The sequence below is a fragment of the Desmodus rotundus genome, chromosome 7 (assembly GCF_022682495.2).
Source record: "Desmodus rotundus isolate HL8 chromosome 7, HLdesRot8A.1, whole genome shotgun sequence".
NCBI lineage: Eukaryota > Metazoa > Chordata > Mammalia > Chiroptera > Phyllostomidae > Desmodus > Desmodus rotundus.
Genome location: NC_071393.1, coordinates 88,685,084 through 88,928,876, shown reverse-complemented (window position 1 = coordinate 88,928,876; position 243,793 = coordinate 88,685,084). Strand labels below are relative to the sequence as shown.

The window sequence follows — 243,793 nt, the reverse complement described above, 5'->3', positions numbered from 1 at the left end:
GTAGAAACATGCACACTTTACCTAAAAGTGCTGCCAGACACTTTTGCAGGCAAGAGTAGCATTCAGGACACAATGCAGTATTGACCCAGCTGTTTTTCCAAATAAAGGTGAATCATGCCAGATAATCTTTCACTGATTTAGAGGCAGACCTCTCCTCAGGGCTTTTGTTTGCACCAGCCCAGTTCACCCTGCGTTGGTGAAGAGCCTGTGAACTAAGAGCTGTGTGCAGCTGCGCCTCGGCCACGTCAGGGTAGGTGGTGACGTGCACAGCTGCTCTTCCCCTCTGAATGACCTGAAACACATTTCCAAGGGGTTGCCACACCTAGTACTTCCTTCACAGGCTCCCTGACGGAATTGCCCATCTAACATCATTATTTCATGTATCGGACGGTGTGAGATCTGACACCTAACTCTTTGAGATTTTCCAAGTTTTCCACTCGCTTTTGTGGCAAGCGTTAGTAAAAGAGGAAAATTGGGACAACCAGTGATTAATTTCACTTTATTGAAGCACTGGTTAGGTAATAAAGAAGCATCTTTCCAGCACGGTTCAAAAACTGATCAGAATAAACTGGCAAAGAAATACGGGAAATTTGACTTAATTGGAAAAGACATTTTAAATTAGAACAACAGATCTAAAATGGCTCTTACATTTGTACTTATTTGCATATATTACAATTTAATCAGAGTTAAAATTGGAAAATATTTGGTTGCATTAATATTTGAATAAAGTTACATAATATAGTTATGAAAAACTTATAGTAGTGAAACATACTCCCCCTTGAAGTCTAAACGTTATGCAAGATTCTTTTACATAACTGGTTTCCAAATAAGGCAACCATTCCAGATAAGGAATAAGACCATTCGTTTTTTACACTGGATCTTCATTAAAACTCATCTGTTCTTTCTCTTCAGGTGTTTAGAGTTTACGTTACATCTCACGAAGGTTTTCTCCTGGGTTGGGTGAAGTTGTAGGTCATCCATGTTTTCTGGGCAAAACACCATTCTGAATAGAAAACATAAAGCGAGCACACCATTAAGTTTTACTGGAACCTACTGAAGCGTCTCATCCTTTGTGAAATACTCATTTGATATAACACATGCGATGTGTTTTTTAAAAATTAGATTCTCTGTTTGCAGCTATTTTCATAACGTCGGTAAAGGCAAGCAGTGAAAGCCTTCCTGGGGCTCTGCTCCGGAGGGGGGTCAGTTCTGGAAGAACTGAAGCCCTAGGGGCCGTCCTCCTTTGTCCTCCTTCATAACCGCTCGTCACAGATTTGAGGGTAACTGGCATTCCTTTCACGACACCGCCCAGACCCCTGGGCAAACACTGGCAGTCCCTTCCACTGTTCCGCTCAGCCGGGCTTCACTCCCAGCCTTCCTTCTGTGGACCAGCTCCAATTTGTTAAAGCCATTCTTAAAGGTCCCTGGGCAGGAGGCCACTGTCACCAGCCTCTGCGTAGCTCCGTCATGGAAGCCCTGCCCCTTCCACATAGTGGTGCAGACGTTGTCCTGCCAAAGAGGACATCGCAATTGTTTCTGGTCTCTCGTGGAGACCAGCGGCTAAACTGCTGTGCCCAGTAGCTTGGCCTGAGGGGCTATATTGTATTACTATCTTTGACTGCATCTACTGGAGAAAAATTAGCAATAATCACAGAGAATTCTAGTTTACGGTTTCCTTTTCTCTCAATTGCATCTGAGGTCAAGTCTTCACTAAACAAAACTTTTAAAATTCATGTATAAGCCAGACAAATCATAGAAAAATCATAGAAAAGTGGTTCCCAGGTGCGGGGGGGGGGGAAGGGGAACAGGGAGAGGTTGGTGAAAGGGTATGAACTTTCAGCTATAGAATCAATAAGGTCTGATGAACTAATAACGTAAAACACAGTAATGATAGTTCGTGACACTCTATGGTACAAATGAAATTTGCTAACAGAGTAAACGTGAATGTTCTCGTAACAACAAAAATGATAAATAGGTGACGAATGTGTTCGTTAACCAGACGGGAAGAACCCTCTCACAATGTACTTGTACGTGATTGGGCAAAGTAGGTTCACGGTGGTAGTGCAAACAAATAATACAATAATTAATAAATAATAATACAAGGATAAACTGTTTTGCGCACACACAACTGTAAACCTACTTTTGCCCCACCCTGTGTATCAAATCACAATGATATACACAATATATAGCTTACGATTTTGTTAAATGCACTTCAATGAAGCCGAAATAAAAGTGTTATGAGTGATTTATAAATGCATTCTTGAAAAATTCAAATAGTAAAGAATGAAGTCAAGTATTAATGATCCTCTTCTCCCTCCCCCTTCTCCTATGTCACTTGCCTCCCTGCTATGTGGTTTGGCTTCTGTCTTTCCAGGGTATTTACACATATATCAATGTTCATACGCAAATGTAAAGATTTTTTTGCAGGTATTTTTCTGAAAATTTTCCTTGTCACCTCATAATGTCCTTGGAGCCTGTCATATCAGCACACCCGCTGCACTGCACGCATGGAGCGCGATGCATTCAGCCATGTCCTGTCGGGGGCTGCCGAGACTTCCCCAGTGGTTTGCTCTTTCCAAGTGGTACTGCAGGAAACTTGTGTACATGTCTGTCCTCTACGAACATCATTCGTACTTTCCAGGATAGACACCTGGAAAATTCTGTCATGTTATATTCTTGGCCATATATATTATGCACATGTAATATTTTGATAATGAAAGGTCCATGAGACCAAGGCCTTTGTCTCCTCTGTTCACTGCTGTGTGTCAGGTGCCCACAACAGTGCCTGGCATGAGGTAGGTGCTCACCACTGGTTAGCTGTTGAGTGAAATCCCCCTGCAGAAGCTCTATAATGTTCACTCCTACCACCAGTGGATGAGAGTGCCCATTGCTGCACACCTGTACCAACTCTGGATGTTATCTGTCTTTGAATTCTTGACAAGCTAATGGGTGGCCAAAGATGATTTCACTGATTTTTGTTTTGAATTACACTATTCCTGTGCAAATTGAACATCTCATTACCTTTAGCTAATTGCTTTTTATGCCCTCCAGTGGGGCTAATACTGTCTGCCCTTCCCTTCACCCCACAACAGACACTCTCGTCCCTAACTTTGTGCCTTTGGGAGAGAAAAATAACCCCATGGAGTCACAGAGCAAATGATTTAACCACTTTGTCCCCCCTGATAGTTAGCAGAGAGATTAAGAGTACGAGGTTAAGAGTTTGCATCTTGGCTCTGGGATTTTGGTTTGTAGAAGGTAATTAAAAATTAGTAATTGTTATTAGTCTCATGAGATACATTAATATAATTCCCATTTATTACTGAAGAGTTGAGTCTCAGAGAGGTGCAGCTATGGTCTGAATTATGCCACGTATTTATTCTACGTAGGTGTGAAGTCAGAACTAGGACTGACTAGTTAGGACTGGCTGCTGCGGAGGCCATTAGATATTGCTTACGTCCAGCTTTGCTCCCTGCTGGTCTCTCTGGGAATGCCTCCTGGCCTCCCAAAGCCTGTGGCAGCACAGCCCCAACAGCACCACCCTGAACTGACATCTTTCTTCTGAAGTCCCTAGGCCATGCAGTGCTAAACCCTTGCTAGTCGAAGTGTGGTCCATGGACCAGCAGCATCAGCAGCACTAGGGAGCTTGCTGGAAAAGCCCCACCCCAAACCTACTAAAGCAGAACTGCATTTGAACATGATTCGCAGGTGGTCCGTGTGTACATTAAGGCTGGAGAAGGCCTGGGATGGAGCATATTCTGAATAAAACCAATGCCTCTTGCTTTCATTTATGCCAAGTGCCACAAACAACTCAGATTTTTTTTTTGTCTCCCCCAGTGGCATCTGGTACTGAAGACACATAGGAGCACTGAGTACTTACCCGTTAGAGACACTCTAGGTCCCACAGCCCCTCCCCTCTTTTCAGCATGTACGCCGGCAGCCGTGAAGAAGGGTTTGATGTGTGTACATATTAACGTCCAGCACTGCAACTCTGCCGGTTTACACTAAAGAAGGTCAGGTTAATGGGGCCAAGAAAAACAGAGGAAGGACCTACTGGAAACAGTGCACGGGCTACAAATGAGCCATGAATCGGATGAACCCGAGTCAGATCTGGGCTTGGACAATTATTAGCAATGTCCCCAAGCTGTGCAACTTCTGTGAGCCTTAGGTTCCCAGTCGGCACAGCCAATATTCCCCATTTCAGAGGGTCACTGGGAAGACTCCATGGGATTACCGCCCTGGAGCACTTTGTGTAACAGCCACCGTGCTGTGGGAGCTCAGTAAGTGTTGCTCCCTCCCCTCCCTTCCTTTCTTTGTGAGAACCATGCGGGTAGGCACCCGTGGAGAAGGTAGGGTTGTCTTGTATACAACCTTTCAGGTCAAGTCACATAGAATTGTCATGGTGAGCAGCCACTACACCGGAGAAATTACTTTCTAGCTGACAGCGTGCAGGAGGGGTAGTGCTCAGATGTAGAGTGGATCTAAAGGGCCAAACAGTCACGCAAGAATAGCTAAGCGTAGAGGAGGAGAGAAGCAGTTTAATTTTCCAAATTGATCATGTGGAGAAATCTGTTGGCAGAATGCATACTAATGGGCTTCGTGATTGCCAGGATTTTGTATCCCAGGAAGATACACTCTCAGAGTGCAGTTGTGGGAGGGACTCAGGGGGCATAAATCTGCACTGCGCGCCCCCCTGGCAGTGAAACCTGGGGCAGGGGTGGGAGTTGTGAGGGAGGTGTGTAGTTCTGGGTGAGATGCCTGCTGTTTTCCATCCCTGCTGGGGACGAGCCAAAGAGAGAAATGAGCTGCCCAACAAAGGAAGTGGGAGAGGAGAGACAAGGGTCCTGACTACAGGGGGAAGGAGAAGGTCTGGGGAGGACAGAATTCTCCTTTCATGGAGACCTGCAGAACTATAGACAAGTATGGTTGCCATGGCAAAATATGCTGGGCAGCCCTCTGCTCTGCTGAGCAAACTGGAGGAGCAGCTGGAAGGTCTTCCTTTCCTGTATTCCCTACCCGCTCCCTAGCCCTTTATTGGCCCAGAGGACCTTGTGGCCAAGGCAGATATGACGTCATACAGAGCAGCATTTCTTAAGAGTAACCCACTGGTGCACGTCAGACAGACTTTCTTAGGGCTCTTAGTAACAGATGCGTGTCCCTGGTCCCTCTACAGACCCGGTGAACCAGCAGCTCTGCCGGTGGGCCCGGGAATTATGCATATTTAATAACCTTCCCAGGGATTCTTTGGCACACAAAGATTTGAAAAGGGCCATTACAGAGTGAGATTTTGAGATTGCGATCTGTTAAAAGCATGCCTTTGAGTAAACAACAACAAAAATATCGAATCTGGGTCCTTGTCACTCAAAGCGTGGTCCTTGTAGGAGATTCTTCTCAAACTCCAGAGGCAGGCAGCTACTAAACACAGGCAGTGGGAAGAGGCAAGGATGGGACTCAGAGGCCCAGGTGCAGATCTCCGTCCTCCCACTTACGGCTGAGTGAACTTGTGACGGACATTTCACCTCCCTGAGTGCCTATACGCCATTATTCGGACATAATAATGCCCACTTCATATAAACGCAAGCATTAAATTATGAAAGTGCTGGCACATGTAGACGCTTATCAGCTGTCAGGAGGAAGTTGAGATAGCACTCACTTTTGCTGGGTTTCTCCTGCTTTGACTCGGATTCTCTTCAGAACAAGGCCTGAGTAGCGGGGCCGGCTGCCCCACGGGATGATGGTCTGCACCGTGTTCCACACGTTGGCCCATACTGCACTGTTTTCCCACTTGAATTTGATCATGACCAGCTCGCCAATATCCGAATCCAATGTGATAAGAAAGGAGTAGGTTTTATTACTAGTAATTCCTTCGTCCCTTGAAAATACAAAGGAAGGCAGATGCAGTCAGTTTATTTGTAACAGCATAGTGATGCTTAGATAAGTCAGGGTGTGTTAGGCTTGCACGTGTGACTTGGGGTGGTCATTTCTGCTGTTTCCCAAACCACACAGGACAGGTTGTTAACAGAGACAGCGATGGACACACCAGGACAAGTAAGGGGTTTTCTAGACCACTACTGTTGGGGAAATCATACTATTCTCTGGGTTAGTATGTTTAAAAGGCTCTGAGAATTCCACAATAAAACATCTAGTTAGCTTTGTGTAGCTCAGGCTTCCTAGATTTTATGTCAACAAATCGGGAAAACTGTCCCTGATGAGACTGTGTGGCTTGGGCAATGGCCTCTGTACAGCCCAGCTCTCTGCAGGTTCAATTAACACCACACTCTCCTCTCCCACTGAGGCTTTGTTTCTCCCGATATAAACAGAAACTTCTGTTAAAACAACAAAGCATGACAGTCGTAAAAAAACCATATGTTAAAAGGCTGTACAAATTACAGCAAGATTTAAGTGCATATTCATAGGTATCATTATCAGCTTTACTCACTGATTGCCACGACATTAAAATTACCCCAACATTCAGACCACCTAGATGCCCTTTCCACGCTTCTTGGTACAACCCCCAAGAGGGAGATTTGGGACAGTGCCCAGGTAATGTCAGGTTTAGGGTGAGTAGGGTGGATGGAGAGTCTCTTTGCGTGCCTCATCATAGCTCTTCCTGCAGGGTGTCACTTAGGAATGCCCCATCCCTGCTACGCTGGGAGCATCCTAAGGATAAGATCCGCTCTGCCGCTAGGGCAGAGCACCGACACACACTTTCTGAATGACAGAAGCAAGGTGACTAGCGGGGATCAAAGCCTAGGGGCAATTTTCAGAAGCTGAGGACTGACCCTGGAATGAGTGAAGGACCAGTGTCACTTCCCAAGGACAGCGTACACTGGGAGGGGAGAGGCTGAGAAAAAGCAGCTGATGGGCCTTTTCTGCTAGTGAGGCCGGGGTGCCTCTGAGGGAGGTGTGAGGCCACTGCTTGTGTTGTGAGCAGGTGTGTGACAGGACGGGGACAGATGGGACAGGCTGGCAGTGCAGGCTGATTGGGATGGAAATTGGTGCCAAGCTGAATGATACCAGTTTTATTTCTGGGCTACTTTTCAGAACTCACTGGAGAGGCACTCGGGGCCTTCCTGTGGACACCTGCTCTGGCCCTCACCGCCCCTCCCTGCTCAGATCTGCTTCCTGCACTGCTGCCAGGACTGGGCCACCTCTGGCTTCTCTCTCCGCTCAGCCCACAGGTCAGAGGGCCCATCACAGACCCAAGTGGCAGCAACACAAAATAATTGGTGGGACTGGGTGAGGCCAAGGAGGAGTGAAAAGGCATTGGGCTTGGGTGGGTGTCTCTTCCGATAGGGTGTTTGGGGCAGTCCTGATGGGCTGAGAAGAGTAGGTTGTATCTGGCTTGACCATCGAAAAGCACAGAGTCCATCCAGTCCCTGTGAGAACATTAAGACTGTCCTCTCCACGCACAGGGTCGCTCCTCATACTCACAGGGTGATGGGAATTTTCTGCATTTCCTTTTCTGTTCCCAGGAGTGACATGGTAAAGGTTGGTTCCACTGGCTTCTCAATTTGGTTGAGGAACTGGACCTTGAACTGATAATGGTACACTGGGAGGGGAGAGGAGAGGCGAGGGAGAGAGGAAGAGAATTTAAGCAGAAAATGCTAAATTAAAAATCTCATTTAAAATGCAGAGGGAAAAGTCTGGATGTATACATACTCCAATTTCCCCCTCCAGCCCCTGGCGATGGAATTATGAATGTCTTTTCTTTTCTTCTCTTTCCTTCTCTGTACTTTCTAAATGTTTACAGAGAACTTGTGTTTGTAAAATAATACTAATAAGAATTATCCAACAAAAGAAGGTAGAACAGGAGCATAGAATATCTGGCATTGCCTATTTCTGGATGCGATTCTGTCGGACTATTCCATGTGTTTTGTAGGGGTCCCCGTCCATAAATCAAAGGATATATGCCTCTTAGGCACCGGACAGAGGCAAGAGGACACACTACCATTTTCCCTCTTGCTTCTGTGTGAGGGGTCAGCGTTGGGGTGAGGCAGGACGCTGGCCAAGACGTGCCCTGATGACCACGGCTCCAAATCCAGGGCCAGTCTTGCTCTTGGGGAGTAGTGAGCACATTTTCCCAGTGGGAATAAGGTGACTGGAGTTCTAGTACTTGGGCCTGAAAGTTTTCTATTTTGCCAAATGTCCATTAAGTTCTTCTACTGTGTTGTTTGAAAGAGGAAAATTTATTTTATTCTTCTTTACCTAAATACAGTCTGTATTTCATTCATAAAGACAAATTGCTTACCAGTAGACAGCTATTGTTAAATGCTTCACATTGTACCATCTCGCTAACGTTTCATAACAACTCTGTGAGGTAGGTAGTGCAATTATCATCATTTTCTACATCAGAAAGCGGGCTCAGAGAGGTGAAGTGACTAGCTCAAGGTCACACAGCAGCGCCTGTGCTCTTAGTGTGGACCTATCGCCAAGGTTCCTAACATGGCCTTGGCTTGGCCCGCACTGTCGCACCGACCAGCAGTGGGCTGTCTTCACAGTCCCGCACCTCACTCTAAGTTGGCCGAGAGCTCCTCGGCCTTCCTTTTCTCGCTGTGTCCATATTCTCTAAGTGCCTGCGGTGTTTTAGCTCCGAGAGTGCAGACAGGTGTAACCTGGCATGTCAGTGTGATCAAAAGGGCCCCCAGAGCCTGTGTTCTGACTGCGTTCTGAGGCCACGTCCAGGCTCTTGGAAGACTAGTTAGAGTCTGTCTTGGGCCAAGGATAGGGGATTTATGGTTTGCTTGCTGTGTACTTGCCTTTCCTGCTCTAGATAAGGACCAACCCCCTTGTGCAGATACTGTGCTTTGCACACAGTAGTTACTTACTGAACAAAGGTGGGATGAAGACCTGACAGTTTGCTTAGCAGTAGTAGGATATGTGTTAACATTTAGCAAGATGGAAAATCACCTCTGAGGAGTTAAGGATACCTCCATGTACCAAGCTTGGTTGTATGAGCATTCCCACTGGGAGGCACAGAATACAGAACTAGCCACTTGGTCGTCCATTTCATGTACCCAGCATGTGCACATTCCTCACCCTCATGAGTCATCCCACTAACTCCTACATGGTGCGTTTCCACTGGAGGCTGGTAGCTACACACACACCTAGCAGCTGTGGCTGATGCTGCACTGCCAACACCCCATCTGCAGGGTGTGCCTGCATTGCTGGGTTTCTGGGTTATTTATACAAACCTGCCCTTTGGCCTAAAGCAATCTTCCCACTTGGGTTTTGTGGTGGATTTATTCCAGTGACCTGGGTGCTTAAATCTTCCAGCTCAGAATAAAGTACATAATGGGTGCTTAAATCTTCCAGCTCAGAATATAGTAGGTTGACACTTTCAGGACTGTGAGACTGTGGGTGAGAAAGAGGGGCTGTGGGTCAAGTACCAAGGAGGGCCCCTGGCCCTTTGGGTGGTAGTGGTGAACAGGGACTCTGGCTTATAATCCCAGAGCCTCTGGAGAGGTCTTACACTATTTAAGGTGTGTCTAGGAAGCTCTGTTACAAGAGAACAATGTTATAAGTTGAACTAAGGCCAAAGGAAAGGTCTTTCCCGAGACACAGGCCACAGGCGTCTGTTGAGAGAGGTGGGTACGATGCGGACAGACTGAGGTGGGAGGACTGAACTCAGGTAACCTCCTAATGAGGAGGCAGGACATCTTTCAGCGCACCCAAGGAACACTGCTAACAATGACTTTTAACCCAGTTTAACATGTGTTCACTGGAAGTCTACTGGGGCTCAGCCCAGTGCTAAAGGCTGTCAGGGATAAACAAGTAAAAGTGTAACTGGCAATATGCATGATAATAATATTTGCTAGTATCTATTTTAACTGTGCCAAGTGTTTTGCATCTGTATCTCGTTCAGTCCTCACATCATGATCGTTTAGAGCAGGGGTAACTGAAGCACAGAGGGGTTAAGTGACTTCTCCGGGGCCACATAGGCAGTAAGCAGCACAGCTGGCAGGTAGGCCCAGGCCACCTGGCTCCGGAAATTGAACTACCTGAGACCAATCGTTTTATATACCCTAGGGAAAAAGTTGAAGCGTGGAAAGACTTAAATTCAGACATCTCCTAACAGAATTACTTAATTAAAAATAAATCAGCAACATCCAAAATATTCACAAATAGAGGAACGACAATGGACTATTAATGACAATTATGATAGCTACCATTTAGCTCTTTACTCTGTCCTAGATACTGAGCTAATGGTTCTACATAAATAAATACTTCATTTCTCTTTGCAACAACTCTGTAAGAGGCGTACTTCGTCCTGCCTTTTGCATCACTTCTCCAGTGAAGAAGCTGAAGGTAAGTCACACCGCCTGTTGCGGGGCGGTGAAGACCCGGTAAGCTGCAATTAGAAGTTAGTCTGCTGATTCCGAGCTCAGATTCCCAGTCACGTGATTTACCCTTATGAGCTCATTAAAAGATACTTTTGGAATGATTTCAATGCTTATAAAAGAAGTGGGGGGGAGCACCCCAAACAACAACCAGGCTATTAAGTTGTATGTGTAATATGAGACTGGCTATAAAACAATGCGTAGGAGGGGCATTCACAAAAATGTTGAGTGCTTATCTCTGGAGAGGGTAGAGAGGGAATTTTTATTCTCTTCTCTATGCTTTTCCATGAGTTCAACATTTTCTACAACAAGCATGTATTCTAATTAGAATTTCACTGGACAAAGAAAAGCTTGAAAAAGTACTAAGAAAGAAAACGAGAGAGCCAGAGCTGTGAGCTTGCAGCTGGGAAGTCTTCTGTGACTCTGGTTGCCCTCTGCCTCATGGGCATGGGTGACCAGGTCTTGTCTCCCTGAGGGCAGTCCTGGTCGTGTTAATGCTGGTGTCCCAGGTCCCAGGTCACAGCACACACCAGGTCTAGGAACTGCGTCAGGGGCTCTGCGGGTGGAAGCAAGGCAGGACTCCGGCTACGATAAAGGCTAGTGTGAATAGGACTAATGAGGAAACAGCTTCTACTTGTTGAGATCCTACTATGCACTAGACTACCTGCTAAGTGTTTTACATGCGTTATTTTTGTCCTCATAACAAGACTAAATACAGCCAACCTGCTGGTTAGACCGTGTTTTCTACACTTACCCTTTCTGTCTCCACCCACTCTCCACCCAGCTCGGAGCCCCGGGGTGTGATCCTGGAGACAGCACTGCCCCGGCTGCCTGGCAGAGTGGTTTCTGGTCGAGGGTGCCCTCTGGGGAGGCACCAGCAGGAGATCAGAGAGAGGTCAGGGTGTTTCTTTCCTGCTCCTTCTGGCTTTGGAGCCTGATAACACAGTAACTGAACCGCACGCCTCCACGGCTCCCACTCTCCTGGGCTGTTCCCTCGCTCTTCCTGGCCTGTTGTCAGATTCCGGGCGCATTGACACCCTATGTTGGTTTCTTTAATACTGCCTGCCAAGCATAAGGAGGCCTGCCCACTCTCTTTTGCTGACCCAGGCCAATGGAGTTGTTTTCTACTGAAACCTAGACAGATAGGGTGTCAGTGATCTCGGTGAATTACAGAAAAGGAGGCCAAGACTTGGAGGCTGGTTCAAGGTTACCCAGATAGTTAGAAGTGGAGCAGAATTTCAAATGTGGTGTCTCTCTGATTCCAAAAGACCCTTCCCACTGTCTCCTGGGGCTCCGGTTCTGTAAGCTGAATCTGCCCTTAGAACACAAATGGCAGATACTCAGTCCCTGAAGAAAAGCTGTGGTCAAAACCTGCTCAGATGGTGCCACCAGGACCAAGGCCTGCCTCTCCCACCCCTGGACATCCACCCTGGGCTATCACTGCCGCAGGTTCCTCCCACCCGTCCCCTTGTTAGCCCTGAGCGGGATACACATCCCGTCTCTGTGCTGGGGATGGGTTTCTGTCTTCCCTTGTTCTTAAGTTGCCTGTAGGAGGAGATTGATCCCCGTGTCTCCCCATGCGGTGGTTCCAACTGCTTGTGTAAACCCGGGTCTGCTTAGATGATCGCGAAGGTTCCTTTGGCTCTCAGGTCGCACGAGAGTTCTCTTTTCCTCCCCCTCCCTGCACAGTGTCTCCCTGGGGCGGGCCCTGTGAGGGAAGTCAGAGCTGCCAATGACGCATGAGCTACAAGGGGCCTGAGTGATCTCACTGAAGGCATGTGGACTGCAGGGCAGGGACAGAGGGGGCAGTGGGGCACCCTCGTGTGCTCAGGGGTCCGGCTCAGAGTCCTCAGCACGTTGATAGCGTAGGGGACTCCATACTACCCACTCCGGGCAAGTTGCTTTTTTGGGGAAGCCTTACCATTAATCTTTTTAAAAAAGAAAGGGCCTTCCATACCGAGAACTAATTATTTCTTCTTATTTTGAAATTTTTATACTGTTTTTCTTGGGAAAGAGAGACAATTTGCCTATCATCGCTATCCACCCCCCCTTCCAAATATATTATTACAAAAATTAAGGGAAAAAGCATAATTTTACTCACCTTACTTTATGACATGCTTAATAAGGATTTTAAAAAGTGATTTAGGGAAAATGCCTTTGATCCTGTGAGTGCAAAGAGGCCAGGACAACGCACTGCGGGAGGAACTATTTCAGGTCTTACAGATGGAAAACATGAACTAATTAATTAACCCTGAATGAGATCAGGCAAACTCCACCTATGCAGAGAGGCGAGGCCTCTGAAATTCTGCTCACCAGACTCTGCCGGGGTCCAGACGCCCTACAAGTTCTGGGTCGCACTCCTGTGTGAAGCCCACTGGTGCCACTTAAGAAAAAAACAGCTGAAGTTGATTTTCACAAGGCAGCCACTGTGAGCACCAGGTTGTGAAATTTATGAGGAGAGAACATTTTTATTTATTTATTTTTTTTACTTTCCTGGAAAAAATGATTCTGCATCATTAGATATAGGCTCTGGGAGATATTATGACTCCCTTTGCAAACATCAAAGAGGCCGTTTTTTTCCCAGGTATCGATTTTCTCTGGTGCAGATGGTAAGAATGGGATCTCTGGTGTTTTCTTGCAGCACCGAGGGTTTGCTCCAGGGTCTGAAATGCCTCTAACCCAGGAGCAGGCTGTCGATCCGGGATCAAGAGGCCCAGGGATGATACTGCGCAGAAAGCAACGCCTGGAGGCAGCCAGCGCTGTGGGGGGTGGGGAGGGGCTGCATGAATGAACTCAGAGCAGGATCGAAGGAGGAAGGAAAGGGGCTTTGTTAGCATATGCACGTGGGCATGGGTGCTTAGGTTGGTGACTACATTTGGGCTTAACGGTAACCCCCCATTTAAGTGATGCCCAAAGCCACAAGATCGGATGCTTGCCCCTTCTGCAGGTAGCTGCCCCTTCTGCTAGGGGTGGAAATAGGGGAGTGTGTGTGTGTACGTGTGTGAAGACCGAGAACTGTGTCATGTGTGTGTGAGGGTGAGCGGTAAGGAGTGCTGTGCTGGTTGGTGCCCTGCTGCCCACTGCTGGTGCTGTGGGGGTTCATGTGGGGTGGCAACGAGTTTTCTGTTGAGGGATAGGACCCTAGGTTGGAGCCCAGCTCTGCCACCTAGCACGACGTGGTGGAGAGCACATGCAGCCTCTCTGAAGCTTAGTATCCTTCTTTTCAAAATGGGCATTAGGTGTCCCCCACAGGTAGGTGTGAGGATATGGCGCGACGGCATCTGTAAAAGTGACGGCTTCTGGAAGGTATTAACCTCGGGACACCTGTCCCCTTTATACCTGTGGGAGTGATCGGGCACGGCTCCGAGCCCCACCCATGGGGACCAGCCTTAGTGGGTCACCCCATGCCCATCCAAACACAATCCCTTTGTGGCCCAGGTAGGTTCTGTCACTAGGTCAAGGTCACACGTGTGGTTGGTGGCAAAGCCCAGTTCTGGACACTCCTTGTCCCAATCCCAAGCCTCTCCTGTAAGTATTGTTTCTTCTGGAACTCTCTCTGGAAGTCAGTGAAAACCTTCCAAAGAAGTAACTGAGAAAAGCCAAAGACACACAGACTGCCCAGGTCATAGTCTGGCTGGTCATTTCAGCGACCAGAATAAAAGAGTGCTCTTCCCAGTTGGAGCAGCAACAGAAGCGAGGTCCCACTGCTGGCTGAGGCCTCAAGAGAGAGAGAGGGAGGGAGGGAGAGAGGGAAAGAAGGAGAGAGAGATGGGTGTGGAGAAGGCCACGTGGAGGGGATTCAGAGACCTCGGGTCAGACAGTGCTTTTGCTACTCACAAATGTGACTTTGGGAAGATTGAGCTGCTTTGAATCTTGATTTTTTTATTGGAAAATGAATCAATTCCCCCCTCACCCACTGCCGCCCCACTGTCTCTGTCCCTGGCCATCACTATCTCTCGGTCGTTGCGATGATTACATACTAGACGGGATAATTCATGCGCACAGCCAGCACGGTGCCTGGACGGCGGCCCCATGGGCCACTTCCCTCCCCTCCACCCATGACCTCATCTGACAGCTACCAGGACCACCTAGATAAGGGGCTTGCTGAGCAGAATTTAACTCAATGTGGATTTGTTTCCACTCCACCCCCCTCAAAAAAGTGGCTCCCAAATTGCTAAAGGTTCCTCCTGAGAGAATGAGAATGGAAATGGGCAAGAAGATGCCTCGTTTCACTCAGCGACTGTTCCCCAATTCTCCTCTGCCATGGCTGTACTCTCCCAGCGTTTACCCGCATTCTGGAGGACTGTTGTAGAAAATAGATCCTTTGATGGTTTTGTCAAAATATCTTGGGAGCCAGAGGAGCAAGGGCCAAGTTAGTCATCCTTTGTGAAACTACAACTGCGAGGTGATTTATATCTTGGCCGGCCAGGCCCTGCTCTAAAATATATAGTACAATCAGATGTCCTTGAAAAACACAGATTGTGGCTTCTGTGGAACCAGGGTTGGGCAAGTCTCTTCTTTTATGAGTTGATACATATTTATCAAATGCGGGAGGTGGCCAGTGAAACAGGCTCTGGGGGCCCTGGGCGGAGATGATCTTGGCCGTGATGGGTAGAGAAGGGTGTAGTTATGGTGGCTTAGATTAAAGGCTTCCTGCCAGCACGGTCCAGAGAACTTCCTGCGGTGATGGAGATCTATTTCTGTGCTCTCTGACACAGCAACCATGTATCTGAACGCTTGAAAGCTGGCTAGTGTGACGGAGGACTTAAATTTTTGATTTTACTTAATTTAAATAATTGAAATAGCCACATATGGTTGGCGGCTATCATATTGGATGACACAGCATTATATGGATTGCAGCATCCCTGTGAGCAGCTGCTTCCAAACAGGTGGAGTCTCACCTGAGTGCAATTCCCAGCCATTCCCAGGACCACTTGGTGTGACCACAGGGCTGCTCCTAGCCACCAGCGAGCAGATGAATTGGACTTGGCTTACTGGAAGGACTGAAGCAGAACTGGGGAGAATTGGGAGGGCCCAAGGAGGGGAGGATGTATCATTGAAACCTCAGTACCCCACTTCAGGTTTGGGTTCTGACCGGTTTTAGGCAGTCCTGCCTTGTAGGCCTACCTCCATCATCACTGGCCCTGTGGGTCCAGTTCTCATCAAGGTGGGTAGTTGGTAATAAAGAGACCCAAGTGTTTTCTCCAAGGGGTTCATGGCCTGTCTGTCCAGGACAGTACTGAGCACACACCAAATGGCTGGGGCTGGTCTCCCCCGACCCCACAGAGGTAGGGGCCCTGCTTACTCTGGCTCAGTTAATGTTTGAAGAAGAAATGAATAAATGATCACATCAGTGTTGGTAGCTGCTGTGATTCTGTGGTCTCCTTAATAGGAAGGGAGTTCCCACCAGTATAGCATGGGGAGGTCAAGCAAAAGGGAGGAACTCAGCCAGGCTTGTGCCTACTGCTCTTTCTTCCACCTCTCCCTTATATTGACACTCTTCTCCCTCTCCATCCTGAAGCCCCACCAGATCCCTAAGTCTGGATCAAGCCCCTCACTTCAAATGCACAGCCCAGCCCTGGAAGGCGAAATATAACCCTTCTTCCCAGTTGATCTCAAGAAGAAAGCAACCACCCCCTCTCTTCTCCTGCCTCCTTCACCCACAAACAGACCGGGGCAGGCTACTGGGCTAACAACAATCACTCAGCTTGTTGGTTGGAGTCGTGGGTCTAAATGCTGGCTCTGCTAACAACCCACTTTGTGATCCCGGACAAATGATTTCCACCCTCTGGGCCTCGGTTTCCCTGTCTGTGAAACTGGCAGGGGTGAGCAGTCTCTCGAAATGCTAACACTCCGGGATTAAAGCAGATCCAGGGAAATGTGATTATCTGAGAAGCTTACTCACTCCAGGCGGCTTTGCCATTTAAAAGAGGAGCTGCTTAACCCAATGAGTGAGTGTCTAATTGGCAGCCTGTGGTGGGGGAGCTCCCTGAAGCAGGAGGCCTTCCTGATTCCATCACCTGCTCCCAGATGCTCCTGGCTCCTCCGCCCTTAAGGCACAAGTAGCAGAAGGGACCCTCTGGTCCCTCAGGTGGGAAAAATCCTGCCCTCCAAGCACTCTCAGAAGCCATCGGCTGCCCACAACGATTTCTGTCATTCCTGGGCTTCCTGGGCTCAGGGAAGGGAAATCTGGCTGGAGGGCAAAGGCTCAGATAAACAGAGGACTCTGCACCCAAAAAATAAGTCTCCTGGAAGCTTGAACTTGGGAGCCTGATAGTAAAAAGGAACACTGGACTGGGAGTAGGATGTACCTGCCCACAGCCTGGAGTGGGGGCAAGTCACTCCATCCGAGTTTTGCTCTCCTTTTAAAGTGGGATAGTAACCAGCCCGGCTGACCTTGCTTGGCTGTGTGGGAACCACAGGGAATAGATGGCTGCGTGTAATGTTTTGTATGAAACGCTGTGCAAATGCACAGTGGTGGTGATGATGCATACACCTTCTGCAGATACAAATATTTGCACGGTAATAATCAAACAGCACAACATGGCTGCCTCCCAATGCAGGTAAGCACGTGCTAGGAAAGATGCTAAATCACTCACGAGCTGTTTTAAGGATTAGGCAGAAATGTTGGGAGCACAGCCCTTTCTCTGACCTCCTGTTCAACCCAGAGAGGGGCAGGGGCTCGTTTCTGCCTGAGGTGAGGATCTGATGGGGAAACAGTGGAAGCTGAAATGCATCTTGGACAGGCCTCGACCAGGCAGTGATATTCTGTATGCTCAGCTGATGAAAACTTTCAGGGAAATGAGGAGCTGCAAATGTAGCCTGGAGCTGTTTTTCCATGGGGGTTGGGAGCAGGTGAAGACACTGGGTTGTAGTCTGGGTTTAGAGACACCTCCAGGTCTCCGTAACAGAGAGACCTGGGTGGTTGAGGTAACTGTTCAGGGTACCATAAAAATGGAGGAAGAGAGGCCAACCCAAGCATTGTTTCAGAAAGTAAGTAAGGCTTTCCTTTTAGCATTTGGCAGCACAAGTGGCCACATTCTTGGGAAAAGAAAGGTCTTGGCAATACCGCTGTGTGGAATTGGTGTAGTTTCAGAAACAGTAAAATAGAACCTGAAGTCATTCCAGGAAGAGACTCCAGGGAACTTCTGACCCTTCAGACAGGACGCTGTCTCCTGTCCTTGTGAAGGCTCTAGGCTACGTGCACTCACCTTTGAAGGGAGACTGGGCTCGCGTCACCAGAAAGAGCTTCTTGCTCTTCTTGCTTTGCCTCTCCTGGCGGGTGTGGTAGCCCAGCGTGTTGCAGCGGCCCTTCTTGCAGCTCAGGCACAGGCCCTGGCTGAAGCGGTCCATGCTGTTGCACAGGTAGGCCGTGCTCTGCTGGTCGGCATGCAGCAAGGAGTCCACGAAGAGGTGCACCGACCGCTCGTGGGCACATTTTATGGCCTGGGGGATGGCTGGAACACAGGGCAAGAAGGACGTTATCAACCTTTAATCCAAAGGATTAAACCTGCAGTTCAAAGGGTCATCTTGTTTCTCAGTGCGGACTAGCAGCACCGGGGGATGGAAGGGTGGGATTGCTGAGGCCAACCCACCAACAATAGTGTGTGTAACAGGTGACTGAAAACCTTGGGAAGCGTAGACTCCTCTCAGTCACTTGGTGTTGAGGCAGAGTCGCAGGCATTGTGCGACCACAGCAGGGTACTCACGGTAGGTGTTTTAAAGGGAACCCAAGTCACTAAGAAACTATCAAATTATTTAAGAAAGCAGGTAGTATAATTCCTTTTAGAAAAATTTCTTTCTCAAATGGTTAAAAATGCACAAGTAAGTTAGCTGGCAAAAGCTTGTGTGGAATACCGCTTTTCTTAGTAAAGCCAGGGATACCCGGGCTGGGGCACTAGGGGCTCAGCCACCGAGCCGAGAGCTGAGGCCCCTCTGACAGTGTCTGCCTTCTCTCCCAAAGCAGCCATTGCGTCCCTGGGGTAACCAGCCTGTAAAACCGGCATGGGATGGGCTTCTAGGAGAACACGCCCCAGTGACCAGGTCTGAATGGCCCTAACCCCTCCAGCAAGCCTAGGAGGTTCAGCTACCTTTTCTTCCTTTCTTTTCTCTCTTTCTTTCCTTTTTCTTCCTCCCTTTATTTCTTTCTCTCCAAATATTAACCTAATCTAGTAAATGATTCACAAAGAATGTTGAAAAACCACCACGAGACATGAAAAATGGCAAATGTGAAGGTAGAGCCCAGGTAACTTTGCCAAAAGCTCTTTCCCCAAAATTGGTCACCTTAGTTCTTGGTCACTCATGGCTGCATTTGTCGAGCACTTACCATGAGGCAGGTACTCTGTCTCCACCCATCTGCTCCCTGCATCTTCGTCCAGCTCTGAGGCTGCTGTTATAAGTGAGGAAATGGGTCTTCAAAGACATTCACTGACTCACTTGACCTCACCTAGCCTCACCCCGGCCATGAGAGTGGTAGAACGGTTATCAAGTTACCTTTCATTTAGCTTAGGCTGTGAGAGCCACGCCAGAATGGGATCACTTGCCAACATAAGGGTGAAGAAAACTGAGAAAAACCACACCCAGGTTGGGCGAGCTAAGTGGTTCTTATACTTGGTTCCATCACTTTGAAGGTTAGCACCAAAAAAGCAAATCGCACTCATTGCTCAGAGATGCATTTACCAGACAACTAGTGGCTACACACCATCCTAGAGGTCTGTGCTGAGCGTCAGAAGGTATGGGTCTGAGAGGCGGGCTGGGCGGACAGGCAGCCAGAACTGCTGGTGACTGGAGGCATGAGGACCCCAGGGAGATGTAAGAAATGATAGGGGACATTCCCAGAGGTTCTCTCAGGCGTGGGCAGCTGGAAGGCTGGGAGTCCAGCCAAAATGAGATCATGTCGAGTGTGAAGGGCATCCCGATACAGGAGGGGTGATGGGGGTGATGCAATCCCAAGAGAGTGTGTTCTCAGCTTGATTTCGGTTGATCGGGGTGAGACTGGTCTGCAGCTCTGGGCGTCTCCAGGGGCTTACAGTGAGCTGGCATGTTTTAATTAGGATGATATCTTATAATAATGAGCAATTTGGGATGTCTATGGAGAGTATGGTATTTGCTTTTTTAAGTTTTGTTTTTTAACCCTGTGCATGTTATCAATGCACATGTTACTGTTCTTTGAGAGAAAAGTGGGATCACGGCCCAGCTGATGCCACGTCCAGGTTTTGCCCTGAGCTGCAGGAAGTCACGAGGACATGTTCAGAGCTGAACTTCGAGTTGAAAGAATCTCAGTACCGTCCTGGAGGATCAGCTGAATAAACCTCACAGAGGTAGAAGAATTTTCACACTCTTGTGAGGCCAAGTATCAAGAAGCTATAATCTATAAGTGTCCTCATGGTCCTCATGTGAGCCGAGAAGTGGAAGCTGCCTGAGTGACGAAGCTTCTGGAGAAGGCGGACTAAACACATGCATCAGGACTCAACTCTCAGAAGGGCTACTATCCCTGGAGAGGCTTTGCACTGAGTGGGGGTAAGAGGTGGGGATTCCTGGCGGTGCCCTCAGCACATCCTCAGAGCTTGGGCTCCAAGGACCTCTGTCCAATAGGAGGAGAGGCCTTCAGAGAGGACACCAGCCCTTAGCCACTTCCACAAGCCCTCTCCACGAATGGACTTGGTAAGCATACACCCTGGGCCCCCATCCTTGCCAAACTCTTCCCAGAATCCACAGAGCTGGTAGATTGCTCGGGATCCAGAGGCCCCCTGCAAGGGTGGAGGTGCAGGCCAGTGCTGTTGGCCATGTCTTCTTCCTCACCATTTAGGCCATGCTTGCTAATGTGTTTGTAGAACTCTAGGAAGTAGCAGCCAGGCTGGAAGGCACCCCCGTTGGGGTAGAAGTCATAGTGTGCTACGGGCTGTTTGATGCCCACGCTCAGGCCTATGTGCTCCCAGGTAAAGGTGTGAATGGCGTCCACGAAATTGGCGTCATCTGGTGAAAGACGGTCGCTGGGGGAAGTTCCTTCAAACAAAGGGCCCGCGGCGTCCAGCCCTAACAGGAAAGCAAGGGCAGGGTTAAGGTGGGAACAAGGGGAGGGGAGGAGAAATGCTTTTTTTAGCTTATTCATGTTATTACACATTCATGGGCTAGCAGGAAGAAGAAAATCCTAGGGCATAATCGTTCTCTAGCAAATCTTGCCCCAACCTTTTTGCAGTAAAACCACAGTAATTCATGGTGCTGAAAATTGAACACAGGCTGGGCATTATCTACGGGGAAAAGAGGTTTGCAGGAACTATGCAGTGATAGAAATAAGGTTATGAGGCAATGTTTGATTTATTTAAGCAAATCAGTTTTAAGTACCTCTCAAGCTACTTTCAAGAACATCTGTTTGCATGCAAAAAGCCCACTGTGCTTATTGTAAGCAGTTTTAACCTACCCATGAAAAAGGAAGTTATTTGCCAGAATGTTGTCTATAACTTCCCTAAACAAGCTGGCTTTTCTCATACACTAATGTCATTTCATGGGATGGTCCAGAACAGCCTTGGCACGTCACGGGCCCCTGGCGGAGAAGATACTGAGAGCAAAGAGCACCGCTCAAAGCTCTGGTCCTCAAGTGACATGTGTTTGCATGAGGTGAGTGGCAGCTCCTGGCTGGCAGGAGTTGGGGAGCATTTATGCACTCAAGGTATTTTCCCTTTCTTCCTTTACCTTCTTGGGAAGGCCCTTTGATGCCCCATGTCAGCCCTGGCTTTCATCCCTGAGGGGGGCAGAGGAACTGATAGGAGGCCACGACAGTGTCTGTTTTCCAGCCCTCACTGCAGTTATAAATGAAGGATGTCTTGGTGTGATTTATGTTCCCTTCTTCATCAGGCCGACTACAAGAGGCAACAGAGTAATTAGCCATCCTGTTGTCTCTGACATGTGGGCCTGGCTAATTATGCCTGATGGGGCCCAGGGTACAAGTCAGAGAGAAATGGTCTCAGGCTTGATCTGGCCTCTGTGATTCTGATCAGCCTCAAGGCCTGGTTCCTCGGTGACGGGCCCCCTGGGCCTTCTGGGGAATGTCTTCTTTTATGAAGTAATGATAACAATAGATGGTATTTAATAGTTGCCAAAAATGTTCTTACTTGATAAAAATAAAAGGTCATAGCAATGCTATTCATCTTAAATTTCCTTTGGATTGTTTTAGCCTGTGAAACATTGTTTTAGCCTGTTGGGTCTTGAAGGATGAGTAAGAGTTTGAGGGTAGATGAGAGCTGGTGGGTGAGTGGCAGAAAGATATTCCAGGCACGGGGAACAGTACATGCAAAGGCCTAGAAGCACGAGAGGCCATGGCGTCTTTGTGAAGTGGAGGAAAAGCTGGTGTTACTGAAGCCTGGAACTAGAGGAAGGGAACTGCCGGGAAAGCCGGGGCTCTGGGTTCACTACACTGCGAAGGGCCTTGCCATTGTGGGGATCTGTGGGCCTTGGGGACTTGGCTGGGGAACCACCTGGTCAGGTGTGTTTTTCCTCATGTCACTCTGGGGCAGCATGGGGGTGCAGATGGGGTCAGGGACACCTGGAGGAGAGGCCTTCTCCCACGTCTTTGTCTCTTCCTGGGTACCCAGGGCCATTTCCGAGTTGGTCTAGAGCGTGGGGCGAGGTTTTTGATACAGAGCTCCCTCCCTCAATGCAAATGGGCCCCCTAGTAAGACCTGTGTGTTTCACCAGTGGAAACTGAGGCACAAATGTGGCTGCTGTTACAGCATATTTAGGGCTGTGACTCTTTAACTTGCTCATGTTGGGTTTTTTAAATTATAAATTGAATATACACTTTCTGCTACAGAAGTGTGCAGAAAAACCTACTTTTTAGATCCTATAGGGCCTGACTATGAGAGGCATCTGTGTGAGGAAAGGCAGTAGGAACGGAGGCTGCGATTTCTGAGTTCTCTGGGACAGCAGTCTGTGAGAGTGCTCGTGTTTCCAAGAGTGCTACAAGCCCTCCCAGGAACACCGATCCAGCACGAAGGAAGCTGGGGGTGTGTTCATTAGGAGCCTATTGGAAAAGCAGGTCCTTGGCTCCGTGGCCCGATGCATCTGTGAGATTACAGTTGTTAGTTATCAGGCATGGTTACCTGTAATTCTCCCAATCTTGTGCTTTCCGCCAATGTAACTGCCAGCAAATCCTGAGACGTGTGCACCCAGGCTGTACCCAATTAGATGAACATTGCTTCGAGAAAACGGAACAGATTCCTGGAAGACAGTGATAACATGGTTGCAGGAGAAGAGCTGCCCTGACAAAAGCCTCTGTGGGTCCAGCTTGTTCAGGCTCCCACCCTGTTCTTGGCACCTGATCGCAAATGAGGTGCTTCATTCATACTCCAGACCTAAACTGGCTTCTCACCTTGCAGACTCTGTCGTCTCTCCTTTCAGGCTCAGCGACCTGGGACCCTGCCTAGTGATTATGCCTCCCACCTTCCTGTCTTCACCTGCGTATGAATGCCCACATCTTATTTGTGGCTTCTGTATGGGGTTTGTTGGTTTACAGGCTGTGTTTAGATCCCATGGCACGTCCAAGGGGTGAACATAAAAGGACTAGTGGATGGGGTAGTGGGGGGAAGATTATTCCTTGAAAGAGGAGTGCAAGTGAGGCAGCCAAGAGAGCCCTGAGGCCTGGCCACTGTCTCAGAACCTTCCATTCCTGTGAGCTTAGCAGATGTGGTTCTCCCGTCTGGGCTGCTGTTGGAGACCAGCTGAATTCAGTTGGTCTTAGAGAAAAGGAGAGGAAGGGAGGTTGGGGCAGGTCTTACCTCCAGCCACTGGAGAAGAGCTGCGACCTCCTTTCCCACGTGGCGGGTGTTGTGGACGGCGGTGGCGTAGTGGTTTTTGGCCAGGGTGATCCAGTCTGCCAGCGCCACGTTCACCGGCTGGGCCAGCTGAGACTTCAGCGCGGCCACCATCTGCCAGATCCAGCTTTCCAGCAAGCCGTCCAGCTGAGGGTAGGCCCACAGGGTGGTCAGCTTCACCAGGAGGGGACAGAGGGAGCTTTGCAGTCATTTCCTCTTTTTCCCTATTCACCTCTTTTTTGTTTTCTCCAACTCTTGGTTAACACTGGATCCTTCCTCTAAGGGGTTTCCCAACCTCAGCACTATTAACATCTGGGCCAGATCCCTGTCTACTGTGTGGGCTGTCCTGTGCATTGTAGGAGACTTAGCAGCATCTCTGGCCTCCATCCAGGAGATGCCAGCAGCACACCCTACCCCTGTTATGAAAACCAAAATCCTCCTGGCTTTGCCAAATATTTCCTGGGAGCTACACCCCCCAGCCCCTAACTGAGAACCATTGTCTTAGCATTTCCCAATTTTAGGACTTTCTAAGCCTTAGATCAATGGAAACACCTGTGTAAATCAGGCACTGACCGCCGACCTCTCCTCGGAGGGTCAGCTCCCACGCCAGCTCCTCCCGGTGACCTGCTCCGCTGCACCTCCGAAACCCACTGCGCTTCCTCTCCACTCCTCACTGTGCTCGGCTTGCTTCAGAGTGACCAGCTCCGTGAGCCAGAACATAGTAGGAGCTCAATAAGTGTTTACAGGGCACTTCTGATGGGTTCACAGGGCAAACACATTTATGCTGTGTCTTAAAGGAGAAATAGGAGTTAAGAATAGGGTAGGCAGGTGAATGCGGTTGTGGTTGAGGGGTGGGGGGTGTCTAGGGCATCGCAGGCAGAAGGAAGAGCGTGGGCAGAGGCACAGAATGACAGAGGGACGGTATGGTACGTCTGGGGAGAGGAGAAAAGGCGGTGTGGTTGAAGACTAGACCACCAAGGTGAAGAGCAAAGCAGATGGCTTGGCATGTTGTCCAGGGTAAGATCCATTTATGTAATAAATGTTTCCCCAGGGCCTTCTGTGTGGATGTAGCAGCTTGGGTTCAAACCCAGACTCTCCCAGTTGCTAGCTGAGTGACCTTGGGCAAGTTAACATCTCTGCACCCCAGTTTTCTCATGTGGAAAATGGGGATACGAACAGTGCCCTCCTTCCAGGACTGTTGTAAAGACGAGATCAGTTAATGGGTGCAAAGCACGTAGGACATTGCCTGAAACATAGCACTCGGCAAATGCTAGTTATTGCAGTTGTGCTATTATTACTGCTGATAATGGTAGCTGTATTCCAGTCTGGACAGGAATTTGAGAATGAAGAGCTCATTCTGTTAAAAGGACCCTGCTATCTTCATGTTGCATTTGAAGAAACAAGATATTTCTTCTGTCATTATTTCAGTTAACAAGTATTTTTGGAGCACCTAATATATAATGAATACTGTCCTAATGGAGAAGAGGGGAAAGGACACTAGGCAGAAAGCACAGCCTGAGCCAAGGCCAAAGACAAGAGGAGAGAAATCCCAGGGTGCATGGAAGGAGCTACAAACACTTGGGTATTGCTGGAGGCAGGGAGAAGTGAAGGGAAGTGGAGGAGTCAGGAGGAGGCAGGGAGAGTGAGGGGAAGCAGGGGGAGTGGGGGTGAGGTGGGGACAGTGGGAGGGAGGCAGGGAGAGTGGGGATTAAATGCGCTGATTATAATGCCAAGGGCCTTGCTCCAGTAGGACTTCAATCTATGTTAGGTTCCTTCTCTAGGGGCAGAAAAGGCCCCCACCCCCTTCACTGCCAATCCCCCATTTCTCTAGGGTGGGACCTCTTTCAATTCTGAGGGGAAACTGCTGGCCGGCTGTGGGAGCCCCTGTGCTATTCTGGGATGACTATAGAAGGCACCCCGCCTTGTGGCTACACCCACGTGGCATCATGTGGCTCCCTACTACCTCTTGCGGCCAGGCAGGGGTCTGTTTTGTTCATGGGAGGTTGTGAGCCTGCATGTAGCGGGCTCTTGCAGAATACTTGTTGAAAGCGTGGTGTGTGGGTAGAGGGGCCCATTTTGCTCTCTAGGGTAGAATAGAAGGGGGTTTCAGGAGTATTTCCAACTAGATGGCAGGGAAAGGTCTCCACGTCATGGAATAGATTCCCAAATCCTGGAAGTTTCACATTGTGAACTTAGCTTCAAATCACGGGTGGGCTGGTGACCAGGAGTCAGAATTTCCTCTTGGAGATAAGGCTTCCCTTGGTTTGACTTCAATTATTGCCCGCAATATTCTCTCCCCCCTTCTTCCATGGAAACAGAATTCTTAGCATCACTAAAAGGCTACACTTTCTCCAAGAGGCTACACAGGTCTCAGCTACCTTTCCATTTACATATAACCAATGGATGTTATTGGAAGCATTTCATAGATGCCTCTGGGAGGGTAACTTTAAGAAAATCCACTCTTTTATACCAAAGCCATTGAATTATACATATTAAATGGGTGAATTGTATGATATGTGAATTATATATCACTAAAGTTGTTGTTAAAAAACCCCTTGCTCTTTGACTCCTTTGTATACAGCATTTACTACCTGGAATGAAGAGGTGATGGCTAGTGCTGTAGCTGCCACTTTGGACTAGGAGGATGAGGGATACATCTAAGGATGGGCCAGTGGTGAGCTGGAAATGAGCTGGGTCTTTGAGGGCTTCAGTGACCACAGCCATTTATCCAGTTTTGGATTACATATCTCTGACTACTGTATGAAATGGAAATAAATGCTGACTTATTTGAACCACTGCAGTTGGGTTTCTGTTATTTGCAGCTGAATTTAACTCTGACAGATACAACATTTCATTGAGAGATGACATCTTCTGGCTTCCTACCTCCTCTTGTGAGACATGCAGCTTCACCTGCATGGGCTGCAGTCCCCATGGGCCCTCACGTGCTGTGTGACCTCTTTGAGTCACATTTTATTATCTGAAATGTGGAGATAATTATACTTTCCCCTCCCTGCTTACTCATGGAACTGAGATACTCAGTGAGATAATGTGTGGGGAAGCACTTGGAAAATTAGAATGTGCTTCGCAGATATTATGCACGAAGTTGTTATCACCAGGTCCTCATCTTTTTATTAAAATTGAGCACACAAGGGAGAAGAAAAAGAAAGTGGAAAAGCAGAGAGAAGAAGGCCATGTCAGCGTTTCCTACCGTCCACCCGTGGATGATCAACACCAGCGGCAGAGAGGAGTTGAAGCCGCACTGCTGGAGCGTGTCTGGGCGACGGAGCCCAATTTGACAGCCTTTGTCACTTTCCCCTTCAAAGAGCAGAAATCTTGTCTTCGTCTCCTGCAACGTTTCATTTTCTTCAACAGCTCGAGATCTTCCAAATGGCTCTGGAATAGAAGATTGCGGGTAGTGCTTAAACTAGCATCTGTTCCACCTCTGCCAGCTCTGGGACAACCCAAAGGTTGTGGAGAACACCAGGCAATGGGGTTCCTGTGAGGTGATGGACATAGTCGTGAGCTGCAGCTTTGGGGAACCCCAAAGAACATTTCTGGGAGAAGGGCCATTCTCTCCTGGGAGATGATGGAGAGTGACCTAGGAGGACCCAACACAGAGGTGGAGAGGGTCACCCTCCCCCCTGACATTCTGGTGACTATAGGACCGGCCAGACAGACACTAGGTAACTCTAGGACAGTAGGGATAGGAGAGAGGCAATAGGGGCAGAGGACAAGAATTTCACTCAAAATCACAATGCCAGTAAGTGATAAAGTCAGGATTTGAACCCACGTCTCTCTGACTTCTATTCCTATGTCGCTATGCTAGGAGACAGTGAACAGAGCATCTCAGTTAGATGACTATGCATTCTCTCATGTAGCTTAACTTGTCACTTGCAGACACATTATATCACGTGGCCTGGTATGGACCAGGTAGGGGTGGAGTGGGGAGGATCATAAAGGGAGTGGTGAATTTTGTGTGACGGAGTGTGTCATTCAGGGAGAACTTTTCAGGGAAAGTGATGCTGATCTTGGCCCTGAAGGATGCATGAGGGCTTGTGTGTGTGTGTGGGTGGTGGGTGAGTGTGTGAGGGAGTAGGTCTTCCCGAGCTGAGGGAACAGCGGAGTAAGGGCTCAGAGGCATGGGGCCATGTGGGCATAGGAGGCAGGAGAGAGGCCTGGGCATCCAGAGGGTGCAGGACCCTGGGATGCTGAAGGGTCTGGACTTTATACTCTATGACAGGCAGCTGCCAAAAGGCTTTTCAGCAGAAAAGGATAAAGGAATATCCATTTGGAATCTTTCAAAGACTGTGCGGGGGTGCGGTAGGGAAATTGCTTTTAAGATTTCACCTTTTTTTTTGTTTTTTCTGAAAGGCCTTCTAGCCTCTCTTTTGGGAGAGCCTCACCCTGCCCCTGAGCTACTTTAGGATGGGGGTGGGCAGTCACCCAACTCTGCTAGGCAGCCCAACAGCTATTTAGGCCGTTGTATTGGCCAAACACACACACCTCTGCTCAGGGGCTGGGCGAAGCCCAAGAAGGCGCCAGTTTCCAGAGTCGTAGCACCCCGAGACGGCTGACATCTTTTCTGCCAAGATTAGGAATCAGGCCAATCATCTTCCCTCTCTAATGGCTGACTGGCGGACACAAAGCTATACAAGCATTTTTTTTTTTTTTTGTCTGTGAACTAAATTAGGCCAAATTACTAAGGAGCCCAATCATTCTTTCTGAGTACCAAGTCATTCAGCTCCTCAAATGATGAGTCTTGGGCATTTGGTTTCAGGGGATGTCAGGCCCGAGAGATGATGGACCTACCAAGTACAAGGGGAAGTATTAATGAAACCAATTTTCCTACCCAAAGGTTGTTAATTTGAAAGGTTATTAATTCCCAGCAAAGGGCCATGCTTTTTCTTTGTGATGACAGAATGAAATGCATCATATTTTATTAAAAGGAGATGTGAGCAAGAATCTGAATAACTTCTCTGAGATAATAGAGAAGATTTCTTCTGCCCAGTTTGGCTTTCCCAAGCTTATGAACTGTCTGAGCTTGCCCTCGGCCCCACAAACGTGCTCCCCATTTCATGGCGTGCTCTGCCCTCCCGCTAAGTCAGAAGCTGGGGTGTCACCTGAAACTCCTGTACCTGCCTGCCAAACAGCCCAAAGCTGCGGGTTCCCACATACCCCTGGACCCCGGGGCCCTAGTTCATGGGCACACTGCTCCTTGCTTGGTTTATCATAACAGCCTATGTGTGGTCTTGCCATCCTCCTTTGCATGGCTGCTCAAGAATCTTTCTACAACAGAAATGACTATTAGATCCTTGAGTGACTTTAAGCTTCTTGGTATTGCAGCCAAAGCCACCACCTAAATAATAGTCCCTCATTCCACAACTCCTCTCCTCTCTATGTTCTGCTGGCCCCGACTGCCAAGAGTTCCTCCAGATGCCACTCACAGCCCTGCACCCTCACAATCTCTCTTCCTTCCCCACCTCTACTATTCCCCAAGAACTCTGGTCCATCCGTGAAAATGGAAATCAGACATCACCCCCTCCAGGAAGCCTTCTTATCTGCCAGAGGTCATTACTTTCTCTTGCTGCCCCCTCTCTGATCGTCATGGCCTTGTTACGGTGGCCTGGTGATTTGTTTGTTTAGGTGTGTGCTGTTTGCTCCACCAGGCTGTGGACTCACGGAGGGTCAGCGCTGGTAGGTGCTCAGTAGACGCATAGTGGTCGGTGTGGCATCTGTGGGATCCAGGCCTCAGATCAAAGGCTAACACTTGATTTGTCGTCCATTTATGCATTGGTGCTAAATGTAACTAACTTTCTTTTACTCGGTGGCCGAATAGCTACATCTTCATTTCAGCATAGCTGACTGGAGTGCTAAGGGGAGTCTAGGAAAAATGGGGATGAAAATAGTACCTGTCTCAGGCAGTTGTTACAAGGATTGAATAAGATGACACCTGTGAAGGGCTCCGAACAGCGCCTGGCACATAATCAGCAGCTATGTAGGGCTGTGTGGTTAGAATAAGTACAGATCAGAGCATCCAGCGTCTTGTACTTTTGATCTGTGAAAATGTATCCCAGTTGCCCTCACAGGACCAATTCCGTCTCATATGTGTTTTCTGTGGGTTTAGCTGGGAGAATAGGAACCAATAATGGGCGTGACATGGAAGAATATTTTTGACTTGAAGTAGTTCCCAAAAATTCATGGTAGAAGAACATAGAGTCAGTAACACAGTGAAGACAGAAATGTTCATAGACTCATACTCTCACATACACAGTGTGTGGCTCTCTAAGGCTGCTGGAGGTGGGCCGCAGATTTGTTCTCAAGAACAGATCGAAAACAGAAACAGGAGCAGTAATAGGATCGCATGTCCAGTTGCTTACTCTTTCCTGGCCATGAAGTCTGAGACAGTTTCCTTAAGGGTGACTGTAAAAAGGCGTCACCAGGTGAGGCAGGGGCCACTGTCTTGAACATCTTCCCTACATAGCGGCAGGTTTCATGTGGTTGACTCTGAGAGTGGTCTGCAGTCCTCCATGAAAGCGGTGGCCACAGCGTCAAACAGCACTCAAGTCACAGTGACTCTCTACGAGGCTTTTCACTGTAATCTAGCAATAGTCCCGAGACTGAGGGAGGCAGGGTCACTTCAGGTCACATTCTGAGTGGAAGAAGTGGAGCTCTAGAGCCTGCATGTCTGAGCCTCCACGGCAGTCCAATCGAACCCTTCTCAGAACACGCAGAATACCGGATCATTCTCAGCCGAGCCTGAGGCTTCTAGGACTCTGCTGTGGCCCACACCCGTACCTTTACTGAACTCTCTTCCAAGCTTTGCCCTGCGTGTAGGCGGCTCCTGACGGGGCATCTCTACCTGGGGGAACTTTTGGCACCTCAAGCCCAGTGAGGACAAACTGGATTGATTTCTTTCCCTCCCAGCCCATTCTTCTTCCTTCTTTCTACCTTTCCTATTGTGGTTTGTAATACCATCGTTTGTCCATGCAATTTCTCAGGTTAGAAGACTCAGAGCTGTCCTGGAATGACCTTTCCGTCCCCTTGGCAAACCACCAGGGTCATCAGATATTGGGGACTCACACTCAGGATTATCTTCTTTTCCCTTGCTGCTGGTCCAGTCTAAGATCTCGAGGGTTTTTTTGTTTGTTTTCTTTTTGGTTGCAGTATTTTGATAGACTCCTAAATGTTTTATTTTAATGTGTTTACTTGTAGAATTAATACATGTTAAGTGTATATATACAATCTGAAATATGCCAAAGTGAATAAAGAATCTCACTATTCAAAAAAACCCACAAGTAATATTTGGAGTATTTCCTTCCAATCTTTTTTTATGCAGCTATTTGTTTCATGGACATTTATTTGGAATTGAGACCACATTGTATGAAGGGTCTTGTAACCCTGTCCACCTGTCATGATAATTTCTTAGAGCACGAACGTTCTTCAAAAACCTGCCTGTGAAAAGGGGCACTTTGCTTACTTGTTCCATTATTGTTGGATATTTGGGTTGTTTCCAGGTTTCTTTTTTTTTCTATTAAAAACAATGCTCTGATGACCATTTTTACACATAAATCTTTACCTGAGTCTATGAGTATTTTCTTTGTATAGATTTCTAAAAGTAGAATCATTAGCTCCTTAGTTCTGGTCTTATTTATCTCCCTTTTTATATGCATATATATCTAAATTGATTTTCAGCACCTTGTAAGCTAATATTTATTGAGTGCTTATCCTGGGCCAGGCACTTTTATAACAGTCTTATTTGTATTAACTCCATTAACTCCATTAAGCCTCACAACAACTCTGTGAGTGAGCTGTGAGAAAACCTAAGGATTCCATTATGAGGGAGGAAATTTGTCGCACTTGTATTCAATAGGAGCAGCTCCTTCTCCAGGCACGTCTTCTGAAATCATCATTTTCTCACATCTTCTGAAGAGATGAAGACACAGCAATGATAAGAATCTGGGATATAGAAGGAGACTTGACTCAGGTGGTAAACGCACGATATAATATATGGGAGATGTATTATACACTTTTATTAACCAACGTCACACCAATAAATTCAATTAAAAAAAAGAACCGGAGAATAGGTGGTGATTTTGAGAGGGAGAATATTAACTAAGGTGAGTGGTCACGTCCTTCGAGGGAGTCAGCCCCTGTCACTTGGAAGGTGAGGTGACAGGCTGGGGAGGCTTGGTGTTCCCTCCACATGACAGCAAGGTTCAGAGGCAGCAGTTTCCTCCAATCGGTCAGAAGCAGCAGGTGCAGCCATTACGTTTCTCGTATTCAGTTGCTTGCGGCAGTGATTTCTCTCTTCTTAAGTCAGCCCTCAGGGTTGGGGGGTCCTAATGGTTCACACAAGAACAAATGACTTCATTTTCTTTTGGTCAGGGACATCATTAGGTGGGTGACTGCAGACAATGAATGAGCTGGCATAGGCGGGAACCGAAGACTCAGCAGCAGAGGCTCTGGTGGGAGTCAGGACCTGGCTTCTGCCTGGGCTGCCTGGGCTGGGTGCTTCTGCTCCGTTCGTTTGTCAAGCGCCTCCGGTGGACTGGCGGCTGCTGGGGACACACGTGCACAAGACAGCAGCCGCAGGTATTAACATGCCCCTTGCAGAGTTGTGCGTGAAATGTCTTCCCATTCGTGATATGAATTGCTAACGTGTGTGTGTGTGTGTGTGTGTGTGTGTGGTTTCCTTTTGTTAGCCTGAACTACTGAAAATATCTCCCGACTTGGGACTAGTGGGAGAGGTCCTCTGGAAGACTGTATTTTCATGATCACCCTAAAAGCCCTCCAAGCCACGCCCTCCAAGCCACGCCCTCTGCTCCGGGTGGAACGAACGCGAGGTCAGTGCAGCTGTGGCTCCGCCCTTGGCTGCTGCGGCAAGGCCCCTGATTTGTGCTTGAGCAACACCGACTTCAGAAGTTCTAAGATTACCGATTCATTCTTCTTGGTACCACCACTTCTTGAGTACCTGCTCTGTGCAGCCATTCTTCCACACATGAAACTTGCCTTCAGCTCAATTGTATCTGAAGCAAGTATCAGATTTTCTTCCTTATTCTTTTAAAAATGTAGGTGGTGCACAAAAGCGGAGTAATACCAGAAAATAAAATGTTAAAAAATATACTTGCATTCTCATCATCTTAATGGATTAGCTATTTTCCTGTGTTTCTTTTCTGTATCTAGAAGCAAATATATTTTTCATGTAACTGTGCAGATATAACTGTTTTTTGCTTTTTTCATTTCACATTATATCATAAAAATCTCTCCATATTCCTAGTGTTCGTACTCATCATTTTTAAAGCCTGAGTAATATTCCACCGAGGGAATGTTTTGTAATTTATGATTCTATTTCCCTCTCTGGTGCAAGCAGTATGTTTCTAAGTTTTCACCTTCATAAAAAGAGCTGCAATGGACTTCACACAGAGAGCTTTCCTTTCAGAGCATTATTTCCACTAGGATGAATTACCTGGCATGGAATTACTTGGTTAAATGGTGAGACTGTTTTGCTGACAGGGGAGTTGGCAACGTAACAACTAAGTCCCTCACAAGGTGTCGGCCATAATTAATACCCACTCAGAGAACCCGTAAGACCCAAAAGTTCTCATTAAAGGTGATGATGGGGTGCTGGGGAGCAGGTGGAGTTGGTCAGGCAGGTTCATGTGGCTATTACTTACATTTGCTAGTAACTCAGAATTCCTTACTTTGTTCAGTCCTCATAATACCCCTAGCAGTAGGTTATCCCAAAAGAAAACTGGGTCTCAGAGAGTGTAAATGTCATGATCAAGGTCACAGGAAGTAACTGAATGAAGCCTCATGCCTAGAGCGGCCCCTTTGCAGTCCAGTAAGTTAAAGCCACCCACTGGGACAGACCCATAAACCTCCTTTCAGTCCTTCAGCACCTGGAGGAGGCTTGCGGACCACGAGGTCATTGAAATGGGCCTTTTCACAATTGCACTCCCCTGACCTAGAGCAGCAATTTTCAACATGTGGGCTGCAAGAAGTTTTCAAACAAGCAATACCTGATTGGGTAGTCAGGGGCATTGATCTCTTTCCTTACACTGTCAAATAAGAAAAAATGACAACAGCCAACTAAACAACAGTCATCTGGTATGAATGCCCAGTCTTCAACCATAAATGTAGAGGTCACATAATAGGTCAGTAGCATCTTATTGGTCACGTTGCATAATAAGCTTGTGTCTGATTGGTTAATTCTTGGTAACAGAAATCCTTGTATACAAATACAGGCACCTGATTTTTTTAAAAGTCACTTTGGAGCAAAAAGGGTAGGCAATTACTATTATTATTTTTTGTAAATCAATCAAAATTATACCTATTTTTGTCACTTTGGTTGCAAAAATTATAACACATTTTTTGTGTGCTGCAGAATTTTAGTAATTAGTTTATTGTGCCATGAGATGAGAAAGGTTGAAAATCACTGATCTGGAGTGTGACTGTGTTGAATTGCATTTGATTGCATTCGTGCATTGACTTAGAGGAGAGCTCAGAGCCTGAAGTGAAGGCCTGTCACTCGAGGCAAGCAGCTGACCACGTGATTGTCTGGGTCTGCTGAACCTGCTGAAGGGCACAGAGACGATGCCTTTGGGCACTCAGACTGTTTCGCTCATATTTAGCTATTGTGGATTGTATGTACTTGTGTGTCGGCAGATCTCCATGAGCTCCTAGTTTCTTGTTAACGCATCCTGGTTGACCTTGAGCAAGTCATTTAACTTTCTAGGCCTCAGTTTCTTCATCTGGAAAGTGAGGAGTTTGGACCAGCCGGCTCTGAGACCCCCATAGTGATACAGTGAGATGTTCTTGGCTCCTTGAGTCAGCTGGACCAGGGTTCTAGACCTGGCTTTTCTTCCAAACCAGCTAGGCCTCAGTTTCTTTTTTCTTAAATTATATTTTATTGATTATGTTATTACAGTTCTCCTAATTTTTTCCCTTTTGCCCCCCTCCACCCAGCACCCCTCACTCCCTCAAGCAATCCCCACATCATTGTTCATGCCCATGGGTCATGTGTATACATTCTTTGGCTACTCCATTTCCTACATTGTACTTCACATCCCCCTGCCTATTCTGTAACTACCTATTAGTACTTAATCCCATCACCTCTTTACCCATTCCCCCACTCTCCCCTTCCCGACTGGCAACCATCACAATGCACTCTGTCCATGATTCTGTCTCTGTTCTTCTATTTGCTTAGTTTGTTTTTAGATTCAGTTGTTGATAGGTATGTATTTATTGACAGTTTATTGTTCATAGTTTTGATCTTCTTTTTCTTAACTAAGTCCCTTTAACATTTCATATAATACAAGTTTGGTGATGATGAACTCCAAATACTAGTTTGTGTGGGAAGCTCCTTATTTGCCCTTCCATTCTAAATGATATCTCTGCTGGGTAGGGCAATCTTGGCTGTAGGTCTCTGTTTTTCATGACTTTGAATATTTCTTGCCAATCCCTTCTAGCTTGCAAAGTTTCTTTTGAGAAATCAGCTGACAATCTTACGGGAACTCCCTTGTAGGTAACTGTTTTTCTCTTGCTGCTTTGAAGATTCTCTCTGTCTTTAACTTTTGACATTTTAATTATGATGTGTCTTGGAGTGGGCCTCTTTGCATCCATTTTGTTTGGGACTCTGTGCTTCCTGAACTTGCATGTCTATTTCCTTCACCAAATTAGGACAGTTTTTTTCACCATTTTTTTCAAATAGATTTCCAGTTTCTTGCTCTTTCTCTTCTCCTTTTGGCACCCCTATGAGACAAATGCTGGGCCTCTTGAAGTTGTCCCAGAGGCTGCTCACACTATCCTCATTTTGGGGGGATTCCCTTTTCTTCTTCTTGTTCCGATTGGTTGTTCTTTTTTCTTCCTTATGTTCCAAATCATTGATTTGATTCTCAGCTTCATTCACTCTACTGTTGTTTCCCTGTAAATTGTTTATTTCAATTATTGAATCCTTCATCTGACTGGATCTTTTTATGCTGCTGAGGTCCTAAGTTCCTGGAGCATCCTTATAATCAGTGTTTTGCACTCTGCATCTGATAGATTGCATATCTCCATTTTGTTTAGATTTTTTTTTCTGGAGTTTTGATCTGTTCTTTGATCTGGGCCATATTTCTTAGTCTCCTCATTTTGGCAACCTCCCTGTGTTTGTTCTATGTATTAGGTAAGCTGCTATGACTCCCTGTATTGGCAGCATGGCCAAATGTAGTAGGAGTCCTGTAGGGTCCAGTGGCACAGCCTCTCCTATTACAGTAGCTAGGTACTTGAGGTGTGCCCTTTGTATGTGTGCCCGAGTACACCCTCCTTTTGTAGTTGAGCTTTGGTTGCTGTTGGCAGGTCCATGGATTGGCTGTGATCATTAACCACAAACCCTTGACCTCCATGGAGGATCAGCTGTGCAGAGGCAGGGTGGTGTTGCTCCAAAGTGGTCTGTAGCTTTCCACTGGCTGTGCAGGCTCTCGGGTAGGCCAAGGTCAGTCCCAACCTTTGTCTTGCCTGGGGCCACCCTGCCTGAACTATAAAGCAATCTGAGATGGCTGCTACTTTTGCTGGGTTTAGAGATTCCCAGGTGAAGGCAAGCTGTCAATCTAGGCTGGCTGCTGCTAGTGCCATGTTGGGGCCACTTTACAAGAGGTATGAGGCTGTTGGCTCACTGAGGCTAGTTGTTGCTTGTTTGAAAGGACTTAGGAAGTTGTGAAACAAGAGCCAAGACCAGCCATTCATATGGAAAAGCCACTGTTAATAGCTGTAAGTTAGGTGGGATAGAGCCTCAGGGGATCTCCAGGGCAGGGCAAATGGTGTTAGCCAGGTTGGTAGAGTCTCAGATATGGCACCTGCCTTCTGGCTCTGTGGCTCTGTGGGGGAAGGTTCAGAAAAGGGACAATGGCCTCTGCCCACCTTTCTCTGTTTGGGAGAAAGCTGTTCCCCAGCACTCACCTTGATGCCAGATACTTCAGTTCTTCCCTGTATGCCGCTGGTGCCTTTCAAGCTGCTACCCTGTTGCTGGAGCTCAGAGGGAGTGAGTCTGAGTGAGTCTGTGTGTGGACTGTTTAAGAGGAACTGCTTGGGACTTGAGAAGTTTCTTCCACCAACTCAATCTCCACTGGTGTTTGCAGCCAGAAGTTATGGGGACTTATCTTCCTAGCGTGGAATGCTTGGCTGAGGGGCCTGGTGTGGGACTGACTCCTTGCTCCTGAGATATCCCTTCTGAATTTTTATCTACCACACGTGCATGTGGGACCAGTCCATTTTGCATTTCCACCCCTCTTACCAATCTGGATGGATATGGTTTCTTTAACTCCATAGTTGTCAGACTTCCTTCGACTCAAGGAAATATTCCTGACCCACCAACTCCTGAGTGTTCCTGGGGCTTCCCTGTGTCGTGGCCTGGGGCTGAAAGCCCAGGTCCTTGGCCGCTCTCAAACTTTCCATCTTAGAAACCGAGGGCCCACCATGATCCCATTCATTCATGCATTCATTTGTTCATTCCACCACACATTTAGTGAGCACCTATGATGTGTCAGGATCGTGCTTAATATTGCAGATACAGCGACAGTAAATGAGAAGCACTTTCTTATTCACTTGCTTTCAAGAAGATCATGGTCATATGGTGGAGGCAAGTAAATAGACAGTCGTTACACCTCTTGGTGTTTCTTTTTTAAAAATATATTTTATTGATTATGCTATTACAGTTGTCCCAATTTTGCCCCCTTTGGTCCCCTCTCTGGTACCACAAATTCCCTTTGACAATACTCCCCCCCCCACCTTAGTCCTTGGGTCATGCATATAAGTCTTTGGCTACTCCATTTCCTATACTGTTCTTAATATTCCCCCGTCTATTCTGCAGCTACCAATATGTAGTTGTTAATCCCTACACCTTTTCTTACATTCTCCCCCTTCCCACTCCCAGTTGGTAACCTTCCAAATGAGCTCCATATCTACGATTCTGTTTCTGGGCTCTTGTTTACTTTGTTTTTTAGATTCAGTTTTTGATAGTTGTGAAGTTATTGCCATTTTAATGTTCATAGTTTTTATCTTCTTCTTTTTCTTAAAGAAGTCCCTTTAACATTTCATATAATAATGACTTGGAGAAGATGAACTCCCTTAACTTTACCTTATCTGGGAAGCACTTTATTTACCCTTCCATTCTAAATGATAGCTTTGCTGGATAGAGTTATCTTGGATGTAGGTCCTTGCCTTTCATGACTCTGAATACTTCTTTCCAGTCCCTTCTTGCCTGCATTTTAATTTGGCATTTTAATTAATGATTTTTTTGGTGTGGGCCTCTTTGAATCCATGTTGTTTGGGATTCTCTGTGCTTCCTGGACTTGCATGTCTATTTCCTTTACCAAATTGGGGAAGTTTTATTTCATTATTTTTTCAAATAAGTTTTCAATTTCTTGCTCTTTTTCTTCTCCCTCCAGCATCCCTATGATTTGAATGTTGGTATATTACAAGTCGTCCGAGATGCTCCTTAGCCTATCCCTGTTTTTTTGGACTCTTTTTTCTTCTTGCTGTTCTGATTGAATGTTTTTCTCTTCCTTCTGTTCCAGATCATTGATTTGATTATTGACTTCATCCACTGTATTGTTGATTCCCTGTAAATTTTTGTTTATTCCACTTAGCATAACCTTCATTTCTGCCTGCACCTTTTTTATGCTGTTGAAGTACCCAAGGAGTTCCTTGAGTATCCTAATAACCAGTGTTTTGATCTCTGCATCTGGTAGATTGCTTATCTCCATTTTGTTTAGTTCTTTTTCTGGAGTTTTGATCTGTTCTTTCATTTGGGCCACATTTTTTTGTCTCCTCATTTTGGCAGCTTCCCTTCGTTTTTTTCTATGTAGAGCTGCTTTGACTCCCTGTCTTACTAATGTGCCCTATTGTAGAAAAATGCACTTGTAGGTTGGCTGGGGTGGAGTCTTAGGTAATTACTGTGGTGGGGAAACCTGTGTGAACTAGGCTGATGGAGGCTCTGACATGGTATCAGTGCTCTGTGGCTCTGTGGGAGGGAGGGCTCAGAAAGGGGACAATGCCGCTGCCTGGCCTCTGGCATTTTGTCCATGAGGAAGCTGTCCCCTGGCACTTGCCCTGATGCCAGACACCTCAATGTCTCCCCATATGCCACTGGTGCCCTTCTAGCTGCTGCCCAGGTGCTGGAACCCTGAGAGAGTGAGTCTGTGTAAGTCCTAAGTCCATTGTGGGCCCTTTAAGAGGAGAACCCTGAGAATCCCACAGTTTCTTCTGCTACTCTAACCCCCACTGGGTTTTACAGCCAGAAATTATGGGGACTTATCTTCCTGGCACGGGAACACTGAGCTGGGTGGTCTGGTGTGGGGCTGGGAGCCCTTGCTCCTGAGGCATCCCTTCTCATATTTATTCACCACACGTGGGTGTGGGACCACTCATTCTTCATCTGTGCCTGTGTGCTTCTCTGCCCCTCCTACCCATCTGGATGAATGTAAGTTCCTTAATTTCTTGGTTGTTGGACTTCCAAACAGCTCGATATTCTGGTGATTCTGGGTAATAGCTGTTTTGTAGTTCAGTTGTAATTTTTGCTGTGGTTGTATGAGGAGGTGAGCCATGTATACCTATGCCTCCCTCTTGACTGGAAGTCCAGTAACTGTTTCAATGGCTGAATAATAGTAGAGGCACCTACTTAGCCACAGGGTAGCTGGTGTGAAAGCAGCCAGACTACCGCCTTGGTGAGTGGTGTCACCAGTTCCCCAGATAATCTTAGGGATTCCAAATCAAAGACTGGTCCTGATAGGAGGGAAGGACTATGGAATATGGAAGAAGATGAGCCCATGTGTGATCAGTATATCACCACAAGACTCACAGAGCTTGAGGTCATGACTATAGTCTATTTTCCTGAGACCCTTGGTACCCTTCATCTCCTTTGAGACTCCGCAGGTCCTGGGGTCTATAGCACAGTTGTTTCCATTTTCTGCATGTTCATTTCCTGATGAAGAAGTAAGAAGGGGTTCAGTGTCTGGCCTAAGGCCAAGGGCTGGCTACAAAAATAAAACCAGGACCTAAATGCCATTTCTCTATCTCACTAGCCATACATCCAGGTTCTGAGACTGAAAAGCTTTTCTGGGCATGTGCTTTTATCCTGTTCTACTCTACCTAAGATATTCTTTTGGACCCATGTTCTCCCTTCACTGCCTGGGTCTGGAGGGACTGCTGTTTGGCCTGTTCGAACTGTGGACATGTACCTCAACAGTTTCTGGGGCACTGTGGAACGCTATGGTGGAGACAGGACAGTTTATTGGAAAGGGCACTGGCTTTGGAACCAGTTGTCTCTGTATTTCATCTATCAGTTGTTAATTAATAACTTTATCAGTTATTAGCTGTGTGACCTTGGGAAGCTCTCTTAACCTGGGAGCTTCAGTTTCCTTCTCTTAAATTGCGAATGTGAATATATATCTCCTAGGGTCATTGTGAGAACTGGATGAGACTTGGTGAAATGTCTGCCGTGGAGCTTGGCATTCAACACCTCACTTGTCTGTCCTTTAGTCGTTACCTAAGATCTCTTCCATTTCACATCTTGACCCAACGTAGTTTCTTCCAGTTACTTTTTGGTTCTTATCTACCAAGTTCTTTGCCAGCCTGTTTAGGACCTTTCTGTGAATTCTGCGTACCTCCTTCAGGCAGTATATTTCATGTTTTGGCAAGAGCATTGTGCCTTTGTGCCAAGAAGAAGAGGCCCCTTTTTGGAGTCAGGATTTCAGCCTGTCCCCTTCCATTTGTCCAGGCTCTTTTGGGCAGTAGAAGTCTATTGACTTCATGTGGCAGCTCTGGAGACTGCTAGGCTGGGTCTCTGCCTTTACCAGGTGGGTGCTCTAGCCATGCCATTCAAACTAAGCAGTTCCAGGAGCCGAAACAGGGTACAGGTCAATAGGGAAATAAATCTGTGACTGCAAAACACACCCAGCCAGGGTTCTGCCCTTAAACCACCGCTGAATTAATACTTCCTTTCCAGGATCACTTATGTTTTACCTAATCTTCTGAATTTGAGGACAGTAAATCTCCCATAGCCATGTGCTTAAGATCCCCAGAGCAGCTGGTTCAGTGGGTCTGATGAGGCCTAAGAATTTGCATTATCCCAAAGTGGAAGATCATTCTGAGAATAACTTGCCTAGTTGTTAAGAATATAAGCACTGGGTATCCCTGATGAATATAGATACAAAAATTCTCAACAAAATATTAGTAAATCAAATTCAACAACACATTAAAAGGACCATACAGTATGATCAGTGAGATTTATACCTGGGATGCAAGGATGGTTCAATACACGCAAATCAGTTGGTACACCACATTAATAGAAAGAAAATATTATATATATAATCATCTCAATAGACACAGAAAACCACTTGACAAAATTCAACATCCTTTTATGATAAAAACTCTCAACAAATTGGGTATAGAAGGAACATACCTCAACACAGTAAAGGGTATGTAAGACAAACCCACAGCCAACATCATACTCAATGGTGTGATATTTTCCTCTATAAGATCAGAAATAAGACACTCTCTCTACTCCTTTGCAACATAGCACTGGAAGTCGTAGCAAGACCATTAGGTAAGAAAAAGAAGAAAGGCATCCAAGTTGAAAAGGAAGAAGTAAAATTGTCTCTGTTAGCTGATGACATAATCTTGTATATAGGAAATCCTAAAGACTCCACCAAAAACCTGTTGGACCTAACCAGTCAAGTTTCAGGATACAAAACCAACATAGAAAAATAGTTGTATTTCTATACACTAAACTATCTGAAAAAGAAATAAAGAAAATAATCTCATTGTTTAATGCAATCCCTATCAAAATTCCAATAACATTTTTCACAGAAATAGAAAAAAACAATCCTAAAATTCGTATAGAACCACAAAAGCAAGCTTAAGAAAAAAAGCAAAAGCAAGCTTGAAAAAAAACAAAACTGGAGGCATCACACATTCTGATTTTAAACTATATTACAAAGCTATAGTGATCAGCTCTACCTCCACTGCTATGATTGGCCAGCTGACCTCCTGGCCTCACCCAATAAACACCAGCCTCTTGGGCTGCCCCCTGCCACCCTTTACTAGGTAGATAGAACAAAACAAAAATAGAGGGAGAGGCCAGAGACACACTGAGGCAGTGGCAGAGGCTGAGTAGCATGGTCAAGTCAGCAGATCAGGGTCAAAAATAGATCCCAAAGGAAGACTCCATTGGTAATTTAATCAGTGCAAGTGAAATTAAAGAATAATGGATGTAGAAAATGAGCAGATACTGAATGTAAACCCTATAGATCCTGATAGCTTAAGTCACTCTTTTCTGGTAATGCATACAATGTTGGGACTGGGGACATAAAGAATGAGATCAATAGAAATTGGATTTCAGCATCTTCCCTTAACAAAACGAGAATTAATGCCAAGGCGAAAATGCGACTACAGAAAATCCCATGCTAGCATTCTGGCAGAGGTGATTAAAGCAGTGATAATGGAAGTGAAGCCATCAGGACTGGAGTAACTGTACCAACCAGTTCCAAGGGGAGGCTGCTAGCTAGGTGATCCAGGTCTGGGAAAGGACAGGGACTAACCAAAGAAAGGCGGTGCAGCATGTGGAGGAGGTGGATGTGAAAGACCTTAACTATGATGATGACCAGAAGAACTTGTTTATGAAACTGTAGCTTTAACTTTGGATGAAATTGCATTTGAGGAGACTTTAACACCCATCATGCAGGAATATTTTGAGCATGGATATACTAATGATGTTGCAGAAATCCCAAGAGGTTTAAATCTTGGTGAAAGGAAGAGTACCAGTGTTGGCAGTGTCCTTGGCATTGGAGGGAAAGGCTAATCATAGAGAAATGACCTCTAAACTCCTTTCTGACCTTTGTGGAACAGCAATGAGCACAACTGATGTAGAAAACTGTTTGATAAATTGTACGATCTACCTGACTTAGCAATGGGTGACCCTAGAGCACCACGGTTGGTGGGCCAGTTGGCTGCCAGAGCTGTTGGAGATGGCGTTCTGTGTAATACCCATGCGGATAGGCACAAAGGGACTGTAGACTGGGGACAGGCTAGCGCTGCTCTGGGCAAGGCTACTGTGCTCCCGAGTGTGTCTGAAGGTGGCAAGTGCACAGAGAGCGTGTCGGGCTCCGGGGTGGGCAGATATGTTAATTCCTTCGTTAGAGAGATTGACATGCTGCTGAAAGAGTGTTTACTCTCTGGAGACGTATCTGAAGCTGAATATTGCCTGCAAGGAACTGGAAGCACCTCATTTTCACCATGAACTCGTATCTGAAGCCATTTAATGGTTCTGGAGTCAACTAGAGAAAGTACATGTAAGATGATTTGGGATTTATCAAAATCCCTTTGGAAACCTTCTACAATGAATCTAGACCACATGAAAAGAGGTTATGAGAAAATTTTTAATGAAATTCTGGACATTAATCTGGATGTCCCATATTCATACTCTGTGCTTGAGTAATTTGTAGATGAATGTTTTCAGGCTGGAATAATTGCCAAACAACTCAGAGATCTTTGTCCTTCAAGGGGCAGAAAACATTTTGTAAGTGAAGGAGATGGAGGTCATCTTAAACCCGAGAGCCACGGAATATAAAAACCCTTGCAGTCTTAGATATTATAAAAACATATATTTATCTGAACTGTAAGTGTTGTTAGCACAGTCTTTTTTTTTTTTTTTAATGCTTGTTTTGGTTACAAGGCATTTCCAAAATTTTATAGACTTAAATGTAAGGGGAGTTTTAAAGAAAATATGTGTATTTTTAACTGTGTAAAGGAGAGACAGAAAAGTAACTACTTCTTATGTGGAATATTCTCATGGGCCACCTGTTGTAAGTGGCATGCTTATGACACAATCATTCCATGTTCTGCAGTGATGTCACACTGCTACTCCTTGCTCGCAAGGACAGGGCTTTTGTAGTAAAATCACTGGTTTATACAAAGCTTTATTTGGGGGGTAAATTTAAGCTGCTAAAACCCCATGTTGGCTGCTGCTGTTGAAATTCTGTGCCTTGGGAGTGAAAAAAAGTTATTTCTTTGTCGTAAAGAATTTTAAGAAAATGAGTTAGTCATGAGACTTATTTGTCTTTCCAGGGAACCTACTGATTGGTTTTAAAGACCAGACAGTTAAATAAATAGTGGCTGGAATATCTATTTTTCTATGAAACTGGAAAAGTGAACCCAGTTCTTTAAGAAAGTATGACAAAATAAAATGTGAAGCAGTGCTAGTTCTTAAAAAAAAATGATATTGGCATAAAACCCGATACATCTCACCAGCAGAGCAGGATTAGGAGCCCAGCGGTAAACCCATGCATACTTGCTTTCCCGGAGCTTAGCCCTAGGCGCCCTTGACTTCAGCTGTTGAATAGGTCAGAGGGGCAAGCTCCCTCCCATGGGGTCCTCAGTCACCTGAAAGAGTAAAGGTGATTCCACAGGGAACCTCCCTAGTAGGCAGCTTCCTTTAGGACAGAGCTGCGCCTGGCAGATGGAAAAGTGCTTGGCGCCACGGGGAGCCAGCGTGTGAGGAATTCTATAAAAGGGATCTGGCTTAGAGCTCGGAAGCTGGGCAGTGAGGTGCCCACTTGGCTGGCTTAGATTTGGAGGGGGTAGAGCGGGGAGAGAGAAAAGCGCGAGCTTCTCAGTCAGGAAGCTTCTGCCCAGGGCCTCTCAGAGGCCTTTCAGAGACCGATGCCTCCCCAAAAGCCAGACCATCTGGGCTGGTGCTTATGGAGTGCTGGGAGTGAGGATATTTTAGATGTGTCAAAAGTGACGAATGTTGAAAAGCCATCAGCATCTCTGGGAACTCACAGTTCACGTTGGCAGCTAAGATATGCCAGGGCTCTTTGGTAGAAATTGGGAACAGGCAGCTCCTGCTCGCCCTCCCAGATCTGGGTGGCAAGGAGGTGGGCTCTGTATGTGACAAAGAACCAAGAGACCAACGAAGATGAGGCTGGGACGTGCCAACACCCATGGTCTTGGCAGAAGAAAAGCGGCATTCAGAGAGGCCAGCAGGGAGGAGCAGGAGCATACCGAAACAGAAGTGGGCAGGCCGGGGCCTGAGGTTGGAGTGAGCAGAGCTCGCTGCCCACAGCACAGAGACTGCAATCCTGGCCTATTCGATGGTACCTGCCCGACCCGAGCAGGGGCTGCGGCCAGAGCTGGTTGGAGGCTGGAGGGGAGCCTGGGCGCTGGCCCATAGCAAGGACTGGAACAAGGCCCCACTGTGTCTGGTTTTGAAAACACCCCAGGGAATGTGTTACTAGAATTCAACATCTACCCTGAAGATAATGCATCTTAAGAGGAGGGTGCCTCAGCATTCTGTTTTCTGCACCGCCCTGTTTGGTACTGGATCTCTGCTTCTGCAGGGAGGTGGCTCACTCAGGCTACTTAGAAACTGGGGGTGGAGGAGTGGAGGTAGTAGCCACTCTGGACAGTGATCTGCCAGAAAAAGGAGGGTGGAATCACCCTACTAGGGGCCAGTGTAGGGCTGATAGGGCCAGTCTTTGGTGAGTCAAGGGGAGGGAGAAGAGTGGTGAGAAGAAATCCTGACTGTGGACCACTGGGCTTCCAGGGTTGGTGTAGGACCAGGTGGACCAGGCCAGTCTGTCTTCTGCAGAAGGAGGAATGGGTGGAGGGTGTCAGAGATGGATGGAGAAGTTTGCCTCAGCTCAACCTGGCCCCAAGTGCTCTCCAGAGAACTCTCTCTCACAATCATTGTCCGTCTGCCACTTCCCTGCACAACTCTCGCAGCCAGGACAGAAAGAGGGAGGAGAGAGTTCACAGTCATCTTCGTTATCATCACCACCATCATCATCGTCATCACTGTCATCATCATGAGTTATTGGACTTCTTATATAACCTGTTTAACTTGTTGAGGACTGAACTTGTCTTTCCACCTCCTTCCTGCATCCAGATTTACTGACTTTCTCAATCTTCGCCCACGTCTCTCTCCTTCTAGTCACTTGCTCAACCCCCTGAGTCATCTCCCACTTCTCCCTCCTCTTTCTTCCCCTCCATATCAGCAACTGCAAATCACTATAGCAGTAACCGGCTTGACTGCTTCCTTCCTTCCGGGCAGGATACGTTTGTTCTACCCTCTGTGTCCACACCCTTCCCATCCTGCCAAGCACTCTGCTCCAGTCGGAGACACTGGGAGGTCCCAGGCCACCCCTCTCTCTCCTGCCTCCACAACTTTGCTCTTGCAGTTCTCTCTGACACTTCTCTCCCCATTCCTACACCTCAGCCCTCTACCTGGAAGCAAAGAGAATGTGTGCTTCACGAGGCTGTAGGAAACTTCTGACAACTGCTCAGCCCGGGTGCTCTTCTATGTGCTCCCAGGCCCCTGTGAGCACCCTGAGGGAGGGGCTCTTTGTCTCTTTGCTGACTTCCAGACTAGGCTCTCTGCTAAACATGACCTATGCATCCACGTGGTCCCGGCCCCTAGCCCAAGGCTGGCACAGGTGGGGGTTACCTGCTGAACTGAATTAGTAGGAACATTTTGTTTTCCTGCTCTTCCTAGGGAAAGGTTTGTCCCAGTGAGCTAATACTGAGAGGCAGCAAAGCACACAGTCAGGGACCTTGCACTTCTAAATCCCAGAGTCCTCTTCTGATGGTCTTGAGCTGTCGGACCACTGACACAGCCATCCCTGCCTCTGTCTACTAGGAATGAGACAGGAAGAAAGTTCTGGATGTTTTTTGGAATCATGGGTGGTCCTTTGTTTTGTCCTGTTGCAAAGTCCTCCAGGCCTCAAACTGGTCTCTTTCCCTCCCTTCCCTTCCTCTTCTGTAACTCCTCATTTATTTCAAGACTTATAACTCAGGGTTTAAGAATTGCCTTTCTGAAGCTGTTTACAATCCTGTCGTGTTTGTTGAGATATTAATAGGGGTCATGGGGAAAAAAGAATTTTGTAGTCAAATAAATTTAAGAAATGTTGTATTAAGGAATGTTAATCAGACTTCCTGATGGACAGAGTTGTTAAAACGCTTGCTACTTACTGTGCATTTACTGTGTAGCCGGGGCAATGGAAATGCAAGCTGCTCAAACTCAGTTACTTTGGAGTAGGCTTCCCCCTGCCATCTCCCAAATTCCTATTTTGTGACCAAGCATTTCCGGGACACCCTTGAGGAAATCCTGTGTGAGGACTATTTTCCACTGTGCCCGTATTGTGTGGAGTTGAGCTCACCCACAACTTTTATCTTGGTGCCTTGAAGGCTGGAGCTAGCTGCTCCAATGAAGACAGAGCTCTAGGTGTGGGAGTCAGGCCTGGGATCTTTGCGGGATCATTATCAGATGTTTGTGACAGGTGGTAATGCAGGAAAGTGAGAACCAAGCAACATCCCGCTGCAATTACATTGTGGTAGCCCATTACCTGGAGGCGACCACCCTCTTGACATTTTTGCGTATGTATTTCCTTCCAGTCTTTTTTCCATGAAGATTTATGTCATGTAAGAATTTACTTATCGGTTTTCTAAAAGTACAAATGGTCTGTTGACGAGAATTTATGGAATGAAGTCGTAGCTGGGTAACTCAGTTGGTTATAGTGTTGTCCCGATATGCCAAGGTTGTGGGTTCAATCCCTGGTCAGGGCACATCCAGAGAGCAACCAATGAATGCATAAATAAGTGGAATGACAAATCAATGTCTCTCTCTCCATCCCCTCAAATCAATGAATAAGAATTTAAAAAATTATGAAAAGTATACAGAAATATTTTAGCTGGCTAGGAAATGTTTTTGTAATAGGCAAATTTAACGGTTTTCAAATTGTGCTGCTAGGCTGTTAGGATATGAAGCCCCAGAGTCCAGCAGAGGCACTTTGGGGGCTACTGTGAGGGCAGGGAGGGGATGCAGAAGTGAAGACAGGTTCCTGGCTGCCCACACCTATTTCAACCCAATCAACCTTTTCTGCTTGAGATTCTGTTTGGAGGAGGGCTTCCATGGCTGACATACGTTCAAACCCCACAAATCTAGACCAATCATTCACTGAATGAATAGATTAAAACAGAACAAAACAAAGGCTGTGTGCAGCCAAGTTAAGCCATAGGCTAGTCAGTTACACCTGGATATGGATCTAGAAGCCAGTTCTGACCCGCCATCGAATGCTCTTTTGACACATTCTTGCATTTGCTTATTTCCTTCTGACTCAGCCAATCTCCAAAGAGAAGAATAAAACATAACAAGAAGCAAAGAGCAGCAAAGATGCGGTGGCCAGCCCACCAAGAAATGGGTGGGGGAAATGTAGGGAGCAACCCCAGCCGCTCCTGGTCTCATCTGTCTCACTGCATGCAGTTCTGCTGCTCGGTCTCGGAAAGTAAAGAAGCGTGTGCAAGGAGCACGAGCTGCTGCCGCCAAGAATATCTCATAAGATACAATAGCCTGGTCTCCAGTGAAACAAACCGTCTAATCATAACTGCCATGTCCTGTGGATATTCAGTCTATTGAGGAAGCATTCTGCAAATAGCGGCAGCTTCTCGGCGAGTCTGAGAGAATTCTGGATGAAGAGTGAAGAGAGAGAACAATGGAGACATACATGCCTGTCGTGACTGTCGCAGTCGGGGTACCTACAGAGGAGGGGCTGGTGTACCTACCTCGTGCACCCCTCTGTGTCCAGTGCAGTGGTGGGGCGGGGTGGGGTGGAGGGGACATCAGAGGAGTTCAGAAGCACCTCTCTTAATCCTCCACTTTGCCTGGCTGGTTAGAAGGGTGGTCTCTTTAATTATAACAATGCTAATACTCGTTGTGCACTCCTGTGCCCCACGCTGTTCACTAACTTCTCATAAAAGCGCTCTGAGGTAGCCAGAGATGTCCTCAAACCCAAGCCGTTTGGTTCCAGGGTCAACATTCTTTTTTGAAAAAAGGCCACACAGCTGATTAATTTATAGTAAGTACAATTCATGCACAGGGAGGTGCACAAGTCCTAAAAGTATTGCTCTGAGAGTTTTAAGCTATATATGTTTACATCCAGTGTAGCCACCACCCCGAGCAAGACACAGGACATCTCCATTCCCAGAAGCTGTCTTCCTAACTGTCTCCCGGCAATGTCATAGGAGACGTAACTGCCATGCTCACCTCCATCACCAGAGATCGGCTTTGCCTGTTCTGGAACTTCGTGTAAGTGGACTCATATAGCACATGCGCTTTCGGGCCTGGCTCCTCTCACTCAGCCGCACGTGAGGCTCATCCATGCTGCTGCACACGCAGAGCCTGTGTCTTAGTTATTATGCTATCCTGCCTCTCCTCAGGTTAACTAGCTCCGTGCTACTACCTTCCAGAAATGTCTCCTTGGAAAGTGGTTTGAGTCATGCCGAGTTGGTTGAGCCTGGAGGGGTGCAGTGAGGACACAAAAGTTTAAGTTCAGGAGATGGCCGGGAAGAGAACTTTTTCAATAGCTCCCGGGTGCTGTCCAGTTCTCAGTCCCTCACTCGGAGTCCTTCGGTCCCAGAATCATTGGCATAAGCCAAGTTCCTCTTCTGCACGTGTTTTGCGGAACAAACTTTGTCACTTCCACCTCCTCCAACATGGTGCAGCATTCTTGGTCATCACTTAGGGCAATGGTTTTCACATAGGGGGGCAATTCCCCCCCTGTTCCACCCTCCCCCTCTGGGGACGTTTGATAATGTGGTAGCATTTAGAGATGTTTTTGGTTGTCAGGACTGGGGGAGGAGGTGCTACTGGCATCCAGTGGAGGCCAGGCATGCTGCGGAATATCCCACAGTGCAAAGGACAGCCCTCCATCCCACACCCCTCCTCCAAAGAATTATCCAGCTCGAAGCATCAGTGGTGCCCCCATCAACACAGAATTTGGAGGTTGTTCCTTTTCTTGATACAGGCAGAGAAGAAGCCGGGCAGAATGGCAAGAGCTCTTGACTTAGAGCTGGACGATCCCTAGAAGCTCAAGGCCCCACCCTGTCACTGACTAGCCATCTGACCTTGTCCACATACTTCACCTCTGTGAGGTTCCCTTCCCTCGTCTTCCACTGGGAACTGTGCCGCCTGCTTCTCCTACCACAGGCTCGTTGTCGGGATCAAGTGAGAATGTCAGTGGAACCCTTTTGACGAGCTTCCAAGCTATTGTTTCATTTAACCGTGATGGCAAATCAAATTTAGAGGGGTGCTTTTGTGTTTCACACCAGTGCGAGAGTATTTCCAGTAGGGTTGCTGTTTCCCTGTGTCCCACGCCGGGGTCACAGCCTCATGTTCTCACGTTAGTGTGGGAAAGGAGCTCGTACACAAAGGGGGTTTCCTGAAACAATGGGCAGGGCTGCCAACATCCCTGCCGCCCGCTAAGGCTGCACTTGTCAGCACAGGAACTTGCAGCCCAGGAATTCTTGTTTCAGTTCTTGTGAGACCCTCGAAGGGAATCACTTCAAAAAAGCAAGCTACTTATAGTGCTGAATCCTGGGTTTGATTTTGTCACCCGAGAGGCCGAGGGCTATGGATGCTCAGGGGTGGGGATGTGAAATGGTGTAATGAGGCTCCTCTGACAGAACACTGTTCAGCTTACTGTGCAGGGAGGGCCACACGGTGCGGCGAGGGGTGCGACTCTCTGTGAGCCGGAGGGAAGAGGCCTGGTGCTGTGCAAAGCTCATGCCAACGACATGTTAGGTGTTTATTAAAACCAGGGAGACTTTGCAGTACGTAGTTCTACTCGGATCCGGAGTTGAAGGGAGGCTTGGTGTGGTAATGAGAGTGTGGGACATGGTATTTTGGCATCGTATTATAAATCACAATAACATAAGCTGTGCTGTTTGGAATCTCAGCACAGGGCTGAGGTGGGTTTCTCTCTTTCCAGCAAGACCTCCCAAATTCTAGTATCCAAAAGCAGGTAGCAAAGGACTTCTGCTTCCAGTCAGGATGGAATAAGAGCATTTGGACTTATCTCCTTGCCTTAAACAATCTGACAAAATACACGAGGCAACAGTTTTCAAACACTGGGCAGCCAGCAGCATCGGAGAGCGAACTTGAGAGGGGAAATGAATGAGGAGAGCTCTACCTTTGCCCCGGTTTGCAGCCTGGGGCGTTTCCAGCCCACAGGCCCCCGCCAGGGAAGGGGAGACAGCCCAGAGTTGAACTTCAAGGCAGCCTGAGCTTATAGAAGAGAATACCAGAGAGGAGGGGGCTCCAGAGATCTGCAGAGGGTCCCCTTGGGCCTTGGGGTGACAGAGACTAGCACAGGCGTGTGAGGCATCTACGTGAGGCCCGGGACAGGGTGACCAGAGACGGGGCCCATGTGAGTGCCTGGCAGGGAAGAGTTTGTGTTCCCTCCCCCAGGGTGACAAACCCTTCTGAACATAGGGCGCTGGCTGGAATACTCAGAAGATTATCGCTTCGCGGGGCAGGGGGCAGGGGCATATTAGCTCTAGCTTAAATGTTGCTCAGGTCCCACAAAAACAAAGTTTTAAAGCAAGCCTCAACAGGATCGAACTCTTCTCCAGTAGTTTAACTGCATCCCAGAATAAAGCTAAGGAATATTTTAAGTAATACAAGAATATCCAACAACAACAAGATAAAATTCACACTGTCTTATATCTCATTAAAGATTACCAGGCATGCAAAGAAGCAGGAATATACAACCCCAATGAGAAGAAAAACCAATTGATTGAAACCAATTTAGAAATGATACAGAAAATCAGTAACAGGAATATTAAAACAGTTGTTATGACTATATTCCATATGTTTACGAAGACGTGAGAAAATGTAAGCACGGTGAGAAGAAAAACGGAAGGTACTGAAAAATTGAAAGTGAACCTGTAGAGACTGAAAAAGCAATGTCTGAGATGAACGACACATTGCGTGGGGTTAACAATAGCCTAGACATTGCAGAACAAAAGATTAGTGAACTTGAAGGCATAGCAATAGAAACCATCCAAAACAAAACACACACGGAAAAAAGACTGAAAATAAATGAACAGAGCATTAGGGAGCTGAAGGGCAATTGAAGCAGCCTCATATTTGTATAATTGTGGATTCCAAAGGAGAACAAAGAGGGAGGAAACAGAAAAAATGCTTAAAGAAATAATGGCAGCAGAATGCCTAAATTTGATGAGAACACAGAGGTCCAAGAAGCTCGATGAACCCCCAAGCGTAACAAACATGGGAAACAACACTAAGATATGGCATAAGCAAATTGCTTAAAACCGGCGATCGGGAGACAAATCTTAAAAGCAGCCAGAGTTGAAAACTGTATTACATGCAAAGGAACGCAGATAAGAATTTAAACAGACATCTCTCTGGAAACTGTGCAAGCAGAGGATGGTGAAGCACCATCTTTAAAGTTCACACGGAGGTACACGGTCAACCCCATTCATTGCCTTGGGGTCAAACGTACGTTGGCAGGTGTTGGGACGCAGTCTCACCTCCAAGGCCTGGCTTAGTGTGAGGAGGAAAGACACAAAACCCGTGGAGACGACACACAGACCGGTGTTTGCTGTGGGCTGGGGGAGGGACGGGCGAGTGGGCAGCCGAGCGCAGAGAGGTTCAGGGGCAGCGAATCAACGCTGTGTGATATCATAACGGTGGGGACATCATTATACATCTGTCGAAGCCCACAGAACGTACGATACCAAGAGTGAACCCAGTGCAGAGCACAGACTGTGTGCTAGTGACGGGTCAGTACGGGGTCTTCAACGGCAACGAAGGAACCCCTCTGGTGGGGGGTGTCGACAGTGGGGGAGGTTGTGCGCTTGTGGGGTCAAGGAGTGTATGGGTGCTCTCTGCACTTCCCACTCAGTTTTGCTGTAACCTAAAAGTGCTCCAAAAATAAAGTTTATTTAGTTAAAAATAAGCAATGATCAGATGAAGACACAGCCTCTTGCCCACACTTACAGGGTACTATGAAGAGAAGGGAAAGAGCAATGGAAATCTCACACCGATGCTAACTAGCTAAGCCAGTTCCACCAGAGAGGTGTGAGTTCCAGAACACATTCAATATATTATCTTTCCTAGGAAATGTGCTCTCTCCGCTCTGTATTCTCAGCTCAGTCAGGGACACCCTCAAGCTACAAACTTTAGGCAGCTTTGCCTCCTCCATCTCTGTAACCTCATCTCCAGCTGGTTATGAAATCCCACTGATTTTGTCTCCAAAATACCCCTCAATTTGCTTTCCCCCCTCCCCCCACTCGGTTCTAATTCAGGCCCTCGAACTCCCACAAAACCCCCATCTGACATGAGGGATGTCATATTATCCCCCTGGGTCAGAGTTTGCCCCTTTGTAAAATAAGAGGATCAGCTAATGGCTTCCCACGGTCTTTTTCACTTCTGAAGTCTGGGCTTCGGTGACATTTTAGGAAATATATGTGCAGACCTCCTTTATTTCTCACTAACGAAGCTTGATTCTGAGGCAGTTGTATCCAGAGAGGAGCAGGTTATAAATTATACATGTGCCCTGCACACAGTATTTGCTGAATAAATAAATGCAAGAGTTTAAAGCAAAACGAAAACAAAAGCAAATGAGCAAACCGAAATAGTTACATTCTGCAGGACAGGATTCAGTCTGCTGTTGGCTGAATAATGATCCACCCGCACCAAGGTGCCTACCTGCCAGTCCCCAGGACCTGCGAATATGTTTGTTACCTTATGTGGCAAAAGGGACTTTGCAGGTGTGATTAAATTAAGGATCTTGAGGTGAGGAGATTATCCTGCGTTCTGTAGGGGGGACCAATGCGATCACACGGGTCCTGGTAATAGAGAGGCAGTGGAGTTAGTGAGAGAGTAAGATGGGAAGATGCTTCACTCCTGGCTTTGAAGGCCAAGGGGCCGTGAACCAAGGAATGCGGGCAGCTTCTAGAATCTGCGCAAGGCAAGGAAATGAATTCTTTCTTCAGAGTCTTCAGAAGGAGCAAAGCCCTGCTAATGCCTTGAATTTAGGACTTCGGACGTTCAGAACTGTAACGTAATGATCTGTGTTGTCTTAAACCCTTAATTTTGTAGTAATTTGTCACAGTTGCAGTAAGAACACACAGTTCTTGTTTCATATTCACTTCTCATATTGACTGGGAAAGACATCTGACCTTTCTTGGGTCTCTGTTTCACTTTCAACCAGATAGTGTTAAAACTCTCCTAAATGATGTAAAGGTAAAATGAAATAGTACATAATACTAGTTGAAGTGATAGGAAATACTACTTATAATGCCAACACTACCACTGCCAGTATTACTTCTAATGTGCGAATGCCTTACAGACATCATTGCATTCAAGCCTCTAAACAGTGATGAAGTAGGTCATTCTCTGCCTCTGATAGATGGAACACCGAGGCTCAGAAAGATTCGGCAAGCTCCCTGGGGTCACACCAGTAGAAATCAGAGGAGCTGGACTTCTGTCCCTCGTCTGTCTCACTACGAACAGGTGCTCTTGCTCATTTTGTGGTCATGGCAATTAAAAATTTTATGTAAATGAGGGCCATTATGATGATAATTATTACTGTACCACTCTGCCATTATTCTCTCCTCATACCCCTGTCCTGTAACAACAACTAATTGCTCCACTCATCATATTCCAGCCTGCCGCCAGCTTGTCACAGAAGTGATTGAAATGCTACTAATTCAGCATTGCAGCTTTCTGGCCGGGCAAAGTTGGCAAAAGAGGAGGAGATGTTTGTTCACCTGACAGCAAACAGCTCTGCGGTTTGGAAACGGAAACACCTGTCCTACCACGCCCGAGACAGGCAGTTGCCTGTGGTGAGGACGGGCAGTCTGAGGTCATTGCAAGCGGAGACAGGATGGAGACCCGGCTGCTTCGCCGTCTCTCCAGACTTCTCAGCTGCACGTGTGTGAACTCAGGGGGCTTCTTGGAGGGGGCTGTGCCATTTGAACACCTCCTTCTTTTTAAAAAATAAAATAAAATGAGGCACATGCTCATTACAGCTGGTTTCCAATCCCCCCTCCCTTTCTTTCATTTGCCTGCTTCCTCTTCCCTTCCCTCCCCTCACCTTTGATTTCTCCCCATTGTTCTGAGGTCTGTTTGTTTTGAAGGGGTTGGCCTGGCTAATAGAAATTCAGGCCAAAGTGGCCAGCTCTGCCTGAGCTGGGCTCCCAGGCGTCCCGAGGAGCAGTTTGCTTTGAAGGTTGTTGAGAATATTTGGATTAATCACATTCGTTCTAATATTTTCACTTGTTTCTGATCATCAAAGAGCTCAGAAAGATTTGAGCTGGTGTAGAGTTTTCTCTAGTTTGTCCTTGGGAGCAAGTGTGTGGAACAGGGTTGATCTAAAAATGTGTTTTGAGTGGAGCCTCGGTAATGGGGCAGGCTGCAAGTTCACATCAAGGGAATGTCATCTTTCAAAACAGCCTCTCGGCAGAAAGGAATAGGGAATTTTAGAGAAATTGGAATATCCTAACCTTCCACTCAGTGAACTCCTCTCAATTCCAGACTGCGTGGAGTGGAATTCAGTGGTGGCGGGCTGTGAACAATTGACTTCCTCAGTGGCAGGATGCTGTAGAAAGTTTGGGTGTCCTCTGGGATGAAACTAGTTTGGAGGAATTTCTTTCTGCTCTTCTGTGGGTTTTTTTTTAATGTATTTTTTTCTTTTGGACCTCTTTTTTTTGGTTGGTGTTTTTGTTTTGCTTAGTTTAATGGAGGTGAAAGATCAGACTTTTGCCCAAAAGGGGTCTGGCGCATGTTGTTGGAACGAGCCTCACTCTTTTATGGCCTTGCTCACTTGCTCACATGAACTGTAAGCACCCTGAGGATGGGGGCCACGACTTAACCTTTCACTCCTGCCCTTGTCTGTAGCCCAGGTCTTGAAACTTTCTCTAGGCCATGTGCATCTGCTAAGACTCCAACTCCATTTTAAGAGGGTGGGACAGGTCCAAGGCTCCATCTGCCCTCTTAAAAGACTCTTGGATCTCGAGAAGTCACCGTGCGGCCTTTGCCAGGCAGTCTGGCTGACTTGGCCTCCTCAGGTCATTCACCTTTCTTCCTAATGTCTCACCTGGGTCCAGGGCCCCATCCTCATTTTTTACATCCATCCCTACCTCTGACTTGGATGGCCCTTTCTGTCTTAAAAAGCAAAATAAGACAAACCAAAAAATCTAAACCAAACTTTTGCTGAGTTTCAGGACAGCTGCCTTTGGGCCTCTGAGTTTGGACCTGCCTGGTGCAGGTCATCAGAAACTGAACTAAAGGCCATACATAAAAGCATCTCTCTGTCTTACAGATGCTCTTAGCATTGTCATCTCTGCAGACTTTGAGGTGTCTAGTAAAGGAGACATGGTCCCAGGAACTGTCACCCAGTGAACTTGTGAACTTTGCCAAACCATGTAACCTCCTCAGAGCCTCAACTTCCTCATCTAGAAAGTGACTATAGTGCCGAAGTGAGCAAGGCCCTCGCATTCTACAGATGTGTCCAGATGTCTTGCTGAGGCAGGGTCAAGATGGAAAACAGTGGGAAAAGCTACCACTTATTGAGTACTACCTGTGTGTGAAGCATTTTATTAATGTCATCTTTAATTGTTCTTTGATTCATTCATATATTCTTTTCTTTCTTTTTTTTTTTTTAAGAGCTTACTCTGTGTTAGGCTAGCTGTTAGGAATAAAACAGGTAATAAGACAGACAAAGTTAGTGCTCACAGTCTTATACTAGTGCTTTATATTAAATAAGAAGTTAGTAAAATCCTTAGCACAGTGCCTGGCATACGGAGGGTTCAGTTTTCTATTATTTTGTAAACTTGTAGACTAAGGAGCTAATGTCAATTTTCCACAGTTGGGACAGCGAGAAGATTCAGGGAAATGTGTGAGAATGTCACCCTTCTGTATGAGAATGCTACTGGAAAAGAGACAATCTTTCTTATGAAAACTGTTCCCTCTGCTGTGGAAAAGCCTGCCCAAACCTCAGAGGAGGTGTGGCCGGGCCTGGGGAAGCCGTGTGCCCTGATGGTTCAATGGGAGGCTCCTGTTCTGCTCCCCAATGTCTCTCACAGCTTGGGTTGGTACCCACACCACGTGGGCACATTGGTCTGCTTGGATGGCTGGTTATTTGGCTGGGGGGGAAATTAAATGTGCCAGCCAGGCCTCTGGTTAGAAAGCTACAGATGGTTATGAGCCGAAGAGAACGTGCCTGTCCCCCATGCTGCGTGTCCGGGCTGTTTCTCCAAGGCAGGCCCCCGTTAGAAGACAAAGATTGCCCCAGTGGCTCAGTTGGTTGGGCGTCATCCAGCAGACCAAAGGTCGCTGGTTGGATGGGATGCGGGTCCAGTCCCCAGGTGGGGCTCATATGGAAGGCAGTCGATTGATGTTCCTCTTTTCGTCGATGTTTCTCTCCTTCTCTCTCCCTCCCCTCCCCTCTCTCTAAAATTAAAAAAAAAAAAAGGAAAGAAAGAAAGACAAAGATAGAATAAAGTGCCCATTCAATTCCCTCATTGGGAGGATTGAATGGGAGGTGTTAGCACCCCACTTTAACAGATGGAGGAGTGGGGGCTCAGATGTCCCGTGACCAGTCAGTCAGTGGGAGAACAAATATTCGAACTCAGGCCTGTCTGATTCCAGCAGAGTCCCGGAGGGGCAATCTAGGTGTCTGAATGCATGGAGCCAATATAGCACGTCGTTCTGCTACGGGAAATTAACTAGTTTATTCATTAATATACTGGTAACTTTGAGGTTAATTTGCTCCTAAAATCGTGTAAGTCTCCAGACCCAAACTGTCTATTTCTGCATAATGCATGGCTTCGGGGACACCAAGATAAGGGCACAGGGGAATAAAACGCTCAGCTAAGCGGCCAGAGAGGTGGGGTTTGCCTCGCCTGAATTAGGTATTCATTTTCCTCCCCATGGTTATTTGCTATTGAATTTCTTGGTGGGTGGTGCTGGCAATGGACATTTCCTTTACCAAAATAATTAGACTATATTAGACTCCACATGTTCATCAGGATGAGGCATACTATGAGGTATAATAATATTTTTTAAATTTTCAAATTCCTGTAATTATATTGTTTATTATGTGTCAGATTAGCTACGTGTGGGATGGGCTTGTGGCCTCCTGACGTTGTCATGACTTCTAAGCGGGACTTTGTAAGCGGGACTTTGTAAACGTGATAAAAGTCTCCCTCGAGCACAGGAACTCCTCCCTTCCTCAGGGCCTTTGCACCAGCAGTTTCCTTTGCCTGGAATGTTCTGCCAGTTCTGTGTAGGGCTGACTTCTTCCTGACTGCACCTCCTCAGGGTCCTTTCCTGACCTTTCTACATAAATTAGGTTGCTCTGTTATTCCTATCACAGCATCTTGATGATTGTTTCATAACAGGTCAGGACCTGTCGTGACTGGAGGCTTTGCTTACTTGTTTATTATAGTACTTCACTGAATCTAACATGCCATGGCTAGTATGAAACACACTATGTACCACTAAAAAGGACAAAATAAAGCTACAAATTAAACTGTGACGTGATGCCTTGATGATAGTCCTGTGTCATGCAGAAATCGGTCACAGCACCCTTTCATTGCTCTGAGATTTCTTTCATCTATTTTAAGAGTTGGCAGTTTCTCCTACTGTTATTTGCTTTGCTTGGAATGTGATGGGCAATTCTTTTGCACACGCTACAGGAAAGCGCAACTCCATACATTGTGATTATCTTTCCATAAACACTAGTTGGTTACTTTGTAAGAAATGATTGGATGGCAGTCATCTCTCCAATGATAAATATCACATTTATGCCTTACCACCATCCTATGGCTTTTTGCATACAAATTATAGATGAGTCTTTTGCAAAACACTTTAACTGGGTATTAAGCTTGACCCATGTAGTCCTAACAATGCTTGTAACTCAGCTGAAGTGATGACAGTGTGAGCACTTCTGGGCGACCTCACAACACGGCCTCGCCCACAGCATTTATAAGATATGCTCCAATTGAAAAGACATTTTAAAATGAAGACATGTGTGCCCGAGACTTAATGAAATAAAGTATCTGTTTTCTCTACCGGGAGGATGAATCTTTGTCAGTTTTGTCTGCCACCGCATGCCTAGCACCTACACGATGTTGGCATACAGGAAGTACTCAATAAATATGTATCAGATGAATGGAGGAATTAATATAATTGCATACTTGCACATTTTTGTTAACTGTGAAACTGATGCCTTACAGAAATGTAATAGTATATAAATAGTTTCTGCTATTTTTAAAAACTCCTTTGTTCTGAATACATTTAATTGGTAGTACCAGTTACAACAGGGGTGTCAAACTCATCTTCACCAGGGGCCACATCAGCCTCTCAGTTGCCTTCAAAGGGCCAAATGTAGAGCTCCTTGCCCCTAGTTAAGGAGTAGTTACATTTATACAGTCCTAAAATCACATTCAGCCCTTTGAAGGCAACCGCTAGGCTGATGTGGCCCCCAGTGAAAATGAGTTTGATACCCCTGAGTTACAAGGACTACAGTTTTGACTGGTAGATAAAATAGTAGATGCCCATTGATAGAATTCTCCCCATTGTATTTTGAAGAAGTCCTTTTGAATCCTTCCTGTCAGTTTCCAAACACAGATGTGCTATCACTGGTAATAGTCCCTGGAGTGACTATTCATGACCAAGCAGTGTAAGCTGGGAGTACAGGAGACAGTCGTGTCCCTGCAGATGCTGTGGCAAAGCGCTGAGACTACGTGGAAGGTCCTGGCTTGTGAAGAACTGGCCAGCAATTGCATGGCCGTCGTGCTTTAGAATGGCATGGGAGACCTAGGGCTGAGCCAGTGACGATGGGAAGTGAGTTTTCAAGGAGAATATATATAGTTATTGGACACCTATTCAGAGAGTCACTTGCTCATAGCTAGCAGGTGGCTTCTTCAGGATTCGAATCTGAGTCTTCTTGATTTTACAGCCACTGCATTTCCAACCACTCCACACTGACTCCGAAAACCTGGGATTCATGCAACACTTAACAGCAGCTGATGAACATTCAGGAAGACCCAGGCCAGCACTGGCAATAGAATGGAGACTATGGTGCATCATCTGGAGAGAAGCTGGAGTGCTGAATTCGATGGGATCTATTCTATCTCAACCACTGGCAGCGGACAGTGTATTTCCCAGAGAGCACGGAGGAGAAGGTGTGACTTGGGTAGCGTAACGACGAGAGGATTCTGATAATGTGGCCCAACCATATCTAGCACATCCTCTTCATTGTACTTCATTTGGGACGTTTCTGTTCTTTGGTCCTTTTAGCAGTGGCCACGAGTTCCTGCACAAAGTCTGCTCTGATATAGGACTGGACGTAGACACACTGGATGTGGCCAATGAAAGAGCACCAGCTACACCTGCACTCAAAAGGGAGGTGGGTAAGAAGCAGGGAGGAAAGAAAGGCAGGTGCATGGAAGAACAGTGAGAAAAAGTAGCAAGAGTGAAGGACTATAAAACCCCATGGTCTTCAGTCAAGGTCACATTGAATGGTTCTTCACACATGGGCTGGACAGGGTGCAAGAAGGAATGGGGAGAAACAGGCATCCGAGACGCCCAGACTAATGAGATCCTCATGGGAAACAACTTCAGCCTTAAAGACTCTCCCTCAGGCATCAGCAGTGCATTTGGGGATGATGGCAGCTTTATTTCAGGGCAAAGTGGATGCACCCAACTGTTCCTATGTTACCAGATTTGTTAATAAAGGGGCTGGGGATGGGCCTATAAGGAAGGCAAAGAGCTAGCAAAGGCACTGACTATCTTATAAAACCTGAGTGTGGAGGCTCTGCCCACCCCCACAATGCCCGCCAGGGACTAGTGAACTCTCTGTGTTCAGGTCATTGCCATGAAAGGAATGGGCTGGACTAATTGCTTCCGATATGACCAGCTTCATTTGATGATAGGTTAGCAGTGCCTGGGGGAACCTGCATTTTAAAGTTACCGGTAAATTGCCCTTCCTGCATTCTGGAACTATAGAGGCTGAAGTTTGTCCTCTTTCTCTTTATTTCAGGAGGGTCCACTTCAGTGAATTCTTTTGGCTATCCAAGTAAGGCAGTACCCACACCTTTTAGAGGGTGGGGGAAGCCCTGATTCAAAGAAGTAACTCCAACACAGATATGTCCCACGATCCGCATGCAATTGAATGATGATATTCCATTTGTAAGTTTAGTAATGAGCTAAGTCAAGTCACTTTGGCTTATATTGGTTCCTTTTTCTTTTTTTTTGAAGAGAGAGAACAAGGAAAGACATTTTTTGTTGTTGTTGTTGTTAGAAAGATACCCGATAAAAAGATAGAAGCAATCCCAGAGAGCTTAGCCACTGTAAAAACCAATTTCATTTCTGAGCCTATCAGGGCAGGTAAACATGCTGGTGTTTGCCTGGTTGGCCCTGCACAACTGTAGCCTCTTCCCTCGTCAGGGAAACAGCAGGGCTTGGGAGTCGGGAAACAGAGCCAGCTTTGAGCAGAACACAGTTGGAGCCTGTGTCTCCAGGGAGAACACTGGTGCTTTATTGGAGGGGCCTCTCAGCGGTCTGCATCATCTGGAGAAAGAAAACATTGCTGCCTGCATGGATTTCTCAGAAGCCAGGGGTCTGGCTTTCGAATGGTTTCGAACTGGGGATGAAGGGACAATGGGCACAGGTGCCCAGGCCCCCTTTGCTGTGCCATCTCCTCAGCCCCTCCACTGACTGCCAAAGGGCCTATTCCTGGAACAGCTGGCCAGGCGTCTTCTGTGGAAGTGCGCCCTTCCAGTCACGGCGGGGAAATGAAGCCCGTGTGCCCTTCCAAGCAGCCGGGATGTGGCTTCTATTTGTAGGCTCCAGCATAGCTGTGGTTTTACAGATCTGTGAAGGCAGCAAAACACCCTGTCCCCAACCAGCGATGCCATGGGCAGTGCGACCACCTTCTTCCAGGACGGTCTCTCCTCTCCTGAGCTAAAGACAGCCCAGCTTAAGGCCCAGGTACTGGGGGAGGAGTCCCACACAGGTGTTTGTGTGAGACCAGAGCAGGTCAGACAGGTGCTGTAAGGGGTCCAAGTGCAGCCTCGGGAGGTGCACCCCGTGAGGACAGCGTCAAGGGAGGAAGATTGTGGCCAAGGTGACTGCTATTCCCTTTAAGGAAGTCGCTCCTGGTTGGCTGGGTAAGGAGGAGACTCCAAGCAGTCAGATTCCCGTATTGGAGGCCCAGGAGGACCAACCCAGGAGGCAACAGCCATTTCCTTTTGAGCTGGGAGCTCGAGGGGCTGCTGGGTGCGGGCTTCCCTGGAGCTGACTGGTGGCTCCAGCCCTGAGAACACAACCACTAGTCCCAGGAATGGAAGTGGACAGCCAGGGACGGTGGTGATGCCTTTGGCCCTGGAATGTTGGTTTGGGTGAGAACTTGGGCTTTAGAGATGGACATTTAGCAACTTGAGCTTGTTCCAAAGAGAGTGACCTAAGGGTTAGGAGACTGGAAACCATGTCACCTAAGAACCAGGTAGAGGGATATTTAGCGAAAGAAGGCCTGGTGTGGGGCTGGGTCGGGCACGAAGGAAACTTGGTACAATGAAGGGAGGAACATTCTGATAGCGGCCAATGAGAGCATATGAACAGGCTATCTTTGTACTCATGAAATGCTTGTCTCCCCTCAGGGGGACCTTGACCCATCGGGCTGACCACCCAACAGCGATAACTATTGAGCACTTACTATGTGCTGAGCCCTGTTCTAAATAGTATTTTGTATATTAAATTATTTAATCCTCACAACAACCCTGTGAAGCACATCGACCTTTTATTATTCTACCTTTTAAAGACGAGGAAACTGAGGCTCAGGGATGATGTAACTTGCCTGAGTCCCCACGAATGGTGAGCGGTGGGGCTGGGACCACGTGCAGCAGAGGCTTCCGTCCCAGCGTTTGCTCCCCCTCCCTGCCTCCAGCCCAGCACTGGTGAGTGAGCTCCTACAGTGGCCTCCCTGCCCCTTCAGCCCCTGCCATGGGCTGTTGGCCTCTTCTAGTGCTGTCACGTGAGATTTCAGGTGCCTCAGAGAAGTGGGGACCTCTGATGCCCAGGATCCAGGGATTTTTATATTCTCTTTGCCCTACTGGTTACCCCAGCTTCTTTGTGACTCACTTTTTGGAGCTGATATGACTGAAATTAGTTGACCATTTGAGTCCTATTCTTTCTCTAGCTGTGCTTGGTGACCCCAATGCCACAGGAGAACTGGGAGCTCATTTCTTCGTCACTAGAAGCACAGTAGGCCTATGAACCAGAGGACAGCTTGCCCAGCTCTCTGGCGTTAAGACCCCAGGACCACCGGGATGTCTGAGCACTGGACGGGACTTGGAGATCTCACGCTGTCAGCGTGTGGCTTTCTGGCGGAAAGAACACTGGTGTTTGGTGGTCCTGGCAAAGATGCCTCAGCGGCGTCTCCAGTTACCCAAGGGCCTGCACCACCCCTGCGGTCCTGTCATAAACCACCTCTCCCAAGCCGCCCTTCCAGTCTCCAACCTAGACCTCTGCCTTCCTCCTCCAACCTCCAAATTGACAATAGGCCCCCTGTGAAAGATTCTGACCAGGGTTTAAGGGACACACCTAGTTCTCTTACCTCAGGAAAAAGAATCAAACCCTTGTTCTACCACTTAGCAGGCTGACTCTGGGTGAATCAGTTCCTTTTCTGAGCCTCAGTGCCCCCATTTTTGTCACAGGACCAGCAGTATTGTCCTGGTTCAGTTGTGAGGGTATCTGCAATGATCAATTGTCCATACCTCACAGAGTTGTTGTAAAGATCTTAGTGAATGTTTGTGAAGTGTCTATACAGGTGATTTATTGTGTTTGTATACCATCTTCAATGGTGCCTGGTATATAGGACAGAAGCGTTTGTTAAAAAGAAAAAAGGCCACATGAAATGTTCAGCACCTCATGAGCTCATTAAATGCTTGTCCCATGACTAGGAAAGTTCTAGCGGCTAACTGTTCTGGGGTGGTGGTAACCATGGCTTATTCAGTTTTATGCCCTCAAAGCCCAGTATGCTGTTTGGCATGTGGGAATACCCCAAAAGTTGCTTATTGAATGCAGAGTGGATGAAAGAACACACTCTACTCATTGTATACCTTCTCTTTAGTATTGAAAGTCTTAGTTTTAGAAAATTTACTTCTAATTTTGAAACATTATACCCTACTGCCCACACATTAGTGACTTGGAGCTACCTACTTTGACATTTGTGAGCCCAAAGCAAGAGTGATGCCAGGCTAAATGACAACGTTTTTGCAAAGGAGGGAGAAATTTACATGGAACTGAACACAAAAGTTACAAACCCAAGTGCAGGAACTGAGTAATGATGCACCACAAACATTTCTTTTGTTTAATGGAATATGTACTTAGCACCTACTATGTGCCAGGGACTGTTCAGCATACATAGATGAGTAAGTACCCATCGCCCAGGTGCTTGCAGTCAGTCTGGTGGGCGGTGGGTCCCGTGCGTGGAGAGCTGTGCAGGAGTGCAGAAACACTGGCACAGACAGCGTGGTGGGGCTTTCGGGGAGGCAAGGGCTGGTGGGTTTCTGACTGGGAGGGGGCATCAGAGGACAGCCGAGAAAGAGAGGATGAGAGGATGTGGTGCATCAGCCCCTTCTTGCCATGTTCCAGGAGCTTTATTGTCACTAAAGTCCATGCAAGGTTCCAACTCCCTGGCCTTGGCCTTCAGTTGCCTGGCCAGGCCTTAGGTCCAGCCTTGAGCACCTTCAGTTACAGCCTCCATCTTGGCCCACACATCCCAAGGGTCCCGTTAAATTCTAGCCTGTGCAGGACTGTGGCTGAGCTGGGATTACACCCCCTAACACCACGAGACATGATAGGTGTCTGGTTTGTCTTTCCATCCGTGGGGTCCCCATCTAAATTCAGGCTACAGAAAATTCCTGAAGGGTGGAGAGCCAGAGTCTCCAAGATTGTGCTGATGTCTGGACTCAGAAGCACAGTTTAAAAACCAGTTGAATTGATTAAAACTAAGAAAGAAATTTTGGGTTGTTTATTCTAAAAAATCGGTGTAGGGTAATTTTCTCACGAGGAAAATGTCTTCTGCAGAGAGTTTTAAAAATGGTATTGTTAAAAACTGGTAAATATAGTCATGGCAATTTCATGTACCCTTCCTTCTTGTGATTAGATCCAATCAGATGTCACATCCCAGTTCAGCCGGCGCAGATGAAAGTTTCTACAGAAGCCAAAGCTAATTCAGCTCCCTGCCTCCTCCCTCCCCACCTCCTCTCACCAACTATGATTTCTTTGTTCACCGACGCCGATGTAAAAAAAATTTTAAATGTTTTTAAATTCTTTGTCATTTGGGAGAAGATCTGTCATCACCAAAGAAATATTAAAGTGTAGACTTGAAAAAAAAAGAAAAACTTAAGGCATAAAAAGTAGTAAGAGTGACTTCCAGGTAGTGATTACCCTGGGACAAGGTGGGTGCATTTGAACATACAGATGCTGAGCTGCCTCTAGTCTTTTCCAAAGTGAGCCTGGGTATTAAGGTGAGAAGACCAATTAGGGAGCTACTGCCGTGGCCGAGTGGAGTCAGTAACGGCCCTGATGAGGTGCGGCTGCAGCTGTACAGGAGGGAGGTCTGCAGGAGGCATTTTAAGGTAGAATCAATAGGGCCCAGAGGCTGATAAGTGAGGGATGAAGGATGGAAAAGGAGAGAAGGCCCTGAACAGCATATCTGATAAGGTTTCTCAATGTCTTTGTGGAAAGAGGGGAGAAACACGGACTGGCCGCAGGAAGGGTTAGGGTGAGGGATAACTAATTGGACCAATGCACCCAAAGTACCAGTGAACGCACTGGTGGGCCCTTAAAGGGAGGCTGTCTGTGTTTTGACTTAGGGTCCAATCCTTGGCTTTGTGTTAGCAATTTTATCCTTGATTTGCATAATAGCATAAAGACTCATCAAATTTCTGATGTCAAGAATCTGTAAGTGACAGCAGAAACAAAATCCAAAATTTCCTAAAGAGAGAGAGAAAGAGAAACTGGAAGAAAAGATAACATTTAACAGGGTTACGCTTGGAATCTAAACCCAACTGCTTCAAAAAAGGACAATGAGGTGTGGGTTTGTGGCAGCCCATGTGGAAAGCCTTGTGGATTTGTGTGATTGTAATTTTCAACAGAAGTAACTGCTGTACAGTCTCTTCTACCAATCCTCATGTGATCGGTGACTGCATGGTTGGAAGCATGTGTTTTGGAAAAGGGAGGTGATAGTCCTGTTCAATTCTATGCTGGTTGAGTGACAATGAGATCCTGGAGCCTCCAGAGCAAGTTCGGAGGAGAGCAAGCACGCTGATGAAGGGACTAGACATAGCCTCACTCCCAACATCAGCAACCCCCTGATCCGCTGGTGCTGACATCTCACCAGCCACAGTCAGCGACACAGACATCGTCAGAGGAAACTCGCCACAGTTTGCGTGATGGAGAACGGATACCCCAAACCCATGCTCTATCCACTCTTCTTCACTGCCTGAGGGACTGTCGGGGGATCCAGGGATCCCCAAGTTTTGGCTGGATCTACAGCTGGCCCCTTGCCCTGTCCCTGAGGTCCAATCACCTTGTCTCAGCAATACTCTCCTCTCCCTGTTCCAGCTGGATCCTACTTCTCCATCTCTGGAATCAGACCTCCCTGATCCATGACCATGATAGTCACCTCAGTTGAGAAGGGCTGCTGCTTAGAATACCTTAGCCAGACACACCCTGTTTACCCCAGAACATAATTGACCTGGAACACATGTTCCTCATCCTTGCTCAGGCCAAGGCTGTGCAGCTATGACAATCCAATCTGTCCAACGGGAAGATAGCTTGGGGGCCAGGGTGGCCAGGGGGGCCAGGGTGGCTCATGGGCTGAGCAGCCAGATCTGGGGCCTCAATGAGAAGTGGAATCTTTCCAGAGAGACCAGAATCTTCTGGAGGGCTTATTAAAACAGCCGCTGAGCCCACCCCAGAGTGTCTGGTTCAGTAGGTCCCAGGAAGGACTGAAAATTTGCATTTCTATCAGGTTCCCAGGTGCTGCTGTGCCCGGCTGGAGGATCATACTTTGAGAACCACTTTGCGTCTGTGCATTCTCAACAGGGGCAACATTGCTCCCAAGGGGCAGAAAACTGGTTCTTGAGGGGGAACAAAAATTCTTACTGTTTTTATTATAAAGCAGATATGCATGCAGTGTATAAAACATGGCCGAGTAACAGGAGATGGGATTTGAGAACCACTGGACTAGCTGATAGAGGACACCATTGGTTCTCTTTGGTTGAATGATGGAAGAATTATTAAAGCCCAGCCGAGGGGAACACAACTCTTCCCTGTCCTGTTACCCACTCATTCCTAGTTCACTGTAATCACAGTCAGGATCCATTGCTGTCAGTCTTCCAGACCTAACTAGGCACCTACTATGTATAGGCATGCGGGGCTCTGTGGAGGGAGATCACTGTGGGCAGGAACAGCCAGGTTCTGTGGGGCTTGAATCATAGATACAATTTGGGGTCCTCTGTAAGGAAAGGAATACACACTCGTGAACACACGATTAGGTAGGTGGCTTTGGAAGGGGCTTGTACAGGTGAGGGGTCTTGAAACCTAAGCTCCATGGGCTCCATGGCAAGTCAGCACAGTAGAGGACCCAGGGCATGGTGATGGCACTGCAGGTGGTGGCAGAACAGACGGCAGCCAGGCAGGGCTGAGCTGCTGCCCACCGGGGTGTGAAGAGGTGGGGTCTGCCCAGCAGCTGCTATGGAGGCACTTCTGCGGTTGGGACATGGAGTGGAGAGAGTGTCACCCTGGTGAGGAGTCTGGGAAAAGCATCCTGTGGGAGGTGTTATTTGGGTTTGGGAAGCAGCTCACCTGTGGAGAAGAAGGGGTGGACTCCTTGGACTGGGCACAGGGGAGATTTACAGAGCAAGGGAAGGAGGAATGAGCGAGGACATTTCCATCTAATGGCTTCGAGGTATTTTCTGGGTGCTCACCCTACCGTGATGAGAGTGCAGAGAAACGCTGTTCTCCTCTGGCTGGTGGTCATAGAGCCTTATTTGCCATAAAAGGCCGGGGCTGCATTTCCCAAGAAGGTGTCTGGGCTCAGAGACCCCTTCTCCTCGCCCAGTAGCCACAGGCTGACTTCCTCCTGCCCCATCAGTTCCTGAGCATTAGCAGCCGCTAACACATTGCCCCACTGCAGAGGGCGGCAGTGGGTGGGGGAGAAGGTGGTGGGGGGAGCAGAGCATCACCTGCCAGGCCTGTTAGGGGAGCCATTTGTCATTTGGTCGGTGGCCAATTTGGATTCACAGCCCACTGGCCAGCCCGCCTCTGCGGCTAGGCTGCCTTGGAATGAGAGCTATCTCTTAGGTTTTCCCTGGTGGCAGCTGTAAGGTCTGCAGTTTTCCCAATGGATACCTCAAAGGAACCAGTTATTTTTAAAAAGGGCAGTGTATTTGTACATCACCGTCTCTGTCACATCCATTAATCAGGGCTTACTTTAATAGGAGGAAATTTCTGTAGCAGGGCTGGGTTCTCTCCTTAATGCACTTGGCTAGTATTGGTTTAATTTATGCTGAAACGTAATGAAGGTATTCAGGGTTAGTCTTCTCTAAGGAAGGATATGCAAAAATTGATTTCCAACAGTCAATAGTCTTCTGTTTTATGATCAGCAGTCTTGATTTATAGCATTTGACTTTCTTTGTCTACCAGGAAAGCCTGGTTTCTTTTTCTGTCGTTCTCTCCCTTTCCCCCTGCCTGCCTCCCCTGTTCCTTCCTCCCTCTCTCATCCAGTGAGCTTTCACTCCATGCCAAGTACTTTAGTGGGGACTGGACCCAAGGATGCAGACAACAAGGTGTCCAACTGTAGATGACTACAAGTAAATAAATAGGAGCCAGAGCCTCATCGGGAATGGGCAAGTCCCATAGCGAGGGTTTCTCAGCCTCAGAACTGTTGACATTGGAAACCAGATAATTCTTTGCTGGGGGAACTGTCTGGTGCACTGTAGGGTGTTGAGCAGCTTCCCTGGCCTCCACTCAGTTCCCCAGTTGTGACAACCAAAAATGTCCCCAGACATTGTCAGATATCCCTGAGGGTGAAGGGGCAAAATCACCCCAGCTACAGATCACTGAGAACCCTGCCCCAGGCTAGACTCCTGACAGGGCAGAGCTCCTCCTTTAGCTCTGCCTCAGGGAACTGTGATCAGAAGCGACTCACTTAATCTCTCAGGCTTTTCTTATTTGCATAATGAGAGCTGGGGTGAAACTTCTAAATCCTATGAGTCTATGAAAATTTGGGTTTGTCTGTTATAACATATTGGATCATGTGCTCTGGAAAGGTAGGGGTAGAGTTTATGCTTCACCATATGCTTAAAGTGCCTAGGACAGAAAACTGCAGTCAATCAGCGGATACTTGCAGATGCTGAGCATGTAAAAGAAATAGGGCCTGGGATCGATGTGTACATTCTCAGCGGAGAAAGAAGTCTCAAGAGAGCTGCCCATGTCCTAGACTGCCTTTGTTTGCACCCTGGTTCACTCTCACCCAGGCTGGGTGACTTCTGACAGGTTGCTTACCTTCTCTGAGAGTCAGTTTCCTCATCTGTAAAATGGGCATGATGATAGTTAGGACCTAAGGGTTGTTGTGAAGGTTCAATGAGTTAGAACAGCACCTGGTGCATAGTGAGTGCTCAGGAAGGGTTAGCTATGGTGGTCGTCACGATGAGGATGGACCACCAACAGAGTCATGATGGTGCCACACCCAGCGTGTGACACACTCAGGTGAGTCCTGCCAGTGTTCAGAAGAGAAATCCCACAGGGAGAGAAACAGAACCATGAGGAGTATCTCAGAAGGTTGCATGTGTTTTGCTTTTGGTGGGGGGAGGAGAGGGACAGGAGCCTTTGGAGAAGGCTCAGAAGTACTCAGTGAATAACTGGAAGAATAATGGAGTCTTTGATAAGCGGACCTAAATTGCTCCAAGCAGTGCAGTGACCTGCCCGAGGCCACACCATAGATGAGGATCAGAGCCAGAACGAGCACTCCCGTTTCCCACTCCCATCCAGTGCTGCTGTTTTCTGATCAGCACTGTGGGGGTTCTAGAAAGAAGCATTTCCTAGTGAGAATGTTCTCAGCATCCTAACTGTCCAGAGTTAAACTAGATCTTGTATTAAGAGCCTCTAGGGCAGGGAGAAGGGCAGGGAGGGGAGGGATAGTTGGTAGGGTCTCAGTTGGGATTGAGGATGCCAGCCCTGGGTAGTGTCCTATAAATTTCAGACAGTGCTGGATTGATGCTTACTTTCATATTGTCTATTACATAGAAAAACTAGGGCTGCTAAGTAAATTGGATGAAGGGGGGCATTTAAATAAGAAGAATAGATCATTTCCAAGCAACAACCAGCAAGAACTTCAGGCTCCCTGTTTGCATTCAGGTGAAAGGCTAATTATAAATCAGCTCTAACACATCATTAAAGTGGCCCTGCCAAGCTGGATTTCGCAGCACTTCATTATCTGACTTTGGGTACTGGCAATCTGAGATGCACACTGGCACTGATTTATACATGCAGGTCGGGCCTGAACGCTCAACAGAGCAGGAGTCCCCAGAACTGTGTGTCACAGCTACTGCTAATAACAGCGGAAATAACGCTGCCCCGCAGAGCACTGCTTCCTGCTGCCATGGACACTGCTGATCCCTGGAAACTCTGTTACCCTCATTTTATACAAGTGAAAACAGCTGAGTGAGGTTACCTGCCATGTCCAGGGGCGTGTGGTTATAATCTAGATACCTCCACTTGTGGACCTCGTTATGCTCTGCGCCCTCCTGGGGTAGCCAGACTCTGAGAAGACACTGAAGACCCCCATCTCCTAGTATTTGCACCCTGTGTGGTTCCCTCTCTCATGGAACCAGGGTTGGTCCATGTGACCAGTGACGTACAGAAGTGATGGGATGTCACAGCTGGGGGTAGGTTGTAAAAGACTGGGTCTTCTGTCTTGGATCCTCCCTCTCCCTTTCCCTGATCTCTCTCTTGTGGGGGGCATAGCTGCCTGTCTTGAGCTGGTCTGTGGAGAGGCCCCCATGGCAGGGAGCTGAAACTTTTGTCCAGCAGCCAGCAAGGACCCGAGCCTGCCAATCATCCCTGTAAATGATCCTTGAGTCCCACTTGAGTCTTGAGGTGATGGCAGCCCCTGTTGACTTGCACAGAAGAGAAGAGACCCTGAGTTAGAACCACCCACCTAAGCTGCTTCCAGGTGTCTGACCCTAATTAACTTGAGACAGTAAATGTTTGTTGTTTTAAGATGCTAGATTTGGAGGGAATTTGTTCCACGGCAAGAGATTACCGATACACCCTCTGTACTGTGAAGTGGGAGGACCTCCTCCAGAGCCCTTCCCCATCTCTCAAAACGTCTTCTACCCGGCGTTTTTCCAGGAAACAAAATTTCACTTGGTTAACAATGACCATCTTCACAGGCCTCTTATCAGGAAGATGCCCTGGGGGATGAAGTCATGACTTAAAGAGCATCTTTTTTTATTTTTATAGTGAGCCATTTATATGTGGCCGTATATTTTTTAAACCCGAGAACCATAGCACTTAATGTGTGCATATTGGGCAAGACTCAAATCTGGGTCCAATACATATGGAGTCTTTGCTGCTTGTCTGCTTTCCTTCGTTTCCCACGATGCTCCAGTTTTGTGACATAATTTTGCAGAGTTAGAGTCCAGCAGCTCAAAATGACCCGCTGGATCCTACAACCCCAGATGCCCGTCTAAACAAGCGGATAGTAGGCAGGCCGTGGGGGAGCATCAGGGGAGGAGGTGGCCAGCAGAGAGGACCTCCTTGCTTTGCTATTCATGTGAGTTTCCTAATCATGTGAAGTTTATTTTCCAAAAAAATCTCTTAGCAAGTTAGGGGAGGCTTTGGGTCTGAAGAGGATGTGGGATATCGTGGGAGGGGAAGGGGGGATGGAAAGAATCCTTTGTAGAAGTTGCTGTTTTTTCTACAACAGCATGAAAGTTCTGAATCACTGGGAGAATGGAAAAGCTTGAGAAATGATAGGCACCTGAGGGGGAAAAAGAAACTCTGATGTGAGATTGCAGATTGCTGAGGGCCCCCTCTCCTGCTTTCAGCTAGCCGTCTGGAGGAAAAAGCCTCCTGAAGACCTACCAAGGCCTCTGACTGTGGACTTTGATCCTACCCAGAGGGGATTTGCATTGAGGAGGGGTAGAAAGCCCTCAACAAAGGAGCACACACAGAGAGTTTTCAGGCACCGAGTGGGGCCAAGTGACCTCTGTGGGGCAGAGCAAATTTCGGAGGCTCTGAGATTTGGTCTTTAGAACTTGCCCCCAGCACAGCCAGCTTGCGGGTTTGGGTGTCCACACTGACAGAGCTGAGTGGCGCAGGATCGAGGTCCGATGCCTGAGTGGGAATTTGGGCTCTTACGGACTGTGTGTGGTCTTGGGCAAGTGATCTAGCATCTCTGGATTGTCCTCATCTCTAAAATGGGACAGGACGGAAGTTCCTACCTCACACATTTGTGGGCGGTTTAGAGTGAGATAATGCTTGGCACAGACTTGCCGTATAGCAGGCATACAGGTTAGCTATGACAGCTAATTATATGTTTTATTATAGATGTGTAATAGTAGCATTAACTCCAGTAGCATTAGCTCATTGTAGTAATACTAGTATATTACAGCTGTGTAGTAATAATGTTTAGAGAGTCTCTCTGGTCATGAGCAGAGAGCACAGTTTAGGTTTCGTCCACGTGCCGGACTTCTCTCCCCACCCCCCACCCCCACCCCGCCCGCCCTTCACAAACAGCAGAGCAGACGGACTGGAGGGTCTTGCAAGAACTGAGAGTGAAGTGGGCCCCAGGCCACGTGGCTGAGGGTGGCCGTGCTTCTGGGAGAAAGGGCCAGGGAGCCTCTCTCTGCTGCCAGAATCTGGGTGGTACCTCCGAACTTGGCAGGCACAGTCCCTCTCTGGGGCTGGGAAGGCTGAACAATGGGTGCTCTGTTACTTGCTGGGACCATGTCAAGGTATCCAACTCAGTCAGAAATGCAGCGACAGAGAGCGGGCTCCCAGCTCCAGGTCATGTGTGAAAGTGCGGGCAGAGAGGCCACCCAGGCTCAGATCTGTTGGCACCCCGAGGGTCACCCTGGAATCATGTGGCAGGCAGCGTCTCTGGCCCACTGAGCTCTCACTGGGGTACAGTCCTGCATTGCCCTGGCCCTCTGTGATGACAGTCTGTGCTCAGTTCCAGGACGAGGGGAAAGGACAGTGCTGTGCGTCCCTGGTCAGGCAATGGCTGGCTCCCACTAAGGCTTGGATCGCTGATTCTTGACCCAGAAGTTGAGCCGCACAGTGAATGATGGGGCACAGGGGGAATGACTGTGGAGCTGCTACTGCTCAATGCCTGGTTATAGAACCGTAACCAGTGTTCAGCAGAGATATCACTTAGGAACCATCAGGAATTTGCTCGCTGGTACGTGGTGGGTGGGGGGAGATAAAGAGGAACAAACTAAACTAACCCTGGCACCTCTTATGTTCCAGGTACTCTGCCAGGCACTTCACACTAATTTTATCTCCGAAACTTCACAGCCAAGATAGCAGTATAGTTACTCCCACTTGACAGGCCAGGAAACAGGCTCAGAGAGTTGAGCCACTTGCCCAAGATGACACAGCTGGTAGGAGGTAGAGTCAGGATTAGAACCTGTGGCTGTGTGGCTCAAACCCCCATGCTCCAACCACACTATGGCAGTGCCATGCTGCACTGAGCCACTATTGTTTCTCCCTTGTGTTTGGAGGAAGGGCCCTGTCATCTCCTGAAATGCCAGCTGCTAAGCCTCCAGCTTGGGGGCTTTCTTGGGCTGTGCAGACAGGATGTCTGTCCTCTTGTGGCCTTGATGTCAGGGGCAAAGGCCTGGGCCGCCCTCCCTTCTAACAGGGCTCCTGTTACCGGCTTTAAAGGGCGCTTTTGTTCCTTCACCTTCAGATTTTAGGGGATAAATTTGAGAGTGACTTCAAGGCTGCAACCTAGAAATGCAATCCCCTGTGAACCCTGTTCCTTCCCAGCTATTTCACTGGATCACTCTTTCCTTATCAGGTGAGCTGCGGTCAGGCTTCCACCTGCGTGTAATTATAATCCTCTACACTTCCCAGCTCCGGGTGCTCAGAGGCCCGAAGTTTTTGCAAGTGCCTTTCCCCTCCCTAATAACTGGTTAGCAGCCATTCATCAGAGCCGGAAGCGACCAGGTACTGCTTCTCCTGGCTGCCTTCCTCTCCCTGTTGCTTTGGAGACAAATCAGGGGCTCCACCTACTCCTGGCCCTGGGTTCAGAGAGTTGGAGATTAGGATGGCAGAAAATATTTCTTCCTTGTTCATTGTTGTGTTTTAATTTATATTCATCTGGAGAGTGGCAGATTAGAGGTTGTGAAACTATTAGGGAAAAACAGCTTCTAAAAATACAAGTGTTGCTAGCATGATGGGCCAGATTCAGAAAAAGGGCATCTTGCATTTTCTCCGGAGGTGAGAAGACAACAGAGCGATTATCCAACGAGCGGTGCCGGCTCTCGGAGGAGCAGCAGTGCCAAATAGTCACAACGCCTATCCACCCACTCAGCTCCAAAGGGGCATCTGAGAGCCTCCAGATTAGCCGGAGGCAATATGCTGTTTCAGAAAATAAACAGCATCAACATTCTTTCTTTCTTTCCTGGCAGAAACTCCAGTTGTCTTCGTGGAGGTGACCCGGGCATGTGGGGGCACTGGGCTAGCCCAGTGGGCTGAGCTTGGTTGGGGCTAGTGCATGGCTCCCACGGGCCTCGCTCCCCTGGCAGATGTCCTGTGTGCTACCCCAGCCTCCCACCTTCCCAAACCCACCCATGTGAGGTCCTGACCCCATGACTCGGGGGGACATTCGCCTGTTTCCTAAACTCCCCAAAGCTCACTTTTCCATTTGAAAAATGTATGGGTCATAATCCCTATTTTGCATATTGGTTTGGGGTAAAAAAGGAAGTATTACAAATGGCGAGGTCCCAATGAATATAATTTTTGTTCATAAAATAAGCAGGTAGGTCACAGCTGGCAAGGCTATTTAATAGGGTGCTTGAATGAATCACAGACAGTTGAATTTAAGGCCACAGGGAAGTTATTTTGGGCCAGGTGACACCTTCTGGTATCCTTCAAATTGTCTGGAGATGACCGTCCCTTCAACATATTTGTAGGGTCAGATCTGTACTATCGTGAAGCAGCAGAAGGCCAAGGGGGACCACAGTTATTGTTTTTTATAGTTTACAGTCACTTTCAAATGCACACTCAGCTTCATCAAGCCGCCATCAAGGCCACATGCATTTTGCAAAAGACCAGAAGTCACAATTAAGGTGCTTTCTCAAGTGGTCGAATTAGGACTCCTAAATTCTGTTTTCCTCTCCTAGTAAGATTTAATTGGAGGATTTCTCTCTTGGTTGACAGAAGACACCAGGTGTGGCCCTCACTGAGGTGGTCTCCAGGTATTGTCAAAAGGAATTATTAAGGGGAAGAGGCTTGCTCATCTGTACTCACTGGATAGTGAAAGGCCAAAAAAAAAATTTTCCCAGGATTTCTTTCTTTCTTTTTTAAAAATCCTTATCTGAGGGCATGTTTATTGATTTGAGAGAGAGAGAGAGAGAGAGACTGACATGAGAAACATTGATTGGGTGCCCTGCCCCCAACCCATATACGTCCTGACTGGGGATTGAACCTGCAACTTAGACTGAGGACTGAACCCACAACCTTTTGGTGTATGGGACGATGCTCCAACCAATGGAGCCACCTGGTCAGGGCTTATGATTTCTTTAGTTCTGGAGCTTCTCCTTCTTCCAAGACCTGGTCCCTTTGTGCTGAAGGCCCCAAGTCTGGGCTTCACTTTGATGTATTTCAGAGGTTGGAACAGGTCAGAGAGGCAGCCCCTGATGATTCCAGGAAGAGACCAGAAGGCAGTGGAACTTGGAACATTTTCCTTCCAAGGATCCTAACCAAAAACGAGATATCCTTACAGGTTGCCGAGATGGGACAGATATGAAAGACACTGTTCCAAACACCTAGCACGGCGCCCAGCACCTAATCAGGATTTGATAAATAGCTGATGCATGTGTGACAGAGATAAGGGAACTGAGGCACAGGGGCGGCTACATGTAATTCAGTGGCCAATCCAACTGCGGGCACTGGTCTCCGAGAACCATCCAGTTCCTGAGTTAGAAGGAGCCTTAGGGATCAAGTAGCCTAACCTCCTTGGTGCACTGATGAGGAAACTGAGGACCAGAGTTTCAGAACAACCTTCCCCAGGCCACAGGGCCACTTGGGGGCAGAGCTTGGCCTTCCTGGTCTCCCAGCCTCCCAGCCACCCCTCACACAATGCTCCTGGAGACAGGTTTTCACAATGTATCCATGGCAGACACAAGAGTACCCCAAACCCCACAAATATCTCAGCTGAATTTCCTAAAAATAACTGTTGTGATCAACTTAATGTGTTAGAGGCACTGGGGGAGTAGTGGTGGGGGGGGGGGGTGGGGAGAAAATCCTGTTAAGTATGTTAATTGCATGTGGATTTCAGTCCTGCTCCTGTGAATGATCCTGGGTGCAACGGAAATGCTATAATTAGCCAGTTTGGGCCACACTGTTCTGGATCAAGAACCATCAGGTAGGAAAAAATAGGACCGATAACTGAGAAATGAAAATGCAGTCAGTTTTAAATGACAAATCACCTGGAAGCTATTTATTAAGAGACTGTCTTTTGCTTCAGGAACATGGTGGAATGCCCAGATTGACTATACAGTATTTTTTTTTTTCACTTTTAAAAGTTCAAGTGCCAAATAACAGCAATACTATTACCTAAAAGCAACAGCTAGTGCTTACAGAGCACTTCCTGGATGTCCCAGGCACTCTCCAAAGTGTTGTGCGGACATTCTTTTCATTTTGTCCTCAGCAAGCAGGGGAGGTGCAGCTATTATTACCCTCAGCCCCGTTTACACAAGAGGGAAATCGAAGTTCTGCAGGTTAAGTCATTTATAGTTTTAAGGTCACTTAACTGCTGGGACTCAAATGAAATGTGCAGTTGGAACACCCTTGAAAATCTCTTCATCACTCACAAAGTATGGGTTTCATTGGATTTTCCCCAGTTGACCATCAGATGAAGGCATCGCCTTAAGTTCAGGGGCCAGGTTGTGTAACATGTGTCTCTGTACTTAGCATCACACCCAGAGCAGCAAGGTAGTCCCAGGATGAGGGAGATGCATGAGGAAAGTGCACCCCATCTCCCACTGCACCCCCACTGTGGACACGTGCTCACCAAGTGGCCTGGTGAGTGAAACCATCTCCTGGTTTCCTACCTACTGCTAGTTCCCTCTCTGTTGCTCACTGGGGGGTTTGTTTTCCAAGCACCTATAGTTGAGTTCTTTCCAGTTAAATGCATCTAAGAATGGATTCCCCTAAATATACCCCAAGCTTCTAGATGACAAATGAAACAAACAAAAAGCAAAAACAGTTTTTTGGCTTCTGTGGACCTGGGTTCCATCTTCCTCAGGCCACAAATTTTGTTTCTTGACTGCTGGGTGGTAGGAGCTGTCCTCTACCACACTCACGGTGAGCCTGTGCTCCTACCATACCTTCATCCCACAGTACTGGCTGCACACAATTCCCAGGTGTCAAGGGCATGGGGGTGCACAAGGCACAGGACCTTATCTTGAGGAGTCACATCTACTTTAGAGGAGAGGACGGAGGAGAGAACCCATGAATGAATACAAGACAGTTTGGACGTTTGCTGGGCTTGCAGGAAGTTGAGGCAATCCAGGTGCCTAAATAGTCCTGGTTTACACAGAGCTGCCTGATTTAGCAACCAAAGCCACCACGGCAGGGGGGTGAAGAGGAAGGAGGGAAGCGGCTCAAGGGGTGGCTGAAAAGTGGGCAGGGACCATATCATTCAGTATACTTTCTGCAGGCCAAGGGTTGTCATGTGGCTGGTTCTCCAGAAATAATAAGAATCTACTGAAGGGTGTGGGTAGGGGAATGACAGCATCAACTTTGCATTATCCAATGATGACTCTGGCTGCTGGTGTGTAGAATGGACCGGAGAAGGGCAAGAGTGGAAGCTGGGAGACCCATGGGGAGGCAGCAGCCAGAAGAGACCACATAATCCCTTGGATGGGGGTGGGGGTGGGAGTGGATAAAACTGGAATAAAGGAGACGACCTCCAACCCTCTGCCTGGCTCCTCCTCTCTCTCCCTTTTATGTGCTTGGACAGGTCCTCGTCTTTGGGTCAGTCTCACCTGGAGCATCCCTTCCACATCTCCCTAGGCTGGGTACATGGTGACCAGCTGTTTCAGTTTGCTGGGACTGAGGGGTTTCCTGGTGTGTGTGACTTTGTGTGCTGCTCAGTCCCCAGAACACACCTCACTCCTTCCCCACCAGGAACCTTGACTTGAAACCCACTTCCTCCCTGTTAGCCCAGTTAACTCCTGTTCATCAGTCAGGTTTTAGTGGAAGTGTCACTTCCTTACTGTGTTCTGTAGAAGTCTCAGTGTACTTGCCACTGTACTTGTCCCACTTGCCGCTGATTTTATTCAAGTATCTTTGAATGAGGGAGAGAAGGTGTTTTGAGAGGTAGGAACTTGAGCTCAGGAGCCAGAGTGCCTGGGTTCAGCACCTGGCAGCGACTCTTACTGTGTGACCTTGGAGAAGTTACTTACCCACTCTGTGCATCCAGTTTCCCCATCAGTACAAGGGGATAATAATAGGACCCATTTCAGTGAGTTATGAGGCTTCAGCCCTTACTAGCACCACACTTGGCCCATAGTTAAGTGATACGTACGCATTTGTTACATAAATAAAATGAATTGTCCCTGAGCATTTTGCTCACATCTTAGGAGTAGAATCTGTTAGGTTGCATTTTGTCAAATGTGCTTGTTTCCTCGTCCCCTTGATTGCAAATTCCTTTTGAGGGCAACAGCTATGACTTAGGCATCTCTCTGGGGATTGGTGCCCGAAGGGTGCCCAGTGAATTATCAACACACAAGAGTTGGAAGGAATGACATGAAATGAAGAAGAGTTGAGATGCCAAGGACACAACCAGATCCTAGGGGCAGACCTACATGCTTCACTACGTGTGCTGTTAGAATGACAGGCAGAAGGCAGGGTCGGATGGCTGGTCCTCCGGGGTTTCAGTGGCCCGTCCTCTCTGCTGGACGCAGCACCACTGTAGCTTCACTCAAAATTTCCATAGAAATTTTCTCAAACAGCTCTGTCCCCAGGAAGAAAGCCATGGGGGATATAAATTTTAAAACAGAAAATAAGATTCAAGGCGTGATCTGGAGTGGCTGGGAATGTCACTTAAAAATGCCCCCTTCAGGTATGAAGGGAATTAAGATAATTGATTAGCAGATAAATCTCCCAGAGAATAAATTAGAAAATGCTCAGTTTTCTTGCTCTTATAGCAATTTTTGAAGGGCTATTAAATTATCTATACTATGTAGGGAAAAAAAGAGGACTCATTTAAAAAAATTGATTTAGGACAACTTGCTAAGAGAAGCTTTTCTTCAACGAGTGTGGTGTTCTTGGAGGCAGCTAGCTCTGCTCTTTCACTCCCCAAATTTACTTAAAAACTAGGTGGCAAGCCATCTTTCTGCTTTATACCTGTGGTTTATTTTGGGGAGTGGAGTATGAATGCTGAATGGTGATAAGGCGGTGGGAGAGACACAGGAAGGGACAACAGGGCCCCTCTCAGGGCCCCTCCCACCCTGCCCCCACTCTGGTGGTATGTGTGGGTGTGTGTGAGTGTGTGGTGTTTCTGGGAAACCTCTGCCAGGTACAAAATTCTCTTCTGTCTTCAGGGCCATAGGAGTCTCTCTAAACTGCAGTGCTGATGTGTCAACTGCTTACTTGTGAAATATCAGATCAGGTCCCCTGGAGTTGGAAGGAATCGTAGACTACTCTCCCCAACTACCACTTTGTGTTCTGCCAAACTTGTTACCAGTGATCACTCCTTAATCTTTAGTAACCTGGAGGGAGTGTTATATCTGAACCTCTAGATTTGCAATGCATTTCAGTGATGATAAAATGAATTAAGATAACTTAAAATACTTTCTCCATTTCTGAAGGATTCAGTTCGTTAGCTTGGAAGCATTTAGTAAATGCTCATTTTATACCCACGTCATTGTGTAAGTCGGGTGACCATAGTTTGGGTTGGAAGTCACACTCACCTCCTAGAGACCCACCCAGCTATCCTCCCATGGAGCGAAGGGCTTCCCTAGCATGAGCTTCCTACATGAGATTCTAAGGCTGGACAGGGTCTGAGAAACCATCCACCCAATCTGTGCAAGACTCCAACAGGAAGGGAATCACTCGAGGAGGCCCAGTTTGTGGTAGGGTCAGGTCTCACAGAGGGATTTCCTGATTTTTTAATCCTGAACCCTTTTAAAAGTCCCCAAACCTGGGGGGGGGGGAGGACAGTTATTGACCATTAGCATAACACCCACCACAAAGTTTTCCATTTGCTCTGGATGTTTACCACAGAATGTTGCCTCAGAAACACATGATGTACTTATCAGGGGTTGGAGAGGACGTCCAGGAGTCTTGTGGCCTCCTGCTGCCTGCAGGAGCCCTGCGCAGTGTGAATGGGCCCAGGCAGGGGAGGGAACCGGGCCAGAGCTCTGGTGCCACAGCTGCTCCACCCACCTGCTAAGCGACCCTCATGAAATTGCTTTTCATGAACTGTTTCTTACCCTGACAGCCTAAGAGGTAGGTATTACTTGCCCATTTTATACATTACACAGTGAGGCCCAGAGAGGGTTGGTAATGTATCGAAGACTCAGGTCTGCCTGACTCTAAAGCCTGAGGAAGTTCTTCCTACAACTCCACACAAGTAGACAAGCCGGTCCAAAGGCTGCCTTGACTGTGTCGGGAAGAGTGGGATAGAGCATTGGCTGGAGAGGTGAGATGAGGTCGACAGAAGATTTCCCCAGGTCACTTTATTATGGTTATTTTTAAAGAGCCAACCTGTAGTGTATAGACTACCTCTAAAAGGGGACAGAAGAAAGGACTCCTGTTAGTTGCCTGGGTGGCAGACATTGGGAGGCTGCGGGCTGGTCTGGGAGGGACACTTCTAACCATACCATTTTGTATCTTTTATACGTTTGTACATGTGACTGCATTGCCTTGTTAAAAATAAATAAAATTCAAAAAAGGAAAAGAAGAGAAAGATAATGCATGTACTTGCTAAAGAATTCTGTCTGTACAAATGGGAATACAAAGCACAGTGATAAGTCTCCCCCTGCTTCCGACCCCAGGCTGTCCTGTCCCCTCCTCCACTGTTAGCCATTGCTACTGTCCTAGAGACACTTTCTGCACATACAAGCACACGTGTGTACATGTCCTCTTTTGACGTAATTTAGATTAGGCCAGTCACATGGGTGGCATCTTGATTTTTCACTTAACATATCTTGAAGAATATTCCACATCCAGATCTACCACTCATTTTTAAGGCTGTGTAATGTTTTTCTATGTGGATGTCCCATGATTTATTTATCCAGTTCCCTGTTACTAGACATTTCAATTATTTCCAGTCTTTGCTACTATAGATAATCCAACAATGAATATTCTTAATGTGTCTTTCCATACACGTGCAAGTCAATCTGTAAGATAAATATTTAGAAGTGCAACTGTTGGCTCAAAGGATATTGGTGTATCATTAATTGTTAAAAAATATATGTAGAGTTTAAAATTTGAGAGATAGTGCCATGCTGTCTCCCTTTCACCCCAAGTTTCCTCACAGACAAGAAGGATTTTTGCAAAGTGGAACAAACATTCCATGGAAGAGAAGTCTTTAGGGACGGAGTGTGTTCAGCTGACAGCTGTAAGGGTTGGTACTGTGGCCTCTCCAGGGCAGGGATGGGCACTCCGTGGGCACTTCTCCCTCTGCTCAGGGCCTTGGCTTTCTCCACATCAGTCAATCTGTGGGTATTTATGGAGCATTCATGGTGTGCCATGCACTTTTCCAGGAGGTATAGGAATCTCAGGAATCAAAGACTCTGGACCTGTGCCCAAAAAGCTTGTGGGAAGCTAAGAAATCCCTTATGAGATGAGAAGCAATAATACAAGATCATGAGCTCGTGTTCTCACTGAGGCTATGGACAACAAAGGAGTTGTTATTGGGGAAGTCAGATCACTTTTAGTTGGGGTGGTCTTGGGAAGACTTTTAAAAGAGGCAGAATTTGATGCTAGGAATGGGTAAGATTTTGCTGGGCTGAGAAGAAGAAGGTAGGTGTTGAGGTGGGGGGATATATTCTTAGTTTTTAAGCAACAATTAATTTGTGCTGACCACATGCCAGATACTGTGTGAGGTATTCATTCATTCATTCGGTCAAGCAACATGTCCTACTACGGACAGGCACTGTCCTAGGAGCCTTGGAAATTAGATTCTAGGCACTTTCATATGTATGTGCCTCATTTTAAAGATAAACAAACTGAGGCCCATGGAGGTTAAATGACTTGTCCAAGGTCATTCAGCCAGTGAATGGCCAACCTGGGAATTGAACGTTAGTGTTCTGATCTTATTTGTGCTGCTTTCCCTTGCTAACTGCGGAAGAGCAAAGGTACAAAAGGAGAAACACAGAAGACACATTTGGGATAGAAAATATAGGTCAGTCTGTGAAGGAAAAATTGGGCACCAGACCTGAGGCCTATTGCAGTCGTGCAAGCCACATACCCTTGTAACAAAATTCTGTAAAAAAAGGATGACATTTCTGTGGTCTGAAATTTCACGCCTCATGCAATTGGTATTTATTTTTTTCCTGCAAATTACAATCTGCATTGACTTTATTAAGGAAATCACATGGACCCAGCAGAAAATGAAGAATTCAATTGATTATTTTTATTGCTATAGAAGTCCTTTGTAGGCGGGCTGGGCAGAGACCCAATTTCATTTGCTTGTAATATTGCAAATGCAGCTAATTGCCTATCTTTAGTGAAGGATAGAGACAAAGGGACAATCAAAGGTATTTATTAGAAATTCTGTTTGGAAAAATTAGCTTCCCATTTCAGTGGCCTTCATGTCGGCACTGAACACCAACACTCCATATGTTAGTAAATGACAGTCGTGACTTCACCTTTCCTGCTGTTCATACAGTTGTTTCCAGCAATGTCTCTAAAGTACTATTGACTTGATTATTTTGGGGGCTGATTTCTTTTTCCTGCAGAGGTTGAACTATCAGTGGATTGCCATTCAATTCAATTTAGTAGTTATGAGTAGTTGGAATAAGTACATTGCATCTTAATGTGTGTGTCTCATGCATAAATCAAATTGTTTGCCAAGCAATAATGAGGAGAGAAGCTGCTAGGAGACTGAAAATCAGTTCTCAAAAGACAACTGGGTCTTAAAGGTTGCAAAGGAGGAATCTGTGGAACATCTAAAAGTCCAATGGACCTTTGCTTCGACTCTGGGGCCAGAGCCCATGAGAATGTGGGCCACATGGTTGGTGCTTGATGATTGTTTATTGACATGACATCTTTTTAATGTTTATAAAAGTCGCCTTAACTCTCTGATCTGATATACATTTTCTCATTTATATTTATTCATTCATTTATACCTGAGAGCTCAGTGCTGTTAGAAGTATGAAGAATCATGCATGGTCTTTGCCCACTGAATTATAATCCTGAAAAGATTACAAAACAAGTGTACAGTAATTCTAGTGCAAGGTGGGAAGTGGTCCGGGCATAAAAGCAATGTCCTTGGGAGAGGCAACATGCCATGGACTTAGATCCAGACCCTGAGTTCTGCTCTTAACTCCTATACTTACTGACTATGTGAACTTGGAAAATTTGCATAACCTCCCTAAGTCCTAGTTTTCTCCCCTGGGAGGTGGGGATAAATCGCAGTTACACATGTATGAAGGGGTTGGTAGAGCAATAAATGCGTGAGAGCTTGTAAAGTGCCTGGCACTCAGGTCAAGAAAATCAAGCTGTGATAATAATAATTATCATTGTTTCTTCTTGGAATTCAGTCATTACTTCTACCTTGGAGTCAGATCAGGTGGGATGGAAGTTATCAGAGATGGCTTTAGAATGGGCCAGGCTTGGGTACACTGAGCTGTTGGGAGGAGATAGACCTTTGGGGGCATAAGCAGAAAGCTTGAACGTGGGCAGGAAGGAATAGGGTGGGTACAGGTCCCTCAGATTGGAGTGATGGGAAGTGAGATGAACCTGGAAAGGTAGGTGGATCAGACCATGGATGGACATGTGGATCCCTGCAGACTCTCATGTGGTTCAAATTGTCTTGAAGAATCGGGCCAGTCTTCACAGGTCAAGGGGAAGTGACATGGTGAAAATCTGTTGCATGAAGCCTGGATTCCCTGGAGATCAAGTATTTTCTCATAAAAAAAAAATTTGATCACTACATGGCCAGGCAATAAATTCCCTAAATTAAAGCTAGTAGAAAACCTAGGCATTTTCTAACGTTCACATCACCCATTTTTAAAACTATGTGGGAGCTTCCAACTGGGACAGTCAGGGTGAATGGAGACATGTCTTCTATAGGCTTAAAGGGAGATGCATTAACAGTGATATTTGAATCCTTTAATTTTCCTTTGGGTGCAGTTTTGTGCCCCTAAAGATGATGTAGTGAATATTTCCCCCCAAGTTATTAGATTTCAAAAGCTCTTTGGCCCATAAAATGTTTGCAAGTCCTACTGCATCTCCTCTCTCTCAGCCCCTTCTAGTTTGGTCCCAGGAGCCCGGCCCACTGTGGATACACTGTGTGGTTCTCTCACCCCACTTCCTTCTTTCACTTCTTTATTCAGCTATAATGGGGCTCGTGGAGCCGTGGAAGCACCTTACCCCACCCAAAGGTATATCTTGGCAGAGAAAATCCAAGTTGATTAAAGAAAAAACAGTTAAGAGATGGCTGAGCCCTTTTCTCCCTTGAAGAAACTCTATAGACAACCTGCTGGCTTCATCATCCAACGCCTTTGGACTACAATTGAAGGGAAAATGTCTTTGAAAGGAAAATGTGAAGGAGCCTGGGCGTGGGGGTAAGGCTCCCGCTCAGAGCCTGGCAAACACACCCTGACTGGGAACCCAGCACCATGCCGCCGTGGCATAGGACTAATTGTTCTGAGGCAACCCTGCCCTTGATTGGCACGGATTGAGTTAGATGAGCCCAATTGGTGTTGGGGTGCTGGAAGACCCTTGGGTATAGTGCAATTCAACAGAAATAGAAAGGCTTCAGAGTTCAAGGCCCAATGAATTTTGTCTGAGCTAACTGCTAACAGACAGCAGTTGAAGAACATTTTACAGATACCCAAATGTGGGGGTACATGTCATCCATCTGATTCTGACCAACCATAGCCCTGTGAGGAGGAACCTCTCAGCCTTGTTCCGTAGGTGAAAATGCTGAGGCTCAGAGAGGCTAAATGGCTTGTCCAAGATGTCACAGAGCTAGCACCTGGCAGAACTGGGACTTCACAGCACCAAGGGCACCGTGACAGGCATTTGGTATGCAGCCAAAAGAATGAGGCCCAGCCCGGCTGAGGGACTGACCCCTGTGCCTTAACTCTTGTGATCACTATAACTGTTTGGATCTCAGTTTACCGAGCTGTGTGAAGGAGGAGACTGACTCCAGTTTACATTATGATGCTAGCCCAGAATGAAGGCATCGTTACTTGGCACACAGAAGAAATCAAGAGGAACTCGTCTACGCCACTTCCTATGAACTGTGTCCTGTGGAGGATGGTATGTAAAATGTGATATTAAACTAAATAGGACAGAAAAGGAAGCCTCCTGGTGCCACCTATTTCTCCTGGATTTCTTATTAGGCTCTGTCCTGAAAGAACCTGGTTTACTTTCTTCCCCAGTGAGCTCTGGGGACCAGCTGGAGACTTGGAGAACCTGGACGCCAGAGCAGATGATCTGGGCTGGAAATCTATTACTTTTATCACTAACATTTGTTCCGTGCTTACCCTGTGTCAGGCACTGTGCTGGTCACTTCATATAGATGAACTCACTCAATCCTTTCGAATGACATAATGCAGGTAAAGAGCTTCACATAGTTCCTGCAACATGGAACGTGCTCAGAGTGGTGCCTATTGTGAAATAATGTCTTGCACAGTTAAACCCACCCAGGCCAGGGCCTTGTCCTGGGATGCTGCTTCCCTGGGGGCCAAATGCCAGGACTTAGCTCATGTGGTCATTCCATGTCTCCCTTTGGTGCAGATCCATTCATTGCTCAAGGCCCGGCACAGAAGCCACCTCCTCACAGTACAGTTGTTTACTGGCGGAGACAGATGTGTGAACCTGTAGTTACAATGTAGTTTCAGGAGTGCTTCAGTGCAGTGAGTGGGAGTTGTGGTGGTGGGAATAAGAAGGGGACAATTACCTCTGTCTTGAGAGAAGGAAGGTCAGGGAAGATGTGAGGGAGAGGAAGATACTTGAGTTGGGTCTTGAAGGAAGGACAGGAGTTTGGTGGGCAGAGGAGGGGAAGGATGGCATATTCAGGAAGCCGCAGGTCACTGGAGATGGTCAGCAAGAAGCAGGGGCAGATGGTAGGGGGCCTTGGTGGACAGGCTAAGTCGCATTTTCTCTGAAGCCCCATGAGGAGCTCTTGACAGATGTTAAGCAGGAAGGAATCATGATTAAATTGGTCCCTTTGGAAGATCACTAGGATTGCAGGGTGAAGGATGGAAGGGAGAGGGTGCTCAGCTAAAGGCCTAGAGCAGAAACGCAGGGAAGAGGTGGTAAGGGTGTGAAGAGGACAGTAGTAATGGGGAGTAGGGGTGAGGGGGGGTGAGAGACATGCAGAGTGAGGGTCAATTGGACTTAGTGACTGGCCGATGTGGTGGGCAGGGGAGAGAGAGAAATCTGCAGTGACTTCCAGTGCTCTGACTCGGGGAAGGTCTAAGAAGGGAAAGGCTGAGAAGGAGCCCATGGAGGTGGCCTTTGAGAAATCATTAGTTTGCTCAGCGAAGGCAGTTCAGTAGATAGAGATGGGCACCCCTCTGCCTTGGCTGCTGGGCTGAAGCTCTGAGTCCCTGGAAGTTGTTCCCTCACATTTATGGGGGTGGCCAGGGGACTCACTGGCCAGCTCTGGCTGTCCCAGTGTGGGAGCCACTTTGTGTCCACGAGGGATGACAACTGCGTGCTTAGAGGAGAGTGGAGGGACCTGAGGGTGTTTATCGTGGGTGGAGGGGACTGAGAGGGACCAAGAAAGCTGTCACCCTCACAGTGGCCCTTCACATGTTCATGGAGGGGGCTAGCATCTTGTGTTCCCGAAGGCCAAACTCTGACATGTGAATGACAGTCAAAGGAGCTAGATCTGGGCTCAGTATCCGGGAGACTTTGCTTCATCTCCTACAAAATGGTGACACACTATCCTTGTCAAGGGCAGAGGCAGGTGGAAAGAGAAACGCATGTAAAGCTCTCTCTATTGCTCTCTAGTGGTCAGGATGCCCCGTCACCCAAGGTCCCATGTCCCCTGCCCCAACGCCTGGAACTTTCAGCAGAGGAAGGACAGGCGTTTCATGACTGATGCAGAAGGACTTTGGAGCGGAGGGCTTGGATGTTGCCTTCCCACTCCAAGAGCACACCGTTCCTAGGTGAGAAGCTGGCTCTGGGGTCACTGCGACCTGTTTTAGCTGACAATGAGTCTTTAATAAAAAAGATGGAATCATATGATTCCACTTACATGTGGAATCTAAAGAGCAAAATACATGAACCAATGAAACAGAAACATACTCATGGTTACAGACGTTAGACGGATGGTTGCCAGAGAGGAGAGTGGTGGGGGACTGGGTGAAAAAGGTGAGGGGATTAAGAAGTACAGACTGGTAGTTGCAGAATATTCGTGGGGATGTGGAGCACAGCAGAGGGACTACAGTCAATAATACTGTCAGAACTACGTGTGGTGCTAGGTGGGTACTTGAAATATTGGGGGGGCCCCTTTGTAAAGTATACGACTGTCTAACCACTAAGTTGTACACCTGAAACTAATACAAAATAATATTGAATGTCAATTGTAATTGAAAAAAATGCACTTCAATACAAGATACAGTATGTACAGCTGCTGTAGTCCACCAGGGAAATGGGAGTGACTGGCCCTGCATAGTGTGGATGGGTGGGATGGTCAGGACACTTGATCTTATCGAAAGCAACTTCATACATTGGAATGGGCAAGAGATTCAGGGTTAGGGAACCTAGGATGGAGTCCCACCTTTGTCCCTTACTAGCTCTGTGACTTTGGACGGGTCACCTCACCTCTAAGACTCACAGCCCAGTTTCTCATGCTTAAAGGATTGCAGGAGATGACTTTCGCAAAGCCCCTCACTGTGCCTGGCATATAGTAAGTACACAGGAAATTTTAGCTAAATCTGTAGCTCCATGCGCTGCAATGGGAGAAAAATATTAACTGGAACAGTTTCTTCCCCTCCTACCTCTTGGCTGCTGTCCCCTGGAGTTCTGTCTGTGGGTTGTCATTTTGTCTGCTTGCCTTTCATCCTCCTAAAGTCTCACTAGTTGCACAGGAAGTGGGTGGGTAATGGGCTTGCTGTTGTTCCATTGGCCTCCCAGTGAGTCTAACTGTTTTGCTTTCCTCACCACGGGGGCTTCTCACACCCTCTAATGACTGTTTTCCTTTCAGAAATGGCATATTTTTAGACAAAAGGATTTCCCGTAGCTCATCTCCAACTCTGTGGCAGATCTCTGATTTCTCATCCGTTTCCCCTGCCTCCTTCCCTGGTCACACAAAGCCCAGCCCAGCAGCCTGAGCACAGGAAATGCAGGAACCACGTGCTCCCAGCAGCCTTCTCTGTTCTGAGCTGACACCTAGCTCTCAGAACCCACGTGGGGTGGGGACATCCCTGGTTGAGACGCTGGGTCCGAGTAGTTGGGGCTGCAGTGAATATTTCTTCTGGCTGCTGTCCTCTCCCTCCCTGGCTATCCAACTTCCCTCTGCCAGTGTTGGAGGGTGGTTTCAAAGTTACCCAAAACATGCACCTTTCTTAGTTAAACCCAAACTGAAATGACCCCTTCCCCTCCTAAAACAACATAGACACACTGGGTTTGAATCAAGGCTTCTCCATGAACTAGCTCCATGAGTGACTGAAATGCTCTAAACTTCCGTTTATTTGTAAAATGAGGATAATATTAGCAAACCTCGCAGGGCCATTGGAAAGGTTATAGGAAATACAGTATGCCAGTAAAATGCTTAGCAGCATACCTGGCAGCCCTTTACTCTTATTATTTCTAATTTAAATAATTATAATGATGTTATTGTAATTGCATTTTAAATTTATAGCATTTATAATTTCTTACTTAATTATAACTATGCGTGTGCTTTACTTCCCTCCCAGACTAGAGCCCCTGGAGGGAATGGGCCAGATCTTCTCCAAATCTGAGTACAAAGGGCAGAGAAAGTTCTCAGTAAACGTCTGAGGGGTGAGGAGTGTGGCCCGACACCTGTCCCACCCCCAAGAGCTTAATGACATTTGGCAAGTGTGAAGAGCTGACAGCTTGTGCAGAGACACTGCAAGGCACAGGTCCTGCCCCTGGTGAGCTTTAGTGGGGAGATGGCAAGAGTCAGAAGAGGGGAGCCCAGGCGGTGTTCAGAAGAGGGAAAGGGCATGAGGTCTGACTGGGGGAGGGAGTGTTACCAAGGAGGAGGACAGCTCTAACGGGGTGAGAGGGAGAGGCAGGTGAAGGACCTTCAGGCCCCCCTCTCTCTAAGTCTGTCTACAAAGGAGGATCGGATAGCCATGCATGTCTGTTTGGTTTAATTCATTCACTCAGTTGATTCACATTTTTGGAGCAATGACGCTAGATGGTTCTTTTAGACAAATCTCCATTCACTGCTCAGCGCACTCCTAGATCGCTCTGGCGAGTGTGTGGCACTCGGGTTGTCCCTGCTCCTCCCGTGACCATGACGTGGACCACAGCCTTCCTCTCTGTGGAGCCCGGTACCATCTTGCCCTCTTCCCCACAGCGGTTATCCCTGAGGGCCTGAAATTGTTACTTCAGCTGAAAGCCACTTACCATCTTTGTCTGAGATTCTTAGATCATTTAAGGTCTCCATAAATTTCAAAGGTGTGTGATTTCCCCCACAAAACGCTACCATGCTTCAGTTCTTTCCACCTTTCTTTATGGAAGCCCACTTCTCACCCATTGCTAGAAAGATCAGCATGGTATTAGGTATTAGGAAGATGAAAGGCAGGCCAGACAAAAGGACAAGACTTCACCCTTATCTACTCATATTTGGAAGGCATTTGAAAAGATTTTAAGTTTCAGCTTTGGATGACAGGATTAAATTGAGTCTGCATTTTTGTTTTTAAAAATTCTGTATTAAACAAGTATTACTTTAGTAATAGAAAAATGCATCTTATCAACATGCATTTTATTTTAAAAGTTTATAAAAGAAACTCAGACTTACCACTCTATTCCCTTTGTACCTTTTGAACAACCGACCATGTGAATATATTACCTAACAAAAATTAATTAAAAGTTGGTCTTTGTGTTTGTGCATGTGAAAACACCCTCTTTTATGAACAAACTTCCCATTTACAGAGTCTTTTAAAATTCAAGGACATATTTCATGAAGATAATGGAAGGTCATCTGGCTTTGGACAGGGTGATCGATTAAAGAACAACCCAGAACAGCATAGAAAAGACAGAGTCTAGGTGGAGGTGAATTTACTCTGCGGCCAAAGAAATTTACACTTAGGCCTCACTAGCAAGGCAACTTTTGTACTTTCATACTTAATTTGATATTTATAATTTTGTATTCTTTTTCTGAAAGTGAGCCTCCCCTCCCCATCCCAAACTATATGGGGCTTCAGGCCCCTTAAAACCTGGTCTGCCCACCTACCCCTTGGTTCTTCCCCAAGTTCTTCCCCTTGGTCTGTACAGGGTCCAGTGCCCACCAACAACTCTGTTCTCTTGGGAGTTTCCTGGGGAGGGAGAACATGCTCTTTCCTCTGTTCTTTTCTTGCTTCTTCTCTAGGAGCCTTATTTGTTAGTAACTAGAATTCATGGGCCGTGTTTTTACTGGTGACCAATACTCTGAGTGTGGTTGTGACCCTGGTGGGCTAGAAGGTAAGCTTAGTATCCTTAATTCTGTAACATGCTCATAAAACTATTTTCCCTCATCCTGTCTAAGTTACTAGAAGAAAAATAACTATAGTGAGTCAACATTTAATATTTATCATACCTTGTCATTGCTTGTTAAGATCAAGAAGGGTAATCCCAGGGTGCGGACAGAGGCCGCACAGCTGAGATATACTGAGTACATACTCTGCGAATGCTAGCAGGCAGAGGACTTGACCAATCAGAGAATCCAAGCTTCACAGGAAGGAAAGAAACCAATGTATTGGAAGTGGATTACAAAGCACACTAACCTTAGTGAGGCAAAAATATTCCCAGCCTAGCAGAGTTCCATGGAGTTCCAGAGAGGGCAGCTCTGTTGTTGCATGCTTTTCGATCCCAGTTATCTTTACCAGTGAATGCCAACTGGTTTAGGGTGGGCCTTTGTGTTATTGTAAAAGCCCCCTAGGTGATTCTAATCCACACCAAGGCGTGAGAACAAGCCCACAGTTCAATAGTGCCAGCAGGTATGAATCACAAATCCCATGTGAGGACGACGTCACAGGGATGGAAGGATGAACTCATATGGGGGATCACACCTGGATTTGAGGACCACCCATCTCAGGAGTGAGATCAAGAAAGAGATGATTATTCCACAGAGCAGTGGTTCTCAAACTGGAGCGTACCTCTGAGTACCCTGCAGGGTTTTCTGAAACCTAGAGTGCTGGGCCCCATGCCCAGAGTTTCTGGTTCACTGGGTCTGGGACCCCAAAACTGACAAGTCTGACAAATTCCCAGGTGATGCTGATGCTGCGGGCCTGGGAGCACACTTTGTTCCTGACACGGGTCTTGGCTCTGAGAAGCGTTGCTGGAAAAGTGGAAATAGTGCGAGTCTAGGAGGCAGAGGACCTGGACTCAGGTCCCAGCTTTGCTGTGGCTCATGAATGTGCTGTGTGGCATTGGTGAGCCAGGCAACCTCTCTGAGCCCAGTGTCTTCATCAAAATCTGGGATAAAACGAGCTGCTATGACTATCTGCAAAAGTTGCGTGGGATAATCAGTCATCTCTTATTGGGTACTTACCAGGTACCAAGTACTTTCCAAGCATTATTTCATTTAGTTTTCTCTACAGTTCTATGAAGTAGGCCCTATTACTCACATATTACAGGCTCACAGACTGAAGTTTAGCTTTAGTACTTTGCCAAGACAGTTGTGAGAGAGGCGGTTCCGGCTAAGCCCAGAGTCCAAGATGACTGCTGAGCTGTCATCCCAAGCCCTCAGTGGGAAGCCTTGTGAACCCTGAGGCTGGCCAAACAACCTTTAGCTGTGGTTTTCCTCAGGATGTAAGCAGGATTTAATGTATCAAATCACTTTTCAACAGTGAGCAGACCCCAATTAATTCCATCCTGGGCAGAGTAGGAAGTTTCCAGGAGAAAACACAACAAAACACATCAGTCACGCAGATACTCTGAGAACAGGCCACTCTTGATAATGACGCACACATTAATTAGGCGGAAAAAGGAGCAGAGCAAAAGCCAGCAGAAGACCAGAGGGCTCTTTAACAGCCTGCGGAAAGCGCAGGAAACTTCCTCCCAGAAAGCCTGGCAGCAGATCACAAGTGCTGCCGCTGGTTCATTAGGTCGAAGGAGCCATCTTGGGGAGAGGACAGATGTGAAGCGAGGGAAAAAAGTGCTCACAGTGAGGGGACCTGAAGAATCTACCAAGTGGGACCCTGTATGGGCAAATCAGAATCTGTGAGCTCAGGAGTGACCCCAGAGAGCTTGCAGAGCTAAGAGCCCATAATCAAAGGTTCTGCACCTCAAACCAGGAAGCCCCTGACAGATGAGTGCCTTTTAGACCCTGGGTACACGATCTCATGTTCAGGTGCGAGTGGGACAGGTGATCACCGAAGGCCATTTCAGCTCTTAGTTCCAATGACCCTCTGGACGTTGGGCCCTCCTGTTTCATTGGGCTACCAGGTTTCTTTTCCCAAGCAAACATTTGGGTAGGAATACAGTGAATGAAAAAAAAAAAGCCTATCAGAAAGAATTTGATGAAATTTCATGCCAAAGTTTATAGGGAAGAAAAGTTATCACAACTATTACACATGAGTAGGAACGGATTTGTGTAACAAATCACTATATTAAAAAATGGGATTGTTGTCAGGAGTCAGATAAGGCAATGGATGTCTGAAAAGTGCTTTGAAAACTGTAATTTGTCATTCATTAGAGTGAAGGCATTCAAAAAATTGGAATGATTTTATAAATTAAGAGATTTTGGAAAGTGACTTAGTAATTGCGATAACTGCCGTACAGCAGTTTTCTTCCCCCATGGCTTTGAGAGAGAGGGGGAGGGAGAGAAGAAGACAGAGAAAAACCTCAATGCAATGGAAAGAGAGGAAAGAACCTATATGAATTCTAGGAGGTAAAATACCCAGCTGATGGTGATGATGGAATGGGGCCATGTGAATGAAATACAGAAGATGACCTTCAACGTGGACAAGGTCATGATGGGTTTAGCAACAAGTACCCCAAACAACACATAAAGTGGTTGGCTCTGACGTAATGGGTATAAGCTAGAGAGGAATTTTGGTCTTTGCAGACTATTTCTTACCTGTGACGTTGGTTTGGTCAAGATAGCTAACAAAGTATTTAAAATTACTCTAGAACCTTAGCGCTTAAAGGAGCCATGGAAATGATGTAGTCTATTGATCTCTTTAATTTTATAGGTGAGAAAACTAGGCCCGGAGAGCTAAGGTTAAGAGGCTTGTTCGAGGTCCTAACTAACTAGAGAATGCATTGTACACAAGATGGAAAGCGTTAGTCTACCTTTCATGAAATCAAGGCATCTGATAAAGTCTGACTTAAAGAGTGTGGGGGACTTCTAGAACCTTCTTAAACTGAATCCTCTTATTCCTCTGGTACCTGGTGGGGTAAGACGTAGAAACTCCAAATGCCCAGAGAAGTGATAGGATTGCAATAATAGGGCTTTTCTTTACTCTTGTGCAAACCACTAATAGTAATATTCTTTTATTTGGACTTTAAAGATAAAGTAGAAGAAAGGCTCACCGTTTTGATGTCTGGTAAAGCCACGGAAAGTTCTAGAAAAACAAGAAGCCTGGGAGGGACTGACCCCAAGAAGGTTGAAGATGAGTTAAAGGACTACATTTTACTCAAATTTGAGAGTACTCAGGGACTGGCTTTGGCTGTGGTACATAGCAATAAAGAACAGTTCAGATGCCTTTAAATCTCGCTCTAAGTAAAATGCTTTATTTGTACTAGCTAAGTGTTTGCCACTGTGTGCTCTTTCAGTGAAGGCCCGTTGAGTTCTAGGTGTGTGGGGAAGCAGGCTGGTATCTGCCTTGGCTCACCACGTGGATGGGGAGTTAGCTCTTCGGAGCCTTGATCATTCGCTCAGGTGGCACCACCCACCCACAGGTGTCCCTAGTGCTTACATTACTGGCATGACCCGCCTAACAAAACTAAGTCACAGCCAAGGCCCAGGTACTTAAAGACTGAAAGGGATACGTACATGAGGGATGAAAACACAAGCAGATGGCAAGTGTGTGTTCCTTTTATCATGATCTATTTTAATACAAAATAGTGCTTTTGGCATTTCCGCCCCCCGCCAAATGAAAGCTTTGGATTTCAAAAGGGGTTATATGCCTTTCATCTGTGTTTTCACTAGTGTTCTATTTTCTGATCCATTACTTTCATCTTTGAAACCTGTCATTGTGACTCTTGTATCCATGAAACTATCACTCAAAAAGCTTTTTACTCTTTGGCTCTGAAGTGTTTAATATCAATTGAAATGATTTTATTTGTGTTGACCTCATATTTGAGAGTCGTGCAAGATGTACTGCGAAATCTAATGTTCAAAGCTAATCAGTACCTTTATTTAATTTTTTCCCCATGTGAGCGCAACCGTGAGGATTCCCAAGGGCGTGATGGAAAACTGGAAAAGCTGGTAGGTATGCAACGCTGGTTGCTGAGGGAGAGGGGAGGAGAGGAGCTGGGGCGAGGGGATGGGAGAACATGAATACAGGCTCACTCTCAAGGTACAGCAGAGACCTGATGGGTTTCTCTCTCTCTTTCCCAGTGAGAGGAGGAGAGTGGCTGGCCCGGGGAGAAATGGTGAAGGACTTTGGGATGAAGGTCAGATGGGGTGTGTGTGTGTGTGTAATTGTAATAAGCAAAGAAGTAAGGGGTGTGGGATGGGTGAGGAGATGATGCTTCTGGGCCAGTCCAGATGTTTACACTGGGTCAGAAACTACCAATTTTCCATACTTTTCTTCCTTCCCTCACACAGCACAGACTGGCACCGGGCCTCATCAGTTATTAAAAAATTATATCATTGCTACAGCCCCCCACCTAATACCTAGATTTTTTTTGTTTGGGTTGAGAAGATCCAGCCCTAGATACTTGGCACTTCCCTTCTCTCCTTCCCTTGGTCCCCCAATCCCTCGTCTGAGATGACCCAGTGGGGGCACCTCCTGCGGGCCCAGATGGAACCACAGCCTGGGAGTCTGTCCTCTGCCCTTTGTGGTCATGGGTAAAGCATCCTGCAGGCAGCAGAAGGAACCAGTTCTGTGCAGCTGTCCCGACAATCTGCTGTGGGGGATGAGGAGTTGGTGTGTGTCCCACTCTCCAAACTATCTCTTCAAGGGTAGTGAGAGCACAGAGCTTTCTGTGACCCCCAGTCACAATGACACACTTCTCTGGACCTCAGTGACTACACATCTGTGATCAGTCCACTAGAAAGGCAGGACAGGTACCAGAGATGAGTGTTCAGAGGGGTCGAGCCCCTGTCCTGGGGGCACAGAGCCCGTTGGAACTGGAACCCAGACTGCTGGCCCCACCAGTATTCTTGGCTCTGAGTGAGGGGCTGTTGGGACCCTGGAGGAAATGACACATGATTTCTTCCCCCCCTAGTGGTCCATAGAAGTCAAGGACAGAGCGGCCAGTTAGGGAGGCCCTTCACAAATGTGTCTCATCTGTCCCTGGGAACTGGCCTCTGGCTTTCACTCTGTGTGACAGCCAGAGGCCCCCAGTGCTGCTCTAGTGGGGTCCCTGCTGGAAGGAAGAGTTGGAGTCAACTTCTTGGATTCTTCTACAAGGACTTGGAAAGGAAGGATGAGTCTGCAGCATGCTGGGAGCCACCTGGGAATATAGGAATGATTCAACAATTTTTGCAAGTGCTAATGAGTACCAAGAATAACCCTGCTGACCTGTCTCAGCAGGCAGGGCTCAGCAGAGGAGCGGAGCTGGGCTGAGTCTTGGAGAGGTTCCGCAGGCCTGCTCCCTCTGTGTGGGCCTGCAGTGGCCAGAGTTCAGCCAGTGGGTTCCCACCAGGACTGCCTGGGAGGGAGGATGCTCAAAAGCAGCCTCTGAGCCGGGGCTGTGCCCCTCTCACATCAGAGGAGGAAGCCAAGAGCTGCCATGCAGGTAAGAAAAGCAAATTGGTAATTACCCTGCTCCTCGGCGCCTCACCTCTGAGGTGCTGGCTTCTGTTCAGCAGGCCCGTTCCTGCCCTGCTGGAGTTCACTCCTCTCGTGCTTAGAATTAATTTGTCTTAGTGGGAACAGAGCAATGGATGGACATTTATTTCTTTGGCTTTGATCTAGGGACCAATCAGGGAAGAAGTGTGTGTGTGTGGGTGGGTGTGTGTAGGGGTGTAAACCAATGAGATGGATTACAGACAAGGCAGAAAGTGGAACACTGGTACCAACTATTGAAGATGGAGACAAAAATCTGGCCAGGCAGCTCAATGGGTTAGAGTGCCATCCCCATAGGCCAAGGTTGTGGGTTTGATTCCCAGTCAGCGCACATGCAGGAATCAACCAACGTATACACAGATAAGCGGACCAACAATTTGGTTTTTCTCTCTCTCTCCCTCCCTTCCTCTTTCTCTAAAATCAGGAAATAAAAAAACATTTTAAAAGGACACAAAAATGTCTTCATGATAAACGCTACACATGATCCTGTTTAGTGGGATGGGGCTGGTGCCTGAAGGACCCTCTTGCCTGGACTTAGATTCGTTCACTCATTCCGTCCGTCACTAGTGTTAGCGCATCAGCATTTGTCCAGTGTCCACTATGTGCCACGGCCCATGTGCAGGCCGGACTAAGGCCCAGCTCCTTTCTGCCTGCACAGTGCTCACAATCCTACAGGGAAGGTGGAGATGTATTCAGACGAAAATAGAATAAATCCAGTGTGATACCTCCGAGAGACAGGTAAAGAGATGATGGAAGCAAAGAGAAGGGTGGGCCTAACTCTGGGGCCAGAGGGATGGCATTTGGCTGGGGCTTGGAGGAGGTGTGGATGTCAGATGGGTAGGAGAGGGAACAGGTGAGCACGACACATTTCAGGACTTCCAGGAGCAGGCCTGGACTGTGGGGAAAACAGTGGCCAGTAGGTGTGGGGGGGTGGACAGAGCAGGGCACGAAAGCTTGAAGGGGGAGCTGGAATCTGGAGTTTGAAGGGAATTTGGGCCAGGGAGAGGAAGAAACATCCTAAGAAGGTCAATGTGAATGAAAGGCACTGAGACTGCCTGAGTTCAAATCCCGACTCTGCCATCTACCAGCTCTGTGACTGGGGGCAAGTTCCTTTTCTTCTCTAGTCTTCAGTTTGCCCACCGCTGGGGTTGATGACTATTCGGCAGTGGGCTGTTACGAGGGTTGGTAGTTGGGCACGAGGGGGGGTAACTGGCAGAGCCCTCAGGAAATGATAGCTTTTATTGCTGTCATTATTCCAGTCCATCTCCGAATGCTCTGGGTTTTTCCTTCGAAGTGTTTCTTGTTTCTTGCTTTGACCTCTCTTTTGTCACAGAGACCGCCTCACCCCTGCCCCTGAGCCCTGCCCTCTTTACCTCACATCTGGGGTTCTGCTGGCTTTGACGCTGGTTTTGCTGGCTGGCTTTCTTCCCCTGCGACCTGCTTGTGGACGGGCCCCAAACAGAGCCCCCTTAGCATCATGTTCCCATCACTTCTTTGCTCAAAAGCCTTGATGCTCCCTGTTTCTGAGAAGCACCAACCTGGCCTGTTACAGTCTGGCCTTTCTCCCCTTACAGATGAGAAAACTGAGGGCCAAAGAGGCTAAGCGGCCAGGCCATACTCCAAAGCTATGTGGCACAGGGCCTTGGGTCTCCTGACTCTGGCTTCTGACCCCTTCCCCTCTAACAGGCTGCCCTGTTTTCCCCAGTTTCCCATTCCGGGGTCCGATTATTTCCTGGCTGGGAGACACAGTAGCAGGGTGGAAATGGACCTGCACAGCTGTGCGTCAGTCACTTTGGGTCTGCCACCCATCCCTGCCCCTGACTAGCTGAGTAACCTTGAACAAGAAAGGTGACTGTCCTGAGTTTCACAATCCCTGAGATGTTATAACAGCTCCTGCAGGAGGGGAGTGAGGGGGGCACACGGGACTGTAACCTAAATAGAGGGCTTGGTAGGGCGTCTGGTACACGGGACGGGGCTTGGGAATGTTGAGACCTCTTCTCTCTGGTCGGGAGCTCCCAGGAACCCACCGGGACTGCGTGCCATGCTGTCTCCCATTCGGCCCTTCCTCTCTTTTCCATTTTATACACCGCCCACCGTCACCACGACAGCTCAGCACCCCCCTTCCCCATGAGCTGTTCTCTACCCCCTGAATTCTCCAAAGCCCCTAGCTCACTGCATTGCATTCAAAGCTAGAATTCAAACTCCAGGGAAGGGCCAAAACCTTATTTCAGAACTATGTTTTGAATGTCCTTGAAGATAGAGCAGCCAGACTGTCGGGACAAGGCTCCAGGGGCTGAGGGGTCTGGGGTATTTTGGAGTAGGCTTGGGTGGTGCTCTTCAGGAGCTGAAAGGACTCCCAGAGCAGACTCCACAGCGCCGTTCTCAGGCCTTCACTAATGGGTTTGGAAGCAGACAGGCCAGACCCATGAAGCCTTGCATGGGAGCCCTCAGGAGGAACCCTGAGAAGGATTCTCCCTTCTTAGGAAAAAAGGAGAGGTCAGTTCTTGTCAGGAGTAGGCCAGCAACACCCACGTCTGAGTATTGTTATGATTTCAGAGGAACCCAGGGGCCGTGCCCAGGGCCACCTAAGGTCCTCCTGCCAAGGAAGAAGCCCTGTGCTTGCACAGGGCCTGTGAGGCTGGTGTTAACTCTGACCCTCCCTGAAGGGTAAATGGAGCTGAATCTGTTCTAGTTCAGGTGTCCTTGGGAAGTAGGCATGGATTATCCAGTTCCTTCCTGCGACAGCTGCAGGCAGTGCACGGAGCCCAGGGCTGGTTTTCTGCCTCGCTGCAGGCCAAGTCCAATTTGGGGAAATGTTTGTTTGTTTTCTCATAAACATAAAAATATGCGACTCAAGGGAATATGAACCACCTGTTTGCTGGTGAACTCCCATCTTGTGTATTTTTTCCATTTTTAGGCATGCATAGGATTTCCTCCAGAAACTGCTGCTTTCTTAAAAACCTGGACCAATCTGGGACTATGTCATTTTAGCTCTTATTTGATTTATGTGTGTGCGTATTTATTGTTAACTCTCTAAAAGGCACCCCCAAAGGAAAAACCACAATGAAGCAGTTCTCCAAAAGGTTTGCCAGGGGGGTTTCAGTCAAACTTGGCAAAGGACAGCCTCACCCGCAAATATTTGCCCTCTCCCTGAGCATGATCCAAAGCAGGGTCTCTAAGAAGACACTTTCTGTGTCACTTCCTACTCACTGGGAAAGGTCAAAGGTTGGGCACTGGATTTCGACTAGACTTTCCAGGTGGTCTTCTTGTGCTGAGAGAGGCCAGCCCCACTCAGGTCTACCAGGCCATTGGCTTTCAGTGGCTAAAAGCTGTTTTTGTCCCAGCAGAACTAGAAAACACACATCTCACCTAGAATACTTGGAGCGAATGTCCCATCTCTCCCCATATTGCTTCCATAGTCAAAGGGAGATTTACAGCTTTCTCTACATCCTATGACTTTTTCCTTTATTTTTCTAAACACACATTAGAAAGACAATAAAGCCATGGACGTCAGGACCTCAGCAGTATTATTGATGGCAGGCCTTTGGGCTGACCTAATGCACAACTTAAGCCTTTTCCTAAAGACCAGAGACATAGTTGGCTAAGGGCTCTTTTCAGAAGGTGCCAAACCCTATTTTATAGGGACACTGGGGCCAAGGACAAGGGACAGGAGTGGCACTGAGACAGAAACAAGAGGTACCTGGTATACAATTCCTGGGGCATAAGGATGACTCAGATTCCACTGGGAAGATCTTGGGCACAGGAAATTGGTTTCTGAGCTTTTCCCCTGGGGAAAGGAAACCTGGAGGGTTATTTGGCTCTGGTGGAAAGCGGATCTACAAACTGAAGGCATCCAAGGCAGAGGGTTTAGAGGTGAGAAACTTCAAATGAGCCTTCTTCTTTGGAAGGTGTCATCCTAGATGTTTTGACTTGGAAAAAAGGACAGGAATGAGGACAATCTCTGCTATAAATGATCACAACACGTACACCAATACAAAGAGCAATTCCAGTTGTCCTTGCTGTTTGTTTCCATCCTCCTGGGTTAGGCTATACTTGCATGAGGTGGAGGGACGTGGCGGGGGAGGCCCAGCTGTTGGTGTAACCATAGCATAGGCCGACCTTGCTCGTGGATGTTCATTTCCTGACTTCAAAGGCCAGTGTTTGAGCATCATATTTGGTAAGCTCTTCCTGATGACCCCACTTAAAATTTTATTTTTTCTTTGAAGAGGCATGGCACAAGATATATAGACACAATTTTTTCTCCAGAATTTCCCATCCCTGAGGAGTAAAAACCTGAAACAGGTGCTTATTTTTTTTTAAAGCTCTCCAGCTACTGGGGACAGCAAGGACTTTTGCCATTTAATTTTTGTTATTACCCAGGTCATGAAAATGTATTTCTTAATCCTATATCCACAAATGCTCCTGATCAGAAGAAGCACAAACCGATATGTCCCTGGTACTCCAGGAGCATGTAATTTAAGACTAACAACGTGGCATATACACAGAGAGATGTGCAGAAAATGCCCAAAGAGCCAGCATCAGTGGAAGGATGAAGACATGGGCATTGGCCCAGGAGGGAGAGGAAAAGAATCGTGTGGACCACAGAGGCTGTCAGCTATTTCGGTGCAAGATAAAGATCCTCACCTTATATACAATTTGGAACAAATTTACATGGAGAAAATGACCAAGCCAGTGTTTTTCGCCCTTTTGGTTACCAAATGGGACTGACTGGCTGGGTTGGCAACTAAAGATAATAACAATGAAGGTGACTGATCACAAAATGGCAAGGCCTTCGCTATACAAAGACTTCAAGGAGAAGTAAGGAGAAGTCACGCAACACAGCAGGGAGTGCCCTGAGGACGAGATTCCAGATGTGTGGTTTACAGAGAGGAAGAAAGCACTAGTCCTGCTGCTCTGCCCTGGAGAAGCAAGGGGCATGTAATAAGCTGGTGACTTGTAGGCATTTCTGCTTTCCATGGGTAAGCTTTAGGAAAGATGAGAATATGCCATGCTCTGATTCCCCAGGGCTGCTCAGCCTGCCTCACTCGGCAACATACCCCTGGGATCCTCTGAGAGGACTCAGATGCTGAGAACTGAGGGGCCGGGTCCTGGGGATCATCTTTGCTGGAGATGGGTTTCCACCTGGCTCTGTGCTCTTGGGTATGCCAGTTGACCTCCTTAGTGTCTAGTTCCTTATTAGTAAAAGAAGTGAGTGGAACTAGATGGTCTCCAGGATCCTTTCCAATTTTCCGATTGTATGAATCAGGTGCACCTTTTCAAAGGCAGACTTCCTCATTTGAGAAAATAGCAAGGGTGAAGCCCTGAGAAGTCAGAGGATCTCTTGTTTTTCCCAATTTGTTCTGCCTTTGTGAGTGTGGAAGGGAAACATGTACAAACTAGGACACAGGGGAGAAAATAGAACACATCTACCTGAGGCTCAGAGTGGGAGCAGATCTCCTGTGTGGACGGGGCTACTTGAGGCCTATGGGGCTTGGTAGGGGTGGGCATCAGTGGTGGTTACCCATGTGCTCCTGCAATCCTCCCAGGACAGGGGGATCACCCCCAGTCTCCCCTGCACCTCTCCTCAGGACCTCCCTCCAGAGCCTCTTAGCTGCGTCAGGCCAGATGTGCCCGGGCCCTGGCTATGGCTGCAGGCTTAGCCCAGTGCTCTAGGGCTGCCTGCTTTATGACCTGCATATGAGAAAACCTTATTTTTTTCATGATTATCAAAGTAATATACAACACTTCAGGAAAACAGGAGAAGTATTAAGCATGAGAATAAAGTCAGCTATAATCCTATCACCCACAGCTATTTTCATTTAAGTGCATTTTCTTCTAATGTACTTATTTTGAATCCTTAGCATGAAGGCACACATTTTTCTACCTGCTTTTCTTTTTGCTCAGTCTCATGGCACGTGTCCATGTGGATCTGGCCCCACTTCATCTCCAGCTGCTTCCCAGCGCTGACCCTCTTCTCTGGGTAGCCCTGACCAAGGCAGGGCATCCCAGCCTCCACTCATTTGCTCATGCCGTTTACCTGCCTGAAGTGCAGCCATTTTCCATTCACTTTTAGTGCTATGGTTCCCTAGGGCCCTGTGTCCTCCATGAAGCCTTCCAGGGCATCTTGAAGGGCTTTCCTGGTTGCCCCTCCATCCCTGGCGCTGTGCTCCGGACCATGCCTCTGGTCCTTACGTGTGCTGCTCTGGATAGTTAGGTCTCTCTTTATGTAGATGCCCCTCGGCAGTGCTGTGATGAGAGATGTTTAACAACTGGCCCCCTGGAAAAATGTATGCATACATGTACATGCATATACATACATATACATACATACACATATGTTATTAGTATTTTAATAATACCAAAAATGTGTATTATATAATGAAAAAAATATCCAGTATTCTTTATTGTCAACCCTATGTAGCAATTGATCCTCACAGAATGCTGTTGGTGATTTTGTGGAACTTTTGCATCATTAGCCAACCCGTTGTCTCAGATAACAAACATGTAAAGTTCTGATATGAATGTTGGTTGATATTTTCATTTACATTAAAGAGTAAGACAAAAATAACGATGGAGATATGTATCAGAACTTCCATCATTTAACAATGACATGAGCTACTTCTTTGCTGTATCCTATAATAGTTTTTGAATCCTGGAAAAATAATTCCTCAGTTTTTGGTGCTATTTACAATTGGAACAACCACAGATGCAATACAGTTTTGAGTGTCATCTTCATTATTAACATTTTCTCCATGGCTTTCTTAAGTTCAGACCAGGGCCCGCCAACTCATGGCCGGCCAAATTTGGCCCGCCACCTGTTTTTGTAAATAAAGTTTTATTGGAACACAGTGTGTCAATTTGTTTATCTATTGTCTTCAGTTGCTTTTGAGCTGCAATGGCAGGCTTGAGTGATTGCAACAGGGACCCTATGACAGAGAAACCGAAAAAATATTTGCTATCTGACTCTTTATAGAAAAGTTTTGCTGATCTTTTCTCTACATAGTCAACAAAACAATAAATCAACTCCTGATTAATTTTATTTATGCATGTAAAATAAATTTGTAATGTATACCAATTTCCATGTATAAATACAATCATCATGGATGTTATTAAGCTATCTCGGTAGTGCTACTAATGGGAGTTGGGAAGAGATGTGCTTTAGTTCATCATTATATAGTATTTCCACCATAAACATCAGTAAACAACAATAATCTTAAAAACAGATATAACAATAAAATAATTAGGAACAGAGTTTTGAAAATTTACTACTGTGCTTTTAATGTATTTTAATTCTAAGCTTTTATAAATTAACTTTTAAATAATGGCTATACTTAACAATCAGCTTGCAAAATTCTTGAAAATTTAACAAGTAGCTCTGTCAAATGATGAAGGCTTTGATCTTTGGTTGGGAAATATGATCCCAGCCCATCTGGGTGGCTCCCACTGAACCCCAGCCCTGGGGGAAATTCTTCCCAGGACAAGGGCATGCGAGTGTCTCATGCTGGTCATAAATCTTAGACTTAAAGAAAGAAGCCTCTTGTGTGTGGCAGGGGTGCTGACCCCATCTGTTGATTAGAAAATTGCCATGCACTCGGGCCACTCTGGAGAATCACCGTGAACCTCCGCCCACCATGTGGGGAAATGAGTCATTCTGGGCAGAGCCATCTATGCAGCCCAGATGGTGCCCTGACCTTGTATGACCTGGGCTGGGTTCTACGTGGCTAGTGCCCAGCGTCTGCCAGCTAGTCAGTCCTGCAGCTTATGCCCAGCTTTCTTCTTTTGCAAGTGCTAACTTATATCCCCACCTCCCACCCCCAGAAGGGGCCAGCTGACTGAAGCCGACTCAAGGTTTCTGGGGCCATGTGGCCTTGGCCTGGGAAGACAATGGTCAGAACCCATGATCTGAACCAGCTGGTGTTTTCTCTAAGGAAACCCCACACCCTAAACCCTCCACAGTCAGCTGCTCAGTGGCCTTGGAAACATGGTGTTTCTCTGGCTAATTGCTCTAAGTTTGCCTAGAGCTGCTGTAGACAAGCATTGCTGATGCATTTGCATGAAACAGTAGGGAGAGAACAGGTGTCCAGGAGCTGCAAGACTGGGTTTCTATTCCATGTTACCACTAGGCTGTGTGACCTTGGGCTTGTCACTTAACCCCTCTGAGCCTGTTTCCTTGTAGGTTAAATGCCTCACAGGATCATTGTGAAGTCAGCTGAGATAATCTGTATGAAAACATGTGGCAAAAGAGGACAAGTGAACAGGACTGGTGCTAGAACCTGTGCTGGAAACACCAGGTGCAAAGTAACCCATATTCTCTAAAGACAGCTGTCAGCATATGGGGCCAGATGCCCCCAACTCCTGGGTTCCTAAGAAAGCAGGTCCAGTTACCATCACCACCCTCCCTTGGGGCATGTCAGGAGCAAGTGGGAGAAGGGAAGTGGGAGTAAGTGGGAAAAGAATGTACTCTGCACCTCCCATGTGACTCTCAACTTGAGGTCAAGTTAGGGGCATCTGTCAGAATCGTTTATAGAGACTGAAGGGTGAAGGTACCTGCAGGAGGCAGCAGTTGTCTTGTTCTAGGCTGGATGCTTGCTGGGATGTTGAGACCTGTGGCCCCATTTGGTGGTGGGGATGCGGTGATAGGAGTTTTGGGGAGAGTCTGACATGTGCCCATAGGAGTTTGTGTGAATGTAAAGACAGGAGGCTCAGCCAAGGGGGAGAAGGGACTGGGGGGCAGTATATCTGAGGGGTGGGATCCTCTGTCATGTCGGTTCCCTCTGGTCCTCAGAGGCCGAGGAAAGACTGCAGTGGTTTCTGAGGCTCTGCAAAGGAGGACAGAGTGGGAGAAGCATGGACCTCTGGAGAAGCCAAAGGGGCTACAGTTGTACTTGTCGGTGATAGATGGACTGGGGTCACACTGAGAGGCCCTCAGGAAGCCACACACAGAGGACCAGCATGCAGCCAAGGCCACCAGCAGCAGATGGGCCCAGAGTGAGGCCAGGCAGCCAACAAGTAGTTAGGATCTCTGTGTCCCCTACCTGCACCCCACTACCAGCTCCCCCAGAGAGGGTAGGCCTCGCATGGGGGGAGCAATCCCAGAACCAGGCCTGCTCCCTTACCCCAGAACCAGGTCTGCTCTCCTACCCCAGAACGAGGCCTGCTCTCCCACCACAGAACCAGGCTTGCTCTCCCACCCCACCCCATAGTGCCCCAGTGGGAAGAGAAGTGAAAGGGCTGGACTCTTCCCTCCACACTGCAAATCCCATCCCCTCCTTGAATCTGCTCACGGAGGAGAAAAAAAACAAGAATATCAAATCAGATATAAGACTGAGGCTTTAGAGTGAAATAAGGTAAAAAAGACTTTTAATACTAGAACTGACCAAAAGTTAAGAAATCTGCCCAAGATGCCATTAAAGGGTAGAAAAGTATGATTTGATAGGACATGGTTGAAGGCAAGGATGAGAGAAATACAAAACCATTTCAAGTTTATATCCTACATTTAGACAGGTCAATAAACCTGTAATGTAAGCCTTAGTCTTTATGGCAGATAGTCCGTTTGGACTTGGTGAATTGAATCCATTACATGCATACAGCATTGGCTCTCAAACCTCAGCACGATCAGAAGCACCTGCAGGGCTTGTTAAAACAGACAATGGGCTCCACACCCAGTTTCTGATTCGGTAGGTCTGGGGTTCGATAGAGAATTGCATTTCTAGCAAGGTCCCAGGGATGTTAATGCTGCTGGGCTGGGCATACAGTTGGAGAGTCCCCGTGATACAGATTACAGCATAACTGGAGGGTGTCATTAACACGGCCTTGAAAATAGGCCGCTGAACTTCTTAAGAAGCCAATAAAAAATGCCGACTTTATTTATTTCACCCATCTATTTTCCCCTTGGGGAACAAAGCTTGAAAGTTACATCAGTACTCCTGTGTGTTAAAGAACTAGTGGAAACTCCATTGTCCCACGAAGAGTGGAGTCTGTAAGGTCACCAGGATTTCCCCTGTGCTCTTGAGGTCAGCTTTGCCCAGGTAGATGAGCTGCCACAGCACACCTCTGAGCGTCGGCCCAGTGTGCAGCCAAGGGTGTGTAGGCAGGGACGGGGCAGCAGCCTGCTTGCCCCTGTGCACGCGGGAGCCATCCTTGCCTCCCCTCTCACAGCCTCCGTGGTCTGGCCTGCACCAGCTCCTCAGAGGAGCTTCCGCTCCCATGGGAATCCTGTGCAGTCAGGTTTGGGTAGAGCTGATCCTTCTCAAGGGGGAGGCATGGTTCGCAAACCAGGCCAATCGGAGGTCCCATCCTCTGGGCCACTGTCATCTATTGAGGGGTGAGCACCTGGCCAAGCAGAGTCCTTTCCCAAAGGTTTGCAAGAGGTATGTGATAAGGTATCATAGTCTCTCTGGAATTTTGAACTGTAAGGACCAAGGCCATCTGGGACTCCCAAGTGCCACTTCGAAGGGAGGAAAAGAGAGGAGGAGAAAGAGAGAGAGAGGGTGGGCGGTGAACATAGAAGGGCGAGAGGATGGTGACTTTATTAGAGGATTAGATCCAGCTGTACCCAAAGGCTTTGTTTTCACACCCCTGTTATGTGAGTAAATAAATTCCCCTTTTGGCTTAAGTTAACTTTGAGTTGGATTTCTGTCCTTGAGACCAGAGGCCCCAACTCATACCTTCATCGAGTATTCTCATCTAGCTTTTCCCATCTCAAAACGTGTTGATTTTTCTCCATCCCCACTGTGCTCCCACCCCTGTGAGAATCAGGGCCGTGGCTCTGGGGATGCTCACCTGCAAGTAACAAATCCCAAGCGACAACTTGCCTAGTCCACTGGGCTTTGATGGGGAGGGCTTGCGGCAGCCCAGCTTCGGTCCACAGTGACTCTCTAGCACATTTCCTGGAGCCAGTGCAGACTTATGGCTCACAATGCAAGGTCCCCAGTGCAAAGAGAAAGCTCTCCTCTGCCTGCCATGACCTTCCGGTGTTCGACAGGGACATTGCCCCTTCATTGTCCTGATCACCGTTTCACCTGCACACCCTGACTACCATTGGGAAAATCTCTCAGGGACAACTGTGTGTGAACCAGCGCCACAGACTGTTATAAACACCAGAATCTTCTTACAACCGTCACCCAATAAAGTTACCAAAACATCCCAGGAGCCAGACCACGACCTTCTTAGTAATCTAGGTATAACCGATCACCAATGGATGGCCTGGGTGGCCCCAGACCCATTAGCCCTTGAATACATTTCCAAGGAAGATCCGAGTTTACAGCTTATTAAATGGAATACTAAATATTCCATTAAAAAATTTCAATCATATATCCCAGCAAAAGCTAATAGAAGTTTCTCTTTAGATGTTGCTTTTTTTTTTTTTTTTTCAGAGTTCCAATGGTTACCAGTAGCCTCACCTCTCCCTGCATGGCCTCTAGTGCTTCCCACTTACTGCGAGTGGGCCCCAGAACCAGCATCGGAATGAGCATCACCTGAGGCCCCGTTAGAAAGGCAAATTCCTGGGCTCTATGCTCGGTCTACTGGGTCAGGAAGTCTGGAGAAGTCTGGCCCAGAAATCAGTCTTTTAACAAATTCTCCTGGCAATTCTGATACAGGCTCAAGTTTGAGAACCACTGTCAAAGCCACTGACCCAAGTGATTCAGCTCCTGCCTCAGTTTCTACACCCCACCCAGCAACACAAAAGCCAGAAGTGTTCAAGAGGGGTCCACCGGTGGCTCCTCAAGCAAGCTCCTTGGGGGGCTCCACTCTGGACCCAGATCATGTGTTAGTGGCTTCAGCCCACAAGACAGGAAATTTTGCTACTAAGGTACTAAGTCTCTCCGTCTTGCCACATTGGCACCTGGACTGAGGAGACTGGCTTCTCTTGTCTCTGTCCCAGAGTCTCAGAGACGTTGTCATGCCCAAGGGGTGGGGACCACGTGGGGCTGACAGCACCAGACAAAACAGAATGAAGTGGAATAAAGAATTCCCTAAGGGAAGAAACAAATGCGCTTAAAAACCCTCTCCTCCCAGGAACCTGCATAGATTATAAAGGCACATTTATCTTTTAAAGTAAATAGCAATCAGTCCTGACTAGTGAGGAGACTTTCAAATAATGGCCAACATGTGTTGATATTGACAATGACCCATAAATCTTCATTTCTTTGGGAGAAAATGTTGGGCAGCATTTTAATTCCAAGCCATCGAATGAGAAGGAGATTTGCATCTGCTGTGGATCTGAGTGAGCATCCTTGGAAACGCAACCCAATGACGCGCAGCTAAGCACTGAGTGATGGCCTGCAGCGTGCTTCAGAGAACTCCATTCTCCTGGTGGGGAGCATGGCAGCTGAGACCCGGAGCAGCTGAGTCCAGGGTGTGCAGCCATCTAGGAAGGACAAAGGACCCTGCGGCTGCTGCCGCCACCCCGAGCCTCCTCCAGCCTGACTCACTACGCCCGCCCCAGTCAGAGCTCACACTGCCCCTCCCGTGGGCTTGGGAGCCTGCCAGGCCCTCTCAAGAGGGTTCTTTTGCTTCTCTCCTCAGCGGTTCTCTCATCACGCGTCCTCCCGGACTTTGTCCTCCAGGGAAGACAAGAGGCCTTTTTCCAACTGGTCAGTTTGTTGTGTCTGAGAGTGAGGATGACGGGCTCCCATTCCCCGTTCTGACATTTAAAAAGGCATTTTAGTCCCCATTTTTATTTACTACTTGCTGGACACTGCTGAGTGTTTTTACATACATTATTTCATTTGATCCTTACTATATGACTTTGGACGAGTCACTTGATCTCTGTAAGCCTCAGTTTTCTCATCTTTAAAATGGGGACAATAACAGTTTTCACCTCCTGGGGTTTCTGGAGGGATGAAGTGGAATATTCCAGGGAAGCCCTTGCACTTAGGGAAGCTGCCCTGTAGCCCTGACCGCCCCACCTGTGTGTAGTGAGGTGCTTGCCACCACATTCCTGGGCCCTGAGCTGGGGCCATTCTGCTCAACACCTTTGGTCTACTTTGGGTCTCCTCCCTGAGGGAGGGAGTGCATGTGATTTCCTTTGCAGCCCCGGGGCCTGTGAGCAGGGTCTGGGCAGAGTACGTGCCCAGTAAACGTGTGTGACGTCAGGACAGAAAAGAGGAAGACACAGCGTGAGCTCCAGAAACTCCTGGTCTTGAGCTAAGAAGCTGGGGCTGGAGGACCCCAAGAGGGAATATATCCAAGATGCTTTCACTCTGGCCTGAGGGAAAAACTGCGAGAGAACTTAGAAAGCTTTGTCAGAGAGGAAAGGACTTAAAGAGCTCTCAATCCTGGTTCAAGTGAGAGTGGTGATTTATCCAAAGTCACATAGTCTTTTGGTGACAAAGTTCGGTCCATAATTCATGGCTACAGTTTGCTAGTGTGGGCAGCATCTGAGTCACCACGGTAGGAAAATATGCTACCTGAAACAACAGGCAGAAGACCCAGCCTGTGCAACCTGCTGTAGTTCCTCTCTCTGGGGATTATTTAGAACCTCCCGCCTGGTACCACTCCACTGCCTTCCCCCGGTGCTGCTATCCAGTCCGGACCAATCCTTCTGCCAACAAGTCTGAGGACCTGTGAGAAATGCATCAGGACCAGGTTTTAGAAAGGTGTGTACAGGCAAACTCAGGCCTTGGAGTCCGACTTCACTTCAGACCTTAGTGCAACCTCTTACTAGTTTAGATAATTAGGCTGTACACACCCCAGTGTCCTCGCGGTAAAATGAGGTGAACAGTATACACTTTACATGCTATAGGTTGTTCTAGGAATTGAGCAGACCTAAGAAAATGCTAGACATAGTAATTAGGTGTAGCCTGCTGCATTTGAGGCAAAGAACTCCGTCTCATTTGTCTGCATATTTCTTCCCAAGTTCCTGTTCCTCCAATGCTAGCATGCTGCCTTATGTCTAGTAGTAGGTACTCATTACTAGTTCATTGCATAAATGAGGACTTATTTTGGGTTCCTTAGGATTTTGCTTCTCAAAGTGTGGTCCGGGGACCAGTTGCATTGACGTGAATGACCTGGACCCTTGTTAGAAACGCAAGATCTTGGAGCCCGTCCAGGATGTACTGAAACAAAACATTTGTTTTATTGAGCTCCCCCAGGTGATGTGTATGCACGTTGGAGTTTAAGAAGCTCTGCTTTATAAAGCATCGAAGTTTACAAAACTCCTATTAAGTTAGTGAGCATTGTGGGAAACTTATAGGCAAGAGCATCACACAAGCGTGAAATACATCTCCTCTTCCCACTCTCGCTGATTCCATGGAAACCTAAGGGACTCAGAATCACTTCTGTAAGATCCATAATGGCAACTGAGCCGGATTCTGTGTGTATGGGGTGGGGGGCTTCCAGAGTAGCCTGTGGTCTGGAGAGCACTTCTCCCTTGCAAATCAATAGCTGTCTCACCAATGTCGAATGCAGCCTTTAATCAGGAGCCCCAAGTGCTGCCAGAGTCCCCATGGTTTGAGATGGGGAAGGTGGGCAGGACCTGAACTGGTTCTCTCATACCTCTGGGATGTTCTCCATTACCTCCAGCAGGGGTATAGACTTTGCCAAATGAAATGACTTAAATCTCACTCACTTAAAAAAGAAAAAGTGCATGTCACTTAGCCCTTTGGTGATGAGGCATATCCTCAATGGCAATTGTCCATGTGCCTACTCCTTGCCAGGTCTGTGTGGGTCCTTAGTGTACAGTGGTGACTAAGACTTGCTCCTGACATGAGGTTCTCATAGGCTAGTGGGGACAGAGTGTGCTGATAATTAAAAACAGATAATTAAACAACAATGAGCCAAGGGGTATGGACAAGAGGTCCCAGGAGTGCGGGGCAGTGGCTCATACGTATACGAGAGAGACATGGGCTGAGGTGCACACACAGCTGTGTGACACACATTGATGTTCTTGTCAATGACGGGCCGCTTATATGGTGACGGTCCCAAAAGATTATAACGGAGCTGAAGAGTTCCTATTGCCTAGTGACTCTAACTGTCGTGGGGTCATAAGGTCACAGTGCAATGCACGCTCATGTGTTTGTGGTTGTGCTGATGTGAACAAACCCACTGTGCTGCCAGTCATATAGAAGTACAACATACTCAATCACGTGTAGTACATAATACTTGATAATGATAACGAATGACTGTTACCAGTTTATGTATTCAATATACTATACTTTTTCATTATTTTAGAATGTACTCTTCCCAGTTATAAAAAAACGTTTGCTATAAAATAGTACGCCATGTTCCACTAGCACCAGCCTCCTATATCTTGTGTTTACTACACCTCTGAATCGCCTCATTTTCTCTTGTGCTTGATTTACTCTCCTACTGTTTTGCTGTAGGTTGTAGCCTGGGAGCAACACCTGTACCATATAGCCCAGGTGTGGAGTAGGCCAGGCCATCCAGGTCTGTGTAAGTGCGCTCTGTGATGTTCCTACAATGACAAAGTCACCTAACGACACATTTCTCAGAACTTATCCTTGTTGTTAAGCAGTGCACGATTGCATTAATATATTCATATATGATAAAGAGAGAGACAGATACAAAGAAATCAAATGGTTCTGCAATACGCATACATATAGACATACACAGAGAGAGATAAAACCAATATACCAACATGTTAACAATTATTAAGTCTATCTGGAGGGAATGTGGTAATTCATCATACCACTCTTTCAACTTTTTCTGCACTTGAACACTTTTTAAATAAAGAGTGGGAAATATCAGGAAAACTACATGAATCGGGGGAGTGTTATAATTGGGAGGAAGACTTAGTAAAAATAGATGCTTACAAATGTCTGTTTCATGGCCAGCAATGCATAGTTGCAAAGTGCGTGCGCATGTGTGATCTCCATTCACCCTCAGAACACCCTTGTGCAGGTCTCTACTAATCACCCCATTTCCTGGTGGGGGCCTGGAGACCTCAGTGAGTTGCCCAAGGCCCCCTGCTGGTAAGTGATGCAGATGGGACTAAGACCCAGGTTTTTAGACACCAAATCCAGTTCACTTTCATCACCCTGAGCCTCCCTCAGGAGTTCCTGCGTGTAATCCTGCCTGTGCCAGGAACCGAGAGCCCCAATGTGCGGAGGAGCCCGGTGCCTCTCTGCCCAGTCATACTCGTCCTCAGGCATAAGCCATCATTCCCTCCTCCTTTTGGACTCTGCAAGGGGTGACAGCAGACCCCCGGGGAAAGATGGTAGCTGACTTTGGCCCTTCCTCCTTGGCTGAGGGTAGGCCGAGTCTAGGCAGTGGCCTGGTTAAAGACAGCCTGTGTGGGAAGATTGTCTCTCAAGGCCAGAGAGTGCTTTGCACGGGCTCACTTCGAGCACCTGCCTGGGAAGAGCATCGTGCCTTCAGGCACCCAGCCAGAGGGCGTTTTTATCACTTACCGGCAACGTGAGCCAGATAAATGGCTCCTTCTTGGTCTCCTGCCCATTATTGCTTGTGCTGCCAGAAAGTCTTAATCACGCTGTTGAAAGAGGCTGAGCCCCACCACGACTAGTTGCCAGCTGGCTCCTGTGCCCCTTGGCTGGGCCGAGGCTTCCTGCGCCCCCACAGCAAAGGCCTCTGTTTGGGCCTGGTTCAGAGCGTGTAGACTTACTGCTCACTCCACTCTCATATATATTGATAGGCCTCTCTTTCTAATTCTCAAGCCCTTGGGGAGTTGCTAAAGCTCATACAGAACAGTGATGTATCTGTGGGGTCCACAGAGCCCCCAGTGACTGGCCCAGTACCTGGGTCAGGGCAGGGTCTGAAAGTCTTTGCTGGATGTGATGGGCAGAGTTTGCCATCCCTGCTCTCCCTCCCCTGACATGTCGTGTATTGAAGTGCTAACCCTCAAGACACCAGAGTCTGACCACCTTTGGAGATAGGGTCTGTAAAGAGATCATTGGGGGGTGGGCCATAATCCGGTATGACTGGTGTCCTTATAAGAAGGGGAGGTTAGGATACAGACAGGCACAGAGGGACGATGATGTGAAGATAAAGAGAAGACGGCCATCCACAAGCCAGGGAGAGAAGCCTCAGAAGACCTCAACCCTAACAACACCTTGATCTCAGACTTCTAACCCTCCAGAATTGTGAGAAAGTACATTTCTTTTGTTTGACCTACTCCGTGGTCCTTTGTTATGGTAGCTGCAGCAAATCAATACACTGGATGAATGTGGAATATGTAATGTTTTATACCTAAGTGTGCACTTATCACATTATGTTGAGATTATGCCACTGCCAATTTCCAATCTATACACACACACACACACACACACTGCAGGGGGCCCAGGACCCCGTGGTTGAGTAGGTCCTTGATGAATGGAAGCATGCTTTCTCACTTTTGTATCCTCAAGGACACATGTTCGTACTGACCATGGAGCCTGCTACATAGTAGGTGGTTAATAAATGCTGTAATTTTTTGCTGCTGATCTTGTGATGCTTCGGTATAAAGCACAGTATTGTTTTCAGTATTTTGGTTTCTCTTGGGATGAAGAAGAGGGAACATTTGTCACTGGAAAGTATTTCGCAATCATAGAAAGGCCAGTCCTGGTCAACTGAGGATTCCAGGCTCTGCCCAGCTTTTGGTAATGCCCAGCTCATGTGAAAAGAATTTTCTTGATGCTGTTTTCTGGCCTGTCAAAGAGTGGTTCAGTGCAGATACTTAATTAGTTATTGCAACTAGTGTTCTTCCACCACTTACAGCTTGGGAACGTTTTTCATTTCAAGAATCACTTTCTTTTCAGTGTGATGATATTTTATTTTAGAGAAATAAATTGTCACAATATCTTTGGGTGTTACATCATTTGGGCTATGGCTACCCCCGAGGGAGGTCCCTATACAGGACCAATAGATGTCGTACTCCTCCCCTGCCCCCAGTGGGAAGAACCCGAAGCCCAGAAGTCAGGAAACCTGAGTTCAACTTTTGCCATTAACTACTTAATTTTGCTTTTTTTAGTGGTTATCAAGGTGTAGCCCTCAGACCTCCAGCAGCACTTGGGAACTTGTTAGAAATGCAAATTCCTGTATCCACCCCAAGCCCACTAAGTTGAAAACTCTGCAGGCTGGGCCCAGAAATCTTATTTCAATAAAATTTATTTATTTTACAAATAAGTAAGATTTAATAAAATTACCTTATTTGAATAAGTTTCTGATGCACACTAAAGTTTGAGAATCTCTAATGTAGTCAAATCTCTTTGTTATATCATTTTGACATAAATTTGTTTTGAATTTTTTAAATCACTAAAGCAAATATGCTTTAAATGTACTATAACATTACATAAAATTTGGAGGAGATAAAAATTCAGATATAAACTCAACTGAAGCAACAACATTTTTGTACATTTTCTTCTAGTATTTTGTTCTCAAACACACGTATTTTCAGAGTTGTAACCATAGGGCCCACGCACTTAGGCATACTGCTTTTATAGCTTCATAAGATCCATTTTAAATGGCCCCACAAGGACACTTCACCAGGCCCTGTATGTGAACTTGTACGTGTGGAGGTGAAAATGCCGTGCACAGGCAAGGAGGCCTCCCCTTCAGTGCATTTGATCTCCTGCTTATTCTCCACTCCCACCATCCCCCAAGCCCACTGTAGAAAAGTGAAGCCATGAGTGTTTCTGGGAGTAGTCATGAACTGAGAGGAAAGCAAGGTTAGCCAACGGTCCTGAGTTTTCCGGGGTCTTCCAGATCCCTGGGTTCCCCAACACTGGAATCCTCTCCTGAAACCTTGAAGCAGCTGGGACGTCAGTGTGCTACCTTGTGACGACATCTAAGAATTATACCTTCTCTTTAGAAGCATGGCTGGTGGGACAGCTGGAGTGTGAGCCCCAGTTACCCACTGCCCACCTTAGCATGGCAACCCCACTCTCTGCAGGACTGGCTGGGCTCTGACTCATTGCTCTGGTTTTCACACACGGACTGAAGTCTGGCCATGACCCCCAGCCTTCTTGGCAGGGCCCAGATGTCCTGCCTGCCCCTGGTCAGCCCCTTTTCTTATTTGGCTGACCCCAATCTCTGGCTGTAAGTGCCCCACTCTGAAATGGTTACCCTCCTTGGAACCAGCATATAGCCCCCTTCCTGGAAATGAGAACTGATGGCTGTGCCCCCTGACCTGTCTGGACCCCATGGATATCAGGGACACTGTAGGCTGAGGTCAGGGGTGGTCATGTGCCCTTGGAGAATGTAACAGACTGCTCAGTCCTGTCCTGTGAACTGCACCTAAAACCTGCAAGCCTGCGGCCCAGTTCCTCCTGTCCTCCCCTCTCCCTGCTGACTTGCCCGTGAGGACCCAGGATGCCTTGCAGCATAGTGGCAGCTGGGATGGAAAGCAGGACAGAGAGGAGGTGGTAAGTAGGGACTTGGTACAGGACAGTTGACTCTTGGCTGGATCACTTGGTGATTCATGTGTCCCAGTCAGTTTACAGGCCCAATTCTTTCAACGACCAGCCCTCTCAGGTACTCTCTGAAAAATGGACTATTCCCTGGCCCAAAATTAAAGAATATGGGTTGAAGTCCTGAGTCCCTTGTAAAGGGCAAGCAGGGTGGAAGACTGGCTGCTGTCCTCTCACTTCTCCGAGTATAACACCCTCAGGAGGGCTCCTGGCCTGCTCAGCGGTAGGGCCAGGAAGTCTAGCAGAGGGCAGGCAGGATTTCACTGGGATGCTGAGGGCTGGCCTTCTGCTCATCCCAGTTTCGGGTGCACTCCCAGATGAAGGAGTTCTGCTTCTGGATGCCACCTCCGCTGTCGCTCTTGAATGACTCCTGCAGATGTGGAGGCATTCCCGTCAGGAATCTGCAGGCCCTACTTGGGGAACTATTCTGGGCCTGGCTGTGCCTGTGAGGATGGGTGGAGGTGCAGGTCTTAAGGGACAGTGCAAGGTCTCTCTCCCAGTGTCCCTTTAGGGACAATAGATCCAGGACCAACTTAGTTGCAGATAATCAGGGTCTCTTCTTTTTAATTTAAATTTTTCTTTTACATTTAAAAACTTAACAAAAAACATGCTCCATGGCCTTAAAAGACTTTATATATCTTTAAATGTACTTTGAATTCCTAACAAAATACAAGTATGTAGTTTTCTAGTCCTGATTCAATAGGTAGGTTATTTAGTCCTGTTTTTCCCCACCTTATCACATATAAAATGTCCTCATACTTATTTATAAAGCTATGAGCCCCATTGTTATTTAATGTAAAGGTCACAGGTCCCTCTGATAACTTGCCAAAAGCTTTGACCTCTCTCCCTCAGTCCACCTGCACACACACAGCCCTGGGCGCCATCCCAGAAGACATCTAGACTCTCAAACCCATGTCTATGCCGGGTCAAGATCACCAGCATTAAACTATGAGTATCTACGGGCCAGCGTGAAGCCTTTTATTTCTGAATCCCACCATTGTCATCTCAAAAAATTTCTTGAAACTTTTACTGGTAGGTATTTGAAACAATGCTTGTTTAAAGGCGGAGTTAGTAAATAGCTGGCCCCTCCATCCTCGATGGTTTATTGTTGAACATTCAAATCGTTTCCAGTTTTGCTGCATTTGTGACCCAGTGTCTCTGTCAGCACCTTCCTTTCCCCCTTTTCTTCTTCTCTGAAGGCCTATTTTTAGGAGGCATTTGGGCTTGAAAAACATATGCACTTTATTGACTCTGCACCTTTGCTTATGCACAAGGAAAAACATGTTCTCTTTTGTCCAGATTCCATCCTACGAGACCCTGTGCAAATGCTGCTTCCTCCCCAAAGCCTTCCCCTCACCCACACTTGCAAGTAAACTCCTGGCATCTCTACCTGCTCCCTGTCTTAGTTTGGTTGCTGTAACGAAGTATCATAGACTGGGTCGCTTAGAGCCAACAGAAATTTATTTCTCACATAAATTTCTCACAAAAATTGAGTCTGGAAGGCTGAGATCAGGGTGCCAGCATGGCCAGATTCTGGTGAGAACCCTCGTCCAGGTGTCCCCAGGTGTCCTCACCCAGTGGAGAGAGAGCAAGCCCTCTGGGGGTCCCTTTTATAAGGGTGCTAATGCCATTCATGAGGGCGCCACCTCATGATCAAATTACTTGCCAAAGGGTCCATCTCATATACCATCATATTAGGGGTTAAGATTTCAACATATACATTTTTGGGGGACACACACACTCAAGCATCATACTTCTCTCTAGTGATACTCATCACATTCCATATTCTAGTTGAGGAAATTTGATGTGTACATCTTATCTCCATTATTAGACTCAGTGGTATGCTTCATGTATTTGAAACCCAGAATGGATTGTTTTACTACCCCTCTGCTCTGTGAGACAACATTATGTTCAGTAATACGCAAACATAAGAATCACTATTTTCTTGATTTGTTCTTTAGTTTTACAGCAATGAACAATTTTAAAAAGAATACATTTCAACTTTAAAGATACTTAAGTATATTAAAAAGTACTTCCTAGAAGAACCAAAATTTTTACTTACCAAACAAAATATTATACCTCACAGTTCACTATAAAATCTGTTTTACTCTTTTAAATGTTAAACACAAACCCCTAAATGGTCACATAGGATAACAGAATTGAAGTTCTAGGTTCTGTTTCTTTGCCTTTACAATCACTGTGGCATCGTTTTTTACTTGGTTCAAATGCAGAAACATGCAGGAAGGAGCACAGAGCGGGAGACATAAGATGACCCAAGTGAGCTGGGAAGACTGAGTCAGCACACAGTTCCTCTTGCATTGAGCACACGTCACTGAATCTGTGAGTGTCAGGGGTCAGCTGATTAACTGGGAGTTCTCTAAATTAACTGTGGTGGAGAACATGTTATTTAGTAAAGGATAATAAGATGCAATCACTTGAAGTTTACTTACAGATTAATGAAACTCAACAGAAACCACAGCGGTTGTTTGCAATGTTGACCAAAACTATATTTGGGAGGTGAGGAGCTTTATTTTTACCCCTGACATTGGTTGGAATTGTGATAATGAAAGAAAGATCAACTTTTAGCTGGCTCTATCATTGTACGACATCCTCTATGGGTGACGGTCCCCTTATTGCCGGCTTTCAGGGCAGAGGGCTCCCACCTCCCAACCCCTGATCTGACGCTGGGCCCCTAAAGGACAGGCACCGGTTGTGCGGTCCACTGCTGTACAGGCTCTGCTGCGTGAATACAGCGGTTGAATGGGGGCCTCGGCCCCATCAGGATCTGCCAGATTGTCCTCCCTTTTCCTATGGTAGGCTGATTTTCTTCATGTACTTCAAACAAAGCAACATAGCACAACATAGTGACTACAGAAACAGATCCATTAAGCTGTCTTCCATTAAGCAGACACTAATTTCTTGGTAAAAAAGTGTTGCTCTTCTGACTCACTTTTCCTTTGTTGTTCTTTGAAAAGTACAAATTATTTCTCATAATACCATGTTATACATGTTAATATGTGATGTATTTGTTATTATTTTTAAAGGCATTAACATTTAAAAAATGTAGAAGATCCAAGATGGTGGAGGAGTAAGTGAAAGCTACACTAACCTCTTCCCAGGACCAATCTGGAATTACAACTAAATTGTAAACAAATCATCTTGAATAACCACCTGAACATTAGCTGGAGAGAAGCCTTACAACCACAGACAGACAGAAGAAAACACTTCACCACAATGTGACTGGTAGGGAGTGTGGAGGAGACATGAGAGGGCTGGCTGGGTGCCCAGGGGCAGAAGCTGAAGTGCTGGAGGGATATTTTAGTGGCTGGGGGTGGGGGTGTCCCTCTGAGAAGTGTGGGGTCTAAACCCCAGTTGGGCTCCCCAGCCTACAGCACCAGAGCCAGAAAGGAACCCAGATAACATGCATCTGTGAAAGCAGCAGCAGCGGTTCTGTCAGCCAGGGAGAGATGGCTGGAGACACGAAGAGCCTCTTAAAGGGCCAAAGCATAAAATTTCATTTGCAGCCACTTGCCCTGGGCTCCAGCAAAGGGAGGGCAGAGTGGACTAGAGACGTTTGAGGAGAGTCTGAGGCTGGTGGCTCGGGGGAGAGAACTGAGGGAACAGCTGCGAGGATCCCTGTGCTGAGTTATTCCCCATACTGCAGAGGTTATCTGTCTTGGGTAGAGCACTCATTTCCGAATGGCATCAGCATGAGAGGAAGCAATAGACCTCACCTGCAAGAATTTCTCTGCCCCACCCTGTGGTGCTTAAGCCTGACTGCTGATTACAGATTGATTAGACTATCAGCCAATCAGTTTAACAGCCAATTCGTTAAACATTAGGTTAGGGGGTGGAGGGATTGAGCAAAAACAGAAAGAGCATCATGGACATGGACTATGGTGTGCTGATTGCTCAGGGGAGGGGGTATAAGGAGACTAAATGGTAATGGAAAATAATGTATAATAAAGATTTATTTAAAAAAGAAGAATGGTATCACAATGTTCTCTCCTACCTGAGAAGCTACACCAGGGCCCTGCAGGTTGTTGGCCTGTGATTCGCAAGAACTCACGGGCACCGAAGGGGTATCTGAAAGTTGCAGAATTCCTGACAGAAATCTGGGTGTGTGCACAGAAACACCTGACCCTGATCCTGGGACAATCATGGGAGGAGCTCTGAAAAGATTTCTCTGACAAAGTGCCAAGTGTCAGCAGCTAAATCTGCCATTTCTGTTGTCTTCTCCAGCAGATGAAGGAATTTTCTCTCTAATTGTCCTTTTCTGCTTTCAGCCATCATATGCTGCAATTATGACAATCAGAGAGTGGCAAATATCATTCCATTTTCTTCACTCACAGCAACAAGAAATCACCTACAAAATTGGAGCAGCTGAAAAGGTAAGGTACTGTAGGATGCTGAGATGAATTCTCTTAGACTGCCAAAGGGACTGTGACAAGGCAGGGAAGAGAGAGAAAAACACAGGGGGATATTTACCTTTAGTAGTGTTTTCTGAAATTTTCTTTGTGTCAAGAACAGAAATAACACTGGGTCTGATAGGGGAACTCAAGAGTTAAAGATTTTAGCTTCAGTTATAGTTGATAGGCTCACGTGATTAGTGCATGTGGAAAGCTGTTATTCCAGGAACTGGAATGCCTGTCCTACGTGACTCCTGGAGGTCGACAAGCAATTCACCCTTTGTGCCCCAGGGGGTCTACAAGCAATGGGATGGTATCTGAGCCATCACGTCCCCGGGAGGGAACTTCACAACACAGATAAGGAACTGCTGATTGGCAGGTAAAGAAGTACTAGGAAAACCACCATGGGACTGCAACTCTTACCGATTAACCTTTCTCCAAGCCCCTTACCTACCCATTTCTTCTCCCTATAAAAAGGTTGGCTTGAGATGAGATGTTAAGATGGTTTTTCAGGGTACATACCCCACTGTCTTCTCAGATCACTGGCATCTGAATAAAGCACCCATAAAGTTTAAAGAAATAAAAAGAATAAAATAAAATTAAAAAAATTCTGTTTTAGTCTCTCATATGGTAAATATTGATAGCTATATTCCATATATATAAATAGGATGTTCTAAATAGGTTTTAAGGATGTAATGGTGTCCTGAGACCAGAGGGTTTGAAAGCCAGTGTGGTATGGCCCAGCCTTATATATGGCAGATGCTTGGACAAGAGTGATTCATAAATGGGCTTCAGTTGCTTCTGGGTTTTGGAAGCTGTAGCTGGATACCTATAGGCAGTGGACTGAATACCTGGAAGGTGGAGGCTGAGGAGATGTAAGAGAAGCCACTTCCATTTGAAGCAGTGTTGACCCTGATGGCAACATCAGTGCTGGGCCTGGGCCTCAGGCAGTGACTTCTGGGGATGAGGGTCATGGTAGCTGTGTGTCCTGGGGAGTGTCAGGAGGCTCCCCATATCCTGTTCCCCTTAGTGCTGACAGGCAGGAACAACTGTCTGAATCTGCCTCCTGGGAGAGGAATTGAGCAGAAGGGTTTCTAGGGACCGCTGGCTGCCAAATCACTGGGTGTGAGCACAGTAGAGAGAGAAGCCTGGAGCCTCGGTCTGATACATTAACCTCTAGGAGTCTCTGTCTGCTCGGGCCTGATGCTATGGGACCAAGTTGCTTCACTGCTGGCTTACTTGACCATATGGTAGAAGTGGAATAGAATGTGTGTGCAGCTCCGGCACATATTGGGTACACAGTACATTAGTGGGTCCATTAGTAATGTCATTAATAATAATAAACAGAAGTGGGCTGGGAGGTGTGGGAGTTCTCTTTGAAGGAGTTCTTTTTGGCCCATGACTAGTGACAGTTGAAGCTTGGAGTAGGCCAGGGTTTCTCAACCTTAGCATTCTGCCCTTGATAATTTGTTGTTTGTGGGGGCTGTCCTGTACATTGTAGGATGTTTAGCAGCATCCCTAGCCTCTACCCATTACATGATAATAGTGCTCCCTCTCTGGTTGTGGCAAACAAAAACATCTCTGGACATTGCCCAATGTGCCCTGGGAGTGATTTTGCCCCCAGTTGAGACCACACTATAGATCCTCATTGACAAGGGGTGCTTGCTCCCCCATAGTACCCAAGGAGATAGGCACCAGCCTCATGCTCACAGATCTGGCTCACTCCTTGCAGGAAGAATTCTGCCAAGAGCTTCTGCTCTCAGAGGAATAAGGCCTCTTGACCCTGATCTTTTTTCCTAAGGAATCCTCCTGCTAATTGTGGTAATTGCGGCTACTTCCCTCAGCTTTTGGACAAATCAGGTCCTGGGAAAGCAGCAGCTGACTGGCATGGGGTTTGTTGAGGGAAATCTGGACAATACCCAGTAGCTAGCGGGTGGGGGCGGGGTGGTTGGTGGACACCTGCCCTTTGACCTCCGCTCAGGCACCGATGGCTTCAAATCACCTCTGAAACCCAGTCTGGGCCAAGCAACAGCAGAACAGATAAACAGAGGGTGGTTTTTCACACAATGGAATTCTACCGCGACCAGAAAGAAATGAGGGACCAGCACACACAGCTGCAGGGATGAATGTCACCAACACAACGTTGGTGAAAGAAGCCAGAAGCAAAAGAGCACGTACTGTATGCTTACATTAACAAAAAGTTCCAAAAAAGGCAAAGTAATCCATGTTAAGGCTCCAGGGGTGCACAGAAGAGGCTTCTGGGATGCGGATTCAGATTGCGACATTTTTTAAAGCACTTTATGATATAGGCACTTTCCTATATATATGTTACATTTCAGTGAAGGAATAAACAAACACAACAACATTCTGAACCAAAGTTCAGGACAGGCCCTTCAGCAAAATCCCTGTGAACCCGGGGAACAAAAATCACCAGCGATTTTGCCTGTATGGCTCTAAATCATTATCATCATTTTGGGATCTAGCTTTGTAAATGAGGTGTGTATGCAAAGTAATTAGCAAGTGCTTGGCACACAGCATGCTCAGTGGATGATAATAATTAACAATAAATTACGAACTGACCTAGGATACAGAATAATAATTAAATACAAAGAACAGCCCTGTTTCTTAAAGGAAAAAAAAAGGGATTTTGGAATTTTCAGGTACATCCTGGTTAGTAGATTCCTGATTCTCAAAGTGCTTGGAGCTCCCTCCAAGCACAGTCTTTGAGGAAAGAAAAATCTAAGCCCCTACTTTAGGATTACTAGGTCCTGATCAGTGACCAGCGCAAATACAAAGTCCCAAACGCCAGTCTGACTTGGCCACCTTGTTCGGTTCACTTCATATCTATTACTTATTGATCCTGTGCACTGTTTAGGAATCTGGAACCCATCTACCTGGCCAAGCATTTGGATCTCTTTGGCCATCAGTCTATTTTGTGAATTCGCAGACCAAACAGGCATGCCCGCTGGTGGATTCCTCAGACTCAGGATAAAACTGTGGCAGAAACAATGAAGTCTAGAAGTTTGTGTAATGATAGTTGTGCTTTAGACCTGACCGGAAGCAGGACTCTGCAAATTCCTTTCTCTTCGGAGAGAGCTAGCAATTAGACAACCTCAGCAAGACGGAGCATTTCATTGCAAGCTGTGCTTCCCAATTGCAAATTAGATGCCAAATTAACTCTCAGGCAGATTGGAATCTTTCAGATTATTCTCCACTGAAGAAGTCTGAAGCATGACTATTTCTGAATCAGAGAAGCAAAGAGACTTCAATGCCAGCTGCAAGTGCTTTTAGAATACTTCTACTCCCAAAGTGGTTTCTTAAAATTTCAGTTGTTACAAAATGCTACATGTCCCTGTGACCTGTGATGCCACCGAGTACGCCATGATGCAAGCTCTGTCCCCCACAGTCAAAAACACTTGGACCTTCTGTGACATACATTTAAAAAAATAAATCCATGCCCATCTCCAGAGAAAAGGCAGGCTCTTACCTAGTTCAAGGCTTTGTCCATGGGCACTTGATTGGATAAAGATGCTCAAAAGCAAGAAAATGGAGACACACAGGGGACTTTCCATTTCTCCTGTCTCACCCGGGGTCCAAGGTCTTCTTGCTAATTTCTGAAGCTAAAGAGACCAGATCGTCTATTGACAATTTGTCAAGAAAGGCTGCCCATTAATAATTAACCTTTAAACATGTTACCTACTGTTCAGACATTCCTTACTACCCCCAACCCAAATCTAAGTATGTCTACTACAAATAAAAAGGTTGATTTACAAAAGTGTTTTTTATCCTGATACATGTTGAAAATAGAACGTCTTTCCATGTAATCTTACCTCCTTAGGCCAAAGTCACAGTTCCAAATTAAGCAATTTAAAGTTAATGTGCTGTGTTTGGAAACCCTGTCAAAGGTCGGGGTAGGTGGCTCCTACACGGTTGCCTAAGGTCCCCTGACAGGACTGCAAAGGGGTTGCAGGCTCACGGCAGTGGCATTTTAAATTGCAGGTTAAGCCCAAAGAAAAAGCAAAGGGCTTTGCTGTGTGGAGAGCTCCCAGATGCTCTGTTTTCTGTTGAATTCAGCAAACTTGCTGGTGCCTGTGGCCAAAGAGGGGTGGGGCAATATTTCTAAAACTGACAGTGGTCGAAAACCTCAGTGTAAGAAGGAGCAAGGATTAATTTGCTTTTGTTTTTGTTTTAGGTGTGGTTGTTAATAACTGTGAGTTTGCTGTCATTTTACTGTTCCTATTTTTTGTCTTCCTTTTCTTAGATAAGTCCCTTTAACATTTCATATAATAAGGGCTGGGTGATGCAACTAGAACAGGAAGAGAACCACAGAAATGGAGATCACATGGAGGGTTATCAACAGGGGAGTGGGAGGGGGAGAGGGGGGGAAAGGTACAGAGAATAAGCAGCATCAATGGTAGGTGGAAAATAGACAGGGGGAGGGTAAGAATGGTATAGGAAATGTAGAAGCCAAAGAACTTATATGTAGGACTCATGGACATGAACTATAGGGGGGAATGTGGGAGGGAGGGGGTGGGCAGGGCGGAGGGGAGTGAAGGGGGGAAAATGGGACAACAGTAATAGCATAATCAATAAAATATATTTAAAAATGCAAAAAATAAAGAAGGAGCAAAGATGCAGAACTGGATGCTTTTGCTGAGATTCTATGGAGAGATGACCCTAGAATAGACACATTTGTACTCCTCTGTGCTAATTCACCCTCCAGCTGTGAAGAGGACTGAGAATGAGGGCACTAGGCAAAACCAGGCAGGGGAAATGCCACTGTGTGTGTCTCTTATAATAGTCCTTGTGTCTTTAGTTTGATTTTCACTTTATTCATTTGTTCAACTTTTTTTTTTCATACCTCCTATATGTCAGGCACTGTTCTAGGCACTTTGGATATACACGCAAACAAAACAGACCAAGATTCCAGTCCTTGTGAAGCTTATGTACTCTTCAGGATGGAAGGAGTCAAATTATAGACAATGGACATAATAAATAAGAGGTTTATGGAGATTGGTAGAATGCAATGAGAACTATGGAAAAAAGAAATACAGCAGAGTTAAGGGGGTGGGAGAAGGTAGTGATTTTAAACAGACTTGTTTGGAAGTTGAAGTTTGAGCAAAGGTTTTAGTGAGTTGCCACTGTGGACATCTTGGGGAAGAGAGTTCAGGCAGCCGCACAGTCAGTACATCCTGCGCAGAGGCCCTGAGGTAGAAACAGGCCTGGTGTGTTCCAGGAAGAGCAACGAGACTGGCGATTAGGGAAATGTCATTATAAGGACTCTGGCTTTTACACTATGAAACATGAGAACCATTCTGAGCAGAAGCTTGACTTGACTTGTATTATATTTTAAGAAGATCATTCTGGTTTGTGAGGTGAGAAACAGATTGCTAGTGAGCGAGGGTGCATGGAAGGAGATCTGTTAGGGGATATTGCAGTGATCCAGCAAGAGGCGAGGGCGTTTGGGTTCAGCGCAGTAACAGTGGCACTGGGGAGTGGTGGGTGGGTACCAGATATAGGATGAAGGTAAATGCAATAGGATTTCCTGACTACTGGGATGTGGGATGTGGGAGAAAAAGAAAAGTGGAGGATGACTTCAAGGATCTTGGCTTGAGCAATGGGACAATGGGACTGATACCAGCTGATGTGGGGAAGGTGGTGAGTGGAGCAGGTTTTGGGGAGAAGATTAGGAATTCAGTTCTGACCATGTGGAGTTTGATATGTTTCTTAGACATCCAAATGGAAATGTTGGGTAGGCAGTTAGATGACTTGGTGATCATTGCCCACCTGAAACTGACAGACAGGATGCTCTGAAGCCAGCAGCAGGTTGGGAGAGATTGGCTATAGGACAAATCCTAACACTGTGCTGTCTTGTTAGGAGGTGGCTGCACCTCCTTCCAGAGGGCTGCAGCTTAGGGACCACCCACTAAGATGCACAATTGCTGAGCAGAGGTTTCTGCCCCGGCTCTCTGGCTGGCTCTGTCCTACCCTGAACCATTAAGCAGGATCTTAAGGTTATATTTTACTTCTTATTTCCAAGAAACCTGGAACCTAAAATCAGCTGACTATGCACCTTGGCTCCCTCTTCCCTGGGCCCATCTCATGTCCTCTGGGTAGTGGCAGGACCCCTACCCTGCCCTGCATATTAACTTACAAAGACACAGTGCATCCAAGTGCCCCCAGCACCCTGGGTCTACCACCTGATAGTGTGCAAAACACTATTTAACTTCAGTGAGGTCCATCTCCTCACCTGTAAAATGGGATAATGGGAGCTGGAAACAGTATTTGGAGTTACCAACTTGACATTATTTTTCTCTCATCTCCTCTTTGCTCTCCTTCCCACTTAAGAAGGGTAAATTAAGAGAGAAGTCTACAGATCTTTTGTCCCCTTAAAATTTAGAAGCTAGGGCAAGTAAATTTAACCAACGAAGGCAAGCAAATGGCTGAACACCTTCCCATCACTAGGAAGAGAGCCTCTTGGGTTTTGAGAGTGGGTGGCAGAGGGGGGATTCGCCCGTGAAGGCAGAGGGGACGTTCCTGTGCTTCCTAGGAACTCTGCTAGAAGGTGGTAAGAACCAGAGAGAAAATGACCGTATGTGTGTCGGCAGGTGGATGAAAGATGCTCCCGTGCCTCTCGTGGGGTGGAAGCAGCAGGGAGCCTCCAGTGCCAACAGGCCATGTAGATGGGCAGGACAGGCCCCTCAGTGGCCACCTGTGGGGACTGATGACAGAGGACCAGGTGCTCACTCCCCTCTGTCCCCCAGGTCTGAGTATTGTGTCTGATCCAGAACTACGGCGTAACAGGGATGGGGGTGGGGAGAAGGAAGCCAGGAGGGCCTGAAAAGGAGTTTGGACTCTTAGTTCAGATGGGTTAAAGAAAATAAGAACATTTCTCGCTCACAAGATTTTGTGAACTGAGATTCACACCTCTGAAAACACAAGTATGTCCTGAGAATTAAAGATTTGTATGTGAAGTGCACAGCCAAGCGCTTGGTTCCCAGAGTAGAGGTTCCATGAATTATACTGACTTATTTTGGAGAAAATATGCTTAGTGGTCAGGAGTCCAGGCTTTGAAATCAGACAGATCTAGGTTCAAATGCCTGGCCTATCACTTACTGACTGGGTGACCTAGGGCAAGACATTCCTGTTCTGAAACTGACTTTTCTCCATCTGTGTAATGGGACTAGTAGTAGCTACCTGAGAAGATTAAAGGAGGTAACTTAAAGAGGTAAAGCCCTTAGCAATTCTGGCAAGGAGGAAATAATAAATGGTAGCCACAATAATTATTTTTATTGTTTTTAATTCACCTTGGGAATCAAGAGGGTGTCCAGGCGGAAGCTAAAAGCAAGACCACAGTGATCAAATTTAAGCAGAAAACGAAAAGGTTAGGAAAACAGAAGGATCTGGACCAGTGGTTCCAAAATCTGATTGAGCACTGGAATCGGAGTCAGCTGAGAGCTCAGAAGAAGGAGGAGCTATGGGCCTATCCCAGGAACAACTGAATCAAGACTTCCAGGGTTGGGGCCTGGAGAACCTTCATTTAAACAAGTTCTCTGGATTGTTTTAGTCACCTGAAGTTTGAGAACCATTGCCTTAGAGTGGTGCTTGAGATGTATTGAGATACGAGAAGAAAATAATAGACCTTTCAGATTTTCCTTTGTCACTGGCTATAGGCTGAATGCTTGCGTCTCCTCCAAAATTCATATATTGAATCCTAAGCCCCAGGGTGATAGTATTTGGAAGTGGGGACTTTGGTAGGTGATAAAGTCCTGAGAGCAGAACCCTTTATAAGGGATTAGTACCCCTATAAAAGGGACCCCACAAAGAACCCTTGCCCTTTCCTCCACATAGTTACAGTGAGAACATGACCATTTATGAGGCCCTCATCAGACACCAGAGCCTTGAGGAAGAAATTTCTGTTGTTTATAAGCACACGGTCTGTTATAGCTGCCCAAACAGACTAAGACATCACCTTGGAAAATTTTGTTTGTGTATTTATAATGTTCATAATTTATATATAATATATTAATACTATATAGTTTATAAGCAAATAAACACCCATACATTTTGGGAGGAGCACTCACAATTTTTTTAAACTGATAAGGGCACTCCATTAAAAGAGTGTGAAGACTCTGTCGTAGAGGAATAGAATGCCCCCAAGTCTTCGTGACTTGGCTGCAACTCGGTTGATTCCACCAATACTTTGGAACAGTCAGTAGATCCATTAGTGAGATTTCTTGTCATTTCCACACCGAAGAAAGCCCAGTAATTTATGGAGGATGCTTCATTTCTCCAGAGCTGAAAAGGAGGCAGGCCTGAGTCCGTGGAGGCTGGAGCCCCCAGCGGAGTTATCAGCATTGCCCACGGGAGCACAGCCCAGTGGTGTCTCTTGGCTTCACCATTCAGTCTGAAATATACTGGTATCATAGTTAGAGTCTTAAAAATTGTTCAGTTTTTGTTCTCTTTTGCTTTGAAGAGCTTCTTAAAGGAAATAGAGATTTCAAGAGACTGGCATTTGATGACCTGAATGTAACCTTTTCTTTTAGGGTAATGGTGATAAGAAAGTTAATCAGGAGAAAAGAAGTAAATATTTTACAAAGGTAAAGAGAGCAAGTCCCAGGAAAGGAGAAGCCAGGGATCAAGGTGAAGTTCACTGATGAGAGGAACAGGGTTTTATATTCAGAACCAGATTTGTTTGCTTTCATCCTCAGAAACTGGAGATTCCTGAGAACAGCAGCCTCGGGCTGGAGTTCTAAAAAAAGAGTAATCAAAACAATAATTTTTTGATTGGTACTATTATTTCCATAATTTTACAGCTGAGATTTCAGAGACTAAAAACTGAGACAAAAGCCATACCTTATTAGTAAAAGGCTGAGAGAGGGAAAATCGGGACCACCTGAGCCCAAGGTCGTTTTCTTAACCACAAACCATGAATCCCTGCGTATCTGCTCTCCTGGGACTGCACTGGGCTTTCTTCCCTACACCTCAATCCTCCTCCCCTTGCAATATAAAATTTATAAAGTTTTCAGGATCATTGTCATTAGAAAATAACTACTCTCTCTCTTATTCCTCCTAGGGGCAAGGCTGCTATTAGGAAAATGATCGTTTTTGTATTGAGTCACAAATAGATTTGTGTGCAGATATGACAAAACAAGTCGGGACACTTCCTTAGTTCAAATTAGCCTCAAACATGTCCTCATCCGGAAAGGGGTTGGCCCGGAGTTTAACCTTTCCCTTATCTCTATATTTAAAGACCTGTAAAAGAGTGAAAGGTGAAAACAAGGCTGTGGATGATGTTTTAGACTAAAAGAATGAAGTGTTTCAAACATTTCAAGTAGGCATTTATTCATCCAAGACCATCACGCCTCATTGATAAATCTTTGCAGATTGTCCTTTGTAGCATCTCTGCTTCTGACTCATTGTGTGAACTTGGGCTAATTACATAACCTCTCCCTGCCTCAGTTTTCTCATCTATAAAATGGAATTGGGAGGATTAAACATGATCACAAAAAATTACTCATAACTTTTGGCACAATCAGAGCTCATTTGATTTTTGTAACAAGTGAGTTCGGAATTACTTTTATAAGTGAGAAAATTGAGGTTTGGAGAGTCCTTGTCCAAGGTCATATGTGTAATCAACGTAGATTGGGTACATTGGATATAAGAACCGTGAAGTCCCTCTATACTCTATTGCTCTCTTATTCCCCTTGTCAAAAGTAAGGAGCCCACTACCTATGGAGCGAAGAGCTGACATCTTGTTCTATACTTATTATTATGATTTCTGCTCTGTGCTGGCCCATTTACATTTCCCATCAGAATTTCAGCTGCTGGTTTGTAGAAGAATAAAAACACCAAACCAACAAATAAAAAATCCCCACAGAAACCAGAGCAATCTTTTTATTTTTTTGTGACTAGCTACTCTGGAACCAATAATACATTTTATGATTTTAGTAGTCCCAGTAAAATGGAAGACTTTTTTCTCTGCGTTATGTTTGGAAACAAAAGGAAGTAAAATTTTAAGTTTGTTTGGAACAGCCAAATAGACATTGAATATTGTTGGATCCTCAAAGTTTTCCAAGAGTTTTCTCCTCTGTAAGAAAGAGGGTAGACATGGACTTGATTCTGTGTCTGCATCATCCAGCTGCTTGGGGTGTTGGTTAGGCTTCTTGAGAAGTGATCATTCTAGGGTCCTCAAAGAGATCAATCAAGCCACAAAGGAAATTGGCTGATTGCAGTAACCCTAGGGCATAGTTTGAGCAGGTGGGCCATCAGCATGCTGGCTCTCTTGCTGGGTTCCAGTGCCCCTGATTGTGGAATACCCAAGGGCACTGTCCTCATCCTGGGTATCAGGCAGGGCTGGAGCACTGCTGAGATTGAAATGGCCCAAGCCTCTCTGTAGCAGCTGATATTCACACCATGTCACATAACTCATCTCACAAAAGCTTTCTGGGGTTAGCTAATGAAGCTCCTTGGCTGCAAGAAATCAGGAGCCGTTCCCAAAGATCTGCTTCAAGTGCCGCTGATGACTCATCATTTTTCCACTGACAGGATATCTTGCTGACATGGTTACTCATTGATTCCTAGGGAGGCCCAGAAGTCAGAGGTTAACAGTTCAGGGGCATACTCCCAAAGATCCCAAGTTCTCCATGTGATCTCATTGAAACAGGAATAATCCTGTTGAGGCAGGATGGAAAAAAGTTAGGAAAACTCTCAACAAGAGAAATGCAGAAGTAGGAAAGGACAACACAAGCCCATAAGCCTGTAGGTCCTCTTGCCAGAGGCCCCACCTCCACACATGATCAAAGGGAAACAGTTTATGGCAGGAAATTCCTGTGGAGGTTGCAGAAGGTGACAACAAGAACTGGCTAAAACCAGATCAATCCAAGATAGAGGAAAAATTGACTAAAAAATGACCCCAAAGCTCATTATACCATCATTATAATGAAAATTGACACCACAAGTGGAAGGGGGGCCAAGGAGGACGATTGCCATGACACTTCTGGAATGACCCATGTTAGAAACAAGACAGACCCCCCTCCCAACCAGAAGACAGACAGAGAATTTGACACCATGATGTTCAGGAGCAACCCACCATGGGGAACACATAAAATCCCGAGAACTGACTGATCCAGTGTGCGACTAACCTGCAAGTTCACCTTCAAGTTCACCTGCAACCACGGACAAGTACTTTCACTTCTTTCACAGTGTCACCCCGTGAGACTGGCAGCCAGGGGAGCAGCAGGTGACAGCAGCCAGTCCCAGGCTTACCTCCCGATTCTGTTTCCAGAAACCCAAGTCTGGCCTCTTTCTTTTTCTACCTAAAAAAAACCTTGCTTTCATACTCACTTGGACTTATCTTGAATTTTTTCCTGCTGAGCCTGGAAGTCTCAGACTGTGCTGGGGTAGGGTCTGCCCTGGTTTGGAACCAATCTGGTGACGCTGTGAGTCAGGTATGATTATTCCCTATGTGCAGAAAAGAAAACTGAGGCTTAGGGAAGTTACCGAGTTGCCCAAATCCACATTCTACTAAGTGGTGAAAAAGGATTTGAATTATGTTTATCTGACTCCAAAGCCCACAAAACAAAAAGTAGTTGTGTCAAGGGAGGTAGGAATTGGCTGCGAGATCTTCGTGTGTCTAATGTTTAAAAAATGCCACTGAGTTGTGCTCCTGCATTGCAGATAATGACATGGATCGTGTGTTTATTATTATTATTTCAAAACTGATATTCTGAAGCTCTTTCTCAGCTATTTTGTGGACATAGCTTGAAACAGCCCATGACACATAGCAGAAGATACACATTGTAGAGATGTTATTATGGTAAGAATTTATATACATGTTGATTTTCCCCGATTGACAGTAAAAAAAAGACCAGCCAAGACGAAGGGACTGGAACCTTTGCCCATCAAACTTTATCATAAACCAAACACAGTGTTTGACAGGAAATTGCCAGGTGAGACTGCTGTGAAAGACCTAATTTACACACTGTCCTCAGTCACCTAGTTTCTCTGGAAACCATTTGGGTTGGATCATGCCCAGGGTCCTCCAGAAAACACCAATGAGATGTTTTGATATGATTTGATAGTTCTATTAAAAGATAATTATGTTTAAAAAGGTAAAGTCATGACTCTCATTGAGATATAAAAATAAACATGTAGTATTTTATTTAACTCGTTAATAAAGAAGCTGTTAAGAGTGTTATAACTAGTTCTAAGGAGAGGCCAAAAACTCCCACAAATTTATAGGAGTAAGGGAATGTTAAAATGACTGTGCAAATGAGAACACAAATACCTTCTTCCACAGTGCAAAAGGGAAGTCGATCCAACCCCTGCAGGACGGGACGGAATTTGCATTTTGCCTTGCTGTTAGTTACCTGCAATGTACAGAGTTGTAAAGTGCCTGGAGGGCAATGAACACCAGCATCCGATAACTCAGGAGGCTGAGCTGTGTGTCAGACAATGCTAGTTTTCCACCAAAGCACAGAATTTCTCCTCTAATTCTTATTTTTAAGAAATAATAAAGGAAAGTACTCAGCTACAGAATTCTAAAGATAATAGGGTAAGGTTCCTTCCCAAGCAAAGACTGTCTCTTTTAGTATCTCTGTGTCCTGAGTAGAGTCTTTGATAGCAGAACTAGATTTCCAGGCTGGCTTCTCTCTTTTTAGCTCTATAGTGGGCAAATTATTTAAAATCTTTGTGCCTCGGTTTCCCCACTCTAAAACAGGGGTATTTACTTCATAGGATTTGAGGGGAGAATAAATGAGAAAATAAAGACTGTGCTTAGCACATTACATGTCAGCTACTATTATTTTTATTGATTACAGTCTTTTGTGCTTTTTATTTCTCCTTACATGTTCCTCCTCTCTTTCTCTGCCCACTTAACTGACTATAATGAAGAGTAGGGGAACTATTTATAGTAATGGGGTTAGGGCAGGCTGCCCCAGGAATCGCTGCTTTGGCATGTGGATTATTTGCAACTAAAAGACAATCAAGGCCCAATAGACTCAAGAAGAGTCTTCTACCTGCCCCTGAACTGCCTGGACAAATTTAGATAGGGGGCCTCATGCCAGGAAGAGAGCTATCACCAGAGATAAATTTTTACACCAAAAGGACTTACCTGCAAACATGTTTACCAAACATTTGCCCTGTCCATCTTCCTGTGATTTGCTTTCCTCTCCGATGAGGTCCCACGTTCTTACCGCCTTTTTACTCAGGATGGTATATAAGCCTCAGTTGACCAACCCACTGGGAGCCTCTCAGGTCTTCTTTGTGGGGCTCCTATTCATACGATATTAAATTTGTTTTTCTCCCATTACTCTGTCTTATGTCAATTTAATTATTAGGCCAACCAAAGAACCTAGAAAGGAAGAAGAGAAAAGTTTTCCTCCCCTACAATAGTGTTGTTTTTTTTAAGGTACAGATAGGTCTAAGTTTCCTGTTCTTGATTTTGAAATTAACTGTATAAATGGTTACATATTCCTTTCTATTTAAAAAACAAAGCACCCCTACCCCCAAATATTTTCCTCCTTCCCTTCCTTCCTTCCTTCCTTCCTTCCTTCCTTCCTTCCTTCCTTCCTTCCTTCCTTCCTTCCTTCCATTCCTATTATCTGTCTTGGACCATCTAACACTGAGTTCAAATTTAAAACGTGGTGCCTTTTTTCAGGCCTGAGAAAACAGGCTCTAGGGTGGGAAAGGCCCTCAGAGGGGTTCCTTTAAGGGGGTGGCCTGGAGAGGTGACAGCCAGAGTTAGGACTGGGAACTTGGTGATGAGTCTACCGCACTAAGACACTCCTCAGGCCCCAGGAACCAGGTCTGAGGGCCAGAGAGTCCATGGGCTCCTGGTGGGCAGAGAGTACTGAACGCCAGAGGAAATGGTCCACACAACCCGGCCCAGGGTAGCTGGTGCAAACGGGCTCTCAGGAAGTTTGCCTTTTCCCTTCCGGCCTGGTGGAGGGGTATCTCTTCCAGCTCAAAGGGTAATAATTCCTGCATGGATCAGGGACAGGGCGCCTGCGCAGAGTTGACCCCATCAGCCCTGGTTTCAGTTCTTATGCTTTGAGAAATTGTCAGATTATTCAGGGGAACCCCACAGGCATTCTCCCCCTTTTCTGAGCTGACTGCATGCATTCTGCAGGGGAGGAGCAAGAGTTTGCTCTGCTCGCGCCAGCTTTATTTACTTCTAGGCAAAGTTCAGGGAGTGAGGAGCAAAAATATTGCTGTGTCTAGGCTTCTTTTAAACGAATGTATGGCCACTGGAGCGATACCCTGGGGAGAGCCATTTTTTACTCCACAATTCCGCTCCAATCACCTAATATGTCAGGCTACCAGAGGGCTCTTGTGGAGCTCTTGGGAGAGCAGATCGTCCTTTTGATGCCTTAGGAAACAACAGTGATGAGATCCCAGTGGTCAGGCATGTAATTGGGATCTGAGAGCTGGTATGAGAACACAGATCTCCGGGGGCTCCCTGCCTCTGGAGACTCCTTCTGCTCTCATATCATCTCTAGAGCAAAACTGCTCGTCTTAGCTCTCGATAAAAAAATAACTTCCCTTGTCCATTTTACCCCAGCTAATGTATAATCAAGGAAGGAAGTGGTACACTGTTAACATGTTTGGTGAGACCCAGTCTTGGCCGAACTTAGTGCCACAGAGAGAGACATGGATTTGAGGACAAAAGATGCGGGTTTGAGCCCTACTCTGCCTTGGGTGAACCTTAACCTCTAAACCGTGGGGATGATGAAACCTGTGAAACCGACCTCATGAGATCTTGAGAATGAAAGGTGGTCAAGGTGCAAGCGTCCTTGAGCACAAGGGTCCGCATGAAGGAGAGACCCAGACTAGGACTTTGAGTGGATGAAGGTGGAACAGAGAGGGTGTGAGAGACTTGAGGGTCCCTAGCAATTCTGCTTCCTGACCTCACAGCAGGACTGTCCTGACTGTCCCCACAGGGGCCTGGGTGGCTCCCAGCAGGGCAGAGCTGTCCCAGGAGGCATGGAGGGAGTGCTGGGGTGCCCGCTCTGGGTGGGTGACAGGCTTCAGCGAGGAGGCCAATCCGTGAGTGGACTGCCTCACCAAAATAATTCCCTTAGACTTTGGGTGCTGGGGGTGGGGGTAGCCAGGGCAGCCGAGACCTGGTGGTCTGCAGGTGAGCTGAGGGCTACTGCAATTAGGGAATTCCTGGGAACCGCACAGATACTCCCTAGCAGAGAAAGCCTGGGATGTTCGGCTAGCGGAAGAGGTTAATTTTATGGTGCAGCTCACTTTAGGTGTCTCTCTGACTCTTTGCTGGCTCCTCTTGTCTTCATTGCTCCTTCAACTGAGTTCAGAGCCCTTGAACTGCCTTCAGGATCCACCTCACCCGCATCCTCACCTCTGACCCGGGAAGAGAGATGTCTCTTCTGGTCTGCTCTCTCCCTGGGGACTCCTGAGGGGCGTGGCCTGGATTCATAGGGGAGGTCTTCCAAACAGTGCACGTGGGTGGAAAAGAGCCAGACCTGAAGGGCTGAGCCCTGGGCGTTCCAATGTGTAGAAGTCAAAGAGATGAGGAGGGACTGTTCTGCTTTTGCCAAATTATTTCTTAAGAATAAATTCTTAATGGTAACATTTCTGCCTAAAGGGTGGGAGCGATATGGTTGTAAATGAATGCATGAGTCAATATCTGGGCAACTTCGCCAGCATTGGATATTAGCATTCAACTTTTTTTTTGTTCTTTCAGAATATGTAAATTGTCTTCAGACTGCTTCATTTACATTTCTTTGATTTTTAGCGAGAATTAACATTTTCCCACTCTGTTTGTCTACTAATTGTATTTCTCTTAGGGGAATGGTTCTGTCTTTTACCTGTTTATCTTCTGGAATCTTGACATTTATTGTACAAATTCAAATTAGCTATTTATGATAGATCTTACTTTTTTGCAATGTTTGATAGAAATATTGTCCCTCTTTTAAAATATCTTTAGTAGTGCAAATTTTTATGGTGTAATCACTTCAATTGTTTCAAAGCCAAAAGAAAGTTATAATTCTCTCAGAGAGGTGTAAACACCTTTTCTTTAAATTCTTTGCCAGTTCCTCCATAATTAGATTTTTTATTTAAATTTTTAATCAACCAAAGCTTATTTTGGTGAATATTTTATTTTTAATAACTTTTCTATTATCAAATCAATACATGTTTATTATCAAAAATAAGAAAATGAAGAGCAAAAGAAAAAACCCACATTAACTAATGTTACCTCAATAAATTTAATTAAAATTAAAAAAAACCTGTTGAAGAATATCCATAATTTTACCACACAGAGATAATCACTGTTGAGATTTTGATGTGGATACCTCCAAATTATGTTTCCTGTCCATATATTCAATTTTTAAAAAAAATCCTCACCTGAGGATATGTTCATTGCTTTATAGAGAGAGAGAGACCTCGATCGCCTGCCTCCCAAAGGCGCCCCCTCCAGGACGGAACCCGCAACCTTTGATGTACAGGATGACGCTCCCACCGACTGAGCTGCCGGGTCAGAGCTGTATATTTACTTAAAAAAATGCTATCGCGAACATACTATACAAACTCTTTAATAACCTGTCTTAACAATGTAGTAAGGACATATTTCAGTGGCATTAATCTTTTAAAATATTATTCAAAATAGCTTTACAGTATTATATTTACAGATGGACCATAATTGCCTTAATTCCCTATTTTTAATTAACTTTAATGGATCTAAGATATCACCATTATGAAAAATGCTGCTATAAACACACTTAAACATAAATCTCGGTGCACATTTCTGATCATTTTCTTTGCTTAAATTTCTTAAAGTAGAATTGCTGAGGTCAAGGTTATAAATAAATAAATAAATAAATAAATAAATAAATATTTGCCTTTTCACATATATTACCAAATTAAGTAAATTTCTATCATTTTAAGTTCCCATCAACCGTGAATAGATGTGCTCTCCCCTCCCTCCCACTCCCCATGTTAACATTAGCTATTAACATTTTTGCAATTTTATCTTCCATTGATAGGCCAAAATGGTATATATATACTTAATTTTATTTTATTTTTACTAGGGAGTTAAAGTTGAATTTACCACCACCGCGATTTAAAAACTATTTTCTTTTTTATAAATTACTTATTAATGAGGTTTTATGTCTTATATACTAGTTTATATACTTTTGTATTTTTAAATCCATTTTAAAATTGAGGTGCTCATTTAAATTTTTAAAAATAATTTCAGATACACAGTATAGTGAATATTTCTATTTACCCCCCACTACTCAGATACATCAAATCCTAAAATTTTGCCATATATGTTTCCTATTTCTGTTAGGAGATAGAATACTGTGTACCTGTGTACCTGTTTCCAGCCCAAGCTCACGTTTTCCCTCTTCGGAGGCAACCGCACCGGAGCTTGGTGCCCGTCATCCTCATTTCCGCATGTGTTTGCATCGCGTGTGGGTGGCTGTAAAACATGGAGCATTATTTTGGCTATTTACAGTTGTTTTTTACTGTACTTACCTGCAACTTGTTTTTTTCCACTCAGCCTTGTATTTTAAAGGTTTATCTCTATTGATGAGACTGCTATAAATGATCCCTTTGGGGGAATGTATCACAATTTGTTCCTATTGATTATTTGTGTGGTTTACTTGTTTGTTTGTTTGGTTTTTGCTATCACAAACAATGTTGCAATGCACTGGCATGGTCCACAAGTGAGAGCTTCTAGAGTTTACTTTTAGACGAGAAATTGCTGGGTTGTAACATATATGTCTTTTCAGTGTTCCTAGATGTTGACATTCTCTAAAATGGTTACACCAATGAGCACGTCCTCATCAAAATGTAAATGTTTCTCTAGTTCTTCCACATCCTCGCCAATACTTGATAGTGTCAGATTATTTCACTTTCACCTGTTTAATGGATGCAAAATGGCATCACATTGCCTTAATTTGCATCTCTTTAATTACTGGTATGCCATTGGTCAGTCAAATTTCCTCCACTATGAATTGCTTGTTCCTTATATTTTGCCCATCTTTCTATTATTTCATTAATGTTTTTCTTACTGATTTTAATTCTCCATGATTCTGTCTGTTGCAAATCTCCTCTCCCAGTTTGCATTTTTTGTCTGTGGTGTTTCCTACTGAACGAGTTTTAAATTTTCATGCAGTCAGATTCATCAGTCTTTTCCATCAAGAACAGTCCTGTAGAGAAGGCAAAATTTCACCTCTTAGGGCTTTTTTTTTTGGCTGGGACTGAGAACTAAACTGACCTCAGATAGACTAACAGGAGAAAAGCAGACAAATTGATAAGTTTTATATAACACAGAAGACCTCTTAAGGAAATGAAGACCCAAAGAAATGCCAAAACTTACATGCTTTTATACTAGGTTGAACAAAGAGAAAATTGTGGAAAAGTAACTAAACTATGTAGGGAGGGTAAAGGAAGATAAGAATTATTTTAACAAGTTCTGTTTGTACAGAATTCTTTCGGCTTTTATTCTTCATTGCAGAATGTTTCTCCCCCACCCCCTCCCACCCTGCCCCGGTACTGGGAGGGCATCTTTCATATGGGAATTAATTTTTATCTTCTGTTTTTGGAAGAAAAGGGGAGATTAGAATACCTTCTTTAAATCTCTCGTTTTCAAGCGCTTTTAGCTCAAAGTCATCCTTATGCTAAAGTGGCACATTTTGGGATATTTTGTCACCCTTAAATCCTTTGTGTCTTCTTTTCTTCAATTTTCCTTTTAAGAATTACCTGTTCCCATTGGCAGTTCTTTTTAAAAGGTGTTCTGTAATTGGTCGTCATCTTTCGGCTTTCTTAGAAGTTGTCTTCATTGGTCACCACACACTCTTGTTACAGCTGCATTCAAGCTCATTTGGAATGATTTTTCTACCTGTTTATTAGGCCTGACTTAGATAAAGTAATTAATAAAAGTTAGCAAATAGATGGTGTGCATAAGACATTCTTGTTCTCAGGCCCTTAGTAGACATTGCTAGTTGACTACATTAATTTCTTTGTTCATATACCCATATATTTATTCATAAATTTATCCAAAAACTATTTTTTGGAGAATCTACTGTGTGCCAGGGCCAGGTTGTAATGTTTTAAACCAGTTTTATTGGAACTAGCGCTTGTGCTCCTTTGTCACCCTAAGAGGGTTGTGTGTGTATGTGTGTGTGTGTGTGGTATTTTTCACAGATTTGTAGATGAGCATAATACTTATCTCTCAGGATGAACTGGGTATCATGTCTTGCTTTTTCATTATTTGGAACTGATTACATAATATGAAAACATTTCTTTCTTGAATATGTAGAAATATGGTTCGGTAAATTTGTTTACATCATATTTGTTAGATGAGGTATTTCTTTAATAACTTTCTCAATTTCTTTCTTTTCCTTCATCATATTGTTCATGTTTTCTACATCTTGTTTTGCCAGTTTTATACTTTATATTTTGTATTGCCCATTTGGCTAAATATTTTGAATTGATTACCATAAATTGTTCATTAGAATCATTTATATTTTAAAATCCTTTATATCAATTGTTAAATTACTAGTCTGGTTTTTAATTTTGTTGATTTATACTATTTCATTTATTTATTATATTTCCAAGGGGTTTAATATATCTTATAATCTCAGAAAATGAGCATTTAAATTTATTTATGCCCACTGACTTTCTGTTTTCTGATTTATTTATTTCTGTTCTTCATCTTTATTAATATTTTCCCTTATGTTGGTTCTCTTCTTTTTATAAGGTTTTAAATCAAGTGCTTAGGTCACTTATTTCATATTTCTAAAATGCATCTACATCCTTACCTTTAGGCCCTGATTTATTCACACACGCCTCACTCTTAATAGGTGGTGTTTTCAATTTTATAATATTCTAAAGTAATGATCATGTTCGTCATTTCCTACTTAACTCTGTTGCTTAGGAGAATTTTTGTTGCTGTTAGAAATTGTCACCCATTTGTTTGTTTCCGGTGGTTGTCAATGCTCATTTTTATATAATTTTAAACTTACAAATACGTTAAAAGATCAGTATGAAGGCCTCTTGTCCAGCCTTTACCCAGAGTCACCATTTAGTTCTAGCTTGTGTGTTGATAGATTCCCTGATTACTGTACCACTCGTTCTCTCTCTATATGACTTTTCTATGAACTGTTGAGAATAAGTTGCAGATGCACATACCTACCTACCTAAATACTTCAGTGTGTATTTCCTAAGATCATGTCTGTTATAAAAATCAGGAAATTTAACAGTTATGAAAATTGGAAGAGTTTATATTGATATGATTATCTAGTTCTATAGTTCATATTTAAATTGTCAGGTATCCCAATATTGTGTTTTATATATACTGTACTATATATTTATATAAATGTTTATATAATTTATATTTAACTTAATTTAAATTAGAATTAATTTAAATGTATATTTATATTTATTTTATGTTTTTAAAAAGATTTTATTTAGTTATTTTTAGAGAGAGGGGAAGGGAAGGAGAGAGGGAGAGAGACATCAATGTGTGGTTGCCTCTCATGCGCCCCCTACTGGGGGCCTGACCTGTAACCCAGGCATGTGCCCTGACCAGGAACCAAACCGGCAACCCTTTGGTCTACAGGTCCGCGTTCAATCCACTGAGCCACACCAGCCAGGGCTGTATATTTATTTGTAACATGTATATATACTGTGTATCATACACACGCACACACACACACAGAAAGGAAGCAAGATTGAGAGTACTTTAGAATTAACAATAATGGTGATGACAGTGGCGGCAAGTGAAATGGTTACTTGTTTATAGCAACCACTACCTAATGGGCACTCAATATATTAATATTTATATTTTTATATATGTTCTAAAGAAGTTTATATTTATCTTCACATTTATTATTGTTTTATTATACATTTACTACATACTCATAGTAGAAAAATAAGGCAAAGTAACAAAAATCACCAGATACCTTGGTGCACAGAGATAACCACTGTTAGTATTTAGGCATATATTTTCTAGAGTTTTGCTTTGAATCAACAAAAATCAGAACTTTTTGTCTAGTTAAATAAAATATGAGTACATTATAGATATGGCTTCCTGTTGCATGATTTGTGGTTTTAGCCTTCTTTTAAGTCTTAGGATTATTATTTTACTTACTTTATAGTTGATATTTATAACAACATTGCAAAGTAGAGCTACATTTTTGGGTGAAGAATCCAAGGTTCAGAGAGGTTCAGTAGACTGCCTAGATCACACAGCAGTCAGGGATAGAGCTACAATCTGAACCCAGGGCTGTCTGCCTCCAAGCCTGTAGATTAGATCACTGTTTGCCCAGGACTCCTTTCAGTTTTTTACTTATATCATTAACATTTAGTTTTATTGCACTGTGGTGAGAAGATATATTTATGTAATTTTCCTCTTGATTCACTTTTGGTGCCTTGTTTGAGAGTTAGTATATATGTACCTATGTCCTATACATGGAAAAAGACGGATAGTTGATGTGTAATTGAGCTGAACAATGTCTACTGGTTCTAACTTATTAATTGTATAGTATTCATAACCTCTGTTATTTTTCAAATTTGTATCATTTTTTGTCACATCTTCAATATCTTCTAAATCTATTTAATTTTTAAGATTGTCTACTTTTAATCTTAGCCTGATAATGAATTAACACTTCCCGTTTCAATTGTCTTTTTAATTTATTTATTCTATTTCTCTTTGCATTTCTAACTTTGGCAATCCATGTCCTCACTGTTGATTTTATACATTTTTTTTATTATAATCAAGAGCCTCTTTGCACCCTCACTCAACCTTTGTGGCTTCAAAATCTCTTTTATATGATATCAACTTTACCAACTTTACCAACTTTTTTCTTGTTATTATATGAGTTTCCACAATAAAAATTTTTTATTTTTAGCATTTTTTGTTGTAGATACCTATTTTTAAGCAACAAACATATTGTTGGGTCTTATGTTTTAATCGATGTGGGAATTTGTCTTTGGAAAAATGAATGGCCTAACAGCATGGACTCCACTGGGATGCAGACAGTCTAGTGATGTGAGAGGACCCCTCAGCTCCTGACTGGATGGTCTGCAAGTTGTGTCATTTCACTGAGGAAGTTATCTGTTTCCTCATCTCTAAAATTCTGTTAATAAGAGCACCACCCTCATAGAGTTATTATGAAAGCAAATGATATGAAGAACACTGAGGAGTAGAAGCATATTAAACTATTATTTGTAAAAAGGTAGTGGTCATTATTTAGTACTATAGAAGTCATGCCTGGAAATATCATTCAAAACATTTCTTGGCAATTGTATATAAAAAAAGTTCCTTAAAACAAAGACCTTTGCTCGAAATGGGGGTAATCAGCTCCATATTTTCTCTAACCATGTCTCAGATTTCTCTCTCAGATAATGGGAACAACTTACAATAAAATTGCTGAGAAGCTGTGGTCCACACCCCTCAGGTTTCAGTTCAGGTCCTCTGTCTCTACTTCCCGCTGCATTGTGGAGTTTCACAGCTTGACTGAAATTCAGCCATGGCAGGAGTCACTGCCTTGCTTTCCATTTAGTTAATTAAGCATTTAGGTTGTACAAATAAGTTGTTTGCTCTCATGATGAGTATTGAAGCTGCAGGCTTAGCTGGCTCAGCAGGTGTGGGAAAACCTGAAACTAAGGAAAACAAATCAAGCACTGATGAATTTTTCTGCTTCCTGGATTGGGCAACTTGCTCATCCAGCGAAAGCCATCTTGTGGGCAACCAGGCATGAGGACCCACTCTCAGCCCCTGGTTCCCCCTACAGTGGTCCTCCAGGCCCTGCACAACTGGAACCTCTGCTCCAGTGAAGTTGCTGGGGAGTGAAATCGAATTCTCACTCCTGCTCCTGAGGACCAAGGAGGGACAGAGAAGAAAGCTAAAAAGTCTGAGGTTTAAACTACAGCCCATTTTTAACTTTCTAAAATGGTCTTGAAATTTTAGAGTCCAGATAACCTTAAATGAGACAATGCCATATTACTAAACTGAAGAATAAATATCGTAATCTATAATATGTTATAATGGGATGAACTCCAGAACGACATGACTTGATTTTAGTTGATGGCTTCAAATCTCTGATGGCTTCTCCTTGATCACTGAGAGGGAGATATGGGTCCCCACCTGATGCAATAGAGTGGTTTTCTTAAACTTCTCTGATAATAATCACCATTTTATCTCTTGTTAAGCATATGCTTCTAAGTCCCTCCCTGGACATTCAGATAAAGTGGGTCTAGGATGGGACCTCAGATTTGAGTCTTTAGCATTAGAAATGCTTGGGGAAATACTGGAAGAGAATGAGGGAATAGTCTGTTTTTAGAATTAGGCAACTCCAGGCTTAAATCTTGCGCCTTTCACTTACTACTTATGTAGTCTTGCACAAATCATTTAACCTTTCCTAACTGAATCTGAAAAAAGTGGAGATAAAAATCTTTACCTCAAAGTATTGTTGAGAGGTTTAAAAGGACTAAAGTCCTTTCTGGCATCCATTTTGCTGGGTGCTGCTAAATCATCTCTATTTGGATTAATTTTGAGGATTATCCATGAACTTATTTAGCACATAGCTATAATTTTTTAAACACATCTTTTCCATTTATTCAGCATGTATTTGTAAATCTTCTACTGTGTGCAAGAAACTGGGATTCCAAGCATCTTCCTGGTGGTATGGCGTGTCCACACGGCCCATCCCAGGCTTTGGAAGAGACTGCCCAGGTGGACTTCACGTAGCAGTCCCCTAATTATTTAGGGGGCTTGCTGAGGTTAGGAATGCCATGTTCTTATTCCTCCCTCGTGCCAGAAATTCCAGTTTTCTCGAATCCAATTATATAATATCTGTAAGTTTCAGTTGTACAATATGATCTATATACATGTATATTTTGCAAAATGATTACTACAATAAGGTTTGTTAACACCTTCATTCCTTCACATATACAATTTTTTGTGTGAGTGTTGTGATAACATTTAAGACCTACTCTCTTAAAAACCAAGTAGATAACACAGTATTACTGACTATAGTTTCCATGTTGTACATTAGGTCTGCAAATTGTAGAGATGGGAGTTTGTACTCTTTGACCAACATCTGAACATTTGAAATGCTTCGTGAGTTTGCGTGTTGTCCCTTAACAGGGACCATGCTGATCTTCCCCCTATAGTTCCAATTTTGGCGTATGTGCTGCTAATGCGAGTATCATGTATAAATACGCATTTTTTCTTCAACAGAAAATATACATTTACATTATTCCATTTAGATTCTCACACAAAAATGTTTTAGGTGATTTGAATTATGCAGTTTTCCCTTCATGGAAAGAAAAATGTTTGTGCTTTCCCCCCATCCTAAAGCAAGAATGCAATGGAGTTCTGAGGAATATATTTATACTTTCTATTTATCCTTGCTTCAAAAGGGTTTAAGACAACTTTTTAAAAGATACAAACAGAAAATAGAAGCATAGGTAGATATACTTTGCCTCCTTGCACAACCAAAAGAAAGACAACAACAAATATAAAAACAAAAAATAACCAGAGCTGCCAGAAAATGAGGCAGTATGGAAGTCCGACAACCAAGGAGTTAAACAAACATTCATCCAGACCAGTAGGAGGGGCAGAGATGGGCAGCCAGAGCAGAGAGGACGCATGGCAGGGCAGTGGCTGGAGGACCAGGTGGGCAAGGAAGCAGCTGATGGATCGGCGCTTGTGTGCAGATAAACCAGGAGGAACAACTGGGGAGCAAGACAAACCACACAACCCAGGGATCCAGTGAAGGGAAGTAAAGCCTCAAAACCTCTGGCTATAAAAATCTGTGGGGGTTGTGGCAGCAAGGGAAGCTCCCAGCCTCACAGGAGAGTTCATTGGAGAGACCCCCAAGGTCCTAGAATGTACACAAGCCCACCCACCCAGAAATTTGTACCAGAAGAGCCAAATTTGCTTGTGGGTTGTGGGGAAAGTGACTTAAAGCTGGCAGAGAACCCAGAAAGTGGAATTTTCCCTCTCAGACCCCTCCCCCACATATATCGCCACAGTGCATCCAAGTGGGTTGCCCTGCAGTGGTGAATACCTAAGCCTCCACCCCTTACAATGTAACAGGTGCACTGAGACAAAGAAATATGGCCCAAATGAAAGAACAGATCAAAGCTCCAAACATAGAAATAAACGATGAAGAGATAGCCAACCCAGCAGATGCAGCGTTCAAAAGACTGATAATCAGGATGCTCACAGAAATGGTTGAATATGGTTGCAAAATGGAGGAAAAAGTGAAAGCTATGCAAAGTGAAATAAAGAAAAATATACAGGGAACCAATAGCAATGGGAAGGAAACTGGGAATTAAATCAGTGATTTGGAGCAGAAGGAAGAAATAAACACTCAACCAGAACAGTATGAAGAAACAAGAATTCAAAAAAATGAGGAGAGGCTTAGGAACCTCCAGGACAACTTTAAATGTTCCAACATCCAAATCATAGGGGAACCAGAAGGAGAAGAGGAAGAGCAAGAAATTGAAAACTTATTTGGACAAATAGTGAAGGAGAACTTCCCTAATCTGGCAAAGGAAATAGACTTCCAGGAAGTCCAGGAAGCTCAGAGAGTCCCAAAGAAGTTGGACCCAAGGAAGGAAATGCCAAGGCACATCATAATCATATTACCCAAAATTACAGATAAAGTGAGAATCTTAAAAGCAGCAAGAGGAAAGGAGACAGTTACCTACAGAGGAGTTCCCATAAGACTACCAGCTGATTCCTCAAAAGAGACCTTACAGGCAAGAAAGGGCTGGCAAGAAGTATTCCAAGTCATGAAAGGCAAGGACCTACATCCAAGATTACTCTGTCCAGCAAAGCTTTCATTTAGAATGGAAAGGCAGATAAAGTGCTTCTCAGATAAGGTCAAGTTAAAAGAGTTCATCATCACCAAGCCCCTACTACATGAAATGTTAAAGGGACTTATCTAAAAAAAAGAAGATCAAAACTATGAACAGTAAAATGACAAGAAACTCATCACTATCAACAACTGAACCTAAAAACAAACAAACAAACAAACTAAGCAAACAACTAGAACAGGAACAGAATCACAGAAATGGAGATCACATGGAAGGTGATCAGCAGGGAGGGGAGAGGGGAGAATAGGGGAAAAGGTACAAGGAATAAGAAGCATAAATGGTAGGTACAAAATAGACAGAGGGAGGTTAAGAATAGTATAGGAAATGGAGAAGCCAAAGAACTTATATGTACAACCCATGGACATGAACTAAGGGGAGGAGAAGTGCTGGCAGGAGTGGGGGTGCAGGTCAGAGGGGAATAAAGGAGAGAAAAAAAATGGGACAACTGTAATAGCATAATCTATAAAATACACTTAAAAAAATAACGATTGTTAATTTTTTTCCCTAAAAACAAAACCCAAAGAAGATACAAATGATGCAAGACATATCAAAAAGAAAATTTAGGTAGGGAAGATAGGGTAGGAAAAAGAAGGTGAATTGATGAATGAGGTGACACATCAAATACGTGTCGCATTGTCCTTCTCACTCCCCAGTCACGGGCCAGGTGTTTGGCTCCGAATTCTCAAGCCATCACTCCAAACCCTCTGCAGACAAAAGTTGAAGGTGATGACCCTCAAGCCAATTATTAGGGTGATCATCTCTATGAGTTCCAACCCTCGTTTTAACTTTTCCACTAACCCAAGGCTTTAGGCCCTCATCAACATTAGGGTCATTAAGGCTCTGTAGAGGGCACATGAATTATCACAGAAAACTATGTGCTCTTCAACATTCCAGCCAAATACAAAATGGATCAAGAAATAAGGAGGCCTCTTGCTGCAGAGGGGATGGTAGCTGGGTGGAAGAACTGGGCCAAGGTTCAGCCAGTCCACTGGTCCAGAAGCTGTAACCACGGCAACAAAAATGATGGCAGCTCTACTCCAACCAGCAATAACACCCTTAAGAGGCACCAGCAAAAAGGTGAGCCTGTCATAATTCTGGGCTGGGCTGTTGGCGAGGGAAGTTTATGTAATTTTTATGCATAATCACTGGGTGAAAATAAACAGCCTCTTTCATGTTAACCTTGCAAACCCATTTCGATACAGTAAAGGCAAGCGTCTGGCCGCACAGCCTGGTTGAGGCCAGGTGTGTGTCTCTCATATAGGAAACCTGTAGCCTGCCTCAGCTTCGCCTTTTATTTTTTATTTTTACTTTCTAGTAACAGTGCTGCATGGGACTTTCAACAAGAAAAGCCTGGAGGATAGTTGCTTTTGAAGCCACCGCTCTTGTCTGCCTCATTCATTTCAAACAGAGGAACTTCTCAAAGAGATGAAGCCCTGTGTACAAACAACAATGCCCACTGCATTCTCTTGCCATCAGCTGTGATGTGGTAGCTTTTGATTCCACACAAAAGCTGCCTTGTTTGAGAAAGTGATTGATGGTTCTTCTGAATGAAAGAGGCAATAAGAGCAAATGAGCAGGGCTCCTGGTAAGGCAAGGTACTTCAAGAGAATGGGCTTGAAAGCACTTAAAATAAAATGTAAACACAAGCCTCAATGAAAGTAAAAAGTATGAAAGGCATCGATCTGTTTCTGGTTGATAATTTGTAGTTCCTAAGGAGCGCCGTGCGTTTGTGCAAACACATGTACACGTCTTAGAGACATCTGACTGGGGAGTTGGACTTTCGGGTGGAAGGAAAAGAAGTTAAATCCAAATAGATGTCATAAAGCAAGGGGATCCAATTGAAGTAAAAAACACAGGCAGTCTGAGTTGGGTTTGCGGAAGTGGAACAGAAAACAATGCATTGAAAGCGATGGTAATGAGGCATCTCTGGATAGGAGTGAACATGTGATGTCTCTTCAGAAAGACAGGCAAAGCCCTGCAAAGACTTATTACAAACACTGTGTGCAGTGTTAGTACCTGCTCTGCATAAGCTCTGGGAGGTGGGCTCCTCTTCCCCTAAACCCTCGTCCTTCCCTTTTACCTGATAGAAACAAACCTGTTAAAAATTGGCATGAGAAATCCAGTCATATTAAATTAAAAAAAAAACTTATGTATAGTTGGCATACAGTGTCATATTAGTTTCAGTTGTAAAATATGGTGGTTTGAGATATACCTTACAATGGGATCACCACGCTAAGTCTAGTAATCATGTGTCAACATGCAGACTTTTCACAATACTGGATATATTCCCTTCACCTTTACCAGCATTGTCTCTATTGATTAAGTCACTTTCAGCTGGGCTTTCTGTTGCTTGAAGCTGAATGTAGGCTTACTGATACATTACCTGTCCTAAGGAGCACAGAGACATAAGCGTCCGAGTGAGTGCACAGGTTGAGGACCAGGCTTTTAGCACAGGTAGGAAAGTGTCCAAAATGTTCAGGGGGCGTGAAGGACAAGTATTCCCCGAGGTTCTTTCCCAGTGCAGAAAAATATATGTGGTCATGAATCTATGGTGTGTACTAAGTACTGGCCATAATGACCTTGGACTTTTCATCTAACCTTGGTGAGCCTCAGTTTATTCATTTTCGAAGTGGGGATAACAACACCTTATGTCACTTGGTTTTATGAGGAGCAGATTTGGTTGTGTTTGTAAGTTGCTCCAGACATTTTAAAGGGCAGCCCTGGTATCATGTCTGAGCCCAGCTTGGTGCCTGGCACATAGTAGGTATACTCAATAAGTATTTGTTGGGCCGCCATGCTGTGCCTGCTGCTGACGTGAGGGTTGTGGGCACTGCACCACGAGCTTGGGGAGGGGGCGCTGCTCTCTGACTAATTGTTCCATGTAGCACCTACTTCAGTCATAACTTCAGGGATTTTAAAATCCCTAAATTTAAGCATTTTATTAAATGCTTGTTTCTTGGCGGAGATGTCTTAGGTACTGCAGCCCAGATAGAGAATTCAGGATTTTTTTTTTCCTTGTATTTTCCACTAAATATGCTGTGATGAGGTGTCTGTTTTGATCAAGGACACTGTCAATTTTTCCTCCCATCTGACTTTCTCTATGATTTAAGGTGTGAAGACATCTGGTGACTTTAACCTATCACTGTGGTGTGAGATGCTTTGGCTCCAATCAACAGAGTTGTGTCCAAGGCAGGCTGGCTCCCTGTGAAGTCCCAGGCTGCTGACTCAGGCATCCGCCAGGTGACAGGTGGCGCCTTTAAGTCATTGTAGAGCAAAAAGAGACAGTCACAATTGGTTATTTAAAACTTTCCTAATCAGGAAATGATTGCTTCCTTCAAGCTTGCCCCCCGCCTCCCCGCCCCCAGACCATTATCCACTTCCCCACCTCCACATCCGTACTTAGACTTTATGCATCCGCTGCTGCATCTCACAGGCTCTTGGCTTCTTCTCCCTGCTGGACTCCCAGGACTGCTGCTGGCTGCTGACTCTCCGCCACTGAGCTTTCTCTGGTTTCAGACTTGCTGCGCTCTTGCCACACTGGATGTGAAACATGCAGAAACACCACTGAGGGCCAAAAGCGTGGCACATGAAAAAGTCTTGTTTCAGGTTTCTCCCTGAAAGGAGTGATATTAGAGTAAGACAGGAGAGATGGTCCAGTGGTGGGAGATAAAGGCATCGGACTAGTGAGACCGGAGTCACTGCAGTCTTGTGGAGTAACAAGAACACAACATTTAAGTGCTAAGATGCAGCTGGTGTAACACTGGTGAACACGACGTGGGGAAGTGTGGGGTCAATGACCAGAGAGCCCACTCTGATGTGGAGAGGGAGGACATCTTGATACTAAGGAGGCAAAACCATGAGCTGGAAGTCGTGGGTTTGAGTATAAAGAATGGGCACGAGAGTCAGAAGATGGGAATTTGAGACTTGCTCTACCTCTCACTCTCTCTGTGATCCAGGAACCCCTTGTTCTCCTCATCTGTCAAGGGATACGCCAGCACTGCTGGCCTCACGGGATCTAAAATGAACATGAAGATGGAATTCCCCTGGTCATCTTTGGTTTGTCTCTGCATGTTTGATGTGAAGTCACTTGTAAAGGGGCCACCTCTCCTCCCCTGGGGTGACGGTGAAAGTTACGGGCATGGCCTTGAGGACGACGGGCCTTTACAGAGGTGGGATGGTGACAGCTCTTAGCCTGGGTCACAAGAGAACCCCTACAACCGTTGATGGCTCAGATGTTTAGTCGGAAAAAGTACTCAACTTCTGAGGAGCTGGAGTAAAGACCTAGATAGTCCCAATTTATAATCACAGGTCAGTTTGGAAGGAAAAAGGAGCCAGTGAGGAAAGATGGTTTTGAAAATAGGTCAGCATCTCAGACATTCCTAGAGTTGGGAGGAAACCCAGAAGGAGCCTAACGGATAGCCCCCAGGTCCCGAACCCTGCCCCAGGAGGCAGCCTCTGTGCTGGACACGTCTGCTTTCTCGCCTCATCCACCCTCCGGTGTGGTCTCATCCTCACAGCAACTTCACCCACGTCTGTCCTCAGACACGACAGCTCACATTTAGGCCCTTTTCCAAGTAACAATGTCCAATGTTTGCCTCTCTCTCTTTTCAAACATTTCTGGATCTCTTCATTTGCATCTGCTTAGCTCCTCTCTCTTAGACATATTCAAGTTTTCTAATTTAATTTTTAATTCAACTTGTCATTTTGAAATCATTGTAGATTCACATACAGTCGTGCGGAATCTCTGTGCTCTCTCCCCAGTTTTCCTACTGTCTGCAGCTAGCACGCATTTGCTCAATAAGTGGACTGACTCCACAAACACAAGATGGACTGTTTGATTTGGGCGGCCGCATTGCTGGGTAGTGTGGGGTGATTAGGGGGAAGAGGAGGGGATATGAACCATGAGAAAAAATGTCCCCTCCCCCCATGTAACTTACAATGCCTGACTCTGCGCCTGGCCTGGCTTACCTGCTCTGCTTTCTGGGCCTTACTCTCTGGGGTGCCCAGGTTCTATGTGTGTCAGCCCCAGTGGGACCAGCTGGAGCTTTTCTGTCACAAGCCTGTTCTAGAGGAGAGCCAGAGGGCACGAACCCTCCCCTGACACCCCCAACTCAGACATACATGCCACTTCCCGAAGGAAACCATTTGTGTAACTGTCAGTGTTGGACTGGAACTGTCAAAGTATTCAAACCCACCTCTAGTCACAGTTCTATTGTTCCTGCACTGGTGTAAAAATACCATTACTTTCTCTTCAAAATTAAAAATAACATCAAAGAACACCTGAGAGCTAGGTGGGCTTGGACAGGTATCAGAAACGTCCCAGAGATGAAAGCACGATAGGTTGATATCGTGGACAACAGCACACAGGGGCACAGGCCCTGCTTCTTGCCTCCCCGCCCCCACGCTTCACATGTATCCCTGCTGCACAGAACTCAGCTGGGTTTCTCCCATGGCCACTCTGCCCACAGTTGCCCACACAAGCCCAGATGGCTGCCTTTATGATGGCTCTGCGATGCCTCATTACCCTTATTATGTACTAGTATGTGCATCCCATGTTAAGTTCACGGTATCGACTGTGCTAGGGTAATGGATTGGCTAGTGACTCTTTTTCTGAGCAGTTACTCAAGCTTGCCATCTGGCAAAGCTAATAACCAGATGGTGAACCTAAATAACCTTACTTTGGTGGAGGTAGAAGGGACCCCAGTTGGCTATGTTCTTGCCATCTGCAGCCTCCTTCTTTTGGAGTGAGACGTCCTGGGAATCAGTCATGCTATTTCTTAATTGAGTAGCTATTTGTTATCAGAAACACTCCCACTTCACATATGCAGAACTCTGCTCTCCAGCATCTTCACCAATTTAGAAAACACGCAGGAACCAGGAGGCGAGCCAACAAAGGCTGTGTGCAGCCGAGATGCAAGGAAGCCTTGCAGGGAAGCATCAGAAGGCTTCTTGGAGCCTCACTCTGAAAATATTGACTCCTACTTTACACTGGGTGATTTCCACGGGAGTTCATCTGATCTCCACGGATTCACACTATTGGAAGCTGCAGATTAGAAGGGAGGGGAGGGTGTGTAACAGACAGACACTGATAGATAGGGAAGAATGCCCCAAGACGTTGAAACTATTAAAAGCAGACCCTAGAACTAAAAACACAGCAAACTGCGTCATTTAGTGAGGGGCAAAGTGTGCTACAACCCTTGACCACTACTCCCCAAGGACACCACAGCACAGTGATGGTCTGGAATCACAAACCCGTGTTGGCAGCATCGTTCATTATGATCAGTAGGCGCCATTTCAGGGGCAGGGACCTTTCTCATACGTTATGGAGGCGCCCTCTCTAAACGGTTAAAATAAAAAAGGTAGGCACATTGGAAATTAAACACTTGACTGTTTGAGAAAAATCTTGTATCCTTGAGTAAAGTGAATTAAATTATTACATAAGAATTTTAAAAAGACCTTTATTCTCATTATCATAAGATATGGTAGGTTCATTAAAGAAAATTTAGAAAAATATAGAAGCAAAAATAAGAAAATAAAACATAGCTATAACCCCCACTTCCAATATCCAATCAGTTAATATTTTGTTTGCTCTCTTGTTCTGTCTTTACATATATTTGTATATGTATATCTATTCATCTTTCTGCCATCTGCCTGCCCACCTATCTATAACTAGTTTGAGCTAATACTTCAGGAATTAAATCACAAATCACGCCTCTGTAGCTTGCATTCACCCCCGCTTAATGCAAAGATAAGAAGATTTTTGTGTTACTAAGTGAACCCCTTCAGCATCATGGAAATGATGTGCTGTATTCCATGACAGGACAGCCCTCCGTGAGATTGTGGTAATTTAGCGAGCATTTATAAAGGCATGTATGCACAGCAATATCTGGAAAATAAAAAACGGATCATTAGGAGCAATTAGGGCATGGAGACATCCTTACTAATCACAACGAGACGACTTCACTGCTGTGGCAGCGGAACTGAAAGCCTCCAAGCCAGGCCTTTTTGTCTTCCTCAGCCACTCTGGCTGCTTGTATTTAGCAAGGTGTTTCACCTTTATATCGATACCTCAACTTGCTGATCTGTAAATCAGGAGTGACAATACCGTCCACGTTAAATGGCTTTTTTGAGACCCTGTATATGCCCTATGTAATGCGAACAATCATTATTTGCCTTCCTTTCAATTAGGTAGGATGGAAACGTGCACATTGGCTGTTACGCAGGAAATCTGGGGGAACGAGGTATTTCTCTCCCCAGGCATATTCCGGGGAGCTCTCTTTTTAAAATAATTGTGACCTTTAGTGCAAACAGCTCCCCAGATCTACTTTTTTCACCATGGTGTTGGTTCCTCCTGAACACCGTGGGGATGCTGGACGCGGCCAGCCTTTAACCTGGATGCCCAGGAAACCCTTATAAATAAAAACTGCAGCAAATCCTGTGAGAACAACTTCATCTCAGGCTGCAGAGACAAGACTGTCCCCCGCCACCCCGCCCCGGGGGAGGGCCTGCTCTCTGGAAGCTCAAAGTCTGTTCTGGCAAGCACGGGTTCGGACAGTGCCCAGTGTCTCTGGCGGCACTGTGACTGGGCGCTTTAATCATATGCAAAGCTGAAAGGCAGGAAGCAAGCAGATCCCTGCAGCCAGGCTTTCTCCCCGCCTGCAGTTTCCGGCTGGGCTGCGGAGGGAGCTCAGGGGGCTGGTGGGCACTTCAGGCAAAGCAACCGCCAAAGCCCAGGGGGACAAAAGGCAGCAAGGTGTGTGGGCACTACCAGCTGAGGCCCGAGGTGGTTGAGATGCCAGTGGGTGACAAGGTGGTGCCTTATGTAGGGCCAGGTCACAGGTCATATGGGGACTTGTATGGCGTGCTGGGAGGTTCCCATTGATACACGGAGGGAGGGAGACTGTATTAGGACAGTTTTGACTGCAAATAACAGCAACCACGGCACTTGCCTTAGCTTAAGCTGAAAGGGTACTTGATTTAAGGATTCCTGCTGTGTCACAGAACCCAAGGCCAGGCTGCAGCATCCCTAGGCAGGGCTGGGAACAGGACGCAGAAAGGCATCCAGACTCGTTTTCTCCTCACTGACACCCCACCCCTGATATGTGCTTTCTCTGCTTTCATAGTTTCGATGGGCTATCGGAAATGTCTGTCCCACAGCACCTAAGGTGACATGCTTTGCATTTAGCCATCTTAAGAGAGACCGACTCTTTTTTAAAAGATTTTATTTATTTTTATTTTTAAATATATTTTATTGATTATTCTATTACAGTTGTCCCAATTTTTTCTCCCACTTATCCCCCCTCACCCCCCCCCAGCCATCACCCCCACCCCAGCGCTCCAGCATTCCCCTGTCTCTTAGTTCATGTCCATGGCTTGTACATATGTTCTTTGGCTTCTCTATTTCCTATACTATCCTTAACCTCCCCCACCTATTTTATGCCTACTGACTATGTTTCTTATTCCCTGTACCTTTCCCCACCCCATTCTCCTCTTCCCCCTCCCCACTGATAACCCTCCATGTGATCTCCATTTCTGTGATTCTGTTCCTGTTCTAGTTGTTTACTCAGTTTTTGTTTTTTAGGTTCAGTTGCTGATAGTTATGAGTTTGTAGTCACTTTATTGTTCATAGTTTTTGATCTTTGTGTTTCTTAGATAAGTCCCTATAACGTTTCTCTTTCTTAGTCTCAGTTTCTGGGGAAGAGGCTCCGATTGGCCATCCTGGGTCAGGTGCATAGCACTGGTCCAGTGGAATATTACCATGGTCGCAGCGGAGACAAATAGCCCAAACTGGCTGCTGGGGCCCTTGGTTATGGGTCAAGGATGGGCAGTGAAAGACTTCTCTCTCTCTCTCTCTCTCTCTCTTTACATTGGTTAACAAAATTCCATAGGTTTCAGGTGTGCAATTTTATACGAAAGGCTTCTTTATGAACCAGACAGACATTCCAAATAGGCTCAGAGGAAGGACAGTGCAAACTCCCAGATCCCTTCCCACCTAAGGGCTATGATTGACTGGACTCTCATTTCAACATCTGTTCTCTGCCAGCAAGCACCAAGGGGAAAGTAAGAGTGGAATCTGTGAGGGTACGTTTGGGCTGAGAGGGTGGGGGCCGTGCTCCCGGGCACAGGTGTGTGACCACTTTGGAAGCAATACTGAGCTTTGATGACACAGTCCATAAAGAGCAGAGAGACCAACCTGGCTACTGTCACGTTGGCAGCAGAGAAAAATAAATGACAGCAAACTACCAGGCAAACAGTCCTTCCATCGCGTATGAAGAGATGCTTCCTCAAAGGTTATGGTTTTCAACAACAGATAAACAGCAAATTAATGGCAATCAAAATACAGGGAGTCTTCCCATGATCTCACCGTTTCCTTTGCTTGCTCTTCCCTCTCAGCTTCTGTTCTAGAATCTTACATGGCTTTAACGAGTATAAACAACATTTTGTATGCCCGCATTATGTAATGAATAGTTTCTATGACACCTTGTCAACTTCTTAACTATCTCTGTCAGTATGTCATCCTTCAAATTAAGCTTTACTTAGCACATAATTAAGGTCTGATTTAAAATTTGAAGCTGTGGAGCTGAGAGTCTTAGGAAATCATTGAGGCCAAAGAAAATGAACCTGGAGAGGAGAGTGAACTCCCCAAAGTCACATTGCTGGTAAGCTCCAGACCCGAGACTAGATTTCATTCATTTTTTCCAAATGTCATATTTGTAATTACTCGCTACCTATCAGGTAGCGGTGCATGGGATTCATCTCACTTCAAATCTCTTTTCACCACGCTGCATGGCCTAGTTAATGTTTGCTAGAGCGGACCATTTTTATCTTTCTTAACAGAGGGAAGAAGGCTTTTCCAGCTCACTGTCAGGAAAAGAGGTTGTGAAGCTGAAATGAGTAACAGCAACTTCAAGTCAGACTGGCTGCGTGACTGGTAGATAGTCAGCAGGCACAGACATTTATGTTTCTTTCCCCAGTTTGGCTTGCTGTCTCAATGCCCGTTGCAAACTCCACAGGGATTTTAAGCTTTACGTCTGGTTATAAACTCATGCAAGCTGTTAGGCACCTTTTTAGATGAAAAGCACCACAGGATTATGCTTGACAATATTCCGTGCTTCACTACGGATTCCTTTGGAGTAATTCGTCTACGGTACAAGTTGGAGGGAGAAGTGATTGAACAGATATATTTCAAAACACATTTGCCTTTGAAAACAGGTATTTATCAACTAAGAGAACTATTTTTGAAAGGGGCACATGCAGGGCAGATTTAGAACAAGCAGAACAATGTAGACATGATGGCTATAAATTGCCCCAAAGCTTAAAACACTGGGGGCTCTTGGTCACGCCGAATCCTGGACGTGGGTTGAACCATGAATATCGGTGCTTTATTTTGGTAAACATATTCGAAAAGGAACTCTTGTCACTGCTGTGTGTCCACAACTCATTCCAAACATTGCAGGCATGCATCACACAACCACACGCACACGTTTGACTAGTTGCAAACCAGGGGAGGAGTCCAAGTTTGGGGTATAGAGAAGAGGGTGGTTTCTGGGGTCAGGTTTCTTGGGCAGGTACCTTTGGTCTTATCATTTACTCAATATATGAACTTGACTGGGCCTCAGTGTGCTCATCTGCAAAATGGGGAGAATATTCTTTAACGCACAGAATTTCTGTGCGGAATTGGTTGTGTTAAATCATGTACAGCAGCACCGCTTTCAGACTTGAATGTGCACACAGGTTTCCTGGGATCATGTGAAGATAGAGTAGGGACAGAGAGAGACAAATACTGGTTGACCTGACACATATGTGCAATCTAAACAAGCCAAAGTCATAGAAGCAGAGAGTAGATGGTAGGGGGGTGGAGCAGACAGGAAGACCTTGGGCAAACAACACACACTTCCAGTTATAAGAGGACGAAGTTCAGGAATCTAATGTACCGCATTGTGAGTATAGCTAATAATACTGTATCATACACTTGCAAGTTGCTAGGAGAGTAAATATGAAGTGTTTCCCTCATATCAACAACAACAAAATGGTAATTATGTGAGCGGAAAGATGTGTTAACTAACCTTGTATTAATTCTGTCTCAATAAAGCTGGGGGGAATAGGTGCAGTAGGTCCAGGGTGTGGCTTGCGATTCTGGGTTTCTGGTCGGCTCTGGGTGCTGCCTGCCGGTCTCCAGGCCACGCCTGGGGCGGTGAGGATACGAAGTGCCTGTTTCCTGAGCTGCAGCCAGCAGTGCTCATTGTGGTTACCCTTCAGGTGGACTTCTCCTTTTTCCCTACTGCATTACCAATCCTTCTGCACACCTCATCCTTTTAGTGTAGTTTCTTTCCTTCTGTTCATGAGAAGTCTGCCAGACCTCTTGCTCTAGCTGCTCCTGTCGGATTCTTGAGATTGACCGTGCGTGCCCTCATGGTGGGTGTGTGGGCGAAGGAGATGGCAGAGATGCTGAGATGGGCACACTCTGATTTGGAAAGAGCAGCTCCATGTTTCTTGACCAAGCCCTACTTACACCATGACAAACACCTGCCAGTTAAAGGGAACTCAGTTTTTCCTGAGTTAAAAGGGCCTTTGGGGCAATTAGTCAACTTAAGGCTCAGGATAGCGGTCAGAGCTTTTGGATGGTGTCCCCTCCTTTCCCCATTCCCCAGAGCCTTTGAGCACGGAAAGCTTCCTGTCCTCAAAGCACAGGGAGCGGCTCCTTATCTGAGTGCTGTGCTTCTCCCTCTGTTCCCTCTGGCCTCCAGTGGGACTCATTCTGGCCCAACCTCTGTCCTTGTGCATCTGTAGTTGACAAGGTGCAGTTGGGCATCTTAAGGGCTTGGTGTTCCCCCTTATTAACTTGACCCCATCTCAGGCCTCACTGGCCTTCTGGATCTCCTGAATATAAGCCACATGCTCCATCTGTCACCTGACCTCTCACCATGGCCACCCAAGGTAGGGCCCGTGCTGTCAACTCTGAGTCCTTCTCTATCCTCGCCAGTAAAAGTGAGAACTTTGGACATCTTACACATCATATGTGAGCAGAGATGTTCAAGGGCCCTGGGTCTGGACCCCTCTCTTCCTGAACACCCCCCATTGTCATTTCTACCCTGCAGTGGTCGCCCCATGGTGGCACAGGTACAACATAATGTGGTCTGCTCTGGAATTCCAAACCGAAGGTGGGGTGGATCCTGCTCTGGGTTCAACCTCTCCTTCTCAGGTTCATCCTTTCCAGGATTCTCCACTTGCTCCCAGGGAGGGCTTTCCTTTCCCTCCTGCCTGTTGGGAATTGCTCTTCGTCATATCTTTCTTCTGTCCACTCCATGGACTCTTTGTTGCAGACGCATCCATCCCACTCCCTCCCTCAGGCAACACACCTTTGTCCTGACATCCATGATGGAGAGGAAATGTGAGGATGGAGAGTTTGCACTTGTTGAGAAGGGAAATTAGATTTAAACTATTGAAAAATATTATCCTCACTGCATATTATAGCTATTGCATAAACAATAGGAATAAGAAATGGACCTCCTTTGCTTCTTTCCTTTGCACTTAGCAGATGTTACCAATCTGTCATATACAGCCTTGGAAGCCTTTTTAACACAGTGCTCCAGGCAGCCAGGAACAATCAGCAAGAGGTGGCCTTGGAGATGGACACTTTTTTCTATCAATCACTAGAGTGAAATCAAGTTTGAGGAAGGTAGAGAAAATAAGCAAGCTGTAAGCCTCACTCCAAATAGACAATATAAACTTTAAATCTGGAAGCTACATCATTGGAAATCACTTTAAAATTTGAAATCATTGTTACTGAGTTCATAGAAAATGATTATTCAGCCTCTGCTTGCATAACTCTAATATCCGGGAGCTCACTGCCTGTGGACAGTGAATTGCATGTTGGGATTATTCTAAGTAGTGGAAAGACTTTCAGTACATTGCACTGAAACCTGCTTCTTGCAACTGGCTCCTACACAAGTCATTGAATTAACATCCACACCCTTGGCCCTGCAGCTATTCAAAGGCAGCTGCTGTGGCTCAATCAGTGTCTCCGGTCTAGGTTCAGTCTGTGCAGTCCTTCCATGGGCACAGCCTCCAAGCCCCTCACCAGCTTGGTAACTGTCCTTTGAATCCCTCCCCATTTGAGGAGACATCAAAAGCCAGGGAGGTGGTGTCTTTGATGGCAAATACTGACCCCCCACCTTTTTAAAAAAAATAATTGGACACAAAAGTTGTGTGTAAAGGTGCTAATTTTGGGGATGTGTAAGGGTCCCTGCCCTCTGCAGCTTGATGCTGTGTCTCAGAACCTCCAGCTTGTCCTGGTGCCCAGCCCCTTTCTCCTGCTCCTTGCACCCCTATCTCCCTCGGGCCCCCAACTTTTATGGAAATCATATCTCAGCTGGCTACTCAAAGCGGTAGCTTGCACATGCTTGCATTACTGCTTGCGTGTCCAAACTACAGGTCTAATAAGGAAGCTGCAGGAGAAAATGTTTTCAGCTCAAACGGTGCCATTGAAATCACTGGGTTTTGAGAGATTTGTGAAAGTATCCTTGTTGGAAGGAGTTGGGGAGGTCCTGAAGGGGTCTTGCCAGTGCCTCCTTGGTTTTGCCACCCCCAGGTGATTTGAGGCTGTTAGGGTGAAAATCCACCACAACCATGTAGTCTGGGCTTAAGCAACCATCACTAGAAAGGATGGTGATAATAACAACTAACATGATTGAGCATATTCTTTGTCCCTGGCCCTATTCTGCCTGCTTTGCACTGATGAACTGAGCTAATTTAATATCCACAAGTTCATCCCCTTGCCCAAGGTCACAAAGGTACGAGGCGGTGAAGCCAGTCTGAGCCCACATAATCTGGCTCCCGAGACCTTGCTAGAAACACCACGTGACACTGTGCATCGACAGTATTGTCTCTAGGAACACCCAACTCATATCAAAAGATGTAAGTAAGCAAATTCACCAAATTATGGAGCAAAAATTTCCAAAATTTATGGTTAATGTCTCCATGTCTCAGTTTCTTCATCTGTAAAATGTGCTAATATAAATTAGTGGTGCTATTTATATGAACATAAATGTTGCTAAAGATAAGTTTTTTCCTATTCTTCTTCCCCGAAACACATAGTTTAAGTTGTTTTCGAAACAAAACCACATCGTTCACTCAAATTTGATACTAGGTTCTGTTCTACTGAGATCCCCATGATCTCGAGGGTTTCTTTCTTTCTTTCTTTCTTTTTTTAAGATTTTATTTATTTTATTTTTAGAGAGAGGAGAAGGGAAAAAGAGAGGGAGAGAAGCATCAATCTGTGGTTGCCTCTCATGTGTTCCCTACTGGGGACCTGGCCTGCAACCCAGGCATGTGCCCTGCCTGGGAATCGAACCAGTGACCCTTTGGTTTCCAGGCCAATGCTCAGTCCACTGAGCCACAGCGGCCAGGACTCAAGGGTTTCTTTAGGGTTTTAGCCAATGCGGTTCAGTTGTCTCAGACCCCTTACATGTGCCATGCTTGTGTGGCTTGTCCCATTCTGGAATGTCTCCTGTTCCACCTGCCTGGCCAAGGGCCTACTTACTTGTAACCAAGGAAATTACAAGTTTCTACCTAGCCCAGCTCCTCTGTAAATTCCCTGACTGTGCCAGCCCACTTTGAGCTCTCCTGCATGTTAATGTGAACACCAGCCAGTTGTCTTCCAACAACAAGCATTTTTGAGCATTTATTGTGAGCCTATGATAATTTTAGATCAGGCCTGCTCAACCATACCACCATGGACATTTTGGGTGGTGTGATCATAAATTTTCTGTGTCAATCTGACTGGGCCACAGGGTGCCCTGATACTTGGTCAAATATAATTCTGGGTCTTTTTTGAGAGTATTTTTGGAATAAATTAACATTTAAATTAGTGAATTTTGAGTAAAGCGGATTGCCCTCCCTAATGTGGGTGGGCCTCAACCAATCAGTCAAAGGCCTGAACAGTACAAAAAGCTTATCCTTCCCTGAGTAAGAGAGAATTCTCCTGCATGCTGGCCTTTGAACTGGGACATCAGTCAGCTTTTCCTGGGTCTGCAGTAGCCTGCCAGCCTTCATACTTGAACTGGGACATGGGCTCTGTGGAATTTGGACTTGCTGGCCTCCTTAAGAGTGTGAGCCAATACTTTATGCTAAATCTCTTTATGTATCATAATAATTATAAATATTATAAAATAATAAAATAAAATAAAATAAAAATACATATAAATGATATTGTTATTGTCCTGTTTCTCTGGAGAATGCTGACTAACACAGGTGAGATAATTCTCTGTTGTAGGGGCTGCCCAGTGCATTGGATGTTTAGCAGCGTTCTGGCCTCTATCTCCTCGATGCCAGTAGCACCTGCCACAGTCCAGTGGTAACAATAAAAATGTGCCCAGACACTGCAACATTGCCCTGGTTGAGGACCAGTGTTCTAGGCATGTGGGAGGACTCAAGAAAAGCTTCTGCTGGTGTTTCTGCTGCTGAGATCTCATAGTCTGCTCGGGAGTCAGTACTAAGACTGAGGAATCAATGGGGACAATTTAGTGCCTGCAATCTAATTTTTAGCTCAACTTGTAATTTTCTCTTTGGGGGAGAAGCAGAGAGAAATTGAAGCAAACTTTATCAGAAAATGTGGGAGGTTTATTTATTGGAAAAGGAGAGGTATGTGGGATATGATGTAAGAAAAATTGTAGTTTTCTATCCTGTTTGTCCCAGATAAGTATAATTCTTAAGAAGTTATTACTTTTCAAGTATTGAAAGATTTGTTAATGAGAGAAAAATCACCCATATGGCTCAGCTCTACTAACTAGTGAGCAACAAATCTTCTGTCCAACTCCACTTACAAATTCCACTTGAGTCCTGATGGTTTTGAGGAATTAAATGATTCTTCAAGTGAATCTATAATCTGCTGTTGCCCTGCACACATTTAATAACAGAATTCTGGGAGTGTAAGATTAAGAGACACGGTTCTTCTGTCTTTCCCCGAACAGTTTCATTGCTGAAATAACTCATTGAAATTGAACATTAGTTAGTTATATTCTTTGCAGACAGAACTTTTTGAGCCTCCTTTCCTTAGTTGTTCAATGTTGGTTGCAATGAAAGCCACCAGTTGTTGAGGAAAATTTTGTTCGATTCTCTAAGAAATTCACAGTCCTGAAAACATCCGAAAGCCTGCAGGGAATTGCAAGGTGACTGTGTCTACTGATTTTAGCAAGCTGTACATGGCCGAATATGGAATGCATGAAAGCTAATCGAAGACACGACGTGGCAGTCAATGGCAACACAGTGTGAGCTGAGCAGTGAGATTTAATGTTAGCTTAGCCTTCAACCGGGGCCAAGACACAAGTCAGACTGGGCAGGGCAGGACCAGGGATACAAGCTTCTCAGCTGCAATTAGTGACAGCATCGACCTGCACTGGGTGCTGGAGCTGACCTGGGTGCTGAGACACCGTTCCAAGCTGGGCTCCAGCACCTCTGCTCTCCTCATCCACTGTCACGTGTTAAGTGGAGCTGATGTAAAAAGAGTTGATTTCTGCCTTATTACAATAAGTCACAGAATTTTGGTCTTGAAGGGAGTTGGGGTGCATGTCACTCAACCCCTCATTTTATAGGTGAGGAATTGCAGGTCAGGAGCAGTGATATAATAATGATAATAATAGTAAAATTATATGGAGTGTCAACTGTCTGCCAGACCCTCTGCTGAGTGTTCTGTGACATCTCATTTTATTTCCGTCAGGATGACACTGTTACAGAGGAGGAAACTGAGGGTCAGAGAGGTTGAGTCATTTGTCCAAAATCACACTGCAGGCTCAGATCTGATAGTATGCAAACTAAGACTCTCCCTTCGGCAGGCTAGTGCTTTTTTCCTTTGCTACAGGCTTTGCTCATCTGTATAGTCTCTTTAAGTCCTTTCCTGTTTCCCTTCAACTCCTTCCCTCTTTCTCTGGGCTCTTAGGCTGAACCAGACTCTGGGAAAACAGCATCTATTCACCATTGGCTATTGGGGTGCTTGGGTCCAGTTAGGAGAGATGATTGCATTCCGAGAGGAATGGAGCCCTGCATCCAGAAGCCTGGAACAGCTGCTGGTGACCACAGGGCCTGCCTGAGCAGGGTGCAGGGCCCAGCAAACTGGGAATGGCTGCCTCTGGGGCAGGCCTTGTGACCCCGGCTTCTCCTAGGCCGGCTGAGAGCCACAGACATGGGAAGCTGAGATGGCCCTGGGCTGCCTAGAGAAGAATTTAGTTACTTTGGACTTCACAGAGAAACTTTGTTGAATTTAAAAAAGGATGAAATAGGATAGAAGGGGGCCCCTTATAGGGGCCTCTGGGGCTGGGTGGTGCAGCCTTGGGAGGTACCTGGGGTTTGGCTTTGCCAGAGCCCAACTGTTGAGTTTGGTAATTGCTTCCTTAATTGCCCCTCTGTCCCAGAAGGCTGTGAATTATTGGTGAGAGAAATGGCACCTTCTTCTTTTTACATGAAATGCCAAGAGCGGTGGCTGGCCTGCAACGTATTCAGCGGATATTTGTTGAATAACTGGGAGACACTCAATCTTGTAGTGTGCAGAGGTTGGGCTTTGCGAGGTGTAGTTAGAGTTTATCTGGAACAGGGGAACTGATTGGGGTGAAGCAAGCCTGTATGATGTATAAATACAGCAATTGTATGTCCTAGATTTTTCAGAGCAGACCTGGTTGCAAATATTCTTTCCTTTCTTTTCTCTGTGAGTACATCTCTATCTTCAGGCCATGTGCTCTGATATTTGGGTTTGGAAAATACCGACTGTAGAGCAAGGACGCCAGGCTGCTCTTGCACAGTGGCTGGACTACTGACGCCTGGGTTCATCCCCGTATCCAGAGACTGGAGGCCCTGAGGAAGCAACGTCAAGGTTGTGTGGTGAGCAAGATGCAGCAGTGATGTCGGAAGCGATGTCGGTTTATTTAACTACTATCTCTTCTGACCTATTTTTGGTGCGTGGGTCTATCAGTCAGGGTACTTCAGAGAAACAGAACCAGGAGGATATATTTCGAGGAATTTTCTCATACGTTGTGGGGGCTGGCAAGTCTGAAGCCTGTGGGGCAGGCTGGGAGGCTGGAAACACTCAGGCAGGAACTGAAGTTGCAGTCTTGCGAGGGAATTTCTTCTTCCTCAGGGAGACCTCAGTTTTGCTCTTTAGGCCTTTCAGATGATTGGATGAGCACCGCCCCCCAACATTATTGGGGTAATCTTTTTTAAAAAATTTATTTATTTATTTTTATTCAGTTACAATTGTCTGCATTTTCTCCCCTTCCCTCCACCCCACCCCAGCCAGTCCTACCTCCCTCCCCCACCTCTACCCTCCCACTTGATTTTGTCCTTGTGTCCTTTATAGTAGCTCCTATAGACCCCTCTCCCCACTATCCCCTCCCCACTCCCCTGTGGCTATTGTTACAATGTTCTTAATTTCAATGTCTCTGGTTATATTTTGTTTGCTTTTTTCTTTTGTTGATTATGTTCCAGTTAAAGGTGAGATCATATGGTATTTGTCCCTCACCGCCTGGCTTATTTCACTTAGCATAATGCTCTCCAGTTGTTTGTCTTCTTGGAGTAGAGTCATGTGAGTTCTTTATATATTTTGGAGATCAGGCCCTTGTCTGAGGTATCATTGGCAAATATGTTTTCCCACACTGTTGGTTCTCTTTGTATTTTAATGCTGTTTTCTTTAGTCCTGCAGAAGCTTTTTATTTTGATGAGGTCCCATTTGTTTATTCTTTCCTTTATGTCCCTTGCTTCAGGGGACGTGTCTGTGAGGATTTTGCTGCATGGAATGTCTGAGATCTTCCCGTCAATGTTTTCCTCTAGGACTTTTATGGTGTTACGACTTATATTTAAGTCTTTTATCCATCTTGAATTTATTTTTGTGTATGGTGTAAGTTGGTGATCAAGTTTCATTTTTTTGCATGTAGCTGTCCAGATCTCCCAACACCATTTGTCGAAGAGGCTATTTTTGCTCCATTTTATGCTCCTGCCTCCTTTGTCAAATATTAACTAACCATAAAGACTTGGGTTTATTTCTGGGCTTTCTGTTCTGTTCCATTGGTCTATGTGCCTGTTTTTATGCCAGTACCAGGCTGTTTTGATTACAGTGGCCTTGTAATACAGTTTGATATCAGGTATTGTGATCCCTCCTGCTTTGTTCTTCTTTCTCAAAATTGCTGCAGCTATTCAGGGTCGTTTATGGTTCCATATAAATTTCTGAAATGTTTGTTCTATATCTGTGATATATGTCATGGGTACTTTAATAGGGATTGCATTGAATCTATAAATTGCTTTGGGTAGTATGGCCATTTTGATGATGTTAATTCCTCCAATCCATGAGCATGGTACATGCTTCCATTTGTTTGTGTCTTTCTTAATTTCTTTCTTCAGTGTTGTGTAGTTTTCTGAGTACAGGTCTTTTACCTCCTTGGTAGGTTTATTCCTAGGTACTTTATTTTTCTTGTTGCTATATCAAATGGGATTTTTTTCCTGATTTCTCTTTCTGCAGTTTCATTGTTGGTATACAGGAATGCCTTTGATTTCTTAGTATTGACTTTGTATCCAGCTGTTTTGCCAAATTCATTTATTAGGTCCAGTAGTTTTTTGGTGGAGTCTATAGGATTTTCCATGTACACTATCATGTCATCTGCAAACAGTGACAGTTTCATTTCCTCCTTTCCAATTTGGATGCCTTTTATTTCTTTTTCTTGTCCGATTGCTGTGGCTAGGACTTCCCGTACTATGTTAAATAGTAGTGGTGAGAGACTAGGGCATCCTTGTCTTGTTCCTGATCTTAGTGGGAAAGCTCTAAGTTTTTGTCCATTGAGTATGATGTTGGCTGTAGGTCTCTCATATATGGCCTTTATTATGTTGAGGAATGCTCCCTCTATTCCCACTTTGTTGAGGGTTTTTATCATAAATGGTGCTGTACCTTATCAAATGCTTTTTCCACATCTATTGATACGATCAAATGGTTTTTATCTTTGCTTTTGTTTATGTGGTGTATTATGTTTATTGATTTATGAATATTGTACCATCCTTGCACCCCTGGGATGAATCCCACTTGATCACGGTGTATAATCTTTTTAATATATTGCTGGATGTGGTTTGCCAATATTTTGTTGAGGATTTTAGTATCTATGTTCATCAGTGATATTGGCCTGAAGTTTTCTTTCTTTGTTATGTCTTTATCTGGTTTTGGGATTAGGATGATCTTGGCTTCATAAAATGAGTTTGGGAGTCTTCCATCTTCTTGAATTTTTTGAAATAATCTGTGGAGGATGGGGGTTAGCTCCCCCTTAAATGCTCTGTAGAATTCTCCTGTGAAACCATCTGGTCCAGGGCTTTTGTGTGTCGGAAGCTTTTTGATTACTGTTTCAATTTCATCAGGCGATACTGGTCTGTTCAGGCTTTGTGCTTCTTCCTCATTGAGTTTTGGAAGGTTATATTTTTCTAGAAATTTGTCCATTTCATCGAGGTTTTCAAATTTTCTGGCATACGGTTCTTCATAGTAATTTCTTACAATCCTTTGTATCTCGGTGGTATCCATTGTAGTCTCTCTTCTTTCATTTCTGATTGTGTTTATTTGGGTCCTCTCTCTTTTTTTCTTGATGAGCCTGCTTAAGGGCTTGTCGATTTTGTTTATCTTTTCAAAGAACCAGCTCCTGGATTCGTTGATCCTTACAATTATGCTTTTAATCTCTATGTCATTTAATTCTGCTCTGATCTTGGTTATTTCCTTCCTTCTACTTGCTCTGGGTTGTCTTTGTTGTTGTTCCTCGAGTTCTTGTAGGTGTATGGTTAGGTTGTTTATTTGAGCTGTTTCTATTCTTTTTAGGTAGGCCTGTATTGCTATAAACTTCCCTCTCAGGACTGCCTTTGCCGTGTCCCATAGGTTTTGGATTGTTGTGAGTTCATTTTCGTTTGTTTCCAGAAACTTTTTGATTTCTTCTCTGATCTCATTTTTCACCCATTCATTGTTTAATAGCATGCTATTCAATCTCCATGTTTTTTAGTGTTTTGGGGTTTTTTCCTTGAGATTTGTTTCTAGTTTCAGTCCCTTATGGTCAGAGAAAATGCTTGATATGATTTCAATTTTCTTGAATTTGTTGAGGCTTGTTTTGTGTCCTCTCATGTGGTCTATCTTTGAAAATGTTCCATGTGCATTTGAAAAGAATGTGTATTTTGCTTCTTTGGGATGAAAGGCTCTATATATATCAGTTAAGTCCATTTCATCCAAGGCCTTGTTCAATGTGGGGCAATCTTCTTTATTTAATGGCAACTGACCATGGATGTTAAGCACATCTACAAAATACAGCAGCACCTAGATTATTAGTGTTTGATTAAATAACCAGCTGCCATAGCCTAGCCAAGCTGACATAAAACTCGCCGCCATAGTAGAAGAATCTGAACTGCCCAGTTTGTTCCAAAGAGTAATACAAAGGAACAGCTGTGGATTTGGATATATCCTGGTAAATGTAGGAGGAGGATTACCTGAGAAATTGCCATTCTCTTCCCCCAGAAGGGGCAGCCACAAACCTGTTGACCTGCTTGTTAAGCCAGTGGGGCAAGTGAGCAAAAGTTGAACAGTGTCCCCATAAGGGGACCACTACTCTATTCCCCAGAAGAGAGAAGTGCTGAAATAACACCTTGTTCTCTTCACCCTTCTCTTCCGCTTCCATGGGAAGGGGAACCTCACATGATTGGTGAGGGAGGGGCAATCTGCCATGGGCCCTGAGCATCTCTATACGTTCTTCCCTGTATGTCATGAATGCCGAGTCTGGCTGCCCCTCACCTGGGCCACCACTCAGGGTTGCATCTGCAGTGAGAAACCATGAGAAAAAGTGGTGAATCACACAAGCTCAGACTTCCTCTCCTGGCACACAGTCCTCTGCATGCGCAGGTGTGTCTGGGCCCTGGGGGGAGGCAGAGGAAACTGGGGTGAACACCATGCTGACACTCTGGCAGTTATATCTGTTGTAACAAAGTTCTTCACCTCTGATCCAGGAGTCTCACCTCTTCTTGCCAGCATCCATGAAAACTTAAAAGCTAGCTTGTTAGCTTGCAAGTAGGGTAAACCTCAGACCCTCCACAGTTTTTGACAGAAAGAAGCCTTGATTCCCTGCAGGTTACACACACACACACACACACACACACACACACACATTCCTAGCCTCATTGCTTCCTCCATGTAAAGAGGGTCTGTCCCGGACACCAAGGCCTCCCTACTCCAGTGTCTCATCGCAGGAGGAAATTGTAAGGACTGTTTTGGCTTTCCAGCTTTAGCACTAAGAAAGCTGATGTACTGATTCTCTGGCAGGCTATTCCCAAGTGGTTTAGAATCTGGAGAGGATAAGAGGGGAACAGCTAGACTCTTTTCAAAATCACAGCGTGCATGGTGTGCCAGGGTCTGCTAGGAGTTGGGGATGTTGTGGTGAAAGAGAAAGGGCCCTGCTGTCTTGGAGCTTAGAGTTTCATGGGGAGGGGCACGCAGGTATAAGGAGATGACACGGAGCACTGAGAGCTACACAAGAGGAAAGACCACCTTTCTTCTAACATTTTCCTTCTTTGTAATGAATTCTCAAAAGCCCTGTTTTAATTACCTTAATTGGATTTAGGTTTTCTTAAGTTTGTAAGAGCAACACAATTACAAATTATCTCTTGGGAAGGGTTATTTCTGCAGTGGTTAAGCTCTTCATTAAATGTTGATTTGTATTATTCATTCAGAGAGGATGTCTTATGTCTATGACTTCAAAGTAACTTATGTTATGACCGTACCTTATACAGTAACTCAACAAACCATACAGAATATAGCATTAAAACTTATGTTATAATGTGGATATTTCAATTATTTTAAGTGAATAATTCATATATTAGATCTTTAAGTATAATCCTATATTAGATCTTTAAGTATAATCATAAATTTTACTTTCATTACATTTTTCAGAAACATACTCAAAGTAGAATAGAAACTCAGGAATCCACAATTTCCCCCATCTGTCTCTCCACCCATGAGTGAGTTGCTAGGCACTAGGAAAATAGGGGTAACTCAAAATAAACTTTTCAAATACTCTAGTCTCCTAAAAGGAGAAGTGTATTTAATCATACACATAATGAAATTTAGAGAAGTTTGATTAGTATTTAATGCCTAGTTATTAATGCAACAGAGCCAATCTTGGAGAATAGGACATTTCTTTCTGATTGTTTACATGCAGGAACAAGCCTTCACCTCCCTCCGTAGATGCAGATAATCCAAAACTAACAGACATACACATATTATTTGTATTTCTGTCATGATGTCTTTACGTTTCTGAGAGAGAATTTACAAAAAGACAACTTATTCAATTTAGAAATATTCTTAAGTTTCTTCCAACATAGCAGCTATGGTAGATTCTTTGGGGGACGTAAGACAAGAGCCATGCCTTTGAAGTTTTGCAGTCAAGTGAGGACAGTAATTATCATCACGGGTTTATGAGTGTACTTGCCCGGCAGGGACCTCTCTTCGATATAAAGACTCTTTTATAGCTTTTATCAATGGTATGCTGGCCACAGTGTTTCTGTATTAACCCACATCACCAGTCAAGATATCCCTATTGGATGAAAGGCTAGAAGGGAATGTGATGAGGAAGTGGGAAAGGAACTAACATTGATTGATACCTACTCTATAATGGACAGTTGGTTATCTAACAAATTCACAGAAGAATGCAGGAAGTAGTTATTATTGCCCTCCCGCCCACCCTCCATTTTTTTTTTTTTTTTAGCAGATCACAACATTAAAGCTCAAAAATGTTAAAACATTTCTCTCAACCCAGACAGAAAGTGGCAGAGCTGGGATTTTTATGTCCATTTAACACCAAAGCCCAGGCTTTGTCTGCTACTCTGTACTTAATGACCTTCTAAAAGTGTGTGTGTGCTTTCTAAAGCATGCAAGCAAACAAACAAGCCAGCAAGAAGCAGCAAGTAGTCTGGGACTGAAGGTTTTTCTAGTAAGCTGGATAACCATTGGCAGAGACGCAGAGGGGTTAGAGCATTGGTGGGGAGTGGGGTGGGGTGGGTAGAGGGATATATAAGCCCCTCTCCTCACTGGGACTCAACCCCTATGAAAACACAGACAGAGATTGCACATATTTTCCTTCTTGTGGGATCTTCCACCACACATCATGCCATGACTGGGGATAGTTACCGGGCAGAAAATGTGAAAGAAAAGCCAGGCCCCTGGGCCCGATCACTGTAGAGCTCATTACGACGTGCAGCAGTTCATCCTGCTGAAAATGTAACTCGTGTTACGTGTTGTTTCCCATTTATTTGTTCCACAGAGGGAAGTCCCTGCAAATCAATCATGTCAGATTTGGAGGAAAAGAAATCTTTTAGTTTTGCAGAAGCTCCTTCCCCAAGGGGAAAGAGGACCAGACCGTCTTCATTTCAGATCCTGTAATGCTTTGCTCCCCTTCAATCATATGTTGGAGCCCTAACCCCCAATGCAATGGTATTTGTGGGTCGGGCCTTCGGGAGGTAATTAGGTTTAAGTGAGGTTATGGGTGTGGGCCATCAACAATGGCATATGCCTGTATAGGAAGACGAGGAGAGAACAGAGCTCTCTCTCCCGCTATGTGAGCACAGAGTGAGAAGGTGGCCGTGTGCAAGCCAGGAAGTGGGCCTTCACCAAGAACTGAATCTGCTGGCACCTTGATGGTAGACTTCCCAGTCTCTAGAGTTGTGAGAATAACTGTCTGTTATTTAAGCCACCCAGTTTGTGATGTTTTGTTATGGCAGCCCGAGCTGACTAAGATAAACCGACCCCCTTGAGGCCATTATTAAACCCATTTTTAAGAGGTGGGCTGGTGGAGATATTGGGGAAAAACCCATTTGAGAGAGAGGTTGTGATTAGACCCAATGAGTTTCGCAGATCAAAAAGAAGTGTGATTCCTTGGGGAAGGAAGGCAGAAGGTGAAGGTGGGAGAGCAGTGGGAAACTCTGCCTTCTTGGGCTGGGCGACCCGCTCCTTGCACCATGGGTGTGCTGGGGGCAGAAATCTCTGAGCATTCAGAGCTGTGACCTGGAAGTCTGAGTTGCAGCCTCCTCCCTGGCTGAGCTTAGCTCTGCGCAGTGTGGGCTCCTCCTCCAAGTTCCAAGGACCCCGTCTCTCCAAATGGCAGCGAAAGACACTGGCAAGATGGACTGACCAGACACCAGAGCTCACCATGGGACTGGGGGGTCAGATGGCCCATCCCTTCTTTATGTGTTTGTTTGTTTTACATTGAACATTATTTTGTATTAGTTTCAGGCATACAGCACAGTGGTTGGACAATCATATACTTTACAAAGTGGCCCCTTTGGTATTTCAAGTGGCCACCTGGCGCCACACATAGCTATTACAATATTACTGACTGTATTCCCTATGCTGTACTCTACACCCCCGTGACTATCCTGTGACTACCCGTCTGTACTTCTCAGTCCCTTCACCTTTGTCACCCAGTCCACCAGCCCCTCCCCCTCTGGCAACCACCAGTCTCCTCTCTGTGTCTGCGAGTCTGTTTCTGTTCTGTCTGTTTGTTTATATTGTCCCATACCTTCTTTGGACTGTGTAAACCTCTAGTGTTTTCGCATTTTGTTTGTTTGGTTTGGGTTTGTTTTTTAAAACTTTTCATAGGAAGGAGGAGACCCAGAAGGCATGGCTGGAGCCGGTAAATTTGAGTAAAAACAGTCGCTGAGATTTGCAGCAGGAAACTGCATCTGCTCGCAGGGCAGCCAGCTCCCCTCTGTCCCGAGTGGAGGAGAGGCTGAGATAGACAGGAGTAAGCACAGCTTGACTCTCTGCAGTCGCTGCGCAGCCACAGTCTTTGCAGAAAAATCTGTATCTTTATTTCCCTTGGTCTCAGAACTCTCAGACTTGGCATCTCAAGAACAAACAAAAATTGTGGAGGAAGCCGTGTTTCAGTCTGAAGGGTAGTGATACTTGGAGGAACAGTGTTCAGATGTTTGGAGTTTTGTGCGTTTGTCACTTACAGTCGTAATAGCAGTGGCAACAGCAGGGAAATACAGATCTAAAGGTCTGATATCTGCTATTTGGTGTTTGTTGTTGCAGATTTACAGAAACAACAAACACACAACACTCCATCACACGCGCGATGTGACTGAGTGATAGGTCTTCGTGAGCAACTGGAGAAGCCGGCAGTGGGCTGAGATAGGCTGGGCAGAGACAGTGGTGAGTAAAGCCCCTGCCTCCAGGTACACTGGTTATTCACATCCTGAAGTCTGGTTTGTTGAGAACCTAAGAGCAAAGGTCAAGGGGTAGGGCTGGGGTAGACCTGTCTTTTTTTCCCTATGACTTATTAGTTACTTTCTTCCTCTGGGCCAGGCACTCAGTTTTATTTGTGTCTGACAAACACTCACCAACCCTGAGCAAGTGTCTGAGCAAGAAAGACCCCGGGTCTTATGTCATGGCAGCTACAGGCACTGCCTTTGCTCTCCCAGAAGCCCCCTGTGTTTGCGCAGGCTTCGTTTTCTCTCTTGGCTCCAAGAATCACTCTCAGAGACCTCGTGAATCTGACTGTCTGCTCTGGAAGTCCCTTGACTTAGGGAAGGATTTACTTCTACACCTTTACCAGCCAAGGGCCTGAGGGCTGCTCGGTGACATCCCGTCAGCCTTGGGAGGAGGCCCAGAGCCCTGAAGACTCTAAACACAGGTGTTTTCTTTCTGTTCCTGCCTCCCCTTACCATCACCAGGCAGGGCAGCAGTTCTACTTCTGAAGCCCTGGCTTCCTCCCCTTCCCTTTGCCTCTAGGCTTCTCCCATTTCTCACCCGAGTGCCTGACAGCGTGATAACTCATCTCCCTACCTTCAGATTCTTACAGTTCCAGTCCATGCTCCTCTGCAACCTCAGGGCTATTGGTTATTCACTCCCTCTATGGAATGCCCATCTCCTCTTTCCTTCCCAGAAAAGGATTCATCTTTTATCACCTCCTGTGAGAAGCCATCCCAGGCCCCTTTGGGGGAGTTCGTTCCTTTTAGTTACCTCCTTCTTTGTTCTTCCATTGCCCGACAACTAAACCCTGAAGAGCTAGAGAGCTCTTCCCACGTGCCCAGTGCTGTCCAAGCACCTCCTCACAGTGCCTGGGAACGTCTGCACTCTCCTCATCGCCATCTTAGTGGAGGAAATGGAACAGTTACATAAACCTGTGCAAGGTTACGGGGCTCGATGGAGAAGGAGGCAGAATTTGAACCCAAGCAGTCTAGCCCTAGCCCGTGTTCTTAATCACCACACTGCTCTGAGCCTGTGTAGCTCTGTAAGAGCAGTAATTACATTTTATCTTTGTTTATTTCCATCTCTCCCTTCCATTACACTAAGTATCTTAAGGGCAGGAATCCTGTCTCATCCATCACTGAGACTAGAACATAGTAGAGACTCAGTAAATACTTGAGGGAGGGAGGGAGGTGGGAAAAGAGGACGTGTTGCCAGGATTTTATGAGTAAGGATGTAGAAATAAGTCAGTAAATAGTTCAATTTTCCTAGGGGTCAAGACCAGGTCTATGTTACTAGAGCTTTATAGGAAGACTTTGTTCTATGAAAAAATTTGAATAACTTTGCTGCAAGTGAAAAGCTGATATTCTAAGAAAGTTTGGACCACGGTTAGATCAGCCCAGAAAAATTATTTTAAAAATGCAACAATGGATCACAATCATCATACACTTATTTTTCTCCACAATTTTTAAAACTCATTCAAATGTGGTCTCTGTAGGTATAATCTTGAATCCAGGTAAGAATATTTATAGACGAATGGCTGATTCTAGAGCAAGAATCCTCAAATGTTTGCTGACCCCTTTGGGAAGCTGGTAAAACCGATGGATTCTTTCCCTAGAGAAATGCACATGCCTATTCTGGGGAAATGACTAATATTTCCAAAGATTCCTATTGTCTGAGCACAGGAAACAGCTGAGGTGGAGCTGAGGCTCAGGCTTTGCGGGGAGATGGGCATAGCCACCCTGTACTACGCTTGTGAGACTCCCCCCCACAAACCTTCTGTCCAATGCTACCAATGCAGATGGTTTGTTTTGACTCCTCATTTCTGATGCCCCCTCCTGTTTGACTGGCATGGAGGACAGCAGGCTCTTTTTGATTCTAAAATTGTATTAAGAAAATATAAAGAGACAACCACCACAAAATTGTTGAACATTTTTTTTCTTGCAGTGGGCTGGTTATGTGGGAACAGGGTTGTTTATATAATTACATAGTCTTAAGTGAATATTTACTCTATTCAAGTTAAACTATTCAGCCAAGGCCCAGAGGTGGACGAGGCTGGGGTTGGGTGGGTGAGAAGAGCCTATGGCGAGGTGAGATGACAGAGAGACGGGCATGGGGTGGGGGGCGGCTGTCTGTACTGGGCCCTGCGGACCACTGTGACTCTGGCTTATATTCTGAGAGTTTTGAGCGGAGGAGTAGCATGACCTGACTCTGTTTTGACAGGATCTCCCTGGCTGCTGAGTTGAGAATAGATTAGAGGAGGCTGAGGAGTTGGAAAGAGGTATTTGCAATAATCCCACAGAGAGAGGATGATGGCTAGGGCCAGGGTTTAGCAGGCGAGGCCCGAAGACATGGTTGGACTCTGAATGTCTTTTGAACGTAAAGGCATGAAGCTTTTCCTTGGATTGCTGTGAGTGAAAGAGAAGAGTCAAGGATGACTAAGGGTTTTTTGGCCTGTGCAACTGGAAAAGTAAAGTTGGCATTTATTGGGCTGGGAGACTGTAGGGAGGCAGCAGCTCCACTTGGAATGTGTGTGAGATGCCTAGTTTGACATCCAAGCTCAAAATGCAAAAGGCTCGTTTTCTTTATACCATTAAAGTCAACTTTTGAATCTTTTTATTTATGCATCTGATGATTCTTTTTTTTTTAATCCTCACCTGAGGATATGCATACTGACTTTAGAGAGAGAGGGGAAGGGAGGGAGAGGTGGAGAGGGAGAAAAACATCAACATGAGAGAGAAATATTGATTGGTTGCCTCATACGTGCCTGACTGGGGACAGATCCCTCAACCAGGGCATGTGCCCTGACCGGGAATTGAACTTTCGACCTTTCAGTTTATGGGACGACACTCTGACCAGTTGAGCCACACTGACCAGGGCTAATGATTCTTTAAAAAAAAATAAAAATACACACTTTCACTTGTTCATTGATTTTCAATTAACTCATGGGCACAGATTAACATTAGTTCCATTTATAAACTTAGTTCATTACATTCTCTTAAACATCTTCAACTGCGTTTTTAAGTTTAATGTGTTCACTTTTGAATACTTCAAACGCCTGGCACAGTATCCTGACAACATTAATAAGCAGAACTCTCTTAAGCATTTAGCTTACTTTTGTTTCCAATAAATGTATAAACATAGTAAGTCAAGTTCCTTTAAACATGCCAGAGCCCTTCATGAACTTAAAATTTTTTCATCCTTTTTAGCTAAAAGCAAAAATAAAAAGTGTCAGATTCTCTTAAACATGACAAACACTTCATGGGTTTTTTTAAGTTGTTGAGGGAAATGGCTTTCCATGCTTAAGTTAAAAGGATGTCATGAAGACAACCCCCCAAGACAGAGTTTGGACAATATAAACAAGTTCTAAAAAGTTAAGGTGCTGTTTTCATGCCAGAGAAAAACTGACCTCTGTTGACACATTTGAACCTTGTCTAGAAAGTTGGGCAGACAGACGTTCTCTTTTCCTTCCACAAACCAAAAGTGACTCTGAAAAAAGGCAGATACTTAAGTGAGGTGCCAACGACCAATAGAGATGCCCTGTGCCCTCTCTTCCAGAGAGAAAAGATTGACGTCATAACAAAGGGTCTTTTCTAACTGTGAAATTCACAAATTCTAGGGACAAGGTAGAGGTCCGTGGGCCTGGTAGGCACGGAGGCTGGCACAGACTGCAACATTTGGTGCTTGCTGGGCAGTTGGATGAAATCACGGCAGGCAGGCAGCCTCCTACCCTACCAACATGGTCCACATGGGAGGTGGGGAAAGAGTAAGCTCAGCTGTAGCATTTGATCCTTGCGGGGAGGAGCCGGGACAACTTACCTGGGATCCTGACAAGATTCTGGCGAGAGTGCCTTGAGAGCTTCTTGCAGACAGACTCACTACCCTCTCCTCTGGGTTTGGGCCAGGCTGGTTCACCTCAAAGGGTCTGTTCACAGTTTCTGCCTGCCAATGGTTTCCCCTGGACCAACTCGGCCGGCAGCCCTTGCTGCTGGAAGCAGTGGACACCCTCCTACTATGTATGATGTGGGCCCAGATTCATGAAAGACCTCACCACCCGAGACCTGCACCCTTAGCTTCTTCTGTGGCAATGTATGGACATGGGCAGAGGTGTGGTGGGTTCAGGTCTGGCTTCTGGATGATGATTGGCTGCTGCAGCCAGAGTGGACAGAGAGCCGGTGAGCCATGGCTGTGGTGATGGCAATCCCTTAGCATGACTGAGATCCCCTACCTGAGGGTGACTGGCTTTTGATTTCAGCCCCTGCGCCTGGCTTACTGGCCAAAGTAAGGAGTCCTGCCTCTGCCCTTCCCTCCCTTCCTTCTCCTTTGCTCCAGGGTCTGGGGGTGATTGTGCTGCCCCATGGGGCTGAGTGAGAGCAGCAGGGCTGGGAGCCGGGAGGGAGGGGCCCCAAAGACATGTGTGGGATTTGGCATAATTCACCTTGGTTCTATAACAAGGTCTTTCCAAACCCACCTGTGCTTTACTGCCTCCTTTGAGTTCCTTAAAAATGCAGATTCTCTCCTTTTACTATTAAGACTGATTTTCAGTAGGTCAGGGGGCATGCACAGGCTCCAGGGTCTGGATTTGAAATGCATCTCAAGTTCATGTTTAGGTATCTTGCTTTCTGGTCCCTTCTGCTTTTTCACATCAAGAGATGCTGGGGTTTTTTTTTTTTTTTTAAGGGAGCAAACCAGAACCAATCATGTTGTCTCTCTGAGGCCTGAGACAGGAGAATCTGAACCCATCAGTCTGTTAACCACCGGAGGTGAATCCTGGGGGGGAACACTTTGCAATTTCAGATACTAAAAACGAATGGTATTATGGATTGACTGTTAACAGACGTTCCAAGATGGTTATGATTCCCCAGGGTGAAATCAGTAAACATTCTTCCAGCTTAAGCTGCAGGAGACAGGCAATTTCACAAAGAGATGCTTTCTCCATTTTTATGAGACAACCATATGCAAAAGAGCTTGCATCAGGCATCATGTTTGCGGACAGGTGGCCCGAGCCCGAGACCTGGGAAAGGGAGTTAGGGCTATGACCTATCTCAAAACAGTCCAATGTCAAGGTCACTTACTTTCTTGAGGGCAGAGAAGAGAGAGACAGGGATGGCCCTTGGAGGTAGCCTTTAAGAACACTGAACGCACTGGGTACACCTGATTCTAAATTAAACTGGATGGGAAGAGGCCTGTGTGGAATCAATTAGACTCAAAAATCAAATGAGGCTTAGCGAGTGGATGGAAAGGGGCACTGTTGAGGGTTGAACTGTATCCCCTCTGGGAAAAGATAAGTTGAATTCTTAACCCCAGGACCTCAGAATGTGACCTTATTGAGAAACAGAGTCTTTACAGAGGTAATCAAGTTATCATGACATCATTAGGGTAGGCCTTAATCCAGAAGGACTGGGGTCCTTATGAACAGGGAACAGTTAGACACAGGCAGAACATCATTTGGAGATGGAGGCAGAGATTGGGGTGACACATTTACAATGCAAAGAGCATCAGATATTGCCAGCAAACCACCAGAAGCCGGGGGTGATGTGTGGGACAGACCTCAGAAGGAGCCAACCCCACTGATGCCTTGATCTTGGCCTTGTGATTTCCAGAAATGTGAGGTGATACATTTCCACTGCTTAAGCCATCCAGGTTGTAGTGCCTTTATGGCAGCCCTGGCAACCCATACAGGCTGTGTACCTCTTGTTATGGATGTAAGTTCCACAAGGACACGGATTTGTCCTGTTCACATTTTCTTTTCAGTGACTGGCACAGAGTAGGTGCTCAACAAGTATTTGGCTAAATGAATGGGTCCTTGAGAGAACTGCAGGCACCCACAGAGTGATGTCACCATTATAAGCACCTGCTAGGCAGACATGGGGCTTGCTGCTTATGAAGGTTATCTCTAGTCCACAGTGCAACCTGTAAGGTAGGTCTTATTTTTCTCATGTTACAGATATGGAAATTGGAGCTGAGAGAGATTAAGGAAATTGTCCAAAGTAACACAGTGAGGAAGTGGTGGACTTGGGATTGTAGCTCAGGCCTGTCTGACTTCAAAGCCCTTGTTCTCATCACTAGCTATGGCCTTGGCAGGGACTAGGGAAGCAGGTAGGGCCAGAGTCACCTAGGGAGCAGGCCCCAGTCAGCAGCTCAGAGCCAGGACCCCAGACCCTATAGAGGTACACCGGCAGAGCCCACGCTGCAGGGCACATGGCCAGAGCAGGCACTGTGGACAGAAACCTAACTAAACCAGCTAGGGCATGGGGCTGGGGGGAGGCGTGACGGTGGGTTAGTGTGCAGGAGCGCTTCATCAGACATGTGTGGATGTGTGCGTGTGTGTACGGCCTAGGGGTTGCCACGACATTGCCCAAGGCCTGTGCAGAGTTCTGGGTGGACCTGCCCTGAACTCTGAGAAATACGCATGGTAAGAGATTGTGTCTCAAGATGGCTTCTCCGTGGCTGGCAGGCCATCAGGAAAGCGGGCACATTTGAGCTTTCAAACCATCAGCCATTCCCTATGCAGCTTCCTATGTGAGGTTGACATGATACAGAAGGTCAAGAGACACATTTTTAGGGCTATCTCAAGGACATGTGCCCTGGCGTCCCCTTCAAGGCTACGCTGGAGAGAGGCTCTTTCCTTTTTTACCCATCTGGGAGGGAGTAATTCTTTCGGCCAGATCTGCAGGCTGTCCCACTTACTCTCTAATCCTCGGGAGAGAGGAGCGAGTTCGCAGTCTCTCCTACATGGAGACCCACATTTGGGTGCTATACCTTTTTTTTTTCCATCATCATATCACTGGTACCTAGCAAGTGTCTGGCCCACAGTTTCTTCAATAGATGTTTGTGGAATTAATACAATGAAAGGCATGTTTGGACTGGGCCTACCTGAACAGTCCATACCATGGACAGAGCTCCTTGGTATGAGTAGAGTGACCTTGCCTCATTATAGGCACAGAAGGTCAGGGGACATCTGTGGGTCAGTGGGCTTCCCAGTTGAGGGAATGGCCTTGTTAGAAAGGGGGAATCTTTGCTGGTTCTGTGGCTGGAGACAGAGTTCTCTCCTGGTTTGTTCAAACCTGCTCAGCCAGCTTTTGCTAAGCCCCTCAGTGAGGAAGAGGTGAGTCCCTGGGGCTACTCAGATTTACCTTTCCTTGGGATTGTAGCTGTTTTTCTTGTTCTTGTTATGTTCTCAGAGGGGCATGAGCCCGCTGGGCTTTTAGGACGTTATCAGATACATGACCTCCTGCAGAGACTGTGAAATGCAGGTTCCTAGGTTTTTCCTCTACAAATCTGGATTCAGCCAATCTGGGGAAGGACCTGAGGGATCTGCTCGCAGGTGATTCTGGTGCAGCAGGTCAGAAGATCGCACTTGGAGAAACTGAGCCCTACATTCCCTCCGACACGGTGAAGGCAGATGAGCTCTCGAGCATGTTTCCGTGGGAAAGGTCTAGTATTCTTTCCAATGGTGCAAAATATGAGCATGAGAAGCTTGCATTTGTGATGTTAAAGGTTTAGCTGATGCTTCACTTTAACCTTGCACGTCAGGAACTTGTGTGTTTCGTTGGCCCAGCCGTTTACCTGGTTTCCAGGCAGGTGCGAGAATCACTGCCCACAAAGCAGGAAGGAAGATGATGAACTGGAAAGGACTTGGGCCCACCCACTGTCTAGCTCAGGGTGCCTCCCCGGGCCAACCAGCAGATCAAAGGGATACTAATGGAGGGGAATGTGTGTACTTTTCTGGTGCTAGCTCCCCGGATAGGTGCTTTCTTTTTTTGTCATGAAATAACATGAAAAGAGGAAACCCATGGCTTTGTACTGCCTCCTGTGGTGGAACATTCCAGAGACGTGAAGTCTCTACTTGTCCTCCCAGTCCTCCCACCGTGTGCTAATGACATGAGATGAAAGAAGGTGCTGGCTCTTCCTGGAAAAGCAGTTGATACTGAAGGTGACTCAGGCCCTGTGGGTCCTGTTACCCACAAAAGGCCTCTGTACCCTAGGATGTGACCACAAGCTAAAAGATGCCATCGAGAGCAGCTGTTGATGCTTTGGGAAGCCCGAGGCTTTGGTTTCCTCTCACAGAGAAGCGTCCAGGTGATGTAGAACCTCTGTAAGTAACAGAAGTCTCTCCAGTCACCCTGAGGCTGACATCCGTGGAGCCAGCCTCGCACTCACCCTGGCTAAGCTAACAAGCCTGACTCTGCACAGAGCAGCAGGCTGTCAGAGGCTTTGTGCAGAGTGAGTGTATAGTGTGTGCATATGGTGTGTGAGTATATGTGTGCGAGGTGCGGTATGTTGGGCAAGGGAAAGAATCCCGGCCCTGGGTCCTGGATCTAAGAGAGCCCCTAGAACCCCAGTGGTAACTCATTTTTGCAGGGCAAATCCCTTATTTAACTATAATATCATTCAGAACTTGCCCTGCCATCCTCATTTCCAGCAGAATTTCCTACAGCGTACCTTGCTGTAGCCCTGCCTCCATGTGTAGGATTTGGGGGCTCTACTTAAAACTTAACCTGTCTGATTTCTCTTCTGTTGGATCTAGGAACTGTCCTCTCACTCCTGTCCCTGGTTAAACAGAACTCGAGAGCCTTTGTACTTGCCATTGCTGCCCAAGCAACCTCTAGTCTTCGTGGAGAACGGAAGGTAAGGCATGCCAGCACTGGAATTTCTACCCGTGAGAGCCCACCATTGGTCCCTGTAAAGTGCTGATACTGACACCAAGACCAAGACGGACACCGATGTGAGTGTGGGTAGTAATATGAATCCCAATACGGACACTGATTCCAGTGAGGCCCCCTGCTCCCAGCGGTGTTTGCTCTCCACTGCTGAAGCCGGGAGGCCTCCAATGTCAATGGCTCCCACGCTGTGGGTTCTGCTGCAGCTACTCACTCAGCTTCTGTCAGCTTTCCATGCCTCGTCTGGAGTGTGGAGCCAGTACACCTGCTTCTCTCTCTCTGCAAGTGACATTGAGGAATCGAGGAGATGCTGGATATGGACAAATAGGAAAGTATCTCAGAAAACGGTAGCGCTTACTCTTATGGTTATTGTTTTCCATCTAGCAAGGGCTTCTATTCAGGGGGCCTGCCCTTTGGGCTTGCACTGACCCTTGCCACTTCTCCTGGTTGGGAGCGTGGACCAGCCTCCATGTGTTTCCCATGGGGCCCAGGACTCACAAAACGGGAACTGAGCTATAACTAGGCTGTCCTGGGAATTTCCCAGATCCTCTGTCAAGCACAGGAGGGTGTGGGGATCTCAGAGCAGAGGGCGGAAAGGATCCTTAGGGAACGATGATGGGATGGAAGCCTGGGGGGAGAGCAGAGCTGGGGGTGACACTGCACAGCGGCTGGCGGCAGTCAGCAGGAGACATCAGGTGTGAGGAGCTGGGCTTTGCTCCTGAGGAGGCAGGTGCCTTGAGATATTGCTGGGGCAGTTGAGGGCCCTTACATATAGCCAGGGGAAGTCAGTGAGTGGACCGCAGAGGAACCCATTCCTGTGTAGCCCCCTGTCAGCCTGGCACAGGGACTGTCTGCCCATGTGGGGGTGCCAGTGAGGATGGAAATTTGGGAGTAAGTGGGCCAAGATGCCTTATCTTGCTCTTCAGGGCTGTTACATGACTGGCTGGCAAGGGCGAGGGGAGATAGGTAATGGGGAGTGTGGTCTAGTCATGTCTCTCTTCTCTGAGCATCTCTGAATGAAGAGGTAGCCTCTTTGGGTTGCCCTCCAGGTGTGCCTAACTAAACACTCAGGGTAAGCTTCCCTTACTTTGTAGGTAGGCTCTTAAAGGAGTAGTATATTTTCTCCTCGCAGCAAAAGTTGGATAAAAAACAATACTGCAAGGTTTTTTAAAAATAGGCTTATAAAATAGAACTGCTTCTCTGAAAATCTCTGCTAGACTATCTTTGGAGCTTCATGTGTCCAGGAGCCTGGCTGAATTTCCCTGCATTGTGCTAGAATCTGCTCCCCAAGGGCCCCCTTCATCAGTGGTGGAGGGCAAGGTAACTCCTGAGGGCTCTGAGGTCTGCAGGTCACGGGGTAGAGCCTGTGTCAGCTGGCAAACTCTGAAGAAACTTTCCCGCCTTGTCTTCTCCAAGAGCCCCTCTAACTATCAAAACCCCAGGAACACAAGAAATGTGTTCTTAGCTAACCAAAGCCTGCCTCTCCAGTGATGTGATAAAGGCAGAAAGATGGCTCTTTTGTCACATGGCTTTAAGGCACGCCTTTTAAAAATTAACAAAGAATAAATCGATGCACTACCCTCCTTCGCTTCCCATCTCCCATAGACATCAAAATTTGTTCAGAGAGGAGGACCTACAGAAGCTTTTATTAGAATTTTAAAAACATATAGATGCTGACACTTCAAAGACAATTCCCTCTTTTTAAATGCTTTCGTGTCCCCTATCTTTTGTCTCCTCAGGATCACTTTGGGCTGTGTGGTACGGCTGAGGAAAGAAAGGTGAGAGGTTTAAATAGGTTGTCCAGGTCCGATGGCTGCTAAGTGGGGAAAGCGGAGGTCCAAATCATAACTCACGACTCCAGGGCCATCCCACCATACTGCCTACAGGTGATTCGAGTTGGGTTGTGTGTCTGGGGTCGCTTCACCTTCTGAGCAATGGAAAAAGCATGCTCTATTGGAAGCCAGCCTGGTGGGTCTCTCGTCTCCTACCAGGGCCTCCTGGGAGTGAGCAGCCCACAGCTTAAACCACTGAGTAATACAATCTTTGCCTCGAAGTCACAGTGCAGGCTTCAAGCCCACTGTGTGGGGTGGGCTACTGTAAGGTGAGACTCTGTAGGAAAAACGTGGAGGCTGCATGCCGGGGACCTGGTATCCAGGAAACAGTAGTGATGATCAACAGCAGATCACAAAAGCAAAGCTGTAAAACTATAAACCTATGTCATTATGAAAAATCCTAAAACCACATTCCAAATCTTAGCCTGGGCAATGATATACCTTCAGTATCGATTCTTTGATGGATCCCTTTCCTCCCCTTGCTCTCTAGAGCATTTATGAGACCATAATATAACAACTTATCTTCCTGGAAGCATTGTTTCACCACTCCCCCCACCACATGCTGACTTACAATTTGCTGAAGATTAGTTTCACACCTTCTCGTATCATAGTTAATCAATTATTGTTCATCTTTCTCCCAAACCCTTTGCCCTTTGATAGCAGGATCCTGGTCCATGGTATCCACATCCCTCTAGTGCCTAAAAGAGTCGCCTGGAAGCAGTAGGTGCAATAGATGTTTCCTTAACAGAATGGAGCACCCAGATAACTGGTTGGAACCGTGATGCTCGCTTGGCCTAAGCTGGCGAGTGATGTTTTCACTGCAGTACGGTGGTCCCCCCTTAGCCATGGTTTCACCTTCCACGGTTTCAGTGAGGTCCAATAACATTAAAAGGAAAACTCCAGAAATAAACAACAGATAAGTTTTAAATTGCATGCTGTTTTGAGTAGTGTGATGAAATTTCTCGCCATCCTGCTCCGTCCTGCCGGGAACATGAGTCACCCCTTTGTCTAGCACGTCCACGCTGCGTTCAGCCTCGCCCATTTGTCACTTAGTAATTTTCTCGGTTATCAGATCAACTGTTTCAGTATCCCTGTGCTCATGTTCAACTCACCCTTATTTTACTTCGTAACAGCCTCAAATTGCAAGAGTGGTGATGCTGGTGATGCGGATGTGCCAAAGAAAAGCCATAAAGTGCTTCCTTTAATTGAAAAGGTGAGTACAGTACCATAAGATATTTTGAAAGAGAGAGGCCACATTCACATAACTTCTATTATGGCATATTGCTACAATTGTCCTATTTTTTAATTATTGTTGATCACTTACTGTTTCTAATTTATAACTTAAACTGTGTTACAGGTAGGTACATATAGGAAAAACAGAGTAAATAGAGAGTTCACAACTATCTGCGGTTTCGGGTGTCAGCTGGGGTCTTGGAACGTGTCCGCCACGGGGGCTACTGTATTTCTTGTCAGATGTAAAACGTGGGTTTGCAAATGACTCCTCAAAAACAAATCAAGATATATAACAAGATCCTTTAAATGTTTCTACTTTTAACTCAGTTCCACTCTTGAGAATGTATTCAGAAAATAATCTGGAATACAAACAAATTTCTGCATGGAAAGCTCATCAGAGTATTATCTGGAATAGTGAGAGATGGAATGGTCCACTTGTCTAACACCATTGAAGGGATTACATCAAATGATGGCTTATCCAGTTGATAAACTATTAGGCAGCCCTTTAAATGATGTTTATTAAGACTTTTAACAACCCGGGAAAATGCCTAGGATATAATATTATATGATGAAACAAGAATTCGAAACTATAGATGAAATCTGATATGATTATCTCCATCGTGAAAACTGGGCATGGAGAAATTACATGGGAAAATGAAAAATTTCAAATTGATGTCTCTAAGAAAAGAAATTTTCAGTAACGGTTACTGCCACAGACTGAATGTCTGTGTTGCTTTGCACCACCTCCCGCCCTCAATCCCTGTGTTGGAACTTCATCCTCGGTGTGATGGGGTTTGGTGAGGAGGCCTTTGGGAGGTGCTTAGGTCCCGAAGCCTGATGAATGGGATCAGTGCCCTCATAAATGGGCCTGCAGAGAGATCCCTTGCCTCTTAGGCCATGTTAGGATACAGCAAAAAGCCAACTGTCTAGGAAGCAGGAAGCTGGCCTCACTGGACATCATATCTGTTGGTGCCTTGGTCTTGAACTCCGTTGGCAGAGCTGTGAGAATACATTTCTGTTGTTTGTAAGCCACCCCGTCTGTGGCCCAAACAGACTAAGACAGTTACTTCCTTCTTTATGTGTTTCTGTATATATGGAGTTTTAAAACCAAAACTAAAATAACCCCTCAAAAACGAACACATAAAATGTTACCTGCCAAAGTGATGGAAGTGACATAAATCAAGCCAGACAACACATATCCCCAAATTTATTACCAATTATCATGAAAAAGACAGGAGAAAAAAAAGAAAAATGGGCAAAAGTATATGAATAGACAACTCACAGGGGAGGAAACCACCTGGCTCATAAACACCTGCAAGCATTCTCACCCTCATTAGTTGAGGAAATGCCGGTTAAAAGAACAAAGTGATTACCAATTTTTACTTAATAATGGGCAAAACCTAAAAGGAGTTCTTCAACTTTCCTTTACAATCCTTGGGAAGGTAAAATGATTGGTGTGTGTGTGTGGTGGGGGGGGAGTTCCTCATCTGTGGGAGGGGTCACATGGGGACTCAGTCCTCCAGAATCAAAAGAGCTTTATGCTATGAATTCTGTAAGTGGGAAACTCTGAATATTGTATGCAACCTTCTTATTTTTTTGGATGTAACAATTTTTATTGTATTTTTTCCATTACCATTTAGTGCCCTTATTACCCCCTTCCCACACAGTCACCACACTGTGGTCCATGTCCATGAGTCCTGTTTCCTTTTTGCTCAGTCAGTCCCTCCACCCCCATCCTCCTCCGCGATAGCTGTCACCCTGCTCTCTATGAGTCTCTCTCTGTTTTGCTTGTTCCTTCAGTTTGTTCATTAGATTCCACATATGGGTGAAATCATATGGCATTTACTTTTAAAATGCATAGCCCCTGTCTGGGAAGCAGACTCTGAGACAGAGACCAGCACGTGGGGCATTTACTAGGAACGTCCTTGGGACCAGTGCAGGATTCGGCAGAGAGGGGCCTGGCTGTCACGGAGTCTCAAGGGAAGCCGCATCCGTAAGCCTGCGGGCAGTTCTGAAGATGGATGGCCCTTCAGAACTGTCCAGAGTGGAGATAAGAGAGCCAGGAATTTGTGCCTCTGTGTCAACCAGGACTGTAACATGACCTTGGGGAAGGGACTCTGCGTTCAGCTGAGGCAATTCCTGAGCATCTGCCCAGGGAGGGCTGTCCTCGGTGTCGCTCTCCGCAGCTGAGGGAAAGAGGTCTTCAGTCCTGAAGAAGGATCTGTGGGGTGTATCACAGTGCCCACCACAAAATTTGTACTCAAAATGTTCTTTATTAAAAAGAGAGTTTATTTCTTTAAAAGAAGTTTTAGCTCCACAGCAAAACCGAGGGGAAGGTAGAGAGGTTTCCCACATACCTCCAGGTCCCCCCATGCCTCGCCTGCCCCCTCATCAAGGCCCCCATCAGAAGTGCACTTGTTACAACGGGCAGACCTACATTGCCACCTCGTAATCATGCGTAGTCTGTAGTTTACACAGGGGTCACTCTCGGTGCCATATGCTCTGTGGGTTTGGGTAAAAGGATAACGACCCTGGCATCTGATGTGATGCGGGCTGAAGTCTAGAGGGAACCCACTCTATTATTTTCCCTGAGCGCATATTCTTCAGAAAACAGCAAAAGTCACAATAAAAAGAGATTGCTGGTGAAGATGTGGCAAGACTGACCTTTTCTTTTTTCTTTTTCTTTTTTTTAACAATAAATGTTTATTTTTATTTTTATTTTTAAATTAATTTATTTTTTATTTTTTTTATTGCTGGTCAAGTTTATCTCCACTTTTCCCCTACCACTCTCCCCCACCTCATCCCTCCTCACCTCCTACCCTCAATCCTACCCTTTGGCTTTGTTCATGTGTCTTCTATACATGTTCCTGACAACCCTTCCCCTTCTTTCCCTTATTAATCTCCCCTCCCCTCTGGTTACTGTCAGTTTGTTCTTAATTTCAATGTCTGTGGTTATATTTTGCTTGCTTATTTGTTGTGTTGATTAGGTTCTACTTATAGGTGAGATCATGTGGTATTTGTCTTTTACTGCCTGGCTTATTTCACTTAGCATAATGCTCTCCAGATCCATCCATGCTGTCATGAAGGGTATGAGTGCCTTCTTTCTTTCTGCTATGTAGTACTCCATTTTGTCAATGTACCACAGTTTTTTTATCCACTCATTTGCTGATGGGCACTTAGGTTGCTTCCAGCACTTGGCTATTGTAAATTGTGCTGCTATGAACATTGGGGTGCATAGGTTCTTTTGAACTGGTATTTCAGGATTCTCAGAGTATAATTCCAGCAATAGAATGATTTGATTTAATCATCACTGAGTTTCAGCACTGTGTGGTGGTCCTTTCTCTAAACCAGTCAAAGGCATAAGCCTTGCCAAGAAAGGCAGAGAAGCAAATATATGAACTAAAAACCCTCTTTCTTCTCATAGTGTTATGACCTTATTAGGACTTTTTAAAAAATTAATTTATTTATTTTTATTCAGTTACAATTGTCTGCATTTTCTCCCCTTCCCTCCACCCCACCCCAGCCAGTCCCACCTCCCTCCCCCACCTCTACCCTCCCACTTGATTTTGTCCTTGTGTCCTTTATAGTAGCTCCTATAGACCCCTCTCCCCACTATCCCCTCCCCACTCCCCTGTGGCTATTGTTACAATGTTCTTAATTTCAATGTCTCTGGTTATATTTTGTTTGCTTTTTTCTTTTGTTGATTATGTTCCAGTTAAAGGTGAGATCATATGGTATTTGTCCCTCACCGCCTGGCTTATTTCACTTAGCATAATGCTCTCCAGTTCCATCCATGCCATTGCAAAGGGTTTAAGCTCCTTCTTTCTCTCTGCTGCGTAGAATTCCATTGTGTAAATGTACCATAATTTTTTGATCCACTCATTTGCTGATGGGCACTTAGGTTGTTTCCAGTACTTGGCTATTGTAAATTGTGCTGCTATGAACATTGGGGTGCACAGGTTCTTTTGGATTGGTGTTTCAGGGTTCTTAGGGTATAATCCCAGCAGCAGAATTGCTGGGTCAAAGGGCAGTTCCATTTTTAGTTTTCTGAGGAAGTTGCATACTGTTTTCCACAGTGGCCGCAGCAGTCTGCATTCCCACCAACAGTGCACTAGGGTTCCCTTTTCTCCGCATCTTCTCCAACATTTGTTTGTGGATTTGTTTATGTTGGCCATTCTGACTGGTGTGAGATGGTACCTCATTGTGGTTTTAATTTGCATCTCTCTGATGGCTAGTGATGCTGAGCATCTTTTCATATGTCTCTGGTTACCCTCTGTATGTCTTCCTTGGAGAAGTGTCTGTTCAAGTCCTTTGCCCATTTTTTAATTGGGTTGTTTGTCTTCCTGGAGTAGAGTCATGTGAGTTCTTTATATATTTTGGAGATCAGGCCCTTGTCTGAGGTATCATTGGCAAATATGTTTTCCCATACTGTTGGTTCTCTTTGTATTTTAATGCTGTTTTCTTTAGTCCTGCAGAAGCTTTTTATTTTGATGAGGTCCCATTTGTTTATTCTTTCCTTTATGTCCCTTGCTTTAGGGGACGTAAGACTGACTTTTTCTTATTTTTGCATTTGGATAGGTAGAGTTCTAACTTTGGGAAGTAACTTGGTCATGTTTATTTTTAAAAGAACACATCCCCATTTTCAAGCAATGCCTTTTTAGTACGTGTTTCCTTCAGAAATAAAAGCCCATTGGTAAGACCACGTCTACAAAGATGTTTAATGCAGGAATGTGTGCAGTGGTCCAAACGAAAGTCAAACAAGTGAACCAAAAAGCGCCAGAAAGTAATCTGAATATTTATTAAATTGGAAACAATGGAATAAGGTATGCCCATTCGCACCGTGGACAGCTATTTAAAAGAATTAGATCGATATGCATTACCTGGAGGAATGCTCGTGGTATGTGTTAAATGGAAAATGCAAGATGGAAAGTAGCACATGTAGGTAATCATACTTTTAAGGAAACAAACAAACCCACTTCCCTATGTGTTTAAGGAGGGATATATATCAACATTTGCTTCAGTTATTACAATGAACATGAATCACTTTACTGATAACAAATTAATAAGAAAAAAGTTTTAAAAAACTAAGACACCTTGCTCTCTCCATGGAAACAAAGGGATCCGTCACCCCAGACTTTGGCCCTGGAGTGTGGGAAGGTCAGGGGCGCTGGCGGTGCATTGGGAGCAGAGACTGGGACAGGCACACGGTGCTGCCAAAGCCTGGTGTCCTCTCTGCGGTGGCTTCGCTTTTTCCTCCCCTTTGATGACAAAGTTCCCATTGGTTCAAAAAGCCCAACTCATCAGCATTAGGAAGGTAGCCTGGCAATAGTTATACCATTTTTATACAGAATCCAACAGAAAACGTTTTAGAGGAAGGAAACAATGCTTGGAGTGATATCCCCTTTGATGATCTCAGTTGTTTTAGCTCTAGCACCTGCCACTTTATCCTGAGTCATTTAGCAGCATGGATCTCATTTGAAACCGTCCCAGCCAACCTCTTCTTGCCTCATCCTGGTCCATCATCTCACTTATGTTTTAGAGCTTCCAACAGACAGAAGCCCTGGGCTTGACTTAAAGAAAGATCTTGTCACAGCGCTTGTCCCTGATTCCAATGGGGACTGCCTCTTGGTGAGCACTAAGTATGCTCCCAATCACTATGCTTATAGAATTCACTGAAGCCGCACCTGGCATTTCTTCAAGAACTTTGGCCTTCTCTGGGCCGTGTTCACCAGCATAAGGTTTACCATAGAGTTTATGATATCGTCACAGAGTTTGACACGGAAGACAGTGGTCTTGCTCTTTTCCTCAGGAGTATGTTGCATTGTCACTGTTTTCTGCCATCGGCAGGGAGGGCTAGAGCCAGAGAGCCGCTCCATGCAGTGCACAGCAGAGACAGGGAGGGCAGGTGCCCACCGCACTCCTCTGGCTTCATGTCTACGCTGAGGGCATAACTCAGGGAGTATTGAAGGGGGCAGTGAGAAGTAGGTATTCAGTAGGTTACAGTAGGGCATGTGAATTTAGGGAGTGTACGAGGCCTGGATGAGAACCTGAGCAAGGCCGGACACCACAATGTAGAAATGGTAAGAATACAACCTTGGAGTGAGTGGAAACCCATGAACATGGAGGAACTTGATTACATACACAATTGGGGCAGGTCTGGCAGCACCCTCACTTGTGTTGGGGTTTACCTTTGTGTGGTACCTCCACAGGGGCAGCTCAGGCTGCTCCTGCTGCAACATTGTGCTTCCCAGCAAATAGACAGCAGTAGCAGCTTTGCTAGCACATGTGGCTCCTTCCCTGCCCGCTGGCTCGCCTTACACTCTGCAGGAAGGCTCCCTACTCACACGATGGCCCTGGGGTAGCTCTCTACCCTTCCCATTTCCCTGTGTTCCTGTTGCTGACTCTTTGCAGAGGACACAGCTTCTGGATCCCTTCCTTTAAACCTCATTGTCAAGGGTCAGCCCACCTGCACTCGGCTTTGACTCCTGAGACCCCAGACTCACCTGGGCATTCTAGTCCTTTAAATGCTTGAAGTTCTACTTTTAGTACTTTCCCATATTAATAGATTAATTTACTTAAAAGCATTCAGGCCACCTAGTTTATGACTAGTACCAGAGGCTGAGGATAACCAGATGACAAAGACACATTTCCCGTACAGGTGCTTCCCACTGAGCAGGTCACAGTCTAAAAGGTGGGTTGGGGAAACCTCCCCTGCTCCAGGGCTAGAGTATTTTGTGTCACGTCCTGGTGGAAGCTCCAAGACTCCTCCTGGCACAAGCCCGGCTCTCTGTCTGTGGCCACGCCAATCTAGACGGCACCTGTTCTCAGACGTGAGCTCCAGGAAGCCTCTCCACTCTCCCTGGATGGACCCCAGACATGGCCATGTTTTTGTCTGCTGGAGGCAGTCATGCTTGCAACAAATAGAACTAAAAATTTCAGCCCTGCTCAGTCCCTTGCTCAGTCATCCCTTCGTTCTCAGCAGTAAACCCTCACCTCATTTATGAGGGATCACCCACTCTGCATTTTCTCACACAGGAAATGTGGAGGCTGGGGTCAGGGATCACCACTTCTTTCCTATGGAGAACTTTTCCCAGAATGTGGTTCAGAAGGGTTGTATACACAAGAAAGAGAATATTCCTCCCATCCCTGCTCCAAATTATACCTGACATCAGATTCCTGGAACCAGGCAAGGTGCGTGCTCTCTGACACCTGGGACAGTACACACAAGAGGGATTCCTCTCATCTTGGCCATCATGGGCCCATTGGAGGGAATTGAAAGTGGATTTGACCAGAGCCATTTACAGAAGAATAGGAGAAACAATGAACACTCCTTTTAGTAAAGTGACATTAGGGCTCCAGCAAAATGTCCACAGCCTTATTTTTGACATATTTAACATTTTTTTCATCTTGCTTCATTCTGTATTCCAATCTCCTGACTTATATAAACTCTAAATACAAAAGCTTAGTATTTTGTTTGTTTGATTTTGCTTGTGCTGATAGCTTTGCTCACTGTAGGTTTTGAATCTTCAATTATGAAAAGCATTTAGTGAGGTTACAACTCAAATGATTCTTGGAATGCTCTGAGATGAACGTCCAGGAGGGAAAAACAGATTTAAAATTGCAGCCATTGTACGTACACAGGAAGGACTGGAGATGCTGACACCCGAAGGAGGATGCTGAGTTCTGAGCTTCTGTGGACATCCCATCGTCCTACTCCAACTGATTATCCACTTATTCACACACTCAGTCACTCAGCAAACACATTTTGAACATCTCTTATAGGCCACATACACCAGATAAAACTTTCACTTGCCCTTTCTTTTTTTTTTTGCATTTTTCTAAAAGATTTTATTTAATTATTTAAAATATGTTTTATTGATTATGCTATTACAGTTGTCCCATTTCCCCCCTTTATTACCCTCCATCCTGCGCACCCCCTCCCACCTACATTCCCCCCCTATAGTTCATGTCCATGGGTCATACATATAAGTTCTTTGGCTTCTCCGTTTCCTATGCTATTCTTAACCTCCCCTTGTCTATCTTCTACCTACTATTTATGCTGCTTATTCTCTGTACCTTCTCCCCGCCACCCACTCCCCCACTGATAACCCTTCGTGTGATCTCCATTTCTGTGATTCTGTTCCTGTTCTAGTTGTTTGCTTAGTTTGTTTTTGTTTTAGGTTCAGTAGTTAATAACTGTGAAGTTGTTGTCATTTTACTGTTCATAGTTTTGATCTTTTTTTTAGATAAGTCCCTTTAACATTTCATATAATAAGGACTTGGTGATGATGAACTCTTTTAACTTGACCTTATCTAGGAAGCACTTTATCTGCCCTTCTATTTTAAATGAAAGCTTTTCTGGATACAGTAATCTTGGATGTGGGTCCTTGCCTTTCATGACTTTGAATACTTCTTTCCAGACCCTTCTTGCCTGCAAGGTTTCTTTTGAGAAATCAGCTGGTAGTCTTATGGGAACTCCTCTGTAGGTAACTGTCTCCTTTTCTCTTGCTGCTTTTAAGATTCTCTCCTTCTCTTTAATCTTGGGTAATGTAGTTATGATGTGCCTTGGTGTGTTCCTCCTTGGGTCCCACTTCTTTGGGACTCTCTGAGCTTCCTGGACTTCCTGGAAATCTATTTCCTTTGCCAGACTGGGGAAGTTCTCCTTCATTATTTGTTCAAATAAGTTTTCAATTTTTTGTTCTTCCTCTTCTCCTTCTGGCACCCCTATAATTCGAATGTTGGAACGTTTCAAGATGTCCTGGAGGTTCCTAAGCCTCTCCTCATTTTTCCGAATTCTTGTTTCTTCATTCTTTTCTGGTTGGATGTTTCTTTCTTCCTTCTGGTCCACACCGTTGATTTGAGTCCCAGTTTCCTTCGCATCACTATTGGTTCCCTACATTTTCCTTTGTTTCTCTTAGCATAGGCTTCAGTTTTTCATCTAGTTTTCGAACAAATTCAACCAATTCTGTGAGCATCCTGATTACCAGTGTTTTGAACTGTGCATCTGATAGATTGGCTATCTCTTCGTTGCTTAGTTGTATTTTTTCTGGAGCTTTGAAGTGTTCTTTCATTTGGGCCACTTTTTTTTTTTTTGGTCTGGGCTCACCTTTTATGTAGTAAGTGGTGGATGGAGCCTTAGGTGTTCACCAGGGCAAGGCAACCCATCACTTACCCTTTCACTTTAGCAGATAAAACTTTCAGGGACAGGAAACTGTTTAACAAAAATGCTGTATTTTTACTATCATTATATTAAAAAAATTTTTTACATATGCAGAGATTGACTGATTTTTATATTGCTTATATAGAAGTGCTATGTGCCAAGAGCTATTCTAAATGTTTTACCCATGTTAATTCATTTAAGCATTAAAACAGCCTTTTACGTATGTTCTATTTTTATTTCCATTTTTTGGATGAAGCAACAGAAGCATTAAGAGATTCAGAAACTTTCCTGAGGTCACAGAGCAGAGAGTGGCATATTTGGGAGTTAAATCCACTCAGTCTGGCTCCAGGGCTCGTTCTGTTTAAAAACAAAGCCTACCTCACATCAATGAAGTGTCTACTACAAGGGTAGTACTTCTGGGGGTTCCAGTAGGCACAGCCACAGCAGGGTGGGAGGGAGGGAAGTGCTGGGGCTGTAACTCAGAATCCATGAGCTCCACATGGGTCACAGCCACCCAAAGGAGATGCTCAGGGCTGCATTCCCTGACTTGTGAGTGTTTCTCAAATGCCAGAGTTTGGCTATGGTTTCATGATAGGCCAATTACTCATTAAAGCACACTGAGTGTGTGTGTGTGTGTGTGTGTGTGTGTGCATGTGAGAGAGAGAGACAGAGAGAGATTGATTCATAGGGAAAGATCCTGGGGCTAAAAACCCCAGGTGGCCCACTGCTTCTTAAACTTTACTGTGCACGTGAATCATCTGGAGTGGGGCCTGAGAACCTGCATCTCCAACCACCTCTCAGGTGATGCCCATGTTAAATCCACCACTCTGAGGAGCAAGGGAATCAAAGTCTTAAAGACTTAAAGTAAAACAAATGCTCGAACACTTTCTTCCAACCAAATTTTACATGAAGAGTCAGTATACGAAGCAGACAAAAGTGGAACTACCTTGGTTGAAGTGAAGGAGTAGCTGGGAGCCTCACCCCAGATGCTTTTTCTCCCAACTTTTAAAGGGATGCTGAACAATCAGCAATGAGGCATTGAGCTAGTTACTTAGCTTTCTGAAACTCACTTTCTTTAAACTATAAAATGAGGATGATAATGTAAGTTGAATATTAAGTTAGCAAATGCATAGGCAAATACATATTTACCTCCTGTGAAGTCAGTATTAAATTATGTTTTCAGCTTTTAAAAATTGGAGCATGACAGTGCTTTCTTACAGCAGTAAAAGAATGACTGGGGGTCTCTGCTGGCATGTAAATCGGGAGGTGAAGTGGCTGAAAGCTACTTGGGGGACTTTGTGGAGCCAAAGAAATCTAGCAGCTCCAGCTAGAATCAGACATGTTATGTTTTAAGGAAGGAAATAACCTAATTTTTTTTGTACACTTGATTCTCTAGCTACAAAGATTTATTTAAAATAATTGTGGAAGCTGATATCTTAACCCCAGGACTATTTTATTTCAAAACGAATATTTTCTATTTCCTAGCAAAAACAAAAAAGTCTTGAATATAAATCCCCTTGGGTGATGCTTTGACAAATTCCAAAAAGGGGCGGGGGTGGGTGGGGATGTAGAAACAATGCAGAGGAACACGGAGAAAAACAGCCTCTGAGCTGCTCCACATCCAAACCCTTCTCAGGCTGGGGAGTGCCCAGGCCTGCACTGCCCACATGGCAGCCATTTACCACCTGTGGCTACTGAGTGCTTGAAATGTGTCTAAACAAGTAAAAAAAAAGTGTAACATCCGTAATGTTTAGATACGACGATGTGTTGATGTGATAACATTTTGGATGTATTAAGTTAAATAAAACATGTAATTAAAACTAATTTTCCTTTTTCCTTTTCCATGGTGGTCCCTGGAAAGTTTAAACTTACGTATGGGGCTCACATCATGTTTCAGCTAGTTCTGACACCTGCGCCCGCCTTCAGCATTCTCAGCGGCCTTCCAGAACCACTGAGATGCTTCAGAGTAGCATCCACAGCTCTGGTTAGTTCTGAGCTTGGAATTCGCAGCTGGGGAGCGAAGCAGCCGCGTGGTCACCTTAGACCAGGACCCGTGAAAGCAGATTGGGAACTACTAAGGCAAAAGTGTGTTGTCAGAACTCAGGCCAAAACCTCATCTCAGTTAATCCAAGTAAAATTCTAGAATTTTCCTATATGTTTTTGTTTTAATGGACTGTTAATGAGGCCAAAAGTTCGACATGAATAGTTGAGAAAAACATTTTCTCTTTTTCTTTTGATTTTTCAAGTCCAGATAGACAAAGAAATAATAAAGCAATAATGTAGTCCTTCTGTAAAGAAGTAAAACAAAACTATTTAGATTAGAAATTGTCAGTGTGGATCCTCTGGGGCGGATGCAAAGATGAGCTTGAGCATGTAAGAGACTTATTGGGAGAAATGTCTATGAAGGAAAAAAGGGAGAGGGCAGGGAGGGCCTTCAGACCACAATGCAGGTCTGACACCCGTGAAAAGGGAGAGGCAAAGAATTGGGTAGGAAAGGCCAACAGAGCCCCGAGATCGCCTGTCGGAGGCAGCTCGTGTGAAGCAGCATCAGCCAGCACCGCACCCCACACTGTGCTCAGCCACTGCCCAGGGGCACCTGGGGAGAGTGTGGCCTTGACAGCAACAGGGTGGGGGGCCACAGGACACTAACTGGGGCTGTCAGACCACTCTGTTCCCCTCGCAGGTCTTCTTGCAGGAGAGCTGAGTGGCGCACTGCCATACTGCCAACAGAGATATTGATCTTCAATATTGTGCTGATTTAAAGTTCTATTTACAAGTCCAGGTGTTCTTGTACTTTTTCCATTTCATGTGTTTCAGTAAAAAAAAATCCTGACAGCTTCCTTTAGATACAGGGCATTTGTGCATACTGATGACCTTGGTCTGGACCAAGGTCAGGACACCAGATTCTGTTAGACTTGGCTCTGCCATGCTCTGAAACTTCACTTCTCACAGCCTCACTTCCTCATCGGTAGCATTGTTGTGCATTATAATATTTACCTTGCGGGCTTGCTGTGATGATCAAAAGGGATAACATATGAGCAAGCTCTCCACAAAGTCAGGTCGTTTGATCGCTTTGTTCATGCAGCAGCGGTCCCACCTACTGGAAACTGGGTGAGGAATAGTAAAGACTTCTCACAGGTAGACATGGCTCAGCTCCTCGCACAACCACATCAAAATTACAACTAAATTATAGAACAGCCATCAGTCAGGACCATCTGGAATTGAGTTGAATGGAAGTCTGACAATTACAAAATTAAATAAACCACATCCATCCAGACTTGTAGGAGGAGGGGTGGGGGAGTAGAATGGACTGGCCCCACATCCATGTGTGGTGGACAAAAATTCAGGAGGGATATCTCAGGAGCGAGGAGTCCCAGACTCACACCAGGACCCCTGGCCCAGGGTTCTAGTGCCAGGAAGATAACTCCCCATAATGTCTGGCTGCAAAATCCAGTGGGGATTGAGTCAGTGGAAGAAACTTTTGGAGTCTTCAGCAGTTCCTCTTAAAAAAACCCCACACATACTTGTTCAGACTCACTCCCTCTGAGCTCCAGCACTATGATAGCAGTGTGAAAGGCACCAGTGGCATACAAGGAGGAACTGAAGTGTCTGGCACCAAAGTAAGAGGTGGAGGAGCAGCTTTTGCCCAGAGACGTGGGCAGAAGACATTGTCCCTTTTCTGAACTCTCTACCCACAGAGCCACAGAGCCGCAGAGCCACAGAGCAGGGAAGCTGGTGCTGTATCTGAGACTCCATCAACCTGGCTAACACTGTTTGTCCCATGCTGGAGATCCCCTGAGGCTCCATTCCACCTAATTTATAGCTGTCAACAGTGGCTTTTCCATATAAATGGCTGGTCTTGGTTCATGCATCACAACTTCCTAAATCCTTTCAAACAAGTAACAGTGGGACTCAGTGAGCCTACAGCACCCGTAATTCTTGATAGTGGCCCCAGGCTCAGCACTAGCAGCAGCCAGCTTAGATTCACAGCTTGGCTTTGCCTAGGAATCTCCAGCCCAGCGCAAGTAGCAGCCATCTCAGGTTGCTTTATAGCTCAGTCAGGGTGGCCCTGAGCAAAACACAGGTGAGGGCTGACCTTGGCCTGCACCACACAGGAAATCCCAGGCCATGCACACTCAGTGGACAGCTAAAGACCAGGTCAGAGCACCACCAACCTGCCACTGCACAGGTGATCTGCTACTGAGGGTGGAGGTTGGTGGTCAGTGGTCACAGCCAGTCCTTGCAGCTGACTGGCCTAAGTAAATCCCTCCCATTGACCTGCCAACATCAACCAAGTCTCAACTACAAAAGGAGGGTGTACTCAGTCCACATAAATGGCACACCTCAAGTACCCAGTTCGGGTGATAGGAGAGGCTATGCCACTGGCCCCTATAGGACACTTACTACATTAGGCCACACTACCAAGACAGGGAGTCATAGCAACTTACCTAATACATATAAACAAATACAGGGAGGCTGCAAAAATGAGGAGGCAAAGAAACATGGCCCAAATGAAAGAACAGATCAAAACTCCAGAAAAAGAACTAAATGAAATGGACATAGCAATCCATCAGATACAGAGTTAAAAACACTGGTTGTAAGGATGCTCAAAGAACTTAGTGAGAACCTCAATAGCTTAAAAATGATCCAGTCAGAAATAAAGAATACACTAATTGAAATAAAGAACAATTTACAAGGAAACAACAGTAAAGTGGATGAAGCTGAGAATAAAATCAATGATTTAGAACATAAGGAAGCAAAAAACAACCAATCAGGACGACAGGAAGAAAAAAGAACATTACGTTATGAGTGAATAGAGAAAAAAAAGGGCAGTGTAGGCAGATTGTGGGACAACTTCAAGCAGCCCAACATTTACATCATAGGGGTGCCAGGAGAAGAGAAAGAGCAAGAAACGGGAAATCTATTTGAAAAAATAATGAAAGAAAACTTCCTTCATTTGGTGAAGAAAATAGACATGCAAGTTCAGGAAGCACAGAGAGTCCCAACAACAAGGATGCAAAAAGGACCACTCTAAGACATATCATAATTAAAATGCTAAAGGTTAAAGATAAAGATGGAATCTTAAAAGCAACAAGAGAAACAGTTAGTTACCTACAGGGGAGTTCCCATAAGACTGTCAGTTGATGTCTCAAAAGAACTTCACTGGCTAGAAGGGATTGGCAAGAAATATTCAAAGTCTTGAAAAGCAGGGACCTACAGCCCAAAATTGCTCTACCCAACAAAGATATCATTTAGAATTGAAGGGCAGATAAAGGGCTTCCCAGAGAAGAAAAAAACAAAAAGAGTTCATTATCACCAAACACTTATTACATGAAATGTTAAAGGGGCTTACTTAAGAAAAAGAAGATTCAAACTATGAACAATAATATGGCAAAAAAATACATATCTATCAACAATTGAATCTAAAAAACAAACTAAGAAAATAAGAAAAACAGAGACAGAATTACGGATACAGAGAGCATTTTTGCAGGCTCCCTGTGTTTGTTACCAGATGGGATGGAGGTATTAGGGAATGGGTGAAGAGGTGAGAGGATTAAGAAGTTCGAATAGGGGGAGAACCAAGATGGCGGCGTAGGTAGACACACTGCGCCTCCTCGCACAACCAGAACTGACAGAGAATCGAACAGCAAGGGGGACCAACACCAAGGAAACAGAAAATAATCATTCATCCAGACTGGTAGGAGGGGCGGAGACGGCACTGGGGTGGAGAGGACTCGCGTGGCTGTGGCGGGACTGAGACTGGCAGAGTGTGGGACAAATGGCGCAGGCAGTCCGAGCACTAGCAGACCCTGCGGTCCCACATTTGCACAGATAAACCCAGAGGGCCGGACTCAGAGTGGCGGAGAGTGGGGCAGGCAGAGTGGCGGGTAGCACATTGCGGCACCACATTCGCCCACAGATAAACCGGACGAACGGCGGGCAGAGAAGCAGACCGCTGCGCAACCCAGGGCTCCAGCTCGGGGAAATAAAGCCTCAAACCTCTGATTGAAAGCGCCCCTGGGGGTTGGGGCGGCAGGAGAGACTCCCAGCCTCACAGGAGAGGTTGTTGGAGAGACCCACAGGGGCCTAGAGTGTGCACAGGCCCACTTACTTGGGAACCAGCACCAGAGGGGCCCAGTTTGATTGTGGGTAGCGGAGTGAAAGACTGAAATCCGGAGGAGAGTGAAGCGGGCGCCATTGCTCCCTCTCGGCCCCACCCCCACGTACAGCATCACAGCGCAGCGACCAGCATTACCCCGCCCCGGTGAACACCTAAGGCTCCGCCCCTTAAAGTAACAGACGCGCCAAGACAAACAAACAAAAAAAATGGCCCAAATGACAGAACACTTCAAAGCTCCAGAAAAAATACAACTAAGCGACGAAGAGATAGCCAACCTATCGGATGCACAGTTCAAAGCACTGGTTATCAATATGCTCACAGACTTGGTTGAATCTATTCGAAAAACAGATGAAAAAATGAAGCCTATGCTAACAGAAACAAAGGAAAATGTACAGGGAACCAATAGTGATGAGAAGGAAACTGGGACTCAAATCAATGGTATGGACCAGAAGGAAGAAACAAACATTCAACCAGAAAAGAATGAAGAAACAAGAACTTGGAAAAATGAGGAGAGGCTTAGGAACCTCCAGGACACCTTGAAACGTTCCAACATCCGAATTATAGGGGTGCCAGAAGGAGAAGAGGAAGAACAAAAAATTGAAAACTTATTTGAACAAATAATGGAGAACTTCCCCGATCTGGTAAAGGAAATAGACTTCCGGGAAGTCCAGGAAGCTCAGAGAGTCCCAAAGAAGCTGGACCCAAGGAGGAACACAACAAGACACATCATAATTACATTACCCAAGATTAAACGCAAGGACCTACGTCCAAGATTACTATATCCAGCAAAGCTATCATTTAGAATGGAAGGGAGGATAAAGTGCTTCTCAGATAAGGTCAAGTTGAAGAGGCTCATCATCACCAAGCCCTTATTATATGAAATGTTAAAGGGAGTTACCTAAGAAAAAGATCAAAAATAGGAACAGTAAAAATGACACCAAACTCACAGTTATTAACGACCACACATAAAACAAAAACGAGAGCAAACTAGGCAAACAACTAGAACATGAGGGTTGTCAATAAGGGAGTGGGAGGGGGAGAGGGGGGTAAAGGTACAGAGAATAAGTAGCATAGATGATAGGTGGAAAATAGACAGGGGGAGGGTAAAAATAGTGTAGGAAATGTAGAAGCCAAAGAACTTATAAGTATGACCCATGGACATGAACTATGGGGGGGGAATGTGGGAGGGAGGGGGGTGGGCAGGATGGAGTGGAGTGGGGGGGAAATGGGACAACTGTAATAGCATAATCAATAAATATATTAAAAAAAAAAAAAGAATTCAAAAAAGAAAAAAAAAGAAAAAGAAAAAAAAATGCAACCATGTCCCAAATTAAATATAATTTTGCTAGTAAATTTTTAATAATTAAAAGAATACTATAGTTATAAGCTTTATTGACAAAAATTGTTATTCTTATAAACTTTTATAATATAAAAGTAAAAAAAAAAAAAAAAAAAAAAAAAAAAAAAAAAAAAAAGAAGTTCGAATAGCCAGGTAGTCACAGAATAGCCAGGGGGTGTAAAGTATAGTATAGGAAATGGAGTAGCTGAAGAACGTATACACATGAGCCATGGACACGGACAATGGTGTGGTGATTGCCTCAGGAAGCGGGGGGTGATGGGCAGAGAGGGCCAAAGGGGGAAAAGTTGGGACAACTGTAATAGCATAATCAATAAAATTAAATTAAAGATAAAAGGGATACTGATTAGAAAGGGAAAACGAGACTTCAAATGAAGATAAAGTCATGTTGTGTTTTTTCAGCTATTGACAAATTTGGATTGAAAATATTTTCATCTAGGTCCTAGACTTATCAGGTGATCACTTGGTAAGTTATAGAAATGTCTAATCACTATATCATATACTTGAAACTAATATAATATTATATGTCAATTCTAATTGAAAAAAATTTTTTTCATCTATGAAATGTCCATTGAAACTCATTCGAGTTGATCCCAGTTGCACACCAATCAGGGATATCTTGCAATTCCTTCATCTTAGAACACTGCTCCAAGACATCCCCCAGGAGGGATCGGCACCTCTTCTCTCATCTCCGCTCCAAGGTCACCTCCCAGGCCTTCTGTCCTCCCCTTCTCCAAAATAACAGCTTTATCACCCTTGGTCCCTTACATTGCTCTGTTTTCATTTACAGTGCCTGTCAGACCTTCACATTATGTTATAAAGCCTAACTATTGGTTTATTGTTGTCTTCTCCTGTAGAACATCAGTTTCATAGGGTCGGAAACTTTGTTTCATTCACTATTGTATCTCCTGGAATGCTGCCTGGCAAACAGTAAGTGACTTTTTTGACTGGGTGAAATTCACATGGGTTTCCAAAGGAATGAAGTGGCAAATGAGGAATTTAGAAGAAAAAAATGGTTTTAATGAATACCATGGCCTATTTAATGGTAAGGGGCGGAGGAAGAGGCTAACTGCAGAGCACAGGTGCCCTGTCATCTTGCCTTGGACAAGCTGACCTCCTCCTCAGTCACACCTGTCTTCAGAATCGCTGGCAAGAAGCATGTGCACAGGATCGGTGCTTATCTTTTTTTCTCACTCAGTTTGTCTAGGGGAGGTGCTCTTTTGTTTTAACCAAAGCAACTCATGGAAATTGTATGGGAAAAGAAAGTTGAGGAAGAGCCCTGCCTAGTCCACCAAATGGGCACCTCAGTCTTGGGAGGATCAAGGATGGTTATGTCTGCATGCACCCCTGTGTTCCTCACAGCAATACTTACAACAGGCAAGATATGGCAGCGACAGAAGTGTCCGTCAGTGGATGAGTGGATAAGGAAGAGGTGCTTCATATCCGATGGAGTGATATCTTGCCATCTGTGACAAATGGATGGACCTAGGGGGAATTGTGCTTGGTGAAATAAATCAGAGAAAGACAAATACCATATGATCTCACTTACGTGTGGAATCGAAAACACACAATAAGTGAAAGAGCAAAACAGAAACAGACTCATAGACACAGAGAACATTTTGATGGTTGCCAGATGGGAGGGGGTTGGGGGCTGGGTGAAAAAAGGGGAAGAGATTAATATGTACAAGTTGCCAGTTATGAAAACAGCCATGGGGATATAAAGGACAGCATAGGGAATAAAGTCAATAATATTGTAATAACGATGTATGGTGTCAGATGGGTAGTACACTGATGGGAGTGATCACTTCGTAAGTTATAAATATCTAACCATTATGTTTCACACCTGTAAAACTAATATAATATTGTGTATCACTATAATATAAAAATGAACGGTTATGTCTGTTGTGGCTTGTCCTTAAGTTCTGAGGAAAGACACAGCTATAGTGTAGAGAAAGGAAAACACTTGCTCTGTATTGCCCAGGGGGCAGTGTTGCTTGGGTCTGTTCAGTAGCAGAGGGGCCCTGAGGTAGGGAGGAAGAATTGTCCAGCTTGAGCAGTGTTCACGCTGAGGGTGGTGTCCACCTGGGGTGCTGCGGAGGGGGTTCCCGGACAGAGGGTACCAGGTACAGACTAGAGGAACTCTGTGGCCCTTTTTCATTTACTGATTCCACGAGTTTGAATCTCCCTTGAGCTAACAAACTGCTTATCCTTAAGGTTCATAGAAAAAGAGAAAGGGGATCATTTAGCCGCCAGATGGAATGCAATAAACTCTCAGAAAGGCAACTAGCTCTTGGCTAAGCCAAGAGAGTCTGTGGATCACCCTCATTTTGCCCCATACTTTGTGGTAACATTTGCAGCTCGAAAGACTCTCATTAGCTCTAGATCTATATTTTAAACTACCAATCTACCCTTTATACTTGGATTTTGCCGGCATCTCAAACTCAGTATGTCCAAAATGGCATTTCCCCCTCTCCCTCCTCCCCTGGCAGCCGCCCTTCCACTTTCCCCGTGGCGCCATCTGCGTTTGATCCAATAGCCCCCAGTTCACGGTGTGCCCACACATGCAGGCCACAGTGGTCTTCGTGCTTCCACCTGGTACTCTTGGCACCTTGGTGCCTGGAGAGCTTGGTGCCATTTGCACAGGTGGGTGTTTCATGATACAATCTGTCCTCCAGAGTCTGCATAAATGTCAGACGTCATCAACCTTAGCACTTAGCACTTGTCTGTAGCCAACCAGTACATCGCCCCCTAGAGGTGGTGGCGTTATTATTTCCCACAGGCGCACGGAGTCCGTAACACCACCCCGTCTGAAGGTGATTCAGCTTTGGTAAACGTCTGTCGTGACAGCCTGTCTCTTCTCTTCCTACTCTCTTGCTCCCAGGCCTTTGCTCACATGCCAGCCAGACTAGAACATGCCGCACCGAGGGAGTCAGGACGCATAGGGACGCTGAATGACAAAGAAGACGAAGGAACTGATTCTGACTAGATGGATGTATGTTAAAGGCAAGTTAACCTCCCCCCCCACCTTAATTAAAAGCCAACTAGTAATAAGTGTACATCACAAATGTGGTAGAAAAGGAGTTAATAGCCTTAGTCTTTAAAGAGTTTCTACTCTTTGCACAACCAATATAGGTAAGTGGGTAGGGACCATGAACACACATTCCAGAGATAAAGAAAGAGAAACGGCTTACAAATGTATGGGAAAATGTTGAGGTACCAGTAGTCACAGAAATGCAAATCTCGACAATAAAATACAGTGTTCTCCCTGCTGCAAGGTTAAGGCTATGCCACTACTCAGGGCTGGTGAGTGTGTGGGAGAGAAAGCACTTCTCTGCACTGCTCAGAAAAGCAGTGTGGTAATAGGTATTTAAAAGCCTTAAGTATTCACACTCTTTACCCAGTAATTTCTCTTCCGGGAATCTCCTAGCGAGATAATCAGAAATGCAGACAAAGATGTATGGGCACATGTGTTAATCACAGTGTTATTTATTATTGCCAAAGCAACCCCAATTAGGGTACACCTAAACAACCCGATTCCGGGCAGTTACTTTAAAATGACGCTAAGACGTTTTGATGGTATGAGAAAATGTTTTTTTATATAAATTTAAAAAATTAAAAATTAGTATGATCTCAAATACATATGCTTTGCAAGCAAAAAGGGCCATAAGATAGTCAAAGAAGTGGTAATATATTATCTTTGGTTGATGTGATTTTGGGTAATGGTTACTGTCTTCTTTACACAATTTTAAGGTAAAATTTACATACACTAAAGTGTGCCAATCTTGACCGTACACCTTTGATGATGAGTAATACCCACACCTCACACCGCATCACCATATAGAGCATTGCTGTCTCTCTAGAAGTTCTCCCGATGACCCTTTCCTTTCCAGTTACTACCTTTCCTGCAAGAGGTAACCTCTAGTTTTATTTTTTTCTCCTTAGATATGTTTTGTCTGTTCTAGAACCTATAAATGGTCTCAGAAAGCAAACTCTTCTGTATCTGGCTTCTTTTGTTCAGCATTATGTCTGTGACTTTTATATTTAAGTTGATTTTCTAGTTGGCATGTTGCACCCACCTTATTCCAAGCATTTAAAAAAAATCACTTAATAAAAGTTCCTCCCTTTGAGGACCTTCTATGCAGCCTTCTTTCTGCCACCTCAAAGTGTCGCTGCAGGGGAACAGCTCTGGGGGACACCCTGGAGACCCTGCACATAGCCACACAGGGGACGCATTTGAGGCTTGAACCACAGCGGGTCGAGTCTTGGCAGAATGTCTCATGATCCTCCCAGAACAGGAGGACGTGGGACACTTTGAGGAGCTGCCACAGGGGCACGTCTCGCTTGTTGCCCTATTTACAAGAAGGCTGTCTTGAGACAGCTTTTCGTCCCCTCCCAGGTCCTGAGGAGGTGCGGAGCTTTCCACCTGGGCTCTGAGGATGCGGCTGCAGGAGGCTGACTCCTCAGCAACAGGCATCCCAGCATTGGCGTTTCAGGCGTCTGGGCCCTTTCTGATCTGGTGTCACCCTGCCGGTGGCCACAGGTTGCTGGTGCCTTTGACTGCTCCTCCTTTCATGTTCTCTATACATAAGAAATTGTCTGAATTTTAAATGGGTCAGTGGTTTCTTTACCAGCTGAATCCTCAGTGAAGCCTTGCTTTGCCTTGGACTTGACAGTTTCGTGTGTGCATCTTTGTTAGTTTCCTGGGGATGATGTAGCGAAGTACCACAAACCAGGGGGCTTACACAACAACAGGTATTTACTGCCTCACAGTCCTGGAGGCTAGAAGTCCAAAAGCAGGGTGTCGGCAAAGTTGGTTCTTTCTGAGGGCAGTGCGGAAGAATGTAGCCCAGGCGCCTCTCTCTCCTTGGCTCGTTGATGGCTGTCTTCTGCCTGTGTCTCCTCACATGGCATTCTTCCTGTGTGTCTGTGATCACACCCTTTTATTAACCCTTCTTTTAAGGACACCAGTCATGTTGGATTAGGACCCACCCAAATGACCTCATCTTAACTAACTACCTCTGCTTCAACCCTGTGCCCTAAAAAATGTCATGTTATGGGTGCTCTGCATTAGATTTCAACTCATGAATTTGGGGAGGGGGGATACAGTTCAACCCATAACCATGTCATTGTCCCCAGCTCAGCTGGCTGTCAGCTCTGGGCCATGAGGGCCTCCATTAGTGCTTGGCAAGTACATCTTAGGCAACAAAGAGAAGAAAGTGAACTAAATAAGGAGCGTGTGGGAGGACCCGGGGGCAGCATCATCCTGGAGGCATTTGCTCTGTCTTGCCAGCGACCCCAAACTGGCAGGCCCAAGAAGATGAAGGCTGTAAGCCTGACTGCCACTTACTAGTTTACAGGATGGACACTCCTCTCAGGGACAGGAAGACTCTTGTCTCCCAGTCATGGCGCTCATGGCCTTTTCTGGAGCCGGGATCCTGGGAAGCCATCATTGTCATCTGGCGTTAGGTGAGAGCCTGTGGTGAGGGCGAGGGAGGCCCTTGAGGGACAGTCCCCCCAGGCCCTGGTGTTACATGTGAGGGAACTGAGGCCAAGGGGCAGAGCTAGTCAGTCCTGGTGATACGGTGACAAAACTAGGACAAGAACCCAGATGTCCTGACTTCCTACCGAGTGCTTTTTTCCCCCAGGAAGGTTTTTACTCAACAATTCATCTTCCCTCGGGCTCACTGTCCTCAGTGTAACGTAGCAGACGCCTATGTGCCTCGGCCATAGAGGGTGCTGCCTGTGAGCTGTGGATGACCACGGCCCCAGAGGGGTGGGCAGTCTCAAGGAGCTGGTCACAGAGCTGGTCCCAAACACCTCGTTCTTCCGCAGACTCTTCTTGCCCCAGACCTGGCAGGATTCCCTAGCGTGTGTCCATGCTCAGGCACAGAATTTACCTGTGGCCTTTGCACACCCAGTGCCACATTCTAATCAGAAACTGGGACTGGCTACTTCCCACTCAGCACCGTCCCCGGTGCTCTGTTCAAGACTTTGAAAAACTAAAGTCAATGTACATGTCTACAAATGGAGTACAAGCTCCTTTGAGAGCCTTGTCCTTCTGGTTTGCATTCCAATTCCTCGTCTCCAGTTCCTGGGTTGTATACATGCTCAATAAAGAGATAAACACACCAGCTGAGTTTATGGAAGGAGCTCCTACCTGCCTTGATGGTTGGATGGGAATGAGAGGAGTCAGAATTGGTGAATCCATTTCTTTCTTATCTGCCAAAGCCTGTGCTTAGGTTTACTTCCAGAATGCCTTTCTCTCCGCCCTTACCCTGCCTTCCCTTAAGCTCCCAGACAGTGGGCCTTGAAAGAGGGCTTTTTTTTTTTTTTTTTTTTTTTAATGGAAGAGTGTTCAGTTACTCCACTTACACTCCCAAAAGGTTGTCAGGGTTTTTTCCCCAAAGCCTCTGTTTAGGAATTTCAGGAGTTTCCTTTTAAATTTTATTTTAAGTCACCACTCCAAGCCACCCCATAAAAAGAAGCAGAGGGAGAGGAGATGAAGACATGAAACCCAATCAAATCTTCAATGTGAAGGACTGAGCCGTTTTCGTTACTGGAATGCTAAGGCAAACGTGATAAAAAAACAATGTCATTTGAAAGAGTTCATCAGTGCATCTGAAAATCCCCAAGGGAAATTTCAGGGAATCTGAGGCTTCTGGGAAATGCATGATTCATCTAGTAAAGAGACCCACCATTTTTTTTTTTTTTTTTTTTTTTTTTGCTTAAGGCCAAAATTCTTTAATCTCTAAGCCATACCCTCATCTGACGCTTTTCAAGATCCAGCAGATATTAACAGGCTACTGTCTTGGGCTTCACTGATACATGAGGAGACTCCAACCCTTGGTCTGAGCCTTTAAGGAATCTCCATGAATGATTCAGGCCTGCACCCAGTGTGTGTCTCTACTGTACTCTCTCTCCTTTTATAGACTCTGAGGACAGCATTGAAATAAACAGTAGGGATCCTCTGGGCCCAACCATCTGTAATATCATCTCAGATGCTGCCTCCTCATGAGGTCTTTCCAAACGCAGCAGCTGAACTAATTATTCTGAGATCCAAGCTCCCTGCACCTTTCGTGGGGCATCGGTTACAGCTTTTCCCAGAGTGCATTATAATTATTTGTTTGTGTGTCTCCTGGGTTGTAGGAGCCAACATTGCATCTTACTCAGTCAGGCATTCTACCCTAGCTCCCAGCAGAGTTCCTCAAAAACAGTAGCTGCTCAACCAGTGTTTGTTAAATGAAGAAGGGACTTTCTACAGGCAATAAAGCTGGGGATCCACAGAGAGATGAGGTGCCTTAGAAAGGATAAAGATCTTTATCACTACTTAAATTCTTCTGCCAGTTAATTATGAGAGAGATTGAACTAATAGTGAGGCATGTCGTGTTCATTTTCTGTATTCACTATCTCTGAGCAGATGCTTATGGAGGTCAGATGCTTCCAGTTTGTCCTTGCATGTTGTCTGTTCCTTTTAATGCGGTTTATCTGGTTAATGATGGAAATCGTCACACTCCTGCTCTTTGCCCCCAAAGGACAGGAGTTTCTTGTTTAGCCTGCTCTTTGTGTTACAGGAAAATGTAGTTTGCTGGGAAGTGTGAGATCATTTCTTTTCTTATTTTCTCTCTTTCTTTCAGCACAGAGGTTATTTATTTACTTATTTATTTTTGCACTTATCATGCCATGAATTCATAGAGAAAGGGTTGCATCATCTCAGGCTTCTTTCCATCGGTTCCCACACAGTGTGCTGCTCTGGGTGGAGTAGGCTGATGCTTCAGCTGAATTCAGGTACCTTTCTCTTTGGCTTCCTTCTTTTTCTGATCACTTTCCTTCATGCATTGATAGGAAGCTATCAATATGTGCACTAATTCCCCTGGCAAGAATCTTGCCCTTGTTTGTGCACAGCAATGCCCACCGCAGAATTTGTAGACTCTTCCTGTTTTGCCATGGTAACACCTGGCTGTGGGCATTCCTTTCTGAGCAGTGCCCATTCCCTTGATGTCTACATCACCTTTCTGATAGACTTTCATGTATGTGGCCAGAGGAGCAGCCTCATGTTCTTTACAAGGCCTAGAGAACATATAGCAGATATTTCTCCTCTTTCCCTTTGTGTTAGTCATTTGGCAAATTACTGGAAGATGATGGTTCTAGTTGAAAAGCAGAAAATAAGAGATCATTTCTTGAGTATTTTTTTCTCTCTACTTCTTTCTTAGTATCTCCTGCTCTCTGGAAAACTCAAGGAGTCCATTTGATTATGGACTTTGTAGATTTGGGAACAACACATGTTTTGACTTCAAGTCCTTAGTTGTCTCTGCAAAAACTGAGCCAAGGTCCCAAATTGCTGTTGGCATTTCCAGTTAGTGTCAGTATGGTGGACAGCCATGGGCCAGAGGTTTTCAGTTTTGTGTAACATATACCCACAAAGCTATTTGCCCCAAATTTTCTTTCTGACTTTGCCCCATGTGCAAAGGTATTGTGAAAAGGGGAATGAGCATTGAAATGGCCAAGGATGACAAGCCCCACTTCTTTGCACAACCACATCAAAATTACAACTGAAATGTAGAACAAACATCACTCAGAACCTTCAGAAATTGAGTTTAATGGAAGTCTGACAACTACAGAATTAAAGAAACCATATCCATCCAGACTGGAAACCACAGAGCCAGTGTACTCAGTGGACAGCTACAGACCACATTAGAGCACCACCACCTTGCCCCTGCACAGCTGATCCTCCACAGAGGGCAGAGGTTGGCAGTAAGTGGTCACAGCCAATCATTGCAGCTGACTGGCTTGGGTAAATTTTCCCTCCCATTGATCTGCCAATAGCAACCAAGGTTCAACTACAAGAGGAGGGTGTACTCAGCCCACATGAAGGGTGTACCTCAAGTACCCGTCTTGTGTGATAGGGGAGGCTGTGTCACTGGACTCTATAGGACTATATCGGGCCACACTACCCAGACACAGAGTCAAAGAAGCTTTACCTAATACATAGGAACAAACACAGAGAGGCCACCAAATCAAGGAGACAAAGAAAAATGGCCCAAATGAAAAAACAAATCAAAACTCCAGAAAAAGAGCTAAACAAAATGGACATAGCAATCTATCAGATACAGAGTTTAACCCACTGGTTATAAGGATGCTCAAGGAACTAAGGGAGGACCTCAGCAGCATAAAAAAGACCCAGCAGAAATGAAGGACACACTAATTAAAATAAAGATCAATTTACAGGGAAACAACAGTAGAGTGGATGAAGCCAATTGATGATTTGGAACACATGCAAACAAAAAACAACCAATAAGAACAACAAGAAGAAAAAAGAATCCAAACAAAATGAGTATGGTGTAAGCAGCTTCTGTGATGGCTTCAAGCAGTCCAACATTTGCATCATAGGGGTGCCAGAAGGAGAAGAGAAGGAGCAAAAAGTTTGAAATTTCAAAAAATAATAAAAGAAAACTTCCTTAATTTGGTAAAGGAACTAGACATGCAAGTCCAGGAAGCAGAGAGAGTCCCAAACAACGTGAATTCAAAGAGGTCCACTCAAAGACACATTAGAATTAAAATGCCAAAGGTTAAAGATAAGGAGAGAATCTTAAAAGCAAAAAGAGAAAAGCAGTTAGTTATTTACAAAGGAGTCCCCATAAGACTGTCAGCTGATTTCTCAAAAGAAACTTTGTGGGCTGGAAGGGACTGGCAAGAAACATTCAAAGTCTTGAAAAGCAGGGACCTACAGCCAAGATTGCTCTACCCAGGACAGCCGTAATTTAGAATCAAAGGGCAGATAAAGAGCTTCCCAGACAAGAAAAAACTAAAGGAGTTCATCCTTACCAAACACTTATTATATGAAAATGTTAAAGGGACTTATTTAAGAAAAAGAAGACCAAAACTATGAACAATAATATGGCAAAAATACCTATCTATCAACAATTGAATCTGAAAAACAAACTAAGAAAACAGGAAGAACAGAGACAGAATCATGAATACAGAGTGCATTTCAATGGTTGCCAGATGGGAGGGTGGTGTAGGGGAATGAGTGAAGAGGTGAGGGGACTAAGAGGTACAAACAGGTAGTTACAGAACAGTCATGGGGATGTAAAGTACAGTATAGGGAATGGAGTAGCCAAAGAATTTATACTCACGACCCATGGACATGAACAATGATGTGTGGATTGCCTGAGGGACTCGGGGGTGCTTGGGTGGAGGGGGCAAAGTGGGAAAAATCAGGACAATTGTAATAACATAATCAATAAAATATAATAATAAAAAGCAAATAAACTGCCAGGGATGATCTCCAAGATATTTAACAACATTTCTGGTACCGGAGGGCCATCAGAGACTACAGCTCTGGGGTGGGAGGGATCAGGGAGCCAAGTCAAGGGAAGGGTGTGATGTGGGAGGACAGGGGCTTCAGTCGGCATCTGGATACCAACTGATATCAAGCTAGTTCAAAATTTGTACGACTGGAATGACCACATGATGTGTCCCAGTGGAATATCTGCTGCGAGAGTAAGAAAGAACTGGATCAATTAACATCCCCACCATGTGCTCTCTGACAGTGGTTCCCAAACTCTCCACATAATGGAACCCCTAAGGATCCTTTAAAAATACTGAAGCCCAGGCTTTAGTCTCTGTGATGGGACCCGGTGTCTTCAAAACTCCCCAGGTGATTCCAAAATGCACACAGGTTGACAACTCTACTCTGTGACGTTAAGTTATTTTGTCCTTTGGTCATTGGCCTCTTTTTTTGGTAAAAAATGGACAGCAATACCCAATTCATCAGCTTGTGGGAAGAGCAAATGAATCCAGGCAGCGCCTGACATGTAAGACGTGCTTGCTAATTATTTTCTTTCTGGAGTTTTTTATCTTCCTTTGCCACTTGTTCTGAAGTGTCTCCATTTGGATAAACACTGGGCCACTTTTTGAAATGGAAATTTCCCTGGGAGGGCGTGGGGCCATTAGTCATCTGTAAATGAGTGTGGGTTATTTAAGATGATGCCTCTTCAAACTAGCTGATGTGAGGTGAACTAAGGAGGTGGGGATTTTAATTGCAGGAATTTGATGAGCCTGAGATGCCATGAGGAGTCCCCCGTGTTCATGACATCACTGAAGAGTAGCAGCTGCTTCAGCTTCTGGTTGGGAACATAATGTGGAAGTCAAGTCATGGCTGCCTCATCCTTTCCAAGCCCAGCCGAAAAACCATCTCTGAAGGGTGGCCTGAAGGACGTGCCCTCCATCCATTCCTCTGGGTTCGGCCTCCTCCATTCACCCCCAGAAACCCTAGCAAGTCTGTGACTGGGGCTCACAATGTGGAAACTGAAATCCTAGGCAGCATTTTACATGATCGTGTGAAGTACCCATTTCCTCCCAGGGAGACACTGCATAGCTTTCTTCAGGTTCTTGAAGGGAATCTCAACACCCCACCTACCCCCAAATTTAAGAATTGTCGCTTTCCCATCTTCCTGGAGGAAGCCGCCCCCTGAGCTTGCCCTCACTAAGCGGGCCTCCTTGGAATAGTTCTGCTGAATCGCTCTTTTCCGTGATACATAAACATATTGAAGAACAACTGAAGGAATAAACCCTGAAACACTTCACTTGTAATAAGGCTACTGCTGATTGTGGATTGCATTTCACTGTGTGCATTCCTGAGTGAACTATTGGAGAAACTTCATCCAGGCCACTGGCCAGTTGTTTTAATTCTATGGACACTTTCTTCTTTTTTTAAAATGCTCACCCAAGGATATGTTTATTGATTTTAGAGAGGAAGGGAGAGAGAGAAACATCGATGTCAGAGAGAAACATTGATTGGTTGCCTCCCATATGCGCCCCTACCAGTATTGAACCCAGGACCTAGGTATCAAACCTGCAAACTTGGCGTCCAGGATGACAGCCCAACCATCTGAGCCACCTGGCCAGGGCAGGGACACTTTCTTCTTGTCTTTGGCTTCCAGAAAGCTTGGTTAAGTTGCTTTGGATTTAGGCAAATATATGTTAAAAAGTCTCAGCTGTAGATCTTTTGAATTTCAAACCAAATTACTAACTGCAAATCATATATTTTAGAAACCATTATTTTTTCATCATGTTCATATGAACTCATAAAGAGTCTTTAAATTATGTTATTTTTATGGTCTATAAATATTTAGTATGATCGCATTTCTTCTGCTGTGATTGTACTCCCACCAAGGCCCTGGGTGTTACCTGGCGTCATTTCTATTTTAAAGCTAAAGGGCGTAGAAAGACTTGACGAGGGTCACACAGTTAGTGCGGCCCACGGTTTCTGACAACCGATTCCCAGCTCGGTGTTCCTAGCAGCACACGGTGCAACCATTTGTGGGTGAAAGGGAAAGACACACAAGGAAGATAAAACCAATAAAAGCATGTACTGTGCTCACGGACAGGGAGAATTAGCATTGTTGAAATGGCCATCCCACTCAAAGCAATCTAGAGATGCCACACAACTTCTATCAAAATACCAATGGTGTTTTTCACAGACCTAGAACAAATAATCCAAAATTTTGTCTGAAAACACGTAAGACCCTGAATTAATGACAGCAATAATGACACCAAAAAAAGAAAAAAAGAAAAAATTTGGAGGTATCATGCTACCTGAAACATACAATGGGGTAAAGACAGTCTATTCAATAAATGGTGCTGGGAAAATTGGACAGATATGTGCAAAAAAATGAGACTACACCACCTTCTGACAAGAGTAAACTCAAAATAGATTAAAGATTTAAATGTAAGATTTGAAATAAAGCTTCTGGAAGAAAACATAGGCAGTAAAATCTCTGACATTTCTCTTAGCAATATTTTTTCTGACATATCTCCTTGCTCAAGGGTAACGAAAGAAGAAATAAACAAATGGGACTACATCAAACTAAACAGTTTTTTTAATGGCACACCCGATTAGGGGTTAATACCCAAAATTTATAAAGAACTCAGATGACTCAACAACACCACCACCACCAACAACAACAAACCACACACACACACACACACACACACAACCAAATTAAAAAGTAGGCAGAGCACCTGAATAAACACTTCTGCAAAGACGACCTACAGGTGGCCAATAGACGTATGAGAAGATGCTCAACATCAGTAATTATCAGAGAAGTGCAAATTAAAACCACAATGGGATATTGCCTCACACCTGTCAGAAAAGTGACCATCAGTAAATCAGTAAACAACAAGTGTTGGCAAGGACATGGAGAGAAGGGAACCCTAGCACCGTTGGTGGGAATGCAGATTGGTGCAGCCACTATGGAAAATAGTGTGGATGTTCCTCAAAAAATTAAAAATGGAATTGCCTTATGACACAGAGATTCCACTTCTGGAAATATATCCGAAGAAACCCAAAACTCTAATTCAAAAGAATATATGCACCCCTATGTTCATTGCAACATTATTTACAATAGTCCAGACACGGAAGTAACCCAAGTGCCCGTCAACAGACTAGTGGATAAAAAAAGTGGTGGTACATGCATGCAATGGAATGTTACTTTACCTTAAAAGAATGAAATTTTACTGTTTGCGAAAGCATGAGTGGACCTAGACAGAGAAAGACAAATGGTATATGATTTCACTTATATGTGGAATCTAAAGTACAAAATAAACTAACAAAATTAAAACAGACTTATACAGAGAAGAGACTGATGGGTGCCCGAGGGGAGGGGTCGGGGGCCCGGGTGAAAATGGTGAAGGGATTAAGTACTAATTGGTAGTTACAGGAGAGTCATGTGGATATAAAGTACAGCTTAGGGGATATGGTCAATGATATTCTAGTAACTGTGTGTGCTGCCAGGTGGGCACTTGAAATATTCTTGGGGGTGGGGGGACACTTTATAAAGCATATGATGGTCTAACCACTACGCTGTACACCTGAAACTAATACAAAATAATGTTGAGTGCAAAAAAAAAAGACATAAAAACCCAATTACTTAAAAAAAAACCTTCAAATAGCCTTGACATTTATTTTTTAAATGAAGATTTATTTTGCATGGTACACCATCATTTTTGCACCGTGTGTATCTAAATGAACTTTGGCATTGATGAATTCTGTTAGAACCTTGGGATACTTTTGATGAACTGCCTATTAGCCTATGAGATGAAAGGCCCCAATAACAGCCAGGCAGTTTCAATTTCTTTGGGGGGATTTAAGATTTTTTGAATCAAACTCCTTTTTTCCTTTCATTTTATTTTTGAAAATCGAAGTCGTGACTAATACCACTGACCACTGGGAGTCTTTTATGTGCTACTATAACATTCAAGGTAATTAATCTTGATAGAAGCCCATTTCCTTTTGTGGAAATGAGAAAATGTCTATCTTCAGGGTCTAGAATGAAAGCAAACCAAGAAGAGCAAGAAACTTTACACTGAAAGCAAGAACCATAGGATTTTAGTATTGCAAGACCCTAATAAATTACTGGAAAATATTGCACGCTGGAAGGGACCTTCAAGATTATCTAGTCCAGGGGTTGCCAAACCCCAGGCTTCAGACTGGCACTGGTCCATGGCCTGTCAGGAACCAGGCCCGCAGCAAAGGCAGGAGTTGAGTGGCAGGTGAGCAAGCAAAGCATCCCTTGCATTAGCGCCTGAGCTCCGCCTCCTGCCTGTCCCCCACTTCCCCACCTCTGCATGGGAAGAATTGTCTTCCATGAAACTGGTCCATGGTGCCCAAAAGGTTGGGGACTGCTGTATCTAGTCCACCCGGCTGATCTCACAGAGCATGCAGCTGAGGTTGTGAGTGGGGAGCTGGTTTCTCCAAGGTTGCACAGCTGGAAACAGAACCAGGCTTAGCACAAAAATGTTCCCATTTCACAGACATTTATATAACTCCTGTTTGACAACAAACCCGTAGAGAAAGATACAATGAGAAAAGCAGCTGTGAATTCACATACTTATGTCTCATGAGGCATTCTTACAACTGAGACTGGACTCTGCTGGTCTGGGAGTTTAACCTCAGTGGAGAGAAAGAAACTTCTACTGAGGGACATGATAAAAATTCTACAGAACTAGCCCTGGCTGGTGTGGCACAGTGGATTGAGTGCCAGCCTGCAAACCAAAGGGTTGCCGGTTGGATTCCTAGTCAGGGCACTTGCCTGGGTTGCAGGCCAGGTCCCCAGTAGGGGGTGCATGAGAGGCAACCAAACCCTCTCTTTCTCCCTCCCTTCCCCTCTGTCTAAAATAAATAAAATCTTAAAAAAAAAAAAGACTTCATTATAAAAAAAATTCTAGAGAACTAGGACTGCCTCTGGCTTTTTGATAAATGCTGGGGCTGCAGAGCCTGACGTTGATTATCTAGGGAGGGCGCTACTATCAAGCAGGTTGCAGGGGACTAGAGAAGTCAGCAGAAAGCTGTGACTATATCATACAGGCAGGGGCACCAACTGCCCAGCCATTTCCCCATCTCTTTCTTGCTCGTCTTGTTTGGAGGAAGGTAATCTGCCGTGACCCAGGGAAAGAATTACGCTTTGTTTAAGCCAGTAATGACATTCCTTTCTCTCTGCCGGATATTTGATTTCATAGCCGCCAGTGTAGCCTGCAGCGATCATTTGATGAAGTTCTGGCCCAGACGGAAGAGGAAGCCTGCTGGAAGCTCCCAGGAAAGCTTTGCCGATAAAGGGTCCAGGTGTAGCCACTGTCGATCACTCTCTAGTCTTCCTGCCTTGAACGTGGCCAGGAGCCCATGGTGGCATCTTATAATCATGAGGCAAAGGGTGGACAGTAAAACGGAGATGTGACCAGGCATTCTAGCTAAATCAACACCATAGATTGCTTTCTACATCTCGCCATGTGAGAGAAACGAGTCTCTCCGTATTTAAACCACTCTTAGCTGGATTTTCCATTATTTGCAGCCACAAGGTTTCCTGATAGCAAAAGTCAGAGTCACTGCATTGGGCAAGAAACAAAGGGAAGCTGGAGGAGAGGAGGAAGAGAGCTACAAATGTTAGGTACAGCCTTAGGACCAATTTTAGGATTAAGGGCATGATCCCGACCTTTTTTCAGGTTTATTTTCCTCTTTCTGCTAAAGTATCTGAAAATGGAGTAATTATATTCTATCCTGCCACCTCTCATTTTTTAAAACAAGATAGCTGTCATTATTTTAGCTATTGCCTGATTAAGAATGTTCCATTTCCCTTCCATCACATCAGGTGTGTTGGTGGTGGTTGCAGTCACTGTTTGCGCCTGGTTTGCAGAGTGATGAGAACTAACCCCTAGAAAGGGTTGCAGAAGAAACACAGGAGGAGCAAGTGTCAGTAAGAGATCATGGGCTTGACGCTGGGAAACATGTAGTGCCCGCTGCACACAGGACAATGTCTTTGGCCGTCTCCTGGCTGAGAGCAGGTGCGTTGTGAGCAGCTATGCGTGCTGCCTGGGTGATTAGGATACGTGGGGCTGGAGCTGTGAAGATGGAAGGACATGTTGCAGGTGTGCAGTCATCAGCCTGCAGTGTTTCACATTCTCACTGAGCTTAAAGTCCATGGTCCGCAGCCCTCTGCCCTGAGACAGAGCCCTTGGCTGGTCTTTGCACAGGAAGAACCACTGCCTGAGCTGCTGGGAGATCGCCTGACTCCAGAACAACAATCCCCATGTGGCCTTAACGTGGGCTGGTATGAAAAAAATGGCCTGAATCAATACAATTTTCTCAAAAGTTTTGAGCTGAATGTATAGAAGATTGTGCGTTGGGAGTAGAAGAGATGGCAAGGCAGTGGCTGAGTCAGAGTAACGTCTGGGCCGTGGTAGGTCCAGAACTCCTGCCTCTGTTGGTTCTGTTTCCCTGGAGAACCCAGAATGATATACCACGAGAGTCGGCCGCCTTCCTCACTCCAGTGTTGCTACCAAAGAACCCTTTCTCTGACTTTGTTTCTGAAAATCAAAAGACCAAAGGACAGTAAATTCAATAGGACCTGGTACCTTTGTGAAATGGTGGCCCATGGCAGTAGGAGCCTGGCCATTTGGTCTACGGGAAATGCCTGATGCACATATGGATTCTCGGTCTCTCAGAATAGCTGCAGGCTCCAGGGTTGGGCAGCACAGGCTGACCTACCCTAGGTTAGGTCTAGGCTTTCACCAGATGCACACCAGAAGAGCAGGAAATGGATAAATGTTCAGGGAAGCAGTCCTGATCTTTCAGGCTTGTTTAGAAAAACTTGCTTGACCTCGTATTGACTTGTTAAATAAATGTACAACCCAACCAATGGCAGAGCAGGCAGAAAATGCTGTGGTTTAAAATGCAGGGTGCCCAAAGATACTCCTGTTCTCAGTTCTCTTTGTATACTCTCGCCGACCACGGGAGCTGCTTTGGCCGTTGGAGACGTGCCCACTGCCCTTCCTGTCTAAACCTCGAACTCTGCCCTTCACTGTGCTCTGCTTGGATCTGTAATTGACTGTGCAGCCCAGATCAGTCTCGTATTGCACATGACTTATTCTCTGACTTTGATGCATGCACAGAATGCAGGGAGAAATGATCACCGATGGCAGGCTGAGGGGATGTGGACAGGGCACGGCATGGGATGCTACCCTGGGTGGGGGTCCAGCATCAGGTACAGAGCCTTTTGGTAGAGGGGTAGAGGTTGATGCTGGGGTGGTGGGAACAGGAGCCATCAGAAAGGGAGGGCCAGGAAGACGAATTTTACCATTTTATTTCCCTCGTAGTGCTTTCAAGAGACCAGACTACAGTTTTATGTTCAATACAATAACCACATTGATTGTGATTGGCATTTCACTCTTTCCCCCTCATAGCCCTCATTAATCCTTTTAAAAATATTGTTTTATTAGTCTCTTTAAGAAACAAATGCTTTGAGAATTTTGCTGTTTCATAAGGGAAATAGGAGAGGCTGAACAGTGGAAAGAGTCCAGGTTTTGAAGTGGGACTCATCTGTACTTCAATTCAGACTCTGCTACTGGCTGTGTGACATTGGACACGTTACCTAACCTCTCTGAATTTCTGCTTCTTTATCTATAATATTGTGACAATAATAGTACCTACCCTGCAGGAATTTGATTAGAATTCATGGAGAATATGTGTAGAATATTTCATAGAGTATCTCAAAAATCTGCCACAGTGCTTTGTACTGCCACAGCTGAGGAGTAGTGAGCCCTTCGGATGCTCCAGGTATGCACTAGGCACATTAGCTTATTTGATACAACACCAGGTCCTCCTGGCCTCCATTCCCTCACCATTCTCCTCCCAACCCCTGTCCAGAGGCCTAAGACACCTATGGGGTTTAGAACCACTGCTGTGAGGGAAGTGGAATAAAGGCCTAACCTCTCTCTATAACTGGTGACCTGCCTGAAGCCTTACCAGAGCTTTATAGAGGCAGCCACAGGAGCCTGGGGTGTCTAGGAGACAGAGCCAGGCTTTGTTGGGGATTTAGAGACAGGTCAATGGCTGTGGGGAAGCCAGGTCACCTCTCAAGGGAGCCCCACCAGAAATAGATGAGGCTGAGTCATGAATCAGGGCCCATGGTTGGTCAGAGGTCCTCAGAAAATTCAGTGCATTCCTCTGGCACCTTTCTAACTACACATGGAGTGACTCCTGCTCTGTCTTCTGAGGGTTGGGGGTACTGTGAGGGAACAGAGCAGAACCGTGAAGCCCTAAGAAGCACATGGCAGAAAGTACTGAGGATGACACCCCTGCTCAGCCCTGGAGGTGGGGGCGGGCGGTCATTATAGTCAGGAGGCTCACACCAGGACTGCTGAATGGATGGACTAAGTTGATGATGCAAACCAGGGGCCAAAATCAGCCAGGGAGCGAGAGATCGTTGCCATGTTGGTCAGAGAAGTCAGGTGCTTGGTTGCCAAGGAACATGTGTGGGAATTTTGTGTGCAGGCCCAACAAAGTCAAATTCCTTAAAAGCAGCTTCTTTCTGTCCAGATGGCTTCAGCAGCCTTGACAGAAGGGTAGGGTGTGTGTGTGGAGGTGGGTGGCATTCTCAGTCTGAGCCTCTCCTTCTTTTTTTAGGACTTTGTCCCTTAGTGCCTCTTCCCTAATTAAACTGTACTTTTTGCCTTTCTTAAGCAGTTAACTAGGAAAGAGAGATCACGGACTTTCAGCGAGGGTCCTCTGGGTTAGGGTCCATTCAGGATTGTCTCAGTGGCAGCATCCCGTGATAACTCTCCTCTCAAATGCCCATGCATATGGAATGATAGATGTGTGAATTCCATAAATAATACTCATGCCTAAATGAAGCCGGAGCTGCCCTCCTCCCAGTTTTGACCTGCTGATACACTGTGCTGATCCAAAGGAGAGTTGGCTTATTCAACGGCTGCTCAGAAACCCGAGAATCTTAAATGTTAGCACTAAATCAGACTCTCGCTTTATGTACAAAGAAACTGAGGCTCCGTTTTAGGGAGGTGAATTGCCTAAGGACATGCAGATGGTGACTAGTGAGATGACAACTTTTTTCTTGCCCAATGCCCAGTTTTCTGGGAAGCTGAGACCTGGTAACATGTTCTAACACGTGAACAAAGGAAGGGAGAAAGCTATGCAGTGTGGCAGCCCCGGGTAACCCACAAAGGTGCGGTCCTCGGCAAGAGGGATCACCAGAACTGCCTGGGGAGCCTTGACTTACACATAAAGATGTTGGGGCCCCACCTCAGACCAACTGAATTAGAATCTCTTCTTGGGAGATGCCGAGTGTATTTTGAAAGCCCTTCCTGAGTGCTTCTGATGGGTTTCTCAGGTTAAGACCATGGTGCAAGAGTAATAATCTCCCCTGAACAGTCCCAGGTGGGACTGTTTTTCTCAGGCAGTTTGTTATTCACTGGTGGCTTATCTTCTCACGGAGAGAGAGGGATAGAGAGACTGAGAGGGTATGCTCTGGAGCCCAGCTGCCTCCAACCTCCTCCACATTCTTTGGGTAAATTACTTAACCATTCTGATCTTCAGTTTTATCTGTAAAATGGAATTAGTGATGATACCTACCTCAGAGAGCTGTTGTAGAAATTGAGGTAATACATATAATATGCTCAGTGTTTGCCCTAATGAATATAAGCTATTCTAATAGTGGTAATTTGACATGTTACTTTCAACTGCAAGTTAGAATTGTCATTTCTGGGGGTCTCTGAGACAGGTAGACAGGCATGCTACTTATTTTTCTCCAACAGAAGTCCATTGGTTATCCTCTTTGGAAATTCTTTTTAGCTAGAAGAGGAAAGAATATTCATGCAAATTGGTTCAGGTTCACAGGTGCAGAGTGATCCAGAAATTAGCTTTTGCTAAAAATAAACCAGCTTGATCATTTCTGTTTCCAGCAATAGAGTGGATTAGATAACCAGAACAATTTTCCCATCCAAAACAACTGAAATACTGGATGAAGTATATTTTGAAATCTATAAAAATGTACCTCTGAGCTAAGAAGGAATAAGAAATCTCAGCTCCCAAACAAGCTAAAATCAAGAACTCTGCGAGGTAAAAATATACCAACGCTTGCTTTTACCCTGGCCATTTCTGCCAAATGCTGGAGCCTGGGGCTACTTCCTTGGAGATTGTATACGAATGGCAGACAGGAGTTTAAGGCCAAGGCTTGACTAAGGTGGAGGTACCTCATAAAACATCCTTCAATAAAGTTGCGATCTCAAAGAATACATGTTTTATGGTAAAGAGAAGCAAGAAAACTTGTTTTGTCAACTCTGACACTTTGGCTTGGCAAGCGGTTGAGTCTCCTTATGTTTGCAGTTCAAACTCATGCCACATGTGTGGTCCTAAATATCTAAGCATGAAAATTTAAAGTGTTGTCAGTTTGGTATTAAGTGCTCACAGCTGAATAAATGCAAATATATTCTGGAAGAATCCTACTGCAACCCAGCTCATGTCCAAGGAAAATGATCAGCTTTTAGTCAAAAATAACAAAACACACAAGAAAACAAAGCATCATGATTGAGTGAACCAGCAGAAAAACAAATAAATAAGTAAACAAATAAACACATAGTAGATACAGATCCACAAGAGCCCCAGATACTAAATTTATTGAATACCAGAAATAAAATATTTTAAAAATCCTCACCCAAAAATATGTTCATTGATTTGAGAGAGAAAGGGGGGTAGGGTGGGGCAACAGAGAGAGAGAGAGGAATAAAGAGAGATTGATGTGAGAGAGAAACATCGACTGGTTGCCTACCATATGTGTCCTAAACAGGAATCGAAACTAGAACCTTTTGGTGTAAGGGATGATGCTCCAACCAGCTGAGCCACAATGCAAAACATTTTAAAGATATAAGAAGGAAGTGTGAAAATTTGAACAGAGAGCAAGTAGACTTGAAAAGTGCCAACCAAACATAAATTCAAAAGGTGAAAATTATAATAATTAAAATTAAAACCTCACCCTGGCCAGTGTGGCTCCATCGGTTGGAGCAGCATCTTGTACACTGATAGGTCACTGGTTCAATTTCTGGTGAGAGCAAACACCTAGGTCGTGGGTTCAATCCCAGGTTAGGGTGCATATAGGAGGCAACCTATGGATGTTCTCTCTCACATCAATGTTTCTCTCTCTCTCTTCCCTTCCCTCTAAAGGTCAGTGAACATGTCCTGTAATAAGAATTAAAAACAAATGAGTGGAGTAACCAGAAAATTGGATACAGTTAGAAAAAATAATAAAGGTGGATGCAATGACATGATCATGGATCTAAATTTGAGAAGTCACAAAATATGAAAAAAGAGAGAGGACAAAGTGAAAAGTTTCAGTCATATGGGGAGGCAATTATATTCTAACAGGTAATGGTTGAGAATTTTTCAGAACTATCTGAGACTAGTCTTCAATAAATCCAAAGGAGGATGAATAGAAGGAAACATACTAGATTAAATTACCTTAATTATAGAATAAAGAAAAAAAGATGATCTTAAAGGCAGCCAAAGAAAAATGGAACTTATACCAAAAAAAAAAAAAAAAAGCCAACATAACTGCTGACTTCTCATCCACAATAACAGAGGTTGGAGGACAATGGAATATCTTCAATGTGCTGAAAGAAAATAGTTGTTAACAAAATTTTGTATCCAGTCACATGATTTTTCAAAAATGGGAGCAAAAATATTTCAAATAAGAGAAATAAATAAAATAATTTCATATAATTTAGCACTAGATGGTCCCCACTAAGTAATGTTCTACATGATATAGTTCGGGAAGGAGAAAAATGGTCCAACAGGGAAGATCTGAGGTATAAAAAGGAATGGTGAGCCAATGTGTTATAAATGTATGGATAAGTCTGAACAGACCTTAACTGAAATCTAAATAAGTTTTAATTCCATAGTGTGATAATAATGTCAAATTTTCAGAGAAAAAAAATCATATTTGCAGTAAAATACCAGAAAAAAAAATCATTGGATTAGGTGGGGTGTATAATTGGAAATGAAAATAAATTAAGAACCTTGAATTTTTCAGGAGGAGGTTAAAGATGGAGCTTAAAATTAATAATTTTAAGATTATTAAAAATGCATCTTAAAATTTTTAGGGCCACCATAAACAGAAAAAACATGGAGAATATAACTTCCTAGCAAACAGAATCCAATGGGGGAGTGAGAAATAGTAAAATACAAACTTCACTTAACTTACAATAAGTGAGGTGTGGGAGAACAGGAAAAGTGAGACAAATGCAAAACACATAGTAGGATGGAAGAAATAAATTGAAACATAGTATAAATATAACAGAACTAAACTCCCCAGGTAATAGACAAAAATCAGTATCTTGAATGAAGAACTATAATGTAGCATATGCTATTTACAAGAGACACACTTCAAACATAAGATTGTGGAAATATTGAAAGTTAAGGGATGACAACAAATACAAAAGGCAAATACTAATCAAAAGAAAGCTGGAAAATATATTAATATCAGAAAAAAGACTTTAAGGCAAACAGTTTTATGAATGACAAAGAGATTACCCAAATATATAACAATTCTCAACTTATAAGATCATGTATATGTTCTCAAACTACACAAGAAAAAAAAGCTCTACCAGGGAAGACAGACGTGTGCACTGGGCCACTGAGATTTTAACACGATTTGCTCAGTGATTCGTAAGTTGGCAGATGGAAATCAGTAAGACTATAGAAGATTCAAAGAACACATTAATAAACTTGATAAAATGCGCTGTGCAGTCGGAGATTATTGCTTCTTTTTAAGCACAAATGGAATTTTCTATGAATCCATTTCCAATGTAATTAAGTTAGAAATCAATAACCAAAAGTATAATGAAAAAACCTGATACATTGGAAGATGAAAAACACACTTTAAACAACTCATAGATCAAAGAAAATATCATGAAAATTTAAAAATGCATAGAAATGATTATGACAGAAACACTATATTTTTAAAGTTCTGAAATGCAGCTAAAGCATACTAGGAAGAGAAGAGATATTCATTAGTCTGAAAAAGGACCTCTTAAAAACCTACAATAAGCATCATTATTAACAGTCAAAAACTTAAGTTCGAGGAATAAGAAAGAGATGCCCACTTCCAACATTCCTACTTGACAATGTATTGGAGGCCATAGCTAGGAAAGTAAAACAAGAAAAAGAAGTGAAGGGTATATGAATTAGGAAGAAAGAAATAAAACTGTCATTAATTGCAGATGTAGAAATTCAAAAATAATCTCTATATGGATTATTAGTTAATAAACATTTAGCAAGATGCCTGCATATAAAATTAATATAAAAAATCAGTTGTATTTCCATACACCAGAGGCAATTAGTTTAAAAAATGTAATTTTACAATATACCATTTACTTTAGCAATAAAAAATATGAAGTAGTTAGTAATAAATTTATAAAAGATATAAGTCTTTATAGATAAAGCTCTAAAACTTAAAGACTTTAAATTTGTCATAAAATCATGCAAACATATACCCTGTTTACCACATTTTTGAATGGGAAGATAATATTATAGATATGTATATTCCTCTCTTTTACTAAATTTAGTGAAATCTCAGTAGAAGCCTTTTTTTTTGGTAGAATATGACAAGCAGATTCTTAAATTGATAAACTCCAAAGGCCAAAAGCAGTCAAAACAATCTAGAAGAAGCAGCAGAAGGTGGTAGGACTGTCCCGGCTCCAGATCAAATCTGTGTTCATCACTACAAATTCAACTACGTGTACGTTAGCAGCTTTTGTTTTAAATCATAAGTTACCTTTCGGAGAATGAACAGATGATACAAATGGAGAGAGAGATTTGCAATATGGAACCATAAAAGACTTCTGGAATATAGAACAATTTTTATGAAGCAAAAAGGACAGAGCAAATGACTCAGTAGAACACACGGGCAAAAACATAAACAGGCATTTTATAGAAGGGGAATACACATGTGACTCATAATCATATGAAAAGATGCCAAAATCATTATTAACCAAGGAATTGCAAATTAATTAAAACTACAAATTAGCAAGAAACTAACAGACTGGCAAAAACAACAACAATGTTGATAATTTATAGTGTTGGTAAGAGTGCATGAGGAACTCTTAGTGGAAATAGAAACTGGTATAACCACTTTGAGAAACAGGGTAGCATTACCTCGTATTATCTAGTAGACCTGAACACCCGCACTTCCACTCCTACCTGAAGAAGCACTCAGACACAGGTGCCAGGAGACACAGGAAAGAACATTCATAGTTGCGATGTACTTAGTGCCTCCAGACTAAGAGCAACCCCAATGCCCATCCGCAGTAGAATGAATGTGTAAATTGTGGTCTATTCAATTCAGTATATGGCAAAATATGATACAGCAGTGAAAATGAATGAACTCTACATAGCTGCCCTAAATAACATGAAGAAATCTTAAAAACATAAAATTGAGCACAAGAAGCAAGTCACAGATGACCTCATAACAGTATGACTGCATTGATGTAAATGTCAAAAACAAAATTAATCCATATATTTTTAAAGGCACCCTCATGGGTGGTAAAAGCGGCAAGAGAGATCCACTCACACAAAAATCAGCTAGTAAGGTTAGCTCCGAGGGAGGGGGGAGGAGCCGTCTGGATGAGGCACAGGGGAATGCTACGGTATGGTAAGATTCCATTTCTGTTCCTGAACGGCGAATACGCCAGTGTCCACAATACCCTTCTGTGTGTATGAAACAGTTCACAATTAAAACAAAACAAACCCTTGGGCAAATAAAACTGACTTGTCAGCTGAACAAAAATTGTGGGGAAATCTAACGGAGAACCCCAGGCTGAACAGCCAGTAGTAAGTCTCCCAAAAAGGCAGTGCCAACTCCCTGGGTAGGCTAGCCCTCTGCGACGCACCGACACACCGTGGCTCCAGCCTGACCCTCCTCACCCCGGCAAGGAAAACAAAGGGGACTTTTCTCTCTCTGTCTCCCATTGTGTTAATGAGATTGCAAGTCTGGGTCAACTTCTCTGTCCAAGGTCACACAGCTACCAAGGTTCCCAGTCTACCGTTCATTTCTCCTATTACTATGCAGCGTTTTATTTTATCCTTCCCAGGAGGGCGTCAGAGAGAGAATATTAAAAGGCTACAGTAATTAGCCTCACATTGTAACACCCTTGACTCCAGGCTAGCTCCTTCAGCAGATAAGGGAAGTTTAATTCTGCCCTTTTCAGGCAGGTCTGAGATTCTGGCTGGAAAGCAGAAGAGGATTTCCCGAAGATGCTGAAGGGTGTCTGGGGTCCATTTAGGTCATTGTTGTTCCCAGTGCTCTTTGAGCAGTAACTGTGGGTCTCAAGAAGGGTAAAGCATTAGGTCTTATCTGTGCCGGGGGTAGGTTGTGTGGGCAATTGGAGCAGACTGGACAGATTTCAGGGACGGTAAAATTGTTCATTCTTTCCTGAAAGTTTTGCCTGTTTCTTGATGACCTGCAGAGCAGAGCTACAGGTGAGCTGCAGAGGAGCAGGTGAGAGCTGCAGGTGGGCAGCTATGCATCTGGGGGCTCCTTTCACTGCCCTGAGAATCTATCATCCTGTCTCTGCAGCTATTTTAGGAAACCATCTTGTGACCCTTTCTAAAAAAAAATAGTTCCTTTCTGTTGAAACATGTGTAAATGCGTGATGTAACCCCACCGGGGTCTCGGCCCTTGCTGGGGATCACCAGGGTGCTTAATGGCGAGGCTTCCGGACTGCGGATCGTTTGTTGCCTGTGGGGGTTGAAGCGGGTGGGGATTGGTTTTCCTTAGCTGCCATTCAGGTGATCCACATCCAACCGGAGATTGTTTCTGCTCTTCTTTGATTGATTGTCAAGATCCTCAGTTGAGAACTTGATAGTAATTCACAGATCAGGAAGGTAGGACGAGAAGGTTGTATGGTACCTATACTACATTTCGACAAAACCTTGTAGAGGTTTGCACGGGCCCCCTTGGATCCTCGGTTTCCTCCGCCTGGCTACGAGCTGCCACTCTGGCCACTGGGCTGCCCTCAGTGCAGGCACAGCCCTGGTAGGCTGGACCTCGGGCGCAATCGCCTTGCAAAGCCTATTGCCCTTCGCCTGTTTCCTATTCCAGCTCTTTCCTTTCTGTTATCAGCCAGGGAGAGTGTTATCACAGCCCACATAATAAACTACCTGATTTTAAAAGAGTGCCAGCCAGGCCTTTGTAGAGGACCTATGCCTGTTTAACCTCAAAAGACAATGGAAACCATACCCTTAAAAATGGCTAAGGGAGTAAATTTTATGTGATGTGTACTTTTCCACAATAAAAAGAATTGAAAACAATGGCAAAGGGAACTGTTGACACATTGAAATAACAAAAGAAACCATTTTTGGTAAATGAAAATCATACAACTTGAAAATGCTTAAACAGTCCCCCATAGTGTTTCTTGTGTATGTTTGAAAAGACTCACTCAGGGCTCAGGGAGGTACCGCAGCATTGAGGTGAAGGTTTGGGGCCCCAGAGTTTTGGGGTCAGCAGACCTGCCTTCGTTCAGATCCTGACTCTGTCACCACAGGCCCCTTCCTCCTTCCTCTGTCAGGTGGGGCTGGAGACCGTGACTCACAGGGCTCCCCTGAGGATGAAAGGGGATAGACATGTGGAGCATGTCTGGCATTAGTAAGCACATGTTTCAGATTCGCTAGCTGATGCCCATAGTTATAGAAGTTGCTGGGTTTGGGTTGGCAATTCTCTGACTTCCCAAGGCGTCCTGTGGAACACCAACTGTGGTAGGAGAATCTATTACAATGTGTCATGGTCAGTTTTACGTGCCCCTCTGGCTGCTGTCCCTTGTTATTCAACCAGTCACTATTCTAGATGTGGGTGTGAAGGTGTTCTCGAGATGAGATTAAAGCCCATAATGTTTACTTTATTTTTAGTTATTTTCTCTTTTTTAATTATATTTTATTGACCATGCTATTACAGTTGACCCAATTATTTCCTACTTTGCCCACTTCCACCCCGTCCCTCCCATACTACCTTAGGGAATCCTCACACCATTGTCCATGTCCATGGCTCATGTGTATAAGTTCTTTGGTTACCCCATTTCCAATACTGTACTTTACATCCCCATGGCTATTCTGTAACTACCTATTTGTACTTCTTAATCCTCTCACCTCTTCCACCATTCCCCCACACCCTCTCCCATCTGGCAACCATCAAAACTCTCTACCCATGATTCTGTCTCTGTTCTTCTTGTTGGCTTAGTTTGTTTTTTAGATTCAATTGTTCATAGATATGGGTTTTTTTGCCATATTATTGTTCATAGTTTTGATCTTCTTTTTCTTAAATAAGTCCCCTTAACATTTCATGTAAGTGTTTGGTGATGGTGAACTCCTTTAGTTTTTTTTCTTGTCTGGGAAGCTCTTTATCTGTCCTTTGATTCTAAATGATAGCTTTGCTGTGTAGAGCAATCTTGGCTGTAGGTCCCTGCTTTTCAAGACTTTGAATATTTCTTGCCAATCCCTTCTAGCCTGCAAAGTTTCTTTTTCAGAAATCAGCTGACAGTTTTATGGGAACTCATTTGTAGGTGACTAACTGCTTTTCTCTGTTGCTTTTAAGATTCTCTTTATTTTTAACCTTTGGCATTTGATTTATGTTGTGTCTTGGTGTGGCTCTCTTTGCACCCATCTTATTTGAGACTCTCTGTGCTTCCTGCACATGTGTGCCTATTTCCTTCACCAGATTAGGGAAGTTTTCTTTCATTATTTTTTTCAAATAGATTTCCAATTTCTTCTGTTTCTCTTCTCCTTCTGGCTCCCCTATGATGCAAATGTTGGGCTGCTTGAAGCCATCACAGAGGCTGCTTATACTATCTTCAGTTTTTTTGATTCTTTTTTCTTCTTATTGTTCTTATTGGTTGTTTTTTGCTTCCTTATGTTCCAAATCATTGATTTGATTCTTGGCTTCATCCACTCTACTGTTGTTTCCCTGTAAATTGTTCTTTATTTCAATTAGTGTGTCCTTCATTTCTGACCAGATATTTTTTATGCTGCTGAGGTCCTCATTAAGTTCCTTAAGCATCCTTATAGCCAGTGTTTTGAACTCCGCATCTGGTAGATTGCTTATCTCTATTTTGTTTAGTTCTTTTTCTGGGGTTTTGATCTGTTCTTTCATTTGGGCCATGCTTCATTGTCTCTTTGTTTTGGCAGCCTTCCTGTGTTTGTTTCTGTATGTTGGATAGGGCCTCTTTGACTCCAAGTCTTGGTAATGTGTCCTAATGTAATAAGTGTCCTATAGGGTCCAGTGGCACAGCCTCCTCTATCACCCAAGCTGGGTACTTGAGGTGTGCTCTTCATGTGGGCTGAGTACACCCTCCTCTTGTAGTTGAGCCTTGATTGCTGTAGGCACATTAATGGGAGGGATTTACCCAGGCCAGTCAGCTGTAAGGATTGTCTGTGACCACTGATCACCAACCTCTGCCCTCTGTGGAGGATCAGCTGTGCAGGGGCAGGGGAGTGGTGCTCTGACATGGTCTGTAGCTCTCCACTAAGTGTGAAGGCCCTGGGGTTTCCTAGGTGGTGCAGGCCAAGGTCAGCTTCCACCTGTGTTTTGCCTGGGGCCACCCTGACTGAGCTATAAATCAACCTGAGATGGCTGCTACTTGTGCTGGGCTTGGAGATTTCCAGGCAAAGCCAAGCTGTGAATCTAGGCTGGCTGCTGCTAGTGCCATGCCTAGGGCCATTTAGCAAGAGATATGTGGGCTGGGAGCTCACTGAGGCTGGCTGTTGCTTGTTGGAGAGGATTTAGGAAGTTGTGCAGCATGAGCCAAGACCAGCCATGCATATGGAAAAAGCAGCTTGGGTGGGCCCATATGTTGGGTGGCACAGAATCTCTGGGGATCTCCAGGGTGGGGCAAACAGTGTTAGCCAAGTGGATGGAATCTCAGATATGGCACCAGCCTTCCAGCTCTGTGTCCCTGTGGGGAAGAGTTCAGAAAAGGGACAATGACTTTTGCTCACCTTTCTCTCTGGGAGAAAGCTCTCCTCTGGCTCTCACCTTGATGCCAGACACTTCAGTTCCTCGCTGTATGCCACTGGTGCCTTTCAATCTGCTATCCAGGTGCTTGAGCTCAGAGGAAGTGCGTCTGAATAAATCCATGTCTGGGTTCTTGAAGAGGAACTGCTTAGGACTCAAGAAGTTTCTTCTATTGACTCAATTGCTCCTGGTTTTTGCAGCCAGAAGTTATGGGGACTTATCTTCCTGGCACTGAAACCTGGGCTGGAGAGCCTGGTGTGTGGCTGGGACTCCTTGCCCCTGAGATATCCCTCCTGAATTTTTATCCACCACACATGGATGTGGGACCAGCCTGTTCTTGTCTCCACCCTTCCCACCAGTTTGGATGGATGCGGTTCCTCTAATTCCATAGTTGTCAGACTTCCATTCAACTCTATTTCTGACAGTTCTGAGTGATGGTTCTATATTTTAGTTGTAATTTTGATGTGGTTGTGTATAATCCATTTACTTTAAATGAAAAAATTCATCCTATATAACCTGGGTGGGCCTGACCATATCAGTTGAAAGACCTTAGAGCAGAGCTGAGGCTTCTCTGATGTGGAAGAGATTCTGCCCTTGCCTGTGGCCTGCCCTTGCCTGTGGCCTGCCCTTTCCTGAGGCCTGCCCTTTCCTGAGGCCTGCCAAGTAGATTTCAGACGTGTCCTGTTATGGGTTGAATTGTGACCCCTTCCCACAAAGATGTTGGAGTCCTCACTCTCAAAACCTGTTAATGTTGCCTTTTTTAGAAATGGAGTCTTTGCAGGTAATTAAGTGAAAATGAGGCTATGATGGTGGACTCTAATCCACTATGACCATGTCCTTGTAGAGGGTGAAATTTGGACACAGAGAAAAACATGCACAGAGTGAAGAGGATGAGTAGACTCAGGGTGAAGGAATGCCATAGATGTGTCTATCTTATCCTACTGTGATTCTCTGGTCAAACCCTGAGTGAAGCACAGTACTGGAGGAGGGACCACTTCTGGACAGGCCCGGGATTTGATTCTGGAGCAGAAAGAGGGTATTAGTGGGAAAACTGGTGAAACCCAAATTAAGCCTGGAGTTTAATTAATGGTCATGTACCAGTGTTGGTCTCTTAGTTTTGCCAGAGGTACCAAGGTTACAAAGGGTGTTAACAATGGGGAAAGCTGTGTGTTGGTGTATGGGAACTCTGGGTACTATCTCTGCAAATTTTCTGTAAATTAAACATTATTCTGAAATAAAATAATTTGAAAAGGCAGTCTGAATCTAACAGTTACCAGCTGTGTGACCTCAGGAAAGTTATTTTATCTTTCAGTGCATCAGTCTCATCTTTTGTAAAATAGGGGTTAATAATACAACCTGCCCGCAGTGGTGTTGTAAGGATTAAATGAGATAATACACACAACATGCTTTCAACGGTGCCTGGCACAAGGTAATTCCTTAATAAGTGCTGGCTCTAATTATAATATTTTTGTTTTCTTTTACACACAACTTGTTCTCCACAGCTACTTGCTCAGTGTCTGGCGATCCACCCCCCAGACGGGGGTTCTCCGAAGTAGGGTATGGCTAGTGTTGTACAAGACTCCTCATTGGAGGGTAAGCGGAAAGAGTAGAACTTGTCATTACATGCTGTATTGCTTTCATACTTTTACATTTTTAATTTTTGCATGTGTGTCATAATGCACATCTTAATCTGTTATATCAGAATATAATTTATAGATACATATATACGGGTGCATGCCACCTTTTTTGCAGATAGAGTTAAATTGTCAAAAAGACATGGGGCCCGGTGCTGCGTTCTGAGGCAGGGCACGCTCTTGCATCTGTGTGACCTTCTTTGGGCTCAAAGACACAGACAATTAGGCAAACTAATTTTGCATGAAACCCCAATGCCTAAACTATTTATATCTGTATGGAAATACAATTTTAGTCCCTAAAGCTGAAAATGTTGAGGTTGATTCAATGCATACTTATATCCCAATGTTCCTTCATCCTGGATTATTTCAATTTGTTTTGTTACCGGACAAAACCTCTCCACTTACATTTGTGCATCTAAATTTTGCCTCTGGGTTCCTCCAGACCTTATTTATTCTTCACAATAGCCTCTTCAAGTTATTTCAGGAATAATGAGTTTAAAGCTTCTCGGGTCTAGATGGTGATACTTGTAGTAAGATAAGTTGGTGTACTTTGAGGCATGGAATGGAACGACATAACTGGCATTTATTTTAAGTTTTGCATGCATTCATTCATTCACAATTATTCATTTGAATACTGATTTAGTTAAAAAAAAAAAAAGCCCAAGGTCTTAGAGACAGTCAGACTTAGATTTAAACCTGCTGGTTTTCAAATCCTAGGTTCAAATGCTGCCATAAACCAGTGGTGTGTTCTTGGACAATTTCTTGGTTTGAACTCTTTTTGCATTCATTTCCTATGGGAAAGATAACGTGTATACTTTGCATGGTTTTGTGAAGAATAACAATAGTTATGTGAAGCACTTGGCAGGGCATCTGGGGCATGGTAGGTGCTTACCAAACAGTTTTCCTGTTATATATGTTCCTCCATTGCTGCTGTGCCCACTACTAGGATAGACCTGTTAGAGGAGAGGCCCAGGAAAACAAAGGTGGCTAAGGTATGGTCCCTGCCTGTAAGGAAGACACGCACCGCACACAACCCCCTCAACACATTATTGACCTAATTGCACTTTGTAAAAATTAAAATGGCAATAATGCACTTACAATGAAAAGCAACATTCTCCTGCTCTACCTTTCCCAAGCCTTTGTTCCATTCTCCTAAAGCAACCTGTATTAGCTGTTTCTCTTTTTCATTCTTCTGTGGTTTCTTCCATAATGCAAAATAATAAATTCATGTCACTCTCCTGATTTCATCAGCTCCAGGACATCCCACTGACTGCTGGTATGATAATAACAAGATGAGGGTTTGGGTCAAATGGCCCTGAACTTCCCCTACATCTTCTGTTCTTAGTGTTTGATAGTAATAGTGTTTTCTAACAACGCCTCAATTGCTGACATTTTTAACTTTACATACTAAGTTTAAACCTCCATTTCTTGTTCTAGAACATTGTGTCAGTATTTTACCCCCTCTCATGGTTATCACTGTCTTTCCTCTCCTCCCCCCTGTAAGGTGTAGCCCAATTCTCTAAAATGCATTTTGATGATGAATAAATTTGCTGGATTTATCAAATTTAGGATTTGGGCGTTTCATGTTGGTGTGATTGTTTGGGGTTCCTCCTCGGCAATGTCATTGTCATGGAGGCTGGAAGCCAACCTTTGAATTGCTCTAACCCCTTTGGTCAGCCACACCTGTGCTTTTATGTTGCCAACATCCGTAAGGTTTGCATTCAGTTCTATCACTGTAGTAATGGCTTCGCTGCTTTCTCTATTGCTGAGTTAAGAAGTGATAACCCCCCATGAAAGCATTTGTGTTGTTATAATCAGTTAATGATTGCCCACTACAAGGAGGCACAATATGCTAGGGTTACATGTCCCTCTCTCAGGGTCCAATATCACCAGCTATGGGCTACTTGAAAGAGACAGTGAAGCACAATATTTTCAAGGTCACATGCTTTTAATTTTCTTTCATTCTATCATTTGTTTAAAATTATGTCACATTTTACTTTTGCTTTGTATTTGGATTACTACTTTCTCGTATAGCCTAGGCCTTCCTGACATTTCTCACCGTCATCTTTCTTCCTCCCTCCCTTCCTTCTTTCTTTCTTTTCTGCCACAAAAGAATATGTCTTCATTCCAGCCTTAAGTTTAGTAAGCCTTTCAGACATGGCAGCTCTTGCAGAGGCTCTGCTTTTCTCCTGGTCTTACATGCTCTTCCCCAGGTTTGGGCCTGCTGCTTTCTTTGGCATAGCTGTTCTTCTGAGATTTTTCTATACAGTCTTGCTAGGTTGGATCCACTGTTTCCTGGATCCCATGTCTTTCTCTTTCTGGGTTGTTCTAATTCATTTTTGCTAAAGTACATCCATGAGGAACTTCTTAAATAAGTCAGAAGTATTGAGGCGTTGTCTGTCTAGAAATGTCTTTATTTGGATTGATTGCAATTGATTGATAGCTTGGAGGGGTATACAATTTTATCTTCAAATCTTTTTTTTTCTGAAATTCAGGTTTGCTTATGAGAAGTCAGCTTGTTTCTTATCTTTTGTAGGTAGGTGCTCTGCCCCCAACCCAATACCATGGGGGCTTTTTATTTTCCTTATTCTTGATATCATGTATTTGCTTGTGAATCTTTCAGAAATTTTACTGTGCTGGGCAAAGTCATTCTCTGATGACATAACTTTCATTTTGGGAAATTTTTTCCACTATTTTTAATAAGTTCCTTCTCTCCATTTCCTTCACTTTTCTGTAATACCTATTAATTGGAGCATGATCTCCTGGATTGATGGATACATTATTTCTATGTCTCATCTTTTCTGTCATATTTATTATTTAGTTGTGTTTTAGTTTCTAGTATGAAAGCCTTACTTATTCTTTATCTTTAGCCTTGCTATTAAATTTTTAAACTATATTTTTACAATTTCAAACCTTCTTGCTTTTTGACTCTTCCTAAAGAATAACGTAACTTACATATATAAACAACAACATAAGACAAAACCCTGAGTTTATGTAAATATTAGTTATGTTATTATAATTAATATATATTGTACATAAAACACACATATAAAATATATATATTTTGGGGGGATGAAAAGGAAAGGAACTATTTATTTAAAAGTTACACAAACTTAGAGTAATGACTTAATGTCTTCGTTAAAATTCCAAAGTCTATTAAAACACCCACAAACACACATAGTCCTTCCTTCCCCTCTCTGCCCAATCCGGGTACCATATCTCAGGAAGAGAAATAGAAATCTGTGGCTCAGGTAGCCTCTGGTTCTTCCCAGTAATCCGTGCTTGGCTGGCAGGCCTCCTGCGGACCCCAGCACCTTCAGCTGTGTCGCTGCCTTGATCTCCAGTTCTTAATCCAAACCCGTGTGGCACCTTCTTATGGCCCATCAGCGAGAGTCCTCTCACCCCTTTCCTTCCCTGCAAGGTCTCTCCTGCATTCTGCCAAACTGCTACGAGAGAGCTCTGCATCGCTGCTGCATCTTGCTTTCCAGTTTCCTAAGATGAGTGGCAAAGGGAGCACCCAAAGCCATGTGGTTCCCCTGTGTTTTCATATTTCCCATTAGATACTGGGTGGTTTTGTCTTATTGTCAGTGTTCTTGCTTGCTTGTGGTTTGATACTTTTTATTTCTTGAATTATCTCTATTTCCTCAAATCAAGTTGTCTTTTAGTTTTTTTCTTTTTATTTTTTTAAATTAATTAATTTATTTTTATTCAGTTACAATTGTCTGCATTTTCTCCCCTTCCCTCCACCCCACCCCAGCCAGTCCCACCTCCCTCCCCCACCTCTACCCTTCCCCTTGATTTTGTCCTTGTGTCCTTTGTAGTAGCTCCTATAGACCCCTCTCCCCACTATCCCCTCCCCACTCCCCTGTGGCTATTGTTACAATGTTCTTAATTTCAATGTCTCTGGTTATATTTTGTTTGCTTTTTTCTTTTGTTGATTATGTTCCAGTTAAAGGTGAGATCATGTGGTATTTGTCCCTCACCGCCTGGATTACAAGGCCACTATAATCAAAACAGCCTGGTACTGGCATAAAAACAGGCACATAGACCAATGGAACAGAACAGAGAGCCCAGAAATAAACCCAAGTCTTTATGGTCAGTTAATATTTGACAAAGAAGGCAGGAGCATAAAATGGAGCAAAAATAGCTTCTTCAACAAATGGTGTTGGGAGATCTGGACAGCTACATGCAAAAAAATGAAACTTGATCACCAACTTACACCATACACAAAAATAAATTCAAGATGGATAAAAGACTTAAATATAAGTCGTAACACCATAAAAGTCCTAGAGGAAAACATTGGCAGGAAGATCTCAGACATTCCACGCAGCAACATCTTTTAGTTTTATGTTAGTTTTTCATTTTTTTCATGCTGTTGGTTTTCTTATAGGTATTGCTGTTGATTCTTCCAGCTTTCTGATGTGCTTCCAATACAGCTCCTTTTTGCTCGAATACATGAGTCAGCCTAGCTCTGGGCAAGAAAGAACTGTGATTATTATGAGGTGATTATGATGAGGAGGAAGACCTGAATGGTTTGAGAGTAACTGCAAGGCTGCTCTCAAAGTTCTTCTTAATGCTAGCAGGTGAAACTTTACATGTTCAGACTAGATAGAAGAAAGGCTAGCATAGATTACTCACAGGTGTTTTAAAATACATATAGCTTTATTATTTTCAATTTTTATGAAGAGCTTTACCTGAGCCAAGAAAATGTTTCAGGTTAAGCCCATTGGAGATTGAACAGGTAAGAATATGAGGTCTGTCCAGAAGGTACCCAGCCATGTAATATGAAAATAGAGACATTTATTGAAGAAGATACAAGATACAAGAGACATTGTACACAGGAAAATGACACCTCAGTCCCCTTCAAAGCGGGCACCTTGGGACCTCACACTATTCTCCCAATTGCCATTAGCTGCCCTGTTGTATTTCCTGAATCTCATCAAAGTTCTGAAATCTCTTCCCTTTCAAAGGTGATTTCAGTTTTGGGAAAAGCCAGAAGTCACAGGGCACCAAATCTGGGCTGTAGGGGGGCTGAGTCACTTAGGTGATTTGATGTTTCACCAAAAAACTCCGCATGAGACAAGATGCATGAGTGGTGCATTGCCGTGATGAAGCTGCCAATCACCAGTTGCCCATAGCTGCTGCCTTCTGAATCATCCAAATAGTTTCCCCGGAGGAATGTTCAAGCTTAATGCAAAATTTGATGCAGATTCATTGTTCTACTCACTCAGTCATTTTAAACGCGATGGCCACACTGTACACATGCTCACTCAACAGCATTTGCCGCCCCCACTGACTAGTACGGCAAAGTCATCATTGTTCACGCATGCGCATTCCAGCCCACTCTCCTTGGCTGCCAGGTTACATCGATGTCATGCAAACCAGTCTCATTATATTAACAATGGCTGGACTTTTTCCAGACAGACCTCATATATTCTATTTAAATGGTGCCTCTAACACGCTTGTTCATTCTTTAGTGTTTCATGTGGGAGAAACTTGAGTTCCATAGTCTTACAACATTTGCATTCATTACTGAATAGGCACACTTCTTTAATATGGAGGTAGAAATTCACTCCATCTAACCAAACTAGATGTAGAGAAAATAAGAGTTGTCATGAACCTTGTATTCCCAATGAGAAAGCATGAGATGGTCCATTTTTATACTTGCACACAAGATATATGTGGCTTAATATTCAGTGCAGACATATCAACTGACAATAACATTCTTATTAGATCATTGTCAGATTCAAAAGCAAAATAACATTATATAAATCTGTTTTACTTCAAAACCAGCAGAAAGATGCACTGAAGCAGGTTTCATTTGGGAATTGCTTTACCAATGTTAATGCTTCACCTAATTTCTTCAGGAAAAAAAAAAATGATTTGGTCTGAGCACACCTGCAAGTCTCTGGAACATTTCCCCCAGTACCTGCCTCTAGGTTTATTGTAAGTTCAGATGTGCTCACAGATTGGGACACATCTTTGTTATGAGCAAACAGTGTCTGTATATCTGGATCAGTCTGAAGGGAAACACATGATCTCTCTGAACAAACACTCGGCAGTTCTCGAGGTCAGGGATGAACAGGGACTCCCGGCCCAGTGCCTGCAGGATTTCAATAGATTTCCCTCTGCGTTGGAGGAAGAGACTAAAGCTTGTCGGTAGTAAGTCCATGGCTGATGGATTAAGGATTCCCTGTTATTTCAATTGACTCAGATGACCAAGTTAAGTGACCTGCCCAAAGTCCCACAGCAGTAGGGACTTAAAAGTCTACACCACAGCCATATGTGGAGTTAGTGGGTGTGGCCATGGGTCTGGGCAATTGAGGGAAGGGGTGGTGTTAATAGGGCGAGAGGACCCTATAAAGAGTTTTGAGGGAGATCTAGAGAGCCATCCATTTTTCATTTTCCCCATGTCTGGACTCTGACTTATTTGTCAGAGTTGCAGACGCTTTCCTAGTGAATGATTAGATGAGGTGTATCGATGTTTTTCCCATTAACTCTCCAATCATTAACGTGGCCTTTTATCTTGTCTCTTGTCACCCAATTGTCTCCACTTTGAAGCCAGTTGTGAAAGAGATAAAGTCCTAACAATTACATCTGAACCTTAGGTCTTTCCCAGAATGTGTCAGAGTGGAACTATTTGAAAGGCATCACATTTCGGCCCTCTCTATATCTAGCCCATCTCCACCAGCCTTTTGCCCTGCGGCCACCTCTGACCCCATCACTTCCCTGCTAAAATCCTTCATGGCTCTCTGGTGACTCCAGAACAACGTCTGGGTTCTTGCCCTGTCTGCCCTTCCAGGCGTAGCTCTTGTGCCTTTTGCAGACAGTCAAAAGGAAATCTCAGCTCTCTCCACAGTTTTTCTGCTTTGGGGCCTACCCCTTTCTGCATATCTAAATTCTCCTCATTTCCAAGCCCAGATCAAAAGTCAGCACCTCCACCCAGCCTCCCTGGTCTGACAGCTGGGGCTCTCCCTAACAATAAGAAGGCTCGTGGACAGCCAGGCACCCTCTGAGAGCTTTATATGGGGACCTCATTTCATCCTCACAACTGGGGAGGCAGGAGCTGGTCTCAGGTGACAAAACTGAGGCTGGAAAAAGTTGACTTGCTTAAGGATTTCAAACTATGAGTGCAGGAAGCAGGATAGAAACCCAAGTGTGCCTGAGCTCAACGCTCGCCTTCTACCATTCTGGGATGCTCCTGGACCTTAGCTATTTTTGTAAGTGGGATCTCTCTCACCATAAAAGGCTCCATTAATGTCCTGGTGAGCGGGAGAATGTCCAATTTATTTTCCCAGATGATTCTAGTATGGACTGGATGCTGAATAAAAGTGTAAGGAAAAGGCAGGGGCCAGGAGTTCTTTATGGAGGGACAGCAGCTCTTGTGCCTGGGGCCCCCCTGGGGCCTACTGGGTTGTGGGATTTGCTCGCTTCTCAGGTGCCCATGCATCCTGTCCCTCACCATTCCATCCTGCTCACTCCCCTTACCCCCTACTTCCTCAGTCTTCCCAGCTGCTCCAGATGCAGAAGGTGGGTGCTCGGGGAGACCCTATGGTCCTCCTCCCACCTCTCCACCTCCACCCAAGCTGCTTTGAACTCCTGCCCACCTCTCCTGGGTTCTTGCTCCGGGCTCTTCTGGGCTGGGATATGCATCTTCCCCTGGTGTGGCACTGTGACTCTGCCATATCTTACCTGGAAATAAGGCCCAGTCTTGGTGCCTTAGCTGACCAAGTACAACCAGCTCTTCTGATCATGGCTTCTTAGATGCCTCCAGCACTCACAATGGGTCCGGTGCCCAGGCTCTGATATATGTGCTGCCAGGTAATTGATCCATCCCTTCACTGACGCATATTTATCAAGGTCTTATTATCTGCTGGGTCCTGATGAGGCTGCAATGAACAGAGAGTAATTGTCCCTGTCTGCATGGGCCTCTCCGGTTGAGCATAATGTACTATAATTGGTTTGTGGGTGTCATCCTGCATCCTTACCTAGACTGCTAATTCCTTGCTAGCAGGAACCTTATTCTCCAGCTCTTTTGTGGCCTCTGCACAGCTTAATATAGTGCTGAGTACAACACAGAAATAGCAGCAATGGATAATATATAGTGAGTGATAAAATATTTACAGTTGAAGAAGCATTTGTCACATATACGATCCCACTTTTAAATTGAATCATTAGTCCCGTGGGGTAGACAGGGCAAAACTGAAGAATGTTGGTCCTGAGTTGTTTGATGATCTTACAGTTCCTAAAATCCATGTTCAGTAAATGTCGTTCAGCATTTATGAAATGAGGATGGAGGAAACTGCCTTTTCAGTTTTTCTGTTCAGTACAAAGGATTCATATATGCTAAACCTTATATAACACTAGAAATGCATGTGTTTAAAAAGAATAACATGAACGGGCAAAGGATAAAAACCAACAACAACCCTGCTTCCCGCTCTTCCTTACCTCCTGTTCTACTTCCCAGAGACAGTCAGTTTTAACTTTCTGTTTTTGTTTCCTTTGCATGTGAGAAAAATATAAATAATTGCGAGCAGAGGGCAGATGGTAGTAGCTTGCGAATATGGCCACAAATTCCTCCTATCCCCTTTGCTACGTGACCTTGCAGCTCCTTTTGCCAAGAGGCAGAGTTGATTGTCCCACCTCTTGAATATGGATTGGCCCTGGGACTTCCTTTGACCTGTAACATAGGCAGAAGTGACATTTTGCAAACTCTAAGAGTAGGCCTTGGTAGGCCTTATAGCTTCTGACTTTGACTTTTTGGAAGTCAGCTTAAGGAAGCTGGCCCAGAGTGCAGAACAGTGAGGGACCACGTGGAGGACTGAAATAGCCCAGCTGACAGCCAAGGTTACCAAGGTTCAGCCCAGCCATCTCTCCGGGGGAACACAGCCCATAGGTGAGCCCAAGCAAAATCAGCTGAGGAACTGCCCAGCAAATCCACGGTATTATGACAAACTAATAGTTGTTGTTTTAAGAAACTTAGTTTATCTAGTGTCAGCATTGTCCATTAATTTCCTGCTATGACAAATAAGGGGCTACTTCACTCCCTTCTACTACTACTATTACAAAATTCCCATTTTGTAATTTTATCAGGAGTCATGGTTTCTCTTTTCATCAACTTTGCAGCCTCAAAATAGTTAAGCCTAAATAACTTGTTCCATGAATAATATCTATTGACTCATTCACTTTTTAAGATAAAAAAACATTATTGCTCTCTCCCTTCTTCCTGCCTGAATGATCACCTTCCACTACACAGTTTCTTTAGGCTCTATCTTTTCTTTTCAAAACAAAAGCCAAAAGAAAAAAAAAAACCCCAAAAAGCAACTTTTCATTGAAGTATAATTATATACCCCAGAGTACAGAAATTATAAATATAAAGTTTGATAAGTGTTCACCAAGTGAATGCACCTCTGTAACCAGCACCTGTATCTAGAAGCAGAATTAACTTTCTCACCACCCAGAAGTCCCCTTGTTCTCCCTCTCACTTAGCACCTTCTACCAGATGCACCCATTATCCTGACTTCTAACACTATAGATAACTTCAACTTGCTTTTTAACTTTATATAAATATAACTATTTAGTAGGTCCTCTGTTGTATCTGGATTTCTTTGTTCAACATTATGTTTGTAAGATTCATCCCTGTTGGTGATGTGCTAATATTTAATTTTTCTTGTTTCTCTACAGTATTTTATTGTATGAAAATATCACACTTTATTTATCCAGTCTAATGTCGATGAACACTTAACAATCTGCCCAATATTTGGACATTGGAATAGTATTGCAATAAGCAATATTACACATTTTTTGGATGAGCTAAGCATACTTTTTTTGTGTGTATACCTAGATGTAGAATCACTAGGTCATAGGATACATGGATGTTCGGCTGTACAAGGTAGTGCCAAACAGTTTTCCCAAGTAGTTGCACAAAGCTGCACTCCTGCCAGCAACGTAGGAGAGTTACTCTTGCCCCTCATCTTTGCCATGACTCTGTATCACCTGATTTTTCTGTCTCAACCATTCTGGTGGTGGGCATAGGTGTGATACTGTGTTTTTTATTTGCATTTCCCTGATGGCTTGAATTTTTTGATGTCCTTATAGTGCCATCATTCAAAATATCTCATATTCTATTTGTGTATTCTGACATATAAAAAGATCAGTGGTTTATGTGTGTTGACTTTGGATCTAAGGACCTTGCTAAATTTACTTAATAGTTCTAAAATTACCTTTGATGTTTTAAGATTTTTATATACCCAACCATATCATCTATGAGTACAGTAGTATGATTTCTTTTTTCCCAATCCTTATGATTTCTTTTCTTGCCTTGTTGCATTGGCTAGAACCAGCACAATGATGAATAAAAGTAAAAATAAAGGGCATCCTTGTTCATTTCCCCTCTCTAGGGAAATGCTTTCATAATTTCACCATGAAGTAACATGTTTGCTATAGATTTTTATGTGGCTATTCATTACCAGATTAAGGAAGTTTACCTCTATTCTTAATTTGCTAAGAGTGATTTTCATAGGCTTTCTTACACCTACTAAGATGACCTTATGTTCTACCCACCTTTTTTGTTGTTACTATGGTGAATTACATGAACTGATTCACAAATATCAAACCACCCTTGAATTGCTAGAATAATTCCTACTTGTTTGCGATGTGTGATCCTTTTATATATCATAGGATTTGATTTGTTAATATTTTGTTTATGGTTTATGTCTGTATGTTCATGAAGGAGATTGGCTTGTGGGAATCCTGAGAGCCTAAATGTGGTTAATATCATCCAGAGGGACTGGACATTTGTCTTCTCCAGGAACAACAACCAAGAATACTACAGACAACTTTAAGGGTCTTCGCTAATGAACATATTTAGCTCATGTACTTTGCCACAGGCCAAAGGGTTCATCTTCAGATAGCAGAGCTGTTATCAACATTTGCCTCTGGGACAATCTTGGTGTTTACATCGTCATAGTCTCTTCAGTTTTGTTTGTAATGGGCAAATTTACATATTTACAGTAATTAAGCAAAGGAATAAAATCACCAAAACTAGAAATTGTTAGCGTATCCACAATGTGACTATACTTTGTGTTTGAGCCAAATATCAGATTTAAAAAAAGTCACTCTGTTGAACACAGTATCTCATGAAAGGCCATACAGCACGCACAGACACACACACACCCTCCAACTTTTCTCTTTCCTCAGTTTACCCATATAACCCACCAACACGTATTGCACTGTTCTCTAAAGCTTGTATATTCTTCTTAATACAAACATTTAAAACAGCTTTCCAAACACAAGTGAACGTTCTGGTTATATGAATCCAAGCAGCAAACAAAACAAGGTATTGAAGTGTTGAGGAGAAGCTTAGAATTATACATTTCAAAGAATCGTGTGGACAGGAGCTATCCAAGAAACACGGGAGTCCACACGGCACTCCGTCAGAGACAGCACTGAAAAAACACAAAGATGGGAGAGGCGGGTACATCGCAGTTATCATCTGTGCTACCTGGGACTGGGGAGCCTTTGCTGGGGGTGGTGCTGAGCGCTCCAGTGCTCGGGGCACCGGGAGGGCACCCTTTGTCTGGCCCCATCTGAAGCTGCCTTTACAGTTTCTTTATGAAAAGAGGACACAACCAAAGTAGGGTTTCTGTTTTAAGTCACAGGAAAAGACAGTAAAACAGACAGAAAAAAATGAGTCTTTTCAACAAAGAAAAACAGGTACGGCTTCTGGTGCCACAGCATTTCATCCTAAGCATGATGTCCTTCCTTCGAACTCTTTTCCACGACCCAGGAGCGACGACGTTTCACCACAGCAAGCAAACGTATGTTTTGTCCATGATCATTATCATATTTGTTTATTAGAAAACTGAAGGGTTAGTAGCACCATGTGTTTCTTTACTTTTATTATTGTATTCCAGTAATTTTTATGAGACCTTACAGGTTTGTGATATTTTCCCCAATCCTGGCTTTACTATATGTCCTGGGTTTTTTATTACACAAAATTCCGTAGCTTGACAGTTTTAGAAACACATAAGTTGCATGAAGGATGGACCTGCATTGTCCTGTGACTGCTCCCTCCTTTGTGTGTGGATCTTTTATCTTTTTTCTCTGATTCCTCCCCTCCATTTTTCTCTCCCTTACCTCTTCCTCTCTTTTTCTTTCTTTGATTTTTAGAGATTTATTTTTAATGTGATCTCAATATTGCATTTAAAGTCATGTTTGTTATAATTTCTGCCAGACTCAGTGTTTAGCAGCAGAACCCTCCCGAATATTCAGCTCACCCAGAAGTGAAAGTCTTCATCCACTTTTCATCTTGAAAAATGCATCGAGATCTCTCATCCACCCCTAGTCCCTTCCGATTCTCTTTATCGTTGACTCTGTCCTTCCGTATTCCCTTAGTTTCATTCCCTTAGTTTCCCTTTCTCCCCGGAGAAAGAGGAGATTAGTGTGTGTTTATGCATTATTCTGAACCACAAACCAGAACAGTTTTTTCATACTCCGGACTTAAATATGCTCTGCTTTGTTGTTCAGTGATTTTGACTGCACACCAAAAAGACAGATTAAAAATAAATATAAATGTCAACCTGAGTTCTAAGGAAAACAAAATTGCTGTTTAGGTAATAAGCTTCAAAATAATGGCAAAAATGCTGAACACTTTCAGAAAGTAATTTCAAAGGTTTTCAAGAATTTTCTCAAAAGTAATCTAGCTTATTGTTTGTAGAGGTCAATGTCTACATATTTATGATTTAAGATAGCTTGTTTAAATAAATGATATTTTAAGGTAACACCTTACCTTGGAATGATCTTTGGATTTTTGTGATATTAATAACTCTTATTCACAGAGGCTATGGGTTACTCACATGGACATAGTTCAAAAAGCCTTCTTAAAAATAAGTTTAAAGGTTTCTCTTCTCTGATTTTAATGTCTAACTGATTTAATGTCTAGCAAGTCCCTGTTTTGAGCAGTATACCTTTCAGTTGGTAATAATAATACCTATGTGTTCATTTGACAGGAACATTTA

General features: G+C 45.0%; 1 protein-coding gene, 1 long non-coding RNA gene, 1 other non-coding gene and 1 pseudogene across 5 annotated transcripts; 2 read left to right on the top strand and 2 right to left on the bottom strand.

The window, feature by feature from the left end:
• Positions 1 to 485: 485 nt before the first annotated feature.
• Positions 486 to 130,530, bottom strand: LIPC (lipase C, hepatic type). Of its 3 annotated transcripts, none has more exons than XM_053929175.2 (10): positions 130,481 to 130,530; positions 122,824 to 122,956; positions 26,355 to 26,539; positions 23,111 to 23,293; positions 22,436 to 22,553; positions 20,139 to 20,372; positions 17,549 to 17,794; positions 7,432 to 7,549; positions 5,651 to 5,869; positions 2,506 to 2,650 (listed from the first exon to the last, which is right to left on the bottom strand). In XM_053929175.2, the coding sequence occupies exons 2-10, from the start codon at positions 122,906 to 122,908 to the stop codon at positions 2,524 to 2,526; spliced, it is 1,515 nt and encodes a 504-aa protein (XP_053785150.1). In that variant the 5' UTR covers positions 122,909 to 122,956; positions 130,481 to 130,530; the 3' UTR covers positions 2,506 to 2,523. The 3 variants fall into 3 exon arrangements, with proteins under 3 accessions (XP_024423785.2, XP_053785150.1, XP_053785149.1); XM_053929174.1 differs by lacking the exon at positions 130,481 to 130,530 and adding an exon at positions 123,167 to 123,282; XM_024568017.3 differs by lacking the exons at positions 2,506 to 2,650; positions 130,481 to 130,530 and adding an exon at positions 486 to 1,003 and having other exon boundaries at positions 122,824 to 123,057.
• LOC112311587 (programmed cell death protein 4-like) lies at positions 41,388 to 42,749 on the top strand (annotated as a pseudogene).
• Positions 130,531 to 143,415: 12,885 nt separating the features above from the next.
• On the bottom strand, positions 143,416 to 143,522 carry LOC112312061 (U6 spliceosomal RNA). Its single transcript, XR_002975516.2, has one exon. It is a non-coding gene; the product is annotated as a U6 spliceosomal RNA (small nuclear RNA).
• Positions 143,523 to 181,832: 38,310 nt separating this feature from the next.
• On the top strand, positions 181,833 to 202,801 carry LOC123480466 (uncharacterized). The gene is made up of 3 exons (XR_006656491.2): positions 181,833 to 181,873; positions 183,061 to 183,140; positions 202,680 to 202,801. It is a non-coding gene; the product is annotated as an uncharacterized lncRNA (long non-coding RNA).
• The last annotated feature ends 40,992 nt before the right edge of the window (positions 202,802 to 243,793 follow it).

What these genes read in the sequence shown, in the direction of transcription:
- LIPC (XM_053929175.2), bottom strand. Translation starts at nt 122,908, where the DNA reads ATGGAAAGTCCCCTGTGTGTCTCCATTTTCTTGCTTTTGAGCATCTTT. An exon ending in CAAGATTGGGAGAATTACAG is followed by an intron (nt 20,373 to 22,435) that starts GTAACCATGCCT and finishes CTTTCCTGTTAG; the next exon opens with GGCTGGACGCCGCGGGCCCT. An exon ending in CAGAAAATTCCCATCACCCT is followed by an intron (nt 5,870 to 7,431) that starts GTGAGTATGAGG and finishes TGTATTTTCAAG; the next exon opens with GGACGAAGGAATTACTAGTA.